Source organism: Podarcis gaigeae, assembly GCF_964106915.1.
Source record: "Podarcis gaigeae genome assembly, chromosome: 2".
Lineage (NCBI taxonomy): Eukaryota > Metazoa > Chordata > Lepidosauria > Squamata > Lacertidae > Podarcis > Podarcis gaigeae.
In genome coordinates, this window is record NC_139679.1 from 69,128,783 (window position 1) to 69,387,820 (window position 259,038).

The window sequence follows — 259,038 nt, forward strand, 5'->3', positions numbered from 1 at the left end:
TCTAACTTCTTTAGGGCCTGGGACCACTAGGGTGTTATTATTTATGGACCTTGAGGCTCTCCGTGGGGCATACCAGGAGAGGCGGTCCCGTAGGTACGAGGGTCCTAGGCCGTGAAGGGCTTTAAAGGTCAAAAGCAGCACCTTAAATCTGACCCTGTACTCCACCGGGAGCCAGCTTGAAAAGCACTGAGTGAATATGCTCCCATGGCAGAGACCCCGTGAGGAGCCTCGCTGCAGCATTCTGTACCCGCTGGAGTTTCTGGGACAGCTTCAAGGGCAGCCCCGCATAGAGCGAATTACAGTAGTCAAGCCTGGAAATGACCATCGCATGGATCACTGTGGCCAGGCCGGGGCGGGAAAGGTAACGGACCAACTGCTTGATGCGGCGAAGGTGGAAAAATGTCGCCTTGACTGTTGCTGTAACTTGCGCCTCCATGGAAAGGAAGGCATCAAGGATTACACCCAAACTTAACGGAAGGCAATGGCACTAATTGGGCCCCCGCAAAAGAAGGGAGTTGGTCCCTCATCCCCATGCCATCCCGACCTAGCCATAGGACCTCTGTCTTCGAAGGATTTAGTTTCAATCGGCTCCCACGAAACCATCCAGCCACAGCTTCCAAGCATCTGGTCAGTGTGTTCGGGGCCGAGTCAGTGTGGCCATCCATCAGCAGATAGAGCTGAGTGTCATCAGCATATTGGTGACAGCCCAGCCCAAAGCTCCGGATAATCTGGGCAAGGGGGCGCATAAAGATGTTAAAAAGCATCGGGGAGAGAATTGCGCCCTGCGGCACTCCACGCACCAAGGAGTGGCGCGACAACATTTCCCTCCCTAGTGCCACCCTCTGTCCCCGACCAGAGATAAAAGAGCACATAAAAGATAAAAGAGATAAAATGGAGAATGAGCTTTAATTGGCTGAGCGCTGGGATTGCCAGAATCACTTCTTCTACTACTAAAGGGTCAAACTGCCCTCCAGTGGAAATAATATGCCAACACAGGCATCATGAAGCTTGGTTCCAGAAAGGACTGCAAATTTGCTGATTAAAAAATGTACAGTACTACTAAAAAGGAATGAATCTGTTATGTTATGATCTATGTTCCAGTGTTTCAGTCTGAAAATACTCACTTACTCTTCTCACCATCATTAATAGGATGTTTATGTTCATTTATTTAAAATACTTATATGCTCCCCTTCTTCAAAAATAATTTGAGGGCAATGTTCAATATAAAATAAAAGTACAGGCAACAACCAATTAATGAGAGTCCAAACGAAGTGTCACTGCACATGCATGCACAGCATCAAACCCAGGAGTGACCCGAAAACATCACTAAGCACGTCATTAAAGGGGTGGAAGAAAGCCTTAACCAGGAATGGTGTTGAAGCACCAGCAGCTAGGGTGACCGTGGCAGGAAACCTGAAGGATTAGACCAAATATCATTCTACTTCAGGATCCTAATTTACAGCAGCCAGCCAAATGCTTCCAGGAAGCCCCATGCAAAACAAAAACATCCCTAAGTTTGCCTTTCTTTGCGCCTTCCAGTTTCATTATGCTGTTCTTCAGTGAAAACAGTGGCACAGAGGGGTATTCTTGGAATTGCATTATTCGTACATCCTGGTAATTCAATATATTGGCTTTTTACAAACTACAACACAGACAGGTTTTATGTTTTTATTTACTGAAACAAATTATCCAAAATACAAGAACAGGTTCAAACAAAAAAATAACCCTATTCCCGATCCCTTCTCCTTTCATTACCCTAAGGTGCAAAAGGAATGAAAGACACACACACAAAACCTCCAAAGGAGGCAAGACGCGCACTCCTCCAAAGGAAAAGGAGGATTCGAAATGTGACAACAGAAACCCAGTCTTTCCATTTTTAAGGGAGACACAAGTCATGACAATGGCACAGTCACATGGATTTAGAGGGACTGCCTGCTACATCCTGAGAAACTAGAGGGCAGGGATTGTTTTCCTAACTGAACGCACAGCACACAAGACACTCAAATCCACTGGCAGCTGTAGCTTCCTCTTTGCAATAAAAAACAATTAACGGCCTAGAAATTGGAGAATTTAGTCAGCCAGTCAGCCTTTTAGAATGGTTGGGCATTTTACAAAAACTTCAAAAAGCAAGCTTTCTAGGCATGGGAATGTCAAACCATGGTGCTGCTCCTGCTCAAAAATTGGAAACAGAGAAGCAATGCATATGTGGGCTTGACTAGGAATACTAGGTTACAAATACAGTCCCCAGGAGGCTTCTCTTATGAGTCATTGGGAAGACCAAAGAGCTTCACGGTTCCAGCTTCTCTGCTGCTATCATATTTGCCATCTTTGTCATCGCAGGCGAAGGCCAACAGGGGCCGCTTTGGATGCCAAGCCACAGTGAACGTTGAAGACTCGCACTGCACTTCCCACAGCTTCTCACCTGAAGTATAAAGACAGAATTAACCCAGGAACCAAGACAAATGCAGCTGGAACACCCTGTTCTTGGCTCGCCTCTGTAGAAGAATGCAGTTTAATGAGTTCCATCGAAGAAGAATTTCACACCGCAATCTTTTTACATAAAATTACAAGTGCAATTCAAAAGCCAAAAACTCTCAACCAGCCAGCAAGAACAGAGGAGGGGTTTGTAAAATACTGGTGGTTCATAAAATTACAGGGACTATTGCTTTGAGAACAAGAGGAGCTTAGGCTAAGCATGGGGCACTTTCTTCATAGGCACATGACATCATGGGCACTCTTCCAAGGGACGTATGCTAGCAGTGGCCACGATGAAAAACAAAAATGGGCATGGTTAAAAGGTAAAGGTACCCCTGCCCGTACGGGCCAGTCTTGACAGACTCTAGGGTTGTGCACTCATCTCACTCTAGAGGCCGGGAGCCAGTGCTGTCCGCAGACACTTCCGGGTCACGTGGCCAGCGTGATGAAGCTGCTCCGGCGAATGGGCACCAGAGCAGCACACGGAACACCGTTTACCTTCCCGCTAGAAAGCGGTACCTATTTATCTATTTGCACTTAATTGTGCTTTCGAACTGCTAGGTGGGCAGGAGCTGGGACTGAACTACGGGAGCTCACCCCGCCGCGGGGGATTCGAACCGCCGACCATGCGATCGGCAAGTCCTAGGCACTGAGGTTTTACCCACAGCGCCACCCGCGTCCCTATGGGCATGGTTAAGTGTTAGCAAAAATGAAGCACTCATGTTTCCACACTCACTCTTCTCCCAGCACCCTAGCAATTCTTTTTTCCAGCCTAAGTGATTACGATTCATAAGGTCGGCTTCTTTCAAGCCAAATTGCAGAACAGGGTTAATTTTGGATGGGGGTGGGCGTCACAGCATACGGGAAGGAAAGGCTTATCCCTTCAACCCTCCCCCCACAAATGCTCCTGTGCAGAAAGGAAACTTGAAAGAAGATTTTTGGAGCCTATAAGAGACTATTTTCAATCCTAATTGCTGCAGGGACTGGATGTCGGGAGGAGAGAACAAATAGGAAGGCCCCGTGGGCTATCAAGTTCCCCACCACTGGCTGGGACAATATCCTTCCACTCCTGCATGTTCTGCCTGGATTCCCCCACACCAGATATGCGTCGCTTTGCCAAGTTTTTAGGTCTAGGAATGGACCAAAAGAAATTTAGGGAATCTCCAGTAGATGACAGGAAAAGTGTAACACACATTGATAGTGAAAGCTTATTCAAAACCAACATGATCTTCATCCGAGCTCATTCCCTAGTACGTGTTTTTAGAATTGCTTTGCCTTTCTTGGCAGACGGTGAGAAGAAGAGCACTGACCTGTTTCTACCTCAGCAATGTCAATGAAGTGATCTTCAGAGGCTGAAGCCAACATCTTCCCATCATGGCTGAAACTCAATGTCCTCACAGGCCAGTCGAGCCTGAAATATAGGAGCAAATGGAATAAGGGTTGGGGCGAGAAGACAGATACCAGTCAGATGCCTCTTGGAAGCATGAAAATAGCACCCAAAGCCAAGAACTCTCCCTCTTTATTTCTTCCTAGCAACAGGGAGAAAAATACTGCCATTGGGTATGGCAGTTCTAATTAGTCACCATCGTGCTGTTGATAAAGCAATCCTCCATTAATTTGTCTAATCCCCTTTTAATGCTAAGCCAGAGGCCATAATATCTTATGATAACAAATGTTGTACATTAATTACTACACTCACACACATGCATATATACATAGCTACACACAGTTTGTATTTTCTCTGACTTTTCTGCCAATAGATTGTGTTAGCCAGAGTTAAAGTATTAGGAAAGGCATAAAATTTTCTCCTCTTTTCTCAGGCCATGCCACTTACTTTAAGTTACATATAAAATAATAAATATTCTTGATCTTGAGCATGTCCTCTTTAATCTTTTTTGTTCACCATATTCCATATATGGCTGCACATCTAGCAGTTATGATATGAGCCATTTAATATTCAACTGCTTTCCTAATAATCCTCCAAACTTGCTCTTCCTACTGTCACTCAGGTTGGATAGAAAATCATGATTTTTAAAAGCGTGGAAAATTGATTTCTACACACAATGTTGTAAAAATCAAAATACTGTATGGGTTGTATCCAACTTAATCACAACATGCACATAACAACTTCCAGAGTACAACAGATAAAAAGACTGAGTTAAAGGCTGCTTTACTAAAAAAAATGAGCCACGGTGAAATTCTGACTTTTAAAGTTAAGCATTGGAAATCACACACTGACAATGCTATCCATGTACCCACCCAACTACTAGAACTTTGCAGTAAGTTCAGTACTCAAATTATTAGATTATTTATTAAATTATCATTACTAAACACAGAGAAAGACAGTATCTTTACAAGTCATTGCTTATATAAATTTCAGTAGACTGCATTCATGTGGGTTCCTTAGCATCCTTGCCCCAAAAAAAGATTTGAACAAAAATCTGTCTCTTCTATCCACAAAGATGTTATGAACTGCAGAAGCAAAGTTTTTGGATTATGCTCATAGGTTGTATAAAAGCTCAGCTTAGTCTGAGCAGTGTGTTTTACAACTGGATAGCATATCTGCTTGATCAGGAAAAACGTGAATTTTAAAATAAAAACAACTTATTTAAATCCAATGCTTTATAAACTGGTCTTCTTTTCTTAGTGATTTAAATTTCCTTGATATAAATCAGTCTACCCTGCCAAGGCAGCAAACTGAATTGACATTTTCATATATCATTCATGACCTCCTCCTGCTCAATTTCTTCCAAGAGCAACAACCCATTCAGAGCACTTCAGTGTACAAGTGGTTAAGAATTATTTATCCAATCTACATACCTAGCTGCAGGAGTGCAAAATAAGGTATGGTATAGACATTTTTACAACCCCTAGGGTCAAAAAAGGTCATTAAGTTCACAGATCATGATAACTCACCTAGAAAAGCATCGCACGCATACAAGCTCATCCACATCCCAGAGGCTAACCAATGCATCAGCACTTCCTGTAGCAAAATACTTGCCCGTTGGGTCAAATTTGATACAGATGCAGTTTGAAGGATGGGCATTAATTGACTGGATGAGCTTCAGCTCTGGATAGCTGTAGAAAGTTAAAGAAATGAAGTTGGAGTGAGTTGGGGAGAAAACAGCCCTTTTACTAGCTATGTAATATCTAGAAATGTCTTCTTACTGGTCACAAAATGGAAGCTAAAACCTGCTTATATAGTAAAGGCAACAAAAGTTGCCCAGTCTAGGGAGGCTTTGTGGCAGTTGTACTGCATAATAACAACAGGAATAATAACAACAGGAATAAGACAATTTTTTTGTATTCCACTTACAGACTTCCCCGCAGGAATATGAGGTCATTTAAGACGTATCCAAATGACAGATTTAGATGTCCAATTTAGAGGGAATGACAGAAGGCACAAAACAACTTCTGTTACATTGACTGGAATGTGGGGATAAAGCCGTAGGTCTGTACCAACCAAACAAGGGTATGAGCTAGGACACAGGGTGGGATCAGGGAAGAGTTCATATTTATGGTGCCTCTGTGATGGGAAACCTCTGGTCCTTAGGCCTAAGTAGGTCCACAAGGCAGTTTTCCCTTGTACACCCCACAAGTATTTCTCCCCACCCACCACCTATACAAAAGTCAAGACAGCCAACTCACTTGCTGCCCTTCCCAGTAAAGGCCATGGTGAGGGTACCTGAGGATGTTGATGCAACCGTTGCCATTGGTGAGGAAAAACATGTTGTTGTCATTGTTCCAAGAGATCTCATTCACCTCAAACTTGAACTGTTCCTCAGCTTTGGACCGATATGTTTTAGCATCAATGAAGGTGACCACATCATCCTTGTTCCCTACTGCAATAGTCTGTCCGTCGGGGCTCCAACAAATGTTAATATTCTCCCCTGTAAAAGTGAGGAAGGGGAAACTGAACCTACTGAATTCCTTCCTGGGCAGGAACAGTTCAGTCAACACGCAAACACCTGCATTTTTAAGCCAAGAACTTCTAACATAATCACGTATACCCAGCCCTATAAAATGCAGCTTATCTACCTATACTCTCTTCACCAGAGATACGGTGCCTGTGGCCCTCCAATTACTGTTAATCTCCAACTGCCAGTACCACGCAGCTCAAGATAGCTGCACTCTAAACACCATTAAGAATCTCATCCCCCCGCTCAACCCTCTAGATGGTTTCTAGTGGTACTGATAAAATGGTATCTATAAGTTATACCTTCAATCAATGCTTTTCAAATACAGTCATAGTACAAGTTAATTTCGATCTCAGCCCCTTCTTGAGCAACAAAGATAGAAAAAGAAGAATGGTTCATGTGGGCTAGGTTGCCAGTGGAGATTGACTGCCTCTCAGGACCATCTTGCTCAGGTTCTTGTACTTGCCCCCCATTAAACGCAGTAAACCCTTCCAAAATACAAAACAAAGCATATAGGACAGCTTTGTTTTCAGTGAGTATTAGTGATACCTACCCTTGGTGTTCACGGAGGCAATACATTTAGTAGTGCGGACATCCCATATACGGATGGTTTTGTCTCCAGACGCAGTGACAAATAAGTCCGGGTTACTGGGGTGCCAGCACAACTGATCCACACTGTCTCCATGGCCACGGTAATTATTCTCCTTCACCTACGAAAAACAGTAAAGTTCTAAACTAGTAATCAAAAGGGAAATGTTATGATGACCCTTTGACTTACCAATCATCTCACAAGCAGCCTAACTAGACTTAATAATCATTCTAAGCACACTATCATCCAAGCCCAAGTGCCCAATTTTCGGTTCAAACCTCTTTTAGGAATAACAACTCCAGAAAGACCTGCAGAATCAGACCAATGGCCCATCTAATTCAGCATCCTGCTTTCAAAGTGGCCAACCATATTAGAAGCCCAAATCTAGGACCTTGTGGTTTACAGCAACTAGTATTCAGAAACAGATTATCTCCAAACATGGAAGAAGCATTTCCAATCCTCTCTTAAAGTCATCCATGTTTGCAGCTACCACGGTTACTGGGGTTTCCATGGTTTAACTATGTGATGTGAAGGAGCACTTTCTTCTGTCCTAAATCCTCTCCCATTCCGTTTCGGTGGATCCCCACGACTTCCAGCGTTGTTATGAGAGATGGTACCGACTTTCTCCACGCCACGCAGTGTTTTATACACTCCTTTCATTGACACCTCTATACCGAAAAGCCCTAAATGCGGCGACTTTTCCTCACGGATCCCAGAGATCCACATGCCGGGGAGCGAAGTCACCACTGCTAGGCGCCCAAGTGAGCAGGATTCACGCCAGCCCCCGGCTGCTGCGGCAACTGGTCTCTCTGCTCCTCCTATTTCCCCGCCTGAAATATCCCCCTGCTGCTCCTATTTCCCAGCCTGGCGCAGCCAGCACTGACCAGCCGGTCCTTGTCGAGCACGAAGACGCTGGCGGTCTTGTCGAAGGAGCCGGAAGCGAGGCGGCGGCCGCAGCAGCTCCAAGCCACCGAGTGGACCTTGGCCACGTGCGCGGGGAACTCGCGGATGCGCGTGTTGGCCCGGAACAGCTCCTGCATGGACTGAACGTACGGGGAGAGCGCCATGGCAACCGGGCCCAACCGAAGCGGGCGGAGCTTTCGGCGGCGGCGGAGTGCCCTTCCGGGTAACAAAGGTAGAGCTTCCGCTGCGTTACGAGCCCTGTTCTGCAAGAGACGCGCACGGAGGAAACTCGGCCCGCGGGGGCGCGCGCGCATTCAGTACGCAGGCGCGGCGGGGCTGAAATTTAAATAAATGAAACGGACATAAATGGAAGAAAATCCCTTTCGCTTTGACGGAAATATTTTCGGGGCAAGACTCGACCCTCACTGACTGCTGGGACAGGATGGTGAAGATAGATAGATAAGATGAGATAGAGTGCTTTTTTTCTTCAAAAAATGTTTAGCGGTACTCTCGTTTTCCCACTCATTGAAATACTGCCCCTCAATGAGGCCAAACTTAAGAGTCACAAGGGATATGCGTATCCCTACGTACCCCCCAGAAAAAAAGCACTGGATAGATAGGAAGAAAGAAAATAGTTGCTGGGTGTGCAGAGGGAAAAGCCAAGAATTTAAATGGCAAGTTTGATTTTTAAATTTTCTAAATAAGAGTTTTGTCTTCTCCAAGCGATGCTGCCCCACTGGTAGAATAGGAGACATTGCTTCCCTGCCCCTCCCCCAAGATGGCATGATTTCCGATGAGAGTGAGACCGTAATTGGGTTAGTTGTTGGAAGGATCTGGGGAAAAGAGAAGCGGGTACATGGCCAGATAAAGAAAAAGATTTGCTTGCTGAGCTTATCTCTTAACAACCACTATATACAGCTGGGTTCTGAGTGTTTACTGGGGAAATATAGTACAGTTCTTTTGGACTTTGCTTTCAAGCACAGATCCATAAATTTGCAATCTAGGGCGTATGTCTGATAGCTGCCCTCTGTCAGAAAGTAAATTTGAATTGAATTTTAGAAATAAGGCTTCATCAGTTGTATCTATTTCAGAATATGAAAACAAATTTGGAAAATACTCTGTTGCTGCATAGGTCTTTTGTTTCTGTTTTCTTTGAAGTTTTCTTTGTTTCTGTACTTGTAATTTTAAAAGTCAGAAATAATAACGGGGAGATTTCCCATTTCCTTTGACCTTGCAGAGAAATATTTGAGGTCATTTTGGGAGAGAGTAAATGGTTTCAGGACTTTTCTGTGGGTTTCAGACATGTGGCTTACATATTTGTATGTCTTTGCTTGGTACATTTATCAACATCTATTTTATATATATATTACCTTATTCTTATAACACAGCATTCACCCTTAGATCTCAGGGCAGATTACAACATAAAAGCACATTGTTAAACAATGTTTGAAACAACTCGCAATCACAGAAATAAGTTGGATTCTAAAAGCATACATAACAAGTTGTCAAAACTGTTGAATAGTTGCACAGCCCTTTAGCCAAGGACCACCCAAAGCTATCATATGTCACATATGTCCCTGTTTAGGGAAGTTTTTAAATGTTTGATGTCTTATTATGTTTTTAATATTCTGTTGGGAGCCGTCCAGAGTGCCTGGGGAAACCAGTGGGTGGGTATAAATAAATGATGATGATGATGATGATGATGATGACAGAAAGAGGTGGTCTCCAACAGAGTATGTGGCTTGTATCCTGTTTGCCAAGATTAATGTAAGGCTGATTGCCTTATTTTGGTGAGTCTGGACATGTTATATACCTTGGTTCCTCAGTCTGCTATTTACAAATTTGCACCTGTTGTTACTCATGAGAATGCTCCATTGACAGTATGCTCAGTTTAACAGATACTTGACAGACTGGTATTGCAGGGAGGGGTAAGCCCCTACATTCTAAGCAGCTTATAGCATGGGGGGGTAGTACACTCAATGGCCACTTCCCTGGTATCAGCTTCTAAGAAGCATTTCTGCTTAACAATAACCTACAGTCCACTATCAGTACCTAGCAGGACAGCAAGAAGAGCCTGTGCCTGGTTAGGAATGCAGAGAAGCTGCCAAGTTTCTTCCAGCTAGCTGGAAGGTGAAAGGCACAGCACATCATCTGTCACTCTGCTTACACAGAACACTTTTCAGATACCCGAGAGCTATAACTCAGGAGTGCCATACCTGTGTGTTTTGATTCAGGGGCGTCATGATTCTGAATCACATCACGTACACAGCTGACTTCAGCCTGTTAAGTGCTGAGTCTGCAGAAACACCATCCCGTAGCTAAACTGCAAGATGTATCCTTGATTATTTAGGCCACAAGATGTATCTACAGTTGCAACTGCAAGGCCAGTTATTCCTAGCTTGGCCTGAACTGGAGGGAAGCGTCGGTGAATAACTGTCCTGAAGCCAAATACAAGAACCTGAGTCAAGCATGTCTTGATCACACACTTTCCTAGCCATGAGTGACACAGAGGATCATGTGTTTGTGTGTTTGCTACAAGCGCGTAGCTGCTTTGTGCCTGCTTTGTCTGCGCCCGATTCCTTTGGGAGTGATCCAGGCCGGGACTCTGGACCGCAGCCACAACAAACTCTTCTTTCCCCCTTTCCACCTGCTGAGAAATACAACCAAGGTCGTTAACCCCCTGATGTATATTTGTGAAGCAAACAGCGGCGGCGAGGAACTCCCTGGGGTTCCATTAAGCCCCGCCCTCCCGATTTGGAGTTCTCAACGTCAGCGAGTCGCGGAAAGGAAAATAATAATATCGGGGTCGGTCGGATCCCAACGGAAGCGGCCAGCCCGGCTTGGCCCTATAAAGCAGCGGAGCTGGGCTCAGCCTCGCCCTTTCCGCTTTGCCACGCCCCCCGACGGGCGGGACTGAGCAGAAGGGGCTCGATGGCCGAGGTTCTTGTCACTGAGTCGAGCTCCGATGGGGAAAGCGGCTATGATTGGTCTCCCCGCAGGCGCCTGGGCGAAAAGAGGAAGCGGAGATGGCGGCGGCCGCCCGCCGAGCCCCCGGTGAGTTGCGCCGCGAACATGGGGGATGCTGTTTTCTGGTCCCGAGGCTTGGACTTGGCCGCTGCCGGCGTCTCTCCTCCTTTCTGCCTTGGGGACTCCGAGTCATTTCTCCTCTCCTTGCCCATTCACTTCTCCCCACGCGCTCCCGCAGGCAGTGGCGGGGTGCCGGGAGGCAGGCGCCGTCGGCTAGGCGCTCGCAGGCTTGTTCGTACGCGCCCGGGTAGCCAAACGCAGGAGAATATTGTGCTGGCTGGGAACTAAATTTGTAGGGCGCGCGGATAAAGTCGGCGTTTCCAGAGGCATGACTGACGTCCGAAGCTGCAGCCTTCTTGTAAATATGCTTTTGGTAAAAACTATCCCATAAGAAGGAGCGCCTCTTCCTTTTAACGTAACGCAAACAAGTGTGCCGGAATGTATTTTAGTGAGGCTTGGAGAACAGGAGTTGGTAAAGCCAGCTTTACCTGACAGATCCTGACTGCGATCCTGCAGTGCTCCCTATTGCAGAAATTCCTTATATCTCTCCTGAATCCCATCACCGCGGTGCTGGAGCTTGATCACGATGTTGCTGGTATGACCTTGCTCTGCCCACTTTGCCATGAGCCGATCTGTTTCAGGAGGATACCCATAAGGAAAAACAGATGCGCAGGAAACTGCCTTGCACCAGGGCCGATCAGCTGTTCTCAGCTCTGACAACCGGATCCTTTGAACTGGGGATTCCAGGGATCAAATGCTTTGCCACTAAACTGTGGTGCCTCCCAAACTCCAACTGAGTAGCAGTTGCCATTTAAAACAATGGAAATGGAAGTTGAATGCTAAAAAGGGAATCTGTGTGTGGCCAGCTAAATGGAAGGAAAAGGTCCTGTACTGCAGAAAGCTATAAACAAGGCCATGAGTCTCTCCTGACATCATGGGCAGTGCTGTAAAGCAGAGATATGTGGCATAGTAAAAGAATGGAGAATGAAATTGGGATAACTGGGAAGACGTGGAGCAATCAAATGAAGTTTGCTATGGCTAATGGAGGGGATGAACGTCCAAAGAAGAAATGGTAGCCCCCAGAGTAGAACAGTAGCTCCTGTAACACAGTGCAGAGCGAACAATAATGGGATGTGCAGAGGTGAAACAGAATGAAATTCCACACTTGTTGAATAACTGACTACATAGTATGACATCATAATGTCAGTTACAAGTGGCAGTTGTCCATGTTCTAGTAACTTCTGGGCCAAACTATTATTATGTGTTGCATGTGACTTTTGAAAAACATTAAAGAAGCATCATTGGTTTTGAGCACCGCAACTGGGTTATTAATGGGGCTGATGGCTGCTCTCACATCACCCCACTACTAAAAGGTTCTCGCTAGTTGCCAGTTTGCTTCTGGGTTCAGTTCAGGTGCTGGTGCTGACCTTCAAAGTACTAAACAACTTTGGTATTGAAAGGGCTATTCTCTCCCACATGAGCCTGCCTGCCAATAAAGTTCTGCTTTGGTGGTCCTTAACTAGTAGCCCCTGCCTTCTCAGTGTAGGAGGATAGCTACTGGCAAGAGGGTATTTTTGCTGGTGGCTCCCAAATTGTGAAACTCCCTTTCCAGACCTATTAGCCTGGCACATTACATTATTTAGTGTGTGTTTTAGATTCTGGGTGAAATCCACCCTGGGTGCATGTGGTTTTAGTAGAGCTTAAACCACTTAATTTATCTGCTGGTTTTTATGTTTTAATCCAGCCTTGTGAATCACCCCACATTACTATCTTGCAGTATTCTTTACTAGCTTATTGGGGGCTATCAAAGAAGAAGAGGCAAAAGCTGTATTTCTGTGGAGAAGGGAGGAACCCTCCTCTAGCAGCCCATTTGCTTTTTATGCTAGGCACAGAGGAGGGACCAGGCTTCCCATCTCCTTTGCCAACTCACTCTCTCCTCTGCATGGAACTCCATTCACTAACCTGCATGCAGTTTGTGTTCATCTATGACAGGGTTGGGGAAACTCAGGGCCAGGTGTTGAAAGTGGCCTCCAGGAGTCTCTGTCTGACTCTTGGAATTTTGCCTAAGCCGCCACTCATTGGCCGTGGTTTGTACTGTACTTGGTTTGTTTTGTCCGATTGGAATGTGTCCTTGAACTCCAGTAGTGCCTCTTGCCAGTTTGGATTAAGGATAAGAGAGTATGTGGGTGGGTGTAGAAACTAGCCCAAGGTATAAAAATAAAATTTACATTTGTTGATCACTTTAGCCTCTGATCTTGCCCACCGCTGGGATATATGCCCTTGGAAGGTTACCTAGAAGGGAATGCATGAAATTGCTTTGTGCAACATTTCCCAAATGCTAGACAACTAGCTGGTTGTCGGCGAACTTGGCTGCACAAAGTTGGCCTGCAGGCTAGTGGATCCTCACCCCTGATTTATAGTAACCCATGATCCCTGACCATTGGTGATGTGTGTTGGGACTTGTAGCTCAGCAACATCTGGAGTATCAAACGTTCCCCACAGCTGCTATATGGTATCAAGGCACTTGGATCTGTGTCAGCTATGAGAAGCCTGGGATTGCCCTGCTTTATGTCCCAAATTGGCAAACCGCCTCAGTCCTCTTGCAGCTTGTGACGCTGTTCCTAGCATGGAGCTAAAGCCACTGGATATGCCAAACCAGCTACCATGTCATAACCCTGCACATGACCTTGTTGGGGTGACTGGCTGGCCACCTGATGCTTATGCCTTTCCCTTTCAGGATCTCTTCCCTTTCTGAATGCTGCTGAATAAAGGCTTTACCTTTGTCACATATGTTGTTTATTGATGGCAATCTCATTTACCGCACCCTACTAGGATCTGGCGCCATGTGAGTTCAGGAAGGGACTACAAAGGCAGGGGAGGGTTCAAGGAGCTTGATGACTCCGGGGGCAGCACATCCTCCTTCCCTGTTCGCTAAATCCCTGGAACTGTGAAGGAGCATTATTCTTAGGGTATGCCAATGAGATGGGTGCTGCTGCCAAGATGTGCAAGATAATTGTGCAGGCATGTGCACTGAGTCCTGCTAGGATGCCAGCTGGCAGCACTGGCCTATCTGGTGAGATGGAAGGTGTGGATTGGTCACAGGCGTTGGTTGAGAAATAAGGTGGAGCAAAAGGACTGGTTGGTCCCTGCAGTGCTTCTGTGGATTGCCCCGTGTGCCTGACCGTGGACAACATTCCCCCCTGATCCTGGATTCAAATTAAGGATCTCCGGTATGTAAAACGTGAGTTGTTTGAGTTCACCTCACACTGGTTGCAGGCAGGGGCGCCGACTTATAAAAAATATTGGGGGGGCGGGGGCCCATACCGACTTATAAAAAAATATTGGGGGGGCCCAAGACCTCCAAACCGCTGCTGCTGGGGGAACGAAAGGGGCGAGCCCCGGGCTGCCCCGACCTTAAGTGAACCTATGAGGGCCCGCCCTTTGCGGCAGCCGATTGGCTGCCGCCATGAGCAGTGAATATTAATGAGCTAGGGGGAATCCCCGCTTCTCGCGGGGCTGACGCCAGCCCCGCGAGATTGTTGATGGGTTGAGAGCCCGCAACCCCACCCCCTCTCTAGATCGGGAGTGGCTTTGTTTTAACTCATTACGGAATGTATTTTAAAAGGTAACTATCATCAAACAAGGAAAATAAAAAATACCAACATAATTTTGTGATTTTACAAAGCATAATATAACTAATAATTTTCTTAAATTATTGGGGGGGCAGAGCCCCCCCAAACGAATTTTTGAGGGGGCTCGGGCCCCCTCAGGCCCCATGGAGTCGGCGCCTATGGTTGCAGGTCAGGACTATTTTGTGCCCGTTCCTTATAACTGCATCCCACAATGTGGAGGGCACACTTCAGGCTACTGTAGTTGTCTGCTTTCTGCTGTGACTCCTTGTCTTCTACACTAGACAACTGTTACTTCTTTCCCTCTGTGCTGCCTTTCATTGCTCCATTTGCTGATTCTACACAAATTCAAGGCGTGACAGCAGTTGCTCTCTCTCAAGTTGTTATTCCCAGCAACAGGTATTTGGAAGCATACGGCCTCTAGCAGTGGAAATTGAACATAGCTGCCATGATTAACTGGCAATTGATTTCTTAAAGGATTATGAACTCTGGATAATGGCCTGTAGGAGCTTTTATGTCTAGTTCAGTAATTTTCAGGTGACTTGCTGGTAGTGACTGGAAGTGTGTAGTTTGCAAATAAAGGCTTATTTATGGTATTCATGAGCTCTGGCAGGAGGTGGTCTCAGCCCAGTTCCTGAGAGTCTGTGCTTCACATTACAGTATGCTACTTTTATTTGTTTTTAAAGTAGTCAGTGAAAGTTGCATCAGCCTCTTCCTTGGAACACACGGTGCATATCGAGGCCAGAGCCACTTTGAGAATTGCTTTATGCCCCTAATTTTGGCGCAGTTAGAAAATGGGGGAAATGAATAAGGGCAAGTTGTTGAGTTGAGGTAGCTTCCAAATCAGAGCAGGAATGAGTCACTCTCTATCTCAGACTCAGAAATAACAAAAGAATTGCACTCAGACCACATTGGTTCCTTGCACTCTGGTCACTGCTGCAGGGCTTCACTTCCTCCTAGTAGGCCGAGGTCTGAAACATTCACTAAGGGGGGTGCTGGCAAAAAGGGAAATAAATAGGCCTATGTAAAATGCTGTGTGTTGTGACTGTTTGAATCTTGCTAAAGATAATGAGATTTGCACAAATTTGCAATTTGTTGGTTATAAAAGGAAAGAGGGGTTATTTCCTCTCAGGCATGTTGTGGTTAAGCAGAGGAGTGAGCAGCAGTTGGAACATCTGCCTCTGCCACATGTTTCCTCTTACAAAAAGCTACTAGAAGCTTTGAGAGGTATCAGCGACAACCCAGGTAAGGAAATTGCACCCTGTGAGGGACTCTAATGCAGGGTATAAATATTGTCAAATAAATAATAAAGGAGTTGATCAAAGAAAAGCTAGGCCCTCTTGCCCCGTAAGTAGTCTCTCCTGAATCCTTGTTGTTTCCGCCTGGAAAGCGCCATATTTTTCCATGTATTAGATGCTCCCTGTTTTGGGGGACTCCGAATTAAGAAAACACCCCTCGGCACTACCCGTGTATAAGACAAGCCCCAATTTTAAACCTGATTTTTTGGTAGAAAAATACGGTATCTTGCAGGGTGCAGGAGCAGCTTTTAGCCATCTCGTTTGTAACTTTTAAAGAAATCTTGAATACTTCTGAGCTGACTTGAGGAGTGGGTTGTAAACAGTGCTAGTCCTCCTTAAAAGTAGACGCATTGAAGCTAATGGGCATAAATTTGGTTTATTAATTTCAATGGGTCTTCTCTGAGCAGGACCAGAATTGGTTACAACCCTATGTTTTTATGCAAGCAGGGAGGCCTCCAGCCAAACTGGAATTCTGTTGGCCATTTAATTCTGATGCTACTTTCAAATATCCAGAGGTTCCAGCAGGGAGAATTGAAATGGTAAAAGGAATGGCAGTTAGGCACTTCCTTTTAGGTTTCAAAACTTGTTTGTAGGAAGGTCATTTGAGCTAGGTCCCTTTATTCAGAACAGCTTCATCTCCAAATGATGTTTCTTGCTCATGCTAAGCAGTGATATCTTATTCACTTCTGCCATAATTTTAAACGTTCAACCTCAGTGCCGTATTTAGGGATCCAAGATGAGAGTCACATTGTCACTTCCTGAATCATAAATTTCATTTTACTGATTTGCCTGCTACAGGGTGTGTGTGTGTGTTTGTTAAGCATAATTTTCTTTTGAGGTGCCTCACCTGGGACTATTTTTCTCCTCTCTGTGTCCCCTCTGGAACGTTTGTCAAAGAATGCTCCAAATAGGCTTTCAATATTTAAAATCTACTTGCTATATCTTGAACGGGAACATAGAGGAAGGACTGTGGCACAGTGGTAGAGTGTACACTTTGCATGCAAAAGATGTCAGGTTCAGTCCTTGTCATCTACAGGTAGGGTTGGGAGAGACTAGCCATCAATCCTCTCCCCAGTATTTGCCCTTTGCTGCTTCCAGCCTTCTCTCAAGCAAGGATATGGGAGCCATCTGTATGGCATCTAGGCTGGTAAGAGGACTTCTCCCCTCTGAACTACATTTGAGTAAGGCTCCTTGGAATGCAGGAAGGCCACAACTTTATTGTCAGTTAACTCTTGTTTTGTTTTGTATTTATGTACTGAAACCTAGACTGGGTTTGGAGGGTTTTTTTGTAATATTGAATTTATTCTGTGTTTGTTAGATTATTGATTTTTGACATTTTTGAATTTAATGACGTGCTCGGTATTTTGTATATTTGCATTTTGATGTTTTGAATGTTTGTGGAAAAGCAGCATATAACTCAATCAAACAATCGATATAGCAGAGCTAAAAAGAACAGGTATGGTATGCCTGCTGAAAACCTGTTTCAGAGCCTTCTTGCAAGAATTCATATCCTTTGCCTCTCTGTGTTGCTATTGCTTTATATTTCTTGTGCCACAGAGGATTGCATGCATAATCTCCACTGTCTTCCCACCCCCCACTCCTGGGGCCTGCTATCCTGACTTCTCATAACAGTGGATGTAGCCTACCTTGATTTCAGCAAGACATTTGACAAGGTGCCCCATGATAGTCTTGTAAAGAAGCTGGTAAAATGCGGTCTTAACTATGCTACCACTCAGTGGATTTGTAACTGGCTGACTGACTGAACCCAAAGGGTGCTCATCAATGGTTCCTCTTCATCCTGGAGAAGAGTGACTAGTGGGGTGCCACAGGGTTCTGTCTTGGGCCCGGTCTTATTCAACATCATCTTTATCAACGACTTGGATGATGGACTCAAGGGCATCCTGATCAAATTTGCAGATGGCACCAAACTGGGAGGGCTGGCTAACACACCAGAGGAAAGGATCACACTTCAAAACGACCTTGGCAGATTAGAGAACTGGGCCAAAACAAACAAGATGAATTTTAACAGGGAGAAATGTAAAATATTGCACTTGGGCAAAAAAAAAATGAGAGGCACAAATACAAGATGGGTGACACCTGGCTTGAGAGCAGTACATGTGAAAAGGATCTAAGAGTCTTGGTTGACCACAAACTTGACACGAGCCAACAGTGTGACGCGGCAGCTAAAAAAGCCAATGCAATTCTGGGCTGCATCAATAGGAGTATAGCATCTAGATCAAGGGAAGTAATAGTGCCACTGTATTCTGCTCTGGTCAGACCTCACCTGGAGTACTGTGTCCAGTTCTGGGCACCACAGTTCAAGAAGGACACTGACAAACTGGAACGTGTCCAGAGGAGGGCAACCAAATGGTCAAAGGCCTGGAAACGATGCCTTATGAGGAACGGCTAAGGGAGCTGGGCATGTTTAGCCTGGAGAAGAGGAGGTTAAGGGGTGATATGATAGCCATGTTCAACTATATAAAAGGATGTCACATAGAGGAGGGAGAAAGGTTGTTTTCTGCTGCTCCAGAGAAGCGGACACGGAGCAATGGATCCAAACTACAAGAAAGAAGATTCCACCTAAACATTAGGAAGAACTTCCTGACAGTAAGAGCTGTTCGACAGTGGAATTTGCTGCCAAGGAGTGTGGTGGAGTCTCCTTCTTTGGAGGTCTTTAAGCAGAGGCTTGACAACCATATGTCAGGAGTGCTCTGATGGTGTTTCCTGCTTGGCAGGGGGTTGGACTCGATGGCCCTTGTGGTCTCTTCCAACTCTATGATTCTATGATTCAAGTGGGTATGTACTATGCTGTCCTTGTTGGCTTAATGTGTCCCACCTGGGACAGCTTCAGCCAGCAATTGAGTGCATCACCATTCAGAGTAATAACTCTCGCATCATCAGGCTGACTAAGTTTTGAAGTGATCACCAACAGTAGTCATTATCCAGAGTGGTAGCATTAGGCAAACAGGACAGCAGTACATCTCTCTATCCCAGTTCACAAGGCTCTCTTTACTCCCGTTTGTCACGTTTATATGAACATTTGATTTTGCCACATGATAAGGAAATGTATGGGTGTCTAAATGCATTAATTAGAGAAAAAGTTTTGCTTTGAGCACCTGTGGGTAGTTCAGTTGGCTAGAACATGGTGCTGATAATGCCAAGGTCACAGGTTTGATTCCTTTACAGGACAGAAGCATGATAAGCAGGAGATTACACACCACTGGCATTCTTTTTCGCCTATGTAAATTCCCTCTGAGGTTTTTTACTTTAATACTTGTTGCTGTTGTTGTTTAGTCTCCGTGACCCCATGGACCAGAGCACGCCAGGCACTTCTGTCTTCCACTGCCTCCACAGTTTGGTCAAACTCATGCTGGTAGCTTCGAAAACACTGTCCAACCATCTCGTCCTCTGTTGTCCCCTTCTCCTTGTGCCCTCCATCTTTCCCAACATCAGGGTCTTTAATACGATCACAATACTATAATACTTTAATACTATCAAAATACAAAACCCATGCATTTGAGGCATGAGCTTTGTATGATTTAGTACTGGAAAAAGGTGGCCAGCACAGACCGAGAAGGGTTGCAGAGAGCTATCTGCTGCTGTTTCTGTCATGGGATGAATTATGCAACTAATTAAACTAATTAAACTAATTAAACTTCTTGCCATGGGTTAATTGAGGTACATGGTCCTTGGGAAACAAATACAATAAATAAATACTAACAGCTGAGACCCATGTCTGTGGGGTGTCAGCAAAGTCCATCCAAAACCAGAAGATCTTGCTGCAGTTCCACAATTATATATTCAGGCTTTATCATGGATGAATCTCCATGATAATTGTGGGAGCTGTGCAGCCACTGTTGCCAATAACTTTTCTCCATTTACCCCACCATCTAATATTGGCATAGGATAAGTGCTATTGACTGGTCGGGGGGGGGGGGGGATTCTACAATTTCCAGGGTGTGCCCCCAAACCATTTAGGATTTATAATTTTAGTCAAAGCTGTGTCATGCAGTGATGTAAATCTTTTTCTTTCTCCCACCCCTGACCCCCACCCCTTCTCTCCTTGTAGGAGATCATTGATCTCACTGGGGATGAAATCACTGTAATCGATCTGACGGGGACTGAAGATGACATGATCAGCCCTCTTCATGATAGTTGCAGTGGGATTCAGGACCTGAAGCACTCTACTCCAGTCAGCATGCACTCGGTGTGCTGTCCGAAAATCCTCACCACTAAAAGCGCTGAGAACAAAATTGATGTGCCAATCAGCATGTGGGACAGAGACTGTGAGCTGCCTTCCCCCAAAGATGATGCTATAAAGAAGCAGCCCATATTTCAATGTAGCAGCTGCCCCATCATCCCCAGCTACGGTGGGGACTCTGAAAACAGCAGCCACACCACTTACAACAGTGATCTGGGCTCCTTAGGAAGCCCCCAGGTGGGGTCTGATGTTTTCTCCTTCTCTTCAACCCCCAGCAGCAGTGAATGTCAAGCCCCCTTGGACTGTGTGGATGAGGTTCCTGGTGCTGGTCCGTCTGTGGAAGAGCCCAGCCCCCAGCATTCCCCACTACATCAGAGACATTCCCCAAGCCCCATCCCCTCCTGTTCGCCAATGAGCACATCTCCATCTCTAGCAGAAGCTAATCAGCATTTTCTAGAGGCAAATAACCCAGCACCAAATGCTGTAAAATCAGATGTTTGGGTGCCAACGAAGCAGATCGACATCAAGGTCTGGTTGAAAACATTGCAGTACTTCCAGGGAGTTCCTGTACATTACCCCTTTTTCCAAAATGTGGTGCAGGAAAAAGATGCTGAACAGGTAATTGACGGAAGAGACCAGTGCTTCAGTAGTCTGAATAAAAAGAGATGGAAAGAACCAGGCTGTACAAGAAAGAGCAGGAATGAGGTCATGCAGGCTGAAATGTCCAACATCAGCCAAGGCTCTAGTATGTTTAACTTGATTGTGGGTCTCGCAGCATTGCACAGATTTGACAGCTTCACAAATAAGCATGTGTGAAAGAGAAAGACTCTCTGAAAGTGCAATCCTATGCATGCCTACTCAGGAATAAGCTGCACTGAACTCAGTGGGGCTTACTACTTAAGTAGATATTTGCTGAAAAAGGAGGAGACCATTTTTATTTTACATCTTTAAATATCTGAGAAGGGTTCTCCCTCTTAGTTGGCAAAGACAGTTGAACAGAAATACCTTATTAGGGGGAAAAACTTGTTATGCGTTTATGCTCAAACAAATTCAAATCTTCATTCAGAAATTATTTTTATTGGAATACTTACTTGTATTCAGAAATTATTTTTATTGGAATACTTACTTGTATTTTAATTTGTAACTACTCAACATCATACTTTCCCAAATATTATTTAAATTGTAAGTACGGTAAGCAGTTTTCACTGCCTTTTAACATACTAATTTTAGGATGCCTGAAGTCCTGTACAAATACATGCATTTGCTTCCTATGTAGTCACCTGAGAAAAGTTAATTATAAATTTGATCTAAGATTGGACTAGTATTGTATCCATTGCCTTTCATTGCATTCATATGTTAAGTTACCAATTTTATGAAATGGGGCATTTTGGAAAATTTTCTGTAATAGAAAATAGCAATAAAAAACTTTCTGCAGAATTTTTTTCAGTCCCACTTCACTTGTGCTTAGGAACGTTATGCAATGTTTATGTTTCACCATATCCACAGAAGAAGCAGCCTATCCCATCCCGGAAACTAAGCATGGTGTTCAGCACTATCGAGGAGAAATTCTTCCAGGGAACCTTGGACTTCCTTATGGATTATGTAACCTCCCAGCACTACCCGCCAAAGGAGATCACATCGTGTGTGATCAGGCAGATTCTCTTGAGCTCAGATCAACAAGATGTGCAACAAGAGACACAGAAAGATGCTTATATGTTGTTGATGAAAATCCAGTCGTATGTATCCCGTGAATTACTATTCTTTTATTTTGTGTTGCCTTGCAAAGGACCATAATCCTTTCTTTCTAAGCTTTGTGGTTGTGTTGTAAATTCTGCCATAGTTTTGTGTGTAAGTGATTGCTTAAGGAAACAGATAAATAGCTGCACTTGCAGAAACATACTCTGCCCTTTAATGGTTTGATCTTTTCATTTCTGTGAGGCCTACTCTTTATTAATTATGAATGTTAATCAAGCACCCTTCACTGAAAGGTGGTCCCAGGGCAGAAGATATATCAATATTTAAATAAAAAATGACCAATGTAGAGACTAAACAAAATAAAACAACGTCAATAAAATTCACAATAAGATCATAGGCAGCTGCCATGGAAAAGCTATTTAATTAAGTGATTAAGTGATCAAATTTATATTACAATGGAACAACTGTATGTAATAGCAGCTTATTCATACAGTCAGAACATGCACCCCAACTGCATTTTATCATTGGTTAAATAATTGCTACAAGTCCCCATTCAAAGGCAGTAAGTACAATATCAAGAATGTGCACAACTGGGAGAGTGGTCGCCTTGCTCTAGTGAAATACAGTGTCTCTGTTTGCACCTTTTAAAATAAACAAATAACCAGAAGGTTCACAAAAGAGCAGGGTACTGCTGCAAGGGAAGATCTGATACTTTTTAAATGTTATTTCAAAACGCCTAAATGCCCTCTTCTACTTGTAAACGTTAGTGACTTAAACAGTTGGACCATAGCATGAGCTTTAATAACAGGAGCCATCACTAGTAATGGTCCAAGCAATATCCTGCAGGTGTTTATGACACTTCCAGGGCAGGATACAACTAATGAGTCCTATCATCAGTTGGTCATATTAACAATTGCCACTCTTCACAAAATACCACCAAGGAACCAATAGACTGGATGCTTTGAAATGTGTCTTTGATTTGCTATTGCAAAGAATGTTTGTGATAAAGATTTGATGGTATAACAGGCCTACTTCTTAATTTTAGACTTCATCCAGCAAGGGCTGACACTGTGGTATGGGACTGGCTGCTACTGCGAGTGGTAATAGAAGAGCAGGTATGTTGATTACATCTCACTGTGTGGGATGGGTGGTTTTTAAGAAACTATCATTCTGCCAGCCTTTGCTTTGCAACTAAGAGAAGGGTTCCCATGCCAGACCCTGTACTAACAAACTGGTCTTGAAGTAAGCCTGATTGGCAGGGACTGCTTTGCATTTGCTGCAGAAAAAGAGGAAGGAAAATTACCTGGCTGAACATCTTAGTCACTGTCAATAAATCAAGGCTTGCCAAAGGACATTTTGTGGTCTCTTTGATTTCGAAAAGACAGGAAAGAGAACCAACCTCAAGTGGCCGAAGAAATTGTAATGCACTTAAAAAAAAAATGTAAATGCCCAATGTGTTTCAGCCAGAAGAGGCAGAATGATTTGATTCTCTGCCCCAGATTCTGTGCTAGGTTCTTCTAACCGCCCCCAGAGCTAACTGGGGGGGGGGGGGGCACATAGGGAGGAGGGAGGAAACTTGTGCATTCTTCACAGCCCACAGGCTATGCAACTACTGTTGATTATATGCTCTTCCTGCCAGGCTGGGTTTGTTTGTTTGTTTGTTTGTTTGTTTGTTTGTTTGTTTTTTGCTGTTCTTACTGTTCCCAAAACCTGGCATTCCGTGGTCAATGCCATGTATGATTTATCACTACTGAACTGTTGTTGTTTTGGCTACATCCCAAGTGCTTACACAAAACTGGCATGGACCACTCCTCTACATGCTTGTTACTGAATGAGGCGCTTTATTTTTAGAGCAGGGCCAGGGAACCTGTGGCCCTCCAGATGTTGTGGGACTCCCAACTCCATCTGCCATTCCTGGCATGGCCAATGGTCAGAGATGATAGGAGTTGAATTCCAGCAACGTTTGGAAGGCTGCAGATTCCCCTTTCCTGAGCAAGGGCCATTAACGCTATTATTTTTGTCTCCACTCACACGTGGATCTGCTTTATATCTTTGGGGCAAGTTCTTCAAATTCCTTTGTGCCTCAGTCTTGCCAACATCTAGCTGTATCTACATCTTTCAAGGCCAAACCCCACATGACGTTAGTCACATATTCAAACAGTTACTCTGATATTTAAACAAGTGTGATTATCTTGTGGCTTTCTTTTGGAGAGAAAGCAGCTATGAGGCCTCCAGATAAGAGGGCGATTTTAGAAAACCAACATGGACCCATAAATCTTGATCAAGTAGGTATTTTGAGACCAGGGCCCCACAGCTGGCATTTCCCAAAAGCAGCCAAGTTTTAAGCATGCTTGTTCAAACACAGGACCAGTAGCGTGTGTAACCTGACCCTCATGGATATATCCATTTTGGCCTAGCTACAATCAGGACTGTTTGTATTCCAAAATCCCATGAAATAACAGAAATCAACATACTGAAAATCTCCACTTTTGTTTTTCTCCTTTAAAATGAAAACATCTTACCTGTATGCTGGTGATGGTTGCTTGAAATGGGTGGGCCTCAGAGTTTATATAGGTCACAGCAGATACTAACAGAAGAGATCTACAGGGTTAAGCCTGGAGAGGAATGAACTTCCCCAGCTACCATGAACACTTGGCTGGAGTGCTGCACGGGCCAATCCAGTCAAGACTCTCATAGGGTGGGGTTATGACTACGTTTCTTGTCTTATTCATGTGTTAACATTGCCTATAATTTGCATAATAGCACATGCCTGGCGGTTTCAGCTCAGGTTTTTAGGTTTGTAAGCTCATCATACAGAGGAGCAAGGGCTTATTATAAATAATTCCGTGTTTAATTTTTTCTGGTACCCTTAGGAAGGAAAGTTTCCTGGGCGACTCCTCTTCTTGCAGTATGTGATCCAGACCTTGGAGGATGACTTCCAGAGGATGGCCAGAACAGGAACTCTGCACAAATCTATTGCCAAAGCAGTGCTTTCCTGTGACCATTGCTTCGACAATGTCAAGTAATTATCACTTTAATCTAGAGAGGCTTCCCGTGTGCCAAGCAACTAGGGCTTGAGAAATTTCACTTGTCACATGTTCTCTGCTACATGTGCCCTTTGGCCACTGCTGATTTTAAGAGCCTGCACGTGTGAGACTCAACCTAAAGCACTACAAATACTAGTGACTCCTCACTAGACTAAAGTCCATAAATATATGTGGGTGACATGCAAGACCACTTGCCACAGACAAGCACCTGAGGTCATGGCAAGAGGACACACAAGCACATCCTTCACTAATACTCTTGTTTCTGTTGCAGGGAAGTGATTGAATGGCTAGTAGCTGCAGTTATGGGTATACGGGTTACGCAGTACAGAAGACACGTGCAGAAAACCATTCCTTCACTAGAAACCTCCAGAGCTGTGAGCAGCAGCTCTATACCAGAATTGCACTTAAACCAGACTGCACAAACTGATGATGTCATTCCACGATTTCAGTCCCAAACGTAAGTAGGGGAATGTACATTTTTGTCTCTTGCACTTTACATTGTAGAGAGGGGTTTCCTCCTAGAGATACTTTAAAGCAAAAATCCTACCTATTCAGGTGGTTTTCTAGATGTCTTTCCCAATTTAGGATGACCTACCCCAGAAACAGGGAACCTGTGGCTTTCCATGTTGTTGGACTCCCAACTCCAATTGGCCAGTGACCAAGGAGGATGGGAAATGTAGTTCAACAATATTTGGTGGCCCACAAGTACCCCATCCTTGGCCCTGGTGAACTAGGGAAGGACAGATTTTCTTGTAGGTTGAGTTCATTTGGTTTCAATGATGATGATGATGATGCACTGATAGTGGTGGGTGTCTGTCTATCTCAGTAAGCCTGGGATCTGAGCCTGATGAGCCTCTTCCTGTCTTCAGTAGATATCAGCAGTTTCTCATTTTTTAAGTCTTAAGTTAACCATATTTGCACATCAGTTTCTAATGTTGTGGGACGCGGGTGGCGCTGTGGGTAAAACCTCAGTGCCTAGGACTTGCCGATTGTACGGTCGGTGGTTCGAATCCCCGCAGCAGGGTGAGCTCCCGTCTTTCAGTCCCAGCTCCTGCCCACCTAGCAGTTCGAAAGCACCCCTAAGTGCAAGTAGATAAATAGGTACCGCTTTATAGCGGGAAGGTAAACGGTGTTTCCGTGTGCTGCGCTGGTGCTGGCTCGCCAGAGCAGCTTCGTCATGCTGGCCACGTGACCCAGAAGTGTCTCCGGACAGCGCTGGCCCCCGGCCTCTTAAGTGAGATGGCGCACAACCCTAGAGTCGGACACGACTGGCCCGTACGGGCAGGGGTACCTTTACCTTCTAATGTTGTGAGTGTCCTCTATTTCAGAGGCTTCTACTCTGCAGCCTCTTATAGTTGTTTTAACTGCGAGTCTTTTAGTTCTTATGCTCTTACTGTTTTAACTGCGTGTTTTAACTGCGTGTTTTAACTGTGTGTTTTTGTTTGTTTTTAGTTCTTATCTGTTTTAATTATCAGTTTTTATCCATCCATTATCTGTATTTAATCTTGTATTTTATTCAGATGTTTTATCCTATGCTTGTTTCATTGTCCTTATTTGCTCTAACAAGTATCTGTTAAAAAAAAATCCTAACTGCTATTTTATTTATATGTTTTTTTATCCTGGTCTGTGACCATAATAAAGTTAATTCATTCAGCAGAAAAAATATACAAGTCCGCTCTTGGACTGGACCTCTCTACCATTACTAATGTTTACACTGTAGAAAAGATTTGCATAACCTTTGGCCCTCCAGCTGTAGTTAAACTACAACTTCTGCCATTCTGGGCCATTGGTCATGATGTCTGGGGAGTTCTAGTTCAGCAACTGCTGGAGGGCCAAGGGTTCCCTACATCTGCTGTGGAATTTTTCATTTGGCTGGGACTCCATGCAGTTGTGGGAACATTCTTCATGGAGGCCAGAAATGTTGCGACACATCATGTGACTTAACCAACCCCCATAGGAAGCAGATTCAAGCATTTCTATGGCTGTGTGGATTATCAGCAGAACAGAAGCAATTTGGACAGAAGCTGCACCATTGAGAAAATGGCTTGAAACAGGCCTGGAGTTCATTAGCTTGCTACTCAAATGCCCATTAACATCATCATCAACAAGTTCTGAACGTTTCAGCTCTATCTCATGTGAGGCTGTACATCAGAATTTCCATCTTCCCTGATATGGTAGCTATGTTCTGATGGTTCTCTGTTGGTTTGGGAGCAAGACGTTTGAGACACTACAGTGGGGTAGTGTTGAGATGATTAACACTATTGTTTCCTGTTTCTCTGACTTAGGGAGGTGGCATTCCTGCAGAGGATGCTTTCTATAGCAATAGAAGTGGACAAGTCTCCAAACTGCAGCACCAGTAAAATTGTAGATAATGTGTTTTATTCATGGCTGAATATTCCCAAGCGCTGCCACAGGTAAGGGGTGTGTGTGTGTAAAAAATCCTTCTGTCCTTCCCTGTGTCACTGCCCAACTGCCCTCATGCCCCCAGAAGACCTACTCATTATATACCTGGATGTTCAACTGTTTCTGGGCAAAGAGCAAGTATTTGGTGAGACTGTGCCTAATCTTGGGAGGACTAAAGGTCCTATGCAGATCTAGAGAGCCAGCAAAAGTATTTCACTGATATGTGTCACCCAGCCTTCCCATCTGTTCTGAACAAGAGAGGCAATGAGCTTCTTTCTATCAGCAAATGCAGCAGTGGTAGACACAGGTGCCTTTTTCCTGTTGATGGGTTGCCGAGTGGGAGCGTGCCACCAGCATTTTGTGGTCTGCCTTTCAGTTCCTTTAGATATGGCAGCATTTTGTGACTGGCATCCACAGAACTTCTGCAAGATTCCCAATATGCCCACTGGTCTGAAAAGGTTTATACAAGATGATGGACAAGTGGATTTGGCTTGGGTGAAGCAGTATCACAGGCAAGATGTGGGGGCCTGGTGGGCCTAATTAGACTGTGGGCAGGACATTCCCCATCACAGCCACCAAGTATGCCTGCAGGGTCATACCAAAGACCCATCTAGTCCAGTATGCCTCTTCCAACAGCAGCCAACTAGATGCTTCTGAGAACCTTCCTGAAGGCATTAGCCCTCTCCCTCTGTTGCTCCCTTGCAGTTGGTACAGTAGTATACTGCCTCTTGAATCTGGGAGCTCCATTATGACTTGATATTTGCTGGTAGTTGTCTGCTCCATTAAGTTACCTTAATCATTTCAACATAAATCTTGGTTAACATTCATTACTACATCTTTTGACAGTGAATTCCATAAATTAATAATAATAAATTATTATTTATACCCTGCCCATCTGGCTGGGCTTCCCCAGCCACTCTTGGCGGCTTCCAACAAAATATTAAAATACAGTAATGCATCAAACATTACAAGCTTCTCTAAACAGGGCTGCCTGTATGAAATTAAGTTTTCATATAATGCATACTTTTCTTTTGGCTGGCATGAACCCATTGCCAATCAATTATTTCTTTATTAGATGCCAAGTTCTAGTATAAGCAGGAAAAGAACTTCACTATGTACTTTTTTCTACTCCATGCTTAACTTCATAAACCTACATGAAGCCTTCAGTAGTCTCCAAGTGTAGTTTAGAAAAGAAAAAAGGACAGAATCAGAGGAAATGTACGTCCACTGCCAGAGGTGTACCTGGTGGGAGAAGCTGTGAGCGGGGACATCCCACCCAGTCAGCTATAAACTTCACCCAAGCAAGGAAGTTTAGGATTGCAGACTTAATTTGTGAATGTTATTCCAATGTTGTTAATGCCAAATTCTAAGTAGCATTTTTTTTATAAAAAAAAAGGCTATGCTTTGCATGTTTTCTTGGCTATCACTAAAATGAAATGGGTGTTACTTCAAAGTAAGCTTGTTTAGGTTTTCTACTTTTAGTGTAGAAAACAGAGAATTCACTCTCTGTTGATTGCTTATCATCACCTATTAACAGCCTAATTAAAGCAACATCTTATAAAATAATTCCATAGCTGTATTTATAGAAATATCCTTCCCCAGCCTGGTTTCCTCCATATGTACTACACTTCAAACTAGACTTCAACACCCATCAAAGACCTTTGGCTATACAGGCTTGGGCTGGTGGGAATTTGTAGTCCAAAAACATGGTTGTACCATTTTGGGGAAGCCTGCTGCAGAGCACGGTTAGGTTTTCTTTGAACAAATTAGTTATGTATCAATCATTAGTCTATTTGTACTCAGTACAACAGGGTGAAATGAAGCAGATAAGCTTCAGTTACAGCATTTACCCACTTCTCATTACCCACTATTCATGCAGTAAACATCTTCAGCAGGATAGCAGGCCTTGCTGACCACTGAGTACACACATTCAGATAGGGTTCAGTGTGCATGGAAACAGCTACCATGTTTACTGTGTCTATAGCAAACTGTGGGCCCCGGGACTTCCATTTTTCTTGGATGAGTTTGTTAGCCTCAGAATGCAGAGAAGATGCTATGCCACAAATGCCCTCTTCATCCTTGCCTGCCATTGTTACTTATAGCCTGCCAACACAAATTGTAAGAATGGGTTTAGCTTACTTGTCATTACTACTTTGAAAGAGCGGGGCGTGTTCCAGATGGGATTGTGCTTTGGGAACAGTTCTGGACTCAACTCCCCCCCCCCAATTTTCCCGTGTGGCTTGGCCTGTTAAATTGGTACCAGGTCAGTGAGGCCTCATTACTCAGGTTGAATCAGCTATGCTGCTTGGTAGTATGTTTCTCGAGCTAGCTCAGGGCATTGACATATGAAGCCCAAAATGATCTGTATCACACATAAGCTTTGGAATGTCTGCTCCCATTTGAGCCCCTCTGCAATTTTAGAGCAGCTGAGGAAATTCCATTTCAGGTTCCATCTTATCTAGTGGTCAGGTTGGCCCACACAGGCTTTCTCTGTGCTGCTCCAGAGCTATGGCATGCACTTCCATGGGAGATCAATTTAGTATGTCCCCTTCCAGTGTTCTACAGGCCAGTGATAATACCTCTGTTCCAGTATGCTTTTGACAGGTGTACAACTGTTTCACAGTTGATTCATTTTGCTCTTCCTTGGTTTTATTTAGATTAGTAAAAACAGGAACCTCTTATTGGGCAACAGGTGGTATAGAAAACTTCGTAAAACAGGGACAAGTTATCGTTCCATTGTTGTCTCCTCACAGGGAAGCCTTCCTAAGCAGTATGGAATGCCACCTCTTGCGCTGCAAAGTGTTAGAGCTGGTTTTCTACCACAGCTGCAAAGAAGCCCCTGATCTGCGTCCCTTGTCCTTGAAAAAGATATTGCATTTTCTGAAACACTGTTCTCTGCAGCTGACATACCAGGTACGGCAGAGTTCCTTTCCATCATTTATCCCGAGAACTAAATAGTTAGTGTTCATCATTCCCTCCTGTTTTTATGCATTCTTTAATACTAGTCCAGTTTCATTCCAAACTGGGTTTACCTCTTTAAGAGACATGGATCTACCTCTTGCATCCAGAACGGTTATTAATGTATAGAATCGTTCTAAAAACCAAAGTAACTTAAAACCTATCTCTTCACAGGACAATGAACCAACATGGCAGAGGTGGGATGAGATGCTTCACCAACTGACTTTATTGTTGCTGAGCTACCGCCGAGTAGTCCTAGGTGAGCAGCTTGTTTACAGCTCATTAGCTTGTCTCCATAGTAGCACTATATCTTGATCAGGTTATGTGTCAGCTAGCAAACTACTTGCGCCATTTCGCAGTCTTGCTCACTCATTAAGTCATGTACGCATAGAGGGGTGGTATGTCTAACCCCAAAAAAAACCCTCAGTTGATAGAATTGTCTGGTGGAAATCTATTACTGTATATACTTGAGTATAAGCCGAATTTTTCAGCACATTTTTTATGCTGAAAAAGCCCCCCCTCAGCTTATACTCGAGTGAGGGTCCGTCGGTGGCAGCGGAATGAGCAGCATGAAAGCAGCCCTTTTGGGCTGCTTGTTCTTCCTCCGGTGCTGCCACCACTAGCCTCTCCTCTCAGCAGCACCCTAGGTAGGCAGGGGCTGGGGGGGGGGGAAGAGAAGCCCCATCTGCCGTGTGCGCATGCACACGCACACACTCTGGCCCACCAGGAGGTTTGTGGTGTGGTGAACCAGCTTATACTTGAGTCAATATGTTTTCCCAGTTTTTTGTAGTAAAATTAAGTGCCTCGGCTTATATTAGAGTATATATGGTAGGTCCTTAAAATTGCCAATTATTAGCATTTTTCAATGTGTTTCCTGCAAACACAACAATGGATAGAATTTGATGGGGAGGGGGAGACTTGTTTTGCCTGCAGATGCATTTATCAGGTAAAACTGTAACAGGTCCCTATCCCACTGTTAAGCACAACCCTTACGGTCAAGTGTTTCCTACTTTTTTTTATAGGGCACTTAAGAAGCTCTGTGTGTGAACGAGTAAATTTGATTATCAAGGCTGCCAGACCCAAACTACAGAACAGTGATCTTGTTGAAAGAGATTCTGTAGAGTGCGACATTGAAGATTTCCAGAATATTCTCTCTCTGACTCTGGGGCAGCCACTTCCCCAACCCATAAAGGAAAAGACTGAGCTACTCCAAGAGTTGCTTCTCGCTGCTATGAACTAACACAGGAAATATTGGAGAGCTGAAATATAGACTTCAAGTATGAACAGCTAAGCACTGAATTTTCAGAAACGATTTTTAACAGTAACATTAAACCCCCCATTTTGTATTCATCGGTGGACAAGAGGAGAGGTTGTTCAACTTGATCTGCGATTTCTGTTGTCATGCAGATCTGTTAGTCTTTGTTTTGAGTTTCATATAGTTTTTATAATAAATTATTAAGTGAGAGGCGTGACAATTTTACATTTATAGGGACAAGAACACTGGAAATTGTTTATTCAGTAGTAAGTATCAAAGGGCTTACTCCCCGATATGTAGATTGCAGTCGTAGTGATGTGTGACAGATTCTGCCATTGCAGTGATAACCACATCCCCAACAGTCATTCTCTAAGGTTTTTTTATTATTGTGCAGAGATGTTAAGCACAGAGACATGAACACAAAATATCACAAAATAAGTTAACACTAAACAAAAAGCTGGATCACTGTTTACACACAGCAACGGTGATGACTAATAGGGCATAAAAAGCTACAGTGGTATTGAAGCACAAGTCCTAATGTCGTCAATGTAAGTAAAGAAATAAGATGAAGCTGAGTGAGACACCACCAAGTCACTCAGCTGCAGAACTGCCAACAATCTGTAGAAACAACATAGTTCAGAAAGGGGACAGATCCCATTTAGGACATAAAAAAAAAGATTAGTGAGGACTTCTCAGTAAACATGCTGTTAAACAAAAGACCTTTTTATCTGCATAATGGATATTTCAAGATTGCCATCTCATCACTATAAAGCCAACCGGTGACTTACAAGTTTAGGACAAGGACAGTACCTGCCCCCTATGTCTTCAAGCAATCACAGAACACATCAAGTCTTCCACTGTCTGATTGCTCAAATAGAAATTAGCAACAATTTATGCAAATGCTTATGTTCACATCTAAGGTGAGACGCTAGGTTAAAATCTTCCCTATGCTCTAATGACTTATTTTCCTCTTCCTCCCTAAGAAATATATAAATAAGCATAACCACTGTCCCTTTAACTTTATAGTTATTATCTCACATCCTTTCCCCTGAAAGTGCTACTAATAATTCCCAAATGAATCCCCAGGAAAACAGCTACAAATCCCTTTGTTACCTCTAGGAATGAAGAAACTTTTCCATTCTACTGTGGCTCCAGCTTCATGGTATGCAGAACCCATTTGATGCAAAGGGCTTCACAAACAGTATCATTTCATAGTACAAGTCTAGAATTAGTACTGATATTTTTTTCATGTTGAAACATTTAAGTCCCTAAGACATGAATCTCTTACATGTAGAAATAGCCAAGCAGGGAGTCTTCAACTTTCAAGCATGGTGCTAAATTTCTCCAATATTCTTACCAGAACATTAGACTTCAGTTGATGCTAGATTCCCTCAAACGGTTCAAAGAAGATACTAGAAAGTTATACATTGCCCTTCAGTAATCTTGCACGAATACGTAGATGTCTACACAAACAGCAGCCCAAATATTCAAGCCAAAAAGGTCCAATAAGTTGATTGTTTCCCTTTATAAAACTTAGGTATTCAGAGAAGCACAGAACTGCATGTCAGAACTCTGTTGGCAAGATAGTTATTAATTTGGTGCTGCATAAGAGACCTTTGGAAGGAAAAAAAAGAGCAAGAAATTCAGAAAGTTGCCCAAATCTTGTTTCACCACTGTCTGTAATTCTGACCTAGAAGAGACCTTCCTATGTCAACTGTATGTGTGGAATGTGAAAGACACCCTAGGATAATATAAGGTGTCCATCAGATTTCAAGATCATCCTGCCTTTTAAGTGGAGGTGTTTCTAGAACCCAGTAGGAGTAAGCACATTCATGTCCCGGGGTCTGAGGTTATGAGAACGTGGGGACCGCTTCTTTTCATCCATAGCTGGAATGTCCATCTTGGGAGGCTTGAAAGTTGCAGGGTCCTCTGCCATCCTGGTGGCCTGGGCACGCATTAGTTCCATTGGGGTTGGTTTCTGGGCACCCTTATAGGCCTGGACGGTAAAGCCCCCTGAGAGAAGAAGAGGATATAAAAGAGATAAGAGAAAGGCAAAAGCAGCAAACCATTACGCACATCTGTGCAGATGTACAGCACAATCAAGACTTGGGTAAGCAATTGCCATTTCATCAAATTCTAAGCACTAACCTGGCGTGCTCTGGTCCATGGGGTCACGAAGAGTCGGACACGACTAAATGACTAAACAACAACAAGCACTAACCACCATGTGGCATGTGGCAGTTCTCTTTGTCAACAAAAGATATTTGTGTATTTCTATAGTGACAGTCATATGAGGAAGCTATACCTAAAACTGCAACTCAAGTATCCCTTGTGATAAGCTTTTTGCACATAATCTATGGCAACTTTGCCTTGAACAGAATTTAATTGTCACTGGAAGATTCAGGAATAGTTCTGGCAAATCAGCTTTAAAGGAGCAATGCAGATGGTTAAAGAGTCAGAATAATATTCACTACATTTTTTCTTAAAAGAAGTAAGTAGGCAGAGCATCTTTGCTTATTGGGAAACTATGGAACAGACATTCCTCTATCAAATATGACTGAAGGCAAAACAAAACACTAGTAGCTAACACTTAGTAAAACCACATTAACTACAAATTTAGGATTAACGCTGCTGTTACAAAAGCACAATAATGTGGGGGGGGGGCGGGTACAAGACTGAATCCAAAGTTTGATTTTCCGACCTTTGAATGCAGCATTCAGGTTCTATGCCATAGACTGCAGAAAGCTGTGGACACACATTTTACTATATGCCACACCTTGATATATGCATTCTCTTCTGTAGTCCCAATTCCAATTGACAATAAATTCTTCCCATTTACTTTTAAGTCCCTTCATAATTTTAACTCTTCGTTAGAGCAGGGCTCAACTAATACATCAGTTGACTCCCATCAGCAGAATTCCTGCACAAGGGCTTTCACTTGTGCTATGGGGCTTTCCCTCCTCCTCTTCCCATACACCCCAAAATTGGCTCTGGGGGCATCAGGAGAAGCCCTAGAATAGTATGCAAGGGGAGGAGAGGGGGGATTGTTCTTTCTGGCAAGCCAAAATGCTTGCCTTGACAAAACAATTACCACAGTGTGATGTTTAATTTCTCCTTTAGTCTTTAAAGCCAAAGCTTGCTACTCCGGTCTTTTGTAAAATGAACACATATTTTTGAAGACTGTATTTTTGGAAGAACGCATATTTTTGAATACATAAAGACTGTTTTCTTAAAATGTTGCTGTACCTGAATCTGTGTGTTTTTGAAGAGCTCTAGGTCCAAAGAAGCTCCATTTTTCAGACGGTACTTTATCGCCATCCCCACCACCGGAATCCATGGCAGCAAGCTCAGGACCAGTGATGGATGCAGAGGACCCCTGACTAAACCAACCCCTGAAGAGAACAAATCAATTAAGAACTGAAACCGGATAGGCAGACCATGGTAGTATCTGACTACCACAAACATTTAATCCCAACTGAACAATTCTCACTCCACATAGGTTTACAACAAAAGATAAATCTAGGAAAAAATTATGTGAGCCACATTACCTACCCACAACTGAAAGACTCGGTATCTTTAAAAACGCAGCAAAAAAGCATTGGACAGATTCCACAAACAGGATTCACAAAACCCAAAAGGAAGCTAGGGTTCCTATTAATTTAGACACATAGTTAAGTGCCTTTTGTTTTCCTCTTGGGAAATGTACCTGTATGTGCGCTTGGGAGAGGAATGGGGAGTGCTGCTTGGAGTGGACTGGGCGGAAGAGGCCTGTTTATCTTCTTTTGCCATCTCTCCACTTTGCATCTTTAGGTTCTGTTAGAAAGGGTAAAGATGTACAGTTGGAAGCTTTCCAATTCTAGCAAGTGAACAGCGAGCAGCCACAGTTTAATTTTGTTTCTTTCATTGGTAAAGCTTAATAAAAGCATGATGTAGCATATTAATGAGACTTGCATGCAAGATTGTATGGAGACATTTCTGCCTTGATTACAGCTACCTCTCAGACATACCATCTTTCAAATCATCACCCTCTATTACTGAACTTTGTATTCCGCTTCAAAGGCATAGCACCCATTTCCCAGTAATAGTAAATTCTATATGTTTAGTCTCAGAAAGTTAAGCTTTTAGTGCAGGGAAATAAATAATTTACATAAATTACTTTCAGTTCCAATGCCTCACTGGTACTGATCAAGAACTCAATACATTATATTTAACTGGCACTAGATTCAAGCTCTCTTAACACAAACTCTGAAACAGGATGCAAACCGGAAAAATCCTTGATTCTATTGTGCCAATGGCACCTATTAGCAAACTTTCCACACTTAGTTCTGAAAAGTAGTAATTTACAACCAATACCAATTTAAGGAATTCACTACTAAAGCACAGTGAGACCCAACACCTTACATGGAGTGACTCAGCCACACGGTGGTATTTAGTCTCCTCTGCAGTGAGGCCTTTGTGGGGAGTGTATCCGGCATCTCTCAACCCTGCCTGCTGCTCAAAGCGTTGAATGCTCTCCTGAGTTTGCTCTAGAATGGACAACATGACACATTCATACAAGCCACAAACACTACGGCCTGCAACCAAGTTCTAAAAGGCAATATCCTATAGCCTTTATAGTTATTAGAAATGATAAAGCACGGAGGGAGATTTCTTTAAGCCATCTATTATAAAGCGCCAGAGCAACGCACAGCACAGTTAAAAAATGTTCTGGAACTTTCATCATTCCAGCAGATTGGAAGGGGAGGACAGGACTAAAGTTAAAAAGAGAGACGAGTATAGCAAAATAATCTAGGATTGCTTTGTTTGTTTATTAAATTTGTATACAGCCCTTCACCCAAAGATCACAAGGTGGAGAATATAAATAGTCCCCTTCCCACAAACACATTTAAAAGGCCATAGATTGTCTAATCAGCTAAAGGCCTGGTTATACAGAAATGTTTTCCTTTGCCCTGAGCTCTTCCTACAAGTAAGCTCACTGTATTTTGGGGGTTCCAGAACCAGACTTTCTAAACCAGGGATGGGGGACATGTGGCCCTGCAGGTGCTGTTAGATATTGTTACTGTCTATTGGCCATATTGGCTAGCTGATGGAAGCAGTAGCACATTATCTTGAGTCACAGGTAGGTTCCTCATCCCTGTTCTAAACCTTTACTGCGACAACTTTTGTTATGTTCTCATGAATGCAGCATAAATTCATACATAATCAGAAGCTGGGCCCAAAAAAGAAGCCAACAGGGTTTAGGAGGAACATCTTCAGAATGCTTTCCTCCAATCTAGTGTTATTCAGAGCAGAAACCTCAACCCTGTCCTTTAGTAGCTTTTTTAAAGAAAAATTATGCAATTGTAACGGCTATCTTTAAATATTAATAAAACTACAAAAGACTCAAAATGGTGAAATATATATGCCACATCCAAAGCATGCTGATTCAAGCATATTGTCTATGTGCCAGTTTATCTGCCCATTAGTAGGAGGAGGAAATGTACCATTAGCAACCTAATGAAGTTGTTTAATTCACTGTAAATTCAATGGAAGTGTGTATTTAGTTTTCCCAAAAGATTTAACAGCTACAATTAAACATACGTAGGTGCCAACAAATTATCTTCCACAGCCATTCATTTTAATACATTGACTGGACAAATGGAATGAGTTTGCCAAGCTAACAAGTAAGAGCTGGCAGTACAGTCCCACTACCACAAAACACATAATGAGGTGTTGCAGGACTTAAGAAGAACTAAATTTCCATGCTGTTTCCCTTAGGTTACATGCTAGTATTTAGGTACTAAAGAGGATCAGAATATGGAGGTAGAGCATCAAATTCATTCTTACAGCATTTTGTTTGACCCTTTCCATTAGAGGATCCAATCTCTTTGAAGGCCTTTCTGAATAGACTATATCACAGAGAATTAAAATAACCCACATGGTAATGGGAAATAAACAATATTGCAAAATTTGATCTCCAGGGTAACTTGCCTACTAGAGGAACACAAGAGCTCTTACTTGTGATGAGAGAATTCATGATGATGTGGGTGGCCTTGGCCTTCACTACAGGAACCTTGTTCACAGTCTCAGTGGAAGATGAGGGGGTAATGGCAGATGGATGCATGCTAGTCTCCCCTTCCTCATCCTGTGCAGAGGAAGCCAGGGACAGTTGAGGAGAAAGGGGCAAAATTACCTTAGGAGAATCTCACACACTACTCCTGATCCTCAAGGGAAGGAGTCCTGGAATCATACTTGAACTGTACAGATTGAACATGGTGCTCTTGCCATTTTCCCACCCTCTCATCTATAACATTTTAATTCTGTATAGTATTTAGAAATCTTTGGTCTTGCATCCAGCAAATAATCAATCTCAAAATATCATTCATTATATGAAGCTAGAGATCACTCCTATTTTCACCAAAAACCAGATCCGCTGTAGTCCATGAAAACAGGTGAAAATATTCTCTCCTGCATAGAAGATAACTCCAACCCCCAAGTCTAGTTCTCCTCATAAGATGACAACTATGGCTTTCTGCTTATTCCCTGCTTTTGAAAAGTAAATCCAGGGTCACAATCTGTTACTTGCCACCCACCCACAGCCATTTAACCCTAATCAAAATCTATAGTTTTTTTTAAAAAAATCATACCAGCTCTTCGTTGTGACACTTACACTCTTTTTGTCAGACATTTCACCAGTTCTGACCAGTTACAGCCATTGTAATGAAAATAAGTGTTTCTCCCTCAATAATTGTTTCTATAAAAAGTATCAATAGAGCATTTGTATTATTGGCATCTGCTTGACTCGAGAGAAATGGAGTGTGCCTCTGGAGTGAAGCCAAGCAGCTGTTAGTAGCACTGAAGTGACCTCTCAGGGATGCAAGCCTGGGCAATGTGTATGGAGGTCCTTGGCTGCCCAGTCAACAAGACCCTACTCTCAGCCTTGCTGAAGTGGTCCAAAGGAAAGCAGAGCATACGTTTGGTACCAGCTTGGCTTCAGGAGTTGCCAGAAGGAGGCGTACAAGGTGCCAACCAACCACCAACCATATTAGGGACTACGTTCTGGTTTTGTGTGGGGTTTACCCCTTAGCTTTTTCTTCCCTGAAGATATCCTGCAAGGCAGCAGAGGTTTAGGATCAGGGTTTTCCTTCTCCTAGGTGGATGAGCCCCACCTGCCCCTCACCTCCCTCTACAGCACGTGCAGAAACTGCCTTCTTGACACTTGGACCCACTATAGGTCTTGTCCACTCAATCTGCCAGAGCCTGTATTCACATGTAGGGGAAGTCCCTAACTCACCAAGGGTTTGAGACCACTCAGCTACCCTCACCTGGTTTAGCCGGCCAGTCAAAGTTGTTTCCCGGGGTGTGGCTGTCACGTGCTGATAACTTCTAGAAGCCACAGGTGAGAGCTGAGTGCAGCGTGGAAACCAAAGGTGGACAAAGTACCCCAGAAGGAGCACACTACATCTCCCACCAGAGGTACTACACCTCCCCTAACACCCCATACACCCAGAAGACCAAAGCAATGCAAATCTGATGCCCCTCAGCACAGTTAATTTCAGTGGTTGATTTACGTCTTCAGTGGGACATTAAAAGTGGTATTTACTGGACACCTCATACCACCTCTATAGTCACTCTAGAGACTGCATACCTTGGAAATATTTTCATATTTGCGTTCTGGGACGACTGGCTGTTTCCACAGGATATTGGTGGACATATTTGGAGGAGGAGGGGTCATTGGTGCTGTATCCTCAAGGGCATCATCATAACTGAATGTCCGACGGTTCATTCCAATGGGTTGGGACATCTTTCCTAGAAAGCCTCCAGAGCCATGCTCAATAGCTAAGGACAGAGATGAAAATTTCACAGTAGGCTGCACTTTTAGAATGTCAACTTTATACAAGCAAGTAGTACAGATCACATTAGCACTTATTTCATTAAGATGTTATTCTAGCATCAGTATCACAGGATTTTAGAACATTGTGATGTAACTAACTTTCTTTCAGGCCCAAGGCCACATCACCGTATTCCAACTCCGTCAGGGCAACATGCCACAGGTAGGCATGGCCACCTTATAGCAGGCAAGCAAGAGCACCTGTGCACAAGCCACCACATGCATACCAGGGAACACGCACACAAACAGCAAGCAAGGTGAAAAATGAAATTGACAATAGCTGTGAGGGTAGTTTCAACCTCTCTGCCCAGTACTATGAGGCTGAAATTCCATTAGTGTACTATGCCCCCCTCAATCTCAAGGCAGCACCACACTGGGTCAGGGAATTGGGGGCTACTGGAGAAGACTTAGTGGACTGGATGAAGCCCATTGGCCACTGGTTCACCACTACTGATCAAAACAATGCACTTGATCCATTTCAACTAATAATTAGAGAGCTAAAGGTGCTACTAGAGCAAGAAATTCTTAGGCCAAAGCTCCTAGAAACACTGTTACTCAAAAATGTCTACTGCCTATTAATTTAGGCACTTATCTAGTCCAGAATTACTAAAACCCAAGCCCTGGCACTAAAGCATTTATTCAGAATCTTTTCCCACATGAGACACCTAGGATCAGGAAGGTAATCAACTTTTCATTAAAAGATGTTCAAACATAATAACCCCAGAAAACACAACCTAAAAAAAAACCAGGCTAGAAAATGTTTAGGTACTTAGGATGATCATTTGATTTCATAGGAATCTGAAGAATTTTCCATCCCTGCCGAGATGACTTCCCAAACTAATGGCAAACAGCCTTTTTACTCATAATCAGGTAAATAGGCACACTAACCATCGGATTTCAATAAATTCACTCAATAGCAAATTAAAAGTCAAGTAATGGTAGCATGAAATACATAATCCTGAAGGCAATCTGAAAAACTACTTCCAGGAACAGATGGAAGAATTCATCTCAGGGGAGAACTCCATCAATTTAGTAATTAATTCATCATTATCTAGTTAGCAGTTGTTGGTCATTAGCAGGGAAGAAAACTGACAACTGCAACCATAAGATGCTAGGTCACCAACAGATGTATTGTTGAAGCGCAATTACAATTCTCTCTAGAGCAGAGTCGGATCTTTATGTGTGTCTGCATTTAGTGTGGTACAGCTAGACCTTCATAAAGACAACACAAATAGACTTGGGAGATTTGAATAAAGGGCCTGATGATATTTGTTACAATTACCACTAGACACTTTTACACCCAACACTTTTACTTAGATAATTAGTTTTACCAGGAGCATCTGTTCGTCTTGAAGCCATGATTGCAAGTCCAGGTGTTTCACTATATGGAAATCCAGAACAGTATTGCTGTTACCTAATAAAAACAGAGGGTACTTTCATCTGCAAAAGTTACACCATAGCCAAGGATCCTGGTTTATAATAAAACTAGAGTATGTCAATGAAGCTCCACATATTTTACTTTGCTTATAAAGCTAGCAAGATGTCTAACATTTATTTTGATGATTTAAATAATGAAGCAATGAAAAGGTATTATGACCTAACTCATTTTAAATTAATCAGCCTGCGTATCATTGTAATCAAAGTTTTTATAAGAAGAAAAACTAATAGAGCTTACCACAACTTATGATGAGAGAAAGATGTCAAAAAAGGACCATTCTGTTGCTGATGCTGAAACTAGCAAACCATCCTCACGAGCTTCCATGCAGACAGACTGACAAAAATTCAGAAGTAATAAATCTTTACTAAAGTAAGACAGTCTACAATTGCAGTAAAATTGTATTCATAATAACCTAATTCAATACTGACAGAAAGCCACTTCAACCTTCATAAAGGAGAAAATAGTGCACAACGCTCAAATGCCTCATCTACCTGTTAAACATTAGGTTGGTGGTTTGAGCCCACCCAGAGACAGCTGTGAGTGGAATTTCTGTATTGCAGGGAGTTGAACTAGATCAGGGACGTCCAACAGGTAGACCGTGATCTACCGGTAGATCACTGAATGTCTTGAGGTAGATCACTGCCCCCCCCCCCAAGAAGCTCAACAACTTTGGCTTCCCTTAAGAAAGCTCAACAGTTTAGCCCTGCACCCTCACAAAACGGTGCTTTCCTCCTCCCTAAAAAAAAAAAAAAAAGCTTAACAACTTTGACCTGAATCTCTTAAAAAACGGGCCTTCCTCCTCCTTATAAAAGCTCAACAACTTTAACCTGAACCCACAAAAAGGGGGCAGATCACTGCCAATTTTTAACTCTGAGTAAATCGCAGTCTTTTGGGAGTTGGCCACTCCTGGACTAGATGATCCTTCCAACTCTACAATTCTATGTGGGAATATTCTCTAACATTTGAAGTGGTCTCAACTAGACACTATGTACATCAACCACACCAAAGAAACCATCACTCAGTTGGACTGCCAAGTACTTGCAAAAATATAAAATATAAATATGAAGTTATAAATTAGCATACTTGGACTGCAGTAGTAAATAAATTAAGTCCAGTCAAAGTTGACTATGGGGTGCTGCGCTCATCTCACTTCAAGCTGAGGGAGACGGTATTTGTCCACAGACAGCTTTCCGGGTCATATGACCAGCATGACTAAACTGCTTCTGGAACAACAGAATACCCTGACGGAAGCCAGAGCACATGGAAACGCTGTTTACCTTCCCACTGAAGTGGTACCCATTTATCTACTTGCACTAGTATGCTTTCAAACAATAGAATTCAAACTGTGGACCTTCCTACTGCAGTGGCAACAACACAGGGTCAAAGAACACTCCACATCTCAATCAACATCTAAGTAATCTACAATGGCACCTGGTTTCAAGGTAATGGGAAGTTTTCCAGCACAATATAAAGCAATCAACAGTGGTAGTTTACCTTTGAATTAATAAAATACAATGGTCTCAAAAGGTATTCTGGTGATTTACCCAGACAATCAAAGGTAAGCATCAAATAATTCAGGTGAGGTAGGTATTTCCACGAGGGAAATGCAGACTTGCCATAGATACAGTCTCCACAGCAGTAAAGTTACCAGAGTGGGTGAGATATAAATAAGATGCCACAATGTAATTTAATTTTTCTAACCATCATCTGTTGGCCAGTTCTAAGCATTTTACTCTTCTTCCAACTGCATAAACTGCTGACCTGGAAAGCAGCCATACAATCACCCACTAGCTCATGCCATCATATTCTCCCATATGGTTGCAATTAACAGCAGACAGATGCTGTAAATGCAGCTTCAAGAGGCACCCAGTTCAAATGGCCACTTAAGTCTTGTCCAGCATTTCTCACTAGAGACCAACAATTGCTACTTCTTGCAGCCAAGCAAGCGGTTTAAATCCAAGTGAGCCTATTCTCTTCCTCCTCCAATAATGAGAGAGGATGCAAGGGCTAGTGGCATGGGCTGCTTTTAACATACTAACTGTATACAACATCTAACTGTTGAGGCACTTTACATATTATTATGAATCACTTTGAACAACCATCAACATGCAAAGAAAATAAGTTTTGCTGTAGGCTCAAAAGGTTTAGTCCACTAACAATCATTCCCTAAGCAAGTGTCTAAGGGAGGGAGCCACACCACCGACAAGTGTAGGCAACAGGTCCGCCTCATAGGTTAGGCTACAACCCTATACTCGCTTTCCAGAGAGTAAGCCCCTTTGAACTCAATGTTTAGGAAAGTTTTTAATGTCTGACGTTTTATCGTGTTTTTAATATTCTGTTTGGAGCCGCCCAAAGTGGCTGGGGAAACCCAGCCAGATGGGCGGGGTATAAACAGTAAATTAGTATTAGTATCTGGCTTGCTTCCGAGTAGGCATGCATAGTTAGGCTGAACACCGACAGGGAAAGGAGAGGCGTTAGTTTACAAAACGCATGCAGTGAGATTAAAAACGCGTTTAATCTATTTTTGCATGTTTACTCGAGAGCAAGTCTCACGGAGCCTGCAATAGGCCTTGCTCCCAAGTAAGTGTTTTTAGGATGGCACCCTAAGAAAAAGAGGCGGTTGCCTCAGATTTCACCACAAGCAGCATCTTCCGTCCACGTCCCGCCCTGTCCCGTGGGGGAGTTCAGGTATTTTCCAAATACTGTAGGCTTCAGGCTCTTCCAAGCAGATGTCTGGGAAGGTGTCGCGCAAAATAAATTCCGCCGGAGCCTTTCATCCCCGAGCCCAGCCTCCTCCCGTTGGTCTGCGGCGGTTCCACGACCGGCCTATCCCGCCCAGTATGCGCCGTAAACAACAAGGCCGCGCTCGGCTGCTTTGCCTGCCTGCCCTCCCTCCTGCCCGCCTCTTTCTCTTACCTCCCTTCTCTTCCTGGGCCGCCCGCAGCCCCCGGACTGGGTTCCCCCGGTACTAACAGGCCCGCTGCGCCCACGAGTCGGACGAGAGCAGGAGGCGGAGGAGGCCGCCCGCGAGCAGACGCCGGTCAACGAGATCCGGAGGCGCCATGGCGCAGCCCGAGCCGGGAGGAAGAGCTCAAGCCAGACCAAGCCAGATCAGCAGCAACGCGGCTGACGACATGCAACTCAAAGGACGCTGGCGGAGGGAGCGCAATCTATAAGCTTAACGATCTCGCGAGAGTTCAAGCTCGCGGCGTTTGAGAGACTAATTCTGAGGGAACTTAGCCGTTGGTATTCAGAAGTGTACGGGCTCCGGCAACGGAGACGGGCAGAGCGCAGGGGTGGTGCAGGCATTGATATACAGTGGCCTTGTTCTCTATGAATCTGTCTAATCCTCTTTTAAAGACGTCCACGTCGGTTGTCATCAGTGCCTCCTGTGGGAGCGAGTTCCATAGTTTGTGCTGTGTGAAGAAAAAGTACATTCTTTTGTCCGGAATCTTCCAACATTCAGCTACATTGTATGTCCACGAGTTCTAGTGTTACTAGAGATGGAGAAAAATGGTTCGTTTTCTCCATGCATAATTTTATATCTTTCTAGTGCTTTTTTCTAAAAAGAAAATGTTTAGGGGGTACTCTCATTTCCCTACTCATATTGAAATACTGCCCCTCAGTGAGGCCAAACTTAATGTCGGGGGTATGTGTACCCCTGTGTCCCCCCAGAAAAAGGCACTGTATCTTTCTATCATGTCACCTCTAAAAAGCCCCAAATGCAGCAGCCTTTTCTCATAAGGGTATTGCTCCATCCCTCGGATCATTGTGGTTCCACCTTTCCAGCTCGAAAATAACTTTTTTGAGGTGAGGCAATCGGAGCTGTACACAGTGTTCCAGGGGCAGTTGCACCATAGATTTGTACTTGTATCCGCCGTTTTATTTTCAATTCCTTTCCTAATAATTCCTAGCATGATATTTTCTTTTTTCTTTTTTTTTTCACCGCTGCCACACACTGTGTCAGCTTCTTCATTGAGTTGTTCACTCTTTTTCCTGGTTAGTCATCACCAGTTCTTTTTATATATATATATATATATATATATTATTTAGGATTTTCTTGTTTTACAGAAGTGTAATGCCTCGTATTTTTTCCCCCCATGTAACATTTTTACAAATCCGTTTCATTTGTTGAGGCATTAGGGGGAGAAGAAAAAAGAAAAAGAAAAAGAAAGGGGGTGGAGGGGGGGAAGATGGATGGGGGTGGGGTCAGGTGGTGGTGTTTCTATTATGCTTAATGTATGTAGAGTTTGGTGTCAGCGTTGTTTGTGTTGTTCACTTGTGTTCCTTTGGTGGTGAGAGAGTTTGGGGTTGGCCTAGGGTGTGATTGTTTGTTTGTGATTGGCTGTGGTGATCTTTGTTTTCGTGTGTGAGTGGGGTGGGTGGGTGTTTTGGATCAGGTTAGCCATATTGATTTGTATGCTGTTGGTGGATTATTGTCATTGTCTTGTTGGGCTGTGTATGTGATAAAGGGGAGCCATACCGGGGTGAAGGTGTCTTCTTCTGTCGTCACCAGTTCTGACTCCATAAGTGTATAGGTTAAATAGGATTTGGGGCCCCAGCATGCATGAGTTCACACTTATTTACATTGAATTGCCCTTGCCATTTTACCACCCATGCACACAGTTTGAAGATGTCCTTTGGAAGCTTTTTGCAATCCTGCTTTGTTTTAATGACTGAACAACTGAGTATCATCCCCAAACTTGTCCACCTCACTGCTCACCCCTAACTCTAGATCTTTAAAAAAAAAAAGAAAGTTAAAAAGCACAAGTCCCAATACTGATCCTTGGGGGACTCCACTTTCTACATCCCTCCATCAAGACAACTATCTATTTACTCCTAGTTTCTGCATTCTGTTATGTAATCAATTCCTAATCAATAATATGTATTCCTCTTGTCCTGTATCTGCTTACTAAGCAGTCAAAAGCTTTGTGAATATCCAAGCACACTGTGTCAACTGGATCACCTCTGTCTATATGGTTGTTGACACTCTCAACTAATACAGTGGTACCTCAGGTTAAGTACTTAATTCGTTCCGGACGTCTGTTCTTAACCTGATACTGTTCTTAACCTGAGGCACCACTTTAGCTAATGGTGCCTCCTGCTGCTGCTGCGCTTCCAGAGCACGATTTCTGTTCTCATCCTGAAGTAAAGTTCTTAATCCGAAGTACTATTTCTGGGTTAGCGGAGTCTGTAACCTGAAGCGTATGTAACCTGAAGCGTATGTAACCCAAGGTACCACTGTAGGTTAATAAAACAGGCCTTACTCTTTTTTTAAAAATAATTTTTATTGATTTTCCAACACAGATTAAAAAACAAAACAACACACAATACATAGACAAACAAAAACATATACCGTAAACATGTATAATTTCAAAACCTCTTTTTCATAAGCCTTACTTCCCAGACTTCCCCTTACCTCCCCTTTTCTGCATCCCTGTTTTAAAATTTCTTCAACAACCCCTCACTCCAATTTAACTAATTGCTCATTTTCTTTTTCTTTTTTTTAGCTTCTTCTCATACTTAGTCAATTACAGCTGTAATTCTATATTTTTCCTTTCCCTTGACATTTTAACACTCATTAATTTTACAACAGTTCTTGAGATATACTTTAAATTTCTTCCAATCTTCTTCCACTGTCTCTTTTTCTTGGTCACGGATTCTGCCCATCATCTCCGCCAATCCCATGTAGTCAATCACCTTCGTCTGCCATTCTTCCAATGTGGGTAGTTCTTGTGTCTTCCAATACTTTGCTAAAAGAATCCTTGCTGCTGTGGTAACATACATAAAAAACGTCCTATCCTTCCTTGACACCAATTGGCCGACCATGCCCCGGAGAAATGCCTCTGGTTTCTTATGAAAAGTACATTTAAGTACCTCCTTAATTTCATTATAAATCATTTCCCAGAAGGCCTTAATCCTCGGGCAAGTCCACCAAAGGTGGTAAAAGGTACCTTCAGTCACGTTACATTTCCAACATTTATTATTGGGCAGGTGGTAAATTTTTGCAAGCTTGACTGGGGTCATGTACCACCTATAAATCATTTTCATAATATTTTCTCTTAAGGCATTACATGCCGTGAATTTTATACCGGTGGTCCATAACTGTTCCCAGTCAGCAAACATAATGTCATAACCAATGTCTTGTGCCCATTTGATCATAGCTGATTTAACTGTCTCATCTAGTGTACTCCATTTCAGCAGCAGGTTATACATTCTTGACAAATTCTTAGTATTGGGTTCTAACAGTTCTGTTTCTAGTTTTGATCTCTCCATCTGGAAGCCAATTTTCCTGTCTTGTTTAAACACCTCCATTATTTGATGGTAATGAAGCCAATCTCGTACTTTAGACTTCATTTTTTCGTAACTCTGCAATTTAATTGTTCCACTCTCTTGCTCTAAAATTTAACAGTATTTTGGCCATTTCGATTCCATATTAAGTTTTTTCACCTCCTTTGCTTCCATTGGTGACAGCCACCTAGGGGTTTTATTTTCAAACAAGTCCTTATATTGAATCCAAACATTGTATAGTGCTTTCCTGACAATATGATTTTTAAATCCTTTATGAGTTTTTACCTTGTCATACCATATATATGCATGCCAACCAAATCTGTTATCAAAACCTTCCAAATCCAAAATGTCTGTATTTTCAAGAAGTAGCCAGTCTTTCAACCAGCAGAAAGCTGCCGATTCATAATACAGTCTTAAGTCCGGCAGGGCAAACCCCCCTCTATCTTTTGCATCAGTTAATATCTTAAATTTTATTCTGGGCTTTTTGCCCTGCCAGACAAATTTAGATATGTCTTTCTGTCACTTCCTGAAACAGTCCATTCTGTCCATAATCTGTAATGTCTGAAATAAAAATAGCATTCTAGGCAATACATTCATCTTAATTACAGCAATTCGGCCTAAAAAGGAAAGTTTCAAATTTGACCATATTTCTAGATCTTTCTTTACCTCTGTCCAACATTTATCATAGTTATCTTTAAATAAGTTCGCATTCTTAGATGTCATGTTAATCCCCAAATACTTCACTTTCTTTGCCACCATTAATCCAGTTTCACTTTGAAACCTCTCTTTTTCAGCATTTGTTAAGTTTTTCTCCAGAACTTTAGTTTTTTGCTTATTCAGCTTGAATCCTGCTACCTGACCAAAGGCTTGAATTAGTTCCAAAACTCTTTTCGTACTAGTGTCTGGCTGTTGTAAAGTTAATACTAAGTCATCTGCAAAGGCCCTCAATTTATATTGTTTGGCTCCGACCTGAATTCCTTTAACCAGCTGGTCCCCCTTTTTGGTATAAGTGTAATGAATGCTTCTTTCCATGATTCGGGTGCCTTTTTCCCCTCTAAGATTTCATTGCAGACCTCCTTCAACGGTTGTATCAACCATTCCTTCAAAGCTTTATAATATCTGGAAGTCAGTCCATCTGGTCCTGGAGATTTCCCCAGTTGCATACTTTGAATGGCCCCCTCTATCTCTTGTTCTGTTATTTTCTCATTCAAGACCATTGTACTTTGTTGTGAAATTGTTTGTAATCCATATTTCTTAAGAAAATCGTCTATTTCTCCTTCATTCTCCGGCCCTCGTGCATATAGTCTTCTGAAATAACTCTGAAAACAGTTGCTAATCTCGTTTGGTTTATAAATGTTATTTCCATCTACCTCCAAACTTGTAACTGTGTTCAGTTTTTGTCTCTTCTTCAATTGCCATGCTAGAAGTTTCCCACATTTATCTGCTGATTCAAATGTCCTTTGTCTCATTTGCTTGATTTTCCATTCTATCTGTTGATTCATCAGTTCCATATACTGCATCTGGTAAAACTTAATTTCTCTAAAAATCTCATGAGACTTTGGTTTTGACCTCAGTTTCTTTTCTCCTTTTATCTTTTCCAAAATCTTATCTTTCTTTTCATTTTGTTTCTTCCTCTTTAAAGAATTCTGTTGTATCAGGAAACCTCGCATCACGGCTTTGCTTGCGTCCCAAATTACTCTTTTCTCCACCTCTGTCTTCAGGTTTATCTCAAAGTAGTCTTTCAAAGTTTTTTGGGCCTTTTTGTAGATCTCTTCATCTCTGAATAGGGTGTCATTCATTCTCCATCTGAAGGAACCAGCTGTTGTTAGTTTCATCTCCATCTTTACAGCGTTATGGTCGGAGCAAGTCTTTGGGCAGATTTCTACTTTTTTTATCTTTGGAGCCATCCCACTAGTAATCCATATTTGGTCAATTCTTGTCCATGTCATTTTTGCTTCGGAGAAAAAGGTTCCCTCTCTCTCCAGAGGGTTCCTTGTTCTCCAAATATCAATCAAGTCCATATTTTCAATCATTTCAAAGAAAGTCTTTGGTAATCTCCCGTCCTTAGAGACCACCTGTCTTTGTGCTTTATCCATGTTTGTAGAAACCACACCATTCATATCTCCCAACATAATTACATTATAATCCAGATAGTCCATTAAGATCTCATGCAACTTCTTAAAAAATTCTGCCTTCCCTTCATTTGGTGCATAAATTCCAACTGTCAAAAATTTTTCTCCTTGGACTTGTATTTCAATTGCTAAAAATCTTCCTTGTTCATCTTTAAAAATCAGCTTTGGGGCCAGCTTTTCCTTTGCGTAGATCACCACTCCTCTTTTCTTAACTTTGTCTGATGAAATAAATTCCTGTCCTAATCTTTTATTTATAAGCAATTTTCTATGTGCCCTAGTCACGTGGGTTTCTTGTAAGCAAATTAAGTCCAATTGTTCTTTTTTCAAAATATGAAAAACCTCACGCCTTTTTCTGGGAAGGTTCAGTCCGTTACAATTCCAACTTAGAAATTGCAGAGCCATCTTGTTATTTAGTTGGTTACTCCTCCAACTGCTCCCTGCAGTTGTTCTTCCTCTGTCGGTGGTTTAAGTCCAAATGTTAAATTTGAAATATCTGCTTCTGAAGTTGGTTCCACCACTCCCTTCTGGAGGTCCTCCTCGTTTCTTTCCAGGAATTGTTCTTTGTCTTGAACTGTTCTTATTTTTACTTTCTTTCCTTTGTAGTTGAAAGACAAACCTTGTGGATATTCCCACCTGAAAAGTATATCGTTCTTTTTCAGCAGGTAAACCAAGTCCTTGTAATAAGCTCTCGCCTCCAGAATGTATTTAGGGATGTCCTTGTAGATTTGCACAAAAGCATCTTCAATCTCCAAAGTTCTTTGATAATGTAGATTTAGTATTTTATCTCTTTCCTCTTTGGATCTTAAGGTTATCAGACAATCCCAAAACAGGCCTTACTCTTGCAGAACTCATGCTGGCTCTGCTTCAGCACAGCTTGTTCTAGATGACTGGTCATGGTGTTCCGTTGCACTAAACGTGGTTTAGTCATGCTGGCCACATGATCCGGAAAGCTGTCTGTGGACAAACGCCGACTCCCTCGGCCTGAAAGCGAGATGAGTGCCGCAACCCCATAGTCACCTTTGACTAGACTTAATCATCCAGGGGTCCTTTACCTTTTTTACCTATATGATTGGTTGTTTTATCTTGAACAATACCTCCCACCAGTTTCCCCAAGGCAGACGTTAAGCCAACCAGCCTGTAATTTCCACAGTGCTATTGAGGAATCTGCCCCTTTGGGGATTTCTGGCATGCTAATTTGATGCTTTCTTTAACAACCAGAGCAACACCAACTCCAGTATGTCTTCTCTGTTCTTCCTATAGTATTTATATCTAGATATAATCATGTCCTGCTGGTTCTCTCCTTTCCACCAGGCTAGTCATGCTTGGAAGGCCTGTTATGAAACTATGGGAATTGTGATTTTGTGCTCTAGTTTTGCGTAACGTTGCTGAATTGCCAGTGTATTCCTGTAATACAGAAGCAATTTAGTTACAAATCAAATGACAGACCTTGAAGCCGCATTTCAAGGCTGTAATTTGCCCCCACCCCAAAGTCCCTGACACATGCACACACCTCTTTGCAGCAGACGAAAGTTTGGTGGAGGGGGCAACTTCTTGGCAAAAGTTTTGCCAAGCCCTGGTATGCATGTGTACTTAAAGGCGGGGGGGGGGGGGGAACTGTCCAGAACAATTATATAACTTCAATAAGTTATGCCTTTCTTCTTGTTTTCCTCTTCCCTCCCCATTACGTTTTCCTTTTGTATGATGTCTGTTAGTTTGTGAGCTTGAAGGCAAGGGGCCTGTTTGTCTTTTAATCTCTGTACAGCACAAAGAATAAAGTATGAACTTTAGAAGTAACATTGTTGTTTTTAGAAGAAGAGTGAAACTGGAACCTTGCAAACATTTGTGTAGGGCTCACAAGGATTTCATATGAAGGTACTAATATTCAACCTGTATTCCAAAGCATACTGCCTTTGACAGTGGAGGTAGAACATGTTCAGGGTTAGTAGCCTCTATCTATCTATCAAACCTTTTTTGAAAATACAAATTAAAAGTAAAACAAAACAGATGCAAAAGGTGAGTACTAATATAACAAGTTTAAGACAATTCAGTAACTATGCATACTAACAATCTTAACTCTTTCTCATTTAGATTTTCTTTAAAGGGTTTCAGGATAAAGAGAGAAAATAACTCAGAAGGTCAATAGTCTAGAGTACATGGGCCAGGGAGAGGGCAACAGCCACTTTCCATTGAGCTTTAGCACTTATAGCTGCAGAGAAGCCCTTGAAAGCAGGGTTGGGTTGCATCCCAATAACCCCATACAGAAAAAAAGGAAACTGCACACATATTGCAGTATTGTTTTGTGACCTTTGGGAAAGTCAGAATTTACTGAGTGTCCTGAATCATCAAAGGATTGTTGTTAGGCAAGGTATCTGCTTGACACTGCAGTTCCAGCAAATAATGTTGTTGCTTTTATTTTTTAATGCAGATATGTCAGAGAAGAGAGATGGAAATAATTCTGAAAATGGCAATTTATTCCTCCCACATAAATGGTGCTTTTCTTCAGCAATGGGCTGGATAGTTATTCAGTACCATGACTCCTTTATTAAATATACCTTTAGGAATCATGACACACTTCTCAGAGGCTGCTCAGAGTTTAATAAAAAACACTAATAATAATACAGTGTTACAATGGAATGAAGAGAGGGGTCTGAGATCAAGTCCCTATCCTGGCTGTTGTGGGCAGGAGCTGTTTCTCTTTTATTCTCTCTTATTCTCTCTTCCCCTCAAGACAATATGGTTCCTCAGAAATCCCCCCCATTCTTTTTCATCTCTTAATTTTTGTCTTTTGTTATCATTGTTCTCTTTGTTTTATGTACATTTTAAAATGAAATAATAATATAAAACATTTACAAAGAAAAGAAAGTTCCCCTTCAGATGTTTTTCCTCCCCTTCAATATTTATTTAGCTACAATACCAGTTATGTGCTGTCTTTCAGTATCAAGCCCTCCCAAGGTGGTTTACAAAAGTTAACTAGCTTCATATACATAGCAGGAACACGGGGCTTTCAGATAAGAATCATCAGTCTACCTGCTCCCTGGACCCCTATGTGATATTACTTTTACCCATTCCTATGATCCACTTGCCCTGAGAATTGATACTTCTTTTCAGCAGGAGTCCTAGACTGTGGCATGTCTGTAAAAATACAGTTAAAAAATCACACCTGCCCAGCTTTATCCAACTTGCCTCTGAATACTGATTGCTGGAAACCGCAGGAGGGGAGAATGCTCTTGTGCTCAGGTGCTGTGTGCCAGGCATCTGTTTGGCCACTGTGAGAACAGGATGCTGCCAACATGATTTTCATGGCAGTGCCTCAGAGGCAGACCAGTTCCAATCTGCATTTTGCTTGGGCATGGACAAACCCTCAGACCATTTGGTCCATCTAGGTTAGTACTGTCTACACTGACCAGAGGCAGCTCTTCAGGGTTTCAGGCAAGCTTCTTCTCCCTTTGTTCTACCTGGAGATGCCAAAGATGAAACCCAGGACATTCTGCATGCAAAATGTCCTGTCATCTTGGTATGAGACATGAGCAAGGTTGGTCTGAGACATTTTGGCCTCTGGGGTGAACTACAAAATGGCACCTCCCCACCAGGGAAGAAAAGGTGAGTGAAGTTATACCGCAAGAACAAGGTGGAATTAAAGATCTACATCCAGATCTGCTGCCCCTGTGGATCCTGCCACTAGAGGCAATTGCCTCACCATGCCTCATGGGTGGGCCAGCCCTGGACATGGGTAGGGGGACTTGTGGCCCTACAGATGTCATTGGACCCCAGCTCCCATTACTGTATTCCCAGGCAGCATGGTCAGTGGTCAGGTATAACGGCAGTCTCAATCCAGCAATAGTGAGAATTCCGCCTTGGCGTAAGGCAATATTACGCTCAGCAATGCATTTTCTCTTTCTCTGTCACCCACCGCCCGCTCCCGGGGAATCTTACTAGGTGGAAAGAAAGAGCAAGTCCCCTTTAAGGCCGAGAGTGACGTCAGCCGGACTCCGTCCGCAGTTTGCTGGGGCTGATGCTTCCACCGGCCGGGAAATTCTCTGGCTGCTTAGACTGAGTCAGCAGCGCGCGCGCACGCACAGAGGCTGTTGTTGGTCAGCTGGGCGCATCTGTTATGGATCGCTGCACTTGCTAGTACACAAGCCTCTTCAATCCAGATTGCTAACTTGCGAAATAAGGAAGCACACGGATTTAAGGCAAGCCCAGGAGGCTGCAGGGGACTTTTCTGTGCGGGTTCATTCGGAGTGAGACGCTGCTGGTGTTGTTGCAGTTGCCTCTCCGCCTGATTGGAAGTTGTTTCAGTCCGGTTCCTTCGCCAATGGCTCCTGCTGGCGCCATCAGACACCTGAGCCTGGCGCTGGGCGCAGCGGTGGCCGCCCTGGGCTCCCTTCTTTTCATCGCCTGGAAGATCTACTTCCGAGACGTCAACGACAGCTGCATCGGCTGGAGGGGGCGCTGGGAGCAGCAGCTGGAAGCGGAGCTGGGGCGCAACGCACCCGGAGGCGAGGAGGTAAGATGGGTGGAGGCTGGGAGCGCCCTATACTCAAGGCCAGTGCTACTCTGTCAGCCTCCCCCTGGGACAATTGCAGCTCAGTTGCTAAAAGGAAGGAATATGTTGGGATCCATCCAGATCAGTCCTTTGCCTTAGGGGGACTGGTCAGATGTGGCAGATGGGGTCGTGATTCCAGGAAAGGTCCTAGAACAGATAATTCAACAGTCCTGTCCATGAGCACTTGGAAAAGGATGCAGTGATTCCTAAGACCCCGCATGAGTTTCTCAAAAACAGGTCATGCCAGAAGAATTTCATTTCATTTTTCATAGAGGATAGAGGTACAAGCTTGGTGGATCAGGGGAATGCTGCGGACATAGTGCTTCAGACTTTTGACAAAGCCCCCCCTCCCCCTATTCTTGCAAGGAAGCTGGTAAAATGTGGACTAGATGGAGTAATTGTTGGGTGGATTTGTAGATGGTTAGCTGACTCAACTCAAAGAGTACTTGTTAATGGTTCTTTGTCATCCTGGAAAAAAGTGATAAATGGGGGGCCGGCTGCAGGGATCTATCCTGGGCCAATGGTCTTTATAAACAACTTGGATGAAGGATTTGAGGGGATGTTCATCAAATTTGCAGTTGACATCAAACTGGGAGAGGTAGCTAGTGCTTCAGAAGACAGAATCAGGATCAAGTATATTGTTTTTGGATGCTTAATCTAAGAACTTTTGCTCCATAGGTTACATAGGTTTGTGTATAGTACACAAAATAGCTTGATGTTCAATTTGGCTGGTGTCTTCCTTGTTTGGATGCTTAATCTAAGAACATTTGTTGCAACTGCATCTAACAGTGCAAGGCTATCCATCTCTTTCATTTCTAAGTGACCTTCCCCGACAGCCTAACAATAACAGCTTTACACACAACCCAAACATGAAGTCTGGTTTTGCAGACTTGGCAAATAGCCACAGGTGAGGCTGCCAGTCATGAAAGGCCCTCCTGCAGCTATGCTACTGCTGTGCCTCGAAGCCTTTCTTCTCTTTTCAGCCACCTTCCTGTGAGTATCAGATTTTGGTCCTTGGTTTGGATGGGGCTGGAAAAAGCAGCATTATCCACTATATCTGCAGCACAGAAGCCAAGATGCACATAGCACCCACTCAGGGCTTCAACTCAGCACAACTGCAGGCCAATGGGCTCCAGATGGACCTCCTGGAGGGTAAGTCCTACCACAGCCTCCTGGAAGCAAGGCAGTCTGGGACAGTGGGAGAACTTTGGAAGTGGCCTTGTATCATTGCTGTGAGGGAAATGTGCAAGGAATTCTCTCTAAGTCATTGCATCACAAATATTTGAGGGGGGGGTTATTAGAAGTTCTATGAGCGTAAAACAGAACTGAGTGTTCCATGCACCTCTTTTCTTTGGCAGTGGATGGGTGCCGAAAACATGCCATATACTCAACATGTATGGTTTTTATTTTTGGTCCTTTTTGTGTCTCAGTTGGTGGCAGCCAGAATCTACGTTCGTACTGGAACCACTACCTCAGCAAAGCCCATGTCCTAGTGTTTGTAGTGGACTCTGCAGATGGCCTGCGCCTCCATACTGCCCGACAGGAGCTCCATGGCCTGCTAGCAGAGGACCCCCAGTTGCCTCTGATAGTTCTCGCTAACAAACAGGTGGGCCTCTTCTTTCACCTGGGACTATCTACAGAAGCCTTTCTCAACCTAGGGCCCACAGATGTTCTTTAACTACAACTCCCATCATCCCTGACCACTGGACATTCTGGCTAGGAATGATGGGAGTTGTAGTCCAACAACTTATGGGGATCCAAAGTTGATAAAGACTGGGTCTAGACTAGAGCAAGGCACCTTTTACCAGATGGAGCAGGACAACATTCCTGATAGGGATGACTCCTCCTGCTGGAGACAAGCAGGATCCTCAACTTGCAACATCATCTCTAGAGGGGAGGAGTCATTGCATCTCTCCAGACCTGCCTGCTGCAAGGGAAAGCTGGGTCTTTGTGCCTCTCTCTGTGTGCTTGAGTGGAGTGGGGCCAGAGGCAGAACTGGCCATGTTAACGGATATATAGTAAGCAATGCAGAAGTTGTCTTTTGTATAGTAGGCCACACAAAGGTTAGCAGTGTTTACACACACATCTCTCCATCCTCCAGCCAGGCAAGCAAGAGGTGTTATCACAGTTCAGTGATAACATTCTAGCCAGGCAAATGCACACAAGGAAGGTGCAGAGCAGGGCTGGTGAGAGATGTGCCCTGGGGAAGAGTTCCAAGGGCCAGATGGAGATGCCCGGAGGGCCACATTCAGCCTAGTTCCCCACCCCTGATCTGGAGATGGAACCCTGAACGTGCAGAGATGGAAGGGACCCCCAAGAGCCATCTAGTCCAACCCCCTGCAATGTAGATCTTGTCTGTGTGCTTGACATCTTCTGCATATTATTTGCTTGTACTGACATGACTAAGTATATTGGATAGCTTATGGTGTCGTCATAAGCATTTAATGTCAAGTATAACTGTCTCCTTCCCAGCTCTCCTTTTCACACAGATTCTTGTCTGAGAAGGAGTGAAAGTAGATTTAAAGGTGTGCTTAAATACAGTTCTCTTAAGGACAGGTGGGGAAGCGGTGTCATTTGTTCAACCTGTGATCTATATCCACTCTAGGACAAGAGTGATGCGCTGAGTGTGGCAGAATTGCACAAGGAGCTGGCACTGAACACCCTGAAACATCAAAGGGAATTCTTTCTTCTGCCCACAAGTGCTACTGATGCTGGCCTGACCACCACAAACAGTGTTCTCCACCTGAAGAACCTGCTGCTCAAACTCCTAGCTCAAATCTGAAGGTTCTTCAACATCTCCAGGATATTCAAGCCACATGGAGCCAACTCTTAGCTTCCTCTTAGCTTATTGAGATCTTATCCTCAGAGAAACAGGCTTTCCAGGTCCTCAAAAGTATTTTTTAGGTGTTTACTAAACCCCCCTTCTGGAAAGAAGCCTTACCACCAATATAACCATTGAGACCTTGGCTAAAACAGGGGCAAAATATACTGACCGTGGGGATAATACAGTAGTCTTGGGGGTGGCTGCTGGCATCGGCTGCTGAAAGTCCTAGGGAATGGCACTGTCAATATTTGCACTAAGAACTATCACTTTGTCTTCAAGACTCGACACAGCAGGTCTATAGGAAAAGTCTGCCCTGTGCAGGCTGGAATACCTCATCCCTCACTGCCCTTTTGAGAAGCTGGGGATTGACTTTGCCCCTATGAAATACTATTAAATCCTCACTGCAATTAGTGGGGAACAGGATGTACCGTCTCAAACTGCCATGAGGGCTAGTCTGAGAGTGGGTGTTAAAGGAGCATCTCAGCAGAGCATGTGCAAGCAGCTATTCTGTTGAGGTGTCCCTGATGGCTGTTAGGGCTTTAAATGCTACTTATTAGTGCAATAAAGTCTATCATACCTGATAAGCACCTTGATGGCTTAGTTGATCCCTCTCCAACATACTACATGCCCTTGAATTACAGCCGTTTCCTTAGCCTAAGCATGTTGGACCAATTGTGCTTCTGAGGCACTAGCTCCTTGCTCCAAGTGTCCTTGTTCAACTTCCAAAGTCAAGTTAGCCCCCAGTGAATTACTACCCTTAATCTCTTTCTGAAGAAAGCAAGAGTTGTGAATTTCAGTGAAAAGCTGCAGAAGGAACTGGGAAATTTGAGGTACCTAATATGAATTGCTGTGCCCAGGCTAATGAAGCTGCAAATCTCTTTCTCAGTTTGGTGCTATGTTTGATCTCAAGTCACCTGGCTCAGGACTCATTCCTATATAATCCATATTCCTCCCGAACTGGAAACTATACAGTCAGATAGTGGTGGCTGGGACATGCCAAGGGCCGGCCTCAGAGTTTGGGCTGCCCGTGATGTGGAAGAAGTTGGTCTCAGACAAAATGCCAATCTTACCTCTAGAGAAAGGAAAAGTTTTACATGTTCAGCTAGGCAGTCCTGCAGAGGGACCTTGTGTTTACAAGCAGTGTTAACCCAACCCTTGTGTGCTCTTTCTCAAACAGTACACATGCCAACTTCCTGTTTCCTTTCCTCACAGCAGGAAAACAGCAGTACTGCCTGAGCTTGGGCTACACTCCTTTTGCAAAACCTGATCACCTCTCCTGTCCCATCAAAGGTTATGGGAAGCTGTTTGTGCCTGTGGCTCCTAGCCCTAAGTTCCTCTTGCCTGTATGAAATGGATAATTGGTGACCAACTGTTTACACTATGCCCCCCTCCCCACTGTATCAAATAAACCTTGAGTTGTTTGTCTCAGCTGTAAGGGATATGGTTGTGTTTTCTATGCAACTAGAGATATCACAAGGCCAGCAGCGTCATGTGTTATTGCTGTTAAGAAAGGCAGAACTCAAGGAGTGTTAAGGCCACTGCCAATACATGTACATAATTACAGTTAAGGTCTCTCTCTCTCTCTCTCTCTCTCTCTCTCTCTCTCTCTCTCTGTGTGTGTGTGTGTATTTTCATAGGAGCCTTCCCAAGGTCAGCTTTCCTTTGTACTTGTATAATGTCATCTCACGGGTGGACCTGCTGATACACAAAAATAGGACTTAAAATACTATAGCTGCAAAAAGTCAAGAAACAGACACCTTTCCATAGTAAGAGACCAATTTTTTAAAGAAACTTCTTCTTTTTTTTAAAAAAAGGGAAATATTTTACTCTTCATAAAAGAATGCTTGAAAACATACTGACTTTTGATTACATTGGTTTACCACAACTTCTTGTTTCCATAGCTGGATGATGTACCAAAATTTCCTTAGGACAGTCTTCCCCACCTGTTCTCCAGATGGTTTGGCAAAGCTGCTTGTCACAAACACAGCAAGAACAGGAAACATCCTTTGGCTGTACTTTGTTACTGACTGGGGGTTTGGGAAAGAAGTTTATTTCAACTAGGATCTATCCCAAAGCTAAGATGGTGCAAGCAGAATGCAGCAAGGGCTCTCTAACTATTAGAGGTCAGACAAAGTCCCATCTACATAAACACCTTCCCATCTTCTCTCTTCAAAGGGCACAATTATAGATAATCCAACATTTCAGTCCCTCACCAGAAGTCACTTGAGGGCAAACTAGCATCTGAAATAATATAGGTGTGGCTGCTTCTGCCCATTTCTTTGGTGAGTAAAATCATTGCTGTTCCATCTTCTCTGGCTGCAGAGAGGCAACAAAGGTCTGGTATTCCTCAGGGTAGAAGCGTTTATATACATTGATTTTCCTCTTTATTTGCTTTGGTGTGTCCTGGTAATAGTTCTTCTCATCACGTGCCATAGCCTAGGAGGCGAAGAGTAAAGTTGTAATGAGCTATCTCAGCCTTAAGGAGGCCTCCCACACCCAGAAAGCAAGCAGTATACTGTACACCAAGAGTCAACAAGTGGCTGTGCACAAAGCAAATGGAAAATTACAACCACAGGAGTGCAGTCAGAAAATGTAGACTGAGTTCAGCTCAGGGTACAGGAAAGCACTATGGATGCAAAAAGGAAGCAAACAGGGAATTGAGTGAGCTCAGCAGTTTTTGTTTTTTAAAAAACAGAGAAACCAGGAAATACTGAAAATTGGACATTCTAATGCTAGCAGCTGCAACCATTCACTGTGGAGCTTCTATAACAAAGAGTGCCTACCTTGTAGTTTTCACCATGGCTCCGGATCATGTGCTGGACATAATCAATAAGATCTCGGGAGAGCGTCTCTGACTTCTTCTCTGGGAGGCTGGCCTCAGATTCCAACTCTTTAAGTGTTAAAAAGAAAAGGCAGTGAAGAAGAGGGAAGCGTTTTTGCACCCTGTGTGGCCTTTTTCGAGCAGAATAAATACAGCTAGATTCAATTAGTAGGATCACTGAGGTCACCCACATTTCCTCTTACAAACCAGCAGTTCGCCATGCGGCGTGATCCTTTTGTGGCCGGCCAGCCTTTGGGGTCTAACAGAGGATGGGAGGGGGGTTGGTTCAGACAGAAGTGGCCTCCAAGTTATAAAAACCACACACAACAACAAAAGACTATGCATGATATCACCAGTGTTTCCCTGACAATGAGAGCTGATACACTCCAGAATACTGCACTTAATTTGAATAGGATAAATGGTTGCTCTCAGGATTTAGAGTTACAACAGTTCAGGTAAAAGGTTTCAGTATGAGGCATCAGGCCAACATATTCATTGCCAATATGAAACTATTACCAACCATTTAGTACATATGGCTTCCGCACAGTTTTCACATTTGCTTCTTGTCCATCCACTTCCATTTTCAGCACCTGCATTTTAAAAGACATGGTAGATCATGTTTTATACCAATACATTTATTATGCATTGCTTTGTATGCTCTAAAATGCTACCTAACTTTATAAATGCCTTAGCTGGCATGTTTTCATCTTTCCTTAAGGACTTAAAAGGATTCCCAACCACCCCATTTGTTTTTCTAATTTCATCATTCTCATTAATATTAATTGGAGAAGATAAAAGCACCCGAATAACAAAGTTACACTAGATTTGTCTTTCACAAAAGGGCAAATGCAATAACACTTAAGGCAAACATGATGCAATGGTACTTCACCAATGCAGTCATTTCAGACTACTAAGTAACTCAAATTTTGGTAGCATCCCTAGAATAAGTTATCCTTAGGAAAGTCATTCTGCAGTACTTTCACAAACCCACACAATTTATGTTCCAAGGAACGTTGGGATCATAGAATCTTAGAGTTGGAAGGTACCCGAGGATCATCTCGTCCAACCCCCTGCAATGCAGAAATCTCAGCTAAAGCATCCATGACAGATGGCCCTCCAATTTCTGCTTAAAAACCTCCAAGGAAGAAGAGTCGACCACCTCTCGTGGGGTGTCAAATATAGCCCTCATCAAGGGCGCCACAGAAAGATGGAGATTTTTACTAGATCAGCAGAAATACCATGGAAACATCCCAAGGTTTGGAATTCACCAAACTCTCCATCTGACCATTTGTGCTTCTGACCATCATCATCATCATCATCATTTTATTTGTATGCCGCCTTTCCATAGTTGAAACTATGCTCAAGGCGGCTTACAACATGCCAAGATTTATATAATTACCAACATAACAAAAGTCATAAACAATAAATAAAACACATCAAAAGATGCAAAACCAAATGAAAAACAATTTCCACATAAATCATAAAATCTAAAACTAAAAATACAACATTAACATCAATAACAATTTAAAATGACATAGATATAAAATATCTATGCAGCACCCATTGATGGTTTCAAAGGACTTCTAATGATACAACCTCTGTGGTGTAGTGGTTAGAGTATCGGACTACGACCTGGGAGACCAGGATTCAAACCCCCACCTCGGCCACAAAGCTCACTGGGTAACCTTGGGTCAATCACCGCCTAACTTCCTCACAGGGTTATTGTGTAGAGGAGAACCATACGTGCCACCTTGAGCTCACTGGAGAAGAAGGCAAGATATAAATGCAGCAAGCAAGCAAGCATTTTTTGCCCGTGGTTTCCCTGACTCATAAAGTTTTTTTTTATCATTTTGACCATTGTATCTAGTATGAAGGGTGAAGTGGGAAAGTGTAAATGAGTTTGAAATACTACCTTTTTATGTTCTCACAAACGGTTTTGAAATAACATTTTAGCAACTGCTTTGTGTCTAGCCAAACACCACATGAGACTTATGTCTTAGATATAGCATTTCCTTACTCAGAAATTTCCCCAGCTATTTCTGCAGCTGCCACTTTGTACATATTGTCTTGCTGGGACTGCATCCATCACCCATAAACTGGTATATAACCCAGTTTTGGCTGAACTCCCAACCTGGAAACTTTACCTTACATATCACTACTCACCTGTTGCATTGTTTTCGGAATAGGTATAGCCTTGTTTGGATCAACAGCCAGGCCCATTTCTGCCAGGTTCTGCTTTACAGTTTTGGTCCTATCCCAGGCGTGTCGGATTTGGGTACTGAACAGAGATGGGGGTTGGGAGGAGGAAAGAATCATACATTAATATTAAGCATTCTTGAAGGGGTTCTTCCCTTCTCTAATAAGAATGGCCACACAACTAACTTAGAGAAAATATTAGCCACATTTGTCTACTCTAGACAGTTATGCCTGATTTCATTAATTTTAGAAGCCTCTTTGTTTCCTTGAATGCCTGCAGTCTTTCAACACATGGAAAGTAGGTAGAATGCTACTACATATGAGGTGTCTACTACCACATGGTTCCACAGGAGTACTTTTAAATCTGATTTACTGATAGGTCTAGCTTGGGAAGGATCTTTGAACTACAGTACCATTAACTTTGCCCAGTGGCAATTCAGTACAGTACTTGATCTGGTGTAATCAATACCCTCCAGAATTGCTCCCAAGCATTACGAATGACAGAAAAGCATTCTGTCTTCCATGGGCAGGATATGTAGAAAACACCGTACAGCATTTACTTATTTGTATTTCGTTGGTTTATATTCCACCTTTCTTCCCTCCTGGAGTTCAAGATTCACAGGATTCTCAGGTGGTCACCCATCCTGATGCTGATGAGACATGCTTAGCTCCAGCCAAACGGCTGCATCATGTACCCTTAGGCTAAAAAATGGTACATGGCACCGTAGAAGGGATTACAGAACAGCCTTTCTCGCCAGTAACGGCAAAAATGAAACAAACGGAGGGTTGTACTTTTATCAGCTTTAACTTCGGTGACTGGCTAAAGCTGGAAAAAAAGGTGGCAGTGCAGAAGCCAGAAGGTTCTGCTGTGCTTCTAGAGATGGCCAGTTCCTGCATTGAAGGGGTTGGACCAGATAACCCTTGGAGTCCCTTTCAATTCTAGAATTCTATTTTTCTTCCTTTGGCATCCGGCTCTGCAGGGCCTCCGAGAGGGCACAACATTTTGTGGTTCACCTCAGGTGCCAAAATACCTTGGGCCGGTCCTGGGTGAGTGAGCCCTCCGGAGATCCAACATGCCCCATCCCCACCTGGCTAAGACGCGAAGGTTGGTCGGCCAGAGGAGCCCCGCTCCTCTCTCTCTGACGCCCTCTCTCCACCAAGCCCACCTGGCGCCTCCACTTCACCCCAATTCCCGGCCACTCACCATTTTATGCGGGGCGCCGCGCGCTTGCGGAAAGCCCTGTTCTGCTTCTTGCGGTCGACGTTATAGTTGTACTTTTGCCGCCGGCTCTTCCCTTTGGCTTTCGGCATCGCGGCGACTCGGCGGAATATCAGTCGCAACAATCTAGCTACACGCGGCTTCTAATACAGGTAGAAGAAGCCCGAGCCTCTGGGAGCGTCGCCCCGATGCCCGATGGGAAACGTAGTTCTGCGGACTCGGCAGTCTCGGTTGCGTTCCTGTAGGAGAGAGTCAGGCGGACTACAACTCCCAGCAACACGGCGGGCGGCGACGGGGAAATACACGTGCTCGTATTGCAGTTCCGGCCCAGCTATTGGGCTACGGTGAGCCGCGCGCGCCGCCTCGTTTGTACGGTAGCCGAAGTGGGTCAAAGCATAACTTAGCGCGAAGCAGCCTGTCCGCCTTTCCCGTGGTGTGGCCTCCTCCTGTTCGACCATGGCTCAGAGAGCGCCGCCGCCCTTCGACCCCAACAACCCGCCCTTGATCGAGGGCTTCACGCCAACCGCCTATCGCTCGGAGGAGGGGTTCGGGGATAAGTTCCGGCGCAAGACCCGCGAGAATCCGCTCGTGCCCATCGGTGAGAGGGAGGCCAGGGACCCGCGAGGGAGGGAGGCAAATTAGGGCAGACCCTAGTTCAACAGGGAGAGCTTTTTCCTTGCAGGTCAAACGGGTTGACCCAATTATGTCTTGGGTCAGCACCGGTCAAAGAAAAAAAGGGGTCAAATCCAGAAAGAGGGAAAGCAAAAGATGAGCAGGAGTTCCTGAGGATAGGAAGCTGATAGGAGTAAGGCTGCCATGCTGCTCTCCCCCAGCCCAGTGTGGCTTTGACACCAGCCAGACTTGACACATGGAAATGTTTCCTGCGAAACTTTCCTTGGCAGGGAGAGGGGTGGGGTAATCTCCACCAGCGAAATGTCCTGGTGTTGGGGGTATTCATCTAGGCCCAGAGACAGGGTGACAATTGGGAGTTGAAGAGGGAAAGATGGTGAACTTGATTAAAGGGTTTGGATCTCTTGCTTGGTCATGAAGCTCCTTGGGTGACCTTGGGCCAGTCGCTGTCTTCTCTCAGCCCAGTCTACCTCACAGGGTTGTTTTGGTTAAATGAGGAGGAGGAGAACATTGTACGCCTCCTTGGAGGAAAAAGGTGGGCTATGAATGCAGTAAATAAACAAATAAAAAAGAATTAGAGTTGTGGCACAATTTTATTGTGTTATAAGCTTTCACGGAGTAGAACGCATTTCATCAGATGCATGGTGTGTGATCCTTGTACCTGACAATGGAGGATCACCTTTTTTGTCAGAGCTTTCCAAACTTTTCAAGTTGGTGACACACTTTATGGACATGCGTCATTTTGCAGCACAGTAATTAAGTTTTGGTTCATTTCGTGACACAGTAATTCAGTTTTACTAGCAAATCAGAGATTAAACTAACCCTTTCCTGCCCCAGGAGGAGCAAGGGGAGCATTCATGCGACACATCTACACACTACAGCTGACACACTAATGTGTTGCAACACACAGTTTGGAAAGCTCTGCTCTCTGTGTCTGATGAAGTAGACCGCAGTAGCACACAAACAATTGTTCTAATGTGTTACTTTTTAAGAGGCCACAAAGCTAGGAACAGTAATCTAGATTTTGGGTTGTGTGGATTATGTTGAGGTGGGAGCTGTTGGAGGAGAAAACAAACAATGCAGCTACTTAAGAACATGAATCATTCCTAAAATATAACTATAAATGAGCCTTTTACATATGTACTTTAAGGATGTATACAAACTTAGTGAGAGGTGTGAGCCTGCAGTTTCATATGCTTTTGCTCTCATTTTGAAAAGATATCTATCCATGTTCTACAAATAAAAAATATATTTTTTATACTATACTACACTACACTGAAATGTTTAAATGTTTCTTTGATTGTCCTTGAATCTTCCCACCGCATTTGCCATCCTCTCCTGCCACACCAGTGTGGTGCGCCATATCCTTTGAGAACTACTGACCTAGAGGAAGGAATTGTGTTTAGTCAAGTGATTCTCAAACTGAAATTGTATTAAAACCACTGTGTTAGGTGTATTCCTCACTCAGGTGAGCAGAGTAGTGAAGTTCCGTGCAGCATTGATTCCCACCCACACCTGTCCAGGGATATGTGGTCAGATATTTTCTCTTTGGGAAACAGTCTCCAAGAGAAGAAGGGCTTCCTCTTCCTAATATTGTCCAATTGTAGAATTCTTTACTATCTTTTTCTTGAGACCAGGCTTTCCCCCTGTGAGGTTATTCACTATTTTACCAAGAAGGAAGTGAGATTGAAAGAAAATGTTTAGACTTACACCTCTTTGATGAAAACCTGACTTTCAGTTCACGGGAAACATGGTCACATTTCCTTCTTTCTCTTGTCCTGCCCTTTAGGATGCCTTGGCACAGCAGGAGTTTTGGCCTATGGACTCATCTGCTTCAAGAAGGGAAATACCCTGCAGTCCCAGAGGATGATGCGGGCACGTGTTCTAGCCCAGGGCTTCACCGTCGCAGCCATATTGGTGGGTGTGGTGGTTACGGCAATGAAACCAAAGAAGTGAACCTGCTACTGTTGTGCCGCCACGTGTGGCTATCCAGTATCATACTGAATCTTTCTGCAATGGAGAGGGTGCTTTCCACACCTTGTGTGGTGATATTTTGTAGTGACCATCAGGTGCCAGATGGTTCCGTTAAATATATATATACTCACACACACATACATAAAGCAGTGTTCACTTATTCAAGTAATTAAACCTTGACACTGGTATATAAGGATTTTTCTGCACTGATATTATTATGACAGGCAGCGAGCGTTTTGCACATGTTCAATTGACTCCCCAAGCGTCACTCTTGGAAATGACCATCCAAGTAGGACCAGAACCACTGCAAAGTGGTGCCACCCACCCTTAAGTCAGACAACCGCTCCAGAAGGATACCATCGTTGATTGTATTGAAAGCCACCGAGAGGCTGAGGAGAATTAACATGGGCACATTTTCCCTCTCTCCCAACAATTAGGGCAAGGCCACCCCCAAAGAAGATGTTATGGGGGTGGCCCTTGCCTCCCCACAAAGCGGCGCCACCATTGGCCTACGTCTTTATGTAGCCCTTACTCCCCTGCTAGAATGAGCCCAGGTGGGTTTTTAATCAGTCAGCCAGCAGAGAGTGGGGGGTTGCAAGCTTCCCTCTGTGCGCTAAAGGTGCAAAAAGGCCAGCTTCTTCAAGAGGAGGCAGCATTCCAGCCGCTGTGAAGGAGGGCCAGATAAACAGCTCACCTCCTCCATTGATGGTCTCTGGCTGCTGCTACCTCCAAGAACAAGGTGTCCGTTCTCTCTTATATAGCCTTGTCGTAAAGCTGGTTTGGCTGACAAGGCCAATCAATATATTGGAGTAAAAGTTATTAGTAAAGCTAATTGGGACAAGTGTCTTTATTACCTTGGGGGCGCTTTTGTGCTTCAAAACGCTTCGGAAATTGCTCACGTTTATCACAAGGCCTGAGGGCTGGAAGGGATGAGCAGAACCTTTGAATAAGAGGGAAATTTACTTCTAGTTGTGGTTACTCTATCTGAAATATTCACATTCGAAGGTGGAGTAGATTACACCTCTTTGCGTCTTTGAACTGAAACAAAATTGTAAGCTTATTCTTTGTTTTTTTCTCCTTGCCAGCTGTTGGTATCTACATGCGTTCCTCTTGCACATGCTGGTTGTTTTATTATTGGTGCCAGCTTTTAGCCAACTGCTCTCAGTTCCTCATGCATTCAGTGTCCTGCTCCCACCCAACACACACACACACACGAGTTCTTACTTATGTGTAAGAAAAAGATCTCTATCCAGGTAATAGCAGAGGCTTAGCAGCAGACATAGAGCTCAAGAGCCATGATTCAGGAACAAGGCAAGACGTTCAGAACTGGACACAAGTGCTGAAAATGCCCCCAACAAGTTTCCATGACTTGGCCACCAAGCTTTTAAAGACAGGGCATGGTACACTCACTCGTGAGACTTGCTTGCCTTGTATGCATGTCCGGATTCCAAAAGTGTACTCCGTTGAGGAGAGGGGAGTCTGCTCCCATCTGCAAAGATGGCACCTGTTTCTAGGCGACAAGACTGCACCTTCCTGTTCAGTTGCTGCCACCCCCTATTCTGCCTCCACTAAGGCTATCTGCTCTGCAGGAAGCTGGGGGGGGGGGGAGCTCTGAAGTAACTGGCATTGGGGTAAAAAGGTGAGGTTTTCCAACCCAGGTTCCCACCACTGAGCTTCCACCCACCCCCCTTTCTTCTTCCTCCTATATCAGGGCCTGCTAATCAAAACTCAGTCCCAACATTCAGGCTGATGACTTGAAAAGCCTGGGTATGGAAATGGATACATGACTTGGGCTGCAACCATCTACCCCCTTACCCTAGAGTAAGTCCCACTGAATTCAGTGGGACTTATTTTTGGGTAGATCTGTTTAGAACTCTTGATTATGGTTTATGCTGCACGGTTTGTGAATAAGAAAAGGATGTAAACATGGCTGATGCAAATTGCTGGAAGATGGGTTATGTAAATAAAGCAATTGGGCATCTTTGGACACATGAAGTTTTGAAGACACATGAAGTGGAGTGAGTGGAAAAACTTTATTTCCAAAGCATTATTTCATAACAATGAGTTAAGTATAGTGATGGCTGTCCACTGAATGCATTTCATTTGCTCTGATATAACCATTAGTAAACTGGAACAGTCTGACTTATAAGACAAGCCATGTTAGGCAGATTCTTGGCAGCTTGCTCTGCTGAATAAGGCTGTTGATATATTATTAAGCTATTACAGGATTAACTATTTTTTTTTCAGAAAAACCTCTTTGATTGTCCACTTATTGCACTGTAGAATCAAGTTTGTTTACATTTTCCGACTGGTAATTAAATTTAAGATTGAGGAAATCTGGTACGCAGAAGGAAGAGGTTTAGCCTAGTTGCCAGATCTGCTGAGGACAAATTATTCTATGAACAAATTCTTCATGCCAGTCGCTAAGGAAAAACAGATGCCACTAAAATAGATTGAAATGGGGCACTTTGCATTCAAGAGCTATATGGCCGAAATCATGTAGAAGATGCACTTCATTAGATGGGAAGTTTGATACTGGATGAAGAGACATCAGAGAAGAATATGCAGAATGCTATTCTCAGATTTTTGGGAGTAATTGGCGGCAACCTCTATTTTGTGTTGTATAAGCCCAGCAAATTGAATAGGTGCTGTGGAAATACTAGGGAAGCATATAAGTTTTCAACAAAGACCTTCATAGAAAAGCTTTCCATTATTCTTTCTGCAACTACACCCAATATTTTGTTACTTGTTCTCAGTTTGTCATCACCCAAAGTAATAGTGCCAGCATGATTCTTTTACAGCTCAATCTGTTTTGAGAACTGGTCTTAATTGGACCTGGATTCTGTGGCAGCTGTTTCCTATACACTGGATTGAATTTTTAAAATTCAATTTAAAGCTATCAATACCCATTGAAGTTAAGACTCTCAGTAGAGCACTGTGTTTCCTCAGAAGTCCTGCTAAATAGACAGTGGCCTACAGCAAGGATAGGGAACCTGTCATCCACCCGCCATTGGACTACAATTCAACCTCGTGACGGGTTGATGGGAGTTATAGTTGAGCAGACATCTGAAGGTCCACAGAGTATCTTTCAATTCCCTACCAACAGAGATGGGGAACTTGTTGCCCCTCTGATGCTGTTGGACTTTCAACTTTTTTAGCCCCAGTCAACATGGCCAGGAATGATGGGAATTGTAGTCCATCAACATCTAAAGGGCCACAGGTTCCTCATCTAATATATACATCTAATGGTATCTACTGGTATGTTATGGTGTACAAGATTGTATTGTGAGGTGTTAATGGCCACCTGTAAACTCTAGTCTTGTGTAGATAAATAAGCAGATACTGACATAGCAAAAGCAGTTCCTGAGTCTAAAGGCATGAGCAACCAGCACTAAGTCAAAGAATTTGCCACCAAGTAACAACGCTGTATGCCCCTCTCTGTATATTAATAAGTCCAAATCCTTTCACTGAAGCTGATCTTTATTTTGGCTTTACTATTTGGAGCCACAAAATAAGAACTCTGCAATAAACGATTGCAACTACAATGGGGCAGTGTTAGTTGATAGCTTTTAATGTTTAGCCTTAGCCCTGTTCCTCCTAGCTCCTCCGTCACAATGGCTGCTTGGACGTTAAGAATTTTAGATTCTCCAGGAGGCTGGGCTTCTCCTGAATTAGCAGAAAGGCAGAGGTATCAGAACTGTTAGCTTTTCCAACAAAATTTCAGGGTGCAGAGGTCAGAAGCAAGATGTCTGGGCAGAGTTGTCTTACAGATTCATCCGCCCCACCAGCAGTAATTCATTCTTGTCTTTTTAACAAACTAAGTGATGTTTAAAAATGAGAATTACTCCAACTTTATGAGAGAGATGCTCAGTGCCTTACAGAAGGAAATGTAGAACATAACTTATTTATGCCTATGCCCAAAATATGCTTGGCTTATGTTGACAGACAAACATTAAATGCAGTCTGTTGCTTTGTTGACTGTCAATGCAGAGTGCATAAGTTTAGTTTTATTTGCCAGTGGGGAAAGAAGAGGTATTTCCAAGAGCACTTAAGACTAGCTACAACAAACTTGCTTGTAGTTAGCTGCTTTCTTAAAGTGCATTACAATTCTTTCTAGTGAAGTGTGTGGATATAATTCTACCTGTCTAGACAAATGTACAGGCAAGCAACTTTTCATCAAGGTAACAGAATGTACCCACCTGAAAAGATGAGTTAAAAGCTAATAAGCTTGAACCACCTTCTATTTCATAAGATTGGGGGTAATTAGAGTGTGCTAAAGAAGTGGATTTTAGCTTCTTGTTTCAGAGAACGTTTAAAACGAAAAAAGGAATTCAAATCTGTGTCTGTGAACATAGGAAAACTACGGCTCATTTAAAAACATTCTGTATTTACTGCTTAAGAAAAGTTTGCCCCATAAATGCCTTATAAACCAAGGCTAGAACTTTTTAATATAATACGGAGTAAGAAAGATCTATTATTAAGTGTGCCTCCCAAACATTGCTGACATTTCTTTTATAAGCTTCTTATGTGGAACTTGTCTAAGGAAGCAACACCATGAATGCTTACCTAAGAGTAATTGTCACTGGAGACAGTGGAACTTCCAACTAACTGCCTAGTATCAGTCTCTACGTGTCTAAAAACTCCCAGTACTGCTTCAGAGAAAGGTATTCAAAATGGTCATCTCCCTCCTATAACAGAGGATTGCAAGGCTTCAGCCTAGGGCCGAGTTGGGGAACCTGTGGCCTTCAAACTGGCCAATAATTAGCCCCAGCTAGCATGGTTGGTGTTCTGGTAGTCTGGTAGGTCTTGTAGTTCAATAACAACTCAGAGGGTCCCATGCTTCCCAACTTTGGCCTAGGATATTAATTGCCCCAAATATTTTCCCCCATTATTTCAAAGAAGCATGGAAAGAAAGATTCTGTGACTCCTTGAACTGTGAATGGAGTAGTGGCAGTTTATTGATAATAGGTGGTTTAACAAAGTCACAGATTGTAATGTTGGGGGACAGAGCAGCTGCAGGCAAAGCTCCCGCCTCCCCCAAGTGCCCCCCAGCTTACTGCTGCCGCCACTTGGGGTGCCAGACATAGTAGTAGTGAAATTCTGGGCTGACTGGGTGATTCCAAGCAGGGGCTGTTTCTTGCTACTGGACTCCGGTGCAGATATCCATCCCGGGGTACAAAGCAAACAGCTTGGTTTCCAGAGGATACGGTGAGGAGTGGTCGGACCACTAATGCTCCCAGCTGTCTATGCAGTGAAGTTCTCTGTAGCTGATGGTGGAAGAGGGAGCTGCCATCAGTCTGGAATCTGTCACTCATCTCTAGCTCTTCAGATAAACTTGAATGTGGATTGTTCAAAAGGAAACATCTCTAAAACAAACCCTTGTGAAGAGATATAGTTTTGTCTGCGCTTCTCTTAGCTAGCAACAACACCCCCCAAACAGAGAGTTGTAATGCAGTTGTCACAAACTTTATATTGCAAATCAAAGCATCTTTGGCCAGACAAAGACTGGGCAGGCTTTTTGAGCTGCATATACCGCAAGGCTCCCTCGATCCTGCAAGGTTGTTGTACTGCATAGGGTTTGTTTCCAAAACTGTTGGGCTCCTGATTAGAGAAAAGCATGAACCTTATTAAACATTTTACCTATAAGAGCTGCCTTTCCCCATAGGAACACATCCTTTTTTCTGGAAGCTGCCAAGGCCCAGACCAACCCACTTTTTAACACTGTGAACCGTTTCCCCTGCACGACGCTTATCACATCATTTTTGAAGAGCAAGGTGGTGATGCGACAGTCCACATGTGGAAAATTCAAATGCTGTCAAAAGCTCCTTGAAAAAACTGTCTTTCCTGGGATAGGAAGTTCCGTTTCCTCTGTGGATCTTTTTTTTAATACACATGCTTCACTGTTCAAAAATGATACGGTGAGCTTAGCGCACGAGGACCTTAACACATTAAATAATATACATGGACATAAGCAAATCACAAAAGCAGCTCCCTGCAAAGCCAGCCCAAGTAAGGAGGTGAACCCTGATAATCTATGTATTCTGTGCTTACAGCTGTTTTTGTGGTCTTGAAAACTTCGCCAACAATGCACAACCAGCCCAGATCCCCCTCCCCCTGGCCATATATTCCTGAGACTCCAAAATACGCACTTGCAGCCACATGTGGCCATTGTGCTTTTCTGCTATTAGGTTCACATTCACTCAAGGTGAAGAACCTTCATTAGAGGAGCCAAGCAGCCCCTCACAGCAGAACATACATCCAATGGGAAAATGAGCAATCTGTCGGCTCCTCTCCTGGTATAAAGAGACGGCAGGAGCCCAAGATACAGGCCAGCAGTATGGAAAGGGACAAATACTACAGAATCATCACTTACTCTTCACACAGCACTGGGAGAGTGGACTGGTCTCAGTGTAATTTCAGCTCCACGTTTGTTTGTTTGTTTGTTTGTTTGTTTGTTTGTTTGTTTGTTTGTTTGTTTGTTTGTTTGTTACCTGGGCTGGGGAAACCTAATGGCAGCAAGGTCATCAGCTGCACCATAAGGTGTCCAGCAAATCTCTGAATCTTTATAGAAGGAAATCAGCCTTCAAATCAAATGTGTAGGCTGAAATCCTACACCCACTTACTTAGCAGTAAACCTCATTGAACTCCATGGGACTTACTTCTGAACAGACATGATTGTGCTGGTGAAGTGTTTTAAAACTGCAATCCTGTGCATATATATATATATATATATATATATGGAAGAAAGCTCTGTTGGATATACTGTGGCACTTTGTTCCAAGCTGCACAGGAATGCGTTCTCAAGTACAGTATTTGATTTGGGAGTGTTGACTTACTGTGGGTGGCGGCAGTAAGAGAATGGACCTTGGCTTGCTTAGAAGCCCAAAAGGCATAGACAGCTCCTAATGGGAGATGAGTACAGAATTGCCCTGCTTTCATCTACCTTCCCTTTGAAGCACACAAACTGAAAGAAGCAATCTCTCCGAGGAAAATCCAGTTAACCCCATATCACGTCCCTGTGCTTAGTGTTGCCTTTGCAAATACAGAATAATATGCCTTGAGGGGCACATGTGTGCATGTAAATGAGAGAGGTGGGGAATGAGAATATGAAGGAAGTGCTCAGGATTCTTTCTTGTATTCTTCCCCTTCTACATCACCTAAGCCAAAACAGGCTTTTGATTCAGGAATAACTAACTGGTGGTGGGGAGAAACAGCATTCCACTCAGTGGAAGCAAGTCTTAGCACAATGGCTTGTTGTCGTTTCCCCCTGCAGCTCTTTCATGACTTCAAACAGATCTTAAGTTCAGCCCCTCCATTACAATTTCAGCACACCAAGTCTTTAGATCAGTTTTCCTCATTGCCCTCTCCCTTTTGTACATCCCTCCCCGCCACCCCCTCCCCAGGGCTTGCCGACACCCTCCTCTTTCTCTGCCAAGCCTGTCAGGCACCAGCTCGGAAGCACGACTAAGCTCCAACACTCTACCTACTCTTGAGAGTCACCGCTCACTCTTGCTGGGGGTAAGCAGCAACAAGAGCGGAGCCCCTAACTTGGGGAATCCTGCATGCAGCCTTGGGCTCCAATTGAGTGGTGCCTCCTGGGTCTGGTACAAAGTATTGGGAAAGTTAAATGTGTTTTGCCTACTCTACCGGCCAAGTCTCATGGGATAAGCAGGGGCCAGGGAAGCCTGTGAATGCCCCAGACGCTAAAACAGGGAGTGACCTTTCTCGAAGGCAGCAGGTGTGTGAACCAAGGAGGGCAGCTGCCCAAGGAACCACGCAGTTAATAAATATGTGGAAAAAGATACCAATGCACCCTTTAAGCAAAGTAAAACCAAGGAGGAGGGGTACAGGCAACCACTCGGCCCGAGTGACGCAAACGCACGGAGGAGAGAGGAAGGGGCAGGGGTGGGATGCTTTTGGTGTCCCCTACTGGTGGCCGTCTAAGCCTGTTGTTGTGCAGCAGCGAAATCCGCTGGCCAAAGAGCAACTCGGCATCCTCACCCCGGCCCCCGGCCCAGCCCCCAGCCCCTTTCCAGCTTGGCTAGCGGGCCAGGGGTGTCTGTTTGAGAGAGATCAGCACAGAGCGCATGCGCGATACATCCTTGGACTGCTTGCTGCTCTTGGGGTTGAAGTCACAGAGTTGGGCCACTTTCTCCCATTCGGTGCCGGGCATCTCTTCCTTGGACTCCTTCATGAAGGCTTCCTCCGAGGCCCTGGAGAAGGAGGCAAGCGAGCAAAGGGTCAGGGCTCAGAAAAAGAAGCAGGCAAGCACCTCCTTATCTATGGTACTATGCCAGTCAGGTTGCCAAGAGGAATTGCTTGGTTAACTGGAGATTGAAAATAGATTGCCTTTCACATCAAAAGAAGATTAAAGGGCACTGCCACTTACTTATCAGGAAAGAACAATCAACAATAAAGGAACGGCCTTAAGTGGCAGAGAAACACAAAGCACAATTAGTAATGGAAACACTTTCCTCACGTGTCATGTTTGTTATAGCTGCTATAATGTCTCGTTGCTTTATGTGTAAGTTATTTCGGAATATGTTTGTATTTCTAAGTTGCTTTCAGTTCACCTTTCTGAACTCAAACAAATTAATATTATTTGTTTCCTTTTCTGCAATAAAAGTTCTCAAATGAAGTTCCCCATGAAGTTCTCAAAAGAAAAGAAACAGCACATAACCCTCTTGGGATAGGAATGGCTCTGAGTACAACAATATCAAAGAAGCACTAGACTTTCTAAAGGAAACTGGGGGAAACTATTCAGTCAAATGGCTGCACTCATGCTCTGAATATATGCCTGGAAACTCTCTGTATAAAAGGGAGGAACCAATGCAGCATTAGCCATCCTGAAACATTTGCACAGGCCCTTTCTTCACTTGTAAAATGTCTGGCAACAAAGAGACCCTCAAATGCACACCTGAGCTCTTGTGTAACTAGCAAACTTAAGCTTAGGGAATAGAGCCCAACAGCCGCATACAGGAGATCCACTTAGGAAAGGACCCAAAGGGGAAAAGAGCAATAGAGAGACGTACACGTAGCCAATCACATCGGCATCCGGCTGCTGGTAAAAGGCTTTGTCAGCAATCCTACGGTGTGACCCAGAGACAGAAGAAAGCAGCACAGCAGAGAGGCAGCAAAGAGTTAAAGAGAGAAAGGTGGGTTAGTGCCCTTGGAGGAGCAACAGAATCACACAAAGCAGGAGAGGAGGCATGGGGAAGCTCCCATGGGCTGGTTAGAGATTCATTAGTCAAACGCTTAGGAGTGACAGTAGGCAGCCCCCTTATGGAGATGAAATATTTGGCATGGTCCATAACCCCACAAAAACAGAGACAGCAGCTTCTAGGAAGCAGCAAACCCAAATCTCAGATTGACTGCAAGGGATTCAAAGGAATGTTTGCAGTAACTAGTCTGGCAACGCCTTGAAGTCATGCAGCAGATAATGTGGAAAGGCTTGCCTGTGTGTTGCAGATCTGAATGCAAGAGTGACCAGTCTTGCTGCCTGGTGAGCCACTCTCACCAGAATCCATTACAGTGGTACCTCGGGTTACATACGCTTCAGGTTACAGACTTCGCTAACCCAGAAATAGTGCTTCAGGTTAAGAACTTTGCTTCAGGATGAGAACAGAAATCGTGCTCCGGCAGCGCGGTGGCAGCAGGAGGCCCCATTAGCTAAAGTGGTGCTTCAGATTAAGAACAGTTTCAGGTTAGGAACAGACCTCCGGAATGAATTAAGTACTTAACCCAAGGTACCACTATATTTGGCCCATATAAATTTATTGCACAACTGTGATGGTGTGGCCTGGTAGAAATACGGTTCAGGGTTTTTATCTCCAAGCTCCCTTACCCAGCCTGCCCCCAGGGATGTGTGGGAGCCAAAAGAGCGAGGTCCCTTTTCTCAGGCTGCGCTATGGCTCCCGGGGGAAGCTCTGATACTTTGGCAGGTGCTGGGAGTGAAGTGAGCTATTATTGTCCCGCCCAGTCATACCTGTTGTTGGCCCTATTCCTCTCCATCTGCTCGTTCTGCCGCAAGTTCCACTCTTCCAAGTCCTTCTTGGCCTTTTCACGCCATTCCTGCTCTAACACCTTGGAGGTCACATCTGAAAGGAGAACGACACATAACTGCTGGGCAGAAGGATGGCGACAGAGACAAGTCTCAGCCGCAGCCCAGCACCTCACAAAGCTGGCCCTGAGGAGATGCTGAGAATAAAACCTAGGACCTTCTCCATGCTAAGCAGATGCTGTACCAGTGAGCTGCTGTCCTTTTCCCACAGCCCTTGGAAGGAAGCTGAGGCAGGGAGCTGCTGGCTGTAACAATATGGAAGAGCCCCTTCACAAGATATAGCCCAAGTGCTGCTCTAAGCAGTCTCAGAACACAGATAACAAGGGCAAAGATGTGGGCACACAGGCAGTGGACTAAGTGGAATTGAGGGAGGAACATAAGCACTAGGAGACAAATCAGTGTACACCCAACTAGTCAGGCTCTGTGTTATGAAGGAGGCCTACTAGTTCTGTATATCCAGCTGAAGCCCCATGAAAATAGCTCTCCTGAGGTGAAGCTTGTGGCTAAAATTCTGTCTAGAACCCCTAATGTATATGTCTTTCCCTACTGCCTTCTCACTATATTTGCATGTTTTAGGTTCCATTGCCATCTTCTTAATTATTCTATGTTTCCCAACTCCCTCAGCCCCAGCCACATCTGTGTCCCTGTTATCCTAGTGGCTTTCATCCCCCGCAACCCTCTACAGCCCTACAATGACTTTTTCATTTTACCCTTTAAAGTTCCTTCTTGTAGCCTTTTCTCTGATGAAATCCTCCTGCCCCTCATTTCATTATTCACTGGTTTCTGCTCCTGGGAGCTGGCTCTCCCATTATCCAGAGTGAGAAAGCTGATTTGGGGTGTCAAACTGTTACTTATTTTAATTTGTTGTATTTTTATAGCCATGGAAGAGAGAGACACTTGGGACAATTTTCTGCCTCTGGTGCCCAAATAACTTGACTGGCCTTGGGTACTCAGCACTGCCTCAGACATCTTTGCTGGCTGGGGCTGATGGGAGTTGTAGTCCACAGCACCTGGACGGAGCCGGATTGACAAAGTATGTCATAACAGCTTGGGCCAGCTCTGTCTGCCCCTCAAAAAACAGACATTTGTACAGTGTATATTTGCTCCTTCTCATTCCTACCCAACTCCTGCAGTCTCTTTTTCTGCTCCTCTCGCCATTTGCGGATGCTCTCAGGCTCCTGTGTCAGCCGGTCAGCTCTAGCAATTGCTGCATAGGCATCCGTGGGCCCATTGGATTCCTTTAAGCAAAAGCAACAATTTGTGAGATCCAGGCTCTCTTTATTCATAAAAGCATTTATGTATCGCTGTATCATAAAATATATCAAAGCAGTTTACAATAATATCTATGTAAAATGAAAACACATACAATATAAAATGAAAACACATACAATATAAATAAAATAATAATAATAATAATAATAATAATAATAATAATAATAATAATAATAATTTTTTACTTATACCCTGCCCATCTGGCTGGGTTTCCACAGCCACACTGGGCAGCTCCCAACAGAATATTAAAAACAATGCAAAACATCAAACATGAAAAACTTCCCTAAACAGGGCTGCCTTCAGATGTCTTCTAAAAGTCAGATAGTTGTTTATTTTCTTGACATGTGATAGGAGGGCGTTCCACAGGGTGGGCACCACTACTGTACCAAGAAGGCCCTTTGCCTGGTTCCCTGTAACCTCACTTCCCACAGTGAGGGAACCGCCAGAAGGCCCTTGGAACTGGACCTTAGTGTCCGGGCTGCACGATGGGGGTGGAGACGCTCCTTCAGGTATACTGAGCCGTAAGAGTCCATCAACTAACTGTTATGGAAATATGCATTCTGAATTGCCTGCATAAACTAGGCAGAATAGAAAAGTTTTCAGTAAGCATTGAAAGGTTGAAACAAAAGGCGCCTGCTGCATCTCTATTGGCAGAGTATTCCACAGGACAGGGCCACCAACCCTAAAGGCACTATTTTGATGTGGATTTGACATCAAATGAGCTTTGCCAACTCGGGAGAACTTTGGCAACTCACCCAAAACCACAGTTCCGGGTTCCTTCAACCCACGGCCAAGACAACCTCTGTCGGGGAAGCTGTGGAGCAGTAGGGTGTACATCCCTAACCTGTCTCTTTGACCCAACCCAAATGCAGGCCCCCAAGAGAGAGGAGTTCCCCAGTGGTGGGAAGTGAACTCCTCTCCCATACCCACCGTAGTCTCAGTCAACCACAAATCTATGTGGAATAAGAAGCAGCATGAAAAGTCTTGCACCAAATTATGGTGAAGTCCTAATCCTAGTTCTCCAGCAAATATAAACAACCTTTTCCCAAGGTCCATTCTGTGAACAAGGTGGAAAAGAATGGAAACTGTGAAGAAGGTTCAAGAGTCCTAGCACAACTGCCTGAAAATTATGGTACTATTTATTTATTCATTTATTTCATTTACAAATTGCTTCCCATGAGGTATCCCAAAGTGATTTACACATATATAAAACATTAAAAAAGAAGGTAAAGGACCCCTGACAGTTAAGTCCAGTCGCGAATGACTCTGGGGTTGTGGTGCTCATCTCACTTTACTGGCTGAGGGAGCAGATGTTTGTCCGCAGACAGTAGCGCCTAGGACTTGCCAATCGAAAGGTCGGCGGTTCAAATCCCTGCGGCGGGGTGCGCTCCCGCTGCTCGGTCCCAGCGCCTGCCAACCTAGCAGTTCGAAAGCACCCCCGGGTGCAAGTAGATAAATAGGGACTGCTTACCAGCGGGAAGGTAAACGGCGTTTCCGTGTGCGGCTCTGGCTCGCCAGAGCAGCGATGTCACACTGGCCACGTGACCCGGAAGTGTCTCCGGACAGCGCTGGCCCCTGGCCTCTTGAGTGAGATGGGCGCACAACCCCAGAGTCTGTCAAGACTGGCCCGTACGGGCAGGGGTACCTTTACCTTTACCTTTACCTAGTTTTTCTGGGTCATGTGGCCAGCATGACTAAGTCACTTCTGGTGAAACCAGAGCAGTGCATGGAAACGCCGCTTACCTTCCAGCCAGAGCAGTACCTATTTATCTACTTGCACTTTCAAGTGCTTTTGAACTGGTAGGTTGGCAGGAGCTGGGACCGAACAACGGGAGCTCACCCCGTAGTGGATATTTGAACTGCCGACCTTCTGACCGGCAAGCCCTGGGCTCAGTGGTTTAGACCACAGCGCCACATATTTTATATATATATAATAATAATAATAATAAAAGCAATTCTTAAAAAGTGATCATACATATAAAAAGAGCTTAGAACAACAGCACAGGCCTAAAATCAGTTCAATTCCAAGAGAGATACCAACTGGGGTAAAGATTTCAGAAGACTTGTTGAAAGACAATAGAGAAGGTGACCAATATGCAACAGGAGGGACTTTTGAAGGGTAGGTGCTGCACACTAAAGGCCCAATTCCAACACCATGTGGAATGAATCGCCTGGTAGGATGGTTTTTGCAATGATCAATTGGGTATGTAGGGGGTGAGACAACATTTTAGGTATCCTAGACCCAAGCTGCATAGGGTTTTCTGCATCAGTACGTACCAGCACCTTGAAGCTAGTCTGGTATAAGCTTATAGGAACAGGTCCTTCTAAAAGCTACACTCCTATGCTGCCCAGTAGAAACCCTTCATTAGCCATGTACCTGCCCAGCCTTATCCAACGTGCTATTCGCTGCCAACGTGATTTTCATGTCTGTGCAACAGGCAAGCACCTACAGTTCTAAGGAGGAACGGCTGCAAGCTGTTCCTCTGTGATGTCATCCCTCTGATGTCACAGTAGGTCTTGAGAAGGTTAGTGCCTTCTTGAGGAGATCTTTCTCTGATCCTAGCCGGGCAATTGTTTCAATCGGCTCTAAAACCACTTTGATACCACCCAGGGCCATTGTCATGGCAATTACTGCAGCCTCAAGCTGAAATCATGCGGGAAGTGCTAGAAGTGGTCACCTTTATTTAAAGGCTAGTAATCATAGTAATTAAATAAGCCAGCTGCAGCATTTGAGAAGGCCCACAGTATCGGTTCCATTTACATACAACATTTTATTGGTCCACAGTCAGACTCCTTGCAGTTGATTATTTACTGGCTCTCAGTGAAGCAGCTCTCCCACCTAGCCTTTCCATCTCATTCCAAACATCAGAATCAATTGAAGCGTTTATTTGAATTTTAGATTCCTTTTCAAAAAGAAAACAAATTTCTATGACCAAATTTACACAAATCAAGTGATAAATTTGTTTGTGGACCGGGCCACTGAAGGTGAGGAGGAAGGAGAATGAGAGTTCCCTCCCCTCAAAGCAACAACAGAGTCTTGCCCAATGAAAAAAGCTAGTGGGTCAGGGAGAAAGGTTCAAGTCTAGCATCCCCTTCACCTCTCTAAATGGTTCAGTCCAGGAACAGTATTACTACAGTCAGGAACTGTACCCTGAAAAGTTTTTATGTGATATAAAAAGATAAATGGGACTGGGTGGCAGGTGGAGGCTGAATCTCGTGAGAATGCAGATCACGCCCAGGCAGAGGTCCCCCCCCCCCACTACATCAGGGATGTGGGTGACCTGTGGCCTTATGGGTGTACTTCGACTCCAACTCCCCTCAGCTCCAGCCACCATGGCCAAAACAGTTCAAAAATCCTTAGGGGGTGAAGGGATAGGAACTCACAGCCAATTCAGGAAAATGCTGAAGGCTTTTCCACAGATGCCACAAGATTCTTCTTCATTTTTGCACCAACAGACTAACACAGCTAGCTCTCTGGAACAGATACCTGAAGACAGTTAGCTATTCAGTAGTCAAGGTATGCAAGCAGGGACAGGACTGGCTGAAAGCTGAAAGAATCCCACTATAAGAGGGAACGGCTGACCTCACCATTAGGCAATGTGAGGTGGCTGCCTGATCTCGAGTGTCATGAAAAGGCAACAAGCTGTTGGCTATTTTATTATGATTGCATTTTTACTGATAGCGCTTGTGCCAGAATAACTTGTGCAGCCTTACCATTTTGTGGGATGGGGTGCTCTTTCCTGCTCTGGGCTGCCCCTGAATTTCCACAGAAGGGGCTTTCCCCTTAAGTTTCATGGGGCACTACAGAATTAGCCTATCTAATTCTCCCGGTTTGTTTGCCATTCCTTCTTGCAACATCTGTAGTTGCAACAAAGCTGCAGTGCAGGAATAATTTGATAATGGGGTAGAATTGGCCATACCTGGTCTCTTGTGAGAGGCAGTGAGGTAAAGACAAGAAATGTGTCACTAGAGAGAAATGTGATGCATGGCTAGCAGCCATAGGAAGGGAAACATTAAAATCAGATGAGGTGGGGTGTGGCAAAAAGGCTGCACTCGCATCTAGTCCTCAAGGAAGTTTTTATCTGCCACCCAGCAGCCTACAACATAGATACCAACTCCTAGAGGCTGAGGACTCTGTGCCTCCCCCAATTAAATATTTGAGCCGCCACCCAAGTTGATGGGCATTGTCAATTCAACTGGTGTGTGTGCACCTTGTCATGTGATGGATTGTGCTGGGCAGGGATTACCTGCCCCCCAATATTTTATTCAAGTTGGCACTCCTGGCCAACAGGTTGTTGCCTAGAGTTTTGGTTTGCATTAAATCAGCTCTATATTGGGGGCACCACTTTCTTCTTACTTCTCCCGTAACAACAAGAGGACTCCACACTTTCCCCTCAAATCCTAGGCTCTTTAAGGGAAATTACTCCAGCCCTAAAACTGGTGTCCCTCGTGGAATGTGCAAATGAACACATCCACACCTCCAGCCTGAAGAAACTGGCTAAGACTGCCTTAAAAGTCTGGCTGGACTATTTTCCAAATTGTAAACATGCTTTGACAGATGTGCATGCAAGCGTTATTAAGATGTTAGCACTGTCACTCCAATATAATTCCACAAGTATTTCCCAGCATGCCTCAAACTCTCTCTACAACCTTGAGTTCGCTATTTTGGCTGGCTCTCCGGCTATATGAAAGCTTAGGGTCCACAAACTGTTATCTTGATTTGTTATGTCTGGAAGCAAGTAAGAGAAGCTAATGCCATAGCTCAGCTGTCGAGCATCTGCTCCACATACAAAAGACCTCAGGTTCAATTCCCAGCTTCTCTAGGTAGGGGGGAATTCCTTGCCTGAAACTCTGGATAGCTTCTGGCAAGTCTTTGTAGACAACACTGAGCTAGGTGAGCCAATGGTCAGACTCTGTATAAGGCAACATCCTATGTTCCTAAAGATAGGTGGGTTGCTTTTCCAGAATCAAAAGTCAGACTCCAAGGGGGTTCAAGTTGGAGAGCGAAAGGTGGCTGCAGTTAAGCGCAAAGCTTTCTCAGCTTCACAACTATTGCTGCTTGTTGTGTAGAGCAAGGCTATTGGATTACCCTCCACCCGCACCCGAATCCGCTAATCTAATTAAGTCTACCCATCTCCAATGGGATTATGCTGCTATAAAGCAAGTCGATACCACAACAAGGAGGGAGTGAAGCGCTCCACAACAGCCACTGCTTCTCTGTCTACCCGAGCCGACTTGGCTTGTTCCTACGTCATGGTGTGGGATGGCATCCGAAAGGGCAGCGCGTGTTGAATTCCTCCTTGGCAGCTTGTAAGTGGTTGCCCACACACAGCATTGTAAGAGCGCTAAGCAACTGGAGGCTAATGTCAGCAGAAACGGGAGGCTAAAGGGCCCGTGTGGAGGGAGAAGGTGCGCTTATGGAGCACCATCTGACTAGAACGCAAAAGACAGCACAAAACCATTCTTTCAGCCATCGTATCAGTAGCAATCACAGCAGCACAACATAGGAACCACATGTGCCCACCAGATAACCATTCATTTTTCAAGACTAAAACAAAACAAAACAAAATCCAACCAACCCACAGACAGACAACGAACGCCTCTGACTTCCAGGACTTTGGTCCATTTGGCTCAGTGTTGTCTACACTGACTGGCAGCAATTCTCCAGGACCAGGGACATTCCCAGCCCTAGTTGGAGAAGCTGTGCATTGAGAAAGGGGCCTTCAGCATGCAAAGAAAGCCAGGTCCTCTACCACTGAGCTGTGGCTCTTCCCCATCTAGATCCACATCCCTGCTATATGTGATGCCCATGAGCAGCTGCAAGGGTTGAATTATTCTAGGGCAAGAGAATGTTATAGCCAATCTCAACTGGAAACAGAAGGGCTGGTGGCTAGTATTCCAGGTCACCCACAAACCTGTCCCCTTTTCTTTGAGAAAACTGCAAAGAAGCCGATAGTATCAGATGACATGCCTCAAAGAACCTGCTCTGAACTCTGGGGGTCTAGTAATTCCTGCTGGGCATCTACTACACAGGCTACATTCACTGGCCCCATAGACCACAAGTTTCTCTCAGAGGATCTCACCTGATAGAGGTCTCCGTTCACGGTGGCCCCATTGCTGTCAAAATCAGCTGCAGAAGAAGAAAAATAAAAACATGTTAGTAGCCATTTGTGCCACTTAAGCTAATGGAAGCTGTAGCCAAAAACATCTGGAAGGCAGCAGGTTGGGGAAAGGCTGGTGGAATGGGTTATATTATGGGACCAGCTTCTGCCTCATGGTTTGACTGGGTTACAAAAGTGGGAGGTCTGTGACAGACAGGTAAACACAGCAATGTGTGGAAGCTGGAAGACAGAGAGAAAATCCAGAGTCTCAGAATCTGGGGACAGAAAGTGCAGGAATCTGGAATGCTCACCCCTATATTCCAGCACCCCAAAATAAGTCCTAAGTAGCCAAGCCAATGGTTGTGGTTGCTGTTAGAGTCTTTGGTGCAACCTTCTCAGTAAAAGCCAGTCCATCAATTTGTGCCTCATTTTCATTAATCTCTAAGCCATTGGATAAGGACCTGGTAACTGTGGCACCTGTGAGCAACTGCTGAGATCAGACGTTCTGCAATTATTAGAAGCCAGAAGCCCCCTTTCCTCAGCACTGCAAGCAAATCTGATAGCAGGAGATGATAGGAATTTACTTCAAAATAGGTCCCCACTGAGTTAAATGGGACATTGTAATTTTTGCACTGAGGGTAAGGAACAGTGGGATGTTACTAAGAAAAGCTGGTTAGATGAAGGTGCAAATTGTGGGCATGGATTTCCGTAAGCTAGAATTTAATTCATCAGATGCATGAACTGATGTGGGGAAATAGTGGGAATACAGTATAGGAAAGAGTGGGCGGATGTACAATGGAAGAAACAAAATTAAGTTAACAAATCAGCAGCTTGATCCCATACATGTTTAGAGGTCAACAGAATATATACAGTACTTGAGATCAGCCAGTCCACAAGAAGAAGGGGGCTGACTCCAGGTATTTAATGGGCTGCAAAGAAGCGGGAGATCCCTTGTCAACTGTTTAAACAGGTTCTGAGACTCTAGGCTGCTTACTTGGAGCATGCTTGGAAAGGCCAAATGGGGGCAGTGTGTTTTCAGTTCACAAGGCCTTTGAAAACAGTAACTCTGGCTAAAGAGTGCAACTTTCTTGCTGGGGAAGAAGATTGTTTCAGGGCTCCTGACTAAGCAGAGCCAAGAATGGACTTGTCTTTTTCACTTGTTCTGTTTTCAACAGCAGCATGACATGCAGAAATTAAGAAGCTTTTTTGGCAATGAGATCCAGCAGTGGAAAATCCCCACAACCCAGGCTGATGGCAAAGGCACAGGAGCAGGCCAGCTGAAAAAGTTGACAACCCTCAGCAGAGCTAAGGCAAAGGAGGAGAGTAAGTCAAAGGACAAAGGGCAGCATTCCTTGTGCTTTTCCCATGGTAAGAGAACCTATTCCTTCCTTTCCTTACACCACTTCCTTGTAGATGCCCTTGCTTTTCCTTGGCACCATGCACACACCCTGAATATTCGGCTACACCCAGGAAGCCTGGATCTGGTCTGGCAACATTTGTAAGGACGCCTCCCAAAGTCGGCCTTGAGCTTCAGGAGGCCTGTCTCCTAAGAATGGTCCCTTCCTTCTATACCATCTCTCCCCAGCCTAGCACTTGGGCCTAATACTTGCCTGCCTCATCCCAGCCAAGGAAGACTAGTGAGAGCTCTCTCTGTGGGTCACACTAGGGCTGTTCTGCCTTGGGCCAACTGTTCACACCTCGCCAAAAGATGCTAACCATTCAAAGATCTTAGGTGTAGAATGGGGCATCTGCATCAGCAGAGGGTTGGCCCAGATGGTCTTTGAGACCTCTCCCAACTCTGATTCCCTTCCTGTGGCTGCAGATGTTGTCCTGAAGAGTAAAAGGCCTCTGCTTCCTATGAGTCCCAAATCCAAAGCACACCTGCTTCCTGACCTAAAGGGCTGAGCTAGAAAAAAAAGGAGGACAGTGCTCTACCAAAGAGGGCACCAAAAGTTATAATTTGTAGCAGAGGCAAAGACATCTCTGCCAGGATGCTGACGGCCAAGGCCTCGGGATGGCGGACAGGGAGTACCACTTCCTCTTCTCCCACCCCAAGGAGCGGCAGGGGAACCTCAGAGGCTCCCTCCAAGCCAGCCTTCTGTCCACCGCTTCATCTTCATACCCAGGCCGAGGAGGAATGCACAGAAACACGGGGAGCTGTCCCAGCACCGAGTCCGGCAACTGGTCCATCTAGCGGCGGTACTGGCAGCAGGGTCGAACCCCTGACCTTCTGCATGCCAAGCAGGTGTCCCGCGGCGCCTCCCCCGCCCGCACCCCCGAGAAGCCCGGCTCGCCCGCCGCATCTCGGCGCAGGCCCGCGCGCCGCTTCTTTGCCCTTCGCCGCTCCGGCTCACCCGGCGCCTCGGCTGCCTCCTGGCTGCCTCCCGCGGCCCCGTCGGCGGTGCTGAAGCCCTCGTCGTTCTCGATGCCCGCGATCTCGCTCTCTTGCTGAGCCAGGAAAGCGGCGGCCGGGTCCTCTTCGGCGGCCTCGGCTGCTCCGCTCTCCGACGAGGAGAAGAAACCGAAATCATCAGCCATGTTGCCTCCCCCACCGCGCCAGCTGCGCCTCCCGACCCTTTCCTTCCTCGAGGACGACGGGCAGGCGACCCCAGCTGCGCCGACGGCGCTCCTTGGCTGCAAAGGTAGGCGCAGAGAACCGCCGAGCGACGAGGAAGCCCGGGCTCAGCTGTCACTGCGGCGGCGGCGTCGGGCGGCGGCGGGAGGAGCCTCGCCGCGAGAGGACGGGCGAAGGGAGGTGACCTCACCAGCCAGGCTGCCGAGGAGCCCCGGAGCCGCGAGGGGGAAGCACTGCGGCGCCTCCTGCTTGCCAACGGGCTGGCCCGGCGGAACCGCCGCCGTCGAAAATCAGAGCAGTTCCGCCCGAGGAGAGTTTTGCCAGCAATCGTGACGGCGGCAAAAGATGGCATCTCAAGGCCGCCGGACTTATTTTTGGCTAGTCACTTTTTGCAGCCCTTCTGGAAATTCCAAAATCCAGACAATAAGGGCAACTAGGCCCAAAATTGATTTGATTAGGCCAAAATGGCACAAAATAGCTTTTGGGCTTGCAAAATTCTCCAGAGCTCTTCATCGGGCTATGAAGTGAAACTAAAAGGAAAAGATGGCGGATGGTGAAAGCCAAGGGATCTGCAGCTGGGCTAGGGAAGGTAGCAGACATTCCAGTGAAGCTCGGTTGGGTGTCTTGCAGGTTTTGGTGTGCTCCAAAGGTTGGTTAGGAGGAGGAAGAGACAAAAAGTAGTTGACACAGACACATACACACACGCTGATGGGAATATAAAGTCCAGCTGTCACTCAGGCCTGTCTGCGTCCTTAAAAGAAAAAGCAGATTCCTTGGTAGGTGAAACCAGGAATAAAGAGAAACTTGGCAGTGTAGTGTTATGAGTTTGCAGGTGCCAGACCTCTCTAATCTCCAGATCCAGTAAATGTTAGAATTTAATCAAGGGTTGGGGTGTTAAGGTGAGTAGGAGGCACTTCTAATTGCTGGATTCAGCAAGTGTTAATAGTTAATCAAGCCGGGTTAACCTCCTTAAGGAAATAAAGGATTAAAGGGCTTGTGCTAGACAGCAAATGGATAGGGCCCCATTACTCAACAGACAAAGCCAGAGTTTAGAGTAGAGAGGTTAGGAAAGATGTGACTTAGAAGGAAAGCAGCAATCTGCAGAAAGGAGAGCAATGTTATAGACTAATGTTTGCTTTCTGTTTGAATCCAAGACTGCAGCTATGGGAACAACATGATCGTCTTGGGGTGTTGATACTGTGAGCCCCTCCATTGTAGGCCCAGGTTGTACATATAAACCATATATCCTAAAGACGCCACGGTGTCTGCTGTGCCTCACTTGCAAAAGGAAACACAAACTCTGGGTAAGTGCCTGAAACCCCTAGAATCTCTCACCACTCAGATATTGGGGTGTCACGCAACAATATTAACGAAGCCAGAGATTCATTCTAGTGATGTGCTAGGAAAAAACAAACCCGAACCCCCAATCGTGAGCTTTTAATGCCATGTTGGGCGTCGCTGTATAAATTAATTTAATTAAAAATAGTTATAATCCACCTTCACCTAAAGGTCTCAGGGTAGAAATGTACTTGGTCCAAACCCAATAATTAAACAGCATTAAACAAAATGCAGAATTTAGATACAGTTAAAACCACCAGCAGCAACCAACAATCAAATATGCAATACACCCCACTCACCCCTGAAAGTCCGGGCAAAGAGATGTGTCTTCACCTGCCGAGGAAGCGACACTGGTGTTATGGCAAGCCGTACCTCAGGGGGAAGGCATTCCAAGGGTGACGAGCCACTGCAAAGAAAGCCCAGTCTCCGGGCCATTTGGATGAGAAGCAGCCTATTTCTTACTTACCTGCAGGGGCTAATGTATAAGGCAGAGACAATATCTTTCAAAGAATCCATCTCATAGTCTTATTTCAACTCAATGAACTTTGCACTAGTCTATCTTATTTGTTCATTTCATTTCTATACCACCAGGGCATTGTACACAAAAATCCAATAAAAATGCACCCCATAAAACATTAAAAGGCCATAAAATCATGCCCTCACATCATGAACCACTGTTGTAGGTGGGACCACAACCAGGACTTCCCTTGGTGATCTGAAAGCTCAGTCCAGCAGATATTTGGAGAGGCGTTCCATTGAGAACTTGGTTCCCAGGATGTCCAAGGCTTCATTCACCAGTATGAACTCCTAAATTGGGTTCAGAAGCTCAATAAGGATCAGTGAAATAGGACCCCCTTTCATAACACCACTCAAAACCCAAGCAACTGGATTCTGCACCAGCTGCAGTTACCAGACCATCTACAAGGGCATCCCTATGCATTTATACCCCACCTTTCTTCCAAGGAGCTCAACGTACTGCACATTGTTCTTCTCCCTCTTCATTTGAACCTCAAGGTCACCCAGCAAGCTTCATGGGGTTTCGAACCCTGGTCACCCAGGTCCTAGTCCAACCCTCTAACCACTACACCACATGGGTGTAATTTGATTTAAAACATTCTTGGTGCTCTTTTCTTCCAAACTGTCCTTGCCTTTGCACTTCACTGCTCAATCAAGGAGGAGAGCAATGGCAGGTAGCCGTTCTGTAGCCACTCTGATTGTTGCATTAAGGATGAGAGCAGAGGAATGGAGCCACTGGATAAAAATTGGCTCAGTCAGTTGTTTCCATGTGGGGACATCCCAGCCCAGTGAACTTCACTGCTGCTTATCATCAAGAGTTTAGTGGCAGAAAAACTCAGATATTTGCCTGCCATCCCTCTCCACAAGTCACCTGGTGTGTTAGCATGTAATGTCATGTTTTCTGCAATTTAGGGAACTGAAAAGGCCTTTTTATGAGCTTGTTTATTATTTTTGTAAACAAATGTTGGAATTATATAGATCAGCTTATCCGTGTACATAAATTGTGATGTGCAGGACATATATTGATTGCCCTATGCTTAGTTAATGAAACCCTCCACAATTGCATCTATAGAGAATCCCACATGCATGGTGTTATTTCTCTGCAGTGTTGGATTGCAACTCAGGCACTGGTGCTCAGTAATGATATGCTTACACACGCCTTTGTATGCATTCTACATCACGGCTCTGAAAGGCATAGCTGGCTACAGGCAAGATTAAATGACAGTTGTATGTTACTGACCTCTAGTGGTGGCCTATTTTGTGACACATAAATATTATCAGTGGCAATATATTGTAGGATTTTGTTTATAACAGGGCCTCTGGAATATCACCAGGCCTCATCTGCTGCCATCTTTCAAGGAACTCTCTAAGTAGTTAATTACTACTAAAGATTAGCTTTTTATTTTTCAAAAAATGCAGTCAGTCATGTAATTATCAATTCACGTGCTGGACAGCTAGTGAATGGCACCCTTTGATGCCAACGCACCATATGTTATGTGTTATATGCACATAATACATTTAAAGAAAATTCCCCTACCCCAAGAATCCAGGGAACTGTAGTTTGTTAAGGTGCTGAGAACTGTAGCTCTGTGAAAATAAACTATAGTTCCCATGATTCTTTTTTTTGGGGGGGGGGAGGGATGTGCTTTAAATGTAAGCAATCAACATCTGGACAAATTTTAATTAGTTCACAAACCATAAAAATCACTGCATCATCATCATGATAAAGATGATAATAATGATCTAAATTAAAAATACTAGAATGTGAAAGGATACTTCCTAAGCTATAAGAAAATAGAAGTTACAATTTCCAAAATTAGTTGGCCACCAGGCTTCATGGAAATGACTTTCAATTGGTTTGCCCACTATGAACCTCTGATTCCCCTATCACTAATATAGGTGAATTAACTTATTTATTTTTCCTCTGCCAAATGTTGGCAGTCACAACAGAAGTAACTATACTTTAGTTTAGTTTCTCGCATTGCAGGGGGTTACACTAGATGACTCCCAGGATCCCTTCCAGCTCTATAGATCTATGATTTTATGAGCCACTCCAAGATCACCTTGACTTGCTTATCAAGATGACTGTCTGGCTTCAGATAAATAAAGGGTACTGATGCGAATGGAAGCTTTCTTCCCAATTCAAATAGTAGCTTCAGAGGAGCATGTTTTGTCAATAACATGGCAGGGGAGGAATGGGTTAAACCTTCCCTCTGTATCTGCTGTGATTCAGGTCATTATCACCCTACCCCACACCACTACTTTTTTAAAAATGTGCACATTACTTGCAAAGATGCATTTAACATCACAAGTCATTTGACCTTAATAGACCAGGAGTGCATAGCTTTAAAATTTCTTAATCTGACTTTTACATTTCTTTTTAACTCAGGAGAACCACACTGCAACATTAATCATATGAAAATGGTGATTTGAAAGAAAAAGAAAATACGAGCCAGCCCCAATCAAGGTTGTAAAAATTATATGTTCAGTACAACGTTCATAAATCTTAGTTATTACAAAAACCCTATCATTTTTTAGGCAATGCAAGCAATACAAACATGAAATGCAATGCATGTTAAGTACTTTGTCACATTTTAAATTTAGTATTTCCTTCTAACTTTTTTCCTCTGCATGACCTCTTCTCTCTCTCCTCTCTCTTTTCTCTGTTCAGTTTGTTGTTGTTCTGTTTGCTGCTGCTGTTCAGTTTCTGTCTGCTTTCCCCTTTCTGCTGAATTCAACATCAACAGAACACAAAGCTTTCACTCTCTCAGAAACTGACAGCAAGAGTGGCCAGGTGGTCTAGGCAAGGGAGCCAATGGGCTGCAAGAGGCATCTGATAATCTGGTGCCAGCTCACCCACATGTGCCACTGAGTCCAGGGAGAGGAGGAATAATGCAGATATATAATGGTGCAGCCATCTGTGCCCCTTGGCCAAACTTTAATATTCCCACAAAGAAGCAATAAACACTTGCAAATAAAGGGCATTTGAAATTCTGCCCGGGGAGGTGGGGCTACAGTTCAAACTCCTGAGCTCACCTTTCATAACCAGAACTTTAGAAGCTACCCCAAACAGACAGGTAAAATATTGCAGGCACTCCAAGTTTCCCTATTTTCCAGGGCTGTCCCCGATTTAGAGAAGCCATCCCAGTTTCTGATTTAATCCTGGAATGTCCCGCTTTTCCTTAGGACGTCCCTATTTTCATTGGAGAAAATGTTGGAGGGTATGGAGTTATCCAACCCCTGAGCCATCTGAAGGCTATTCTGTATAGGGAAGGGTTTTTTAATGTTTAATGTTTAATTATGTTTTTTATATATGTTGGAAGTCGCCCAGAGTGGCTGGGGCAACCCAGTAAGATGTGTAGGGTATAAATAGTAAAATTATTATTATGGAATGGGACATCCCTATTTTCATTGGAGAAATGTTGGAGGGTATGATATTGCTCATATCACAACATATGCTTGCAATAGCAAAGACTTAGGTCCAAGTTTGTTTAAGGAACTTGGAACTAAGGCAAATCATTGAAAGGTGAGTCTTTTCATTCTGAGTGGCAGAAATGGATGAGTGTGTGTGCACCATAGGCATAGTGCTGTATCCAATAGTGGCACTGTGTCAGTGGAAAAAGACTTCCACTCATACAACAGGATTTTCCCTTCATCTTCTCCCCCTACAGCAGCTCATACACCCTCAGTGCTGCACCAGTGGGGTTCCCCAGGCACAATAGAACTTTCATTACCTCTTGTCCTCCCCCCTCCACTTCAAAAATCTGTTCCAGAGGGCATTCCAACCCTCCAGAGCTAATGTTGAGGGTGGAGTGGGGGGCTAAGGAGACAGGATAGGAGAAGCTCCACTGCATTCACCCAAGTCTGGCAGTTTGTACAATCTGAATAATTCAAAGATGAAGAACCTGTGGCCCTTCAGGTGTTGCAGGACTACAACTCCCATCCTTGAGACTTTGGCCTTTGTCCATAATACCTTAAGTTCATGTGAGTCCAGCCACACCAGGAGACCCACATGTTCCCCTTTGTTTTCTATTGTGGCACCTAGCTTGGAAACTCCTTCCTTTGGGAAGTTCTCCTAGCACCTTTATTCCTAGTAGCACTGACTTCAAGCTTTGCCATAATGGCATTTCTATCCTTTTGTAAGTTGCTTTAATTTTTTAGTGCCATTTTATCTCTGTTTTACTCTGCATTGCTGCGTTATTGTGGATGCAAATTGTTATATTATTGTAAGCCTCCTTGCAGATTGTAGGGATGGGTTCTGGCTCAAGTTTAAATCTGCTTCCATGCCTACATTATTCAAAATCAACACGCTGTTCCGCTAAAAGCAGGCAGTGCTGCATGATTTCCCTTGCAAAACGTATCTGATACGGATGCAATGCGCTGTCACCGCACTAAATGCAAACACCCCTTGCGTTTCGCTCACTGGCAAACAACCACGTGGCTCTTCTGCATCCAGGGTGTAAAATGGAGATTCCAAATTAAACCGGAAGCCAGATGCGGGCGCGTGCAAATGTGACACATGGATGTGATCACAGACTCGTAGAAATTGGCTTGCGCGCACAACCAGCTTCCGAGTTTAGTCTGAAATCCTTTTTTGTGTCTGTGTTCCACCTGGCACGTGTTTTAAAAACTCTCCCCGTCCCCTTTAGCGTAAAGATTCTAAAGCCCAAGCGTAAGGTGTCGGTATCGCACAAGGCTCGTGCGTGCATTGCATGATTTGGGCTGGGAAGGAGGAATTTAAGAAGATTGACCTTTTGCTGCTGCTGCTTCAAACCAGCCTCGTAGCCCCACTTTTATAAACTGCGGTACCAGGAGCGTGCTAAAATGCAAGAGTGCTGCCAGCTGCTGTTCCCCAACCACATCCCTCCAAGCCGCAGAAGAGTAACGGGGAGCATACTTCTAAAATACTTTGAAACTAACACACACACACATTTCAGACGAAATTGTAAAGAGAATAAGTTCCTGTCCTCGCTGTTGCCTTTATTGCTGGGTGAGGAGGCTGCTGAAAGTTAAGTTAGATTTCTCCAAAGTCTGGCAACTATTAACTTTTGTTACTAGTTTCCTCTCAGAGGAAACAAAAAAAAAAAAAGCCAACGAACCACGCAGCACCAAGAAGGAGCGGAAAATTCTGCATTATAACTCCCCTCCCCCAATCCCTGCGAGCTTCCACTAGCTACTCTAGACCCCTCTTTTTATTTTATTGTTTGCGGCGGCGGCGCGCGCGGAACGCGGTCGGAAGTTTCGAATTGTCACGTCATTTCCGCGGAGTGACGCAACTGCAGGTCAGAGGCAGCAGCAAAATGGCGGCTCCGGAGGAGCGGGAGCTGTCGGCGGAACAGACCGAGAAGCTGCTCCAGTTCCAGGTGCTGGACGCGGGCGCGGCCGGTGGAGGGGGGCGCGGCGGGCTGAGCCAGGCCGGCCGCCTGGGCGGGAGGCTGGGCCCCCTCTCCGCCCTCGCGTGGGTTCCCGGCGCGCCGGGCGGCCAAGAGGAGCGGACGGCGCCGGGGGTTGGGGGGCGGAGGAGAGCAGGCTGGCCGGCCTGAGGTTTCTGCTGGGTGGGGGGCGGCGGCGGGGCGCGGAGGGGGCGCTCGGCAGAAGCGGCCTCGGCCTAACCATCGGTGGCCTGATGGCTGCCAGCCTAGGGAGGCCGCCGCCTGGACCTGCCTCCCACCCCCCTGCAAAGCGGGTATGGCCACGGGGTGGGAACCAGCAACGTATAGTCGGTGGGGTCGGCCTGCGAGCAGTTAAGCTTGCTTCGCTGTTTTGTGCTCTTCCGCAGCGTACCATTTAAATAAATAATCACCCGCAGATATTATGCGTTGTGATGGTTAAGAGCAACAAACAGGAAATGAGTCAGTACACCTGTATGGGGGAGGGACATCCCGGTTGCTAAGCTGATTATTAAAAAGGAGCTCCCCCCCCTGCTTTTTTATTTTTAAAGGTTGCTCTAAGAGGCGAGGAGAATCCCAATTACAAGCTCCTATAGCGCTCAGTCGAGCATATTTTCTTGGAAGTAAATTCCACCGAGTCCAGTAGTCTCCACTGCCAAATATGAGTGCATAAGATTCTTCCCTGTCTTTAGAACACCAAGCAACATTTGCAATTCTTTGTAATTGTTTTTAAAAGAGATTGTTTCCTCCCTCTTCCTGCACTTTAGTATTCCATAGAGAGCCTTAAACTGTCTTGCACCACTTGGCATAAACAATTGAGAGAGTATATTTTGGACTTTCCTAAAAGTAGAAAGCATTTCCTAAAAGTATTTTTCATCTTTGTTGGAAGCCGCCCAGAGTGGCTGGGGAAACCCAGCCAGATGGGCGGGGTACAAATAATAAATTATTATTATTATTATTACTACTATGTTGGGGATTCATTCCCATGATGGCTTATAACTTAAACTGTGGTATTTCTTCGCACAAGTGGCCTTCTGTTTAGCCAGGGTTGAATGCTTTGATTGGCATTTTGCTCTTTTTAAGTCATGGGCAAGACTGCCTCCCGCACCTTTCAGTTTCTATTAACATTATAACCTTCCATACGACTGTAGTGGAGAATGCTTGTACTGCTCTGACATTTTTAGCATGGTTGCAACTTTTAATTCTCTCACTGCTGACAGAAGTGGGAGGTTCCAGTAAGAATTATTGATGGTGAGTTGAGCATTTCATAAAAAATCCACACACTGTTGTAGGGGAGCTGGATGGAGATGGGGCTGAGGAAGAACAGCAACTACTCTGTCTCCCCTCCCCCAAAGGTCCAATTTTCTCTTGTTATACCTATATTTAACATTTCTTTGTCAGGGGTCTTAGTCAATTCTTGTCTTCTGGAGGAGGCTTGGTTTTTTTGTCTTTGCCTTTTGGGAGAGCACATTGGGGTGAAAGCACTCCCTTTATTGTTTTGAATAATCACAATATATTAACAATTAAATCAAAATGTAATGTTCACTATTTCTTAAATGTACTAACTGCAAGTCTACAGTACCTATCCCATACACAGCAGTACTCTTCAAACACCCCTCATTCTTCTAAGTTTCCAATCCTTCTTTTCTCTTTGCTTCTAAAGCTGCTAAATTACCTTAGTTGTACTACTTTGAAGAGATTATTCAGTTTAAGCCATATTAGGGCATTTGATAAATGCCACATACTTTGCAGTGTGTGTTTGTTGCATTTTGAAATGCCAGTTGGTAGGTGGCGGAACTTAGAGCCATAGTTGCCTTTGACTGGACTTAATGGTCCAGGTGTCCTTTACCTCACCTTATCTTTACCTCACCATTGATGTGAGGCAGACACCACTGTACTTGACTTTTTTGAGCAAAAAAAGTGAGGCAGTTTGGGGTGGAGGGATATAGTACTGGGCCAGTGGCTCTTGTGGCTCTGTTCTTGCTTGTCTGAAATAAAGAGATGGAGGGAGAACTGAAAATATTGCTATTATATTACCACTCACTTGGCCCAGAAAAAAATGATACTATGACATTATAATAGGAAATGTATAATAGGCAAGTAGGTGCAGTTTGTTGTTCAGCTGCTCACCTAGAACAAATGCTGAGCAGGTGACTGTACTGCTGATCTGGTGTATATTGAAACTATCTACATACATTTGAAATGATGGGAATTTCGAAAATATATGGTTTTGTTAGGACTTCTTTTAGAAACATAAATTGGCTATAATGGGGAGAAGAGAGTGACCATATATGCATTTAGTCTAAAGTAATGTATTTCCAGACCTTCCTTCAAAAATATTTTACAACAGGCGTGGTGAACCTTGAGCCCAGGAGATAAATGTGGCCTCTCTATCTGATTTCTAGGCCTGCCTAGGCCCTACTCCACACTGGCTCTGCTCCCTCCTCAAGTGCTTTTGTCTGGCTAGAATGTGTCTCTTGGTTGCCCAGATGGAGGTGTGTAGAAACTTCAGGTTTTTTACTTGGCTGGAATGTAGCTTGTTGTACAAAGATAAGATTCACATCTGCTGCCCTGCAGACGTTTCTTCTGGGCCCTGCCCATCACTGTCATGCAACCTCTGGAAAGCTGCCCCAGAGGGAGTGTGGCCCTTGGGCTGAGAAGATTCTGCACCCTGTATTACAGAGTCTGCATATCACTGTTATAAGGCTCAGTTTCATGCATAGGTACAGTGTTCCAGATAAATGGAATTTTATTTTCTTTGTACATCCTATGTAAATGCTATTCTTGTCTCTGTGTATTTCCCTCATTGTTTAGAATGGAAGTGGCCAGCTCTGAACCAAACAAGTGTTGGATGGTGACTTGAAAAATATGTAAAACAATACTTAATTAGCTACTATTAAAGTAGAAATTTGGGGAGAACGCTGAGAGGTTTATTTTTTTCCCCTTGAATTTTATTTGAATTAAAGGGCTGACAACATTTTCTGTCAAGTCCGGCATTGCACGATGTGGGTGGAGAGAATGAGGCCCACATCTGTGCCTTTCAAAGTGAAAGTACAGACTGGGTCAACTGTTGGCTAGTCTGATCTGTACCTTCAAAGGTATCCTTCAGTCAGGAGACTGTCCAGCCCTGGATTGCCTCCTACCTATGGAGGTGTTGATTGGACTGGCTGACAGCTAGCCATGTATGTATGGTCTGTAGGTTCACCACAAAATTAAAGGATTTGGTGCCCATGGTAATAAGTGCTCTTACTAATAACTGAGAATTAAAACTTGGAACTTTATTGATAATACCATTGTATATCCCATCTGTAACTTAAAGTGAACCTGCAGCTGGTATCCAGAAAAACAACTTCCTTAAATTAACTGAGAAACTTTACCAAATTGTATCTGTCATCTATATCATGTTCAGTCTTTGATTGCTGCACTTGTACAAGAACAAATTCTTAGCCTGGCAAAGGCTTTTGTTCTGTTAGAGTCAGGTGCTCCTCACCTTGGAAACATAATTCTCTGGAATTTGGCAATAGTTTGGGAGTTAACAGCAGAGCTAGTTACAGGCTTCTTGGAAATGTTTCACTTGTATGACATAGAGCAAAACCAGACGTGATGTTAAATGTATGAATGCATTTAGCATGTGTAAGTTTTTACTAAATACCAGTTGCAAGCCTGGTCAGGTTTGGGTCCATGGCATATGGGGAAGGTAGGGGAAGACGGACTTGTGGGATTTTCTGTCTCTAATGCTAAAATAACTTGACTGACCTTCGCTTTGCACTGAACCCCGTTGGATCAGGTAGTTCAGTGCCACTAGCTGCTTTGTGTCTACTGTGGGTCCACTCTCCTTTCTGCTTGGCTCAGTGTGTCTGTCTAAGCACCTTCTGAATTGCACCTCAAAGCAGTAAATATTCTTGTGTTAGAAATATACATACAAAGGTATTTATTCATCGTCTTTATTAGTAAAACCATTTGTTGGACATTTAACCAGAAAAACCCATCGGAATGAATGGTACAGTTGACCACAAGGGGCATATTCTACTGCGATGTTAAACATTTTCATTTACTGCAAAACTAAAATGAACAAAAAACATTATTTCAGGCAATTAAAATGCCTTTTTCTCTGTCCTTTGAAAATAGCTGGTGATATGCCAGTTATTTTCCATGGCTTCTGTGAAGGGGCTCCTGCTGTATGTATGCAAGAGGCCCTTCAAGTCACCAGTGAATAGGCGAAATTGACGACTGGAATCTAAGATGAGAATGCACCCATCAGATTTAGTGATCTGATCTTATAGCCATCTTTAAGCCATGGAATATATTTGCAGGAGTTAGCTGATACAGAATTGTTTCGGATTGCATCTTTACAAACAGTAGTGTGGGAAATGTTCCAGTGCTTCATAAATGTTGTGCAGTTCCATGGTTATAACACTGAAGAGGGCTTCTGGTTCCACTCTGCCTTAATAGAGGCAGCCCCCATGACAATGGGAGATCATAGGCAAAGGAAAAACAAGGATGATTGAGGGTAAATCATCCTTGCAAATTCCCCCCAGAATTTTTCTGGGTACCTGGCTCTCTGGCATGGAATGTGGGAGGTGCAAAAGCACTTTGTCTGCTGAAAACCCTCCAATGCCGCCATTAAGAAGCAGAGGTTCTCCTGTTAATTAGAGCTTAATTGGTCTAAAATACAGGCGCATGCTAGAAGAGATGAGATCACAAACTGTAGAACAAACCAACTGCAAGGACTTTAAGGTTTGAATTTGAGATAAGACTTCATCTGATGCAAAAGACGGTGGGTGGGGAACCTATGGTTTCTTTATTTAAAGTTTTCTTCTCTACAGTTACGATTCAGCAACCTTCCCCTGAATGTTGGTTCAAATTATATTTGTGCAAGTGATGATGGAAGAAATTGGATTATAAATATGGTATATAACATCAAATGGAACTGTGTGTTAAAAAAAAAGGAAAAAGGGAGGGAAGCTCTATTTTGCAACAAGTTTACGATGGAAACTTAGAGCTGACTCTTCCCCATCCGTTATTATCTACGAAGTGAACTGAATGAAGACGACTTGGAATTTAATTTAATTGGAAGGATAACTGGCCATATATCTTCAGCTGGAAGAAAGGAGTTTGTGAGCTGCCAAGGAACTGATAAGGTTCCATATTGAGTCATCTGCAGTTTGACAGACCTCTCTTCTTCCCAGGCTGAGAGGGAAAATAGTGAAAACAGTTTATTTACTGGGACAGAACAACTTTTGCAGCTGTTGTGAAAGTTCTCAGTGCAAAACAATGAAGCATGGGACAGAGCGATGGAGCAATTTCTGGAACAACAATGGCATATCAGCTCCACCCTAGGCATGATGCATTACAGCAACAAGTGGGGTGGGGTGGGGGGGGGGGAGACATAACATCTTACAAGGGCAAGAAGAAATGCTACAGACAGAATAATTGCTACACACGGGAAGAACAAGGATATAGTTTGAGTTCCTCACTTGAAGCTTTATAAATCATTTAATGTGTCAATACGAATAGAAGTTACTAATATTGCAGTTGTTGTATAAGGGATTATTATTATTATTATTATTATTATTATTATTATTATTATTATTACTACTACCGGAATGTAATTGAAACTACTTAGACTTTAGAACACAGAATTAAAGAAAATCATCAAATCTAGTATGCAGGGGGGGCACTTTAAATAAATTATATAATTCTGTATTTGCATGATTGGTATTAATAATTGTATTATAAATTGGTATTGTTATAATGAGGCTATTATTGGACTGTAATTTAAAACTAATAAAAATAGTATTTTAAAAAAAACACTGAAGAGAACAGCATTAGCAGTTAGTTTTGTGCCTGTTTTTCATTCTGACCTTGAGTAAAGTAGTTACAGATAACTGTGAAAAATGTTATACACACAGACACATTAGTACAAAAGCTGAGATTCTCAGAATGCCAAATTTGGCAGAAGATATACCAGGTTTGACACTTGCATGGCAATCCAGTAGACATGGAAACATGTAGGCTGTTGTCCCCATCTGTTGTAATGGTGGCTCTGAGGAAGAAAGCTTACAAGACACGACAACTGCATTATGTTACACCTATAGGGAGAAAAGAGGGTTTTAAAGAGGGATTCTTGCTAAATTGTGTATAGTTTGAAATGCCCAACCCCCCTATTGAGACCTGTATGAAAACACTGTTGTGTAGAGTTTGTTTTGTCACATAAAGCTGCTACAGTCCTTTACATACTTTTGAACAGAGAAAATTCTGGCATCCAATTTTACTGCATATTGCAGCAGTTCTAGCTGTATCAGAGTGCAAATGAGCTTTTGAACTTTGTAGATTGGTAAGCAGCAGTACCATTTTAAGCACACTGAAAAGGTCAACTGTCAGTTTAGCAATGTGAAGAAGCAGTAAGTGCACATGCCCATTCAGGAATATGTTTCAGAAAGGCATTTAAATTAGTTGAATTTTTAGGGAATGAGCATTGTAAATCCTGTTCCGAAGCTTATTTGTGAGACTTGCTCTGTCAGTGTTGTGAGAGGAAGAATTACGCTCTTCTAAGTATTATGCTGCTAACTAGGAATGTTATAAGAAATTATCTCTGAAGAACTAATTGGGCGATAATTCACTGCTTTGCAGAGCAAAGCTTGTTACCTCACATGTCCAGCACAATTGAAGGTTGAGCCAAGATGAAACAAGACCAGGAATACCAGCCTAACTAGCTGAGTGGAATGCTACAGCCTGAGGGCTTCTGTTGAATTATTTCTGTGTGCCTGCATGCATTCTGTTAGTGCAGTGTGGCATTACATATAGTGGCAATATATCCTTGGTTGAAAGCATACTGTCAGGGAACTGACATCGGAGCGAGAGGTGGAGGCAAGGCTCCAAAGCGATGCCGGAGCAGGGGGGAAGGAATTCAACGTAACACCAGTAGAGAAGGGAGGGAGATGGAGGATTCGGAGAGGGGTCTCCAAGACTCTTCACCCGAGACCAGTGGAGAGAGCACGGGCACGCCTCTGTCCACTCCTTCTTTGCGCAGAAGAGTCCCGTGCAGGGAGAGTAGGCGGAGACTTGGCGTCAAACAGCTTCTATGCTGGAAGAGGTTCAAGAAACGCCCACTGACGGATTCTGCAAGCGACTGAACAGCCACGGAGTGAGGGCTGTCAGCCAAGGCATGGTTAGCCAGGCGATCTAGCCAAAAGTAACGGCAACTTACGCACAAGTAACCCCTTATAACCATTACACATACCTACTGTTATTCTGATGATACATGTAGGAACTCACGTCTGCAAAGAGCAGATTGGAGATGAATCACAATTTGGACAGAGAATGCTAATAAATTAAAAGCTCAAAATAAACTGGAAAAAGAAGTGCTAATGAAAAGCAGTAAAGTGTTTAATCACAGTGCTGTAACTCTAGTAGGACTGTTGTTTAGAAATAAGAGCTCAGAGAGGTGAAGGAGAAATCAGAATAATTTTATTATTCTATATATATAGAATATATATATATTCTATTATTATTCTATTCTAAAATTATTCTTTTGATTGATTGCACTTATATCCCACCTTTATCTCCAATGAGTTTGAGGTGGCGTACATGGCTCTCCCCTCCATTATTTAAACCCCGCAACAACCCGGTGAGGTAGTTTAGGCTGAGAGGCAGTGACTAGCTCAGGTCACCCAATGAGCTTTGTGGCCGAGTCGGAATTTGAATCCTGGTTTCTCAGGTTCTAGTGTGACCAATTGTCTTGTGGAAAGAGAATCTCAAGACTCACAAAGTTTGATGTTTGCTCCTTTTGTGAGGCAGTTTGTTTACAAATGCCTTGTTGAATTCTGATTTCCGAATAGAAGCGGCTTAAATGAGAAACAAAATAAAATTTGATTCAAGGACTGTATTGTTTATTATTTTGACTTAAGTTCTTCCACCCCATTTCTTGCCCCCAGGACCTGACTGGCATAGAGTCCATGGACCAGTGCCGTCATACACTGGAACAACACAACTGGAACATAGAGGTACTGTCTCACTTGGGACTTGCTTGCTTGTTGCACTTGTTGCTTACCAACAGTAGATGGTATCCAGTGCTTTTTCTCCTCTGACAAAAGGCTCTTTGATCCAATATGCTTCTGTGGCACTTCCCACTATCCCTCTGGAGCAGGGGTGTGGGTGGTTGGGGAAGGTGGATATACAAAAGTTCCTTCCCCATTCAACTAATGGAAGCTTCTGGTCCAGTACTATGAGCCTCTGAAGTCAGGCCAAAGTCAGAGCCACCCCTGAAAAGACCCCTTCTTTTGTTACCATCCTCTGCACCACCCTTGCAGAGGGCATACAAAGACTCTGGATGAACAATGGGGATCCAGATTCTGCACACACAAAAATCGAATTCTGCAGCCTCTACTGATATTGATTATATAAAATTAGCATTTTCCCTAATTTGAATAAATCCGTATTTTTATTTTTTGCTCTGTGGAATTCTGATGACCAGGGGATGATGCAGAGAGCTCAGCAAAGCTGTATTCCTGACTACAGTATTAGATATCTTAGTCATCCTTTTATTTTTTGTCTATATACTTTCTAAAAGAATTTTCTGTGCGATAGGTAAAATATGCTAACCAGTCCTTGTTACTCCCTCCATAGGCAGCTGTTCAGGACCGATTGAACGAGCAAGAGGGTGTCCCAAGTGTCTTCAATCCACCACCTTCTAGACCGCTACAGGTCAACACTGCTGACCACAGGATCTACAGCTATGTTGTTTCAAGGCCGCAACCAAGGGCAAGTTCTATAACTGAGATTAGCTTAACTAGGGAAGCATTTGTTCTCTGTGGTCAGTTCTATGAAACAATAAAGCACCTACAGTGGTACCTCTGGATGCAAACGGGATCCGTTCCGGAGCCTTGTTCACATCCACAGCAGAACGCAACCCGCATCTGCGCATACGCGGGTTGCGATTCGCTGCTTCTGTGCATGAGCGTGATGTCATTTTGAGCGTCTGCGCATGCACGAGCGGCGAAACCCAGAAGTAACCCATTCCGTTACTTCCGGGTCACCGCGGGACGCAACCTGAAAACGCTCGACCTGAAGTGTCTTTAACCCGAGGTATGACCTGCAGGTTTTCTTGGTAATGGAGAGCACAGATGTTAGCTTGAATGGGGACTTCTTTTCTATAAGAGGCTGTGTGGTTACTTTTGTTGTCCTGTTGTAAAAACGAAAAGCAGAACAGCAAAGGAAAATGATACTTAAAAGCCAAACATTTGGCAATTATTTCAATATGCCTCAAGCTGGGGTGAGGGGTGGGGGAAAGGAATAGAAAAACACTTGTTGCTGATGAGAACCAACATCTAGGAATTGTATCTCTGAGGTTAAATAACAAGACATCAGTTTCCAAATGTGTGCTAAAATATTTCATTAACATGGCTGCTTCAAGATAAAATAAATTTAAGCTGGTACAGTGGTACCTCGGTTTACAAATTTAATCCATTCCTAAAATCCATTCTTAAATCAAGGCACGCTTTCCCTAATGAGGCCTCCTGCCGCCGGTGCCCTTCCACCGTTCGGCTTTTGTTCATAGACCAAGCTAAAGTTCGCAAACCGGAACACTACTTCTGGTTTTGTGGAGTTCATAAACCGAATAGTTCATAAACAGAGCTGTTCGTAAACCAAGGTACCACTGTACTTCAAAGGAATGCCGTGATAAGGACCTAACTTTCTCTTTGTCATTTCAGGGCTTGTTAGGTTGGGGTTACTATTTGATAATGCTTCCATTCCGATTTACATATTACACATTACTTGATATATTTAGGTAAGTGCACACCTGTTTATGTTTGCATATTGAGTTTATTGAGTTTGCATGTTGACTTTATTGCTTTATTCTGAAGTTTGCCACTACTCCTTAGTTAAGGTAATATTCTATGGCAGATGTGGGCAGGAGACTACATACTGGTTTACTTGTAGATTAGTGGCCAATTTCTGAAGGCCCACTTTGTCGTTCTCAGGCATTGATTAGGTCATCTATTTGTTTCTAGTCATTAGATGATTGCAAAACAAAGTTTAGCAATATAAAATAAAGACAAGTTAGCACTGGAAATCTTGCAAACTTGCTGGGCTCTGGAAATCTTGGTATGGTCTAACAATGTTTCTAAACAAAGGTGTTTACTTGGAATATCACAACAATTGTAGCATGGTTGATTTTTGTTAAGAAATCTTTAATATGGGTTTTTGTGTTGTAAATACAGGTGATAGAAACATATATAAATAAACAAATGTAAAACTGAAATCATCCCACTCATGTTCTGAAGGTGCTAGAATAACCAGTAGCTGATATTTCAATTTTATACTCTTTCCTAGGTTTGCTTTGCGTTTCATACGCCCTGATCCTCGTAGTCGGGTCACTGACCCTGTTGGTGATATTGTTTCATTTATTCATATATTTGAAGAAAAATTTGGAAGAATACATCCTGTTTTCTACCAGGGAACATACAGTCAGGTTGGTACAAGAGATGTCAAAGAGTTACGTTGTGTTGTCCTGTCTTGAAGTGGAGATTCTTGGAAGAGTAATCTTGAGTTATCCCTTGAGGCAAAATGTTGTAGACATATATTGTAGGTAATATAAAATAGTAACCTGAGATATTTAATTGGAAGTTACGTTTTGTTAACTGTTGCCTATGTTACAATGTATTGGAAAAAGAAGCACTCTGCTAATACAGTAACTTCAGTTTTTAAATGCGTGGTTCTATTAGTGCTAATAATAGAACAGTCTGCCTTGGGTGAAGACCATATCAAAGACTCACTACTTGGTCTAGCACAGCCACAGTGCTCCTTATCCAATGAGGAAGGTTGAATGAATGAATGAATGAATGAATGAATGAATGAATGAATGAGGAAGGTTTGCTGTGCATGATTTGGCAAAAACATTAGCACTGTTATAGTCTTTGTGTACATGCTATGATCTGATGACCTTACACTTCTTTTTTCACTTGAGCACAGTGTCAAATTGTCCAGATTTCATCTCTTTAAAACATCCTTATGTTTCTTCTCTCAAGGCACTGAATGATGCAAAGAGGGAGCTACGCTTCCTCCTTGTTTACCTTCATGGTGATGACCATCAAGACACTGACGAATTCTGTCGGTAGGTTACTTCAGATTTTTTTTATTATAAATGGTGGTGTGAGTTCTGGGTGCGGTTTCACGTGAGTTAATCTTTTATCCTTTCCAAACAGCAACACCCTTTGTGCACCTGAAGTGATCGCCCTCATAAATACAAGGATGCTTTTCTGGGCTTGTTCCACAAATAAACCAGAAGGATATAGAGGTACGTGTTTTGATTACAACTCTGCCTTAATGTAACATTTTATAAACACTTGCAGCCCAGTCCTATGCATGTTTACCACTCTAATCAGTGGTGCTTCTTCTAGAGTAAGTATGCATTGGATTGCAGCCCTGAACTGTAATCTTATATAATGAAAAGAAATGCTTTTGAACTGGTGGGATATAGTCAAGCAAATGTGTTTAGGATCAGGCTGTCAAAATAAGCTGTTGTGTCTGTTTTGTATTTTATTCTGCCCCCTTTTACTATACGGGAAACAAACCATTACATGAAACAGCTAGGAGGGATTTGCGGGTGCCAGTCATCGATATGCTGGAGCCACCCAACTCTAAAGTGCTCACATGTGAGTTGCATGTCACTCACATGTTGAAACAGGAGCAGGGCCACATTGTTGGATCTGCCCCCCAAAGTTGCATTCCTAGACACTCAACATCTTCAGTGTCTGTACAGAGAGTGGAAGAGGAGCCTTTGCGTTATAAAAGATGGAAGTGCTGTTGCTTATTAGGAAATGAGTGTTGATTATGGAATAGAAATACAGCCCGTCTGAGGCACTCCCATTGAAGAATTGGATTTGTGGCATGGGGTGTGGTGCTGGATGCTCAGGTGGCAGTTGTGGCCAGGAATGCTTTAAGTGGATTAGCCTGGTGTTGCAGCTATGCTTGTTTTGGAGAAAGCTGATCTGGCTACTTCACACACAGGATTTAGTCATAGGGAGTTTGGATTACTCCAGCATACTACACTTGGAGCTGCCTTTGCTGAGTGCTCAGAAACAACAGCAGAATGCTTTAGTGCATAGTGTTAACTGAGGCAAGTGACTGAAACCATGGGGCTTGCATTTGGCATCAAATTTAAAAGGTGCAGATACAAGCTCTACATGCCAAGCAACCAGAAATGCATTTTAAGCCTCAGGATTCTTCCTTTGCACTCATCTGCTTCCTGGTTCCATATATATGTAATCGGGTATGGGGCAGGTGGGCATGTCTTGAAGAAAATGGCCTCATGTGCCGAATTAGGACCCCTACTATCCCCAATTGGGTCTGTAAGCTGGAGGTCCCCTGCCACTGTTACATTAACTTTGTGTCTTAGTTTAATGAGAAACTGGACAGGTAACATGCCATGGTGTGTGGAGGTTCATGGGCAGAAAACTGTTGAATTCTAATTATTCAGTCTGATTTCCCCAATGTCTGTTTGAGATGACTCCCTCCTCCCTGCTTGTGAATGCGTTTTCATTTACTAAAGTCAGAACTATTGAGACCATTGCCCTGAATTATGATCGCTTTCTCTAATATTTTCTCTAGTGCCTCCTTTCTGAATTTTGAAAAGGTTTCCTTTTGTCTGATGCAGCTGATCATTAAAAACATGGGTTTTCTAGGAAGGTTGTGTATATGCCTTTGATACCAGATCTCCAGTGTGAATTTGCTGTTGGACTAGAACCCCAAATGTCGAGAACTGAAGGCCACTTTCTCTTAAAAGTGTAGAAGAACTGTAGAAGCTGAAAGTTGGAATAGTCTTCATGTTGCATTAGGGAGAGGACTACAGCTCAGTGGCAGAGCACATGACTTCCCTCTGGAAGGTCCCAAGTTGAATCCCTGATGCCTGGATACACAAAGATCTATGATAGCAGGGCTTAGAAAGACAATTCACAAAACCATAGAATGTCACTTCCAGAGTAGACAATAGTGGGCTAGATAAATTGTATGACGGAGTTTAATGCAGCTTCATCTTTTTGTAAATGCCCTATATGCTAAGATTGCAAATGCTGACCATATTGTATGCATTTGTCTTAGTGTCACAGGCTTTGCGTGAGAACACCTACCCATTCCTGGCAATGATCATGCTGAAAGATCGTAGAATGACCGTAGTTGGGAGGTTAGAAGGACTCATCCAACCTGATGACCTCATTAACCAGCTGACATTCATCATGGATGCCAACCAGACATACTTGGTATCTGAGCGCCTGGAAAGGTACTAGGTCAAAAACAAGAGATGCCATCTGCACACTCCACCTTACAGTGCTTCATTAAATCTGTGATTACCTTTTCTGTGGGAAAACTACCAACTGCTCAACCTGACTTAATTATCTGGGCATAGAGTAAAAGACAAGAAAAATATATATCCCGTAAACTGCAGCTATCTGTTTAATTATATGACTCGTGTTCATATATGTTGCTGGCAGATTGCTAATGTAGGATATAACAGATTGAGAGAGTTTGCAGGCTTTCAACAATAGTGTCTTAGTGTTGGATGGGAAGAGATTGCCTCTAGTTCTTAACTCTAGTTGGCATACTGCTGATTTCACCAGGTTGCTTTGTCACTAAGAAGAAGTGGACTGCTGATGCTGTTCACAGGGAGAGAAGGCTGTCTTCTTAGAGATACTAGCCGTGGGGTATTTTTTCCAGATTCTTGCTTGCGTCTCAAAGCACCTTAAGATTCAAGCATCATAGGTCAGCATGGGCAAGGGCCCAGTAGAGGTCCACAAGTGGAGGCGCTTGCTGCTCTTTGCTGCTGCCCACCTACTTACTCCACTGAGCCAGCAAATGGAACAGAGGGAGAGGGCAAGCAAGAAACTGGTAGAAGCTGCTGCTACTACTTGGTATCAAATAAGAAAATGCTGCTATGCCTAGTCGTAAAGCAGAATCACTGGGACAACCCTTCTAGCTAGAAATACATCTTTCCCCTAGTAAAAATCTGAAATTTCTTTAGGCGTTGTAGCAGTTCTTGTCAGGTTGGCACTAATACATTTCCCCTTTTATCTTAGAGAAGAGAGAAACCAAACTCAGGTCCTTAGACAACAACAAGATGAGGCATACCTGGCTTCATTACGGGCTGATCAGGAGAAAGACCGCAAGAAAAAGGAAGAGCGGGAAAAGAAGAAGAGGAAGGAGGAGGAGGTGCAGCAGCAGAAGCTAGCAGAGGAGAGACGGCGGCGGGTGAGAATTGAATGTGTCAATAGCAGTGAATCACAGGTCTCAGGTGCAATTTTCATAATAAGAATAGATGCCTCAGCTATGAATGCAGGTGGGAATGACTGGCTCTTGTAGACGGCCTTATATTACTGCAAATTTAGTACTGGCACTTTGGAAATGGGAGCAGTTACTAGTTTGTGGAAGACCACTCCTAGTTGGTTAGTCTGCATTTCATAGTACAGTATGAGCCAGGATTCAGATCCTGTAAATTAATCCATTAAAATTCTGATCAGTGAACAGTAGTTTATTTTAGAGAATTCAGATCATGTCACACATAATGTTTCTCTCTCCCCCTGCCCCATTAATACAGTTTATTTATACAGTGGTACCTCGAGTTACAAATGCTGCAGGTTACAAACTCCGCTAACCTGGAAGAGTTACCTTGAGTTGAGAACTTCACTCCAGGATGAGAACGGAAATCGTGTGCCAGCCGCACAGCGGCAGCAAGAGGCCCCATTAGCGAAAGCACGCCTCTAGTTAAGAACAGTTTCAGGTTAAGAACGGACCTTCGGAACGAATTAAGTTTGTAACTAGAAGTTCCACTGTATTTATTTAAAAGTAGCAGTTACTTGCAGAATAAAGCAACAATGTTTAGTTGCCAGATCCATTTACTAGTTTCCATTCTCTTGATGGTTATAATTCAGATCACTTTTTTGTGTGCCTGCATTAGAGTATGAGATTTCAAGTAAGTCTTCCTCTTCTAGAAGTTTCCCATTAACACATATTATTCTATTTGAAAGATAGATTATTTTAGAATACGTGCAGAAACACATGTTTTAATAGGAATAAACTTTGTCAGTTGAATTATCAGTTGAAGCTCATTACAGGCACCATTGGGTGGGAGGGTGCCCTAAATTCGTATTTTCATAATAGACTTTCCATCATCCCAGGATGCAGTTCTTCACAATTCTCTTCCTTTGGACCAAGGCACCAGAAACAAGTGCACATACTACACATTCTCTGGAAGACTGATAAAGCTTTGGGTATAGCCTAGTTAGTGCCAACAGAGAGCATCACTTAGCAAGAGTTCCAGTGAGTGATTTCTTGAGTGAACATTTTGACTCCAAATGAATGCAGTAACTGGGTTATTCCTACTGATGAACACTCCACACCTTCATGCAAACCTTATAAAGGCTCTTGCCAGAATTCTGCATATTGGAATATGACTTGGCAATCTAAATTTGAGGCCCATTTGAGATGAGGTGACAGTAACTATTGATATGCTTAGTTCCATTGACTGTTGCTGTGCTGATCTAGTGGCTAAAGCTTTATTTGTATTTTTGTCACACTGTTGGAGCTGCTGCCCTTTCTTCACATTTCCATTTTATCCCTGAAGACTCTGCAGGAGGAGAAGGAACGGAAATCTGAATGCCTTCCACCAGAGCCGCATCCTGATGACCCAGAAAGTGTCAAGATCGTCTTCAAAATGCCCAATGACTCCAGGGTGGAGAGGCGATTCCATTTTACACAGTCTTTAGCAGTAAGGATGGGGCAAAATTTTGTGGCTGAGAATTATTTGAGGAGCAGAAATTGAGCTCTGAATCTGCTTTAGCAGCTGGCGATTCATACAGATAAAAAGGGGAGACCCAGTATGCAGAACTGAAGGAATGGTGGAGCTGGGCAATGCAGTAATATCCTTACCATTTTTGCAAAGCCTCTTATCTTAACCTAACCAATGATCTACCCTTAAAGAAATACACCCTGGGCTACTCACTTTGCTTTATAACTTATTAGGGACTCTAACTTGGATCTCCCACATGGAGACTAGGCTGTCTCTCTGTTGCATCATGCAGGCCCTTAGGAAGGAGTGGGTTGGACCCCGACTGTCCCTTCCATGAATATAAGGACTCCTTCAATTCACGCAAGACACTGAGATCCAATGGAGGCTCCTGCTGGAGGAAAGAGGGTGGAGATAGTTTGAGTTCCCCATTCCCCCTGTAGGCTCCAGCACCTTCTCCCACACTGTTCCATTTCCTCCAAATTTCCTTCAGCATGAGTGTTCCATGAAAAGTTCTGCTCTTAGTAACAGTGGATATATGAGGAAACGTATTGCTCAAGTAACATTTTATATAAATTAGGTATGTTGTGATTGCATGGAGGCCTTCATCTAAGATGAAAAAATGGCCATCTTACTGGGTATTCTTTCCCTAAACACAGAAGAGTGTTGCAGTGTGAGGATCTGCTTTCTGCTCTCCGTTGCAAGGCATTTGGTCATTTGGTGAATAACTGTCTACTACCTCCGTAGGTGATCCATGACTTCCTATTCTCTTTGAAAGAGAGCCCGGAGAAGTTCCAGATTGAGGCCAACTTCCCTCGCCGTGTCCTGCCCTGCCTTCCGACAGAGGAGTGGCCCAACCCACCCACGCTGCAAGAAGCTGGACTCAGCCACACGGAAGTTCTCTTTGTGCAGGACCTCACGGACGATTGACATTTCCCCAAAATACAGAGATGGAAAGAGAAATTCCCACTATAATACAATATTTTTTTTAAAAGACTGCTGCGTACACATGAGGGATCAGAGACTCTGTGGCCTCGGCCAGCCACGCCGTATGTCTGCACTGGCGGGAGAAACTGCACACTCACGCACACGCAACCCCTTTTACATCCAGTGGGCCGATGGGAGGGGCCATGGTTTGCCCTCCCGAGAGAGGGGGAGAAACGGCAGCTCTCGGTAAATATTGCTTTTATTGGAAATAATATACCCCAACATTCTGACGTTAGAACACCCGACGTTTTGCTGCTTGTGACAGCTAAAGGACACCGTACCTGTGGGCCAGGTTGTCTTCTGCCCAGGTAGGGGAGGGACGGGCAGAGGGTCTTTTCTTTCCTTCCAGCTTCTCACTCTGTATAAATCTCTTAAATATTTCTTTTGCTTTGTAATGACCAAAGGAGAACGGGGGTAACAGTGGGTTTTGGTTTATTTTTTTGTTTTATAAGGAGCTGGTTGACATTCTTAACCACAGGGGTTCTTCTCCAGGGTTGTTAGCCTGCGTAGTGTAATAAACTCTGCCTCTAGTGTGCCTGTGCTAACACCTCTGACTGTCAAGTGTCTTACTGGCCCAGATGATGGCCTGACCTAACCTGTGCGCACACAGCTTTAGTAGCGAAATTCCCTTGGGTCATGTTGCAGCAGCAATTGGGACTCGATACTGCCTTCCGCACAGCATCTTAGGCTTGCCTTGGCTCACTCTGGAGGAGTGTTTGTGACTGTGCCAGTGAGGGATATGTCTCTTGCAGTAGCCACATGAGGTAACTGCAGCAGTGACGGGAAGGCAGACACAAAAGTTGAGCTAACTTAAAGGACTGCAGACATTTTTGTTGAGCCAAGGTTGTCATTTTGTCAGTGTTAATGGGGATGGTATCTGCCTGCCTTGAGGACACTGCAAGTGTTAAATGATGAGCTGTGTGTTGCAGCTAGAGCCCACAGAGCTCTGAAAGGCAGCCTGCAGATTTTACAGATGCAGATTTTAACTGCAGCTGTTGCCTGTATTAAGGCAGATTCAGTCCTGTTGCCCTTTAGTGCAATGGGATGTTCATGAGGTCAGGAAAGCTGCCTTCTGAAGTCTTTCCAGCTAACAAGGAGTCTCTCAGTTGTGTAATTTTCTTAGGCGTATGGAAGTTGAGAGCACAGACTTGCTCATGGAACTCGCTGGGCTCTTTTTTGTTTCCTTGTGATGGAGGAGCCTCGACTTGCTACTGTATATACTGCAGAAAATATTGCCTCCTGCGAATGAGCATCATTTCGAATCCGAGCTGGACTCATGAAATACAGTATTACTCTTATTTGCCAGACTTAGCTTCCCTTCTCTTTTTTTGATTGATTGGATCAGAAGCAGAAGAATACTAATTTTTCTGTCCTCCTTACTATATGAATCAAGAAAACTAAGTAAGGATTATAAAAGGGAGATGAAAAGAACAGTCTTTCTGTGGGAATACAGGTTCAAGGTGAACTGTTCTTACACATATTTTTTCATAGGTACTAATTCATCTGATGGTATTCCCTGCCTAAAGAATTCTCGCCACTCCCAAAAATTCAGATAATTTCTCAGCTATTGGCTTTATGCCTTAAAGTGGTTAGCATGTGAAATTCTTGGATAGAACAGACTGAAACATAGCCCTGGCCCTCTTCTCTAGAGCATCTGAATGCCTTTTGGGCCTTTATCATAAAGAGAAAGCACAGCAGTGAGTGTAGATTGATGCCATTTCTGTAGAAAACAAAAACGTGAGAATACTTTTACACCCCATAATGAATGATGTGCATAACTCACCCCAACCCCTACTTTATTTGTGAATCTTGCAGTCGCTCAATTCATTTTAAACATGCTGCATTGCATAACTTAATACTAATTAGTTATCTTATTAGCAAAATTAGAGCATGAGCAAATATGATTTGGGGGGAAAGGCAAATCATCTGCCAGATGCTCTAGTAGGCACTAGTGTTAAAAGATGTGATTTGCACTGAAAATTTACAGCTTTTACACTAGTATTGCTTTTTCCCAAACTGGAATGAGTTAATAGTGCTGGAGTGAACGCAGGATGTAAAGGTTAGGTAGGTTCATTTTGGTTTGACCACTTGCTATTTTCTAACAGAAAGCTTCCAGCCCATACACACTCCAAGCAAAGGAAGAAAATCAAGTCACAGTTCAATAAAGACTCTTGCGATACAAGAGTTTTTTGAATGTGCGAATATGGGTGATCCAACAAGCATCGTATCACGTAAGCAAGTGTGACACAACGTAGGTGGGCAGGAGATGCAAATCCTACTGAGCTGGCAGTGGCCAACCAAGAAAGATCCTGGGAGTTAGAGTGAATGGCTTAATCAAAAATTGATCCAGTGGGCAGCAAATGCAAGAACTGCCACTGATGACCAATGGCCCATCTAGCCTTCTATCCTGCTCTTACAGTGGCCAATCAGATGCCTGTGGAGAAACCCATGAGCAGGACAAGAGCACACTCCCATCCTGCAGTTTCCAGCCAAAAGCATTAATGCCTCAGTCCATGAAGGCAGAACATCGCCATTGTTGCAAGCAGCCATTGATAGCTTAATCCATAATTTGTCTAAACCTTTCTTTAAAGCCATCCCATGTTGCTGGCCATTCCTGCCTCCTGTGGGAGTAAGTTCCACAGTTTTAACTATGTGCAGTATAAGGAAACCCTTTTATCCATCCTGAATCTTCCAATATTCAGCTTCATTGAATGTCCACAAGTTCTAGTGTTATGACCGATGGAGAAAAAACATTTTCTCTAGCCACCACCTCCAGTTATTTGGAGTTTGAGTGAAACATGGAGAGTCCTTAATGTAGCATCTTTAGCTTTAAAAACAAACTGAATAATAGCTCACCTTGTTGCACTCTGTTTCCCACAATGGCTAAGCAGACGTCTCCAGAAAGTCTACAAGGAGTCTCATGCTTTGAATCTGGAGGTCTCCAAAAGCAGTAATCACTACTTAACCACTAGTAGATCTCTCTGTGAATTTGTCCAAACATCAGTCATGCTTTTTAAAACAAAAAACCACACAAGTGCTAACCATGATATTTAACAAACCACTGACACACTGAAAGCAAATCTGCAAACTACCATGGGCATTGGAAAACACTTACTTTGTTTGCCGAGAGCAAGTTGCTCCAGGTATCACTGGTGGCAGAGTAGATAGTATATTTTTAAAATGCTAACATTCCACTTCTTAGCTTGTGCTTGGTTCCTTGTGTCACGGAGCTGCAGCAGATAGGAACCACAACCCACACATCATAGATGCTGCATTAGTTGAAAGCAAGGGGTGACACTACCCCATCAATCACCGAGAAGCTGGTGGGAATGCTAAACATGCTGCAACTTAAAAAGGTTGTGTCATTGTTCCATAACCAAAGTTAAGATGAATGCTGAAGTTAATGTTTCAGGGGCACAGTAACTTCTCTGAAGCTGGCGAGGGAAAATTCATGTGCCTTCACAGCACATTCACTTTTTTATATTTTACTGTGGCACTGATAAGAGCATAAAGCAAATTAACGCATATTTTCTTTACAGCATTTTATCCTTGTGACTACTTTTTGATAAGAATGTGAGCTGGGGTCTAGGGCCATGGCTCTTTTGGATGTGAGAAGCCGCATTTCAAACCATTGCTCCATTTTACGAAGTATCCCATCATAACTCAGTTCAAAAGTTGGGTGTGTGTTGGGGGGTGAGGATGCCATTCGTAGCTCCTTGGAGGAGGGTCAGGATACCTCTAATACTACTTTTAGAAGACAGACAACCACCACCTTCCTGAGAGCACTGCCTCCACCAAGAGAAGAGACTGGCCTGCCCTCGTTGGTATACATCATACATTTATTAGTGAATATCCCTCTCAAAATCAGCCACAACATTAAAAAAAATAATGATTGCACTACTTGGTCAAGCAGAACTAGCAACTTTCATTTTAAAAAAAGTACAAATCTGTTAAAAATTTCAATCAGTATAATACACATATATATAATACAACATACTAGTTATGTTAAATGCTACAAACCAATATGATTCCAATGGAATGGAAAAAAAACAAACACTTTTTTAGAGATTTAAGAACCTTTTTTTCTTCTCTATATATTAGCCTTTTTTCAAATACATACATGGGAAAAATGAGGTAACTGTAAAATGTGCAAGTAACAGAGCAAAAAAAAATTATATATATATATTTATAATATATATATAATATATATATATATAAACTTTCTAACACAGAACAAATGCCCTGGTGCCCTACAGGGAGGCTCCTCTCCTTGTAGGGTGAAGCTGAGCTATCCCTCTGGAGGGCACGGGACTGGTAAAAAAGAACAGTAAACAGTCCACTATCCCACCACAGGAAATCATTGGTAAACAGTGGCATCTACAGCGCAATCAGCAATCACAAACATCCTAAATAAATGTTTTAGTAATTTTTTTGTTGTTTTTTGTTTTAAAATGATAATTTTTAGCTGCTCATTGGAATAAATTCTGCAGCACACGAGCTTGTGAGCTTTCGAGTCGCCACCAGAAGAACCGTAAGGCTTTTCTACCCTCCCCAACCCCAAGTCATCTTTCTGGGGGGCGTGGGGGGAAAAAACCCCGAGATAGCGGGGGGAGGGGGAGGAGAAGAGAGCGTTTTTAAAACAGATGGGCACCTGCACTATTCTGATTGGCTATAAATATAGAAACACCTGTGGTTTTTATATACAGTAAAGACCTTTGGTTATTTGTGTCGCGTGAAATAAGTTGTTATTGTTTTTCCTTCTTTAAAAAAAGCTGTGAAACGAGGAGAAAGGCCGGGGCGGAGAGCGGAGGAGGTGGGTCTGACACAAGGCACTGGCTTGACATGTGAGGGAGAGGGGAGAACTGAGTGGTCACAGAAGGACAGGTACTCAAAAGGGGCTGCTGGTGTCTGTGCAGTTTATATGGCAAGTGGCCCATTCCTTTGTGTGCGCGCACGGAGGCGCATGGGCCGAGACCTGGCTTAGATGTCCGACTGTGGCTGTTCTAACCCTCTGGAAAAGTGGGCTGAGAAGGAAGAGATTTAAATTATTTGACCTGATCCAAATGACTTTGCCGTTTTAACCTGCATTATCAGCCAAAGTGCAAACAAGGGGCTGAGCCAGGTGGGGACTTAAAAAAACATTCAATTCATCACAAATTCGGGTGATTAAAAAGAAAGCTCCGGCCTGCCCAGAGCTCAGCAGGTTCCTAACTGACTGATCTAGTTGCTCCTGCCAAAACAAGAGATTGCTACCCAGCTGTAGTTAAGCAGAAAAAAATGCACCTTGCTACATCCTGTCTGTGTGGCTCGGCGTCTTTCTGCAGGACTTTGAAGATCATCCCTGGACTGGTAACGGAATAAAAGGTCCATGAGACAAAACAAAAGCAGGTTCTCAGGTCCCCAACCTTCTAGCTCCCCAGAGGACTTCCTGAAATCAAGTGGCTCAAGAACTCCAGCATCTGGGGTCGGGGTGGGGGGAGAGATTAGCTGTAAGCACCAATGGCAAAAGGCCTGGTGGCCCCAGCTACACCTAAAAAAACTTTCCCCTGCTTCAGAGGTAAGTATTGCTGAGAGCCAGTGGGCTCAGGAAAACAACAACAACACAGACAGCTAGACTGCTCCTGCCCACTGTTTTAAGAGAGGCTACTTCCCCTCTCCAGCCACCATCTGAGCTTGGAGCACCCCACAGAAAAGAGCCAGGTTGGAAGAATCTAGCTTTCCTTCACAAACACTGCTCCAAGGCTGGCCCAGACCAATCTGAGTAATGGGCCCATGGTTTGTTCCACCCGCTCCGCTCATGAGTGCTCCTCCGGCATTTGTGTGGCTGGGAGAATGGGATTTTTTGGGGGGGGGGGGTCTTAGTTTTGTGGGAAGAGGCTCCAGTTTATGGATAAAGGCCCAGGGATACTGGATGAGCAGGAAAAGCATGGCCTGCTCTCATCTGCTGCCATCCATTCCAAAAGGGGGTTGGGTACAAGCCAGACCTCAGCTGGCAATTAAAGGCAGCAGGAATCAATGCACCCAGCTGGGGAGAAGATGGAGAATATGCAGGGGGGAAAGAGAGCTCCACCTTGTGGATGGTGGGGGAAGTTGAATTCTGACGGAGCCACACTGCCAGACACATCCCACTAGCTGATACAGGGACAAGGTTCATGTGCCGGGAAAAGGTCAGAGAGGAAAGGCGGCGATGGCAGAGCAAGGAGCATGTCAGCGGGTGCAACTTCACCCACCTCTGCAGCACCGTGAAAGAGAAGATGCACCTAACAAAACCCTCTCCTTTCTGAGGCCGCTACTAACCGCTCCTCCCGCCGCCTGCCAACACTGACCCTTGCAAGCCTACCTCGAGGTTCAGTCCTGTATGTGCCCCCCCTCCCACAGCTGCCTCCTCCTGGCCCAACCAGGTTTCAAACCCATCTCTAATCTGGAGGGGGGGGGAAGGGGAGGGAGAAATGCCCTGAAAAGCGTTGACGGTCCTTGTGAGGCGTTGCGGACATGTGCAGTACAGTGCATGGCAGTAATCAGCTGAGCACAAAGAACTCCCTCTGTAACCCCCCCACCCCATCACCCCCACAGCTGGCTAGAGAGTTAGCCAATACCAAGTTCCAAGCTGGTCATAACATGCATGCATAATTTGTGAACATTTACATTAGGTTTCATCGTCCTCTCCGAGTCCTTCTTGCCAGTCTTCCGGACACAAACCAACTACATGGCGAGGGCTTCTCTCTCTTTCTCTCGGCTCCATGGTATAATCATGCAAAACAACTTTTATTTTTTTTAATATAATATTTTTTTAAACGATCACAGGTTTCTGTAACAGGGTGGCAGGTCGGTTGCTTTCTTGCTTCAAACCAGCAGGTGCTTTTTTTTTTAGGTAGGATTAGTGTGTGTGTGCACGCACGCACGCAACACACGCACGCACGTGCACAGAGAGACAGGAAGGCACACAACTCGCATGTATGCTCGTCATGGCGAAACAGCCCACCCCACCCCACCCCACGGTGCCTGACCCCAGAGCACAAGCATCAGGCCATGCAGGGGGGAAAACAACACTCCGTTGGGGGTGGCAGTAGGAGGGCCAAACTTCACTTGGGGCCCCCGGAAGGGGGGGAAGGGGGAAGGAGGAGGAGAAATGGTCGAGCGAGTGGAAAAGGGAACGGAAATGTCTGCCTGGTCCTACGCAGAAAGGAAAGAAAGCTGATGCAGCAGTGCATCTTGGAGGGAGGAGCGGTTTTCGCCAGATGGGCTTTTCTCCATGATAGCTAGTGCAAGGGTAGACAACAACAAGATTAATAAATAATTCCCCATCTGCTCGCTGCCCAGGATCCTACTGCAGAGAGCTTCGCAGCGGCCCCGGCAGCTTTCAGGGGCTTAGCCTGGGGTCAGCACAGAAAAGCGGGCAGGATTTACAGTGGGACTAAAGGCTTCTGCTTCAGTCGGCTGAGCATCTCCCTCTTCCCTGAAGAAGGAAAACGGGGAGAGAGGGAGGCAAAGAAACACACGTGCCCTCCCCTGAGATATGGGGGAAACAGTGGCACGAACCTGATTTTTGTTTTTATTTTTTGGAAGGGGTGTGTGGATTTCATGGAGATGGGTGTTGAGAAAGAAAGAGGACCCCAAGGAAAACAACTGAGGTGCAGAAGGGAAGAGAAGTAATTGTCAGCTCTAGCTAGAGAACATGATTCTGAAGACAGGCCTCGCGAAGAGAGCCTCCACCTTACAAATGTATGAAGCAGAGCCAGCTGCTTCACCACGAGGAATCTCACTCACTCAACTCACGCTTTCCTCCACGTCTTTTGAGGGGGAAATGGGTCTCCACACGCCCCTCTGCAATGAGAAGGGGAGCTGAGTGGGATGGGATATTGCTGGGCCTTGCGCAGGCCTGTTTTGCTCCACCACCACCGCCCTGCTACGGAGCCCTGAATGCCGCCCAGCATCTCCGGCATGTAGGAAGGGCAAGATGGGGTGTGTGTGTGTGTAAGGAAAAGCCAGAAAAGGCAGCCCTGGGCCATGATTTGTGTGTGGGCAACCCCAAATGGTTCCGAGGAAGGCTTTGGGCCCCCCCATCAGTGCTGCAACCAACCACTTCCACTGCCTGCCACGCAACAACACTGTGCTTTGGGGGCAAGTGGTTGGGGGGTGGGATTGAAGCAGGCACTTCCTCCCCCATCTTTGAGCTGCTCTGCTTCTGAAGGCCCTGATCTGGTGGCGCCAGAAGTGGGGGTGGGAGGGGGACTAAAAATACCTGGGTCAGACAGCCACAACAAAACCCAAACAAGGAGAACCAAAACGAAAGGAATGCAAGAACACCTGGAGAGTAAAATGGCGCAAGGATGGAGTCTCTTTGGAGTGCGGAGCACATGGGGAGGCCTCCCCCTAGCGAAGCGTGACACCGCGGAGCTGGCTCTGCCACCAGGCCCAGTCCATGCCACGGAGGGGTAAGGGTAGGGGGGTGTCATACATTGCTTATATTCTCACCACATCCCAGGAGAGTCCCCAGAGGCTTAAGCGTACAGGCTGGGCCAAGCCCCTGGGCCAAGGTCCGTATCCTGGAGTGAATTTGTGCAGCAGTGCGTTGACGAGCCTCACTCAGCCTCCCGGTGCACTTCTGAGGCATCTGCCCGGCAGATTGGGCATGTGCGGTTTGCCTGCAATGACCAAGGGCAGAATCAGGAAAGAGGGATGTGGCTTTAAGGTCAACCACACCCACTAGGAAGCGTTTCCGCTTAACAATCGGCAGCAGCAGCCTGTTGCTCATTGTAGGTTTGGCACTCTCTCCTAAACTACAGGATGAACATCTAATGAATGAAGGAATGGACATCTCAAGGTATCAACCAGCACTGGACAAGGACAAGAAACTGGGCTCTATCTCGGACACAGGTGGGGAACCTTTTTCGGCCCCAAGGACCACATGCCTTCATGAGCATCCTTCCAAGGGCCACATGCCAGCCATGGGCCGAGCCAAAGGCAAAAGTGGCCAGAGCAACAGATGCAATTCTCACCTTTGTACAGCAGGCTACATTCTGGCCTTCCAAAACTCAGGTGTTCCTACACAGATCTCTCCATCCAGGGTGACAAGAGGCATTATCCTTATGCAAGGATGCATTCCAACCAGGCAAAAAGCACCTGGTTGGAAAAAAAGCTGGCGAGAGGCATGGCTTGGGGAGAGGGCGTGGTCAAAGAGGGAATCATGAGGGCTGGTTGGCTGAATTTGGTCCCACAAATCTGAGGTTCTCCACCCCTGCTCTAGGGGAACAAGGTAGTTAAGAGCGAACCTCCTCTTCCAGAAGCCCTCCAGTCCAATCCTTTCCTTCTGACATAATTTCCTTTGGATCAGAAGCTAGGTAAAAAGCAGGAGGCTGATGGCAGGAATAAACAGGAAGGTTGCAAAACAGAGACAAGATATGGAGTGCTCCTAGGATTTGCACTGAGACCAATGTTACTTAATTTGTTCATGAATAATCTGGACTCAGCTGAGAAATAAAATGGCCCAAGTTTGTAGTTGACAACAGATTATTTAAGATGGTGGAAACCCACAAACTCCCAATAAAATTATGAATGAGATTCAATATAAGTCAAGTAATGGCAGTGGTATGGCCACATTTGGAATACTATGCACCATTTTGGTCACTTTCTCAAAAAGGGTCTCATAAGGCTGCAAAAGGTGAGAAGTTAACAAGTGAAATTTACAGAATTGCGCAGCCACAAGATGTGGCTGTGGCCCAGGTGACTTCAAAAGGGCACAGGACAAAATTAATGGAAAATAAGTATATCAATGGCTAATTGCGTGTGATGGTTCAACAGAATCTCTAGGCATGCCTCTGAATACTAAGGGAAAGGGGGAAAAGGCACTTTCTTTTACACCCCATTTGAAGGCTTTCTAGGGGTATCTGGCAGACCACTGCTGGAAACAGAATGCTAAATTCAAAGGACCCACTATCTGATCCACTAGACCTTTTCTTAAGTTTAAGGCACTGCATACCTGAAGGAGCGTCTTCACCCCCTTCATTCAGCCTGGACACCAAGGTCCAGCTCTGAGGGCCTTCTGGCAGTTCCCTCACTATGAGAAGTGAAGTTACAGAGAACCAGGCAGAGGGACTTCTCGGAAGTGGCACCCACCCTCTGGAACACCCTCCCGTCAGAAGTCAAGGAGATAACTATACAACTTTCAGAAGACTTCTGAAGGCAGCCCTGTATCAGGAGGTTTTAAGTGTTTGATGCTTTATTATGTGTTTATATGAGTTTGGAAGCCGCTCAGAGTGGCTGGGGCAACCCAGCCAGATGCGTGGGGTGATTATTATTATTAAGGATTTTCCCCACTCCTGTATTTAAATTAGGATTCTGAGTCGCCTTACAGGTGCACAAAAATCATTGAACAGTCATTGCATTTGCACATAATAAAAGCCAGAGTCTCTACTTAAAGGATTTGCCTGCAATTTACCCACAATATTGAATGGAGATTAGAAGCAGTGGTTGAATCCCAGATTTCACTCCTGCTGACAGAAGGGGGTGGAGGTGACTTTTTCCAAGTCACTCTTCCCTCTGCATGCCCTCCGGAAAAACTGCTCCAGAGGGGTGCAAAACTTCCCCAGAACTGCAGGGGAGACTTCCATGGCCAGGAAGAGCCCTGCCGCTCCTGCAAAGTCCCTAGATCCATCCCGCACGAGTCCCCTTCCCCTTCACGGTGCAGTTGCAATCAACAGCCAGTAGAGAGTGCTGTCAAAGCTGATTCCAAAGCTCTGGATCTCTCAGATCGCTTGCACAGAGGCCCGTTCCCCCCTGTATGCCCGCCCCCCACTTGATGATTATGCACTTCCGAATATGCTCCTTGCCGATTAAGCCGCAGCATCCCGGACAGAATAATCTCTTAATGCAATGGTTCCCCAGTGATAAAGCAAGAGCAGCAGATGTTACCTTTAACCATTTGTCGATGCACTTAGCGTGGAACTCGTGGTTGCAGGGCAGAACTCGCAGCAGCTGCCTGACTTCGAAGTCGCTGAAGCACACAACACACCTGGGGAAGGGAGGGAGAAGGACCCAGTCAGTGAAGGGTCAGAAGAACGACAAAGGAGCACCACACCAATAGCTATCCACTGTCTTCAAGCACCACACGGTCCAGTTTCCCAACACAGGGGCAAGATTCTCTGCAGGCCCATAGGAAGTTGCCTCATGCTGAGTCAGATCTACAGTGATGGGCAGATGCTGTCCAGGGTTTCAGGCAGGATTCTCTTTCAGACCCACCTGGAGATGCTGAGGACCCACGACCATCTGTCTAGGAAGTAGAGGCTCTGCCACTGAGCTTCAGACCTCCCACTCTTTGGGAGTAGTGTCTCCCAGTGTTTCCAGCAGAATCTTATTTAGGTGCCCAATACATACTTCCAGGTGACACTGCATGATCATGCTAGGAAAAGGATTTCACCGCTCAACTCGATTGTACATATCAGTAAGGGTTGTTGTCTTCCACTGACAATTCACCAATCTGCTCGGGTACAATCTGAACTCACTCCTCAAGAAGCCCTTCTAATCCTAAAGGTGGACAGATGTACTGCCCCTTCAAAAGCAGACTTAAAAAAACCCAAAAAACACCAGTGACTGGGTGAGAGTTCAGTTCCTCCTCACCTTCAGCTGCATATTATTATGAGCAGTAGTATACTACCCCTCAAGTTCCAGAAAAACATCATCTTCTGCTTCATTGACTACACAAAAGCATTTGACTGTGTCGACCACAGCAAAATATGGCAAGTTCTGAAAGAAATGGGAGTGCCTGATCACCTCATCCTGAGAAATCTCTATGTGGGACTGGAAGCTACAGTTAGAACTGGATATGGAACAACTGATTGGTTCAAAATTGGGAAAGGAGTATGACAAGGCTGTATATTGTCTCCCTGCTTATTTAACTTATATGCAGAATTCATCATGTGAAAGGCTGGACGATGAATCCCAAACCAGAATTAAGATTGCCGAAAGAAATATCAACAACCTCAGATATGCTGATGACACAACCTTGATGGCAGAAACTGAGGAGGAATTAAAGAACCTTTTAATGAGGGTGAAAGAGGAGAGTGCAAAATATGGTCTGAAGCTCAACATAAAAAAAAAACGAAGATTATGGCCACTGATCCCATCACCTCCTGGCAAATAGAAGGGGAAGAAATGGAGGCAGTGAGAGATTTTACTTTCTTGGGTTCCATGATCACTGCAGATGGTGACAGCGGTCACGAAATTAAAAGACGCCTTCTTCTTGGGAGAAAAGCAATGACAAACCTAGACAGCATCTTAAAAAGCAGAGTCATCACCCTGCCAACAAAGGTCCGTATAGTTAAAGCTATGGTTTTCCCAGTAGTGATGTATGGAAGTGAGAGCTGGACCATAAAGAAGGCTGATCGCCGAAGAATTGATGCTTTTGAATTATGGTGCTGGAGGAGACTCTTGAGAGTCCCATGGACTGTAAGAAGATCAAACCTATCCATTCTTAAGGAAATCAGCCCTGAGTGCTCACTGGAAGGACAGCTGAGGCTCCAATACTTTGGCCACCTCATGAGAAGAGAAGAATCCCTAGAAAAGACCCTGATGTTGGGAAAGATGGAGGGCACAAGGAGAAGGGGACGACAGAGGAGGAGATGGTTGGACAGTGTTCTCGAAGCTACCAGCATGAGTTTGACCAAACTGCGGGAGGCAGTGGAAGACAGGAATGCCTGGCGTGCTCTGGTCCATGGGGTCACAAAGAGTTGTTTCGATTCGGTGTTTTTGATATGGTAACTATTAGCTGTTATTCTTTTTTTTAATGCATATTGTGAGCTGCCCTGGGTCCTGCACTATGAGAAAGGTGGGATATAATGAAATAAAAAGAATAGACAGGAAGGTCACAAGGACCAGTCAATCAGCCTCTGCACAGCTCGCTTGCCCTGGAAACAGGAAGAACCAGTTGCTCATGAGTTGGATTCGGTTTGGAAGTCTGTACATATATCAAGAAAGAAAAGAAAGAAAAAAGGGTGAGTGCAACCCCCTCCCCACAACACATTTTAAGGTTAAATAATAATTAAAAGGGGCAAGCGTAAATCAACAACAGGCTTACAACTCAAGCTATTTATTTCTCGCTTCACTGTATGTTCCATAGAAGAGTCAACATGAAATATTTTATTTATCAATGTGACATCCCACTAAGTCATACTCAGAGCAGCCCAACGGAAATCAATAGGCTGAAGTCCACTTCTTCCAGTGGATCCACTCATACTATGACTTAGTCGGGTATCACCCTAGATTTGTTTATGTTCCACCCTTTCACTGCAGTTGCATTGCTCAGAGAGACTTACAACAGTTTGCAAAATGATGCTGAAGGAAACTCCTTAACTGGTAGGAAATGGACAACTAAAGATTGGGTCCCTGCAATAAGAGCAGGAGACAGCCAGAACTCCCTGCTGCCACTCACATAAAGTGGCAATGACCACCACCATCATCATCCCCTCTCTCTCTTTTACACACACACACACACACACACACACACACACACACACACACACACGAGAACTGAAACACTCATGCCCGCTATCCCAATTCCTTCCAAATTCAGCTGTGCTGCCTTTTATTCCCCATCCAGGACTTCACTGGAGGACCTCTCTCCCAACACTTACAAGGTTTGCTCCGACTGATGGCTTTCTGGGTTGAAGCGGTAGGACGGAAGGTGTTCGATGTCTGCTTTGGTGAGTCCCCGGGGTTTGGCCTCTCCTAGCCTCTCGGCCAGGTTCAGTAATGCCTAGTGGAAGATTTAAAAAAAGAACATACATACACAGCTGATCAGCTTCCTTCTGGGCTCCAATCAGGCTTCCTCCTACACCCCAAAACCCGCTCTTTCAGCAATACATTCACCACAGGACGGTTCCTTCTCCTGGCACTGCTGCCCCTTGACCCCATCACACAGCAAAGCCTACCATCTTCCTGAGAGAGCTGGCTAAGCCAAGTTCCACCATGCACTGGGGGCACCACTAACCAGCTGCTCTAGAGCCTTCCCGCCATTCCAATGCCCCCTAGGGAGAGGGAGGCCAACCCACCTCATAGTTTTCCATCTCCACATCATCCACATCCAAGTCCAAACTTATTGTAGGCCCCACAGCTGTCGGTGACACAGGAAGCATTGATCTAAAGTTCAAAGGTGGAGGGGAGTAGTCAACAGGAGCAGAAAATCGCACAGGCACACAAACCAAGGCAGAAGCCAACCTTGCATTTTGAATGAGTACGTGGGTAGGAAAAGGAGGCAAGTCCATATTCCCACCGAGGGGCCACACTGAAAGAAAGGCAAGGCCCTCAGCCCTAGACCCCAGCAGAAAAAGGGGAGGTTCCTTCCTCATGCAGCACTTCCTCCCTCTGTTTGATCAATGGATACTCACAGGAAGTATGGCAGGAAGCTTGGGTAGTATGGAGGCGGTGGGGGGGGCGGAGGCGGCAGTGGCTGCTGCAATCTGTATCGCTGGGTGTTCAGTCGCCGGGGCATCATGTGTGGATATGGCTGTTGGAAACACCGGGAGGTGAGTCAGTTTGATGCGTACTGTCATGGTGCTGACTAATTCCTAGGCAGTATATTCTCCATACCAAACAGGACACAAATAAAAATCTGCAGCTAGGAAAACAGAAGCATTCTGCACCAAGAAAGGATGAATTCTGCAGCATGAAACATTATCAATCACTGCAGATCTTCAAAGCCACCTTATACAGGTTGTCTGTATCCCCACGGAACAACGGCACACACATGCACAAGTATTTCCTACACGAGTGGGGGAGTTAAGAGCTGCAAAAGCAAAAGGAAAGCTCCCAAACTGTGAAGAGTCATCCTTTCGTGAAAGGGCATCTACCCACCCACAGAGGCTACTGAAAAGGGCTAGCCAACTCTGGAGAAAGACCCTGACCCCTGGTCACTCATTTTGCACCTCACGGTGTACAAAGGGTCGTCAGATGGTCAACCCTGCTAAAGCACAGAGTCCCATTATTCCTGAGCAAACGAAGGACCCTCTTTAAGAGGCCCTTCCCCCCTCAGGGGGTCCAGTGCTTGAGGCCTCATTGCTATGATCCCATAACACTCACCACGCCAAAGGGCAGTTCCTGGTGCAGTGGGTCATGGGTGTGTGGAAGGTAATGTAGTGGCACGGAGGGAGACAGTGCAGGAGTATGGTGGGAAGGAGAATAGGAGAAGCCTCCGATAGAGTGCTGTTCACCCCGGAGCTCCACCTCATTGTCTATCCTTTGCAGTGGCTGTGGAGAAAGCAGACAACATACAGGGCTAACTAGCAACAGCTCCCAAATACTCCCAGAGAGTTAGAAATTACTCAGGATAGTACAGAACAGGGTAGTCCAATGTGCAGCCCTCAAGGCCTTTCTGGCAGCCCTCAGCAACATAGGAACCCCCTTCCCCTGCCCTTGCACTGCCTTCCCAAAGCTGGGTAAGTGAGGCGCTAAGCTTTGGGAAGGAGGTGGGAGAGCTCTAAGACCTTGCCAGAGCCCCACACCTCCTTCCCAAAGGCAGAGCAAGGGTGAGGGTGGGGAGAAGCACCCTATTTTTGCCTTGTTCCCCCCACGCAACAAGATTTTGTCCAGGATTCTGTATCTTGATTCAAGTTCTGGAAGACCTGCTCCCTGTCCTGCAGGCCTTTTCCCACCAGGCCTAGGCAGGAGGAGCCCTGATGGACTCCAGCTACAAAAAGCTGAGGCTGCAGAACACTCTTGGGCTGCGGTGTTGTTTGAGAGGGTTTGTTGCACAGGGAGTCACTGGTGTTAATGTTCTGTAACTTCATTTTGGATCTTATGATTTATGTGACCATTGTTCCAATTTGGTTGTGTATTTTTGATGTCATGTTTATTGTTTATTACTATTTATTTATGTCTTCAGCTATGTAATTTTTTGTATGTTGAAAGCCACCTTAAGCATGGATTTAACTTTGGAAAGGTAGCATACGAATAAAATGACTGATTGATTGATTGATTGATTGATTGAATGGACACTGGGAGAAAGTCCACAGCTCAGTGGCAGAACACAGGCTATGCTTTCAAGAGCCCAGGTGTGGCCCCCTAGCATCTCCAGGGAGTGTGGGGAAAAGAGGCCCTTTTGGAACCCGAGAAAGCTGCTGGCAGTGAGCGTGTAGACAACACTGGGCTACAAGGACTGAGGGCAGCATCCTATTGTAATTTTAAGAAGACTACTGCCCCATCCAAAACCCTAAATCAAATCCCTACTTTTGTAGTGTACACCAGACTCGCTCAAACCACTAAGCCCTACTATTACTGCCACAGACCCTCTTTCATAACGATGCCTGCTCTTTTAGACCAATACTAAATCCTTGGCACTGCTCCCTCTGGCAGCAAGTTCCTAATGCTGGCTACAGTACATGAAAAAGCACAGTGCATAGTGCACAGAGTCCCATACTCCTCCTAACTAGTAGCATCACTGGGAACTGTTGCTCCAAATCTGTCATCTCCATTTCATTTAGTCACCCTCCTTTCCTTGCTTCCTCTTCAAAGAGAAGACGCTGAAGGATGGAACCCAAATTATACAGGCAGAAAATATAGGAAGGGTACAGAAGTCACCCAGGGCGGGAGTGTGTGCGTAACAGTGTAGCCTGTAAAAATCTATCCCAACACATGTAGGGCTCATATAAGTTTGTATGGATTCATCTGATCGGCATTAAATCTGCCAAACATATCAGAAGGCCAGACAGGTAACAGACCTCAAGTTTCCAATGCCCTGAAGAAGTTCTGGCCAGCCCTGCTCAGCTCAGGGCTCACTGGTTAGTTCTGGGGGTTGCTGCCTCAACTTCAGGTACCCACTTAAAAAATAGGAAGAATAACAGCCAGCCTCACAGGATCATTGTATTGCATGTTGGGAGGATGGAATTGTGATGTAAGGCATTCTGGACACTGAACAGTTTATAGCAATGTATTATTTCAAACATGCATCACCTTGAGCATTCTTACTAAAAATGGAAATGCAAATCATAAATACTGCAAGAAAAATGTGCATGCTAATATTTTTATTCTTATTTATTGAATTCATATACTTCCCCATAACTGGAGGTCTCAGGGCACTTCACAGAATCAAATCAAAATATAAAAAACCACAAAATGCATAATCAATATAAATCAATACCACAAATCATAATCAATACCACAAAATACATAATCAAAATAAAAACAGCAACCCAATCTCCCCCTCAAAAAACAAACAAAAAACCTCACATTTAAAAAGGGCACAAAATGTCAATCAAAGGCCTGGTTAAAAAGGAACAATTTTGCTTGGTGCCTAAAGGTGTGTAATGAAGGCGCCAGGTTTGCTTGGGGAGAGCATTCCACAGATGGGGAGCCAGGACCTCTCGAGGAAGAGGCACACAAAGGCAGGCCTCAGAAGATGACCTCAGGGTCCAGGTAGAAAGGCGGTCCTTGAGATACTGCAGTTCTGAGCCATTTAAGGCTATATAGGTCAAAACTGGCACTTTGAATTGGACCCAGAAACTAATTGGTAGCCAGTGCAGTCGGACCAAGATCGGTTTAATATGCTCAAACCATCTTGCTCCAGTGAGCAACATGTCCGCTGAATTCTTCACTAGCTGAAGTTTCCAAACCGTCTTCATAACACATTGCAGTAATCTAACCTTGAGGTTACCAGAGCATAGACAACAGTAGTTAGGCTATCCCTGTCCAGATAGGGGCATAGCTGAGGCACCAGCCGAAGCTGATGAAAGGCACTCTGGGTCACTGAGGCAACCTGAGCCTCGAGCGACAGCAAAGGATCCAGGAATACGCCCAAGCTATGAACCTGCTCCTTCAGGGGCAGCATAACCCCATCAAGAGCAGGCGACCACCCAGCCATCTGGTTGCAGTGCCAAGGTCCAATCTGCCCCAGGTGATCAGTGGCAGCGAGGGACCGCTCCTTACCCCAATCTCTTTATGCAGAACCCCCTTCCTTGTTCCACCTAGTCACAACAGATGTGACTTATGGATGGAACTGCTGCCACAGAGGCACTAAGTACTGTCACTCCACACTGTCCTACATGGTACATACTGAGCAAGGTCACTTCATGCCTGCTGATGTGTGCAGCCCAGGCTTGGCTTTACAGCTAGCCTGAGCCAGACAGGATTCTAGTCAACTGACTGTGGTACATTGGATACAGTGAAAAGGAGACCCATCCGCCATACAGACAACCGACCTTCAGTGTTCGAAATTAGGTAAAGGTAAAGGTACCCCTGCCCGTACGGGCCAGTCTTGACAGACTCTGGGGTTGTGCGCCCATCTCACTTAAGAGGCAAGGGGCCAGCGCTGTCCGGAGACACTTCCGGGTCACGTGGCCAGCGTGACATCGCTGCTCTGGCAAGCCAGAGCCGCACACGGAAACGCCGTTTACCTTCCCGCTGGTAAGCGGTCCCTATTTATCTACTTGCACCCGGAGGTGCTTTCGAACTGCTAGGTTGGCAGGCGCTGGGACCGAGCAGCGGGAGCGCACCCCGCCGCAGGGATTCGAACCGCCGACCTTTCGATCGGCAAGTCCTAGGCGCTGAGGCTTTAACCCACAGCGCCACCTGCGTCCCTAATTAGCCAGGCACATTTTGAACCTGGCTTCCAGCCACTTACAAACAAGTACAATCAACATGAATTTCAGGAACCAAAATGCTTGTTCTGTGTAGCCTGAGCAGGAGCAGATACCATTAAGAAAAGGAGGTTGGCATAGGCCAATATGTATACGGACTGTCCCTGGATTAAGCGACTTTTCTTCTTTAAGTTCTCAAAGCTCTTAACCTAACTCAAGGTTGTCATCTGAACCACTCAGATGTTTAACTGTTAATCAATTACAGTCAGCCCATTGTTTGTGGGGGGAAAGAAGACTTTGGAGCAGTCTTGCCCCAAAATGGCAACCAGATGTTCTGTTTTGGCAAATGAAACCTTGGTTTAAGGAGCCATTTGGCACCTAGCTTATACATGTGAGTTTCTAGCATTGCCTACCTACCTCTGTTGACCAGTGGAAACCAGGTACAGTTGTCTCTCGTTACAACGGCAAGAGACCTCCTTTGAAGACTGAAACCCAAGTCTTCAACTGTACGCTACGTTGGAGAACTGAGATTGCACCAGCTTTGATATCCCTCAGAAGAACAGAGCTGAGAGCATGGAGTGGGGATAGGACCCAGACACCCCTCCCTTCCCTCCGCCAAGCCCGCCCGCCTGCCACCCCAAACTTACCATGCGAGGGTGCTGGGGCTGGAGTGGGACAAACTGGCTGAGGGGAGCCATGTGTGGAGGCTGGTGTGGCGGCACAGGCGGTGGAGGGTGCAGGATGTAATGGTCGCTGGAAATGAGCGGCGGGAACGTTTGGTAGGAGACAGGGAGCTGCTGCATGGCACAGGCCTGGATCAGCTATAAGAAGGGAGGGAGGGAGGGAAGAGAAGAGAGTCACCATGAGAAGGCTAAAACCAACTTGAAAGGCAGCTGACGTCGGTCTGGCTATAGAACAGGGTGGGGAGAATCCCATGAGCAGCAGGCTATATCTTCTCCTCTAAGATCGGCAGGAAACCTACGGGCCTTAAGCAGAATGTCAATATATCCTAGCCTCTTTTTATAGGAACAAAACCAGCCCGGCTGATCAAACCCAAACAGAGAAGTGGTGCAATACCCCGCTCATGGCAAATCAGAGAACAAGACATTTAACCTTCGCTGCTCTCTCCCCATACCAAGAGACTCACGGGGGGTGGGAGGCAGCAGAGTGGGTAGTGCTGTCCGCTGAACATCACTGAGCATGCTGGGAGCTGCTGCGCACTGCAACCTGGGATGTGCTGGCCGGTGTGAATGGGGAAGCCTTGTGTGGTTACTGTGGTCACCGTGTAGGAGAGAGGGATGGCTCCCTGATGCACCTGGAGGAAAGAGAGAAGCAGCGGCAGAATCAAAAGTCACACCTCCTCACATGGGGATGTTCAATCTGCCTTAGATAACCCCTCGCCTGCCACTGCCACCAACACCGCCACCACCACCCAAGAGTCCATGGCTAAAGCATGCCAAAGAATGATACAAGATTCAGATAACCACAAAACAGAAATTGATGAAATACAATTCATAAGATTAGCGTTCCAAATCTACAGCAAGCCCACAACTTATGCACATTTAACTTATGCACATTCAGCTCTACACACGTGGCAAAAAAATAAAATAAAAATTGAAATGGAGGCAGAGTTGTGAGAAAAATGGTTTTGGCAATCCCACTCGCCATTGAACCCAATGTATTTTGACCATATGCAATTTTGGCTTTAGGCATGATCACTGTAACATAACCCCAACAGAAATTGTGGGCTTACTGTACAAGCAAGTCCAAGAATTTAAGAGTTGGGATGACACGCTCTCTGAAAGAACACTTCCCAGGCTGCTATGTGTAAGTTCTGGAGATCAAGGATGAGTTATATAGTATTCAGCTTCCTCTAGGAACCAGCACTGCAGCTGACAGACATTTGCAGCTTCTCCCTTGAAGAAGCTTTCCCATTATGGCTCTCGGGGCGTGAGGGCAAAACTTTCTGTAGGTCACAGAATTAATATTTGAACCTATGACTAGCTCATTTCATCTCCTACTGGGAAGCTGCAGGACTCTGTACAATATATGAATTTCTAAAGCTCGGCATTCAAACTGACTCTCGGTGAAAATTTCCTGAGGTGAATCTAGTGACCCAACTACCCATCAAGCGTCTGGAATCCTCCTGGGATTCTTTTAAGAAATAGTTAGATCTTGAATGCCCGTCCACATACTTTCAATTGTATTTCATCAATTACTATTTTGTGCCTTGAAATATATACATTCTGTTTACGACTTATCCTAAGTGGTTCACTTCTCCTGTTTCCAAGTCCCTCATTTTGGGATATGCGACATGCACAGAAAACTGGCATTTTTGACCCTCTGGTCTCCCAAAAGGTTGTGCAAGCTCCCAAACTGAGACATAACCCTCACACCAGGGGACAGATCTACTGTTAGTTTATTGCCTTTGATGAAAACGATATCCTGAGTTTTATTTTCATTTTATTTTGCAGATGGTTAGCAATGTAATTTTATTTTATTTTTATATTGCACAGTGCGATGTGGAGAAGGATTTGTTATTTGAAAAAGCATTGGGTTCAGTCTGTGCACCTGAAGGCCTCCTTCCTTCTTTCACTAGAAGATGTGTCATCACGTTGTTCCCCCAGCTGAAAAGGGTCCCAATTGGGGTGTTCGATCCTTAGCCCTCCTATTTTGCTTGTGATGGGTGGTTTTCAGATATATGTTAGATATAGATAGAATGGAAGGGAGAACAGTGCTATTGTGTCCCCCGCCCCCAGCAAATGGCCTGTGGAAGTCTGCAGGAACCCCATTGCAGGGACTTGAACTCTGTATTTGCTAGACACAGCAGCCCAACCTGTTTTGGTTCTTACAGCCAAAAGCAGCACATGCTACAAAATCAAACTTCAATATGGCAGAATGTTCATGTCCTTGGGTTTGGTTGCTTTGTCAGTCAGGAAATGGAAGTTCTGGTGGAGAGCAACATGGAGAGCAGGAGTAGCTAAGCTGTAGCCCTCCAAACTCTCATCAGTCCCAGCCAGCACTGGCCAAGGTTGATGGAAGCTGTAGGCCACCAACACATGGGAGGCCACAGGTGAGGTACCTTGATGCAGAAAGATGCTGTTTCTCTGTGCTCAGGCTAGCAAGGAAGATGCCAGTTTTTTGCTGAATCTTGTTGGGAGTGGGCACCCGCTGCCAGGCACTCTACTGGGCTGGATACAGCTGTGCCCATCTCCATTGACAAAAACGGAGTATATATCCAACACAGAATAGCCTTCCACTTCAGTGGCAGAAAAGTGAAGGGGGCAGATGTGCTTGCCCTGACCAGGTCTGCTGGTCTTGGTCAGCTTGGGATCTAGGCAAATCCCAGCCACAGTTTCTCCATTGGTGGGACAAGATTCCAGCCTTTGGAATCTGCAGAGTTCTGAGCCATCTACACCCCCCTCCCCAGGCACCATCCTTACCTGCTCATGGAGATCCACCATGAATGGATGCTGGTGGGGTGGGTGTGCAGCCGGGTGAAGCATTCGTGGCGGCGTATTGGCCAGAACGTACGCCGGGTGCTCATCTACAGGGGTGTGTGGCTGCTGGAAAAAAGCCGGGTGCAAGTAGTTCTCATCCTGGGCTAGGAGAGTTTGCAGAGGTCGCTCGCGTCGGCCCCAGTGGTGCCGGGAAGAAGGGCTGTGGAGCCAGTTGTGGGGAGAGAAATATAGAGGGGTGACCCCAGGGGCCAGCCAATTATCTGTGCTGAGCTCTCAGCTACAAATTCACCCATTTTATTGTATGTTTTTTTTATATCAGGGTTAGGCCAGAACAGCAACACAAGGGAGCAACTGTTGGTGCAGCAAAAAACTAGGACACAAGTTCAGTCATAACACTGAATACAGAGACATAACACGGAACAAAGCCTTTGAGTGGGTTCCTATGAGCGGAAAGCTAAGAGATAAGATAGAATCTAAATATATTTTATTTTATTATCATTGCTGCATTCTTTCCAGGACTCTGGTTTAACCAAACCCTTCAGCATACAAAGTGAATCTGTTCTTCCCAGTGTCTCAGGCAGGGCTGGGGAACCGGTGGTCCTCCGGATAATGTCCAGAGTGGCTGAGCCGGATGGGAGTTGGAGATCAGAAATATTGGGGGAGATGAGAATAGGTTAAAGTGTCACATTTCAAAGAGCCTCCTAAACATGGCAGGTTCCCAGCATCTGGAGCAAAGCTAGCTTAGTATAAGGAAAGTAAATTAATCCTAAAATCATTAAAACACAGGTTTGCTCTGGAGGCCTTTCAACTGATGCTCAACACCTTTCCGCTGGTAATCCTGGTCACCCCAAGTCTTTCCTTCTGCACCTGCATCCTGGATGTGCATTGCAACACAATGGCTACCAGGACTCTGGATGAGAGCAAAGCTTTAAGTTTGCTCAGGCAGTATGTCAACGGGATAACACCAGATGGACAGTGCAAGGTTTTCTTCTCATTTAACTTCATATGAGAGGAAGATGGGAGCTGGTGGGTAAAGCAAATATACTCCAGAAAATGTTGGCTTACATTAATATGGGTTGCACTTTTGCTTTCAGAATTGCATAAGGAACCTTTTGGAAATTACAGGGGACCACTTTCGCTATCCGCTTACATACAGGGAGACTCCGGCTTTTCCAGCGCTTGCCCTAAGAAACCTCCAGGCGATCTGCACAGTGAAAGAGAGGAAGAGTCGTACCTTCTCCTGAGGTGTGCTGGGCTGTCACAGCTTCCCCCTGAGAATCGTCGCTGGTCAAAGGGGACAGAAGGAGGCCGCCTATTCACTGCCAGTTCCCATGGTCGCATTGGGGACGTTGGCAAGGCAGGAGGGGGTGCTGGATCTCAGACTCCAAACACGACAGCACCCCGGTTATTTGGGATCTGTAGAAAGTCGAGAAACAGCCAGTGAGCCGGAGCTTGGAAGCAAGGAGAGGCGTCAAGCAATTTCAGTTCATGACAGCAGTCTCCGGATCAGTCGTGCCAACGCTAGGAGGCTACAGCACATTGGCAAGTGGTGGGGAAAATGCTCCATGCATTCAGCCACAGATCAGGCCTCTTCCCTAATTACATCTCCTCCCACAATGCACATGAGGTGCTCTCTCCGAATGTCTACTTCCTCTGCTCAGACCACTTCCACCAGCCTCTACCAGTATCTCTCCATGTATCGTATTTTACCCCTGCCTCCAGGGCAGCAGAGGGTCTCCCTTAATCCCCACCACAGCTCTGTGAAGCAAGCTAGGCTGAGACACACTGACCAGTGAGCTTTGTGGCTGAGTGGGCATGTGGCGGATTTGCCTTTTGGCTTTGAAGCACCAAGTTCAAACGCTCTCACCACTACACCACACGCAGACACGCCTCTTCCAGGAGAGAATGTTTTGTGAATCGGACGCTGACCGAGAGGCATGCAAATGTATGGCATATTTTGAGGGGGGAGGGTTAATATGGAGAAGTGTTGCTCCCCCCCCCAATGAGCACAGGCCACTATTGCCAACCAAGTGCCAATCTATGCTTGGTTGTCTAATGGCGGAAGCAATCTCAGAAAACCACACCGCTCACAGCCGAGCCTGTTCCCAAAGGTGGGAAGAGGGGGCAAGACAGAGCAGAGCTCAAAGGCTCTGATGACAGAGCGGTGTGCGCATAAAGTAGCTGTGATAAAAGACCAACCCCCCCCCCCATGGGAACTGCTCCTCGGCACAAGCTTTATACTTTCCTGCCCCCATCTCATCAACGGCATCAATTTCATCACCATTAGCGGAAAGGCTGCACGTCCTATTAAGCACACAGCTGGCAAATGACCCAAACAGAGCAAGGAGATGCCCCCAACTGCAATGCTTCTGCAAACAGATGACTTTGTAACAAATCCCCGGAATTAAAACACAGCTGTGGTGCTTTTCTATGGGGTCCAGGCCTTGGCATGGGTGGACAGGGTAATACCAAGGTGTCTTGAGCACTGAGCACCACGGGCTGTGTGAGCAGCCCCAAGCCTCTTCAGAGAAAGAACATGTCGCTGGGCAGAGTTCTGTTCCCTTACAGTATCCTTGTTATTTTATTCATTCCCATGGAACACAGCAGCCAGAACTATGGACAGCGGGGAACCAAACCTGTTTTGCAGAAGCCACTGAAAGGCTGGATGTGGGCAAACAAGGTGAAACACAGCCAGGACAAGGAAGCCTAGTGGTCCTGGGGCTTGATCTGGACAGGGCTGAACTCCCCTTTAAAAATCAGCTTCACTGTTTGAGAGTGCTCCAGGCCTCAGTTTTGATCCTGGATGGTCCATGTAGTGGCTCTGGCCATAAGTGATTCTGCTCCGCTTCAGCAGTCCAAAGTCAAGCATACACTAGTAGTACCCATTGATATTGGATTGCTGTCACACACTTTTACATGGGGCTGCCTTTGAAGACCACTAAAAATAATAAAATAATAAAATAAAATTCTACTAGAATGCTGCCGAAGGAATTTCGAGCAGTATCAGGTTTTAGGGTCACATTACTACCAGCTGTACAGGCCAACAGCCTGGTGCAGTTTAGTTCTGTGCCATCAGGTAGGGACAAACACACTCCAAAAGTATGGGGCGTGTGGAAGTCAGCTAGTCTCCGACAACTCCTTATTCCAGGTATTCCTTAAATGTGGGTGTTGCAGGACACTCACTCCTTAATTTAGGGAGCAATCTATGCTTTAATTTTTATGGCTTTGGGGATTAATTCTACCCCTAACTGGAATGACTGAGAAGGCCAAAAAACAACAACCCCAAAACACTCACTCTAGGGATAAAAGTAAACTCAAAAATGATGTTCAATGTTTTTTATACTTAATTCAGAACCTATTCTGTCCATTTTGTGGAGGAAATAACAGATGAAAAGACTGTGGGCAACATCTAAGTAAGTAGATCTGCTAGCCCATGTATTTCCACTTGTGCCACGGAACTTCTCCCTCTCTTCTCTACACATTCCCCTAAATATGTTATGGGGCTTCCACTAACCCTGCAATAGATTTGGAGAGGACACGGGGTGGGAGAAGTTCTGTTGCACATGTGGAAATCCTTGCACGAGCGCAGGCATAGGCAAAATCGGCCTTCCAGATATTTTGGGACTACAACTCCCATCACCCCTAGCTAACAGGACCAGTGGTCAGGGATGATGGGAGTTGTAGTCCCAAAGCATCTGGAGGGCCGAGTTTGCCTATGGCTGCACCAGCAGATCTATATGTTGTCGATTTTCATGTAATAGACAAATCACTCCCTTCCCTTAACAGTACCACAAATGGTAGCAGGAGTCAACAGTACCCCAAAGGCATGGGGAGGACGAAATTTGCCAGAAAACCCCCCACAGATGACACTGACTGAACCCACACAACTGCAAACAGGCCTGAGAAATGAGCCAAAGTGGCACAGTGGTCACAGAGTTTTGGACAAGGACTGGGGAGATCCAGGTCCGCCTCCCCTTCCTCTCACTGGGTGTCCTTAAGCCAGCCACAATCTCTCAACCTAACCTACCTCACAAGGTTGTTTGCAAAGATAAAAGGGAAGAGCCATACATGCTGCCTTAAGCTCCTTGGAGAGATATGCAATTAAAATAAGCATCAACAAAACACTAGGATTAGGAAGTCACACAGGGCAGCAATTTGAAAAACAGCAATAGGGTTACCCTAGTCTAAGCTTCAGGAGAAAGTCCCTTTGCCAAATACACACACATATATAGACTCAAACCCAGCTACAAGGTAGGCAAGGTGAAGAAAAACGTAAGGCAAAGTGATAATGGCAGACACCGGCTCCCAGCATTGTGGATGCAGTGGACTGGACTATTCCCCTAACACTGAATGTAGCCACCATATTACCCAGGAAGGCAGGTTATATTAGTCTTATCAGAAAAAAATCTAGTTTGATTTGACTCTACAGCCTGGTTGCAGTCGTTCTGATCCCATACTTCCACTGGGAATGAAAGGTAAAAAGCCTTGTCCCCCCACCCCCACAAGCCTGCCACATCCTCACAGACCTTCTCCCAGCTGAGCAACGTAGTGCCACTGCATCCCTCAGAGTCATTTCTGATCAGCATATGGAGCAAGTCGGTGCCCTCAATCTTTCAGTGCTGCTGTCAGTGCCCTCAATCTTCCAGTGTCCCCTAATCTTCGGCAATTTGAGCTCAGCAACCTCATCATCTCCTTAATGAGTGCAGGCATGGCCCCAGCCAGGTCCCGAAATTCAGAGCTCCGTGCCCATACCGGGGGTCACTACACTCATTTGCTGAATATATGCATACATATATATGCAAACGCTGAACTGTACTTTCCTTCCAGTCCTGATCGCCATAGAAACCTCCACGCCCAAGGTTTACCAAGCATATGGATGTTATAAAAAGCAAGCTCTTCCAATGGGTCTGCAGCCCCAAACCCCCTGCTGATCATCTCCCTATGATGCTTGCTAATCAACTTTATTTGCAAACACACACCTAAGAGTCAGATGAAAATGAAAACATTTCTCAAGTGTCCCTGGCCATGGCTTCACACGGCCAGAGTTTTTATTTGCCTAGCAAAAACAATCTTCATAGGAGGGTGAGGGACAGTGGAGGGAAGTCACAAGGGTGTTTTAATGTTTGTAAGCTAGGGTGCTAGTGTAATATGAATTTTGTTTTGTGTCTATGTGTTTGTTTGTAAATAAAATTTTCTAATTAAAAAGGGGGGCGGAATCTTCATCATTTTCTTAACATTTCTTCACTATTAACCCCCTTTTTTAGCCAGAAAAACTCCTACTGCCTACTGCATGGATGGAGGGTGGGGGGAGAGACAGAAGAGAGGGCCAGCCCTGTTCAGTGATAAATACGGACAACTTGTTAAGCACCTGGTTTTATTGTTTAATAAACTAATGCTAAGTGAGTGTTGGCTGGGCTGCAGCACACTGCAGGCTCCCAAAGTGCATTTGAATTTGTGAGAATTGTGTATCTGTATTTCCCCCCTGGCTCTTTTTGTTCAAAAATGTCTCCCAAACACTGTAATCCTTTATTTACCTTGGCAGTGACTAAGTTTATGGTCCAACTTCTTCAACCCTGGTCTTGCAGCTTTCAGAATATGCCCACTGGTGGAAAATCTTTCCCTGTTGAGGGCATTAGTCTCTCAGGGGGTCATCTGCTGTTGGTTCAAGTGAGTGGGGCACCCTTTCCCCCTCCTTGCCAGTCACACTGAGTTAGGCCAAGGGGAAAGGCACATGATGCCACAAAAAGGGCCTAGGGCACTAGTTCCTGTTTTCAAGATACCATATGGACTACCACTAGCTACAAATGCTCTGGTTTTGTTTAGATGGCAAAGGGAAGTAGAAATATATGAATATTCATTAACTTGTACCACTAGTTTTAAATTTCTGTATTTGTGTTTGTCTGTTTGTGCTATATATTGTTAAAAACCCTGGTGAAAAAAACTGTGGCCCTTAGGTCATAGATTCCCCACCCCACCCATCTAAATCAGCTAGCTGCAAATTGCTTTTCAGACCACAACACATGCTGTGGTAAAGCTATTTTCTTTCTTTTCTTCTTATGGAACTCTTACCAGTGTTGATGCTAGAATCTTCCTGCTTCTTTAATGAACTGATGAATTGATTTTATAATGAATTGACTGCGGTGTCCCTCTCTGAGACGTGTTTTGTGGAATTATTGTTTTGGGGTTATGCATGGTTTATTATTATTATTATTATTATTATTATTATTATTATTATTTATTTCTGATTGAAGTGTATTGTATTTTTATGTGTTGTAACCTGTGCTGGGACCTTATTGCGAAGGACATCTTAAGAAATTTAACAAACTAATAGCAGCAGCAGCAGCAACAACAACAACAACATCATCATCATCATCATCATAATATTGCCACTCTTCAGTCCATGATTCTGAAGGGAGCATCACAGGAAGTGTTTATAAAAGATAAATGAAGTCGTATAGGCAGGATTTACAGTGCAATGCTGTAGACTGAATAACAAACCTGTCACACACTTGAGGTTGTGAGTGGACCTCCAGTTCGGCCGCTATTATATGTTGGCAGCAAAGTGCCTTGACCACAGTATCCAACAGGCTTTCCATGACTGAAAAGGCAATGATGCCAATCCCCAGTTTCTTTCTACATGCAAAATCTGAACTGTCTTACAAAAAGTCCAGGCTATTTGTCCATTGACTCCAGTACGGTCTACTCTAACTGGCCACGGTTTTCTAAGGTCTCCAAGCAGAGGGAGGTGTCTCCCATCACTAGTTACCTGATCGATTTAACTAGAGGTGCCAGGGACCGAACACCCAAGGGATATTCCATGCAAAGCATGAGCTCTACCACCAAACTATGGCCCCATGCTCCTGGGCTCTGCTTTCTGCCTAGCTGATCAGGTGACAAAGAGTACCTATAGCCAGCTGAGGTTGGTGTGCCAGCCATGCCCATTGCTGAGGGAAGACCTGGCCACAGAAAGAGATTACTTATTAAAATAATTTATATATACTAGTTAATGCAGTAGCATCTAAGCAGTGTGCAGCAGGAGACATCATATATCACACACTTAACTAAGTTAAGAGAAAACTCACTTAAAATGTCTGCATATTTTGATACAAGTCTTCACATGCCTTCATTAGATCCAGGTCGGATTACTGCAACGCATCCTACATGGGGCTACCTTTGAAGTCTCTGGAAACTCCAGCTGGTCCAAAATGCACCTGCAAGGATGTCAGTGGGTGCTCAGGTAGCTCAGTTGGTTTGGGTGTGCTGCTGACAATGCCAAGGTTGCAGGTTTGATCCCCATAAGGGACAGCTGCATATTCCTGCATTGCCGGAGGTTAGACCAGATGATCGTTGAGGTCCCTTCCAATGCTATGATTCTATGAGCTATCCTGTTCTATGTCCATGGCATCATTTACATGGCTGCACACCTTAGCAATACGCTTCTAGGCATAATTCAAAGTGTTGGTGATTACCTTTAAAGCTCTAAATGCTTAGGTCTAGGGATACCTTAGGAACTCCTCTTTCCATATCATTTTGCCCATTCCCTTCTCTGTGTCCCATCTAGGCTAGAAGCATGTTAGAGGGGGATGAAAGGCCCTTTTTGTAGGTGCACTTAAGATTATAGAACAAACACCTTGCCCTGTGAACCATGGGTGGCCCACTCCCTTGCTCCTCCCCCTTAAAATAACTTCTTAATGTTGCTATTTATTAATATAAAAAGGAAATGATGAATTTTAAAAAGCCATAATGAGGAGCAGATAACATGTAATGCAACAGAAGTACTGAAAGTAGCCTGAGTATGGCATGCAAATGGCGTGAGGGTAATCCCAAGCAGTCATTTCAGAAGGACAGATGAATGTGTATTGGTGTATCTGAGAGACACAAATGTTCTGCACAGGGATGGATCTAAGCTAAGCCAATCAAACTTGGTTCCCATTAGTTCCCTTGCTGTTTTTCCTCAGTTACGTAAGACAGTTTTACTCTGCCAGGTCTTTGTTGTGTGTGGCAGATAATACAACGGCTGTTCCCGTCTCCTTGATTTATTCTTTTTTAATATTGCTTTTATTAAACAGCAATTTCAAATGTTGTAAACTGCCGAGCAAAACGTTTGCACCAGAAGAAGAGGACTTTAAATATCTTAGTTGATCCCCCCCCCCCCCAATCACAGGGATTTGAGAGTGCACAAGAGGAAGTATGTCCTAGTGCATAAGTACTGGCATAAAGCAAGGGTAGCCAAAGTTGTGCCACCCAGATGTTACTGGACTAAAACTCCCAGCATCCCCAGCCAACATAGCCAATGGTCATGCATGATGGATGCACAACCTTGGAGGGCACCATGTTAGCAATTTACGGATTAAGACAAAGACACTGCCCCAAAATAACAAAAATAATAATCACAATAATAATTCTGCTTCCTTTATTTTACATCTGTAAAAAGTGGAATGGTATAAACCTCCTATGTGTTACAGAGCACTTGGTTTATAGATTTTTTAAAAAAGCAATCTGCACATATTTTAAGGAAAAGACAGCCCCCACCTATCTTAAATAATGAGGATCATCTGCGTCTTGTTCAAAAATCTCATGCCAACAGCCTTTAGCATAGCATCCCTATATATTAATCATACATACATCCCACTAATTATGCAAGGCTATGTGAGCATCACCATCTGCCCCAACAACAATGCCCACATGAGAAGCATGATTCACCCCCAGAGGCTCACACCACAGGGGACAGAGCCACTCACAGATCTCACTCAAGAATGATTTTCAAAGCCTTCAAGAGATAGCAACAGAAATCACCATCATCCTCTCTGGAAAAAGAGATAGTCAACAATTGCCTACCAGTTGCTGTTGGACTGCAGCTCCCACCAGTTCCAACCAACATGGCTGTGTCAAGGATGATGGGACCTGAAATCCAACAACATATGGAGGGTAGCATATTGGCCAACCCAGCAGTCAGGAGGATGGCAAGTCTCTAGAAGAACACATAGAATAAGCTGAAGGTGCTACTGCCCATCTAGCTTCAGAGAGAAGGACCTCTCCTTGACATTTGTTGAAGAAAAAAACAGGAATGCAGGAGACAGTTGGCTCACACATCTCAGAAAAAAAACAAGGAGTACCTTAAAAGCAGAGACACCCACTTCAACCCATCCCACAAGCCAACAGCTCTTTAAACTCTCCTTGTGGATATCTCTTGTACACAATAATATAGCTTCCTGGATCATGCATGATTAGTTTGAAGGTTTCTGGCACCACAGGTCCTCTACCCACTGTAGTTAGACTGCTGCTGAAATCAGTCACAACATGCCAAGCAACACCCTTCCACAAGCAAATGGGGTTATTACAGTGTAGGAAGCATGGTGTATAAATTCAGAAAAATAAATATATGACATTTCACCAGAGAACAGGGGCTGGGAACCTTTTTCAGACCTAAGGTTGCATTCCTTTGTTTGTGACCTTCGGGGGGGGGGCAGAATGTTTGTGGGGTGGGAAGCAAAGGCAAAAGCAAGCAGAGCAACTTTTGTGCACATCCAGCCAGGCAAAAGTCTACACCACACCTCTTCATCTTCCGTCCAGGTGAGCAAGTGGCCTCATCACAGCTGCTCAGGAACACATTCCAGCCAGGCAAAAGCCCTCAAGGAGAGTGCAGAATGGGGCAGAGGAGAAGGTGAGGCCTTGGGAGAGTCTCAAGGGCCAAAGAGAAAGGCTTGGAGGCCCGAGGCTCCCCACCTCCACCATAAACACATCCATGAATTTCCACCTCTCTCCCCCCAATTCTCCCACATATAAACATCCATGTTCATTGCTCACTACCTTCTGCAGGATATGAAGATTTCTCTAAAGGAGCTCCCCTCATAACACTACTGGTCTCTCAAAGCCAAGTTATATTGCAGCCCCCACTACAACACACACACAGAGAAATGGCAACCAGGGCAGGCATTCTTTCACACACACTTCTTAAGAAGTGTGCATGCACACAAAAGCTCATACCAATAACTAACTTAGTTGGTGTCTAAGGTGCTACTGGAAGGATTTTTTAAATTATTTTTTAAAAATTTCTTATTTTGTTTTGTTTTGACTACGGCAGACCAACACGGCTACCTACCTGTAACTAGAACTATGGAAAGCACCACATTGAGCCGCATGAAATGGAAGTCCATCAACCTCACCAAGAAACTTGAACAGGTACAGACTGACATCTTCTTTCTGACTAAATGCAAGAACCTGGACATTATACCTAACGGTCTTAGAATTAAAAACCCTCTACAATCCACTTATCCTACATATCTGAAGAAGTGTGCATGCACATGAAAGCTCATACCAATAACTAACTTAGCTGGTCTCTAAGATGCTACTGGAAGGATTTTATTTATTTTATTTTATTTTGACACACACACACACCCCTACCTCTGACTCAGGTGCCCCAACTTCATAAAACTATGGATCTGTTATTCTATTACTGATCAATTAGACCCCAATCTTACCTCTGTTGGTTAAGAACATAAGACGATCCCTTTTGGATGAGGTCAAACACCCATCTAGCCCAACATTCTGTTCTCCCAGTGGCCGGCCAGATGTCTATGGAAGTCCTCAAGCAGAGACTGTGCAACAGTGCTCTCCCCACTTGCAACTAGTATTCAGAGGAAGGTGCTCTTCTATAATTATTCTGCTGCTGCTGAAGGTGCTCTTCTATAATTATTCTGCTGGGGACAGGGACTCTAATAGGCAGCAGAAAGCTTGGAATGCCCCTCTTAATGCCCACCTCTTGTGGATCAGATTTTTCATTCCACTAATGCTCAGGACAGCTATCTCATAGCAATTGCTATGTCTGCACAGCATTACAAAAACAGGACAATACTCAAGTGTTGCAGCAAGCTCAGGCCAACATCTCATACATGCCAGTGGAAAAACAAAGGTACCAACCTTTTCAGTACCTGCCTGGAACAGATTACAGCATTATAGCTGAGAGTTTGTGATGTTAAAGGTCCCACATGAATACTCTGTAAAAACGCACTAAACTCAAGGAGGCCAATGCAGTTATAATAGATTTGGGGAAAGTGATTTAAAATGACCACTTGTCTGAAAGACAGAGGCTATAAAAGTTCGCCCAGTTATCCAACCTAGACCTTCTGGTTCAGCTGGAACACACAAGCAAGACAAGCAGCATATGGAGATGATGGCCTGTCTTGCTGATCAGCGTTGTCCTAGCCATCTGTCTGCAGCCACCTGTTGTCTTCTTGACTTATTGAATAAGAACATGCTTTTTTTGGGGGGGGGTGCATCCTACACAGATCTGTGCTGTCTCTAGGACAGCAGTCAACAACCACAGGGCTGAACAATCAGAGAAAGAAATATTATTTGCTAAAAACAAACAAACCTGAGATCACAATCATGCTCTTAACAAGGGAGCTGAAAAGTGAAGAGAACTACACATAAATGCCCTTGCAACACCACAATACAGTTAGTCGTCACACTGTACCATCAAAGGCGCACAGCTCCAATTTTGGGGCAGAGATAGGAAGTGCAGCAGCTGAAACATGCATGGCCATGTTCAGCTCACAAACGGTTGTAGAAAGAGGTTGTAGAAAGAGCACGGGAGCAGCAGCAGTTATGTGTCCTATTCATCCTTCCAGGGCAAATTCCACATTACCTTGAAAACTTGAGCATCAACTTAAAAGTTTTCATACAACCCTGCTTTGGATCCAATCAACCATGGTACCTTTCCAGACCAGCTTTTCATACAACCCGGCTTTGGATCCAATCAACCATGGTACCTTTCCAGACCAGCTTTTTGGAATGGAAACTGAGGCACATGTTGGCCATGTTCAAATAATAAGCCAAGATACAATTGTGCCTTTTGCCCAGGCATACACTTTGCCACATGAGCAAACCAAGTGGAAGTCTTCAATCAACCATGCTTTCTTCTTTCCTCCAAATTGGGAAATGATGGTTGTTCACTAAGAAATAAGCCAGGATATTAAAACATGGTTTGAAGGTGCCTTAATATCTTGGCTTCTTCTGAAGCTCGCAACCAGTTTACCAGTCTAGGTAAAAAAAACCCCAAACCTGTGAGTGGAATTCAACATAATGCTAAGTGGGGTATATACAAGGGGAATGAAGTCCACTCACACAGTGGGATTTCCCCCCCTTCTCTTCCTTCCTGTGATCCCTAAACCCAGTTATGGTGATTTCCCCGGGTCTTTGAGATCTGATTTTTTTTTTTTGGGGGGGGGGGGGGAGAGTCCCACTGCTTAGTTGAATGTCACTCTGTTTAAATAGAGGTTTCCTGGTTTACCTGTAGAGGGTTTATGCTTGAGCAAAAGACCTTTTCATACCTCAGTCTAATAACGCCAGTGACCAATTATTGTCTAAAAGTAGTCAGAATTACACTTCTTTTGAAGCAACCGCACTACTACCTTGTTTCTAGATGCAATTCAAGGCACTGGTTTTGCCTCCAAAGCACAAAATGGTTTGGGTCCTGGTTACCACAGGAAGTGCCTCTTCTTACTTTTTGCCTTCCCAAAATTTGGGATCACCCAATGGGTCAGATACACGAACACTAGTTTGTATGGAAACAAGGTCTTCTTCTGCACTCTCCATCACAATGTCCATGCCTCCCTCTCTGACAATGTCCATGCAGTTCTACTTTGTTATGCATTTAATACTTCTTTGTCTTCCTCTTAATAAAAATTAATTTCAAGGTGACTTACAAATTAGAAATGCATTCAACACCCAACCAAAAACAATTCCCTCAGAGAATTAACCTTGTTCTTGCTGCACTGCATTTCTTTTCAATCGGCAATTTAATAGTTTTATCAGTTGGTTTTATTCATTTAAGTAAGATTTACAGAATGCTTCATCAAAGAAAAATATCCAAGCGGTTTACATAAAATAACATTAAATGTTTATTTAAAAATGCAGGTAAAAGTCACAGAATTGTTGTTTTTTAAAAGCATGTATAATAAAGTTACATGTCTGGGCAGGCTTACTGAAACAATGGAATTTTTGGCAGTCTACTAAAATACAACAGTAAGGGCATAACTATATTCAATATATCTTTGTACCTTATATTTGTATACAATACATGTAATGTATTTGCAGAGAAAATACTTAAATGTATATTGGTACACCACTTTGGGAACACAAGTTGTAAAGGACTCTTCATAATTATTTAAATAAAGTAAACAAAAATGCCTCATTTCCACTCCTTGGCTTGTGCTGGACAATCTTGTACATATGAGACTACCCTGTACCAAGTCAGAGCTTTGGTCCATCAATTTCAGTATGGTCCACACCACGGATGAGGAACCTCAGGCCTGGGGGGGGGGCAGCAGGCAAATGCAGTTCCGTAGGCCCCTCTACCTGGTCTGGGCCACATGCCTCACAGAACCTACTTCGTACTTCTGCTTGGTTGAAGTCCTGGAATTTTGATGACGACACTTGCTTGACTAGATGGGAGACAGGGAGGGAGTGTGAATGTTTTCAGAAGCTAGCCTACTGTACAAAGGTGCATTTGGCACCTTCATCATACAGCTTCCTGCAAATGCTGAAGATGCACGCTTTTTACTCTGACTTTTCAAACTTCAGGTGTGTATTTCTAGGGCCCACCTTATTTATGGTTTAAAAATATTTTTTTAATATTGTGTTTTAATGCTGTGAACTGCCCTGGGACCTTAGGCTGAAGGGCAGGTAATTATTTATTTATTATTTACTATTTACTATTTACTATTTACTAATTATTATTATTATTATTATTATTATTATTATTATTATTATTATTATTATTATTATTACCCTGCCAATCTGGCTGGGTTTCCCTAGCCACTCTGGGCGGCTTCCAACAGAATATTAAAATACAATAGTCTATTAAACATTAACAGCTTCCCTATTATTATTATTACTATTATTAATAATAATAATAATAATAATAATAATAATAATAATAATATTTACATCCAATACTCTGCCCACTTTTGTCTCTAGCTCCATCCAACACTGGAATGTGGCCCTCAGAAGATTGTGCGTCCCTTGGACTAAAAGGTTTAACAGTCTTCCAATGTTTCAGGCAGGGTTCTCTACCTTCTGCATGGGAAGCAGATGTTGTACCACTGAGCTCCAACCCTTGTCCCGTCTATTCAGCACCAAGTCCACCCGAGTTACATTGGACTTACTCCCAAATAAGTGCTATAGGACAGTGGTCAGCAACCTTTTTCAGCCATGGGCCGGTCCACCGTCCCTCAGACCATGTGGTGGGCTGGACTATATTTTGAAAAATAAAATAAAAATGAACGAATTCCTATGCCCCACAAACAACCCAGAGATGCATTTTAAATAAAAGGATATATTCTACTCATGTAAAAACATGCTGATTCCCGGACAATTTGCATCTCCCTACTATGGTCAATGAGGCTCGTGGCAACAGGGAAATGAATTCTTTCCCCTCTGTGCAGGGTTCAAAATTAGCAGGGAGCCAGGTACATTTTGCGCCTGACTGATTACTGAAATGTATGTGCTTTGAAGCCTCAAAGTATATGTTAAGGATAGACAATATGTTAAGGAGTTTAACAATAAAGAATAGAGTGTTTTTAAAACAGAAGTATGGTACCAATATTTTTATTGTAAATACCAAATTAAACATGTATTAACAATTTCTGCTAAAAACGTGATGTTAACAATGTGCCACTTATGTGTATTGCGTATTTACTCAAGCTTATCAAAACAATAAATAAAAAGTGTTGCTGACACACACCCCTAGTGGTGACTAGACATTCTCTTTTGGCACCCACAACCCAGGTCCCAGGAGTCATTCTAGATTTTCTATCCCAATTTCTAACACCGCCTCTGTGTCTTCAGCCCGAACAATGCCAATCTGTGGTATGAAGTGCTGTACTGTAAAGTGAAATATCCCACTAGGGTCTGCGACATTCAATTCTAATAGCTGGTTAACTCCGCTTGATAGTTATTTTCCTCTTCTGAGCTCAGATACACCCACAACTGAGTCATTTCACAGAATTCAGAGATGGTCTTAGACATTTTTGCATTTTGTGGGGTGGATGGTGGGGGAGAAAATGGCCTGAAAATGCTCTTTTGCTGATTGAAACAACTGTTCCCACAATCCTTTAAGTGCAAAAGCCATAGTAGAAAGCAAATACCAACTTGCTTGGCCCAGTACATCTGAGGTAGGATTGATCATCACATTATTTCAGGACTAACATGAACACCAAAAGTGGTGCAGAATGGATCTCTTTGTTAACTGCCCTGTCTATTATTTGCCTTTGCTTGTAACTGTTTGCACCTTTTATTCCTCATTCCAGTTTTTACAGATTCAATCACTATTTCTCACTCTGTCTTAAATTACAGGCTTGGACATCTAGAACGGAAAGCAATTTTTACAGAAGAGAAACTTCTGCTGTTGCTTGTGAGAAGCCAGTTGAAACCATTCAAAATTTAAAAGGAGGCCCTTTGAAAATGCATCTGATGTGCTTCATGCATCTCTCTTGAAAGTGAAACATATCACACACACCCTGCATTTTCTGCCTTACACTTCTGAGGATTCCTTCAGTGGTGCAATACAATAACCTGGGGTCAGCTCTACGGTGCTGTGTGTGCTTTCCAGAAAACTTTGAATTGGGAAATTAGGATAATTTACTCAGGGTAGTTTTCAGTTTGTGTTCTAAGGTAACATGCTTATTATACCCGCATTTAGCAAATTGGAATTGCCATGCTTGTCTAACATCTATTTGCAACTCACATCCATTTATGCTTATGAATGAACTTATGAAATGGAAAATTTTCTGCAAAAATACAGTGGTACCTCGGGTTACATACGCTTCAGGTTACATACGCTTCAGGTTACAGACTCCGCTAACCCAGAAATAGTACCTCGGGTTAAGAACTTTGCTTCAGGATGAGAACAGAAATTGTGCTCTGGCGGCACGGTGGCAGGAGGAGGCCCCATTAGCTAAAGTGGTGCTTCAGGTTAAGAACGGACCACTGGAACGAATTAAGTACTTAACCCGAGGTACCACTGTATTAAGCACTGGGAAATGTTCTAGAACGTTTTTACACCATATCACTGGCTCTACAAATTGCATTTACAGCCTCAACATATCGGTTTGCACACATCCAAACACACGTTTGTCTTCCATGTTATCAAAATATTCATTTCTTCCATGTTCATATTTGATTCCATGTGCAAAGGTGGGGTTGCATGTACAGCAATCTTATAAATAAGTCAACAATGGTTATTTGTCCACAACTATTTTTATAGTCTGAGTGTCCAGACAGCATTTGCAATCTATCAACATCCTGAAACAAAAAACAACCAATTATCTTTGATTTTGCAAAAACCTTCCTATCTAAGAGGCTCTTACTTGCCATAGGCAAGCAAGCAAGTGGCTATTTGCTACCTTAGTTTATATCGGTCACTATCCAAATAGCCTATCGTGGCTCAGAAAAAAAGTTTAAACACCCATTTTAACAAAAATACTATTATCAACCCATGATGAAACTGCTGCCTGCATTTTTGCTTGAATGACATGAAGACTTCGTTTAATGGAAATCAAGAACTAAAATTCTAGAGCCTGGAAAGCCAAATTTCCCTGACTTCAAAACAAATAGAATCAATTGTCCAAATAATACATTCCACACAAATGTTATTGGATTATCCAGTTTAATACATCAAACGGCAACTCCATTTAGTATCAGAGAAAAGGGTAACAGGATGAGACATTGTCATACTCAACCCTAACTGCAAATAGCACAACAGAAATAACAGAAACTTCCTTCCAGTTCTAATGTACAGATGAGGAGACAGCAGGAGAAAAGGCTATTTATGATAGGGATTCTTAGAGAACTCTGTAGGGTGGAAAAGTTGCCCACCATGACATGCCGCTTTTATTTCCACCAAAAAGCTGTCCATCAAGTGCATCTCCCAGACACACTCAAAGTCTTTTAACAAATATCAGTCTTCAGCTTTATAAACATCTCTCAGTACTCTCAAGGAATAGGTAAAGGACCCCTGGACAGTTAAGTCCACTTGAATTTGACTATGGGGCGCAGCGCTCACCTCTGCTTTTCAGGCCGAGGGAGCCAGTGTTTATCCACAGACAGCTTCGACTAAACCACTTCTGGGTGACGAGTGCCAGAGTGCACAGAAACGCCATCCACCTTCCTGCTGCAGCAGTACCTATTTATCTACTTGCACTGGTATGTTTTCGAACTGCTAGGCTGGCAGGAGCTGGGACAAAGCAACGGGAGCTCACCCCGTCATGCAGATTTGAAAAGCTAACCTTAAGATCAGCATGCCCAGAAGGCTCAGTGCTTTAGACCACAGTGCCACATGCGTCTGTAAACGCAAGGAATAAAACTGTTTCAATGCTGGGGAAAATCAGCCACACCTCTAGCAAAAAAACAACAACCCAAGAAAAAGACGTAGTGAGGCCCTGCAGTCTCATGGCAGCAGATAACCAGTGTTTTTCTATTTGATACAAGTGAGGGTTGACAACAGGAATTCTATAAACATTGCTGCCTGTAGCTGCTTTGGGGATTGGAATCCACTACCAGCATAAGGAGGCTTCTTTAAATGACACACTGAGCAGCAAGCGTGTGAAGAGTGGCAATGAGACACATAACAGAGGTTGCTGTTCAGCTTTTTGTCCCTTTGCTGTGAGGAGGGGCAGAAAAGGGGGCAAAAATGGCAATTCTGGTATTGCCCCCCCCAAAGGCACATCTAGAGTTTAAGGTCACTCTTGTCTACCATATCCAGTGGTCCCTCTGTGCCTTACTCATGAAGAATCCCATTGGCTTGAGACTGATCAACAGAACCAGAAGCAAGGAGGCAGCACTTTTATCACCACAACCACCCACTCTTCTGCTTCTCCCAATAGGAAATCAGAAGCCATCTTTAATTATTCTCTGCCGCTTAACAATCTGCCAATTCATCTAAACATTCCTTGGCTGGCCATTGCCATAAAAGCTTCCCAGTATTTCAAATGGAGTTAACTGACATAATAAGAACAAGATTTGCACTGATCAGCATTGTCCACAAAAGCATGGTCAACACTAAGTCAACTAGTGAGATTCTTCACAATAATGTCATGGGGCAACTATATACAATATTGAGTGAAGCACAGAAACTTCAGGAGGCTTCCTGAGTTGGAAGCGAGATGACTAAGGATTCTGCCTCGCTTTGTCTACACTTCCAAAGGAACCAAGTTAACTTAAATACTTCTCTTCTAACACATTAATTGTGCATTTTCTCCACCATGTTACTACTCATCTAGCAATGATGTTCTCTGGCTCCATACAACCAGTTCCCTTCACTGTAACCTCTCTGAATGTAGCACATTCCTCACATGCTTTTATATCACCAATAGTGAACACTTATAATATCCCTATGCCTAAGGGTATTCATGCCCAGAACAGAGAATCTGCTTTGTATGATATGTCGTTTAAAATGTTACTGGCCAATAAATTTTCAACAGATGTTAATAACAACTTATCAAAGGAATTCAGCCGCTCTATTCCTTGCACAATTCAATGCCTCCCTGGCACATGTCACTTGTGCTTCACCAGCCTACATCTTACTCCTAAACAAAACAAAAATCCAAAGTAGCAATAAAAAAAAACCTTTAAAATAGTTATTATGTAAGTTGATACATGCAAAATCCTGCACATTTATATCATATCTTCTAACAAACAGGTTTGAGATGGGCAGAATTTGGGCCTCCTTAGTTTGGCTCCCCCTCCAAAAAAAATCCAAGTCCTAACTTTGGCTTCTCAGCGCGCTCTCTCTCTCTCTCTCTCTCTCTCTCCCCTTCCGTCTCACATCACAATGCAAACAGATTATTCCATGATGAACTAAGGCTCTTCGCTTCTGCCACCTGCAGAAACCTCCCACTTTAATCTGATCTACTTCCAAAAGTTAGCCAAAAATGTCTTTGCTTCCTGAGTATGTTTTCTATGCCCACTTCTGCTTTCAACACACTCCTTTTCTTTGTAGAACAGATGGAGGTGGAAAGAGCTATGGTGGTTATAGTGTATTGACCAGGGTCTAGGACAGCTGGTCTCGAATTCCCACTTATCAGTGAACCTCATGGGCGACCTTGGGCCAGACATTTTCTCTCCGCATAACCTACTTCACAGGGTGGTTGAGAGGATATCATGAGGAGGCAGAGACCCACCAGGAGCACCTTGCAAGCAAAGCAAAGAACTGTGATAACAAATACAATTCTCTCTTTGGGAGCAACATGAAATGCCATTTCAGTGCTCACGTCAACAGCAGACACAACAAGCTTTGGGGGCACTATTCTAAGTGGGAGTTGAGAGAGGTCCCTAAACTCCCTTCTTATCTAAGAAGCAAAATTGTGAAAGAAACAAATACACTCTGAAATAAGGCCTAACAAAACTGCCCTATCATTGCACACACCACCAGTGGGGACTGTAGCAGCAACACTCCTTTAAACACTCACAAGTAAGGAAGCCATGGGACAGGACTCCTTAAAAAGAAAAATACAAGAAAAGGAGAAAACCCAACCCTTTACTATGCGCATGAGATATAAGGAAACAACATCAGAAAGCCAGTTCGAGTTTTAACTACTGCCCTCAAAGTACTAGGAAGCGTATTCAGGCAAGCCTAGAATTAATAGTTCCTGCTTCTTTTGCACCATTGCTCACTTTCACTCTCCACTTCACCTTCAGGAACTTGTTCTTAGAACACAGACACCGTATCATCATTATCAGACACAATGGGGATCCAGAACAAACGGGCCACTTTTCCGTTTGGAATATTGTCATTTCCCCAGACAGCTGCCAACTCCTGTTCAGAACACATTCAGCACTTTAATTACCGCACTGCTATTACTGGGCTTACTCCAGACCGCTGGACAGAACACAGGCGAGGCAATGCAGTTTATTTTAATCCGCGGGTATTGTACATTTTCCTCTCTCCTCTGTACCCTCCACCCCTTGCTTTGCTCTGCCTTTTGCAAAAACACACCCACTTACCCACCAAAAATCATTTTAATGTGCTTTGGCCTTTGTAATTCTTGGTATCGAGACCCCAAAGGGAACAATTCCCCTCCCGCCTGGAGGACCTAACAATTGGGAATCGATCCGTTTGTGCCAAGGTTGGGGATCTGTAACTTTAAGAGCAGCGAGATCACAGGCCATGTGCTCCGTGCGAAACAAAAGCAATAACAAAGAGAGCGGAGGAAGCCTCGTCCTCCGGCCTGCCCCAGCCAAAGCGGAAAAACAACGGGAAGGACAAGCAAGATGAGCACACACAAAGCCCCAATCCTACCTCCTGGTAGCAGATCCCAAGGAGGACCCCCCCCACACACGAAAGTCCCGCAGAAAGAAATCAACCTCCTCGCCGCTATCAAACAAAGGCATCAACAACATCGGGAAGGAGCAGCACGTGTCACTGAAGCAGGAGAGGCTGCCCTCCTCCTCCTCCCAGCCTCAGCTGAACTCCCAGCAAGCCAGCACCACTTACCTCGGAGTCACAATCGCCTCTTCCTTAGCCAGGAGGAAAAAAGGCAGAGGAAACCGGGCCTTTGAGGGGGTGAGCGGGCTTAGGGGCTATTTCGCTATGAGGAACAAGGAAGGTGCCGCTCACCTTCTGCAAGGAAGGGGAGAGGACGACCTTAGTTGCACACACACACCGTCGCTGCAGGTGCAGCACACCATCAAAGGCGAGGAAATGCCCCGGGCTGTGTTGGTGTTGGAAGGAAGCCGCAGTTTGCAATACTGGCCCACCCATGCCTCCCCACCCCCCGGAATTGCCGAGCAGCACCCGGACTGGCTTTTTATTTATTTAGTGTGGCTTAAGAGGACTTGATCCCCCGAAGCTTTGCAGCTCAACTGTCCAGGCTGCACGACCACCACCCCCTTCTTCTCTTTCTCTCCTCCCACCCCATGCATCGCCAGCTTGCGGCTGAATGCATGCAATCACACCCCTCCGCCCCCGGGACCTACCTGCTCCGCTGGCTGCTCGGGGTGCAAATGCACCTAAATCACACACACCCCTCTTCTTCTTTTTTGTCTGTTCGTGGGCGCCTGCTCTGGGCTCTGGGCCCGCGCTCCCTCCCCCGCCGCCGCGGCTGTTTCCGGTCGCTTCTTTTGTTTTCTTCTACGCTCGGGGCGAGCGGCGACCCTCCCTGAGCTCCCAGCTAAGCCGGGCGAGGTAGAAAGAGGGTGCCCCTGGCCCCAGGGTCTCTGGCCCTTTAAGAACCGCCCGCGCCGCCAGGGTGTAACAAACGGCGCATTTTATTCACAACATTCGGAGCTGGGAAAGAAGAGAGAGGGAAGAAGAGCGCGCACGCGCGCCGGCCTCCAGCAAGCCGAGGGCGGGAGCGCGGGCCCGGGTTATGGACACGTGACCAGGCGCGCCGCCGCGCCTCCCTCCCCAGCCACAGGCCATCTTTGCGCAGCCGCGCTGCTGTCGCCGGAATCAGCTGCACGCGGCGGCAGCGGGACTTGCAGCTTGAAGAGGAGGTGTTAGGATGGAGCCATGGCAACTGGGGACGGAGCCTGGAACACGTTTGGGATACGGTGTGCCCAAGGTGGGGGCGGGAGCCAGGGAGAGCAGAGCAAGGAAATTCACGGTGCAACTTTATAATAAAAGAAAGGAAAGGCGGTGGGACAGGGGTGGACTTTGGTAATATGGCGAGGAACTGTGGCCCACAAAAGTTTACACCACGATAAATTTCCTAGTCTTCTAAGATGCCACAAGACTGTTATACTTCCATAAGAGGCACAGTGCTCACTATCAACCACGCACTAGAGCAGCAAGCTCTAAAGATCGCAGCTCCTAGGGAATCATTGCATTGGCAATCTGCTACCTCAATTTCTTTGAAGCAAAAAAAGAACAGCAGCAACAAGGTAAGGTGTTACAACTCGGGTAGTCTCAGAAAGAGGAGGAGAACCAGGAGGGATCAGTTGCATGAACAGTGCATGCAGCCGTCAGATTGTTTTCTGATATAATGTTCCTCTGAGCAAGTATAGTAAGCCTCCCTCACAATAAAGATGCTAGTTATCCTGGCAGGCCAGAAAGCATTGTTTCCCAGTGGCCCAAGTACTTTTTTTTTTTAAACAGCAAGAACCCATTCTTACCTAGGCTTGGTTGGTACCCTTTGGGCTTTGTCTCTCCTCCCCCCCCCCAGCCAATTGCTTATACCTAATGGGCTGAGCCAGCCCCAATCTACACAACAACACAATACATGTCTGGGGACAAGAGGGTGCACTCCAGCATTAGAGCTGAAACATTTCTCAGAGGGGTAGTCATGTTAGTTTGCTGCAGCAAAAGCAGCAAATATTTTTATGGCTCCATAAAGACTTCTAAGAAAATGTCATGGCATAACGGTTTGTGAGCTGAAATTGACATATTATGCATAAAGTGTAATCCTCAGTTGCCCACATGCTTGTAAGGAGGAAGAATTAAGCAGCGGGGTCAGGAGGAGATGAAATGCAAGAAATATCGATAGTGGTACTTCAATCAGAAGGAGGACTGATGCAAAATAAGCACAGTGCTGTTAAAAGAGATGTGATATGTGGTGAAAAAAAATCACCGTGACAGTGCTGATACACTACATGGGTACACTACACAGTGGGTGACATCCAGCAGTTGTTACACATAAGGGTAGGTCCGCTGATTGATGATTAGATATCACTCAGTGATTGTTGCCTACAAGCACCCCAGCAGGAGGCTCCTCTTTTGCATGAGAAATAGTAGAAAGGAGCACCCCTGATTTTATTTGCTGCTGAAAGGAAAGCAACCACTTTGCAAGTATACCTGGTAGGCAGCACACATATTTGCATACTTGAGAGTAAGCTCACTAACTTTGCTTATTTTTCAGTAAACACATGGGATTTGGCTTAATAAAATTCGAGCAGAGGGTGTGTTTTTTTTTAAGCCCTCTTATTTGAGAAATCAGATTAACAAGGGTGACTTGACAGTCCTTTTCATTTGCTCTTAGTATTACACCCACTTCTCTAGGGCAGTAAAACTAGCATATATGAGGCAGGAGAAAAGTTGAAAAGGTTGGTGAAGGGTGGCAAAACAGCATTAGGTTACTTTAAAGGGGGGGGGGGCAACCAATGGAACTTCTAGAAATGTAATGCAAATACGAGACAATATACATACAGTGGTGCCTCTGGTTATGTACTTAATACATTACAGAGGTCCGTTCTTAACCTGAGGTACCACTTTAGCTAATGGGGCATCCCACTGTTGCCGCTGCACGATTTCTGTTCTCATCCTGGGGCAAAGTTCTTATCCCGAGGTGTTTGTAACCCGAGGTACCACTGTATCTGCATGGCATGCACGTACAGGGTAGCAAATACACATTTGCTGCCACATGGTACAAAGCAGCTCCAAGATAGGATGCTTGCATTCTTGACACTAGCATTATTCATCACAATCTGGGACAACTTGAATATTTACTAAGGTGTTCAAGGAGACTGAACACTAAGAAACTATGCACAGCACTGCAAGCCTAGTCCCTACTGGTTACTTTTAAGAACAAGCCGAATAGCTTACGAAACATCAATCAATATGGTATGATCTCACTTTGCAAGCCAATCTAGTGGTGCAAGTTTTCTGCAGTGAGAAATACTACATAATTATATATTGAAAAACTTTGTACAGCAGAAAGCTTGTTGCTGTTGTAAGGGTCCCCCAAATCAAGAACAAAAATAAGTGATGTGTTTTATGTATTATACACTTTCCTATGGTCAGAAGATGGAAAACCATGTTTTGCATTGAGCAAAGATGTTAATTTGAGAACATAAGAAATTATAAAGTGCCCAGGGTAAAAAAGCTTTTAAAAAGCTGTATGTTGGTATAAAATGGTTAGTGTCAGGATAAAACATAACTGTGATACATTGGGGGCTATTCCACTATGTTTTACTTGGAGTAGAGCTATTGAAATTAATGAACTTAACTTATTCATGTTCATTCATTTTAATGGGTGTACTCTGAACAAAAATCCATTATATTATACTAGACACACAATAGGCCTGCAATCTCCCCCCCCACACAAAAAATTTAAAAAACCACCACAAAATCCCTGCATGTATTTTGGAAGTCACGCTGGTCAGCATTGAGTACTTCTGCCAAGTTACCTCTATGGCTTGTTTATAATGGTGCATCTCGTGGACAAACCAGTCACAATGTTAAATGTGTTTAGATCTGCTTTTAATTATTTGTAGAGCAGTCACAGGGTGGGGATGTCCGTCAGGACTGGGACTGCAATGGGAAAATCTTTAACTCCCCCCCCCCCATGAGGTGCCACTGAAACTCATATCATTATACAGTGAGGAAGCTACCCATGAAAAAGCTCACACCCTGGGGCCAAGAGTAGCTTCAGGGTCTCAGTCCTGGGGGAGGAAGTGTTTAGCTCTCCTCCTTGTACCCCACAGTCTTCCAGCTCTGATCAGAGCCACTTACCTAATATTAAAAGGACAAAAACCAGGCACATTAAATGCTGCCACATATCCAGTGTAATGCCTAGCTTGGCCTTCAAAATTTTCCACCCAGCAATAGAGCATTCTGAGTTACTTAACAAGTGGCAGTTTGAACTCGTTTTTGAAAAGTTCCTAACCCTACCACATCTTTTTATGTAACTGTGCGAAGGGCCCCAAGAAGGAAGAAGCCAGACGACAAGAGGTCATGGATGTGTTTCAGAGTTTGTGGTAATTTCCCCCTCATTAATTTCCTCTTAATTAAATGTGAATGCTGGTATGCAGCAAGATTTATAAGCGTAGAGGAGTTTTCAGTGTTCTTTTAGCATTTTCAAATAAACAAGTATGATCTGGTATAATATGCCTAGGGACATTCATGTGTACATCGTTTCTTGCCTGTCTGGGAACCCTCCCCACTTTTATCCCCAAATTTACTGGGGGAATGTGGGGAAGAGGGGTGAAAAGAAAGCCTGTGGTAAGGACCATAGCCACCGTTAGCCAGGGTGAGGCAGCCCAACTCAGGCAGAAGATTTGGGAGTAATAAAAAAGGGGGGGGTAGCAAATTGTCAATTACTCAGGTTCACAGCCAACAAAACTGTCCCATTCACACAAGGACATCCGCAAATGGAACTTGGTTGGCTACAGCTCTTAATTTACTGCATTTTTATCACCATGAGGTATGCCGTTTGGGATTTTCTGCCTCAGGTATCAAAATGTCTTGGGATGACTCCAGCTGTGACAGGCAGCCACCAGCACTGCTGCTTCTAGTACACACGGTCTAGCAACCTCCCACTATTCAAACAGCAGGCTGTAAACAATTTAAGCTTGCCCTCGCTAATCCCCTTCTGCTGCCCAGGAGCCAGAGTCTATGCCACCGCCTCCTCATTTTTTCAAAGCAAGGCTAAGTCTATGTCACAATTACCAAAGGGCAGCGACAGTGTTGGTTGTTAAAGGCTGCCACTCTGAACAGGGCTGGGGGACCATATTCAGCTCAAGGGGTGTATTCTCTTGCATGGATAAGACCAGGGACAACAGCAGACAGAGCAGTGGATGCAGTGCCTTTGTACAGTAGGCAACACTGCAGCCACACAAGAACCAGAAGTCTCTACACATACTTCAGTCTTTCATTCAGGCAAGCAAGAGGGATCAAGAGTTCAAGGACACATTCCAACCAGGCAAAAGCATTCAAGAAGGATGTAGAGCAGGGCTGGAGAAGGGGGTGGGGTGGGGGGCAGAGAGAGATCCCTGGAGGGCCACATTCAATCCCTGCGCCTGAGCTTCCCCATGCCTGCCTTTAGAATAAGCTAGACACACATCCATATGAATTCTCTCTTTGTTGCAGGAGCAATGCTGCCCATCAAAATCTGTAAAAATAGGAGGAAAGGGTTGGGGTTTTTTTTGCCTTTGAGAAAACAAATGTGGCGTTGAGGTGTCTTAGCAACTAAGACGTTCATTTTGTTCAACCAAAAAAGATTCTTCTTAGCAAAACAAGAAGGGAAGTCAAATCTAAGAAACCTACACCTAGTTGTTACAGAGGTGGTCAGCTTCTGACAGCAGGTTGGAGCTTACATGGGTAAATTGGCTATAAGGGGCTGGGAAGCTCCCTGCATATAGAAAATTTGGTATGGGGAAGATGTCTCTCTCATCTAGGCAGCTCACAACTAGAAGTCTGAAATGGTACATACCAGACAGGTCTAGCACCTCTGTGAGAAATACAACAGTGTTGCAAGCAGGGTTGAAGCAGAATCTGAAGCATATATCCTGCATTCTCTACTTCCATTGTGTGCACTGAAGTCAACCAGGAATTTCCAAAAGGGGTGTTGCCCCCCCCTTAAAACTGCCATACACAATATGAGCAAATTTCCCCCCATGACCATTCAGAAATATGGAGAGAAAGAGAGAGCTCCCACAATCACTATTTTTATCCTTGCTGCATTCTCTATTGGATGAATAGGCAAGATCTGTTAGGGGAGGGAGTTATTTAAATGTTATGCAATTGAGTGACTTCAAAAATTCATAAAAACATAGAAGCCGCAGTTGTCTCCCAACAGGAAAGATAACTAAAAATGCAAGATATACTTTTAAAAAGGGCGATTAATGTATTACTTTGCATGATTTGGAGAAGAGGAAGTGAAAGAAGACTTAGGAACATATTAGATGTCAGCTTCTGTCAGCCTCTTAAAGAAAAACCTAATTTCACTAGAACATGTAGACAGCATGTACCCTTCTACTTTGTGAGTTTTGGAAGAAGACAACCACTACTACTTAAAATGTATATAGCACTTTTCATAAGAATTTAAACTGTTTCACATCATTGTATTAATACTTGGGAGCAGCTGGGTGAAAAAGGCCAGCCTTACTGCCCATATCTTACTAATGCAAGCCTTGGCTAAGGAAAGTGGCTTGCATCCTACACACAAGAAGATGCACGGAGATACTTAAACAAAAAAATTAATGCAGTAAGTTCCTGGTTATAATAGCTAATTAATATCATGAGCATTTCATCTCCAACACCACTCATGTGGTTTGTTGGTTTTGTAGAAAGTATTTCCATTTGCTTGATATGTTTTGATAACCACAACAGTGAATGGCTTGTGAGGAGAGTTCCCACAGATTTGCTTTGTTTTATTTTTAGAAATGTTCTTCTAGAACATACACTGATAACAAGGAAAGAGGTGGCCACATTCTACATAAAATGGGCTCAACTATGAATATAGCCTAGTTCAGGCTTGGCACTAAACCATGATGTAACATTAAAAGTCTCTCTTCCTTCAGTAGGGTCACAAAGGGTTCAGAAGCCTGTTTCAAACCAGAGTTTGGATTTAGGTCCAAATCTTGAACTATGGTCAATCTTAACTGCTGTTAGTTGGAAAAAGCCTGCTTCTTAAACTATGGATTGACGTTGGCTTATTTCATAGGTAAGATCATGGATAGGCAAACTAAGACCCGGGGGCCGGATCCAGCCCAATCGCTTTCTAAATCCGGTAGGACGGTCCAGGAATCAACGTGTTTTTACATGAGTAGAATGTGTCATTTTATTTCAGATGCATCTCTGGGTTATTTGTGGAGCCTGCCTGGTGTTTTTACATGAGTAGAATGTGTGCTTTTATTTAAAATGCATCTCTGGGTCATTTGTGGGGCATAGGAATTTGTTCATCCTCCCCCAATATAGTCTGGCCCACCACATGGTCTGAGGGACAGTGGACTGGCCCCCTGCTGAAAAAGTTTGCTGACCCCTGGGTAAGATTAACCAACTTTTCCATATTCAGATGACACAGCAAGCTCTGGAGAATCTAAATGGGAAGTATAAGTTTCCGAACTTATCCTCGTGGCAAAAGGAAGAGTGTGCAAGTCCAAAGCTTGCCTAGACTCAGTGTCACCGCATGCGGAGGATTCTCCTGAAGACCTTTTTATGCCAACAGGCTCATGCAGCTGTTTACATTTTTTTCAGTAGCCAGTCATTTTAATGTCCATTTTACAGCGTTTCCCACTGTGTTTTATCATACACCACCCTGATATTTTGTATGTGTTGGCTGTATATAAATACTTTTGAAATATATAAATAAATATTAGGGACAGCAATGTTAACAGCACACCACGCAGCAAAAGTGCATATCATGGATTTTACCAAAATAACAATAATTACAGAGATATGGCCCGTTCCCTCTGCTCTGAGCAACTTGGAAAAAATTATCCCTAAAAGCTCGCGCTAAACTACAGAAAGGATGTAACCCACTTGACACTCATTACAGTGGTACTTCAGGTTAAGTACTTAATTCGTTCCGGAGGTCTGTTCTTAACCTGAAACTGTTCTTAACCTGAAGCACCACTTTAGCTAATGGGGCCTCCTGCTGCTGCCACGCCGCCGGAGCCCAATTTCTGTTCTTATCCTGAAGCAAAGTTCTTAACCTGAAGCACTATTTCTGGGTTAGCAGAGTCTATAACCTGAAGCGTATGTAACCTGAAGCGTATGTAACCCGAGGTACCACTGTACTGTCCGACCTAAGCAAGTTTGTCACCTGGCCAGTTTGAGACCACGAGTCAGAGTATGGAAAGAATTGCAATGCTAGGGGCAGTACCTGCCACAGATGGAGGCGATACCAAGGTGTATGAACTACAGAAGTAACAATATTGAGACTATTTCTAAATATGTAAATGCCAGTACATAAGGACATAAGAAAACGCTTCAGTACCAACAGCCAGCTCACAAAGGTATTCATAGGAAAAACTTTTAGTCATTATCATCTGTGCAGGAGCTGTAACACCTTCGTTTTTGCAGACACCTTTTCACCTATCACAAAAAAGAACCAAACTCACTTTTGAACCCCAATATGCTTAAACATGACTGTTAAACAGACTTATTATTTCAATCCTGCTATTGTACAAAAGTGTATTCTAAGTAGCTTACAAAACAAAGACTATGATATATCTAGATTAAATACAAAAGCCTGAAAAACACCAAAGTACAAAATCAGCTATTAACAACTAAGGCATTAAATAACAAAAGACAGACAGCAAACTTCAGACAGTCTGGATCCTGGTGGTGTGATAACTGGGCAAAATGCACATTTTGGATGGGGTCTTGCTCTTTCCTGAAAGATCAAGTTTCTAGGTGTTCCCAAATCCACCTTTTCCTCTAGAGGTCAAGCTGACCTCAGTAACTAGGAGTGCCTTTTATCACCTTTGATTGATAAAACAGCTAGGGCCATTTCTGGACCATGGCAGCCTACCACTGTCATCCATGCACTGATAACCTCCTGGCTGGATTACTGCAATGCACTGTGTGTGGGGAAGCCCTTGAGGTTGGTCCAGAAGCTGCAGCTACTGCAAAATGCAGCAGCTTGACTGTTGACTTGGGCAAGAGGTTGTCACCATATTACCCAACTCTTGAAAGATATCCACAGGCTGCCAATTAGCTTCTGGGTCAAGTTCAAGGTGTTGGTTTCGATGTACAAAGCCCTACACAGCCTAGGACCAGGATACCTGAAAGATCATCTCACCACTTGTGTGCCCAATAGATCACTGCACTCTGCAAGCAGGAGCCTCCTGCAGATACCATCTTATCAAGAGGTCCATTCTGCATAATAATAGGATTATTATGCCTTTCGTTTTGTGGCACCTTCCCTTTGGACTTCCCTCCCCTTGAGGAATATGATACAATTACAATCTCTGTTGTCTTTTTCTAGTGCCTACTGAAGACAACAAATCTTTTAAGCCAAGATCTTCCCCAGTCTTGATCTTTACTGGAATAGTTTGGATTCCTTTGGGAGAATTGTTGGGATATAACAACATAAATAAATAAATAAAATAACCCCAGAAAATTGCATACAGCAATCAGTTTACAAAGCTGGTTTAAACTTGGTCCCAAATTCAGTACTATTTGTGCCCGCAGAAGTTTTGGGGTAATCATACTGCTTAGTTTCCAATTGGAAAGCTTCCTGCTGAATTCCTATAATTTTTCATACCACAGATGTTTCAGGGTTGGGTGGTTTTTTGGGGGTGAGGGGAGGTTATCCACATTTGTTGCACTATAGCTCAATAAGTGTTCCCCTTCCAGATGCCGATAATGTGTAACATTAGGGAAACATCACAGAATAAAGTTGAACAATGTATGGACAGTCTAGTATAAACCTACAGTTAAAGCACTATTGTTGCAGAATACACCCTCAAAAAACCCACTAAACCCACAGTGCCAGACAAGCAGATTTTTCTTAAGAGGATAAGAAGTGCCTTGCTAGATCAAATCAAGGTCTACCTAGACTAGCATTCTTTGCAAGCATCCTGGCAATCAGGCACCAGCTGATCCACCAAAGGAAACCAGATCCATCTTCCATGCCAACCATAGAATTGTAGAGTTGGAAGGGACCCTAAGGAACATCGAGTCCAGGCATGGCCAAACTTGGCCCTCCAGATATTTTAGGACTACAACTCCCATCATCCCTAGCTAACAGGACCAGGGGTTAGGGATGATGAGAATTGTAGTCCCAGAACATCTGGAGGGCCAAGTTTGGCCATGCCTGATCTAGTCCAACCCCCTGCAATGCAGGAATATGCAACTGTCCCATACAGGGATTGAACCTACAACCTTGGAGTTATTAGAACCATTCTCTGACCAACTGAGCTATCCAGCATCCTAATATATATCAGTTTTCAGGAATCCACTGAGCAGACCCCCCTCTTCCCATAGCAATTATACAAACACTCTGTAAAGCAAGAATATGCATCTCAGTTTCCTCAGAAGCTAGAAACAGAAGTCACTCGGTTCCTACTTTCCCTGAACACAACCTCCTTAGGAGACCATCTGCTGCTGCAGACATGTGCCACTTCCCATGACCCAGGTATAAGGCCATTTCAGCAAAAGGATTAGACTGTTTGGATTCCATCAGCATTTCTTAAGAATTCTCTGATCTAACATGGATTGTATTTAAGCTCTGAGTTCACAGAGGAAATGTTCAGCCCAATCTCTCTCTTACTTCAGCAAAAAAACAATTTATACCACAACCTCTCCATGGTCAAAAATATTTTATTGGTTCTAATTAAATGCAGGTGGTGGGAAATTATCTTTGTTTTTGCCCTCAAACATGGAGGTCTCCTCCTCCTCCTGTTCCTATGTGTCATGCAAGTCAACATTTATCCAATGCATTTTATTGCTTGATAATAATACTTTATTATTTTCCCCCACCCATCTCGCTGGGCTTCCCCAGCCACTCTGGGCAGCTTCCAACAAAATATTAAAATACAGTAATCCATCAAACATTAAAAGGTTCCCTAAACAGGGCAGCCTTCAGATGTCTTCTAAAAGTCTGGTAGTTGTTGTTTCTTTGATATCTGGTGGGAGGGCGTTTCACAGGCTGGGTGCCACTACCGAGAAGGCCCTCTGCCTGGTTCCCTGTAACTTGGCTTCTTGCAGTGAGGGAACCGCCAGAAGGCCCTCGGCGCTGGACCTCAGTGTCCAGGTAGAACAATGGGGGTGGAGATGCTCCTTCAGGTATACTGGACCGAGGCCGTTTAGGGCTTTAAAGGTCAGTACCAAGACTTTGAATTGTGCTTGGAAACACTTAAAGACTTAGTAAGTCACTACACAGTGTGGGGACTATAAAAGGAAAGCCAATCCTTGGGTTTTACATCAGAAGGACCTTCCAATAGATAACCTAGATGCTTTGTGGCAAGCAGAGTCCTTAAAAGAATATAGTTGGGCTGCATAAATTCTGTGCGGGCCCAGGGAAACCTATGTGATACAGAGCACAAAATTCCAGCTTTTTAAAAAATAGTTAAGTCAAAAGACAAACCTTGGGGATGGCAAAGATAGATTTGAAAAGGAGGTGGGAAAACCTAGCGTAAGAACAACTGAGAAGTTGATCGCTAGTTCTCTGTTCAAAACACATCTTAATCAGTAAATGTAACAAGCAAGGAAAGTTTATATGCCTCTGAATCCTATTATCATGTATCCCCATGACTGGGAGACTAAGCTCTTCAAGACTGACAGTGATTTGCTCCAATCAAAAATGTTCTTGCACAACTTGCATTAATTGTGTGATGACTACAGATGACAATTACAAATAAGGAAGTGAGGGGAGCATTGGGCAGCTTCAAAGCATTCTCCTGGAGGTTTGGGTAAGTTCTAACTTGACATTTTTGCATGCCTCTTCAGTCTCCCATGAACAGGAGAAATGGGACAAATTAAACAAAATGTAATGTAAATGCGCTTGATATTATTTTCCTTATGCAGGTTGCAGGGTTTGGGCTTTTTCTACATGAAAGCTGGGAAACCTTGCCACATAATTATTATTTTTTTAAGTGCACACAGCCTTCACATTTAAAAGGAGAAAAGTGTAAACATTTATCCTGGAACTCTTGCAGTTCACTAGTTTAATAGATGATCTTGCCTATGCCAAGTATTTCTTATTCCAGCAAAGCAGTGGGATGTGTCAGAATAACTAAGGAAATCAGAAAACTGCCTTTCATTAGTCAAGGCCCAGTGCAAACAGGGTGGCATCTGCTGGTGTTATTTGCCAAGCACATGGGCTCACGGTAGCCAGCATATCTCAACAGCAACCATCCACGTTTCTAGGCTTCTTTAACCATCCCACACGCATCGCTCTTCCAACGGGTTCATAAAACGGGGCTAATCGAATCTCTCTTAAAAACTCCCTTCCACTTAATACCAAGAAATCCACCATCTCATCCTGCACTGCACCCCCCTCTCTCGTTAGCAAGGCTTTGGGCTTTACTGCCCAATCAATTCCCTGCAGTGGGGCAGCATCTGTCACAGGCAAAGGAAACAAGGCAGCCTCAAGGGGCAAGCATTGCCCCTGCACAAGCCTCAGATCCTCCTCCTCCTCCCCCCCTCCCCTGATCTTGTTTGTTATTACACGTTGCCTGAAAATGGGAGCCATAAACCACGTCGTTCAGCAGCAGCTGCTGAAGGGAGCGTCACTTCTACCGCCGTTTTTTACAAGCCAGATTTAGTGCCCAATGAAAGGGGAGACTGTGCCATTTATCTTTTTATCAGACTTCAGCATTAAAGGGGTGGGGAATACCAAAGCAACAAGCTCCTCCACCACCACCTCCTCGGCTAAAGCAAGTTGTGCTCTAACAAGTAGGGAACACGTAACCCCCTCCCCAGATCAGCCACTGACAACCTAATGCCCGCCAGATGTTATGGACTACAGCCGTGCTGGCTGGGGCTGAAGCAAGTTGGGATTCCAAAACATTTGGAGAGCACCAGGTTGGCAAATGCTGTAATTGATGAATGACGAATGGGATCATAAGCTATACATGGAATGGTGCGTGGGGGTGAACCGTGAATCCAGACACTTCCTCCAATTGCATATGGAATTTTAAAATGTGAACTCTAAATATGCCACACCCCATTACTTTTCTGTAGGCGGCCGGAGGGATCATATGAGTATGGTCTGCTCACATGAACTCAAGTTCATATGGCAAGGTTTGTGCACAGTGGGGTGGGTATATGAGCCAAAGGCTCACTCCCCTCCAAGCCCCATCCCATGTATAAGTTACCGTATTTTTCGCTCTATAAGACACACCAGACTATAAGATGCACCTAGTTTTTGGAGGAGGAAAACAAGAAAAAAAATATTCTGAATCTCAGAAGCCAGAACAACAAGAGGGATCGCTGCGCAGCAATCCCTCTTGCTGTTCTGGCTTCTGATATAGCTGCGCAGCCTGCATTCACCCCATAAGACGCACACACACATTTCCCCTTACTTTTTAGGAGAGAAAAAGTGAGTCTTATAGAGCAAAAAATACGGCATAGCCAGGCCATCTGCTACCCAACGCCAACATGGACTATCAATACAGTTGCTCAGAGGCTACAATACTACTCTGCTCTTCTCATAGGAACAGTGGGATACAAATGTAGCAAATAAATTGAGTTTAACCAGCCTTCCCAGACCTGGTGCCCTCCAGATATTTTGTACTACAACTCCCATAATCCTGGACCACTGGCCACAGGTGACTGAGGCTGATGAGACTTGTAGTCCAAAACTAAAGAGCACCAGCTGGGAAAAGACTGATCTGCCTAATAGTGTAATATATTAAGGCTCTTCCTCCCACATCCTTTGTAGTCAGACACCTAGCAGCAAGGGGCTTCTCCAAACACTTGTATTATTAGCCCTCACTCCTGTTGAGAAAGCACTTTCCTTTGACAAGTGCATATACCACACCTCGCCCAGGTAATTTAAATAAGGCCAGAGCACAAAGGCTATTGTTGGCTACCTTCACATGCTCCCAAACTGCTGGAAAGCCAAACCTGGAGGGGCACAGCCAATGCAGCTAAGGAACAAACTGTGCCTGACTATTGGGAAAGAAAGGACAATGAAGTTGACATCATGGTACACAGCAACTAGCACTAGATGGGAGGGGAAGAAGGGAGTACAGCGTAGGGGACAGTTTTCCTGGCACTTAAACTCACTGACACAGCATTGCTGTGGGCATGCAAATAAGACTTAGGAGAGCTAGGCCCATAGGGACTGGGTGCACATCCTGTACAGGATGTGATGTGTACATGCTGTACTGGCACATGCCAAATGAAGGGGAGAAACTCAAGACGAATGCACACTCACCTGCCAGTTCAAACCAGCCTTCTAGACAGGCAGGCCCTGAGAAAATACAGAGTGCATTTGCACAGACTATCTGAAATATTGAACGCCTTGCACAGCGCTGACATGACAAGTGTGCTAGCTTCTTTCCATATTGTGCCACATTTGTTGTGCATGACAAAGTTCAGATGGGACGTGGTCTCTCTCGGGACAGAAGAGGATAAAGAAGCTATGGTCCCTCCAGAGATTGTTGGACTCCCATCAGCCTCAGCCTGAATGGTCAATGGTCAAGGATTATGGAACTCGAGTCCAACAACCTCAGGAGAATCAAAGGTTTACCATCCCTGTGCCATAACCACTAAGCACTCTCCACAGCCCGCATTGTGGGTAAGGCTGAGGGTGGCATACAAGGGGCCCATATGGCTGCCAACACTGAAAGGATGCAGTCTATCATGAAAACAACAAAAACAACAAAAGCCACAGCTGTGCTGTTACGAAGGAGCATTTCTGAAATATCCCTATCAAGCCGGTGCAACAGGAGGCTCAGCTCTGTTTGGCATTTCCTCCAAGAGTTCTCCTGTTAGGCTGCGCAGTAAAGTTCTCACAGCTCTTTCCATTCACTGCCTCTCCCATCAGAACTGGCAACAGAGATGAGAATTGCAGGCAATTCTATCAGGTGTCTCCTGGGAACTACGGTAAGTAACCTACTATCTTGAACCAGGCTGAAGCAAATCATTCCCCATTCAGTTACTGTGCCAGCAGTTGCCACACTGTTGTTATAAATCATGCCTGTATTTTCCCTGTCCATTCCACAACCTCTCCAGCAAAATTGAACTTCATATCTGTTTCTTCCAACAAGGCTTCCTTAAGGCTTTCCACAACTTTGGAAGACCAGAAGACACATATACACACAAGAAACCAAGAGAGGCCTGTTACACTTTTAAAGACCAACAACTTTATTGTGGTATAAACTTCTGTGGGCTATAGTCCACTTCATTCAATGCATAGTTTTCTTTTTAAGGAGACAGAAAAATAAGAATTACTTTTTAAGCTAAAAACCAGGAGCAAACAATAACAAAAGGTCCAGATTCCAACTTTGATGGGTGGCATCCTGAAATCAAGCGGCCAAAGATGACATATAATAAAGCTCAGGGACAGGCAGTGGGCGCTATTTGTATTTTAGCTTCTGCTATGAACCCAGTCTTATTATTTTAATTATGATGTGCCTAATTACCCACCAGAATGTGCCTAATTAAGCCACCAGAACCCAGAACACTCACCCTCTGAGTAGAGCTGACAAAGTGCAGAACTGCAGCTGCTTTCCCTATTTTGCTTGACTGGCAGTGGGGTCAAATGACAAACATTTCTTCCTAAGTGCTCTGTTACAGTAGTGTAAAGCACATTTGCACTAAGGTACTTGAGAGCAAAGCATAAATCTATTCCTCATCTCCACCTAGAGAGCCATAAAGGTATTGCTTGCCAAGGGTCAGTACTTTCTGGGATGGATCTAGGGCCATGGCCAATTATTTGCTCCACGACATGGGGGTAACCGGCTGGTTTATCACCCCATAGCAATGAACAGTGGCAGCACATTGCTCTCATGTCATTTGATTGCTAGTCAGGAAAAAACTGCATCTCTGTTGAGCAAAGGCAATTGCCAAGTTGCCGTGGGGCAACAGATTCCCACTGTGTTATGCAATAGAGCAATAGGGCCAGCCTTAGAAGGGGATGAATTCCTCAGGTAACATCCCCATACTTTGTGGGCATTACCTTAGCCTGGTATGTTGTGAGTGGGAAAGAATTCAGAATGTGGTGGGTGTTGTGGGAGGGAGGTAGAATGCCATACAGACAGGTACAAAATATGAGCTGCTCTATTGGTAGAGATGGAAAGGCCATCAATCAACAGATGCCAACAGATACACCAAGCAACTCCTGGTCCACGTTCCAGGCCATAACTTAACTGCTCATGTATTTTCACTGAAATAAATGTAGAATTAGTACTTCAGACAACAGATTCTACATCATGTATATCCCTGAAGAGTTATGATATAGGACTTGCAAAAATAAACCAGGTATTGTTAGACTACCACTCGCCTCAGCCTCAGGCAGCATGACCTATATAATCAGGGATGGTGGAGTTACAAGCCCCATTCTTGATCTAAACAAACAACAGGTTCAAGATAGGAAACCTTTTAGCAGTTTCTTATGATCTGTATCTTTAGTATCACAGGGTGGATAAGAGGGGGAGGAAAGGACTGAGTATAGGCATTTGACATTTTCTTGATGCTGACAAAACTTCTTGCAATGCACTTAGCTAAATCTAGAACAGTTTGTGTGGTACTGTTTGTGTGGAAGGTCTGTTGGCTGGCCTACCTTCTGCACTGTGTGTGGTCACTTAGGAAATTTATAAGATCAAGCAAGCCCCAAAATATAGACTTGGCCTTTTGTATGTGCAAGTAAGACCAAAGTCATTATTATGTCAAGACCTCTCTATCACACAGTTAGTTTTTAATACACGTGATTCAGAGCTGCCCTCTATGCAGTCATTTCATCTAAGAGTTGCTTATTTTTAAAAGATTTCCCCCCCCCCCAAATAATATGTTTTCAAGCATCAAAAGAATCTTATTTACAGATCACTTCCTAGCCAAAATTATTGGAACTGTTGATAACATGCTACCATGTCAAACCACAGTCATTAAAGAGTAAAATCCAACAAAAGAGATATGATTATTATTTTTTCCCTTTAGAAGTGCAACAACTGATACTAACTCAGGATGAGACCCAGCCAGGCAAACGTTCTCTGGAAAAAATATTATTGTTGTTGTGGCATGTTTTGCATAGTACTATGCCAGCTTTATAGCAGTATTTTGCTGTTTAGCTTGTTTTATTTATTTAAAAGGTTATATATCCTGCCTCTTTTTCTAAACAAAACGAACACGCAACAACAACCAGGATGCCTAGCAAACATGAAACAATGAAAGCACTCAACAACCAACACAATGGCCCACAAACCCAATTTGCCAAACCCCCCAAAAGTCTTGATAGAAAAGATGGTTTTCACTAATGTCAAAAGCACAGCAGTTAATAAGCCAGACATTCCACATCCCTACAGAAGACATTGCCCAACAAAGGTGCCACAACGGGTTAAGACACTACCAAACTAAAGGGGGGGGGTTTATTTGGGGGGGTGAAAGCCGCACATTTATCTAAGCATGTGAGGAGATGCACACAGGAAAAGCCAATCCTTAACATTTTGGGGGGGAAAGCACAGATCAAAACCAATTTACTTCTCTTCTGTAGGTTTACCTATGTGCTCACTTAGTCATATTCCACTTCATATATCTCAGTGACAAAGTGAGCTCTGGCCCACAAAAAGACTTGTGTCACAATAAGTTTGTTAGTCTTTATGATGTCTCGGGAGTCTCTGTTCATTTTGCTGCAATGGATTAACCCAGCTACTCCTCTGCAAATTCTCGTAAAATATGGCAAGGCCTCACTGCTGCAAAATGATGCACAACAGAGAAATTTTGAACAAACCACTTTACTGTCACGAGGGGAATTTCAACCAGTATGCCTTTGGCTTTTCCACAGCATGCTCAACTTTCTATCCAGTACAGGGATGGGGAACCTGCTGCCCTCCAGATGTTGCTGGACTACAGTTTCCTGACCATTGGTCCCTGATGGCTGGATTGGTGGGAGCTGTAGTCCAACAACATCTGGCAGGGCACAGATTAGCCACCCAATTCTAGGATGCCCAGTATCTTGCCACTAGTCTTCTTGTGTCATATCAAAACTTACACAGTTCTACTATTCCCATTTTTATCTCTTCCATATTTTCTCAAAGCCTGACACAGGTCACCATACGAGGTGGGGGGGGGGGGGACAAAGTACAGAATTGGAAGTGGGTAAGCACAAGGGGGATCCTCTTTCCTAAAACACAGCAATGATACTGTCTTTGTAATTGCAACGTATGATTCTGTGCCAACCAACTCCTTGGTGATTTATTCATGGGGGGGGGGGGACTGTAATTACTAGTCACATTCTGCTCCTTTTTTTTTTTGCATGCATGCAGTTTATTTATTTTTTAAAAATAATATGTATAGCAGTGCTATACATATTCAAAAAATAATAACAAGAAGAACATCAAATGAGAGATTTTGGTACAGCCTCCTGATTATGCACCTGACCTGCTCTGTACCATTTTCCAGTTACCTTGGCTTCAGTATAGGAGTGAAGAGCTGAGATATAGTACTTATTTAAGGATAGGACTTTGCCAAAGCCATTACTGCTGCTTTCACTGGGAGAAATAGAGGGTTAAAGAGCCCAGCACCTGGTATGCTAGTGAATCAGTGGGCAAGGCCAATGTTGCTGACCCTTCAGCCCTTGCTCAGCTGAAAATATGGCCCGCATTAAAAAACAACAACAGTTGCCAACCAGGAATCTATAAAATACAACACCAACCACCTCGAACTACAAATCCCATCATGCAACAGCTCTCGCTCTTTGCCAGAAGAGTAGAATATGAGGTTCTGTTAACTTGTGCCTTCACGTTAAAAAGAAAAGCTAAGTCTATATGATGCAGTACAGAAGGAAGGCAAAAGCATTTGCACGTTTGCCAGTATCCAAGAGGAAAAGGGGGTGGGGAGGCAGAGCTAAACGTTTCTTAAAGTCCAGAAGAGACTTCATTGCATCAGTTCATTAGTGTTAACATAGACAAAGGTACCAAATGCGCACAGGCCTGACCTCATAAGTCACTCTAACAGCGTATAAATAAATGAAAGACGTGTCTGTAAGGGAGTCCTTTCCTGCGGTGTTTTACAATCTACTACACAGACATACAGGGTGGTGGTGTACAAAAACTTTACTGGCACCGATCCCCACCCCCTGCCCAACCCCAGTAGTCACGCCAAGAGTTCACACTTACTGAAAAGCGTTCTAAGTGATCCCAATGAGATCTGCAGCCAAGAGCCAAGCTATGCATTGCGTTAAATCGGTAAAGTGGGTGGTGGTGGGAATTTCACAGTGGCGGTCCATGCCACGCCCAACACAACAGGCCCCTTGAGTGCGCTTGACATTACTGGGTCGCCCGACACCATATGCAGGCGCGACTAATCGCCCCTCCTCCGTCGCCCAAATGACCAAGGCAGGTCCCCGCCGCCACTCCAGGCCCCAGCGCAACTCCAGGCGGTCCCTACGCCCTCCCTAAACACAACAGCCTTTCCGCAAGGCAGCCACGATGTTCCCGCTGCTTCCCCGGCCTAGACGCTGCAACAAGCAACAGCCTCTCCTGCAGCCAGGGGATCTGCAAAGGACATCTCCAGGGATCTTAAGTAATCGGCCAATGCATGCGTTCGGAGGGGGATGGAGGTGGAGAGGGAAGACAACGACACAGCCCCATAATTCTCTCGCCGTATGTCCCAATCCGTCCCCCCAGAACAAAGGAGCCTGCTGCCGCTCCGGCTCCCTAGCAGCCTATGCTACACAATACTCAAGCGCCAGAGGCAAGCCGCCCCGGGAATGGGGGAACGCCCTCCTCTCTTCGCCCCCCAACAAGCCCCCGCGGAAAGGCACTGCTCCCTACATCACCCCTGCAAACGGGACCCGCCCTTCGGGCCCCGATCGCCGGGGTAAGCGCGCCCGCGGCTCCCGAGCCGGTTCTGCCTATGGCTCGGCTCTTCCACTTCCACACCCCCGGTTACAAGGAGAGAGAGAGAGAGAGAGAGAGAGAGAGAGAGCGCGTTCACACGCACACACCGGCTCCGTCCATTCCGCCGCTCCCCAGTGCAAGCGGCTCCTGCAGTTACCTCCGCTTCCTCCCGCAGCCTCCGCCTCCCAGCTGCCTCATCCCCGGCCAGCCGCCTGCCTCTCCCGGCGAGGATTGCGAAAGAAGCCCGCGAATCACCGCCGGCCTTGCAGGTGCAGAGCGCCCGCCCCGCTTGACCGCCCGCTTACCTACGGCACCCGAGCCTCCTCTCCGCCGCCGCCGACTCAGCCACCTCGCATAGCCGGGCGCTGGGAGCCCCGCGGGCTCAGTCCTCCTCCTCGGAGGTCCCGGCTCGGGCCCGTCCTCTCGGATCCGCCTCCTGCTCGCCACCGCGCGCTTCGGCTTCCCAGCCCCTTCCCCCCAGAAACCTCCCCCGATGGAACCGGCCGCTATGCTCAGCTCGTCGAAGAGGAGGAGGAGGAGGAGAAGCGGCAGCGAGGGCAGCAGCAGCAGCAGCCTCCCCCTCCCGAGGAAGTGGGCTCGTCCGCAGCGGTCTCCATCTGCACCTACGGGCAAGGGAGAGAGAGAAGCTCGGGTAGAAGACCGTATTGCTCCTAAAAGCCTCGGTCCCTCGGCGCCTCCGGAGGGCTTCCGACGGCTGCGCCCGTAATGTGCCAAAAGCACGCGCCTCTAGATCTGCGGGAGTGGAGGGATTGCTCGCTGGGCACCGGCGGGGGTGCTATGGAACGCGCCGGAAAAGGAGACGGCCGTGGAGAGCAGGAGAAGTCTCGAAAGCGCCGGCGGGCGGGAGAGAGCACATTTCAAGGCCGTTTAGCTCTGCTCTCTCGCGGGCCGCCTAGTGCAATTGCTCTCGGTGAAATGGGCCTGAGAAAGGCGCCACAGCCCTCGCCTCTCCGTTTAGGGTTCTTCTAGGACGGACTGTCCCGCCTAGGCGTTTAAGGGGAGCGTTCCCAGCAGCCATTTACCGGGCTCAAATGCAGCCATTAAAAACACACCACCGCCTGCTTGCTGGTGCGCCAGGTATTAAAGGCACAAAAAAGCCGGGGGTGGGGAGAAGTACATTGAAAAGTTGGCTGCGCTGCCCTCAACGGGGCAGAATTCAAGGGGTTCCTCCTGGCTAATGGTGAAAAACCTCTGAGGAGAACCTCCTCTGCAGCTGCCCACCCGCCCAATTCCAGGCCTTTGGGACATGGTGACTTCAGCTGTGGGGGTGACTTCTGCCCCCCCTCGTTTCCTCATTGGAACCTCCAAATAAGCGAATGGAATAAGATTCCTTTCTCTTCAGTACATAGAGGGCTATGTGATATGTGCATGTGCATGCACAACATTCCCTTTTGCCTGTTTTCGAAAGGAGTTGCCCAATGAGGATTTCACCTCATTAGTCTTTGGTTTTAGGCCCTTAAAGTTGTAAGCGTCTGTGAGTCTGAGCATGGCAGCCTTCTGAAGAGGGAATTTATCTGTTTATATACAATGTGATTAAGTGGCCTGCTACTAGCATGAGGTAGATGTTTGTCCCCCTCAGTTAGGGCAATGGTGGGGAGGGGGAGAACTATGTTTGCAAGTATCTCATGGTGGAACCCTGATTGCATGCCCTAGTGGCTGTCTCTAGCCTATTTAAACATTTCAGCTGTATGTTTGGGCCACCTTTGTTGAGGGAGATTGTCATAGGATCATAGAATTGTAGAGTTGGAAGAGATCACAAGCAGGGCTTGAACCCGCAACCCTGAGGTTAAGAGTCCCATGCTCTACTGGCACAACTATCCCGGAGTGTTAAAATGTCATATGAATAAATTCATACAGCAATATAGAGAGCTTGTTTACTGTGGGGTTATTAATATTAATATATATTCCCCTTATGAGTTAGAAGCCATGTGCTTTCTGACAAGGATAAAGATACAGCTGATGCCTCAAAGAAGCCACTCTGAGCAGTTTGCCCAATACAGTCAGCTGCCCAGCGCACATGCTATCCACTGCCACCATGTGCCCATGAGGGGACATTGCAGCACAGTTTTCCAGCCCCAAGCAGAGGATGCTTTGATCAGGGGTGAGCCTACTAGGAAGATCAGAAAAAGATGAGATCAGAGGCTCTCATTGGTCAAGGTGTGAATAACGGGGCCAATGTGGTCTGTCATATCAGATATCTTGTGTCACAACAGAGTAGCACTAGGTAAAAATAATACAGTGGTACCTCTGGTTGTGAACAGGTTCCGTTCCGGAGGCCCGTTCGCAACATGAAAAGAACGCAACCTGCTGCGGCGCGTCTGTGCACGTGCGGGTTGCGATTCGCCACTTCTGCACAAGACATCATTTTGCATGTCTGTGCATGCATGAGCAGCAAAACTGGAAGTAACCCTTTCCGGTACTTCTGGGTTGCTGCGGGACGTAACCTGAAAGAACGTAACATGAAGCGGACGTAACATGAGGTATGACTGTACAGGCTAGTTCCGGAAAGTTACATTGAGTTAAACAGTTACAAATACCTAAAGAGTTACATTCCTAAACAGTACTACTTTAATTTCCTAAATAGTACTATTTTAATTAATGTGGAAGCAAGCCCCTCTTAAATGAATGGGATTTACTTTTGAGAATACATTTATTTAATAGCTACTTTAAAGATTTCTTACCTACCCTTCAGCATAAGATCACAGGGTATGTTACTACCATATCACCTTAAAATACAATGAAACAGTTCAAAGCAAACCAAATAATGTACATCAGACAACAGCAGTGGTCCCACAAAAATCACAAACATCTTAACTATCCAAGACACACCCGCTATTCGTGTCTGTCATTCCTTTATTGCTGAAAGACAATTTGATGCAATTGCAGAGAGGCATGCCAAATCAAACATTTGGCATGAATTGAGTGATTTTAATACTGATTTTATTGTTATTTTATTCTTTTTTTAAATTGCTCTGGGAATTGTTTGACTGAAGGCTTGTATCTAAATGTAACAAAGGTATGTATGTATGTATGTATGGGCAGGCATTTCAAATCAGACGCCAGGGAAGGGCTACATGGGTGAGTGGCAGAGCTTTGCATACAGGTGGTCTTGGGTTCATTTCCTGCCATCTCCAATTAAAGGAACATTATTTAGGTGACAGACTGAGAAAGACCTCTGCTGGAGATCATGATTACTGCTGCTTAGTAAATCACAGAGTCCAAAAGTTCAGAGCAGCTTCAACATGTACAGAGGATACTTGTCCTTTTAGATGGGAGTGAAAATACTCTGCAACCAAAGGGCAGAAATCCCGCAAGTATGAAAACGACCACATGGCAGGAGTTCAGCAGGAAGCTCTTGAGGTTCCAGTGGAGAATTTATTGTGACCATGACAGATTTCCCTTTGCAATTGAGAACGTAAAGCATAGCTGTATCACAGTCGAGATATAACAATGCCAATGTACATAACAGCATAAAACGTATCTCTGCCACACACATGCACATGCATAAACGTTGGTGGCGGAACAGGTGATACAGACATGCTGCTGATTACCTTACCATTAACCACTTATGCTCAGCTCTGTTCATCCTAAAGTTGTTGCTGCCTCAGGCTGTGCACAAGAGATAGGAGGAGGAGGGGAAAGGGGATGTGCATAGGATGTACATGCCCTGTCTAGTTTTGATAAGGAAAGCAATGTAGGGGAAGCTGCTCACAAAAACTGATGTCCACAGATACATAATGCCTTTAAGGAGGGTGGAGAATAGTTACTGAAACAAGCAAAGTGGTATCTTTTGCTTAAAAAGTAATCCAAAGGTGCAGCAGCACAAAGCCTCCAAATGTCTTCCATATCTATCTGACTGCAGTTTTGCCTCTGGCATATTTGAGCATCCTCTGGAAGCTCCAGCTTTCACTTGCCCATTCTCCTATATCAGACCACTGAATCAGTCACTGACCCAGCCAGCAGATCCTGTGCTGAATCTCTAGGTGACAGTGCAACACCTAGGTGACAGTACATCACCCTTTATTGAGTTGAGGATTATTCCTGTCCAAGGCATGCTTACCTAGGAATAATCCTCAACTCAATAAATAGGTGCATTTGGCTTTGCTGAAAAAAAAAACCTGAAAACTGTCAATAAGGTCCTTCATACACATAAATGACTTTGTCACCTTAGTTCAGGGATGGGGAGCCCCTGGTCCTGCAGATGTTGTTAGGCTGCACTCTATCATCCCACACCACTGGTTATGCTCACAGGGCTGCTATCACTCAAAGACGGATGTCACAAAATTCCACCATGTGGCTTCTACAACTTCTCCACCCAAAGAGACCTCCATGATACAAGTCATGCCCAGGGTCAGCCAGAAATAGAAGATTGAAGGTCATCAGTCTAATGTCAGTACCTTTTCACTTTTCAGGTGTACATTGTTTGAGAGAACTAGAGACAGCAGTAAGGTGAGTGTGGGGATTCAGAACAAAATCACACTGCGAATTCAGACAATGTAATGCTTTGTATTCTAAATGTGTAAGTTTTGGCACATGAAAGGTCTCTGGGTCAGTACTCAGGAATTACTATTATGAGCTGACTTTCTAAGTCATGCACCCAAACTTGGATCTCCAGATGTTTTGGGAATACAATTCCCATCATCCCTGACCACTGGTTCTGTTAGCTAGGGATGATGGGAGTTGTGGTCCCAAAACATCTGGAGGGCCAAGTTTGGGGCTGCCTCTTCTAAGTTAAAAAAAACACCACATTCTCCAGAACCAGAAATTATATTTCTGAAGACATACAAAAATTCTAAAGTGAGGTAGAAGTAATTGAAACATACATTTGCTGCTTTCTGAGGCATTTGTTTTCAAGGTAATGCAACAACAACAGCTTATTATTTATTGTTTAGTTAAGATCAATCAGGTTTTGTTTTTGTAATAAATCATTCTATCTTGCATTCCTATATTTGTTACTATATTTAATGCCTGGAATTTTAGTACAATTTTAAAATCTAGTAACATTGTTAAAATCTAAATTTGACTTGATTGGTCTGGTTTTTTGTTTCATTTTTAAAAAGTAAGTAATATGATGGGATCCTGCAGACTAGAACTGGGAATGCTCTCTGCACCTAGAGAGCAGGAATCTATGAGAGGCCAAAGGCCCGCTTGCACCAGCAGTGAGCCTCATCGCCTGTCTCTTTGCCCTCCCCCACCACTGCTAAGGATGCCCCTGCTGTGTCCTTGCTGGTCACAGCAACAGGAGTGACAGTACATTCACTAGCCCAAATAACACATCATCAGGCTGACGCTTTCTTCACTTCCTCCACCCTAACCCATCTTCTGCTTGAATGGAGATCGCACAATCCTCATTTGTTCCTGTAAGTAGGTCACGGGGGAGGCTGCAGCCACTCTCTCCCGCCTATGAACACACAGATGCTGGGACCCTGTCTGGTGAATCCTCTTGCTTGTCAGTTTCTTTCAGGCTGAAGTCAAAGGCATAGACCAGCAGCACCAGGAAAGGGGGTTCATCTGCCCTGCCAGAGCGCAGGCATCCCTGGCCCTATGCAGGGCTCCCAAATGCAAAGCCCGAGTGTGGAAGGGACCATGAGGCAGGAGCAAGCTCAGGAGCCTGGGGTAAGATGGTAGCTTTCTCCCCTGCCTGTCCCATGGGTAGAGCTGTTGTCGTGATCTGCCTTGAACAGCTCCACAGCAGGTAGAAATCCAGCTGTTTCACTACATTCAAAAGCAATCATCAGGGAAGCTGGGGCTGTTGAATTTCTGCCTGCTAGGCAGCTATGGAAAGGGAGAGGAGCCCAACCAGGAAATCAAACCCAACCAAGATGGTAGTCCTAGCACTGGTGACAGCAGCACTCGCATCCTTCAGAAGTATCACAGATGCGCATTTAAAGGAGCATACAACGTTTTCTTACATCCTCTGCATGAGGAGGTCTTATGTGGTGAAGGGGAGGAGAAGAGATCAGAGGTGGGCTGGTGACTCGGGGAAAGAGGGGTCTCTCCAGGAAGTTCCATCTCACAGGTTGGTGCTTTCATAGGTCACCTATAAATGCAAGATTGCTGGGATGCCGTATGATAAAAAGTGGTGTTCAGAAAAGCAGCTCACCTTCTCTCTGTGGTCCACCCCATACTTGGCCCTTCATTTCAGCAGCATGATAGATTAATACATCTTCCTCAAGTGATCCCCCCCCCCCGCCCAGTAGATCTCTCTACATCCACTCTGCAGTGTGGCCTGGATGTTACACAGCAGCCAACGAAACAGATACTCCAACTGCTAATGAGTCATCATGATGTAGAGGCCGTGGCTGGGCCATATAAAGTAGTCTGGACCAGAGCCTCATACAGAAGTGGCAAGAATGGAAAAGCAGGCTTGTGTTTGTTTATTAAAGGCAGTGGTGAGGAATAAGGTGCCCTCTAGAGGTTGTTGGATGCCAACTCCCAACAGCACCACCAGCCAGCATGGCTAATGGGAGCAGAATTACAAGAACTGTAGTTCCAACAGCACCCCGAGGGCCACAGATGTCCTCACCCTAATTTTATGTATTTATAAACAGTATTCCAGGCAGATCTCACAAAGTAAGTTTATAAAAGGTTATTACAAGCACTGAGAAACAATTTGTTTGTTTAGCATAATCTGTAGGCACTTCTTCTCCACTCCCCTTAGCAGTGGTGTCCAAACTTTTTTCAAAGAGGGCCAGATTTGATGAAGTGAAGGACCGACCAAAGGGCCAACCAAAGTTGTTAACCTTCTTTTAGGATTGGGATATTTCCTTTCCAGAACACCCAGGAAGAATGACATCATGGACACCTTCTTGGGGGGAGGGGGGGACTGACGGCCAAGCCTCAAGCAAGATAGATGATTTGTGACGTTGAGATACCGGAAAGTTGGGCTGAACGCCTGATCCACTAATTTCAGTTAATGATTGATCAGCTAATTTGCAGCAGGAGCCAAAGTCTGAGCGAAGTACTCAGATCTCTGTCGCCTGCAGCAGAATTGAGCCGCTTTCTCATGGTCCTTCAGGAAACAAGGTAAGGGGAAGGGGCTGTTACGTGTATCATTGGTTGCTCATCAGTGCTGTGACCAGGGGAATTACAATGACATTAGGGAATTCTGCAGCACCATGTGAAAACACCCCTGGTCCACTGGAGAATGAGTGCTCTGCATAGATCAGCAGGTGCCAGGCCCTGCGAGCAGCTGTGGGGCCTGGAAAAGCCTTCTGCGTTAACAGGATGGGGTAACAATGAAAGCCAGAACTGAGGGTGAAAGGGCTGCATCATGGATTCCTGCAGGCACCACAGTAGACTGAAGGGCTGTTCATTTAGGCCACCCTAGAATGATGGCAAACAGTATATGGCTGCCTAAGCCTATATTTTGTAATGGCATCTTCTGTTTAAAGCAGATTCATAAGCTGTCAGTTTCCATTAGTTGTGCTGAATTAGGGCTTTCTATGCCCTTTCAAGGGACGCGGGTGGCACTGTGGGTTAAACCACTGAACCTAGGGCTTGCCGATCAGAAGGTCGATGATTTGAATCCCCAAGACGGGGTGAACTCCTGTTGCTCGGTCTCTGCTCCTGTCAACTTAGCAGTTCGAAAGCACGTCAAAGTGCAAGTAGATAAATAGGTACCGCTCTGGCGGGAAGGTAAACAGCGTTTCCGTGTGCTGCTCTGGTTTGCCAGAAGTGGCTTAGTCATGCTGGCCACATGACCCGGAAGCTGTACGCCGGCTCCCTCGGCCAATAAAGCGAGATGAGTGCCACAATCCCAGAGTCAGCCACGACTGGACCTAATGGTCAGGGGTCCCTTTATCTTTATGGCATTTCAAACTGTGTGTGTCGGTATTGTTATTTGTTACTAGGTTATGCATTTTTGTGTTTTTATATTGTAAACTGCCCTGTAATCCTTGGATGATGGGCAGTATAGAAATTTAATAAATAATAACAAGAAGAAGAACTTGCGGCTGAGCAGGCAGGGAAGATTTTGTAAATTGGAAGAGATTGAGGAGATTTCTTCTTCTTTTGGTGTCATGAAGAAGCCATGTAGCACCTTGGAAAGTTCTATCTGAGCTCCTTGGGTGACATCTATGCAACTTTAACATAGTCTACCCGGTCACAACCTGTGGTGGTTATTGTGTGAGTACTCCTTCAAAAATCCAAATATACCGGAAGGCCCCAAAAGTTTGGCATCACTACCTTACCATGTGTGTACATTGAGGTTTGCTTAGTCCACTTGCATACTTTTTTAAACACTTGGGGTCCTTGGGGTCTTTAAACTTAAAGAACATAATTTCTTAAGCACATTTAAATGTCAGCACAGCAGCTTGTGGATGAATGCTGGAATTATTATTATTATTATTATTATTATTATTATTATTATTATTATTTTGTGAGGATTATTTGGATGAACTTGAGCTAAACATTGAACTGAAGTGAACCAGGTGGGTTTATTTTTGTAAAGGGATGAACTGGAACAAGTTCCTTTTTTGACAAGGTGAACTTGAAGTGGAACTAGTTACTTTTTAAAACGGACATTCCAAGCTTTGCCCAAAACTTTATGGGAGATGGTGAGACCAGTGTGTGTCTCCATAAATTATTGTGCGCAAAGCATTTTGGTGACATGTGGTGCATATTTGGGAGGTTTTGGAAAGATGAGGTAGATTTACAGGGGTGCGTAGAAATTCCACTCAATCAAGTTCAGCATATCTCCCACTGCACTGTCAGTAAAGGAACTAGATTCCCGCAAGGCTCACAGGTTGGCAGCTGCATCCCTGTGGAGGAAGGATGTAATGTTTGACAGTCAAAGGGCCATCCATACAAAGTTATGAATACAGTTCCTGTAACAGGTTCATGGTAGGTCAGAGTCCAAGCCTAGCTAGGAAAGAAAAATAATGCCTTTATCTGGTCCCTAATCCAAAGAGCTTATAGGTGGGGCTATTCTGTGGCTCAAAGTATGGTCTAAGATGGGGAACCTGTGGCCATCTATATATTGTCGGATTACAATTCCCATCATCCCTGACCATGGGCCATGCTTGCTGGGGCTGGTTTAAGGGAAGAGATGATAGATAGAATGACAGACAGATTTAATTCTATCAAAGTTAATGGGTCTCTATAGTCCCATTATTCTTAATGGAGATATAGTCCCATCTGCACTATACATGTAAAGCAGCATCATAACACTTTAAATAGTTATGGCTTCCCTCAATTCCCAGAATGTTTAACAATCAATCCCTCTTCACAGGGAACTCTGGGAATTGAAGCTCTGTGAGGGGAATAGGGGTCTCCTAACACAGTGTTTCCCAACCTTGTGCCTCCAGATGTTTTTGGCCTACAACTCCCATCATCCCTGACCACTTGCTAGCTAGGGATGATGGGAGTTGTAGGCCAAAAACATCTGGAGGCACAAGGTTGGGAAACACTGTCCTAACAACACTCCATACCCTTAAGGAACTACACTTCCCAGGGTTCTTTGCAGGAAGCCATGGGTACTGCTTTAAATGTCTAGTGCAGATGGGATCATAAGGAGATGTGCAGCTCACAGTGTTCCCAGTCACTGAGAAATACCTTAACTTCCAGCTTCCACTGTTTGGTCCAGTGAGTACAAAGCCATCTGGCACATTTAAGCATTCTATTAACATTTCATTGTATCAAATACAGTCACTGAATATTGCACCGGCACACTATGCTTCACCACACCCTGGGGTCTCTGTACTTAGTCCAGCAATACATGGACCTCTCCTCAGCTTGCATGACGCACAGTGTCCGTCATCAGTTTGGCTTGGTTATGCCATGCGATTTGATAAGAGGAGAAACTGAGTTCCTGGGATAAGCATAGACCTCCTCACTTGTTTATGAATTACTAAGATAACAAGAGATAGCAGGTTTCTGTTGCCACTTCCTGGATATGTTGCACGTACTCGATCAATGCCACCTGCAGAACCAAGTCATTTATGGCACCCAAGAAGCCTAAATAAGCCTATAAAATGTGGTCAGTGAGGAAGTCTAGAGTATGAACAGTATACTGTTGGTATCCTCCCAGGCATGTTTTCCTCCCTGATGAGTGTTTGCAGTATGCACAGCACCATGTTTTCCAAGGGAAACCAAGCTCAACAGGCTTGTGGGATCATGCAGCCCGCTAGGAACTGCTTGTGCATAGTTCAATTAAGAAACTCACTGCCACAAGAAGTAGTGATGACCACCAACTTGGATGGCTTTAAATGAGAGTCAGACAAATTCATGCAGTGTAAGGACATCAGTGGTTACTAGCCATCATGGCTATGTTCTACCTCAACTCACAGAGGGTGTCTGTTTCTGAAGACCAGTTGCTGGGAATCACAGGTGAGGAGAGCACCATTGCTTTCAGACTTCCCACAGGCATCTGGGTTAGATGGACCTTTGCCCTGATCCAAGAAAGCTCTTCTTATGTTCAGTGATGGGGAGAAAGAAAGCATATCGTTACCAACAGTTGATCCTTCTCTACGCTGTGTTTACAGGTCTGTTTGCCCTAGCAGGATGCTTTGGCTATCATGGGCGATACTCTCCATGTTTCTGGCAGTAGGTAAGATTTTCCATGATGAGGGTTATCCATTTGCTACAAAGGCTTCCCTGCTCTCTGTTTGGAAACGGTGTGGTCTTGTGCCTAGTCATCAGGCCTCCCAAGTTGGTGGTGGGTGGGATGACTGCCTCAGAAGGCTAGGGCTGCAATCCTCAGTGCTGCAGCTTAAAACCAGTGGCATTTGCATACAAATTCATAGGACTGGGTTGTAGAGGTCTAGAATGGCACCTGTTTTGTTTACTGCTCATTAGTATTTGGGGGTGGAGATTCAGCTAGGTGGTACATTTTCCTAAGTCTTACTAGTTAGGATTGGAGCATCGCTACATGGGCTTTCTCTATTAAAGGAAATATTTTCCGACACTGAATTCATTGGAAACCCAAACTGTTAGATTTTATGTAGTGTGGGGAAAGTCAACAACAACAACAATGGCAGAAGATACTCCACAGAGATTGGGATGGGAACAAGGAAAGAGAAGACTGCGGAGGCTGTCTTTGGCTCCATGAAAAATGTTAATGTCCAGTCAACTGCTTTCCTTACAGCATCAGGGAACACAGCACCTCGCTTCGAGATGAACAGAACCTTCTACTTGCCGGAGGACACACCTATAGGTGAGTCAAGGGAAGAATCCTCATCTGGAATGCAGGAAGTAAAGGGAAATGATAACAGTCGTGAGAATGGTGGAAAGAGAAGTCCTTGGGTTTCCCTTTGCCTTACCTGCTCCTTGGCTTGGATGGGAAGATGAGAGATGGATCCTTGGATCCTTTTTACTGGGGAAGCTATCGGGTTTGGCGCTTGGAAGTAGTCCCGGATCTACTACTGTCACTAGAGGCACATGGGGCCTCCATAGCACAGAGTGCTTTTTACCAGCTTAGATTGGTAATCTAGCTGCACCCCTTGGTGGATATAGATAACCTGGCATCACCAATCTATGCTCTGCTGATCTCCCTCTTGGACCGAAGCAATGGGCTATATATACCCTTAGAAATGGTCTGGAAAGCCCAGCTAGTAGAGAACATGGTAGTGAGGTTGCTAATGTAGCCTGACTCAGGGGTGCTGATTTCAACTAATAAAAGCATTGCATGGTTTGGGACCTGTAATGGGAATTGGGGTTGCTCGTGCGTAAATTCCAAACTGCTCTGAGCTGGTTGTATAGCTGGACCTTTTCCCGGTTTGACAGCCCTAAAAACGCGACTGTCTCAGTCACTGGCAGAATCCGTCAGTGGGCGTTTCCTAAACTTCCTCCAACATAAGAATTCCTTAACAGCCAACCTCCTCCTCGCTTCTCTGCACGGAAGCCTTCTGCGCAGAGTGGGTGTGCCAAGCAGTGGTCCTGCACTCTCCTCACTGACCTCACTGGAAGAGTCTCGGAGCCTCCCCTCCGAAGTACTCTCAGCCTCTCCTTTCTTCCTGGTGTCACCTTGGTTTCCTTCCCCAGCGGAAGCTCTCTCTCTCTCCTTGCTGGTTCCCTCTCCGGCATCATTAGGGAGCCTTACCTCTCCACTCGGCTCCGATGTCAGTTCCCTGACAGGACCTAAGTACCTGAAGGAACACTTCTTCCCATATGAGTCTACCTGGGCTTGAAGATCCTCTATGGAGGGTCTAGATGTTTGCTGCCTTTTCTTTGCTGGTAGTTTAACATGGTTCATTGGGGTTATTATCCTCTGAATGGGGATTCTGTGATTATTTGGTCTTTCTAAGGTGGGACTTCATTCTTGGTGTCTGCTTCATGATGCTGATCACACAAAGCCAGATGGGCAGGGTATAAATAAATAAATAAAATTATTATTATTATTATTACCCGTGGCATTGTCTGTTTTTGTTTCCATTGCAAATTTTCTAGAGGTGTCCAGTGTTAGGTGACACAAAATTTTATTAATAGCAAATAATTCAAATACCCAGGCTAACGGATAGGAAGGGAAGAGGAGTGAAGGAAGCTAGAAAATATTCTGTTACTGGTTCTCCTTGAAAGGTGTGTCCCTACAGGGATGACGGGTCAGAGAAAAGAGGTTGTTGTTGTAATGATGTCATTCTGACCTGCGTAGTCTAGCAAATCTTCCTGCCTCTCTCTCTCTACTTCTGGTACTCCTTTCTCATTGCAGGTGCCTTTGTTTTAAGGCTGGTGGCTGTGGATGATGAAGGGGATGTTTTGACCTATAGCATAAGCGGCCGCGACGCCCACTACTTCAATCTTGACAGTAGATCAGGCAATGTGACGTTGAAGCAAAGAGTGAATTATGAGGTAAGAATGGGGCTAAGCAAATGAATAAATTCAACAGGGAGAGACAGAGCAAGCAGGGAAAGCCAGGGAATTCCCCCCCCCCCATCTGAACATTTTGCAAATGAGCTCTTGTAAAGGTTGCATAGGTGTCAGTTGATGGTTGTTTACTGGAAGAAGGGCATGAACATATGTCACTGGTTCTGGCCTGACCAAACTGGATGCTGATTTTGTTTACACGCAAAATTCGAAGTGCTGGCTTTGACCCCTAAAGCTTTATATGGCTGAGGAGGACCACTATACCTAAAAGACCACCTTTCCCCATATGACTCCGTCTTGACAGTGTTTCAACACCAGCCAAATACTTTTTTTTTTAATGGGCATTTGGGCAGCACCAATGCTATGATACTGTATTGTTAAATTTGTTTTTTTTATATGAATTTACTTTGTTTTTCGTTTGTTTGTTGGAAATTGGGAACTCTTTTAATGGGAAGTGATTCATCAGTTTAATAAACCTTAACCTTAACCTTCCTGTAGACCACAGAAACTGTTGTACAACCACTGATGCTTGTTTTTCTACTACCTTTATCAGGCATAGGCAAACTTGGTCCTCCAAATGCTTTGGGACTACAACTCCCATCATTCCTAACTAACAGGACCAGTGGTCAGGGATGATGGGAATTGTAGTCTCAAAACATCTGGAGGGCTGAGTTTGCCTATGCCTGACTTATATGTCCCAGCAGTTTCCCCTCCCCTCCTGTACGAATGCTATGACACGTTCTGTAACCTCCCAGCAGGTCTGATTGGGCAGAAAAAGAGATAATAGGGAAGGTATCCCATCAAGCATGGATTTGGGGATAAGACAGACAGATACTGACATGCATGCATGAGTCTTTAATACGACCATACCCAGAGTATAAGGCAAGGCTTCTTCAGCTGCTTCACCATTAGGTCAAGGAAAGCACCTGTGTCGTCCATGGAAATAAATTGCCTTAAACATTGCCTGCTGAAGATGTTCACCAAGCTAATATTTAAAAAAAAGAGATAAGGAAAAAGGTGAGGGTAGCAAGAAGACTGGTGCTAGCAGAATCCTGTTGAGGAATGCTGATATTGTGTCAAGTGAACGTGGAATAAATGGACGTATGCAGTACATTTACACTGATATTTCCAAGACCAAAGAGCAGCCATGTTTCCTGAATGCAAGTCATTTTTTTTTTGTAAGAGCAGACCTACAAGAACAAAAGCTTGTGTTGTACTTTGAGTCCAGGCAGTTGTTGCTCTGGTATAAGCAATGCATATATAACTAATTATTATAATTATTTAAATATTCTGATTTTGGTACTTCCTTGCAGACTAGACTCTGCAGGAATTTTGTGGATGTCACCCATTTTGCTTGTACTCAGTACCACCTGGGCTCAAACCTACATGTTAAATTAAATCTTTGCTGTAATCTGAAATGTAACCAAGGTGAGATATTCTCAAGAACACCTGGCCCATGAGCTTACCAGCTATATCTCAAAATAGAAGCTACCTTCCTTCCTACAAATGACATTATGGTTTTATCTTGCTTTTAGATTTCAGCGAGCAGAGATATTTAGTTTGTTCTCCAGCTCCCTGTAAACAAAATGCCTTAATAATTTCTTTGACCCCTGAGAACCAATTGAATCTTGTCAAAATACAACAGTGATTTTAATATCTGCTTAAGTAATCTTCACCTACAACTTTCAAAATCTTCTCTTCTTCTTCCCCTGACTAACTTTTCCCCATGGTTTAATATTATCCATTTTGTAATGGAATATTCAGACACACTAGCCAAAACCCATATAGTATATAGTATATGTGTGTTTATGTGAGTATTTGTGCATTAGGGGTATGTGTCAGATTTGGATGAATTATGAATCAACCATGGGGTAAAATGAGGCACCTCAAAAGGGATTTTGGTCCTGCATGGGCAAAGTGGAGTCTGTACGAGGTTGCACAAGTCAAAGCAGGGACCCCTGAAGTGCTCTGTGATGCCTTGGTGATTCAGCTGATCAATATTTGCTAAAAGTGAAACTGTGTCTCTAAGCTTACCATTAGCCAACTTGGTTCCCCTCCAGATGTTGCAGGTCAGAACTCCCATCAGCTCCAGCAAGCATGGCCAGTATCCAGGAATGATAGGAGTTGTTGTCCAAAACATCTGAAGGGCACCATGTTGGGACCTTCTCTAAATGGGGTGAACAAATTCCAGCATGGAGAGAGAGCAGAGGGAGCACTCCACTGTGATGGGCAGGTCAAGCTTGCGATTAATGGCAGTGATTTTATTCACCAGGTGGACCCCTTGCTTCAAGAATCCCCTGCCTCTTTCAGGCATGTAAGAAAGGAGGCATTCTGACTCTGGGGAAAAGTATATTAATAGGAAAGGTGGTGTCGTCATCATGCCTCTTTTCCAATCTGCTTCTGCTTTGCATTTTCCCTTCCAGGACACAACAATTATGTTTCTGGATGCCCAAGTGACGGATGGGAAAAGTGTGCCGGTAAGTGAAGAAACATGCCGGGGAAAGATAACACTGGTTCTAAACAAGGAGCAGAGATCCATCAGGGGAGGCTGCCTGTGGAATGGGATATGAAAGGTGGCTGCTGTCCCAGTTCTCAGGTGGTGGTGGTGGTGGTGGTGGTGAGGAGGAACAACCGCTGGACTAAACTGGGACTCACCAAGCAGCTTTCACTAAACCAATGTCTGCTGAGGTCTCATGTGCCTACTTTCAAATGTAGGGAAAGCTCAGCACAACCCTGTGTCAGGTGACCAGAAGCAAAGGGGAACAGGCCTCTTGTACCTTCAATAGTTGTGTAGAAGAGATGAGCTTGTCTCCATGATGAGCGGTCCCTGATGAAGCTGCCTCTTCTACCCTACTATAGAAGGCTCAGGAGTCCCTGTCCTTTGCATCTGGTAACCTTTTCCCTAAAGCTCAGGTTTCCTCCATTCTTGTATGCAGTTCTTGGGTGCTGAAGCCCCCCTACCTTGTCTCTTCATATTACTGTCTTTTTTCTTCCTTCAACAGGTCGAAATGGGAATCACAATCATTGTAGAAGACCGGAACAACAATAAGCCAATATTCCAGAATGAACCCTATTTTACTGATGTCCCAGAGGTACCTTTGGCCACCTGAGCTCATGCCCAGACTTCTTTTCTTTGTGGTCCATGGCATTCCACAGCTGGTGGAAGACAGTGGAAGCAATGCAAATATCCCATCCATTTTATAATTTAAGGAACCTGTCCTATCTGGGTGGATTTGCAGGGCAGCCCTCTCTGTGGTCATAAGGACAATTCACAAAGTGGCTCACTGCAACTGCCTGCACCTAGTGGCAATTGGGAAACTACTTGGGAGGAGCAACTTCCTACCCAGTGTAGTTAATTTCAGCTGACCACAATCGTACTATTACCGCTTCCTAGGCCAGCATGCATGTACCAAACTAAGGGATCTGTATTTGTTTGGGTTATCCCTGTTTTAAGCAAGTGGGGTTCCAGGAACTTCCAGGAACTGAAGTGCCAGTAACTCATCTGATGGAAGCGACCACAACAAAGGAGTTAAACTAAGGGATAAGGCAGAGGCGTTTGCTTTCCCCAATATTTAGGCTTGATCAGATTCCTCTGTGAATCAAAGCCAGAGTGTTCTAGCTCCTGCATAATGTTTGGTACTTTCACTAGTTCCTTCATCAAGTAGACTACAAGCAAACAAAATACTGAAGGTACCCAGTCTTGCCAGTAGTGTCAATAGTATTGTGTGACCAACTGAGACACCTCTCTGGTCAGGACAACCTAAGAATCGGGGAACCACTGCAATTTGTGTCTATGTGGAAACAGGAGCCACAATCCTAGTACACAAGCACCAATTTATCTAAACAGATTGGTCTGATGCTCTCTCTTTCAGAATACAGCAATTGGCTCCTCAATCTACACTGTCTTAGCTGTGGACATGGACAGTGGAAACGCTGGACGGGTATCCTATTCAATTGAGGAAGTGAGTATCACATTGTAAATACAGATGTAAGGTAAAAGGAACTGCTTTACAAAGAATGAGCTGCCCCAGTGCTTTCTAGTCAGCCTAACAACATCTCCCCAGAGGCTCAGACAGAAATACTTTTTGCAGCCAGCTGCCTGAGATCAGTTGAAACCTGGGATTTTATACATGCAGATACACTTACCTCATTTCTCTGTCCTGCTTGTAGTTCTCTAGTAAGCATCTGGTTGGCAACTGTGGGGAACAGGATGCTTGATTTGTACAGGCCTATAATCTGACGCAGCAGGACTCTCCTTATGTAATGGCTAAATGACAACTAAACATGTCGATTCCAGGGAAGGAATCCTCCTTTCTAAGCAGGGTGAGGTATCCCACCTCAGGCAGCAGATTTAGGCTGCCACTAGAAGGCATCAAGTTTAAAATTTATTGAGGTTCCTCCTACATTTTTACCATCCCTGGAGAGAACCATTTGGATGGTCTTCCTTGTGCCTTCTGCTGAGTGTTCTTCCAACCACTCTGAGGATTTTTGTTGTGTGGTGTAAATGTACCAAATAAATAACTAAAACCGTCGCCACCTGATCTTTAACACTTGCAGGGATTTGCCACGAGGGGGAGGGTCCTGTGGGGGAGGGTCTGCTGTTTTGCTCTTGGAAAAGCTCCCCCCTTTTTTGTTCTCTCACGCCTCACATTTTTATACCGCATGTGCCGTACACAGGTCAACCCAAACGATGCAGAGAATCACGACCTCTTCTACATCCACTACAATGGCACGGTGTTCCTGAATGGTTCATTGAGCTACAATAACAAGAGCACTTTCTACCGAATCAAGATCTTTGCCAGGGTGAGGCTCAGATTATGACATGCTGGGAAGAAAATGGGAGGAGAGGGGAGGGCAAACACCACCTTCTCTCTGTGGAGCATTTATCAGAAAAAGAGAAAGGCAGCTAGATACCATGGGCAGAGCAGCCAGGCCCTACCATTAGGCAGAATGAGGTGGCTGCCTCAGGTGGCAGATGCTAGTAGGTGACGAGTGGCAACAAAGTGTTGGAGGTTTGTGGAGGACACAGAGCCATCACCAGCACTGAAGTAAGGAAGGTTCAGCTGGCGGTCCAGTGGGCAGGTTGTGGGATGCTGGTGGTGGCAGGAATCTTGTCCTTCACCTCAGGCAGAAAAAGTGACAGGCCAGTCTTGGCCAATTTATATTTGTGGAGGCCCCATTAGCTGCTGGTTTTCAAGGCTTTGGGGATATGATTCCCCCTTTGAAAGCATACTTGGAGCCAATTCTTTTGTCATTCCAGTGCCAAGTAAAGGCTTACCTGTGGGTCAAGGCATTTTTTTGTATGTTAGTGCAGTTCCAGCTTTTCAGGTGCATGTGAAAAACATATCTTTTTGGTCTGGTACTCCCCATTTGTTAATGCTTGGTAATATTGTGCAGTATTTTGATATTTTTACATGGTGATATTTGCATATACATTGTCTATCTTTGTCATAACTCCATAACTCCAGCAGTCCTACTCTGAGTAAAACTTAATTGAAACCCACCCAATGATTTGGCTAAAATTGGGAGGTGCTTTTCTGTTATTTCTTTCATAATCTAAGCACCAGTTGATCCAAAACCAGATTTTCAAGCAACGAAGAAAAATTACTAAGCTGTGAACAAACACTTCTGCATCAGCATGTGCTTTCCTCAGTATCTTCCATCCTTTTCCTTTGGTTGCTCTCCTTTTAAGATGCATTAGAAGACTTGGATATTTCTAGTACTGGTAGCAGTAGAAGCAATTACATTTAAAGAAGTTGGAAGCAAATAAGAGTGTCTACCTGACAAGGGTGTTGTTTCTTTACTGTGCAATGAGCAGGAAGGTTTTACTAGGGACAAAACAGTATGTATTGCTGCAGAGAAGGGATACATTTTGGGTAGGTAGAGAGAACAGAGTTTAAGTGATCATTCTATCTGTGTGTCTCTCCCTCTCCTTCTCTAGGATAATGGGGGATTATTGCATGGCCAGTTCATCTATCAGAACAACACAGCCTATCTGTCTGTGACAGTTGTTGATGTGGCTGACCTGGACCCTGTATTCCTGGGAGCACCATACTCAGGCTCCGTACCAGAGAACTGCCCTCTGGTAAGGGATGTCTTCAGCTTTCTAGTGTCCTCCTGACCCTCAAGTGATAAAATCCTGCAGCTTCTGACATGGCTCTCTTTTGACATGAAAAAATTGGAGCCTTTTGGAGTTTCCCATCAAATTGTACCTTGTTGCATCTGTCTGTCTGTCTGTGTCGGTCCAGGACAAGCATATGAGTGTGGTAAATATGTGGGCTTAACCCTAGCACTTCAAGGGGAAACAGTGCCCTTCATGGCAGCAGTTCTCAACAAAGCAGCTTTGAAACTTGGCCAGAGCAAGAATGAAAGGAACATGGCATCAAGTGTGGAGTGAACACAGGTCACTTTTGCAACTCACTCAGGGATCAGAGTAAGGCAGCTGGGCAGCCCCAATGGCCGATCCTTCTGCGCCTCTCCCAGCCTTTGGAGGGCAGAGCAGTGTGTTTGTGTGTGTGTGTGTCCCAGAGGCTGCCCTGCACCCTTTTAAGCCAGCCTGCTACATTCAGGTGCAATGGAGGATGCTGCTGCATGACCAGTGTTGAAGCTGAGTTGAAATGCCAGTCTAGTTGGCTTCTGTCCATAGAACCGGGTGAAAGTTGTGGTGGTAGCATCTTGTCCTTTGCTTTAGCCAGGCATAGGCAAACTCGGCCCTCCAGATGTTTTGGGACTACAACTCCCATCATCCCTGACCACTGGTCCTGTTAGCTAGTGATGATGGCGTTGTAGTCCCAAAACATCTGGTGGGCCGAGTTTGCCTATGCCTGCTTTAGGCAAATGCCTTTAAGGGGACTTTGAGTTCTTTTGGGGTCGTGAGTTGCCAAGCACTTGAAGTTGGCAAACAGGAACTTCGTACCCATCTAACATGTCTCTGATGAAAATAGGGACGTCCCATTCCATAATGATCGTTTTACTATTTATACCACACACATCTTACTGGGTTGCCCCAGCCACTCTGAGCAGCTTCCAACACATATAAAAACATAATCAATCATTCAGCATTAAAAAAAACCTTCGCTATCTGGGATTGCCTTCAGACAACTCGGTGGTTGGATAACTCCATACCCTCCAACATTTCTCCAATGAAAATAAGGACATCCTAAGGAAATACAGCACTGGACATTCCGAGATCAAATCAGAAACTGGAACGGCTTCTCTAAATCAGAGATGTCCCTGGAAAATAGGGACACTTGGGGAGTCTGGAACTTAGGAACATAGGAAGCTGCCTTATATTGAGTCAGACCCACTGGCCCATCTAGCTCAGTATTGTCTGCACTGACTGGCAGCAACTCTCCAGGCTTTCAGACATATTGGTCTCTCTCAGCCTTACCTGGAGATGATAGATGATAGATAGATAGATAGATAGATGATAGATAGATAGATAGATAGATAGATAGATAGATAGATAGATATAGATATAGATAGATGATAGATATATTTTTAAAACTCTGTTTATATGCTGCTGTAATATAAAGATATAGCACAGCAGTTTAAAGCAATATAAAAACATAAAATTAAGCAATAAAGTAATAAAAAGTTAAAAACAAGTTAAATGCAAATATAAATTTGAAACAAACATCAATAGACCATTATGGGGAATGTACTCATAATTGCCTGCATAGGCCTAGTGGAGCAGAAAAATTTTCAGCAAGTGTTTAAAAGTTGGCACAGAAGGTGACCAAAGATGCTCCTGTAGATAATCTCAGCAATCACTCTGGAATACAAGGTGCAGGCTATCCCTGAGGGACCCTGTACCCAAGTAGTTGAGATGTTGAGGACTGAATGTGGGGCCTTCTGCTTGCAAGGCAGATGCTCTGCCACTGAGCTACGGACCTCAAGGCCTGTCCTTTCCCTACTCAGTGGGGGCTGGTACAAAGCAGGCCCAGCACTCACTAGCCATTTCCTCATCCTAGGGCACATCAGTGGTGAAGGTGCAGGCCATTGACCAGGACAAGAATGTGAATGACATCATCGATTACAGCATCATCAGTGAGTGATGGAAGGGTGGATCAGGGCACAATGGGCCATGAAGTGTGCAGACGGTACTTAGAGTTCCTGAGATCCTGTATCTCTCTTTGTGTGTAGGTGGTTTATGTAATGTCAGGCGGTGCTGAGGAGGTGATTGATAGGGTACCAACAATGAGGGAGGGAAAGGCCAAAGAACAAATGGGCTGACAGCTCATAGCAAATGGTGAAAGCTCTGCACAGCAGTTTAGATGTTCTTTCTGTTCCAGTGGATCACTGAAGCTCTTCCCACTGAGACTGACAGTATAAGCGGCCATAATAAGCTACCATGGGCTGGTAGCTACATCCATGGTACCACAACCCATCAGGTTGTGTTGGTGATTTAAAGTTGTAAGGTAAAGGTGAAGGATCCCTGACAGTTAAGTCCAGTTGCGAACGATTCTGGGGTTGAAGTGCTCATCTCGCTTTATTGGCTGAGGGAGCCGATGTTTGTACGCAGACAGTTTTTCTGGGTCATGTGGCCGGCATGACTAAGCAGCTTCTGGCGAAACCAGAGCAGTGCATGGAAACGCCATTTACCTTCCCGCCGGAGCGGTACCTATTTATCTCCTTGCACTTTGACATGCTTTTGAACTGCTAGGTGGGCAGGAGCTGGGACTGAACAACGGGAGCTCCCCCCATTGCGGGGATTCGAACCATCGGCCTTCCGATTGGTAAGCCCAAGGCTCAGTGGTTTATACCACCCGTGTCCTGATTTATAGTTGTGTCTATGTAGAAAACAGCATGACTGGGGCTCCACTCCAGTGTGGTTGATGACATGTGTCCCTACTCCTACCCCACCATTCTTTTCCCTCTGCCCTAGCTGCCACTAGCTTGTTCACGATCAACAATGCCACAGGAGTCATTACTGTGAGTGGCCACCTGGACCGAGAGGGCATTCCAGGTGAAGAGGTGCAGCTCCAGGTTGTGGTGAGTAGCAGGCAGTTGTGGGAAGTGGTAGATCTCTCTGCCCCCCCCCCCCCCGTCCAAGGCCTCAGTTTCTCTCTCTCTCTCTCTCTCTCTTGCTTCATTTCTCAGGCTCGGGAACGAAACCTCAACATTTACCAGCAGGTGGCGCAAGTGAACACCACTGTGACCATCCAGGTCACTGACATAAATGACAACAAGCCTCAGTTCTATCTGTGCGAGGACTATGCAACCTGTGACTTCACAGGCCCGCCAGAGGGTGACTTTTCCGGTGAGGTTGAGGAACACGCTTCTTCCAGAACACCTGTGGCTGGCCTCAACATTGTGGCCTATGATCCTGACAAGGTGAGCAGGGACAAGCTCAAAGGACAAGGAGATACCAGGGATAATTGATGCCAGTGCTATCCTGGGATGCTGCTCCCCTTTTCGCCTATAACTAGCATGTTAGCATTGGGCCATTCATACCATGCAGTGGGAAGGTGGCTCCTTATGATTTTTGGCAAGCATCTGCATCACTATAGAAGGAAAACAGGTGAAGATGGAGTATAACTCAAAACATAAGCCAAAGGTCAATCTAAAATGTCTCATCCCATATTGTAAGATGTTAAAAGTATATTCAGTAGTGTGCCACAGTCGGTCCAAGACCATTTGTAATGTTCTTCAATAAGAAATTTATATGGAGAATATACTATGTCAACAACTGTAGTATTTTAGCTACTGGAAAATTCAAGGGTAGGTGGTCCTAACACAGTCTAGGGCAAAAGACTGTAATATATCATTGTATGTGCCTCCGTGTGTGTATGTGTGTAGCATACGTGTAGCCAGTATGCACATTAATTATTATTATTATTATTATTATTATTATTATTATTATTATTTGTGTGTGGTCTGTGTGGGTGCATGAGAGTGTGAGTGGGGGTAGGGGGATGACGGATGGTTACTTTTGCTTTGGCCATGCTGAGCACTGGGAGGCTGGCCTGTTTGATTATCCGAGCTCCCTGACTTCTTCCCTGAACAGGGCTCCAATGGCACCTTCCAGCTGTCCCTGCGGGGTCCAGATGCGTTTGCATTTTCAGTCTCACCCCGGAAAATCGTGAATGAAGGCACCGTTCAGGTCCTTGTAAGCAATTCAAGTCTTGTGGACTACGAAAAGACACCTACTATGACTGTGGAGGTGAGTGAAACAAGGGTCAGGGAGAGTCCCATTCCCTTCCTGCCAGGAACTGGGATCTTAACTCAGCCGTTTGTTCGCTAAAAGTAACTGAATCTCCTTCTAGGCCATTTCAGTGTAGAAGTGAGGATTATGATCAGACACCCCAGAAGGTAGCTCTAAAAGGACTTCATTCTGCTGTCTGCTCAGAGCCTGAAGCCATCAGGCTGTGTGGGAACTGTGTGGTTAGCACTGTGTGACTGACCATCTTCTTGTAGAATCAAAGCATCCTCACCAGCTCTGGATTCTCATCAAGTATGAGCATCCTATTATACCTGGCTGGCTGCCAAGGAAATAGGCCAACGATGTAGACAGTCTTTGAAGCCCAGAAGACCCTGTTTAGTTCCTTCCCACAAAAGGTGGCAGCATGGAGTTTAGTAAGAGTCACTCTGAAGCCACTTCTGCCCCCATGACCGTGACCATGCTTGGGCTGAGGTTTACTTGGCTCCTTCTAATCCTGGCAGATTGTAGCAAATGACACTGGAAGGGACACCGATTGCTGCTCCTTTGCTATGGTCACCATCAATCTCACGGATATCAATGACCACAGACCTGAGTTCAACCAGAGCGAGTACAAACTTTACGTACTGGAGGAGAGTCCACCTGGCACCGTTGTCTCATCTAACATCACGGTAAGCAAGTTCCGCAGCTGCCTTGGGACCAGGAGGTGGGGGCAGAGAACTCTCTGTCTGTGTCATCAGAAGGACCTATTCTCTGTGATGTGGCCAGGTGCTTCATGCCTATGTTGAGAAGCAGGCATCTTGGGCTTCCTCCACACCCCCAATGGGGAAGTCAATTAAAAATAACAGTCAATTTGATCCTTCTGCTCTCTGCAGGCTACTGATCCAGACAGTGGAAAGTATGGAGAGATCACCTACTATCTGCTTCCTCAGAGCATGTATGTACATGGGATTGCTAGAGAAACAGAGGGAGGAACAAGGAGAGCATTGTGGTGTAGGCCTCCTTTTGCTGGGAGAGAACTAGAATATCTCAAAACTAAGGATGTGTCTTTTTTCTGTTATGCAGCCATTCCACGTTCACAGTGAATGCAACAAGCGGGGCAGTGCTAGTGGAGAATGGCTCTAATCTGGACTGGGGAAAGCGTGCTGTCTATTATGCCACCTTACAGGCAGTGGATGGGGGAGGTCTGTCTGGATCCACACAGCTGGAGATCACAGTAGTTGACATCAACAACAACCCTCCAGTTGTGGTGGGCTCCTACAATGTCTTTGTCACGGAGGGCCAAGAAACCCGTGTCCAGATCCAGGTAATTTCAAGGCAACATTTCCCCCTTTATTGGACCTGGGCATTGAGCCTCTTTCCAAATTAGGCTGCTGTGCACTTTAAAGAAGTAACCCTGGCATGATTTACTCATAGGACAACAAGTAATTACTTACTCCTAGTACATGCACCTGAAAGTTTATGTGGCAGGAGACACCTTCACACTGAGGGCTCACCCGCACTTCCCATTTGGCTGAAGCAAGCAGGATCTTATTTCTTCTCATTGTTGGCTGAAAATTCCCTCAACTCACTTCCCAGGCCACCGACCAGGACGATCCAGAGACCAATAATAGCCGCTTGCAGTTTGAGATTGTGCCTGGCGAATTCAGCAGCAACTTCACTATTGACCCGAACACAGGAGTGCTGAGCAGTGAAGGGCCCTTGGACCGAGAAGCCATCCCTGCAGAGCTGGAGGGCAAGATGGTGGTGACAGTCCTTGTGCATGACTTGGGCATCCCTCAGTTGAACGACACAGTGAACGTCACCTTCATCGTGGAGGTAATGGTGCACCCTGTCAGGGCTCTGGAAAAAGGAGACCAATGCATAAAGAGGCACCTTAGGCCCTGCTCAGGTAAGCTGAGCCAGGTTCCAGAGTGTCTGTCGGAGATGGAAACAGGCACCCTAAGAGTGTGTGTTTTGTGGTAGATGGCTAACCCACGGTATTGGGGTCTCAGAAACTGTGTCATCCCTGCTCTGTCATTGCTGCGAGGATGCCCTCTATTATCTCGAGTACAGATGAAGCTGCCTTAGACTGAATCAAATTATTGGTCCATTGAGCTCTGTGTGTCTACACTGACTGGCAGCAGCTCTCCAGGGATTCAGGCAGGGTTCTGTCTCTCAACGCTCCTTGGAGATGCCAGGGAATTGAACCTGAGACCTTCTGCATGCAAGGCAGATAATCTACCACTGAGCTATAGCCCTTCCCCTAAGTGGATGCTTGGATGTGGAATTGCCCCATTACCAGTTTCCCCCTTTTCTCTTTAGGACATAAATGACAACGCACCCAGATTCAACAGCTCCTTTTATGAATTTTCCGTTCCAGAGGGCTTGAAAGGTACGGTGAGCCAGTGATCTTTAGTCCAGAGTGGAAAGGAACTAGGATTAACCTGGGACAACAACATGATGCAACAAGAGAGTCTGGCAACAGTGGCGGACCTTGGGGTCTCAAATTTCAGTAGCCTCCAATGCAATGCCAAAATTTGGTGCCCTCCCTTCCATTCTACATCATAGTTGTGGTGCCCCCTGAGGCACTCTGAGGCTCTGCACTCAATGCGCCCAAACTTGTCGCTCTTCGCTGAATCTGCCTCTGTTGACAAAAATAGTATGCACAACAAATAGGGGGACCCAACTTATAATAATAATAATAATAATAATAATAATAATAATTTATTATTTGTACCCCGCCCATCTGGCTGGGCTTCCCAGCCACTTATATCTAAATAATACCTGCATTGTACTAATAGGTTTTCGACCATATACAAAAACATTATCTGTTTTGGCAAGCAGTCTTTTTCAAGTTCTTATAGATAAATGCTAACTTCTGGTTCCTTTGGCAGAATGGGATTTCCTTAGGAAATTATAAATTATCATTTATCTGTAGAAATTTGAAAAACCAACCAACCCCTACTTGCTAAAACAGATGTTTTACCAGTGATCTGTAGTATTTATTGCATTGATTAGCAGTGGGGAACAGGAAGATGTGGCAAGGCATTAAACAGGAAGTATGTAATGGCTTTTCCTAGTTAGGAGGTGTTGCTTTTCATGAGCATTAGAAGTGTAGAGGTTGCATTGCTTTTTAAGATCTGTGGGGCTGTGGCAATGTGGTGAAAATGTTGTTATTCTTTCTAACTAACCTTCCATCTCCAGGTGTCTTTGTGGGGAGTGTGGAGGCTACCGATGCTGATCAAACAGTGATAAACAACCGTATCTCATTCTACATTGTAAGCAGCGCAGGTTCAAATAACTTTATGGTGCGTTCAAATCGCCTTGGCTCCGGCTGGTACCAGGGGATCTTGAATCTGGACTCCGATGTTGCTCTTGACTATGATCGGCTGCAGCAGAAGTTCTTCAATCTGACTGTGCAGGCGGAAAATTCAGACTTTGGGGGGACTGTGGAAGCTGTCACCGCTGTGGTGAGGGTGAACGTGCTGGATGTCAACGACGAGTCCCCAACCATTGAGCCATCTCCACCACGAGACATTGAAGTTTTGGAGAACGTTACCCTGCATGAGTTAGTTGTCACGCTAAATGCCACCGACATGGACACCAACCACTCGCTGGTATTCCAGGAGTTAGCTGTAGCCTGCTTCAATCATTCAGTCAATGTGGGCAACGTGTGCCGGGAGTGGTTCCTTCTGGAGCCCAATGGCTCAATTTTTGTGAATAGTTCAGAGATAGACTATGAGGCCTGTGACCTGGTGGAACTCACATTGCGTGTTAAGGATGAGTTCACTGAGAAGGGAGACCCCTTCAGTGGAAATGGTAAGACATTAGGACGAAGACTTGGGTCTGCATCCCTTCCTTCCTTTTCTCCATCAGTCCTACTTTCTCTTTGTGGCTAGGATGTAGCATTAGGTCCTAGCTGGAGATGCTTCAGGGAGCCATGCTTGTTGGGTAATGGAAATACTATATGCTCCAGTCCCAGCCTCCCCTCAGAGGCAGCGTGCATTGTATATAGAAAGGTTGCTGAAGGAAATGAGTCAGTTAGTACCCGGGCAAACTTTCCAGAGTCTCATCTACCTTGTTGCACAGTTGACTTAAAAAACATGTTGTCATTGCATGAGGAAGCAGCTAAGTGTGATGGTGGCACAACAACTCAACCTGTCTTCTGCTGGGGTTTTTTAAATAAAGCACAGGGTCCTAGACTGGGGAGATTATGGAGGGGGAGGGGCTGAATTTCCACCACCTGCACTTCTCCTCCCAACCCCAAATTATCTGCAGCCATTTTTCTCCCAGCAGGGGTTACTTGTGGTTTGGGAGGCCCACTGGGAGAAATATGGCTATAGAGAACCTGTTTTAGAGGGGAAAGCATGGGTGAAAGGATCCCATTCACATTTTCTGTCCCCGCAAGCTATCTCTTTAAGTATCTGCCCTGATCCCCATTCTTTTAGATGGATTTAGTGACAAAGTGTTTGAACACTAGGTTGTGTCAATGAAACGACTTAATTGCCATAAGCTTATTTTCTTATCTCTGTGGTTCTGCTGCTATTGCATCTACTTTGGATCTACTTTGTGGGAGGAATGTCATCGCTAATCTGGTCCCAGCATCTTCACAGCTGGAGGTTCCTTAGCACTGTAGAATGGAGGCAACAGAACAGTGAACTAATTTAGTAAGCTATGTGAATGGGCTGTTTGTTGAAGGATTTGAGAGACAAACCTTGATAGGTGATGCAGTACAGTATTGTGTTCCTCACTGGGAGCAGGGTGGAGTCTGCAGAGCCACTTCAGTCAGTAACTAGTGCCTCCTCTGTTGTGCCTTTTCTTCTTCCTGCAGAGACTCTGAGAATCTTAATCACGGATGTGAATGACAACCCACCAGTGTTTGTAGAAAGCACCACCGCCTTTGGTGAGAGCAATATATGCAAGAGAAATGTGCCGCTACTGCCCCCTGATAGATAGATGGGTAGATGGTGGTATATGAGAGACTTCATCAAAGATTCTCCTCCAGCTTTGTCCTCTTTTGATAGAAATTCCTCTTGTCTGCTCTTTTAGGCTGAGATAATTGGAGCCCCCCCCCCAATGAATTAAAAGGATATAAATACAATTTATTATTATTATTATTATTATTATTATTATTATTATTATTATTAAAAGCAATCGTAGCTCTCAGAAAGCTCCTTCTTCCATAAGAAGGGTATCCTTTCCTCCTCCAGTAGTGTCAAATAGCCAATCTTCCCCAATCAATTGTTAAGGGAGGAGCAGCTGGTTGCCTTCCTGTCTAACATTAGCCAGGACAAAGGAAGCTGGAGCTAGAAGCGAGAGCAAGCTCCTAGGAAAGACCTCTGTCCAGCATGCCCTGCTCTTTGGCACCCATTCTTTGATCTGTATCTGGTGTTTTGTTGCAGTGATAATCCCAGAAGTCTCTTCTGTGAACCAGCAGGTGGCTGTGGTCAAGGTGAGAGAATGCAATGTAGGGGCACATGTGTGTATAGGTGTGTACTCATTTGGGAACACAGTGTTATGTATTCTGTGGTCTGTGTTTGCCTGAGCTTGAGTCTGGACTAAGGATTCTGAGCTCCTGTGTTCCAATTCAATACATTATGTCCAGTCACAGAACATTTCAGGAATTGGGCCTCTGCCATTGGCCCTTGAACTCTGAGTCGTGATTCGCAGCTTGAAAGTTTAGGCAGCCAATCATGTTGGGAGTGGGAGTGGCCCAGGGTTTCAGGAATGTATATAAGCTGTTGCTTTGCCCCTGTTTCCCAGTTATGTAGTTCAATAAAGGTTCTTGCTGTTATCACTGTGTCTTGCCTCGTGGGAACCTACCTACACTTCACACAGCTCCTTCCTTGTGGTGAGAACTGACTCCTAGTTCCCACAGGCTATGTGATGTGGGGTAGTTCAAAGAAGCAGCAACAATAGTGTCCTTCTCCTCCTCCTTCCAGGCTAACGATGCTGATTCGGGTGTGAACAGAGTGATTTCATTTGCCATCTCCAGGGTACTTTTCATCCCAGACAATGGACCTGAGCAGATCCGTGAAAATCTTTTCAAAGTGGAGACAACAGCAGAGAAGGACCTCTACATTGGGAGCATCCAGTAATTGATGGGGTTTTGTTGGCTGGGAGCTTTGTGGAGACCACAAGGGTTGTCACTGTATTGACAGGGAGAGGAAATCCAGGAAGAATGGAAGCCAAGAGGAAAGTGTAGCATTGCCAGTCATTTGATCTTGGGGAAATTCTGATAATAGCTTGAGCATGACCAATGCAGCTATACTCCTGGCATCCTATCTAGAGAGAGAGTGTTGCTTCTCAGCACAGTGATAGCAAAATAGGTGGCTTAAATGTTAACACTAGCCTCTCACTTTCTCCTGTTCGGGGTCTAATACTTCAGTATAAATTCCAGTTTAGTACATGTTTTATCTGGCGTCCCTGTGATCTATCCCCAAACTTGGAGCAGTGTCCTAAGGGCCATATGCACAGACAGGGCATTGTGGAACTAGGGGCTGGTCTGTCCCTGTACAGACTCTGGGATCAGGAACTCTCAGTCCCTCTGATATCAACTCCTCTGTTTCTGCAGAGTCGCCAGCAGCCTTGACAGTTCATTGAAGGGTCAGTATCTGGTGACAGTGGAAGCCAAGGACCACGGGAACCCACCACTGTATTCCTCAGTATCACTGGACGTAAGACAGCTTTCTGATCTACCCAGATTCCTTTTGCAATGCAGACATTCACCATGGCTTTCTTCTGAGAACATTTGCCTCTCTCTTTCTCCAGATCTACACCGTCGACCAGAGCTACCGTGTCCGGCTGGTGTTTGATTCCTCCTTGCAGGACGTGCAGTCTAATTCGGATGAAATCAATGTGTATGGCATCTTTCCCTTCCCTTGAGTGGGTTGATCCAGGGACATATCTATTGTATTGCAATTTGAATTCCATGGAAAATACAACATAAGAAAAGAAGCACTGCAAATATAATTAAAAACTGAGGGCTTTGTGTGCGCTAACAATTCCTATTCCGCTAATGTTTTCAGATCTAAAGCCGGATTCTGAAACTTACTGGCACCATTACTATCTCATGTCCCAGGGTGCAGGGCAAGCCATGCAGCACAGAGGAGCCGACCCCTGAACATGAAGTTAAAGAGACACTTAGAGACACTCATTTTCTGTGCTTCTTCCAGGGCTCTGACGATAGCTACCCAAGCAACTGTCTATGTAGCAAACATCAGGTCCATTGAGGATTCCGGGAGCTCCAGATCTGACAGGTGACTGGGACAGAACAAGATGAAAGGAAATGAGTGAAGCTAAAGGGAAGACAGTAGTGCCTGAGAAGCATGAACGAAGGGGGAAGTACTTGTGATGCTTGCATCTATGGCTGGCCACAGGCACTAGCTAGTGTGGCTGTATGGTGCTGGTAGGAAGTATGTTTGAATGTCTGTAGAGTAAATGGAGAGGGGTAAAGAATATTTGAGGATTCATGTCCTCCTTGAGGTTCCAAGCACTAAGGTTGCATGTAGCCAGTGTGACAGGTGATGTTGTTGACTCTGTAGTGCTGATTCATTAGGGGTTGGCTGTGTTTGCAAAGCCAGTCAGGTTACCCAATAATTCCCTGGGGGTTGGCTCTTTGATCAGTAAAAGGTCTAGGAAGGGGCTTCTGGCAATACCCCTTTCCCATCCCCACACATGCCCATCTTACACATCACCATCTCCTCTAGGGCTGTGGCGAAGACAGCAATGGAGGCCTATTTCGTCTATAGCAATGGCACAGCTCTGATGCCTGGAGAAGTACGCACGTAAGTGATGCATCAGGGTGGAGCTGGGCTGGGTTGAGGCCTTCCCCAACCTGGTGCCCTCCAGATTAAAGCATTGTAGTCTAAAACAAATCCCATCATCCCTGACCATTGGCCAGACTAGCTGGGGCTGATGGGAGTTGAAGTCCAAAATATCTGGAGAGTGCCAGGTTAGGGAAGGCTGAGCTTAAGAGCATGGGTAGGAGGAAAGAGGGGAGCATCAGAAAGGGGAAATGTGCATCTGCTCTGGCAGAAGTTTGCATGGCAAGGAAGTATTTGAATTATGAGGATGGCTGACCCCCTCTGACTTAAACCCAGTTTGAATGAAATCATAGCCTTCCCCAGTCTTCTAAAACTAGTAGTTAAGAGGCCAGGCTCCCTCTTCCCCCCACTCCCAGTAATTTGAATCGTGGGGAAAGTTTCCCCTTGAGATGTAGTGATGGCCACCAATTTGGATGGCTATAAAGAAGCACTAGCCAAATTCATGGAGGTTAAGGCTATCAGTGTCTACTAGCCACTCCAATGGCTGTGTTCCATCCCACCGTCAGATGCAACAGACCTCTTTATACCAGTTGCTAGGAATCCCAAGTGGGCAGGAGAGTCCTGTTGAACTCATTGTCATTCTCCTGCTTGTGGGTTTCTTATGAGCATCTGGTTGACCCCTGTTAGAACAGGATGCTGGACTAAATAGGCCTTTGGTCTGATCCAGCAGGGCTTCTTATAACCCAAGGAACACTTCATGGACACCTTTCTGTCTTCTTTCCAGACTCATCCAGAGAAACCCTGGGGAACTCTCTCGGTTGCTCAAGCTTGGCCTATCCATCATTGTGAGTGCACATTTCCTGCTCATACTCCCAAACACTGAGGAGCAGCTCTAGGGTCTCTTTGAAGTAAGGCGGCAGTGGTGGGATTTGTCAAAGCTCAAACAGGAGAGCTCTGTTGGAATGGGTGCATCGGAGGCTTGGTGTGTGCCCCTGGCAAGACAGCAAGCTCTACCTTGCCAGGGCAAGTGAGAGGGCCATGGGAGAGGTTGTGTGGCTGGAGCCAATGCTGGTGGAGAAATGGGCATCCTGGCAGAATGGCATGCTGGAAACCAATCTTGCACCACAGCTGGGACTGGCATAGAGAGAGGCTGTGTGCACTGAGGCTGTAGCCAGGGCATAACTGAAACATTATGTTGTAGACACGGGTGCTTGCTGAGCCAGTGTAGTGATACTCTTGTGTATCCCAGGGCCCTGTGGAGGTGACGCAGTCCAACAAGGAGAATGAGCTGTTCGCTGTCATTGCAGGGCTGGCTGTGGCTGCGCTTGTTATCCTCATCGTCATGATCCTGATAATCATAGGCATGAGGAAAAGGTACAAAAGCGCCCTTCCCCTTATTATGGCAGGTATACGAATGTACTTGCTGCAGCTGGTTCAACGCTGCCTCTATTTGTTTCTGCACACTCAACAAAAAAGGGGCTGGTGTATTATTAAGGGCTTTTTTGTGGGGGGTGGGGTGGACAGGTTTGTTGCTGTTACTGCTTTTTTTGTCTATTTCATGTTATGATTTGTGTGGAAATGGTTTGCTTTTTGATGTGTTTGTTATGTAATTATGTATTTTTTCATGTTGTAAGCCACTCGAGCATGGTTTTAAATGTGGAAAGGCGGCATACAAATGAAATTCTATATGTATGTACACATGCTGCACTGCATCAGCACCTTCCCAAAAGCCAGCATAGCCTGCATCCCTCACGTGGTTCCACCATTCTGCTATTCCACATGCTTGGTTTTGTGGCATTCTCATGGTAGGGCAGCATGTTCCCTGGCCTGACCAATAGCCATGATAGCTAAGTACTACTTGCAGAGGGAGAGTACCTCTGAATACTAGCTGTTGGAGATCATGTGTGGTGGGAGTGTTGGCCATGCCCTACTTGAGGGCTTCCCATGGACATCTGGTTGCCTATGGTGGGAACAGGATGCTGGGCTCAATAGGCCTTTGGTCTTCTCCAGCAGGGCTCTTCTCAGGTTGTTCACTCTTCTTTCTCATTTCTTTTTGCAGTTATGTGAGGAAGCTGAGAGCCTTAAAAGCCCTGAAGGTGGCTTCAAAGTTCTCACCTGGTGACGTGGTACAGGGGCCCGCTATCCCTGGGACCAACAGATACAACACAGAAGGGTATGCTTTGGAGGTGGGGTAAGGTTTGTCCTAGTAAAAGGGGAATATCCTGGATTGACCCGTGGAGGGGCAAAATCAGGAAGAAACGTAAGTGTGTGCCTGCCTCCTGGTAGACCCTATGCCCTTTAGTTATTCAAATTTGTGTTGTTAAACTCCATGTGCTGAACTGGTCCTGTACTGAATTTGCAATATGACAGAAGTACAGTGGTGCCCCGCAAGACGAATGCCTCGCTAAACGAAAAACCCGCAAGACGAAAGGTTTTTCCGATTTTTTAGCGGCTTCGCAAGACAAATTTCCCTATGGGCTTGCTTCGCAAGACGAAAGCCCATAGGAAAATCTCCGGGGACAGCGGGGAAGCGCAGCGCGCCTTCTCCTCTGTTCCCGGACCTGTCCTGAAGGTTTGCAGTGGGAGGTCCGGGAACAGAGGAGAAGGTGCGCAGCGCCTCTCCTCTGTTCCCGGGGCTTGCGGTGGGAGGAGGGTTTTTCCTCCCCACTGCCAACATTCAGAAGGCTGTTCTGAAGGCTGGCGGTGGGAAGAAAAGCCCTTCTCCCCCGCCAGCCTTCAGAAGAGTTCCCCGCAGGGCTCTCCAAGCTGCGGATAGCAGCCTGCTGCCCCTATCCGCAGCTTGGAGAGCCCTGCGGGGAAGTCCTGCAGGGCTCCCCAAGCTGCAGATGTCTGCCCCGCGCGAGGGGCGCTCTGCTTCAGAGCGTCCCTCGCACCGGGCAGCAGGCTGCTATCCGCAGCCTAGGCAGCCCTGCAGGAACTCTTCTGAAGGCTGGCGGCGGGAGAAGGGCTTTTCTTCCCACCGCCAGCCTTCAGAAGGCTGTTCTGAAGGCTGGCGGTGGGGAGAAAAGTCCTTCTCCCCCCCCCCCCCGCCAGCCTTCAGAAGAGGTCCGGTCTGAAGGCGGTCTCCCTAGGAACGCATTAATTGATTTTCAATGCATTCCTATGGGAAACCGTGCTTCGCAAGACAAAAAACTTGCAAGAAGAAAAAACTTGTGGAACGAATTAATTTCGTCTTGCGAGGCACCACTGTATGTCCAGCATCTCCAGACAAATTCAGAAAAGGATTGATCTGTGGCTATACAGTGAAAAGGATGGGATTTGATGCCCAGGGGGATATCCATGTTTTTAGCCAGTTACTAGTGAATTTCCTTCTTTGAAGTGTCAAACTCTGCTGTACATGGGTAAGCAAAATTAAGGCGGAAGTTGCTAGTAGCCTTGACTATAGGTGATACACATTTTGTGCAACACCACAAGGCTGTTGCTGCGCTGTGTGCATCACACTGACAATTGTTATCAATTATGCATTGCATGTGATTTGTTGCACTGAGTGGTCTTGTGGTTCCCTCCCCCGTCTGGCATTCTGTGCTGTCTAGTCAGCTGCATGCTAAGATTCTGGTGGGCTGAATCTGTAGCGATTAAGAAACTCACCACTGGACTATTCTTCCTCAGGGCTAACCCCGTGCTTGGTTTCTCCTTGTACCCCTCCCTGGACCTGGAGGAAAACGCCAGCTCTGAAGTGGCCAGGTATGCCTATGAATCCTGTCTTTCAGTCTCACCTCCTGTGTATGAACCAGGTCATGATTGAATGAATGAAACTGACTTACCCTCCAAAGGCCCTCTTTCATGCATTGCCCCAAAGGTCACATTTGCCATGGGGCTGCTGTCAAAGAACTGAGTTGGCCACACACCCATTGTAGTGTTTAGAATGACTAACCATGTAAGACAGGGCCACCACTTTGCGAGCCTCTGTTCCCCTCACTTCACATCCCTGGCTCCCGCTGGTGGGGGCATGGAGACTGGAGCTAGGGGTGACAAAGAGCTCCCTAATCAGCCCATGTTGCTTTCTCTTTACAGCCTGAACTCCCTGGATGAGAACATGGTTGATGCTCCAGAGGTTGCTCCAGAGGTTGCTCCAGCTGCTTACAAAAGGGTGAGGACCCTCAGACCTCTCACTGCCCCACAGGACATTCTCCCAGCCAAAGCATGTTCCTGACATTTGATGATGACGATGACATACCTTTCAACTTTTTAGGATGCAAAACCAGGGTGCTCATCTTCCGGGGCACGCTCCCGGGCAAGTCACGTGACACATGCCCCTAAAAAGTGGCTCCCTTGTTTCATTTTTCCTTCTCTTTTGAAGAGCCCTGGACTGTTAATCCAAATGCCAGGCAGTGGCCCTTTATGACCATCATCAGGCCACACACCCTGTAGATGTCCCAGTGTGACTTTGTCACGAGGCACATTCCAGTCAGGTAACCTATTACTGGTGAACCAGCCATACCTATCTTCAAGTTCAGCGAGGCTCTCATGGGGCGTCTCATCTTGCAGCACCACTGTTAGCAGGCCTCACAGGGGCCTTCTCAATCCACTGGGACTGGCAGCAAGAGGTATTGCGCAGGTATTCCGTGTACAGCCACGGAAAGTGCCTTCTGCACGACACTTCAAAGGTTTGCTGCAATGTGCTTGGCTCTCTTCAAGTGTAATGATAGGCCTGGAAAGACCCACTACTATGCTGCAGTAGCCTAGCTGCAACGGAGCTAAGATCAAAGGTATGTCAGCAGACACACCCCCCAGGCTACCTCTTCAAAGTGGATCTGCTCTCTTAGACTTGATATTCAGCTTTCACGTGCAGAGGTTCAGGTTCCTGCACCACAGGAAATGACTGCTTATGTGGTCAATGCTGCAGTTCTTGAAGTGACAACCCACCCAATAATCCAAGGACACAATGGCAAATAGGACTTTACAACATAGATGGATCATATTCTAATCTCATACTCTCTTTCATCCCAGCAGGACAAAGCAGATGCTGGAAACCAGGCAAATGGCTGGAATGAGCCACTGAAAGCCGCCTTAGAAAGCCATAAGAAAGATAAGCCAGAGCAACTGGGACACTCCAAGCAGTCTTTTGCCTTTGACAACCCCTCTTTGGACACCAGTGATCTCTGATCACACCCTGCTTCCTCCTGGCAGAGGAAGAGACACTTATGAGCAGGACTTGTATAGCAACACTGGCTCAGAGACATTGCGCCAGCAACTGTAAAGAAACTCACAGGGAATCCTTTTTAATCCATGACTTATGATTGTCTGCAAGCCTGCATCCTAGGCAGAAATGAGCCTGGCCCAAACTAGAGAGATCACACTGAACAGCAAGAAAGTGGAAGAGGTGGTAAGTGCCTACCATGCTAGGCAACACCAGTATTTTCATGTGTTCAAAAGGTACGATGCAAAATGGGTTGGGTTTTTTTTAAAAAAAAAACAATCAAGCAGTGTATAAATTTCATGAAATAAATAACATAATAAAAATTCCACCTCTCACTGGAAACAGGGCAGGGAGGGAATGGGGATTTAGACTATTAGGTTGTATCCAACCGAACCTAGCACTAAGAGACGGTTTGTCAGCACAAGGATTTCTGCTTGCACCCTGGGGTGTCCTCCCTCCCTGTGCACCCCCTAAACATGTTCACTCAACACTCTGGATAAGGTTTGGGAAGGGTGCAGGGCATGGGAGAAGGGGGCAAGTTATGTTGCACAAGTGGAGATGCATTTATTGAATATCACCTAAAGCTACTAATCTCTGGGCATAGAACCTGTGCTGTGCAGTGCTACCACTATCTCTGCTAAGGTGATGTATCTTACCTTGTTTTTCAAGAAATCATGATAGACTGGTGGCCAGGTAGCACATTCAGCTTCCCATGTATCACTAGTGACAAAAGAACAAGCCACTGTCCTGATTCAGCTCCTTGTATCCTGGGCTCACCTTTTCTTTTCCTGGAATAATAATCTAAGCTTGAGTATTCCTCTGGAAAAGTGTATTGTGAGGTTCTAAGGATAGGACCTATATAATCCTAGTAGTAACAGCTAAGGTCCTTCCTGATCACCAACTAACTTGCAGCTGCTTTGCAGGTTATTTGCAGTGCCTTTGACATGTGGTTGGGTTCATGGAGAAGCAAATGGGGGGAAACTTTGGAGCAAGATCCAGGATCTGCCTAAGGTATCACCTCTTCACGACTGTAAGGAAGATGCTGGGTTAAGAGAAAAGTATATTGCCCAGTCAAATGGCAAACATATTAATGATTGCAAAACCAGAAGGGTGCCTCTCCTCTGCTTTTTGCTTGACGGGCATTGTGAGTCTGTTTGGTTAACAGATAAACCCTTTCCCCCACCCTTCAGCCCATAGTCAATGCTTTCTGAAGTAGGCTTTGAATTGGTTTACCATTTGCATGGCTGTGTGAAGCATGTGTACCTTCCCAATATATATTCAGCAAATGAGGGAGCGTTTCCCTCACAGTCTGAATTACTATAGCGGGAAACCGCGGTAAGATGCTGAAGCTGCTCAGACAAACAGCCAGCATCCAGATGAACAGGTGAATGAATGAATGCGTTCTAAGATATGCAAAGGTGTACAAAGCCATGGTCTCTGAGCTTTTATCACCATCTAAGCTGCCAGGACACAAGCATTTTCTTCAGCTGTGCCAACAGACTTACACCTACTTGAAGGCAATGCTTCTGAGGCAGCCATTCAGGGAACTGATTTTAGTTACTATGAAAGAGCAGCAAAATGTTATTTATTAAGACTTTACTTTTACTCCCATAGACAGTCAGATGCTTGTGGGGTTTTCTGCCTCAGGTGGCAAAATTACTTGGCTGGCTTTGGTCCTTATGCACCTTGATGGGAAGAGGGCTCCACCTCAGGCTGCAAAAAGGCTTGAACTGTCCCTGATAAAAGAGCCAGCAAGCCTGGATATAGGGAGGACCACAGATCTCAGCCCCTTTTACAAGCCCCCAAGATATAGCTTTGTGAAAGCCCATCCATGTAGCACTGCAGTGTAGTTCCCCCACCCCCACCCCACAGTAGAGCGAACCTGTTCTGAGCTGGCAACAGACTGTGAAGAAAACAACCCTTCTCCCCTCCAAAGCCCTTGACAAACACAAATAAAGCCCTCTTGGGCAGGGGGCATATGGAGGTGGTTGCTTTTTTTTTTTTTTTTTGGAGAAAAAATTTATTATCCAACAGCCAGTTTTACAAGTTTGTACCCTAAACAAATAAAGAAAGGGAGGAGGAGAGAAACCAAAAGGCAAAGTTACTGTCAACAACTCATCATTGCTTGGTACTATAGATCCATATGGCACGTGAACACCATACTGAGAACAGCACACAAGGCAGGGCATAGGAATGGGAAGGGTCCTCGGCAGTTCTGTGAATGGCCCCAGTAACCTGGGGTGGGGGTGGGGGTGGTACTGTCTACATGCTCAGCATCCTACATCCCAGGGATGCTGCCAGCAGTTGGATGCAGGTTTGGGCGCAGATGCCTGCACCTTGTGGCCTGACATTTCTCAGGTGGGATGCCTCTTCCCAGCTCCTCACTTGCATGGTTCTAGATGTGCCTCTTGCAGCATAGCACTGCAGAGTTGGCCAAGTCCCTCTTAAGAAGAATACTGGTGCCAGAAACTCAAGTTTCTCTGTGTGTAGACCTACTAGCATGCCAGATCCACAAGGCACCTAAATTCTTACAGGGCTTGGCTCCCATGTCTTGCAACTGGAAGGCTACTTGTGAGCACTGGGCACTGTAGAAACCCCTCTATGGTCAGTTCCTGTACATGTCTACTTATTCCCAAAGGGGAATTGCAATAGACTGATTCAGAGCTAGGTTTGGGCAGGCAGAGCTCTTGCTAATACAATGACAGTATTGGACCAGTTCTTCCCCCTGTTCCATTTGTGGAAGTGCCTTGAACTGAATTTGGCACGAATGCTTGTGTCGGCCAAGTGAACCAGCACATCGATACCACTCATTGGAACCTGGTTGAGGTGGAGATTGTACAGTACACTCTCGAGAGAGAACAGCCGGAAGTCGTACCTCTTCTTGCAGACAGCAGACAAGTACACTCTGTCTCTTCTCCATCTGTATTGGTACACACAGGTCCTTTTAAAGAGCCAACAGTGGGGTTCTTTGTTTGTGGAGAAAAGTTCTCTCTCCCAAGATCTGCACATGATACCGCTGGCTTGTGCTGCCTAGGGGCAATCCAGATTTAAGGCAAGCCCTTCCCAGCTGAATGGGATGGCATTAGAAGGAAAAGCCCCACAGCCACCAGCTCCATCAGAACTTTCTAGCATGTTGGTCAGCTTCACCATGTTGGCCAATCTGCATTGCAAGAGCAGAATGCTAAACCTGTGTGCATCCAGCTGGCTTTGGACCTCATCTCCCATCAGGCCCATCCATCAAAGCCAGTGGTCTAGGATGATGGGACATAGTCAAACAACACCTGGAGGGAAGCAGGGCCCTCATCCCAGATCTAAGAGAGCACTGAGGAACAGTGAGATTCTTCAGGCCTAGATCCTCTCTTCACAGTGTTGCAGTTAGGATGCTGAATGTTGTCACCACTAGAAGGACATAAATTCTGCCCCTCTGTGGGGAAAAAGCCCCAAACTTCCTAGCACCTGCATTTATAGTAGGACTGCTTTTTGTTTTTTGTTTTGTTTTTAAGTGGGGTTGTTCCTTGAGGAGGAAATTTGGCTGAAAACTCCCATCCTGCTTGCCTTAGATGCACACTGGGAAAAGCTGAACCCAAATGTCCTCCTTCTGGGCAATGGTTAAAGACACAGAAGCCCAGCCAGATTAAAAAAAAAAAAAAACTTTGGGAACTATAGTTCACAGAGAGGTGAGGAGACTTGTAAACAGAAATCAACACAAAGTCTTCTGGCAAAGTCAGGGTAGTACTACAAACAGCAGAGGTGCTCTCCAACTCTATCAAAAGTGAGTGTGGGTGTCAGTTTTTGGCACTACATTTCACAACTGAAAACATCCTTGAAGGAGGTGTACCTAGTGCAGCTACTCTGGAGGAAGGAGCTCCCCTCCAAAAAACAAGTCTTGGTTTCCACCATGTAAGTGTACCCTGCTCTCTTTTTACACAGTGTCAAATAATCTCTCATCTATGCCTTCACAGATTTCATTTCTTAGGGGTGAAAGCCACAAAACCCCCAAATCCCAATGCATAAAATATTGTTGGGAGGGGGTGGGGAATGGGGGAGGCAGGAAAAGGAAATCAGCATCTTCAAGACACCTTCAGAGAAACAAGAACCTGATTTAGAGTAAACACAACAGAGTAAAGAGTGTTTTGTAAAAGCCCCCATATTCCAACACATATGAATAAAATACCCCACCCCACCCCAGATCTCTTGAAAAAGTCAGGAACATAAAAATTAGCCACGTTTCTGATGGCAACAGGCCTCTTTGCTCCCGGGGGGCAGGGGAATAGCATTGACAGGAAAAGAGGCTATGACACGCACGCTCACATGCACACAAGCCAGAGCACGCATCGAGCCACACTCTCGCACACAAGACGCGGGACCTTCCAAATTATTAGTTTCTCAGGCAAGTTGGTCGGGTGGCGGCATCAGCCTGTAATGCAAGATGCCTCCACTGGGACTCAGCAGGGCCCTCTAGCAAAGGGAATGGAGGGCTCTGAGGGACCTGCCTTGAACAGACTTGCAGGGCTGCAGGCAAAGGTCGAGAGTGTAATTAAGAAGAGATTAAATATTTCATCCAAATTCTCTCCTGCACTAGGATGAGCCTGGTTACTCTTATTGCACTTTTCTCCCAGCCCCTGCTTTCTCTTGAAATGATCCTTTAGAATAGGGAAGGCAGTCTGGTGCTGGACTCAAAAGGCAGTGGACTCTCTCCCGTCAGGGATTATTTAGCTTTGATTCCTGCAACTGGGGGGAGGTTGGACTAGATGCCCCTCAGGGGTCCCTTCCAACTCTACAATTCTATGATTCTATAATGCCCCAAACTCATTATATTCTGTGCAATGTAAACTATCAATCTCCACATCAAGAACACTCAAGTTCTGTGGGCACCATAAAATTATGCAACTGAATGATATTAGGCAAACTTGCTTATTTTGTTTAAAGTTGTTCAATTGAATGGCTTTCTCAAGACCTGACACATGATTATTCAGCCAAAATCACCTTCAGAATGCTACCATACTGCTGCCCCTAAGTTAAAACATATACTGTACTTCTAGAAATAATTGTGAAGATTTCAGACTGTTTCTTAACCTATTGGCACTGGGAGGGGGGAATCCCAAACTATGCATATGTTCTCTAAAAGCTGTGATCTGGCAGCCCCTACAACTAATCCATTCTAGAGCCAAGATAGGATACTGCTAGTACAGTGATCTCCACAAACACTACACCAGGCTTTCCCAAACATGGGTCTCCAAAATGTCTGAGAGCCGTCTCCAGTCTGTACCAAACAGACAAGTTGCTGAGAGCCCTGCATATAATCATCTGAGCTTGGCACTGTGAAGACTACATGTCCCAGGTTGCAAAGCGGCACTGCCAAGCATGCGTGGCAGTATAAGCGCTGCTGGCTGAGACATGTCAAGTGCTTCAGAACTGGGCAAGGTGCTATTTGCTTGTAATATATAGGGCTTGGCCTGCATTTCCAGGAGACAACAGGGGTGTTGAGCGCCGTAATCCTGGGGACTCGAGAGATTCAAAAGGGACCGTCCCACACATTGCCTGAGAAACTACATAACATTTGCACGTTCCAACTGCTATAAGAAAACCCTAGAGTTGGCTCGGGCCCCCCCTTCACTCCACAGTGGGTCCTCCTCGGGAGCAGCAGCGGGGCCGCCGCACATTCTGCAGGAGTGCCCTGAAGACGCTGGGCTGCCTCTTGACCTCCCCCTTGGGGGGAGCCCCCTTGATGGAGCTGGCACGGGTGCTCTGCGGTGTCATCACCATTTGCCGGCCATGCTCTTCAATCTGCTTCTCCAGGTGCTTCTGGATGGCCATGCCCAGCACCTCCACCTCCATGGAGGCACCGTACACTTCCCATGTCATGCCCTTCTCGTCCCAGCTGACCTCCCGCACCGGCTCGGGCGCCTCCTCCTGGGCCCCTTTCACGTGCACCTCAGGGTAGGACGCTTGGGGAGATTTGGTCACGGGAGTCATGGGCCCTGTGGCCACGGACCTGGTCTCCACCGGGATGGACACCTGCATCTCTGCATCTCTCTTGGCTGGCTTCTGCTCCGGGCCAGGGCTCTTCAGAGAGGAGGCCCCCAAGCCCCTTGTGTGGAAAGTGAAAGCCGAGGAGCCGTCGGGCGGGTTGATGGGGCTGACGGCCACCGACACCAAAGACACGCGATTGTCAACTTGAGTCCCAGCGTCGTGCTGGGGGGGAGTGACCTCAAGTGAGCAGGTTTGGGTGAGAAGTTCCACAGACCTCTTCTCGACGTCTGTTGTGCGCTCCTCACTCACAGCCACACTGGTCATTTCTGGTGTTTGTTGTTCCTGAGCTTGGTTTTGACCCTTGGACTCAGAGGGTGTCACTTCTCTGAGCCCTTCCGCCTCCTCGGTGGCGTCACCTGGGGTTGTTTGTGACTCACCTGATGTACCCTTGGCTTCATGAGGAACGGCAGCCACAGGGTTTCCTGGCACTCTACTGGAGTTCCCAGCTGTGTTAGCCTCCGGAGTAGGGGACCTCACTTCCCTGCTATGGTTCCCCAACTGGTCTGTTTCTGTCGCTGGTCTGCCTGTCTTCCCTGATGTGGCTTCAGCTGCCAAGGGGTCTTGAGTAAACTCCTTGGGAGCTTCTGATGTGAGGGGACCTCTGTGTCCTTCATTCAAGTGGTCCGCTGCTTCACAGACATCACTGCTGAAGTGTGATATATCTCCCTTGGAGGCACCTGGCTGTCCTTGGCTTGTGTTTTTCAGGCACGTGGGAAGTGCAGGACCCCCTTCGGAATGTGCTGCTCCTGCTTGGATGCTCTCAGTCTCAGCGGTTTTTTTGGTTGGTTCAATAAATGCCACATGTTTCAGGGAGGCTGGTGCACTGGAAGGGTCCTTGTTGGTTGCCTTTAGGCAGGGCTCTGCCGGGAGATGCGTACCGACATCTCCAGGAACAGCTTTACTTTCCAGAGGGTTGCAGGTATTGGATAAGCTACTGGGAAGATCCCTGCAGCTTGAGCCCTGCTTACTGTTGTGCCGCAAGTCATGATGGGCTGCTCGTTCCCCGTCCTCTTCCAAGGTGGTTCCTCCAGCCGTTGCATCTTTCAGAACCACGGTACCTGTGTCAGTGACTAGTTCCATGGAAGGCTTTGTGGCTACGGCTGGCGCCTTCTCCTTCTGGTCTGGGTTGTCCACCATGGTGTCTTCTTGGCTGCCGTCTTTGGTGCCAAGGTCATTCACACAGCAGTTCCTCATGGTGAGATCTCCTCCGTCACATCGGGTGTGTTGGAGACAGCTGTCTTTCTCCTGACTGCAAGGTAAGCTGCTGCTGGGCTGGGGAGCATCTTCTGGAACTGCATCTTGCTTCAGCAACTGCAACGCCTCTAGCTGCTTAGCACTGCCCATCTCGAGACGAAACTTCTGCCATGCTATTCCATGCACCTCTCTTGGAGGACTCTAAAAGGGGAGATAAAAAGGGATGGGGGGGGACACAGTAAAGTTATGCCTATGCTGGAAACTAACTCAAACACACCATCAACTCCAAGCTATTCATGTTTGGAGCCTTCTGTGTCTAAGGTGCCCTGGTATACTCTAGGTGTATCTGGCACATGTGCGGGCTTAAGACACAAGCACAGGATCTAGTAGCTGAAAAAGAATTTGGAATCCTGAAGATTCTCAGAAGGATGTTGGGGGTGTTTTTAAAAAGCAAGTTTCTAGTCTTCATATCTGCAGAGAAAGAGCTTGGAAAACAGGCAGGCATTTCCTTGGGAGAGTTTGGGAACCAGGAAGGTGTTTTTTTCTCTCAGATTAGGATATGGAGCAACAGGGCACTTTCAGAAAACCCATTTATTGAGCGACTATTCTGATTTGTTTGCAGGGAGGTGATCTGCTATTTCAAGAGCATTCTCTCCATTTTTGGTGGGGATGTTACCAAGCACCATCCTACACATTCCAGTACATTCCCATCACTTTTCTTACTGCCAAAACTTTTGAGGGAAGCTGTAGCCACCTTTGCCTGAATGGTACAGGAAGTATCCATCACATATGGACAATCATATATTCAAAGGGTAACAGCTGATTCATTCAGCTAATTGGGTGGGAGATTTGGTGGAGGAAGTTAAGAGATTTGAAAGCTGCTCAGCCATGTCACAATTCAAGAAACTTGATTCCACATCCCCGCCAAAAAAAATAGCCTTATAAGTGAATGAACAAGATCAGGTCTATAGTCATTCCAGTGACACAAGCAAATTGCATGCCTCTAACTAAACTGCCAGCTGCTGTGATAATCTCCTGCAACATTTGCACACACAGGCTGGCCACATGATTTGTGCACATATATTCTGGCACCGAAGCCTGCAGAGATTCCATGGCGACAACGGAGAAGAGACATTTGGTTTGGAGGTGGTGTGTTAACAGCAAGCAAATAGTAGAAATCCCATTGTAACCACATATCAACTGCCGGCACCCACCCATTAGAAGATGCTGCAAACTCTATGGGAATACTTTTGAGATTGCTTAGAGCCTTGGCCATGGCAACTGCAGGAGTAAAACAGCCAGAAAATATATTATAAACAAAGACATATTATAACATCAATTACACACCTCCCCAAAAAGAACGGAAAGGAAGAAAACAGAAATTATAAAAATTGTAGCAGAAGGTTCAACCTCAGTTCTCCAGCAGTGGGAATAGCAAGGCAGCTTAAGATGAATAGCACGTGCCGCCTGAGATGACTTTCTTTGGCACCTTCTCTCCCTCTCAGGTGCACTCTCATCCCTATGGTTGTTCCTGATGCCAAAGCAGTAGCAGTGCCACGGCAGGTTGAAAGAAGATCTGCCAGCTGGGCTCATTATGTACCATCTGCATGGCTGGTGTGCGAAAATGTCAGCATGTGAAGGTGAAATGAGGGGCAGGGTGGGTATGAATATAGGTGGCCATACAGAATCCTGACATACATGGGTGGGTCCCAACTACCTACTGCTGGAATTAGAGTACGGGGAGTGGAATCGAATCTGGAGATGGAGCCTGCCTAATTTCATTTGAGCCAGGAATGGGGAACTTGCAGCCCCCAATATGTTGCTGGACTTGACTCCCATCATGTTAAGGAAAATGAAAAAATTCTCCATGCGTCAGCAGAAATTGTACCCCACCCCATGCAGCTAAGGTATCTTGTGACTATCTTGTATGTGTTGCTGGGCAAACTAGCATGTAGCACCAGGTAGATAAGGGCTCAAGTTAAAGCATCCGTTGTTGGGGAGTACAGGAAAATCTGCTGGAGAAGTGGAGACTGTTGGAAGAATCCTGTGAAAATGTGAAAGACTTTGCGAAGAGCCCATCTGAGGAAAGTTGGGCAACCTACAAGACTTCTGGACTCAGAATTCAGGCAGTTGCAGGACTTTGTTAGCAACTGGACTTTGCACTTGCTGTGTGGACTTTGGTCTCATGAAGGACTTCATAAGCTGGAACTCTCTCTGGGCTCAGAGACAGATAGGTAGCCATGTTGGTCTGCCATAGTCAAAACAAAAAAAATTCCTTCCAGTAGCACCTTAAAGACCAACTAAGTTAGTTCTTGGTATGAGCTTTCGTGTGCATGCACACTTCTTCAGATCTGAAGAAGTGTGCATGCACACGAAAGCTCATACCAAGAACTAACTTAGTTGGTCTTTAAGGTGCTACTGGAAGGAATTTTTTTTTGTTTGGGCTCAGAGAGTGAAGACTTCTAGTAGCAACTGTATGTTTACATAGCTCCTGTGGTGAGCCAAACTGCTCAACTGAACTTCCATGGTGCATATACAACACCCAACACACCATCCCTGACCACTGGCCATGCTGGCTAGTGATGATGGGAGTTGAGAGCCCAGCAACTTCTGGAGAGCCACAGGTCCTCCATTCCTGGTTTAAGCAGAAGATACTGTTTGGTTGGCCAGCTGCCTTTTATTTTTGCCAGCCTAGAAGCTCATACTACCCACTAGTCACAGGTCTACCACTGGCCTTTCTATGGCCAGCAAAAAAGAAAACAGTGCATGCCAAAAATGCAGTTAAGACTTCAAACAACACTGAGTCTTAAGCAACTACTGAGCCATTGTTGTGAAGTCTAGCCCTACTCATTCTCTCCCTTCATCATGCTACATTCATATAATAAAGGAAAGCACATGATCATTGGCTATAATCAAGAAGGTATGGAGTAAGAATAAACATCAAAATTCCACACCAAGGCAGCCTAAATTCTCCAGAAACATTTTTGCACAATTCTCCACAAAGAGATGCTCAGTTCTGCAACTGCATAAATTATATAAATTCCAACACATCCTCAAGCTTCTCTCTGCAGCCTCAAGGACTAGAAACTTGCTTTAAAAAAATGAAGCATGAGATTCTTAGGTCATTGGTTTCTGTGCCCAACTTCGAATTCCATAATTGCATAAACACAGAACACACACAGTCTTGTCTATGCAGGTGGAATATGTATTGTGTTGGTAGTAGCTAAATCTTTATAACAGAATCCAAACTGATTATTGTTTTGCCTTATAACATGCTGAGACTAAGAGCCCATGCACTCTCATTCTGACTCCATTTTAAATGGTTCCATATGGAGCTTGTCGCCATGTGGGGAGATATTTGTATGCTGCCATTCAGAATACTTTCCACAAAAAATGGCAAAACCCAAGAGATCTGCCTGACTCTCGGTGGAAAGTTCCCTGTTTCATAACTATCTACACATTACTTGCAAAGCAGGAAAGACTTAGGGGAGGGATGTAGCAGAGAAACAGTTGATGGAGAAAAAAACAGTTGATGGATTAAAAACCTCCCCTTTTCTGCAGCTTCTCTGCTCCCATTTTTTCTTCCCCACCCCCCAAGGCAGATTTCAGTCTTCAAAATAGTGCTGCGTCTGGCTCAGTTAACATACAGCTTAGTCCCATCAGAGAACATTGGCAAAACCAGGGCCTTTTTTTTTCAGCCAGAACTTGACTAAACTCCGTTCCAGCGCCTCTCAGGTGGGGGTCGCTGCTATTATAAGAGAACAAAGGAGGTGTTCATGGTGTGTTCCAGCACCTTTTTTTCTAGAAAAATAGCACTGGGCAAAACAATTTCCTAGCTGCTTGGTTTTAAGATGGAATGGGTTCTTGGAAGAGGAAAGGGTTTTCAAGAAATCCAATTGGCAGGCACATTACCTACAGCCAAGTGTCTTCTACACACATAGGATAGACTATGGGTAGGCAAACAAAGGCCCGGGGGCTGGATATGGCCCAATTGCCTTCTAAATCTGGCACGCGGACGGTCCGGGAATCAGTGTGTTTTTACATGAGTAGAATGTATGCTTTAATTAAAATGCATCTCTGGGTTATTTGTGGGGCATAGGAATTCGTTAATTTTTTCTTCTTCAAAATATAGTTCGGCCCACGACAAGGTCTGAGGGACAGTGGACCGGCCACCTGCTGAAAAAGTTTGCTGACCCCTGGGATAGACAATCAAAGCAGACAGACTCTCATACCCACAGCCCTGTGCTGATGAGACACAACACAGCTCTCCACCCCAAACACATATTCCACTTAAAGCAGTGGTTGCATAGGAGTTCCACTGGGCAACCTTTCTTGCTTTCCTGCTGATCTGGCAGTTATCCACAGCTGAAAGGCTCATCTTAAGCTCAGTAAGCCTGCCTCTCTTATCACTTTATTAACTGTGGCACTCCTTCCCTGTACACTCCAGCAAGCGCTTATTCCCCAGGGTAGGGAGTCTGTAAGTCGGGAGAGGCACCTCATTCATCACTGCTTTGTCACACATGAGCTCCTTCTCTACAGCCCCACTTCAAGGGAGCCACATACTTGAATTTGAATCCAAGAAGATCTAGGAGAGATTCTTGGGCTACTTACATTTTTCCATGGGAGGATATCATCCACAAGGACCACTACATCCAGGTGCAGAACCATTTGAGTTAAGCACTTTGGCACAACAAGTTCTCCTATGTTTTATCTGCACGCATTCCTCCAAGCAATAAAAGCACTGTGTCAAGATCTGCCTCCGCTGTCGTCAACCTGGTGCCCTCCAGCTGTTTTGGACAACAATTCCATCAGCTGTGCAGACTATGCCTGATGGGAGTTGTAGTCCAAAACTGCTGGAAGACACCAGGTTAGGAAAGGATGATCCACCTTATATTCCAGTTAATGGTGGTGAATGCTCAAAGTTATGCTTCCATGTATCCAGAAACTTGTATTCGGAGTACTAGAGAGTATTCAAGTCTTATATGTCCCCACGCCCGTGAATATAATACAAACATATTTCTCCTCCTACTTTTTTATTTTATTTATTTAATAAAATTTATATACTGCTTGACTGTAAAAAGCCTCAAAGCGGTTTACAAGCCCCCCCACTAAAATCAAGAAAAAATTATACCCTTACTTACAACATACAAAAGCTGAAATACTAAAACAGATTAAAGTTACCTCAGCTTTCTAAACACCTGGTTAGGTTTGACTAAACAAGAATGTTTTTAGCAGGCACCGAAAAGAGTACAGCGAAAGCGCCTGCTTGATCTCAACAGGCAGGGAGTCCCAAAGTGTAGATGCTTCCACACTAAATGATCAAGCTCTTAAAAATACGGAGCGGGTATCATGTGGCACCTATAGTAGTGCTAATTCCTCTGATTGAAGCGGTTGACCTTTTCTGCCAAAGCTTTTAGGATAAGCAAGTCTATCAATATTTATACCAGGTTTGGGGAACCCTTGGTCCTCCAGATGTTGCTGAGCTACAACTTCCAGCAGTCCCGGCAATCATGGCCAATGGCCAGGGATGATGGGAGTTGTAGTTCAGCCACATCTGGAAGACCAAAGGTTCCCCAAACTTAATCTAAAACTTCTCCTGCTAGTGGACATGTTATGAACCCTCCCTTCATCTCTCTGTGCATTAGTTATTTCCCTTCCATCCACATTTATTATGGGCAAAGGATAGGACTGGCATGCACTCTGCAAAAAAATATTATTTGGTGCCACTTTCTAGAAATAAGCACTAAGCCTTTGGACATCTCCTTTTCTGGCAGACCTATCTTCTTGGCTCCAGTAGTCTCTCTAGAGTTGGATATAACCCAAATACATGCAAACACAACTCAAGTACATGCAATTGCAACCCAAGTGGACATCCTTGCCTAAGAAAAATAGAGGCAGAGGCTCCAGTCCATCTACAGAGACTGCCAGAGTAAGAGCAAAGGTCTGCCAATAAATGAAGCTCTCCAAAGGCATATTGCTACACTGGAACAGAATTACATTTTCAATTGCACTTAGAAAATACGGTTGGGAGGGGAGTTGCCAAAATATAAATGTGTGCTTCATCTGCATATTCATTTGCAAATTGTAGACACTTGCATATATTTGCTTAGTCAAGTAATGTCTTCTGCTGATCGTAAGGACAAGGAGCTATGTGGGGTAATGAAAGCCCACTGGGAATACCAATGATCCACTGGGAATACCCACTGGGAATACCAATGATCCACTTTCTGGCTTTTCCAATTTTACCAGGTGTTGCCCATGCACTTTCAAGTCTATCTTTGCAGCAGTAAGGACTATAAACTTACTTTAGGAAGGAAGAAAGGAAGATTGATTTTCAGGAATTTTGCAACCAGTACCATATTCCAATCACATGGAATAAGGTAAGGGTAAAGGTAAAGGACCCCTGGATGTTTAAGTCCAGTCAAAGGTGACTATGGGGTTGCAGCGCTCATCTCGCTTTCAGACCGAGGGAGCCGGTGTTTGTCCACAGACAGCTTTCTGGGTCATGTGGCCAGCATGACTAAACCACTTCTGGTGCAACAGAACACCGTGACAGAAACCAGAGCCCACGGAAACACCTTTTACCTTCCTGCCATAGCAGTAACTATTTATCTACTTGCACTGGTATGTTTTCAAACTGCTAGGTTGGCAGAAGCTAGGATAGAACAATGGGAGATCACTCCATTGTGCAGATTCGACCCACCGACCTTCTGATCGGCAGCCCTGAATATAGTAGTACTGGAAGGGAAATTGTGAGACTGAGGCCACATTTACACCACACACTTAAAGCATTATGGTACACACACACACACACACACACACACACACACACAACACCACGGTATATACATACATTTCTTTGTGTGCTGCTTCTCCACAGATACCATTTGAAGCAGCCACGGCTCCCCTCTCAATAATTCTAGGAACTGTAGTTTTTTAAGGGTGCTGAGAGTTATTAGAAGACCCCTATTCTCCGCTGAGTAACAATTCTCAGAATGGTTTAATGGACAATCCCTCTTCACAGGGAACTCTGCGAACTGTAGCTCTGGGAGAGGAATAGGGTTCTCCTAACACTGCTCAGCCCCTTTAACAAGCCACACTTCCCAGGATATTTTAGAGACAAGTGGGATCATAGTGTTTTAAATGTACTGTATGGTGTAAATGTGGCCTGAGTGAAAACATTCTAGCACACACTTAGATTTTCCTTCAGACATGGCAAGAGTGAGACACAGTAGTTTGGCTTCCCCTTGCAAAAAGGAGAACCTGCTTGTTACCTTCTGGTTGTCTTTTACTTTCTCTAACAGCACACCTCTCCACAAGCAGTGACGCCACAGGTATGTGCAGATGCACTTAATTTGCATAAGTTGATTTCCCTGCCATGTAAACAAAGCAAAATGTAGGCACCAATCCTAGACTTGGAAACAAAGGCTGTGTACAAACATGCATAATTTGAGGTACAACCTTGCTGTGTTTTGTTTAATTAAACCATCCTCCCTGCTGAATTGAGCTCTGAGGAAAGAGGTTCCAGGAGTTTGCCGCAGGAGAGAGCTGTGCAGAGGGCTAAAAGGCTGACACTTGTCATGGAACAAACCCAGCTCTTCTATCCAGCTTTTTAATTAAAACAGATAACACCTTTAAAATTAATTAATTAATAGGAAGAATTATGCCTTTTTAATTGAACAAATGAAGGTTTTTTTTTGGGGGGGAGCTGGACTGCCAACCTGGAAGATGGGAATGATAATAGATTCATAGAATTGTAGAGTTGGAAGGAACCCTAAGGGCCATCTAGTCCAACCCCCTGAAATGTAGGAATCGCAAGATGACGACAAAAATAGCATTTGAACTGCTGTTACATTTACAGTTTTCATTTATTAAATTTCTATACCGCCCTTCATCTGAGGATTGCAGGGTAGTTTACAATATAAAAGCACAAACGTACATAACATAGTAGCAAACAACACAACATTTACAAGGCTGTCCTAGAGATCCACCAGGAAAAAATAATTAAAACTTTGGATTTTACGCTGGCAGCATTGTGAGATACAAGGAACGAGGAACACTAGCATATGTGGTGGGAAGTAATTATATACAGGAATCAGATTTTAATGGAGACTGGTATTATTGTTGTTGTTGTTGTTGTTGTTGTTGTTGTTGTTGTTGTTGTTATTATTATTATTATTATTAAACAAGTCACCTTGGAGGCTAAACTACATCTCTTATCCAGTTTTGATGGTGCCAATGCTCATCTTATTTCTCAGCAATTAATTCTATACCTGTTGGCTGCCACTTGTCTTTCAAGTGTGGAAGGACGCATCTTGTGATTTTATGGATTTGGATTTTGTGTGTCAGCAATCTGGAAGTCATTGACATGGCAGAGTGGGAAAAATCATTCCCTGTTAATAAGGAGATTCCCTATTGGCAATAAACCTTCAAAAATCTGGGGATATGGAGTTTCAAAGGACACTGGCACCATATAAGAGTGCTCCAGGAAGATTCCATACACGGTTTGCAAAGGCTCTCATAAAGATCATCTGCAGTGCCTCAGGCTTGATGTTTGGAAATAAGTCACTTTTGGAAAAGGTTTCAGCCTCACTTCCCGTTAGCAAGCCATTGTAGAATTTTACAATGAAGTCATTCTCATTGGATCTTGGAAAGGTAGCTATCCATGTAAACTAGCCACTGTGGGATGGGTGTGTTTATTTGGGGGAGGGGGTTTGCCAGCTGCGCTTGCTGGCTGCCTCCACTCGACCAAAAGGGGCCTGTCATACAAAGAGAAGCCTCTTCTTCAGCAGTTGTCCTGCGCTGCAGGGGTTGGACTAAATCACCCTTGGGGTCCCTTCCAACTCTAAAAATCCACAGTTCTATGAATAATAACAACAAATCCTGTTTCTAAGCTACACCCATACAGTTAAGTGGCTTCTCAAAAGAACAACTACTTCACTGTAATGTGATCTTCCATGTGCAGGGTGAGTAAGTGTGGGTCAGCGGCTTTGCCTTCAGGGCTACAATCTGGGAGTCAGAACAGATAAGAGGCCTTCATGAAGGAGAGTAAAAAAGTTGGTGCCTATGTGTGTGTGCATGCGTGCGCACACACACAAGTTTAACTACATTTGGGGTTGGGGAACAATTAATCAGTTAACTTAAAGATAGCAGAAATACACAGAAAACACCATGGCAGGTGGGGGTGAGGATGGGGAAAGCTGAAGATATTACACCCCACTCTCTTTTGGCCAATGGCTTTGTAGGAATGCTGTTCTCCAGTGGTACCACTAAGCAGGTAGGCTGCCCCCAAAAGGTGGGCTTGCCAATGGATTGTGGAGTAAAAAGAGTTCAGACAGTCCTGGATCTAAAAAAAACAAAACCCAGTGCACATAAACATTCACCTTCTTAAAAGAACTATTTCCCCTCCTCCCTCTAGTCACATGGTAAGTGGAAGCTGAATCCATGCAGTGCGTATGTCTTCACCCTCGGGGGTTGTAGCTAAGGAACTCAGCTGGAGCTTTTCACTGCATTTCATTATATTTCCCAGGTCTGCAATCTTGCAGCAACTAGATGCTGCCACAAATCCCCCGTGAAGAGCCATCAGGCAATCTATGCTCAGGCAGGCGAGGGAGGGTCATTGGCTTTGCAAGCACCGTTTGGTAAGCTTTTGATTGAGGAGTCATAATCTGGCCCACGGGTGCCCTTGCCTAAGACAATGTGGCTGTTTTTACAAAAGCAGGCCGAGGCTCCAACTCATCTGCAGCAGGGGTGGGCAGACTTCAGATTAGTTGGATCTACACTGTCGTTTTTACTAGAATCCCAAGATCTACCAACCAGAGCCAAAAGCACACAGATAAAATGAAAGAGCTGGGTGCCTCTGAGCACATTCTGAGCATAGGAATTTGTTTTGAAAACCAGAACTGAACAGAACTCATAGTCAAAGAATCATAGAATTGGAAGGCACTCTGAGGATCATCCAACCTTCTGCAACGCAGGAATACGCAGCTGTCCCATACGGGGATCAAACCTGCAACCTTGGCACTATCAGCACCGTGCTCTATCTTACTGAGCTATCCAAGGCATTTTACATCAAAGTCCTGGACTGTGAAGAAGCACAAACTCAGGGCGAAAAGGAGAAATGGGCTAACGGGAAGGCACATTCGGCAAACCCTCACCATGATCAGCTCCCACCCGGAAACCTATGTCCCCATTGTTGAAGGACGTGTGGATCCAGAACTGGCCTCCACAGTCACTTACAGGCTCACTGTTAAGACTGTGGTCATGGAAGACAATCTTACTCAGCTACGAGTGATAGCCGAAGAAGACATCAAAGTCCACTCCTAATTAGCTTTCTTCATTTCAGCAGCCTAATTTAGGCTTTTAATTGATGAACAAATAAGAGTCCTTGGTTCTATCTACTGAAAATCACCCAGTAAATCCCAATCTGCCTTCTGCCCACCTCAGATCTAGAGAGATTGCTAGGGCAAAGACACAGATGACAGATCTATCAGCAAGGGAGCTGTCCAAAGGAATAGTGCTGATTGCTAGACCAAAAAAAGGTTTGCTGTTAGATGAGAAAGATGCTGTAGCTCAGGAAGGCGTACAAGAGGATGGGAAAATCAGCAGCAGTGCCACAGTCATCATGGCAATGCATTCTGGGACCCACATGGAATAACAGTAAAGTCCATTCTATGGGCTTTTCTTCGCAGTGGTTGTGACTGAGAAAGATCAGTGCATTTAGGCAACAGCGTCAACAAATGTAACAAAATACACTGGAACTGAAATTCATGAATGTAAATTAATATAGTACATAAAAAGAGGTGGAGGGAAATCACAGGTGGTGCGCTTTCAGTTTTTCTGAAGTACTAATAACCCATTCCACAATTAATTTCGATGTTTGGATTGGGTAGCAAAGGGGTGAGTGAGGAATGGGAATTAGGATTTGTAGGCACCTATTGCATCTGGTTTGCAAAACAAGCTTAGTTCCAAGTATACATATATAAAATGCCAGGTGTGTGCAGAATGTTCCTAGTTTGCATTATATAGTCAAATGGCAGAATCTATTTCGGGAGGGGGGAGGGGGAAGAAGATGATGTACAGTAGGTATCTTCAACCTTTTCAGACCCAGGATCCACTTTTAACGCAAACATGCATTTGAGGACCCATATCTTAATCTTTTACCAAATATTTGCATGGTGGTAGTGCTTCTGTTGCCACTCACATTAGATCAGGTCACAACCCTCTAGTGGGTCTCACCCTACCAGTTGAAAACTAGTGCAGTATGGGATTTTTAGTGCAGAATTGCAGAAGCTCTAACATCTCTCACACAAATGAGTGCAACTCATTGTGGCAGGGCAGGATCTCCCATCAAATCAGGCCAGCTTCTATTACATCTGAGCAGTGACATGTTCTGCCATGTGTTCCCCCTCAGTGTCCATCCATGTTTGAATAATCTGTCTCTTCCAAGAACCAGGCAGCTGCCTGTCCATCTCAATCACCTTCTCTCATTCCACACAATGGCACCAAATTCTGCTTGAACTTCTACATTGTTTTGGCTCCAACACCACAGGGGTTACAGGTTTCCCATTGCCAATGAAATTCAAATCCTACCATTGCTAAGCACAAAAGAGAACTGCAATAGGGCAGCCTTGTAAGTAAGCCCACAAAAGTTGCTAGCCTGTGGGGTTCGGGTTGTTTCCTACTAGTATGGAAATGCAGTGTACTGGCCTCTTAGTAAGCTGGTAAAAGTTTGTCTTCCACCAAGTGGAATGGAAGAGAAAGGATGGACCTGAGAGACTGCATGGAAACCAAATAGATTGGCAGAGAGAAGGCAGAGAGATCCATTCATGCTAGACCAGCCTGTTTACTCTCCTGCATGGATTTCCTTGTTGCTTAGGGCAGGGGGTTGGACTAGATGACCCTCAGGATCCCTTCCAAGCCTACAATTCTATGCTTCTATTATTACTACTTTATTATTATTTATTCAACTTATCAGTCGCTTGCCACATAAGGAATCTCCAAGCAATTTACAAAATTTTAAAAGCATAAATGTTGATGGTGGTGCCAGGCAGACCTAACTGGAGAGAGCATGAGTGTGGAGCCACCACTGAAAAGTCCCTCTCCCTTGTTGCTCCCTTGGCTACCAGGCAAGTAGTTGAATACAAAGCTGGAATAGGCAGCTGTGAAAACTTCCGATCATGGCCAGATAGCAATATAGGCAAGTGGGCAGTAAACTGGAGTCCAGAATAATTATACCACTTTTCAATTATTTTTAATTATGCCTCCCTCAGCTACATAAGTTATGTATCAACGGCTGGCACCTTAGCAGTCATAACTCTGCCTTGATCTTAGAAGCCAGCTTTCAGTTGAATAGTAATAAGCTGGCATCTTCAAGGAGCCTGCAATTCTGTCCTCAAAACACCCCCCAGCAACAAATCCTCCCAATTCTGGGATAGGAATAAAGCATGCCTCACGAGTGCTTGCTCACAAAGCTGCTTAATTTGATGCAAAATTTGATGGGAAGGTTTTTGTGTGCATGCCCCGAGGAATTGTGTGAATGCTGTGCTTTAAAGAAATGGGGTGGGGTGGCTGAAACTCATTGGTGCTCATAAGCAAATGTGGTTGATGGGAAGGAAACCTGTCTCAAAAAATAGACATGAAGAAAGAGGAAAGAAAACTTGCGAAGTCAAGCAGAGGAGTGGAAGTAGAATCCCACATGCCAGGGCTGGCCCTATCATTAGCCAGAAGAAGACAGTTGCTTCAGGCAGCAGATTCTGGGGAGCAGCATTCCCCACCCACCCCTTCCGAGCCCACCAATACCCCTCTGTTGGGAGGACAGGGCTATCTGTGCCCCACAGCCTGTCTCGCTTCTCTCTAAACTAGTCTATTTCCCTTTGCTGTGGTTGGGCTTGCTATCCCCTTGCCAGTGTTGGCTTCTGCATATGGAATCAGTGGGCACTGTTTTCTCCTTTGCCTCAAGCAGCTAAATGTTTTGAGCTGGCCCTGCCAAAGGCTCACTGAAAGTGTTATCCAAGCCCTTTTGTTTTGGCCTCTCAGCCTTTAACATAGCCTTGTAAATTAGCCTATAAAGGACACTTGATCACAGATTTTTTTTTACCAGCCCCCAAAGAGAATTCCTGGTGACCTATGTCTACCAGACAACTTGTTAAATGTGTTGCTCTTCTAACTCTAGCTGCCAATCATTCCATCAAAATTCTACCTAGCACTTCTTGGCAAGACACAGGAACATTCCCTTAGAGTGGGATGGTAAAGCTGTGCCACCTCTGGATGTTGCTGGACTCCAACTCCCATCAGCCGCAGCCAACAGGGCCAATTATCAAGGATGATGGGATTTGTAGTCCAACAAAATCTCCAAATAGCCATGGATTTCCCACCCCTGCTTTAGAGCCAAACAAAATGTGCAAGCAATCACATATGTATTTTAAGTAAACAGCAAGTGCAGCAGTGTTTATCTGGATCAAGACGTCATCAGAAGGGCAAAGCATTAAAACATTTAACACATCTCCACACACCTGAGTCCTAATATTTGTATTTTTATGTTGTGAACCACTCAGTGATCTTTGGATGAAGGGCAGGATACAAATAAAATAAAATAAAATAAAATAAAATAAAATAAATAAAATAAAATAAGGATTGCCCTCAACCTTCTACTTACTCTAAAACAGCAGCAGCAACCAAAACCATTAACACCCTTTGTGTCCAGTTTTGGGTATAGTCCTTTTCTCCTGCTGTCTCTGGGCACTTTATACACTATTCCAATGTAGCCAAAATGTGACTCAAAGATATTTACTTGAGGAATCCATGGAAATGCCATTGGAAGACTTCAGATCATACGGTGTGTGTGAATGTGTGAGGGGGAGGCCTTCAGGCATATCCATTATCTCTAAAATGCTATCTTCCAGGGTCTACATCCATGAGCTATGCCAACCAGGTAGTGATGGAGGAAAATGTTTGATGCCCATATAGGTGAAGATAACAGCCATGGTTATTTTCTTTAAAAAGACTGTGTATAAATGTCAAAAAGGATAAGCAATTGTGCATGCTGTACATTATTTTTGCACACCTGGATGTATGTGTGTCTTTGGGTATAACACATTAATCACTTGGCAGTGTTTACAAAACAATGACAAAGATCCCTCAGCTCTTCCAGAATGCCTAATCAGTGATTCTCAGCATTTACTGCAAGAGAGGCTGATGACTGCAGATTATTAGTATGGGGTGTTAGAGGAGGGGCAGCATCTCTGGTAGGGGACGAGTTGTGCTCCTTCTGGGGTAGGTTGTCCACCTTTGGTCCCTACCCTGCACTCAGCTCTCACCTGTGGTTCCTAGAAGCTGTCAGAATGTGACAGCGGCCACACCCTGGGAATGGCTTTGACTGGCTGGCTAAACCAGGTGAGGGTAGTTGACGGGTCTCAATCTCCCAGTTTGGTTAGAGACTTCCCCTGCCTGCAAAGACAGGCTCTGGCAGATTGTGCAGAAGAGACCAATAGTGGGTTCAATGGTCAAGAAGGTAGTTCTGCATGGGCTGTAAAGGAAAGTGAGGGGTAGATGGGACTCATCGATCTAGGAGAAGGAAAACTCTGACACTAAACCTCCATTGCCTTGAAGGATATCTTTGGGAGAAGAAAAGGCTAAGGAGGAAACCCTACACAAATGCGGAGTGGAGTCCCTAAGATGGTTGGATGGTGCCTTGTACATCTCCTTCTGGCAACTCCTGCAGCCAAGCTGGAGCCAAACATATTGCTCTGCTTTCCTGTGGACCACATCAGCGAGGCCAAGAAGGGGGTCTTGTCAACTGGGCAGCCCAGGCCCTCCATACACACTGACCAGGCTTGTAACCTGGAGAGGTTGCCCCGGTACTGTTAATGAAGTGCACTCCATTCTCTCTTGAGACAGATAGATGCCAACAACAACAACTTATACATCCCAGAGACCAAACAGCATTAGAAGGCCAGGGTACCATGTAGGAGTTTCTTAAGGTTTCTCTGCCTGTGCTGAGGAAAGACAAAAGTGAGGAGGCACACTGCTATCTCTGAACAGAAGGGATCAGCAGTGCTTCTAAATGTGGCCCACGCTTTCACGGTGTGAAAGACACACACACACACACACACACACACACACACACACACCACTTTGCATAATCTCACTGTAACACATCAACCTTGCTTCTGACAGTGCTGCACAGTTGCTGGCTCCCCTTTGCTTTGAACATGAATTCAACTACCTAAAAGCATCCTTCTTTTCCATGCCCCAGACCTCTAGTTCTCAACCACGTTTCCCTGTTCCTTATATCATAAGCATTTCTAGGATGCGGGCTGGCAATGAATTATTATTATTATCATTGCTTCTGACCTGTTAACCAAAGGTCTCCAAGCAACTTACACATTAAAAACATAATACTATATAAACAGAATGAACAACCCCCATAATAGCTACAAGAAACTTGGTAGTACACTAGTAACAAAACAAGATCATCTCGGTCTACCAAATGCCTGGGGGGTGGGAAATGTAAGTCTTTACCTGGTGCTGGAAAGATGTCAATGAAGGTGCAAGGTGAACCTCACTAGGAAGTGATGGGGAGCCACAACAGAAAAGGCCCTCTCCTTTGTCACCAGCCTCCGAGCCTAAAGAAAGGCCTCAGAAGAAGAGGATTTGTGTAGGTTCATATCAGGAGAGGTATTCCAGAAGATTCTCCCCTTTCTAGAACTATGGTATAATTAAGTGCATCATGGTGGGGAGAAAGGTTTTGTTCCTGCCCTATCCTCTAGGACTTATACCTACACCATATCTGCCTGCTGCCTCTCCCAGATAGGAGAGTGTGTGGAGAGAGACAGTTATTGTTGTAACTGTGTAGGGTTTTCAAGTGTGTTGCTGATGGAGGGGGATGCAAGGAAAGGCCATACCAAATAGGAGACAAGATGTACCTGCTTTGCCTGCTTAACTTGGCATGTTTGCTACACATACACATTTCATGCAATTGCCACATCAGGAATGGGGAACCTACAGTCCTCCAGTTGTTGCTGAACGACAACATCCATCATCCCTGATCATAGGGCATGCTGGCTGGGCCAGATGAGATTTGGAGTCCCACATCATCTGGAGAGCTACAGGACTGCCTGGGTCTCAATCAATATTTATTCTAGTTAATCTTTGGAGCCAAAGAATCATCATTTGCCCAGAGTTCCACTGCCAGGTTTCTACTGATGTATTTGGGCAAAAACAAGTTGCTCACATTCATGTTCAGACAAACCTGTGAGCAAGAGAACCATTTCACACTCGAAGAGTGTTGGGCAAGGTAAGCTACAACTGGGCAAGCAAAGCTACTGCTTGCATTTTAGCACAAACAGAAAAGCATTCAATGCAGCATTTACAAGAAAGCTGCATTTTTAATAGGCCCTAAATGCTACCCAGCTGTGTGCCAGTACTTATTTTTACTCTGTGCATCCCTGAGCTGCAATTGTGGTCCCTGCTTCCTTAAGCAGAATGCCATTCTGGTCGGGTCCTGTGGAAAGCAATTGCTGAAGCCTCACAATGTGTTTGTATAGTTGGCTTTGTCAGGATAAAATGTCTGAGGCAGCTTGTAGAGAAAAGGCTTTGATATGGCTGGCTGAAAATTAGTTTCTTCCATCTTGCAAAACATTTGAGCAATGATATCCGTGGTAAAAGTCTTTCGCTTAACAATGGAGACAAGGGAATCATCACATGGCTTCCAGAAAGTATAGTAAAAAATGTCACTTTTAAAAACCTTCAAGAAAATTCACAAACATGCTCAAAAATGCCTTCTAGGCCCCATAACCTTTTAGATACAGTATTTAAGTTTGGAACATGTGTTTCTTCTTTCAGAGATGCAATGTACAGTAGTGATCTACAGCAGGCTTGTGGACAACTTGGTCACCTATGATGAATGCAGAATTGCTCCCAGATGACCAGAAAGTTTTACAAAAGTGATTTCTGTTTCTCTTTCCTTTTAGGTGGCAACTAACTAGCCTGGCTATGCATGGGCAAGTGGGTTTGTAGCTATTGTGAATTTATTTGGAAAGCTGAACTACAATTAAATTGCTCATGGAGTACTATAACTCAGTCCAATAAATAAAAATAATAAGCCAATCCAAAGAGTTTGCAGCATTTTCCCATCCTCAGATATATTCGCCCACTACTCTCAGCATCAGTCAAACAGAAAGCTGCAAAGAATTCCCATTCGGAGGAATGCAAGAGGAAGCAGTAACATTCCTGTCATTTAACCATGCACAAGGTAAATACACACTTCCTGCACAAAACCTGTGTGAGCAGATATCATCCACCCAGGTAAAAGTTTCAGTAAGGAAAATGTGTTATCTATGAACACAGAAGCTACGTGCAGGGCTTAGATCCTGTAACCTGATTGCACTGAACAGGCATAGTCCATGCAGAAACCTTTGGTTGCAAATCCTGCTTGTGTAAATAAATAATAAAAAGTAAGGGTCTCTGAGCACATGCACATTTTCCTTACATACATGTGAGTAGCTAGAACCAACACATATGGACTCCTAGTATAAGATCTGGCATTATGGCTGGTTTGAGCTGTACCATCTCTTATATGAGAAATCAAGCACTGCTATGGCTGAGTTCCCCTCTAAACAGATGCTGCTTTTGAATGTACAAAAGTTAGCAAGGCAGCTGAGCTTAGCTGCCTAAGCACCTATTTAGTTCCAGAGTTCAGAGTCTGTAAAACTGTTTCCAGGCATTAGCTGCAGTTACTCCCCAATCCATATCCCAGCTGTTAAATGGCACATCTGCAATATCTTCCCTACAGCGATCTGAGCTGCATAGTATCACCATGGTAAGGCTGGGATCACACCAGGAACAGAAGTGAATTCAAAAACTCATTTTTAACTAGCTTTTTTTGTCTGCCATGGCTTTATTTCCTATGATTAAGGCTCATTTCATTTCTTTCTCCACCAAGCTAGAGGCAGCAATGCAAGGACTCCACAAAATCTCCAGGTTAGTTCCCTCTCGCCTGTGGGTAGGAAAAAGCAGTTCATTCAACAGGGCTGGCAGAAAGGCCTTTCTTACTGCACTAAGCTGGGCAGTGCAAGGGCAACCTGAAAGCTGGCCCCGGAAATCCGTGGCATGTCAACATGCCTGAGGACCCAGGCCAGGACTGACATCAGCAGCAGAACTTGAATGCTGCTTCAAAAGTGCTGCTGCCCCTGGGAGCAGCCTGTACTGTGGTCAAGCCAGCAATCTTTATGATAGGTGTGGGGAACCGTTGGCCTTCAGACGTTGCAGCATATGAAGGGGCCAAAGTTTCTTCACACCTCTGTTATGGAGCGGCATCTGTCTGAGGAAAATCACATCAGCCAGAAGCAGGGGCATTTAAGTGGTAAGCTCTAGAAGCCCCTGGTCCAAATCTTGTTCCTTCCATGAACTTACTAGGCAGTCTTTGGCAAGCCATGAAGAAACCATCCTATACTTTGTTGCCCCTTTGGTCCACTTAGCTCAATATTGTCTATACTAGGGTGGGGACCTTTTTAGACCCTGAGGAGCACACTTCCTTGGGGCCAACAATCTGAGGGTCACATGCCAGTGGTGGGCGGGACCACAGGCAAAAGTGAGCAGGTCTATGGATGCGACACTTAATTTTGTATAAAAGGCTATACAGTGGTACCTTGGGTTACATATGCTTCAGGTTACAGACTCCGCTAACCCAGAAATAGTACCTCGGGTTAAGAACTTTGCTTCAGGATGAGAACAGAAATTGTGCTCCGGCGGCGCAGCCGCAGCAGGAGGCCCCATTAGCTAAAGTGGTCTTCAGGTTAAGAACAGTTTCAGGTTAAGAATGGACCTCCAGAATGAATTAAGTACTTAACCCGAGGTACCACTGTATTTCAATCACATAAAAGTAAGATGTTACTACACACACACACACACACACACACACGTCCATCCAGGCAAGGAAGAGGCATTTTCACAGTTCAAAGACACATTCCAGTCAGCCAAGAGCACTCAAGGAGGGCATGGAACAGGGCCAATGAAGGATGATCTAATGAGAGTCTCGCGGGCCAGAGAAAGGCCTGGAGGGTCACATTCAGACCCAGGGCTTGCAATTCCCCATGCCTGGTCTACATACTTACTGGCAGCAGCACTCTGGAGTTTCAGAAAGGAGTTCTCTAGCCATACCTAGAGATCGTGGGATTGAACGTGGGACCCTTTGCAGACAAAACATGTGCTCTGCCAGTGAGCTATGGTCCATTCTTACCCTCACCTCCTCCTCTATGAAGGGAAACACAATGTGATGTAGTGGTTAGTGTGTAGGACTAGAACCTGGGATATCAGGGTTCAAATCCCCACTCTGCCATGAAGCTCACTTGGGCCAGTAACTGCCTCTCAGCCTAACCTACCTCACAGGGTTGTTGTGGGGGTTAAATGAGGAGGGGTGAACCATGTGTGCCGCTTTAAACTCCTTGGAGAAAAAGGTGGGATATAAATGTATTAAACAAACACACACCCTTTGTTGTTCTAAAGATTACTTAGTTAATATCTCTGGGCCACTTCAAACACTCTAAGAGCCCTTTAAAATGTGAAGGGTTTGCTGTGAAGGATTTACTATGAGCCTAAACTGGGAGTGGATTCCTTGCATCCACATTTAATGTGCAACTCATCCCTCCCACTACAAACCCAAGGGTCCGTGGCCTCCAACTTAAATGCACTGCCAGTAAAAGCAAAGTCAGGCAAACGGAAGGAAGAGTTCAGTGAAGCGAAAGAGCTGAGAGTCAACGAAATCCCTGCCTAGAGAATGCTGGATCCAGAGTTGAGAAGCGAGAGAATCCCTAATAATCTGCAGCCCCAGGAGGGCAGACAGGGACTTTCTAGCTGGCTGGAGAGAGAGGATCTTGCCATAATGGCTTGTGTGCGGTAGGAAAGCAACCATGATTCACTGGGGAAGGGGAAGGCGAACGGGCGGGGGGTGGGAGGCGGTTGTCAGCGGAGACCAGTCGCCTCGGAAACCAAACTGGCGCTGTGGCTGCAAACTGATGAATGGATCCCGCGCCATGGAGGTGGGCAAAACTACGCTGGCCCTGATCGCACGGGAAAATGCACATCTTCACAACCCACCAGCAGGGGGCGGACACGGGCACACGCTCCATCCGCGCGCACATATAAGCACACACATAAACAGAGCGAGCGCATGCATGAACACAAACAGGCAAAGAACACTAACGCGGCTCCCTGCCCACACGCCTGCTTAACCGCGGCGGCGTGCGCGGAAAACACACACACACCCCATGGCCAAATGCGCGCGCACCCACCCGAGACAACAACACGCTTTACCCAGTACGCGTGGTCGCACACAATGAGGAGAGCGAGGGGTGGGGGGAAAGACCCGCAAAACACTGGGGTCAAATTTCATCTTTCATAACGGCACACATATGGAGAAGGCAGGCTGCTCGGAGGATGCCTTCGAGCAGCTTTCCCGGGGACGGCGAGCGCATTCGCACCAGCGCGCAGGGCACCTCCTCCTCTCCCGCTTGCAGCGCACGAGGGGACCCAGCGCGCACGACTCCCGCGCCGCGCGCAAATGCAAGGCGACTTCACCCGGGATCTTCACCCCATGATCAGTAGGCGATGCCCACCCTCTGATCACCTGTAGGAGTGAGCGGATGGAGCGGCGACTCACGTCTGCCCGCCGCCCCCTGCCCCCGGTTAGGTTGAGGTGGCGCCGGAGCAACCTCCGAACAAAGCCAGCTCCGGCTCGCCAGGGCACGTGCTCCGCCAGCGCCGCTTCCTCCCCGGCGGGCAGAGAGCGTCAGACGCTCCCGAGGGTGAAAGGCGCCCCCATCTGGGACCCTAGCGGAGGGGATCTCCCCCTCATCCTGAAGTCTGGCTCGGGCCCGGGCTCCGGCCTCGCGCTCCAGAGACTCCCCCAAGCCGCGAGGGGTGCGTGCAGTTACCTGCTGGAGTCATGCGCTGCCCCGGGGTGCGGGAAAGGCGCCGCGGCTCGCCCTGCGCGGCTGCTCCGGGCGCTGCTGGCGACGAGAAAGTGCCGCTCGGAGCATGCGTGTGGGAGCCAGCCAGGCATCTGATGTCGGGGAGGGAGGGAGCGGGAGGAAGGCTGCCTGCCTGCTCAGGCACTTGGAGATGGAGGGAGGGAGAGAGAGAGAGAGAGAGAGAGAGAGAGAGAGAGAGAGAGAGGCAGCGCTCCCAGCAACGGGGGAGGAGAGTCTGGGCTCTGTCAGGGATGCAGCTCTTCAGGAACCTGCACAGGAGCGGGGGGGTGGGAGAGAGTGGATCTCTTGCCAGAGCTGCGATTCTCGTGGAGGGCGGGTAGACTGGCCACAGATTGCCCTTGCTCTTGGTCCCGCCGCGAAAATGCACAAAATGACTCTTCTACACAGAGAGGGGCAGTCTCGTTAGTTTGTTGCAATAACAAGGGTCTACTGGCCGGGCACCTTCGAGAACGCTACGGCTGAGCTCCGATACACGTCCACCCGAAAAAGTGCCAGTTTCCAGCGAAGCTTGCTCCCCAGGAAAGTGTTTCTAGCAGAGATTGGGTCCTTGTGGCCCTCCAGATACTGTGGGACTCCAACTCTTGTCGCCCCTAATCACTGGCCATGGGTGGGGCTGATGGCAGTTGGAGTTCAACTACATCTGGAGAGCAACAGGTTCCTCGTCCCTGCTTTGCAATACAGTAGATGGTGCAAGTGCCAGGGCGCAGTAGCACTTATTTCCAAGTAGATGTGCACAGGATTGCCAAAAAGGTGGCTGCCAACATCAAGACAGTGTTTTCTCTTCTCTACTCTCTATTTTGCTTATCATCCAGCCTGATGTTCCTTGAGCTCAAGGCTTGCTCACTATTCTGGTTTTAATACCAACACGGTTTCTTTCGGGGGTTTTCTGTAAATCAGTTCGTATTTGGCAATTCCCCCATTCTTCTGTTCCATCCATATCTCTTTGCCTTGGCTGTTAAGCCTGTTACCCTTCCAAGCTTACACTTCTATGTTCTATATAGTGTCATAGCACTTAGAATAATAGAATTGTAAAGTTGGAAGGGACACCGAGGGTCATCTAGTCCAACCCCCTGCAATGCAGGAATGACTGTTACTATGTGAAAAATGACCCAACAGCTACAGGTAGCAAGGAAATTCTATTCCTGTTTGTAATTTAATCATTTCTGAAAGCCTGGTCCTCACAACAATAAGATATTTATGCAGCTGACACCGGAAGCAGTTAAATGTCACTTGTGTGCTACTACAAAGTCACTTAAGAGTAGTTATGCCAGCTTCCCAATTCTACTCAGATCACACTTTTAAATATATATATTATTCTTTTAATCTGCTGACGGTCCATAAACAGACACTAAAAGGTGCTGTAGTAGAATATATTTCTATTCAGTACAAGTGGGTAAGTGGTATCTAAACCATAAGACTTAAAACGACAAAAATCTCTACCTGTTTCTGCTAACTAATCTAACAAATAAATCTCACTATCAACCCCATTCTGCCACAAAAAGACTGCCTTTCTATTTTCAAATCTTGATTATCCCACAGAGTCAGGTTAGCATGACCATATGAGTCAAAGTGTAAAAAATAAAATTTCCACCCTTCCAAATCAGTAGCTGAAGAAGTCAATTAAATTGTGGGGCATTGTTAAAAGGGATCAGAACCTTGTCAAAGTTACACACCTTGTTTGTGTTCTTACCGTTGTTGTTAAAGAATTAGAACAGGGACACACAACATGGTGCCCTCCAGATGTTGTTGGACTCCAACTCCCATCAGCTCTAGCCAAAACGGTCTTTCATTAGAAGTAACGGAAGCTGGGTTCCAGCAAAATCTGGAGGGCATCACACTGGTGAGTCCCCCCTGAGTTAAGAGGAATAATTCCACACTGGAATGTTATACTAGGAGAGCAGACAAGTTTTTAAACATGATTAAAAACAGTATTGGTAAAAAAAATCATATAATAGTATGGGGGTCATAAAGTCTATCACTTGTCCATTGTGTGACCACGTACCATACAGTGCTAAATACATCATTTAGATGAGAAAGCGGAAAAGATTGCATTTCCGCAGTGACAAAAGTCATAGTTTGAGTGATATGACAACAATATATTTTGCAGTAGAAACATTTGGGTCAAACAACAGTGCAATTATTGCACAAAAACCATCTGGAAAGTTTTGGGTCAACCATAGATGGCTAGGGGAAATGGTGTTTGATTTTGCATCGGAGTCAGTAAAGTTGATTATGGACCACACATTCCTTCCAGCATCCTCTCCACAAGACCTCTCAATTCCCCACCCCTCTCCTGGAAAGTGAGCATTATGAAAAGCCAAGAAGCACCCTTCAGCATCTGCAAGAAAGGCACAAATGAACTTCATCATCATCACTCTCCTCTTTCAACAGTGACCCGTTCCCTCTCTCCACTCCCTATATGCAACAAAACTGCCATCCTCTGCCCTGCCTTGATTACTAATATTGTCTGGGGAAAGGAGGGGGAAAGAATGAAAACCCACAAAGTGCAAATCCACCCACACCCTGAATCTACAATTGATGCCACCCACTCTGCCAACTCCATCAGAGAAGCCAACATGTGCTGCAGCCAGAAAAAAAGACAAGAGCCTAGATTCTCTGAGAGGGGAAGGTGAAGCACCCACTGCATGTTCGCCCCCTCCCATTTGCTTCATGCCCCCTTTTCTGCACTAAACGAAAAGGGTATCTTTCTGGAGGATTTGTAGATGGGGTGATGGGAGGGGAAGAGAAATGTGTGGAAGGCTGAATATTGATGCTACCTGAGACAGAGCGGTTGGAAAGGAAAGCACTCCATACAGAGAGCACAGAAGCTCTGTTGCCGCTGCTTCCCAGCTCAGGCTTTGTCTAACAGCATCCTACGCACTCACTCTCGGCAGTGACGAGGAAACCACTTATACTCATCAGCAGCAAGTTCTTCTCCTCTTCCCACCCTGCTACACCCTCCCCTCACCAGGTCCTGAAGGACTCTTTCCACCTCCTTGTTCTAGCTCAGACTTCAGCAGCTCAGCATTGCACAGTGCTTTGGTTGGTAGCAGGGTCACTTCAGCTTCAAAATAACGAGACAGCAGATTCAGGACCATCTACTGTGTAGAGTCACCTTACCCAATCCAGTGCCTTCCAGGTGTTTTGGACTACAGCTCCCTATTGGGACGTCTTAAAAAGGAAAGTTTAGAACTGTCCAGCGGCATGTGACTATAATACACACGGCACGCTCTGTTGCAACACACTGGTGCGCATGCACTTGCCTTGCATGTGCCTATTTGTTTTCTTGTTCAATAGCATGACATTTAGCAAATTTACACAGAGCAGGAGAATATCCCCAGGACTGGCAATCTGACTACACTAATGCAGAAGAATGCTACGTTTCCTTCATATTAGAAATACTGGTGAATACTCTGTGGGGAACAGCAGTGGCGTCTGCAGGGGGTGTCTTTGGCAGGAGAAAGAGAAATGGATATCCTTGATTATGGCCTGGGGCTCTAGATGAGCTTGGACTACTCAGTTTACTTTTCACATTGTTATCAGTTGTTTTGAATCACCAAATGTAATGCAACTTTGGCAAGACTTGAATTTTTTAAACTGCCCAAATGTTCTTTTTGAACTGCTCACTTTCTCCTAAACTGCCCATTTGGGTCTGCCTGCCCACTGTTTCTCTTTAAAGCTCTGACTCTCCATTCGCCGTGTTGGAGAATGTTCTAATCCTTCTCTTTTGTAAGCAATAGCCAAGGTCTACCCAGAAGCAGAAACTGTCTTGATGTGTACGGAACTGTACCAAAAGATAACTCCCATCCCTAAGCGGCTTGGGCACAGGGCTCCATGGAGTCTACTGTTACGCAATCACAGATAATTCATAGATGACTTCTTGCCTGAGGCGAAAGCATGAGATGGAAAGGCAGTGCAGCTGTGAACGTTAAACCTGTTTTTAAAAACCATTTAAAGCATGTAGTGTAAACATACTCGTCAAAGAACTGAAGCCAATTCCAAGCAAATAGCCATTTCCTCCTACTGAAAAGAGGCCACCACCTGTCCCCTTGCACCAGGATACTATGGGAATTGAAGGTCTACATATGGATTTTGGTATTCAATTTCCAGGAATGGTTCAGATTAATCAGGGAGACTGTCACTGACCCAGGGTGTCAATGCTCATGATGCTCAGCTTTGCTTTGGAGTAGGACTGATAGTGGAACAGTTTTAAGGCTGTCCTTTCCCCTGTCTGTTTCTCCTTCCATTGAGGTGGAATCTCAATCATGCTTCTTGACGGTTGCTTTTTAGTTTTGGGAGGCCATGGCCCAGTGGCAGAGCAGGCCCCAGGTTCAATCCCTGTATCCTCAAGGTAGGGCTGGGAAAGACCTCAGTGTGAAACTTTACAGAGCTACTACCAGTCAGCATAGACAATACGGAGTCAGAAGGACCAATGATGTCTTAGTGTAAGTTGACTTCCTGTCTTAATATTACAGCATGTGGATTTCCTTAACCAGACTGAGGCAGATGCTGGGGGAAACATGCGAATATAAGAACATCTCCACTAGATCAGTCCAAAGACCTATTTAGCCCAGTAACCTGCTTCCCCCACTGGGGCAAACCAGCAGAGCAAAGAGGGCAATAGCACACCCCCTTTGTTGCAGATCAGCAACTAGCATTCAGGGTTATGTTGCCTCTGACACTGGTGGCTCCATATAGCCATTGTGAATAATTCTAAAGCTAGCAGTTAACTGATTCTGAGTGTGGAATGTTATGTAACCAAAGCAGCACCAATTACACACATGAGGAGGTACCAGCACGATTAGGGTAACACCACGTTTTACAGAAGTTGAGAAAGAGGAAAGAAAAATTAACACCCCCCTCCCAAATCCCAGCTAGTCAGGACTGAGCATGTTTATCTGGAACAGAAAGGTAAGTGTATATGAGAGAAAGAGTGCTCTCACACACACATGAGCGTACACACACACACACAGAGGAGGGCTGGCAGAGTAGGTAGGTGATGGCAGACAGCATGGCTGAGAGTAGTGGTGTGTGCGGCAGTGTAGAATTGCAGTCACCCTCCTGACACCAGCAACACGGTTTGCCTGACTGTGACTAGGGTGGGTCATTGGTTAAGGTTGGGGCCATGCGCGTGCACTGGGCAGGAGCACCAGATTGGCAGTCCCACCTGATGTACATGCATGGCCCCAACAGACCCATGGGGTATGCCATCATACCCTAGACCCATCCACATAAGCAGCAGTGATGCTGGTGTCAGAAGGTTGCTTCAGCAGGAGCAGTCCACACCACAACGTTTTGTTGCAGGTCAAGTTGTCTCTTACATCTCTGTACAGACCAGAGGAGTGGGGGTGGGGATGTCCATTATCTGATTTGTTTCCTCATGCTGGACTCCATTTCACTGTGCATCTGCTGTAAGCTGCACATGTGTAATGGCTGCCTGAGCCATACACACCTCAGTTTAACCACTGCTTCTGTTTTCTAATCAGATGGAACCTCATTTGAGGGAAAGCACATCAAACAGGAGCATTTCACAAGAAGCTACAAGACCCAGATGTATTGTGGCTAACATCATGTGCACTCAGCCTCAAACAATAGTGGTGCATGTTGGAGCCAGACTAAGAGGCAGTGTGTACACAGCACTAGTTTCTATTGGTTCTAAAAGAAAGGGGTTTCACTTAGCAATTTAAAGAAAATAGGCTGATTAGAGGCTTGTGGAGCAAAATTAGACTATGGGAATGTAATCTAGGCTCCCTTAAAATAGATTAAAGTGAAATATTTCAACTGTAATAATCTGTAGCTGATCACCACTAACAGGTAGGCAAGCCCCTGGGAGACCAGAGGTGAGTCTTTTCAAATTCCTTTTAGGATTTGCAGGACAAAATACAGGAATCATGATTAAAATAGTCATAATGATTAAGACTACCTCTGAAGGAAACAGAATGTACAGGTATACAACTAAAGGACTTACTACATTCTTGTACATACTCTACATTGTCTAAATAAGGTAATAAATATTTTTCAAAGGCCAAAAACAAAATTCTTGAATAAAGTGAAAATACCAGCTAGCAGCCCATTTTGTCTCATTCTGGAAATCTGTGCCTGCTTCTAATATCACACCACAGATTTCCATGGTGAGGTGAGCTGTCAGACAAGCAAAAGACGCTAGATGGGTTATTTTTAATCCATGTTCTTTTAAAATATAAACAGGGATTTAATATAAACATGTAGATTTCAGTTGCACATAGAGGTGAACAAACCATGATGCCTGGTGATGTGGCTGCCATGGATTTCAGGAGTCATTAAGCAAGGGGCTGTCCATCTTCTTGAGCCCATGGGGACATTTGCTGACAAGAGACACTGTGATGGCTAGCATGCAGGCATTGCAACAATGCACACATCTCAGCCTCCCCCCTCATGTGCTCATTCCCCCTGCCCCTTGCCAGCAATGAGGCTTGAAAAAAGCATTCCATTTGCTGCAGAAGGCTTCATTCAAGCCAAACTTCAGTGGGGGAATGGGGGGATGGTTGGGACCCCATGGGCATCTGGGAAGGCCTCTGTGAGCAACACAATGGCAACTCCTGCTTTGAGTCTTAGGGGGCAGCAGAGGTGTTGGGGGTAGGAGAGATTTTTGAGGAGGAGGGTAACACTCTATGTTGTTTCCATTTTGTTTTAACGAGATGGGTTGTACTCCATGTTAGTTATAGGAAAGGAGGGTTTGTCTTTTGGATTTTCTGCCCCAAAATGCCTTGGGCCAGTCTGGGTCACCCTATTTCCTCATAGTTTAAAGTCATATTTAAACATGCAGTGAGACAATATAGCTTGATGATTATGCAGCTTCTCTGTTGGAGATGGGCTCGAGTGATTAATAAGTCAATAGGGGTTATTCTGAATGTTAAGAGTCCACTTACTGGTCAAGGATAGCTATTACAGCATATGGAAACCCTCTTATCACAAGGTCCTTTGATGCAATGGAGATATTATACTTCAAAGAAAGGAAATGAGCTTAGATCCTAGTGTACTTGAAATGGACAACAGGAACAAAAGACTGAAACAAAACAAAAGACTGAAACCTTTTTGAATCTGTTCATTTAAGATGCAAGAATACCTTTGCAGTACAGTTAACACAAGTACAGATCTTAATGATACCATCACTGAAAATCTTTTACCAGCACAGTTCCCAAGCCACTACTCTTATTTCCTATTCTACAATTCTTTCTAGAAAACAAAGAATAAAAAGCCCCGACATTTTTGGTGGTGTTATCCCTGCCTTGAAACATAACACTTTGCTGCAGGACAAGGAATGCGATCTAGTATGTTAATACTGTATTTATGCGAATGTAATGCGTCATCAAATCCAATCCTCACCTCAATTTTCAAAAGCTTGATGCCAAAAAACTATTTGCTGATGAATGTAAATGTACCATCAAATCTAATGTGCACCCTAATTTTCGCGACTTAATTTGGCCAAAAAGGTATGCACTACATTTGAGTAAATACACTATTTGTATACACACAGAGATTGGTTTGCTTCCGCTTACCTTTCTTGATTTCTTGTTAATAGTTATCAAAAGGGCCCTTGCCCAAATAAATGTCATTGTCCATCATGTACATGTAAGTAAGGAGGGCTATTCTTACATTTCAGGGTGCCCGTTTGCAGGGCTGGTGTCATTATTTATAAAACTATGCTTTTAAATTATAATGTGTGATACAGACATGGCATGGGTGCTCTATTTCTCTGAGATACTGTAGCAGTAACCCAGGTCAATCATCTGAGTTTGAGTCAGCATGTCCCAGACCGTTGATGGTGCCAAAACAGGGTAGATGAATTATAGGCTTTTCAGAGTAACTTGCATCAAGTACAGAGCACTGTACTTTGGGAGAGCGGTCAATGCAGCCATATTATGCTGGTAAATAGTGAAATGTAAATGGAGTTCCGAGTCTTCCATGCAACTACTACTGATATACTTGTCATCACTGGGCTGTTATTTATAAAAATACAGTAACCATCTTTGCCCTGGTTTTTTGACATCTGTGATGTGCATTCTTTGGATCCCACCCTATTCATATGATTATGATATGTCTTAACAGTTTTTAACACTGTTTAAAACTGCTTCAGATCCTTATTCTCCACACAGAGCTACAATTCCCAGAGTTCCCTGGGAAGATGAATTGCCTGTTAAACCCCTCTGGGAACTGAAGTTCTGTAGTGGGAATATGGGTCTCCTAACAACTCTCAGGCGACGTGGGTGGCACTGTGGGTTAAACCACAGAGCCTAGGACTTGCTGATCAGAAGATCGGCGGTTCGAATCTCCACGATGGGGTGAGCTCCCGTTGCTCAGTCCCTGCTCCTGCCAACCTAGCAGTTCGAAAGCACGTCAAAGTGCAAGTAGATAAATAGGTACCTCTCCGGCGGAAAGGTAAACAGCATTTCTGTGCGCTGCTCTGGTTCGCCAGAAGCGGCTTAGTCATGCTGGCCACATGACCCGGAAGCTGTACGTCGGCTCCCTCGGCCAATAAAGCGAGATAAGCACCGCAACCCCCGAGTTGGCCACGACTGGACCTAATGGTCAGGGGTCCCTTTACCTTTACCAACTCTCAGTACCCTTAACTACAGTTCCCAGGATTCTTTGGGGGAAGTCATGGCTGTTTAAAGTGGCATCATAGTGCTTTAAATGTATGGCACAACTATGGTCCTGCTTTCATTATCCACAGCCTCTAATACTTCTGCCTGAGGCAGGTCACTTCTCTCAGTTTCATAGCAGCTGTTACCATTGGCTACAGAATGCTTGTGGTGTTACAAAAGTGTTGATGGCAAGGAAAAAACAGGTATAAAATGAGAATACCCTGTTGGGGGCAACAGCAGAGATTTAAAATCAGAGAATATGCAGCAAAGTAAAGTGTGGAAATATAGGCTGTTAGATCTTTTGAATATGCCCTTGTGAGTTCCTTCTAAAGTTTCCCTCTTCCTCTAGCATAGAAAAAGACCACACATTTGGTAAGTTAAAAATTGTTTGCTTACAAACTCTCCAAAGGTCAGATTCATGTGTTTTTCCATACAACATTCAGAAAAAGTTTGGTGGGCAGTAAAACTTTGCTTAGTTACAGTGGTGAAAGTTCCTAAATTATGGTGGGGAAGGGGGGGTTCTTGCTTTGTGGTTGGGGTTTTTTTTGTTCTTGTTTTTATTATGTATTTTGTGTTTCTATCTTGTATTTTTATGTTGTGAACTGCCCTGAGATCTACAGATGGATGGAAGTATACAAATTTAATAAATAATAAATAACTATTGGTATAGGAACCCAAGAGGGTCTTGTTAGAGCTATGTGGTCTGAACTGCAGCAACCAGCTCAAACTTCCTCACATGTTGAGCTTCACAGGTAGTAGAACAAAGGCTTGATTACCTAGTCCCTCTCAAGGTGAGCTAAGCTTGGCAGAACAGCTTACTCTATGGTTTTAACACTTTCATGCATTAATTAGACCTAAGCATGTTGGTTATATGAGACTGGTTATCCCACAAGAATGCCATGGACTCCAATTTATCAGTGTGAATAGAAACCCATGCAAACCCTGTAGAATCCAAGGAACCCATCACTACATTTGCCCAGTATGAGCAATAGCAGAAAAGCCCTTACGGGGAGGACTGTAGCGCAGTGGTAGAGCATCTCCCTAGAATGCAGAAGGTCCCAAGTTCAATTCTCAGCTTCTCCAGCAGGGGCTGGGAGAGATTCCTGCTTGAAACCTTGGAGAGCTACTGCCGACCAATAGCCTGACTCAGTTTAAGGCAGCATCCTATGTTCCTAAATAGAGTAACCTTGGCTAGTCTGGAATGCGCACTAGTCTAATAGCATGAATGTTAGATCATGAATGTTAGGCCATATTATTATGCTGCTTACTGTCACTCTCTTTGAGTAGGGAAAGCAAAGGAAGGATGCAAGGAAAGGGAACAGGACCCTCAGTACATAAAGGGAGCAAATTAGTGGCTGTATCCTGGCATTTGAAAGAGGCTAGTGTTGGGTGGGTGCCCTATAATTTGCCTGATGCCACCTGTGCTTTGTGCTGTGACTCACACATGAATCACTCTCCAGTTGCTAATTCACACATCAAAATCACTGTTCCTTTCTGCTGGGTGGGTGGAAGAGAAGAGGCCAGGGTGCGTAGGAAGGGGCCTAACCAGGATGCCCTTTCCCTGGGGAAGAGGAGCGAAAGGGATGCATGCACTGTGTCCTTATGACAAATTAAAACAACGCTGGCATGGCAGCTCATCACCTCTCTTCACACAGCACTGCTTTGCCCAAGAACTCTTCTGTCCCTCTATTATTGTGAAGAATGACAACACTGGGGTTTATCTTTAAGCCAAGGCTAAAGCTTAAAAATGGCTCTTGCCCCTTCAGTTGGGTTTGTAATGCAAACACAAAATCTACATTAGCTAAAATGCTTGCTCACATTACTAACATCCACTAGAATGATATCCGGAGAATAATATCCCGTAACTCCCCACAAGCATTATTCCACAATCTATTGCTGTACCCTGTGGAGCTCCCCACCTCCAATTGCTCTACCCTTTCTGATTTTCACCATAGAGAGTTCATGAGTTGCACATCTTAGAGTCTCCTCGGAGGAGACATGCATATTCCACCCTTGGAGAGCTGCCTTGCTTGCCTGACACATGTACGGGGGAGATACACACATTCATTCTTTGCACAAGACCCAGAAGCACAAGCACTGGCTTCATGAGACTCAAGTGTTATATGACCACATTTTAGAGATCTGAAAAGTCTTGTCCTGTTCAACCTACTATAAGCCTACTAGACAGAGTCACAGCTGTTGCTCCATCCAATTTTGGTTCTGGCCCCGCCCTCCACTGACATGTGGCCTCAGGAAGGAAAAAACATTCAATGAAACCTGGGAGAACCATTGATGAAATTGACTCCAGTCCAAGAAACCTTATGCCATAAATTTGTTAGCCTTAAATGTGCCATGGGACTCTTTGTTGTTATTGTAAGTCAGCACCAAGCTTCTGGGGCCAGTTGGATCTATGAGCATCTATGATGTTCAAAAATCACCTTGTTTATGGTCTTCTACTTTCAAAGCCAATTGGAGGACATTATTGCCTTTGCTGGAGTGGGTACAGTACCGTGCCTGGTTCACTGTGAGTGCTGCTAGAAATAAATATGAAGCATGAATAAATTCATAGCTCTGCTGGACACTATCACATCACTGTGTTTTCAAGTGACTCTTGTAGACAGGGAAAAAAGATCACAATGAGCTCAGTTTGGTTCACTCACTGAAGGCAAACAGGAGGATTCCTAGGGGAAAGTGATGAGTCTGGTTCACTCACTGAAGGCAAAAAGGATTCCTAGGGGGAAGTGATGTGCCTGCTCAGGAGGAAGAGCTTGTCTATTTCTCAGGAGCTTGCTTGTTTTGAAGAGCAAACTTCCTATTCCATGGTATCATCATGCTCTGTCTGTCCCTAGACAAGTATTTCTCCCTCCAACCCTGTTATGTATTCAGTGGTCTGTGTTTGCCCAAGCTTGAGTCTGGACTAAGGTTTCTGAGCTCCTTTGTTCTGATTCGCTACATGTTGTCCAATCACAGAACATTTCAGGATTTTGGCCTCTGCCACTGGCCCGTGATTTGCAGTTTGGAAGTGTAGACAGCCTATCACGTTGGGAGTGGGAGTGGCCCAGGCTTTCAGAATTGTATATAAGTAGTTGCTTTGCCTCTGTTTCCCAGTTATGTAGTTCAATAAAGGTTCTTGCTGTTATCACTGTGTCTTGCCTCATGGGAGCCCACCTACACTTCAACCCCCACCCCAAACATCATTAATTTCAGCAATGGGTGTGTTGAATCAGTTCAAAAAGTGAGACAGGTGGCTGATTAAAAATAAGATTATTCAAGTCAGCAAGAAATATTCCCCAGGGCACCTAATGGTATATCCACACTACAATACTTAACACACTACAAGACTTACACATAGGATGTGTAGCTTGCTGAAGTGCAGAGACTTCTCTTAGAGGTGCTTAGCCCTGATAACAGAACTACAATTCGTATGTTCTTTGGGGAGAAAGGGAATGACCATTATATTACAGGCTTAAAACTGAGTTAAACCCATCTCTTTTCTTTGGTTTCTCTTGTAGTGTACAATGCCAACCGGTTCATTGACGTATATAACTATATTTAGTATATTAAAATATCTGCACTTTTTTTCCTTTTTCCTTTGGCGGCCTATGGACCCAGCAGGGAGAAGTGAGTTGCTTGCAACCAAATATTGTATTGGAAGAAGGTAGCAAAACGAACAAAATATGCCAAAGATCTATAGCATTAGGTTTCTGTACAGTATTAGGTTTGTAAGAAATTAGGTTTGTAAGTTTACAAACAACTCCCTATATAATCAGGGTAGGATCTTGCTCCAGATGGTCTACCTTAGGCAGGCTGCAGAGCCTTCTCTGCAGTGGTACATCTTTTCTTTTTGAAGCCTGTGCAACTAGTTCCCTTCTGTCTTAGAAGTAAATAAAGGCAAACCCTTATTACTACTTTAACGAGAAGGGAGCAAGTGACCAGACATCTGAATTATAGCCTGCTGTTGGTTTCCTTGTTCTGCAGCTGTTTTGCCCCCTCTCTCCATATTCTATTGGCATTTTATCATTTTGCAAGTTGCCTCGAGGGTCCTCTGAGTTGAAAGGTGGGATAAAAACGGAAGCAAAACAATCACCATCATTTCCAGTGAGTCTGGGATCCTGCAATAATAACAGGTTGGGAAGACGAGGGCAAAGGCTGAGAGTAATGTTTTCTCAGCATGGAGGAAGAAAATAAGCTATCCCTAGGACGCAAAAGAAGGAATAGGAGATGTAAAGCATGGCTGCAGCAGGCGACAGTGCACTTCCCTGAGAGCTGGTGATTGCCGCCAAGGACATGCCTAGCTTGAGAGAATCATGAGCCCAGAGAAGTACCAACATCTCCTGACTGGATGTTCTGTCACCCTGTCTTCCACAATCATCCCCTTTCCCCACCCACACTCCCCTTTCTATCTAGAATTGTATGGTGGGTCTATATGAAGAAGGGAGGGTGGGGGGGGGAGGCACAATGCTTCTAGTGCTGGCTGAATGGCCTCAGCCAATTGGCATCTGCGGTGCACCTGGTTGCTAGGCAACACAGAGGATGCAGAGAAAGAAAATGCTCCTTCCAGTAAACAGTGAGGTAGGAACAAGGGAGGGGGAGAGAGAGAGAGACCTAAAAATAGGGAAGGAATAAAAATAAAGTTGATTAATGCACCAGGATAGTGGGGTATCTACTGGATAAGGTGGGCTGGGGGAGACAAAGAATCCTAGTTTGCAGGACCGATGTGTGTGTGAATACTAATGTGCTGGGCTCTCAATCTCTCAACATAATAAGCAGCCCAACAGCTTTCACAGGACTGGATGTATTCTATTTCATTTTTTATCCAACACACTATGAGATTGAAGCCACCACCCTGGATTTGTGTGTATATGAGCATGCTGATTTCATCATATATTTCTGTGCATAAAGGTTTGGATTTTGGGTGTTGGCATGCTATATTCTTTGGATTGGTATTTCATCAAGAGGGTGGTTTACTGCACTAAACAATAGTTTCCAATAGTTTCTATCCATCTTCCAAACCACTGGGCTGTGTCAGTCGACACCACTAGCCAAAGTACTTTCCTCTCCTCTGGCACATCATAGATTTTCTAATCCACCATGCCAAACCTGCTCCCAGCTTAGCCCTTGCTCTGAGAAGTCCCACTCCAACCCCAGTTATCTCTCATCTTATTTCAACCACCTCTCATCTTCCTGTTTCCTAGCTCAGTTTTATTGTGGGTGCATTCTGTAGCATGTTGTTGACATTAGTGGTGGATTTATATCCAAGCTGGATGCTTTCCCAATGTTACCACATTATTGCTGTATGAAGGGGCACTCTTAGATGAGCGGACAGGTGAGTAGTTTTGCCTATAGTGGCAAAATATCCTGGGTTGGCCCTGGATTTTGCTTTTTAGTTGAGAGCAACAGAAGAGCACATAGCGTTCACCTCATTTTATCAGCCAAGACCAGTGGTGGTATCTTACTATCGTAAACCGCCTCAAACCCAGACTGCCATTCCCACCACTCCTGACCCCCCTTCCCTTTTACCTTGTTTTCCTCCTTGTCTAAATCTAGCTCTACGGCTCTGAAAGAGCTTCATATATACTTTCAAAAGAAAGCAACAGGTGCCTTGAGCCCACAATCACCATGACAACTGTGTGTTACACAAGAAGGATGTGAAATTATAAAGTGCCATATACCTCCTGGAGCTGCGAATAGCATCAGGAGATAGATCGACTGGGTTCTGGATAGGGCTCCCAGTCCATGACCTTAACTATCCCTTGCACATGTGTGCATATGCAAGCAAGCACATGCGGTGGTGGCAGCAAAGGAGAACATTGGTATTTGGAGGGAACCTCCTCAATTAAACTATGTAACATTATTCCTCTCTTTTTGGAGCAGGTAACAAACTGCCTTGATTTATTTGTAAAAACATATATCCTTTGAGAATTAGTTGGCCTTGAATCACACAAAGTGTATGTTTTTCTATATGAGTGGTCCCCATGTTCAAGAAACGGGTCAGTTGCCTACCTTATACAGAACTGCACTCCCCCTGAACGAGCAGGTATGCAGCCTAGGTGTGCTTCTGGATCCTGCTTTGATACTGGAGGCCCAGGTAGCCACCCTGGCTAAAAGCACCTTCTGACAGCTGTGCTTAGTTATACAGGGGTCAACAAACTCTTTCAGCAGAGGGCTGGTCCACTGCCCCTCAGACCTTGGGGGGGGGGAATGAACAAATTCCTATGCCCCACAAATAACCCAGAGATGCATTTTAAATAAAAGGACACATTCTACTCATGTAAAAACACACTAATTCCCGGACCGTCCACGTGCCGGATTGAGAAGGCTATTGGGCTGGATCCAGCCCCTGGGCCTTAGTTTGCCTACCCATGGCTTAGTATAACATCGACAACTGTTCCCGGACCAGAAGAACTTGACCACAGTAGTCTAGGCAATGGTGACTTCAAGACTGGATTACAGCAGTGTACTCTATGTGAAGCTTCCCTTATGCTTGATGCAAAAATTGCAGCTACTGCAGAATGTTGCAGCATAGCTACTGACAGAAATGAGACACTGTCAGCATGTAACAACTCTGCTCGGAGATCTGTATGGGTTGTAGATTTATTAACAGTCAAAGTTCAAGGTGTTGCTATTGGTGGTATATAAAGCCCCTAACAGTTGGGGGCAGTTTACTTGGGAAATCTCTACTCCATATGCACCCTCTCAACTGCTTCAATCTATGGAGCTGACACTGTTACAGGTGCCACATAATAATTGTTCCACACTTTAAAGAAATTGGTCTGTTAGTGTGGCAGCTGCTACACTTTGTTGCCTATTGACATCAGGCGGGAGCCTTCACTGTACTCTTTTCAGCACCAGCTCAAAATGTTTGTACTTAGCCAAGCCTATCCAGACACATAGATGTTGATGTCTTTTAATCTTTTTTGTCTACTATTTATTTTAGTTATCTTTTAAATGTTTTTAATTATGTGTTTTTAACTTGTTTTTATTGGTACTTTTAGTATTTCTTGTAAACTACTCAAAATTTTTACTACAATGAAGGAGTCTATAAATTTTGTTAAATAAAAATAAAATAAAATATTCAGTTCTGTACAGAATCACAGACATGCACAAAGTTGTCTACTTGCTTTTTCACAAGTGGCAAACAGCTCCCAGGTTGAGCGCTTGAGTGGCAAAACTCAAAGAAGCAAGAAAGCCGAAATTGACTGTCTCCATTTGAGGCTGCCTGTGTAATCCTCTTGACTTCTCTTTTGCCTTAAGGACTAGCAGCCTGACATGGCAACCACGTCTTATGGTTCCTGGCAGATGGTGACAGAGAATCACTCTGAGCACACAGATGTCAATGGCACCTGTCACTTTGCCTAGACCACTGGGGTCAGGAAAGGCAGCTGGGTCACACAATATCAGATGAAGTGGTAAAATTGGTCCCGGACTGTTAACAATTCCAACTACATGGGAAGGGACTTCATATATGAATGCTTCCCCATGAAAAAGGTTCCCTGCGTATACCAAACTATGGTATATACATCCCTTGTGAAAGAGTTAGCAAATTCGAAATTATGTTATAACTTTCCCATGATATCCTGTTGCCTCCATACAGGTAGTTTTATATATGACCCCTCACATGCAGTCTGGTACAGTCCAAGGTTGTTTCCACATTAGAGTGCTTTAGTATCCCTGAGGCATTGCTTTATGGTTAATTAGCTGGATGTGAAATTAAAGCAGAGGTTCCACGCAGAACTTACTATGTCATTACATTATCCTGCAAAGCATTTCCCTGTGATCAATATATTTATTCACAAGAAAATCCCACTTAGCAAAGGTCCTTTCCTGCATTAATGAGGAATATCCCATCTGTTTTGGGGTTTTTGTTGTTGTTGAGTTCAGCTATAGGATTCATGATGAAATGCCCCTAGTTACTCCTTTTGGTCTGGTCTCATCAGATTCCAACAACACAGCATGCAGAATTACTGGGTTTGATGCATTCACCCCCACTTTGCATTTTTAAAACAGTAAAATAGCCTTGGCTGAAGCAAACCCCTTCAGCCTTGTTAATAATCTTGTTCTTTCTGTACATAGGTCTTCATTCCTCAGTTACATGAGGAAAAACAGCTTTAACTAAAGGTGCCCCCCCCCCCCCGGTTGAGGCAGCATGGGGCCTTGTACCAACAGCTGGTCCATCCTCCTTTCCCGGCTAAAAGAAGTAAGATTGGCAGGATAACAATAGGAGAAAGGGATGAGTAAGATGTTACTGATTGCCTTGGAAACGCATGCTCCCAGTCCCTGTGCCAGAGAAGGCTGGCAACTCAAGAGGAATTGTATTCATCCCCCACCCCCTAGCCTCCCTTCTCCCTTGTACTGGAAGAAGCATGGAAACATATGGCCCCCCCACACACCAACATTCTCCATTTATAGACATATGCCAGAGATCACACATAGTGCAACAGTTACACAGATTTTGCACACATGTCTTGCTCCAATTTACCCACAACTGCTGGGTTGTCAACCCTAACTATTCAAACATATGAGTGGGGACCCCCTGCCGAAAAGCTGAAATAATTGAATGATGAAAAAACTATTAGGATATCTTCTGAGAGGGGTTTGTGTGTTCGTGTTCTGGGTCTACAGCGAATGCTGTGCAAAGTTTGATAGGTTTCTTTTTTAAAAAAATATCTTATTAGGATTTCAAAATGGGAGGCTTCAAAAGCATATTTCAAAACCATAAATCCACAAATGCAGTTCAGCTCCCATGAGCACATGGGCTGCTTAATTTCCATACCATAAAAAAACAGAACAGCCTGGATTCAACATAACTTCCATCTTTTACACACCATTCAAAGTACCCAAGGCCCATACCTAATGCCCTGTTTTAGCAATGTGAGCAGGGCAGGTGTCAATGTTGGAGGGGGCTATTTTTGAATCCCCCACCCCATCCCAATGAATAAATGGGTGGGAAATTTCCTGTGCCAGGTCTGCGGCTGTTATAAATTGCGCTATTGACAGGACATGTGGCTGTAGATTTAAGGGGTTTAAAACACTGCAGAAGTGTGGTTCACCCCCTCAGCTATCCATTTCCCTACCATTTCAGCAATTTTGGCAGTGCACCCGAGGTGTTCTCTAGCAACATCTATCACGGTGGTGGTGTACCTGATGTTCTACCAAATCCAGGTCCCATTTTAATTCCTGAGGTGGAACAGGAATGTGATACCTCCTGTCCCCACAAACCCTGCCCCCTACTACGCCACCCACTCCACCCTTTCAACCACCATGCCCCCCCTCACAGAAACGTGGCAAAAAGAGGGTATTCCACAAGGCCTTGGTGCTTGTTTTCTCTGCTCGGGGTTAGGAAAGACAACACCACCCACTGGAACACCCACTGCTCTCACAAAACTTCAAACATTCATTCGGATTGGCCAAAAGGAAAGTAACTGGTCACGTCAAACTTCCTTGCTACAAAATCTGTAGTAAAATGCTCTCCCCCCTCCCTCCTTTAACGACCAAAGGCACAAGGTAGAAATCTGCAGTTACAACAGATGTGGGGGAAACCCTTGGAAAGGTGAGAAGCAAACAGAATAGACTTGGCAAGCCTGGAGTGACCTGCGGGACACACATCCGAAACTTGATTTGCTTGGCTGGCGTTGCATGGTGTTAGCACTGAGCATTCTCTCCTGTAGAAAGGCACAGAGATGCCTGAAGCTATGCTCCCCCACTCCACCCCCTTCTTTCACACATGGCTGCCTGCTTTATCTGCAAGAGTGCTCTGCCAATTCCTGCAGGCAGCCGAGCAGAAAGGCCAAGCTCCAAAGCAGATGTGGTGCTGACAGATGAAAAGCAAAGTCTTGACTTCAGGAAGAAGGGGTGGGGTGGACCAAGGAAGAAGGGTTTTACACACAGACACATACCTGTACCCATCTCCAGCTGCATAAATACTGCACATCTTTTTTGTGCACCAATGCAAATGGGGAGGAAAAGATTAAGGAAGCCCTGCTACTGAGAGTATAATTATCTCTATTTCGCACCCCCATAGTCTCTCCCCATCTCCATTGATTTGACTATTAACAAATCTGCTCTCTAAGTCACTTGCCACTAGGAATACCCTTGAGCTTGAGAACCTTTGAGAAGGGGTTGGGAAAAGTGATCCACTGAAAGGTCCATAGGCTAACAAGGCCCTTCTGGGGGTGGGGAACGGGCATTTTGCTCCCTCAGCAAATAAGGTAGGTTCAGCTCTGTGCACCCTCTAGGCTACAGTTGCAACCTGAATAAACTAGCCGAGACCACAGCCTGAACTGACTTCAGAGCTGATGGGGTGGGGAAGGCATACCTCAGGCTCAGATAAAGCCCTCACATCCAAGCCAAGTTCCTCAAGTCTGAAGAACTCATCTCATGGAGTAGCCACTCCTTCCAGCGGCCACCCCTTCCAGAAGCTGAGCACAAGCCTGTTTTTGACGACATCTTCCGCCTCAGGCCCTTTTGAACCTTGGTTGCTAGAGCACAACTGGACACAGACACACCCCAAACTGTGGCTGTCTCAGAGCTAGGCCCAGGCCTGACAGGGGCCTGCTCTTGAATATATTCAAGATTAAATTACACACGCACACACAAGATGGCTAGGGGTGGGGTGGGTTAGACAGAGGAGCAGTACATTTTAAGGTCATTTGTTGTGGTTGCTTTGTATACAACATAATAAGCAGATGTATAGGTACTTCTGAAAAGTATTTTCTCTACTCGTGAAGCTGTGACTGCTTTCAAGCCATTCTGACAAGGAGCTCCCCAAGTCCCTGAAGTGACATTTCTCAGAAAGCAAGCACCATACAGAGCGCCTGGAGATCTCTCCTGCATCCCTATGGAATACAAAATATTCTGGCAACGTGTAAGCAAACACATCGGCCAGACCACATCATTAATTTCCTCCTGATCCCCTTTGAGACACCTCTCACTTCAGTTTCTTGGAGAACAGCTGCCCCAAAGGATTAACAGCACATCTTAAGGCTGGAACATGCAGATATATTGAGAAGTAGTTTACACTTACTTTTTAAACACATTCTTCCTCAATTAAAACTTATTTACTCAGAAGGCTGAACAGAAAACATTTCCACTTAAGAAGAGGCCTGCTAGATCACATCCAAGGCCCATCTAGTCCAGCATCCTGTTCTCACAGGAGCCATCCAGATGTTTGTGGGAAACCCAAAAGCAGAACACAAAAACAGCTGGTATTCAAAGGCATACCTAACCATTCTGGCTAGTAGTCATTGTTAGCTTTATCCTCCATGAATTTGTCAATCCTCTTTTAAAGCCATCTAAATTGGTGGTCAGCACTGCATCACATGGCAGCAAATTCCATGTGCTGTGTAAAGAAGTACTTATTTTTGTCTTTCTTGACTCTTCCAGCGCTGAGCTTCAATAGATGACCACAGTTCTTGTATTATGGTGGGGGCATATCCCTATCCACTTTTCCCGTACCATGTAGGCCACATCTCTGTTCTACTCTCCTGTTTCCTCAATAAACTAGGTCTAGGGAGACCTAGAGTCTCTGAAAACGTTAATCTCTGTGATGTGTTGGTACAATTTATACCCATTAAGGACACATTCCAAAATGCTTGTATCTGGCCATGGGGGGTGGGGGTGGAATTAGGTTTGGGACAAAACAGCAAGGAACAAGTTTTGAGAGAGATGAAGGTCATGGAATTTGCAGAACCATTTTCACAACTCTGTAACTCCCTTAAAATTATTAAACCCATATTTGGGGGAATTTGGCCTGGTGCCATCTTTTCATATCATACAAATATTTAACAATGTGCATAAACATTTAAAGCTGGAGCACACTATAAAATGGTCATGTAACTTCCTCCAAAGTAGCAATGGATAGATACAAGACCTTGGATTACATGGATCATTAGTTTGACAAGTACTACTGTTATAATTAGGAGATTCTGACTACCTTGTTGGTCATGCTTGACCATCTAGATAATTGGGAACTAAAGGTCAGAAAAGCAATACTTCCCCCTTCGTTGGCAACAGATCTGACCCGAGACCTATGTTGTCACCCAGTACTAATATGCTCTGCATTAGCATTAGTCAGACAAACAAATGTATCCGACTTTTACTACTCCTACTACATTATTATTACCACTACTATATTTTCGTAAGCTTCCTAGAATTGTAGTCACTAACATGCATAAACGCAATCAAAACTCTCTCTCCCGCCCTCCCTCCCTCTCCACTAGCTATCCTCTTTCATAAGATGTGGGAACTATAATACAATAAATATCTATAACTACCTTCTAAAATATATAAAAATGTGTATTTATTGAACAGATTCTGCTATACAGTTGAGTGACTGCAACAGAAAATGAAATGCTGCAGCGTAAAAAAAGAGAATCACCTGCTTGAGGTTCATCAGGAGAATGGTGAAGCATTTTTGAACGATCTGAAAGTTACCAAGGGGATCTAAAAAATTTAAATGCCCTAAAAATGGCTTGCCCCTTAACAACAGATCTGATGTGGACACATTCATAATGGCCTTTTCAGTTTCTACTTGGGTTGCATAGTAGCCAGTTGCTCTTTGACTTCCTGAGTTCCCTTATCCCACAGATTGCAAGCTACAGCTGCTTGCAAAACACTGCTAGAATGACAAGTGGTGGCAACCAAGAGGCTATGAATGATGAAGTCATTGTTAAGAATAGAATGCCTTGCAGCATGGCTGCATTGTCTAAGTGACAAAGCTTGCACTAATACTGCTGAGAGCTGCTCATCCATCATGGAGTCTGTGGACATTATCTCACACTATAAACCCTACTTTCAGATGCGAAAAAAGATGTTCTTGTGAGTCTATTCAAAAACATAAACTCTGCCAATAGCTGGTATAGTGCATGCATGCTGAATAAATACAACGAGAAACTGGTTGAGTGCCTGATTTTGAAATCATGTACATGAAATTTAAGCCAATTAAGCTATTATGTGAATGTAAAAGAATGTTCACATTAAACCATTATTTCAAAAGAGGAAACTGCAGCTGTATCTTCTAGATTTTCCTCCAGAATGTTTTCTGATGGGAAAAATATCTAGCTTTTTTCAGAGTGAGAAACATTATAAAAATTGAAGATTCTCACACCTTGCAAAATGAGAACCTCCACATTCCTCTGCAATCATCATAATAAAAAAGGCGAGTTGATTAACATTAATATGTTCACTATGACAAAGGCACAGACTGATTCAAGATTTCCAGTGACTTAAACTCTGGGAATAGATCTGAGTGAATACCTTCTGTTTCCTGTATACTGTAAAACCAACAACAACAGGTAGAAGGGTGAGGGAAAGGCGAGAAACTGAACAAAATAGCCCCTTTGAGTTTCATCAAGATCTGCCCCAGGAATCTCAGCGCATGCTCCAATACCACCAGGTGTTTGGGGATTCCATCACTGTAGCTTAGATCAGCAGGTGATCAGGCCTTTAATGTGATAAACTTGTTGGTGCAGAGCTTATTTCTCTTAATAAAAGTAATTTTTATTCACAAAATAAACAAAAGAAAAAAAGAGGGAAGAGGAAAAAATAAAGACAGTAAAATAAAAATAAAAATAGTATAGCAGCAAAAAAAAAAATCAGTTCACAATCTGAATTTACTTCTCTTGATCTCCATGTTTTGTCTTTTCCGGTCACTTCTTGGTTTCCCCTTAATGCAGCCCCCAATTTAAGAACAGGTCTAATATTATTTTATTGTACTACATTGTATTAAGTACTCTAAAGTGCTGTTTGGACTGTGTGTATGTTACACACACACACGCACACACGACACTGGATTTGGGGTGGGGTACCCTAGACAGCATCTCAAAAAGCAGAAACATCACCTTGCCAACAAAGGTCCATATAGTTAAAGCTATGGTTTTCCCAGTAGTGATGTATGGAAGTGAGAGCTGGACCATAAAGAATTGATCGCCAAAGAATTGATACTTTTGAATTATGGTGCTGGAGGAGACTCTTGAGAGTCCCATGGACTGTAAGAAGATCAAACCTATCCATTCTTAAGGAAATCAGCCCTGAGTGCTCACTGGAAGGACAGATCCTCTGGTCTGGTCCATGGGGTCATGAAGAGTTGGACATGACTAAACAACAATAACACCTGCCTGGATTAGGGACGCGGGTGGCACTGTGGGTTAAACCACAGAGCCTGGGACTTGCCAATCAGAAGGTTGGTGGTTCGAATCCCCACGACGGGGTGAGCTCCCGTTGCTCAGTCCCTGCTCCTGCCCACCTAGCACGTCAAAGTGCAAGTAGATAAATAGGTACCGCTCCGTCGGGAAGGTAAATGGTGTTTCCCTGCACTGCTCTGGTTCGCCAGAAGTGGCTTAGTCATGCTGGCCACATAACCCGGAAGCTGCACGCCGGCTCCCTCGACTAATAAAGCAAGATGAGTGCCACAACCCCAGAGTCGGTCACGACTGGACCTAATGGTCAGGGGTCCCTTTACCTCTACCTTTACCTGCCTGGATTAAAATTCCAGTAAATTAAAATTCTAGTAAATTAACTTGGAGGATTTGAACCAGGCATTATCTCCCAGTCTAAACTCCCTTGAAGGTTGTTGTGAGGATGAACTAATTGATTCAATGGCTTGGAGAAATGCAAATATGCTAATGAAGTGAATAATGGGAAATAATTTCCATAGGTAAAACTGAATGGTGTTTTTTTTCCTTTGTCCAGGAAAGAAATCCTGTTGTTTTGCATTGAGCCCAATGTTCAGCACTTAGTATTCCTAAGAGAAAGGAAG

The 259,038-nt window shown here is 44.8% G+C and overlaps 11 protein-coding genes and 1 long non-coding RNA gene across 33 annotated transcripts; 6 read left to right on the forward strand and 6 right to left on the reverse strand.

Moving 5' to 3' along the window:
- Positions 1 to 1,654: 1,654 nt before the first annotated feature.
- On the reverse strand, positions 1,655 to 8,146 carry THOC3 (THO complex subunit 3). Its single transcript, XM_083726315.1, has 6 exons — positions 7,866 to 8,146; positions 6,946 to 7,102; positions 6,161 to 6,365; positions 5,392 to 5,553; positions 3,786 to 3,886; positions 1,655 to 2,422 (listed from the first exon to the last, which is right to left on the reverse strand). The coding sequence occupies exons 1-6, from the start codon at positions 8,046 to 8,048 to the stop codon at positions 2,259 to 2,261; spliced, it is 972 nt and encodes a 323-aa protein (XP_083582441.1). The 5' UTR covers positions 8,049 to 8,146; the 3' UTR covers positions 1,655 to 2,258.
- On the forward strand, positions 3,893 to 5,301 carry LOC310838729. Its single transcript, XR_014561141.1, has 2 exons — positions 3,893 to 5,011; positions 5,050 to 5,301. It is a non-coding gene; the product is annotated as an uncharacterized lncRNA (long non-coding RNA).
- SIMC1 (SUMO interacting motifs containing 1) lies at positions 8,145 to 31,599 on the forward strand. Of its 8 annotated transcripts, XM_083726280.1 has the most exons (11): positions 12,483 to 14,187; positions 14,712 to 15,785; positions 19,908 to 20,657; positions 21,546 to 21,775; positions 22,780 to 22,849; positions 24,608 to 24,756; positions 25,053 to 25,238; positions 27,067 to 27,195; positions 29,938 to 30,097; positions 30,317 to 30,401; positions 31,165 to 31,599. In XM_083726280.1, the coding sequence occupies exons 3-11, from the start codon at positions 19,971 to 19,973 to the stop codon at positions 31,380 to 31,382; spliced, it is 1,914 nt and encodes a 637-aa protein (XP_083582406.1). In that variant the 5' UTR covers positions 12,483 to 14,187; positions 14,712 to 15,785; positions 19,908 to 19,970; the 3' UTR covers positions 31,383 to 31,599. The 8 variants fall into 8 exon arrangements, with proteins under 8 accessions (XP_083582403.1, XP_083582402.1, XP_083582404.1 ...); XM_083726277.1 differs by lacking the exons at positions 12,483 to 14,187; positions 14,712 to 15,785 and adding an exon at positions 8,145 to 10,938; XM_083726276.1 differs by lacking the exons at positions 12,483 to 14,187; positions 14,712 to 15,785 and adding an exon at positions 10,123 to 10,552.
- A 163-nt stretch (positions 31,600 to 31,762) lies between these two features.
- Positions 31,763 to 43,874, reverse strand: KIAA1191. 4 transcript variants are annotated; one of them, XM_083726317.1, is made up of 10 exons: positions 43,622 to 43,853; positions 41,789 to 41,928; positions 40,943 to 41,038; positions 40,599 to 40,681; positions 39,025 to 39,215; positions 37,395 to 37,521; positions 35,799 to 35,923; positions 35,104 to 35,210; positions 34,644 to 34,789; positions 31,763 to 33,410 (listed from the first exon to the last, which is right to left on the reverse strand). In XM_083726317.1, the coding sequence occupies exons 4-10, from the start codon at positions 40,624 to 40,626 to the stop codon at positions 33,202 to 33,204; spliced, it is 933 nt and encodes a 310-aa protein (XP_083582443.1). In that variant the 5' UTR covers positions 40,627 to 40,681; positions 40,943 to 41,038; positions 41,789 to 41,928; positions 43,622 to 43,853; the 3' UTR covers positions 31,763 to 33,201. The 4 variants fall into 4 exon arrangements, with proteins under 4 accessions (XP_083582443.1, XP_083582445.1, XP_083582442.1 ...); XM_083726319.1 differs by having other exon boundaries at positions 40,943 to 41,475; positions 41,533 to 41,928; XM_083726316.1 differs by lacking the exon at positions 41,789 to 41,928 and having other exon boundaries at positions 43,622 to 43,874.
- Positions 43,875 to 51,103: 7,229 nt separating this feature from the next.
- ARL10 (ARF like GTPase 10) lies at positions 51,104 to 57,926 on the forward strand. Its single transcript, XM_083726329.1, has 4 exons — positions 51,104 to 53,635; positions 54,658 to 54,826; positions 55,105 to 55,280; positions 56,280 to 57,926. Exons 1-4 carry the CDS (start codon positions 53,444 to 53,446, stop codon positions 56,454 to 56,456), a joined length of 714 nt encoding a protein of 237 aa, XP_083582455.1. The 5' UTR covers positions 51,104 to 53,443; the 3' UTR covers positions 56,457 to 57,926.
- A 330-nt stretch (positions 57,927 to 58,256) lies between these two features.
- Positions 58,257 to 62,927, reverse strand: NOP16 (NOP16 nucleolar protein). The gene is made up of 5 exons (XM_083726336.1): positions 62,720 to 62,927; positions 61,483 to 61,597; positions 59,840 to 59,909; positions 59,282 to 59,388; positions 58,257 to 58,934 (listed from the first exon to the last, which is right to left on the reverse strand). Exons 1-5 carry the CDS (start codon positions 62,824 to 62,826, stop codon positions 58,791 to 58,793), a joined length of 543 nt encoding a protein of 180 aa, XP_083582462.1. The 5' UTR covers positions 62,827 to 62,927; the 3' UTR covers positions 58,257 to 58,790.
- Positions 62,928 to 63,069: 142 nt separating this feature from the next.
- Positions 63,070 to 66,170, forward strand: HIGD2A (HIG1 hypoxia inducible domain family member 2A). Its single transcript, XM_083726344.1, has 2 exons — positions 63,070 to 63,332; positions 65,154 to 66,170. The coding sequence occupies exons 1-2, from the start codon at positions 63,191 to 63,193 to the stop codon at positions 65,318 to 65,320; spliced, it is 309 nt and encodes a 102-aa protein (XP_083582470.1). The 5' UTR covers positions 63,070 to 63,190; the 3' UTR covers positions 65,321 to 66,170.
- Positions 66,171 to 73,126: 6,956 nt separating this feature from the next.
- Positions 73,127 to 85,496, reverse strand: CLTB (clathrin light chain B). Of its 2 annotated transcripts, XM_083726330.1 has the most exons (6): positions 85,126 to 85,496; positions 82,754 to 82,800; positions 76,519 to 76,636; positions 75,324 to 75,435; positions 74,371 to 74,424; positions 73,127 to 73,551 (listed from the first exon to the last, which is right to left on the reverse strand). In XM_083726330.1, the coding sequence occupies exons 1-6, from the start codon at positions 85,307 to 85,309 to the stop codon at positions 73,380 to 73,382; spliced, it is 687 nt and encodes a 228-aa protein (XP_083582456.1). In that variant the 5' UTR covers positions 85,310 to 85,496; the 3' UTR covers positions 73,127 to 73,379. The 2 variants fall into 2 exon arrangements, with proteins under 2 accessions (XP_083582456.1, XP_083582457.1); XM_083726331.1 differs by lacking the exon at positions 74,371 to 74,424 and having other exon boundaries at positions 85,126 to 85,489.
- On the forward strand, positions 79,247 to 109,902 carry FAF2 (Fas associated factor family member 2). 3 transcript variants are annotated; one of them, XM_083726301.1, is made up of 12 exons: positions 79,247 to 79,360; positions 83,947 to 84,139; positions 100,528 to 100,596; positions 101,219 to 101,353; positions 102,304 to 102,380; positions 102,926 to 103,064; positions 103,621 to 103,706; positions 103,798 to 103,889; positions 105,692 to 105,869; positions 106,663 to 106,834; positions 108,207 to 108,350; positions 109,116 to 109,902. In XM_083726301.1, exons 2-12 carry the CDS (start codon positions 84,137 to 84,139, stop codon positions 109,296 to 109,298), a joined length of 1,278 nt encoding a protein of 425 aa, XP_083582427.1. In that variant the 5' UTR covers positions 79,247 to 79,360; positions 83,947 to 84,136; the 3' UTR covers positions 109,299 to 109,902. The 3 variants fall into 3 exon arrangements, with proteins under 3 accessions (XP_083582427.1, XP_083582428.1, XP_083582429.1); XM_083726302.1 differs by lacking the exon at positions 79,247 to 79,360 and adding an exon at positions 80,132 to 80,274; XM_083726303.1 differs by lacking the exons at positions 79,247 to 79,360; positions 83,947 to 84,139 and adding an exon at positions 92,420 to 92,563.
- A 3,274-nt stretch (positions 109,903 to 113,176) lies between these two features.
- RNF44 (ring finger protein 44) lies at positions 113,177 to 172,186 on the reverse strand. 4 transcript variants are annotated; one of them, XR_014561121.1, is made up of 12 exons: positions 152,356 to 152,723; positions 132,614 to 132,795; positions 131,362 to 131,578; positions 129,066 to 129,233; positions 128,566 to 128,739; positions 124,428 to 124,595; positions 123,737 to 123,855; positions 123,401 to 123,488; positions 122,984 to 123,105; positions 120,267 to 120,366; positions 117,831 to 118,000; positions 113,177 to 116,614 (listed from the first exon to the last, which is right to left on the reverse strand). XR_014561121.1 is itself a non-coding variant. In XM_083726300.1 (12 exons), the coding sequence occupies exons 3-12, from the start codon at positions 132,718 to 132,720 to the stop codon at positions 117,938 to 117,940; spliced, it is 1,326 nt and encodes a 441-aa protein (XP_083582426.1). In that variant the 5' UTR covers positions 132,721 to 132,795; positions 151,874 to 151,999; positions 152,356 to 152,715; the 3' UTR covers positions 113,177 to 117,937. The 4 variants fall into 4 exon arrangements, 3 of the variants coding, with proteins under 3 accessions (XP_083582426.1, XP_083582425.1, XP_083582424.1); XM_083726300.1 differs by adding an exon at positions 151,874 to 151,999 and having other exon boundaries at positions 113,177 to 118,000; positions 152,356 to 152,715; XM_083726299.1 differs by lacking the exon at positions 152,356 to 152,723 and adding an exon at positions 171,855 to 172,186 and having other exon boundaries at positions 113,177 to 118,000.
- A 4,913-nt stretch (positions 172,187 to 177,099) lies between these two features.
- CDHR2 (cadherin related family member 2) lies at positions 177,100 to 207,765 on the forward strand. Of its 6 annotated transcripts, none has more exons than XM_083726249.1 (32): positions 177,100 to 177,186; positions 182,055 to 182,119; positions 182,657 to 182,725; positions 184,217 to 184,356; positions 186,795 to 186,848; positions 187,374 to 187,463; positions 188,244 to 188,333; positions 189,049 to 189,174; positions 190,313 to 190,456; positions 192,345 to 192,420; positions 193,259 to 193,365; positions 193,474 to 193,707; positions 194,381 to 194,536; positions 195,037 to 195,204; positions 195,409 to 195,470; positions 195,599 to 195,839; positions 196,112 to 196,351; positions 196,838 to 196,907; positions 197,720 to 198,334; positions 199,347 to 199,418; positions 199,918 to 199,967; positions 200,458 to 200,609; positions 201,090 to 201,192; positions 201,287 to 201,375; positions 201,691 to 201,774; positions 202,225 to 202,302; positions 203,066 to 203,126; positions 203,531 to 203,655; positions 204,341 to 204,454; positions 205,912 to 205,986; positions 206,317 to 206,392; positions 207,253 to 207,765. In XM_083726249.1, exons 2-32 carry the CDS (start codon positions 182,074 to 182,076, stop codon positions 207,406 to 207,408), a joined length of 3,963 nt encoding a protein of 1,320 aa, XP_083582375.1. In that variant the 5' UTR covers positions 177,100 to 177,186; positions 182,055 to 182,073; the 3' UTR covers positions 207,409 to 207,765. The 6 variants fall into 6 exon arrangements, 5 of the variants coding, with proteins under 5 accessions (XP_083582375.1, XP_083582372.1, XP_083582373.1 ...); XR_014561113.1 differs by lacking the exon at positions 177,100 to 177,186 and adding an exon at positions 178,543 to 178,596 and having other exon boundaries at positions 203,589 to 203,655; positions 207,256 to 207,765; XM_083726246.1 differs by lacking the exon at positions 177,100 to 177,186 and adding an exon at positions 178,562 to 178,596.
- Positions 207,766 to 209,434: 1,669 nt separating this feature from the next.
- GPRIN1 (G protein regulated inducer of neurite outgrowth 1) lies at positions 209,435 to 235,431 on the reverse strand. The gene is made up of 2 exons (XM_083726288.1): positions 235,296 to 235,431; positions 209,435 to 214,870 (listed from the first exon to the last, which is right to left on the reverse strand). Exon 2 carries the CDS (start codon positions 214,817 to 214,819, stop codon positions 213,056 to 213,058), a length of 1,764 nt encoding a protein of 587 aa, XP_083582414.1. The 5' UTR covers positions 214,820 to 214,870; positions 235,296 to 235,431; the 3' UTR covers positions 209,435 to 213,055.
- Positions 235,432 to 259,038: the final 23,607 nt, after the last annotated feature.

Excerpts from the sequence above, each read along its gene's own strand:
- THOC3 (XM_083726315.1), bottom strand. The coding sequence starts at position 8,048 with ATGGCGCTCTCCCCGTACGTTCAGTCCATGCAGGAGCTGTTCCGGGCC. Across the intron at positions 6,366-6,945 it reads TGCCTCCGTGAACACCAAGG|GGGAGAATATTAACATTTGT; the intron begins GTAGGTATCACT and ends TCACTTTTACAG. Across the intron at positions 5,554-6,160 it reads GGTTGCATCAACATCCTCAG|CTATCCAGAGCTGAAGCTCA; the intron begins GTACCCTCACCA and ends AACTTTCTACAG.
- SIMC1 (XM_083726276.1), top strand. The coding sequence starts at position 10,400 with ATGTGTTTGTGTGTTTGCTACAAGCGCGTAGCTGCTTTGTGCCTGCTT. Across the intron at positions 30,098-30,316 it reads CTCTGCAGCTGACATACCAG|GACAATGAACCAACATGGCA; the intron begins GTACGGCAGAGT and ends ATCTCTTCACAG. Across the intron at positions 30,402-31,164 it reads CTACCGCCGAGTAGTCCTAG|GGCACTTAAGAAGCTCTGTG; the intron begins GTGAGCAGCTTG and ends TTTTTTTTATAG.
- KIAA1191 (XM_083726316.1), bottom strand. The coding sequence starts at position 40,626 with ATGGCTTCAAGACGAACAGATGCTCCTG. Across the intron at positions 39,216-40,598 it reads AAGACGAACAGATGCTCCTG|CTATTGAGCATGGCTCTGGA; the intron begins GTAAAACTAATT and ends CTCTGTCCTTAG. Across the intron at positions 37,522-39,024 it reads AATATGAAAATATTTCCAAG|GATGAGGAAGGGGAGACTAG; the intron begins GTATGCAGTCTC and ends TCCTCTGCACAG.
- ARL10 (XM_083726329.1), top strand. The coding sequence starts at position 53,444 with ATGGCTCCTGCTGGCGCCATCAGACACCTGAGCCTGGCGCTGGGCGCA. Across the intron at positions 54,827-55,104 it reads CCAGATGGACCTCCTGGAGG|TTGGTGGCAGCCAGAATCTA; the intron begins GTAAGTCCTACC and ends TTTGTGTCTCAG. Across the intron at positions 55,281-56,279 it reads TAGTTCTCGCTAACAAACAG|GACAAGAGTGATGCGCTGAG; the intron begins GTGGGCCTCTTC and ends TATCCACTCTAG.
- NOP16 (XM_083726336.1), bottom strand. The coding sequence starts at position 62,826 with ATGCCGAAAGCCAAAGGGAAGAGCCGGCGGCAAAAGTACAACTATAAC. Across the intron at positions 59,910-61,482 it reads TTCCGAAAACAATGCAACAG|GTGCTGAAAATGGAAGTGGA; the intron begins GTGAGTAGTGAT and ends TTTAAAATGCAG. Across the intron at positions 58,935-59,281 it reads GCCATGGTGAAAACTACAAG|GCTATGGCACGTGATGAGAA; the intron begins GTAGGCACTCTT and ends TTCGCCTCCTAG.
- HIGD2A (XM_083726344.1), top strand. The coding sequence starts at position 63,191 with ATGGCTCAGAGAGCGCCGCCGCCCTTCGACCCCAACAACCCGCCCTTG. Across the intron at positions 63,333-65,153 it reads GAATCCGCTCGTGCCCATCG|GATGCCTTGGCACAGCAGGA; the intron begins GTGAGAGGGAGG and ends CCTGCCCTTTAG.
- CLTB (XM_083726330.1), bottom strand. The coding sequence starts at position 85,309 with ATGGCTGATGATTTCGGTTTCTTCTCCTCGTCGGAGAGCGGAGCAGCC. Across the intron at positions 74,425-75,323 it reads AGGAATAGGGCCAACAACAG|GATTGCTGACAAAGCCTTTT; the intron begins GTATGACTGGGC and ends GTCACACCGTAG. Across the intron at positions 73,552-74,370 it reads GCCGATGTGATTGGCTACGT|GGCCTCGGAGGAAGCCTTCA; the intron begins GTACGTCTCTCT and ends CTCCTTCTCCAG.
- FAF2 (XM_083726303.1), top strand. The coding sequence starts at position 92,501 with ATGGCGGCTCCGGAGGAGCGGGAGCTGTCGGCGGAACAGACCGAGAAG. Across the intron at positions 103,707-103,797 it reads GACACTGACGAATTCTGTCG|CAACACCCTTTGTGCACCTG; the intron begins GTAGGTTACTTC and ends CTTTCCAAACAG. Across the intron at positions 108,351-109,115 it reads ATTTTACACAGTCTTTAGCA|GTGATCCATGACTTCCTATT; the intron begins GTAAGGATGGGG and ends CTACCTCCGTAG.
- RNF44 (XM_083726299.1), bottom strand. The coding sequence starts at position 132,720 with ATGCGACCATGGGAACTGGCAGTGAATAGGCGGCCTCCTTCTGTCCCC. Across the intron at positions 131,579-132,613 it reads CCAGCACACCTCAGGAGAAG|CCCTTCTTCCCGGCACCACT; the intron begins GTACGACTCTTC and ends CTGGCTCCACAG. Across the intron at positions 123,856-124,427 it reads AGGAACTGCCCTTTGGCGTG|CCATATCCACACATGATGCC; the intron begins GTGAGTGTTATG and ends TGTTTCCAACAG.
- CDHR2 (XM_083726246.1), top strand. The coding sequence starts at position 178,577 with ATGGTCCTTCAGGAAACAAG. Across the intron at positions 193,708-194,380 it reads TGGCCTATGATCCTGACAAG|GGCTCCAATGGCACCTTCCA; the intron begins GTGAGCAGGGAC and ends TTCCCTGAACAG. Across the intron at positions 202,303-203,065 it reads ATGCCTGGAGAAGTACGCAC|ACTCATCCAGAGAAACCCTG; the intron begins GTAAGTGATGCA and ends TCTTCTTTCCAG.
- GPRIN1 (XM_083726288.1), bottom strand. The coding sequence starts at position 214,819 with ATGGGCAGTGCTAAGCAGCTAGAGGCGTTGCAGTTGCTGAAGCAAGAT.